Source organism: Eurosta solidaginis, chromosome 2 (genome assembly GCF_040869045.1).
Source record: "Eurosta solidaginis isolate ZX-2024a chromosome 2, ASM4086904v1, whole genome shotgun sequence".
Taxonomy (NCBI): Eukaryota; Metazoa; Arthropoda; class Insecta; order Diptera; family Tephritidae; genus Eurosta; species Eurosta solidaginis.
This window is the reverse complement of record NC_090320.1, coordinates 123,714,388-123,980,992: the sequence shown is the minus strand read 5'-3', so window position 1 is coordinate 123,980,992 and position 266,605 is coordinate 123,714,388. Positions and strand designations below refer to the sequence as shown.

General features: G+C 39.1%; 3 protein-coding genes and 3 pseudogenes across 8 annotated transcripts; 3 read left to right on the top strand and 3 right to left on the bottom strand.

Annotated features, from left to right (window-relative positions):
* Positions 1-78,594: 78,594 nt before the first annotated feature.
* LOC137241638 (uncharacterized) lies at positions 78,595-89,861 on the bottom strand. The gene is made up of 5 exons (XM_067769153.1): positions 89,776-89,861; positions 89,498-89,690; positions 89,356-89,427; positions 79,072-79,169; positions 78,595-79,019 (listed from the first exon to the last, which is right to left on the bottom strand). The coding sequence occupies exons 1-5, from the start codon at positions 89,859-89,861 to the stop codon at positions 78,728-78,730; spliced, it is 741 nt and encodes a 246-aa protein (XP_067625254.1). The 3' UTR covers positions 78,595-78,727.
* Positions 86,933-105,858, bottom strand: LOC137240204 (uncharacterized). 3 transcript variants are annotated; one of them, XM_067766160.1, is made up of 10 exons: positions 104,744-105,858; positions 102,158-104,689; positions 101,986-102,063; positions 90,761-90,973; positions 90,517-90,683; positions 90,270-90,446; positions 89,751-90,088; positions 89,485-89,690; positions 88,885-89,427; positions 86,933-88,825 (listed from the first exon to the last, which is right to left on the bottom strand). In XM_067766160.1, coding segments are annotated over exons 2-6 (579 nt in total). In that variant the 5' UTR covers positions 102,278-104,689; positions 104,744-105,858; the 3' UTR covers positions 86,933-88,825; positions 88,885-89,427; positions 89,485-89,690; positions 89,751-90,088; positions 90,270-90,445. The 3 variants fall into 3 exon arrangements, with proteins under 3 accessions (XP_067622261.1, XP_067622262.1, XP_067622263.1); XM_067766161.1 differs by having other exon boundaries at positions 102,158-104,968; positions 105,138-105,858; XM_067766162.1 differs by having other exon boundaries at positions 86,934-88,825; positions 90,517-90,668; positions 102,158-105,853.
* Positions 96,107-99,760, top strand: LOC137240203 (gamma-tubulin complex component 5-like; annotated as a pseudogene).
* An 8,396-nt stretch (positions 105,859-114,254) lies between the features above and the next one.
* Positions 114,255-117,762, top strand: LOC137242346 (gamma-tubulin complex component 5-like; annotated as a pseudogene).
* Positions 117,763-139,414: 21,652 nt separating this feature from the next.
* LOC137240201 (U6 snRNA-associated Sm-like protein LSm4) lies at positions 139,415-258,517 on the bottom strand. 4 transcript variants are annotated; one of them, XR_010949629.1, is made up of 4 exons: positions 258,403-258,517; positions 258,294-258,335; positions 139,903-140,001; positions 139,415-139,850 (listed from the first exon to the last, which is right to left on the bottom strand). XR_010949629.1 is itself a non-coding variant. In XM_067766159.1 (3 exons), the coding sequence occupies exons 1-3, from the start codon at positions 160,828-160,830 to the stop codon at positions 139,560-139,562; spliced, it is 570 nt and encodes a 189-aa protein (XP_067622260.1). In that variant the 5' UTR covers positions 160,831-161,098; the 3' UTR covers positions 139,415-139,559. The 4 variants fall into 4 exon arrangements, 1 of the variants encoding a protein (XP_067622260.1); XR_010949630.1 differs by having other exon boundaries at positions 258,294-258,352; positions 258,403-258,500; XR_010949631.1 differs by lacking the exon at positions 258,294-258,335 and having other exon boundaries at positions 258,403-258,493.
* On the top strand, positions 156,364-158,127 carry LOC137239545 (uncharacterized; annotated as a pseudogene).
* Positions 258,518-266,605: the final 8,088 nt, after the last annotated feature.

The following is a 266,605-nucleotide window of genomic DNA, read 5'->3' as shown; positions in this document are numbered from 1 at the left end:
GTTGTACATATTTATGTATGTTTGTTTAATGGTGTGTTCAGTTTATACTTATATTTAAGAATTCATGAGCTTAACACCGGTTTATAATAATTGAATTTCAATTATTATGTTTTTCTAAGAGAAACTGAAAAGAAAGAAACATTTACTGGCATATTGCGATGTACCCATTTCGAAAACCGCCAACGTAATCATCATCAGGCAATTTTGTAATGTTATCAAAGGTTTCACCAGGATTCGAACCGTGAATCACATGGTGAAACTGCAGTAGCCTTTAACCAAGAGGCCATCCTGCTGGTATTTGTTTTCATGCTTAATTCAGTTTTTCTCATTTCTACACTAACATCACAATTGAGACACTTTGTCTCTATATTAATTTGTGTGCGATGTAGATTTGTTTTTGTAAAGTTCTTCTTCGTTGCGAATGAGAAGCTTTGTAAACTTTCGCTCAGTTGTACATATTTATGTATGTTTGTTTAATGGTGTGTTCAGTTTATACTTATATTTAAGAACTAATGAGCTTAACACCGGTTTATAATAATTGAATTTCAATTATTATGTTTTTCTAAGAGAAACTGAAAAGAAAGAAACATTTACTGGCATATTGCGATGGACCCATTTCAAAAACTGCCAACGTAATCACCAACAAGCAATTTTGTAATGTTATCAAAGGTTTCACCGGGATTCGAACCGTGAATCACATGGTGAAACTGCAGTAGCCTTTAACCACTAGGCCATCCTGCTGGTATTTGTTTTCATGCTTAATTCAGATTTTTTCATTTCTACACAAACAACACAATTGAGACATTTTGTCTCTATATTAATTTGTGTGCCATATAGATTTGTTTTTGTAAAGTTCTTCCTCGTTGCAAATGAGAAGCTTTGTAAACTCGGGCTCACTTGTACATATTTATGTATGTTTGTTTAATTGTGTGTTCAGTTTATACTTATATTTAAGAATTCATGAGCTTAACACCGGCTTATAATAATTGAATTTCAATTATTATGTTTTTCTAAGAGAAACTGAAAAGAAAGAAACATTTACTGGCATATTGCGATGGACCCATTTCGAAAACCGCCAACGTAATCATCATCAGGCAATTTTGTAATGCTATCAAAGGTTTCACCGGGATTCGAACCGTGAATCGCATGGTGAAACTGCAGTAGCCTTTAACCACTAGGCCATCCTGCTGGTATTTGTTTTCATGCTTAATTTAGTTTTTCTCATTTCTACACTAACAACACAATTGAGACATTTTGTCTCTATATTAATTTGTGTGCCATGTAGATTTGTTTTTGTACAGTTCTTCTTCGGAGCGAATGAGAAGCTTTGTAAATTCGGGCTCAGTTGTACAGTTTGTTTAATGGTGTGTTCAGTTTATACTTATATTTAAGAATTCATGATCTTAACACCGGCTTATAATAATTGAATTTCAATTATTATGTTTTTCTAAGAGAAACTGAAAAGAAAGAAACATTTACTGGCATATTGCGATGGACCCATTTCGAAAACCGCCAACGTAATCATCATCAGGCAATTTTGTAATGTTATCAAAGGTTTCACCGGGATTCGAACCGTGAATCACATGGTGAAACTGCAGTAGCCTTCAACCACTAGGCCATTCTGCTGGTATTTGTTATCATGCTTAATTCAGTTTTTCTCATTTCTACACTAACAACACAATTGAGACATTTTGTCTCTATATTAATTTGTGTGCCATGTAGATTTGTTTTTGTAAAGTTCTTCTTCGGTGCGAATGAGAAGCTTTGTAAATTCGGGCTCAGTTGTACAGTTTGTTTAATGGTGTGTTCAGTTTATACTTATATTTAAGAATTCATGATCTTAACACCGGCTTATAATAATTGAATTTCAATTATTATGTTTTTCTAAGAGAAACTGAAAAGAAAGAAACATTTACTGGCATATTGCGATGGACCCATTTCGAAAACCGCCAACGTAATCATCATCAGGCAATTTTGTAATGTTATCAAAGGTTTCACCGGGATTCGAACCGTGAATCACATGGTGAAACTGCAGTAGCCTTTAACCACTAGGCCATCCTGCTGGTATTTGTTTTCATTCTTAATTCAGTTTTTCTCATTTCTACACTAACAACACAATTGAGACATTTTGTCTCTATATTAATTTGTGTGCCATGTAGGTTTGTTTTTGTAAAGTTCTTCTTCGTTGCGAATGAGAAGCTTTGTAAACTCGGGCTCTGTTGTACATATTTATGTATGTTTGTTTAATGGTGTGTTCAGTTTTTACTTATATTTAAGAATTCATGAGCTTAGCACCGGCTTATTATAATTGAATTTCAATTATTATGTTTTTCTAAGAGAAACTGAAAAGAAAGAAACATTTACTGGCATATTGCGATGGACCCATTTCGAAAACCGCCAACGTAATCATCATCAGGCAATTTTGTAATGTTATCAAAGGTTTCACCGGGATTCGAACCGTGAATCACATGGTGAAACTGCAGTAGCCTTTAACCAAGAGGCCATCCTGCTGGTATTTGTTTTCATGCTTAATTCAGTTTTTCTCATTTCTACACTAACATCACAATTGAGACACTTTGTCTCTATATTAATTTGTGTGCGATGTAGATTTGTTTTTGTAAAGTTCTTCTTCGTTGCGAATGAGAAGCTTTGTAAACTTTCGCTCAGTTGTACATATTTATGTATGTTTGTTTAATGGTGTGTTCAGAGTATACTTATATTTAAGAATTCATGAGCTTATCACCGGCTTATAATAATTGAATTTCAATTATTATGTTTTTCTAAGAGAAACTGAAAAGAAAGAAACATTTACTGGCATATTGCGGTGGATCCATTTCGAAAACCGCCAACGTAATCATCATGAGGCAATTTTGTAATGTTATCAAAGGTTTCACCGGGATTCGAACCGTGAATCACATGGTGAAACTGCAGTAGCATTTAACCGCTAGGCCATCCTGCTGGTATTTGTTTTCATGCTTAATTCAGTTTTTCTCATTTCTACACTAACAATACAATTGAGACATTTTATCTCTATATTAATTTGTGTGTCATGTAAATTTGTTTTTGTAAAGTTCTTCTTCGTTGCGAATGAGAAGCTCTGTAAACTCGAGCTCAGTTGTACATATTTATGTATGTTTGTTTAATGGTGTGTTCAGTTTATACTTATATCTAAGAATTCATGAGCTTAACACCGGTTTATAATAATTGAATTTCAATTATTATGTTTTTCTAAGAGAAACTGAAAAGAAAGAAACATTTACTGGCATATTGCGATGGACCCATTTCGAAAACCGCCAACGTAATCATCATCAGGCAATTTTGTAATGTTATCAAAGGTTTCACCGGGATTCGAACCGTGAATCACATGGTGAAACTGCAGTAGCCTTTAACCAAGAGGCCACCCTGCTGGTATTTGTTTTCATGCTTAATTCAGTTTTTCTCATTTCTACACTAACATCACAATTGAGACACTTTGTCTCTATATTAATTTGTGTGCGATGTAGATTTGTTTTTGTAAAGTTCTTCTTCGTTGCGAATGAGAAGCTTTGTAAACTTTCGCTCAGTTGTACATATTTATGTATGTTTGTTTAATGGTGTGTTCAGTTTATACTTATATTTAAGAACTCATGTGCTTAACACCAGTTTATAATAATTGAATTTCAATTATTATGTTTTTCTAAGAGAAACTGAAAAGAAAGAAACATTTACTGGCATATTGCGATGGACCCATTTCGAAAACCGCCAACGTAATCACCAACAGGCAATTTTGTAATGTTATCAAAGGTTTCACCGGAATTCGAACCGTGAATCACATGGTGAAACTGCAGTAGCCTTTAACCACTAGGCCATCCTGCTGGTATTTGTTTTCATGCTTAATTCAGTTTTTTTCATTTCTACACAAACAACACAATTGAGACATTTTGTCTCTATATTAATTTGTGTGCCATATAGATTTGTTTTTGTAAAGTTCTTCCTCGTTGCAAATGAGAAGCTTTGTAAACTCGGGCTCACTTGTACATATTTATGTATGTTTGTTTAATTGTGTGTTCAGTTTATACTTATATTTAAGAATTCATGAGCTTAACACCGGCTTATAATAATTGAATTTCAATTATTATGTTTTTCTAAGAGAAACTGAAAAGAAAGAAACATTTACTGGCATATTGCTATGGACCCATTTCGAAAACCGCCAACGTAATCATCATCAGGCAATTTTGTAATGCTATCAAAGGTTTCACCGGGATTCGAACCGTGAATCACATGGTGAAACTGCAGTAGCCTTTAACCACTAGGGCATCCTGCTGGTATTTGTTTTCATGCTTAATTCAGTTTTTCTCATTTCTACATTAACAACACAATTGAGACATTTTGTCTCTATATTAATTTGTGTGCCATGTAGATTTGTTTTTGTAAAGTTCTTCTTCGTTGCGAATGAGAAGCTTTGTAAACTCGGGCTCAGTTGTACATATTTATGTATGTTTGTTTAATGGTGTGTTCAGTTTATACTTATATTTAAGAATTCATGAGCTTAGCACCGGCTTATAATAATTGAATTTCAATTATTATGTTTTTCTAAGAGAAACTGAAAAGAAAGAAACATTTACTGGCATATTGCGATGGATCCATTTCGAAAACCCCCAACGTAATCATCATGAGGCAATTTTGTAATGTTATGAAAGGTTTCACCGGGATTCGAACCGTGAATCACATGGTGAAACTGCAGTAGCCTTTTACCACTAAGCCTTCCTGCTGGTATTTGTTTTCATGCTTAATTCAGTTTTTCTCATTTCTACACTAACAACACAATTGAGACATTTTGTCTCTATATTAATTTGTGTACCATGTAGATTTGTTTTTGTAAAGTTCTTCTTCGTTGCGAATGAGAAGCTTTGTAAACTCGGGCTCAGTTGTACATATTTATGTATGTTTATTTAATGGTGTGTTCAGTTTATACTTATATTTAAGAATTCATGAGCTTAACACCGGCTTATAATAATTGAATTTCAATTATTATGTTTTTCTAAGAGAAACTGAAAAGAAAGAAACATTTACTGGCATATTGCGATGGACCCATTTCGAAAACTGCCAACGTAATCATCATCAGGCAATTTTGTAATGTTATCAAAGGTTTCACCGGGATTCGAACCGTGAATCACATGGTGAAACTGCAGTAGCCTTTAACCACTAGCCCATCCTGCTGGTATTTGTTTTCATTCTTAATTCAGTTTTTCTCATTTCTACACTAACAACACAATTGAGACATTTTGTCTCTATATTAATTTGTGTGCCATGTAGGTTTGTTTTTGTAAAGTTCTTCTTCGTTGCGAATGAGAAGCTTTGTAAACTCGTGCTCAGTTGTACATATTTATGTATCTTTATTTAATGGTGTGTTCAGTTTATACTTATATTTAAGAATTCATGAGCTTAACACCGGCTTATAATAATTGAATTTCAATTATTATGTTTTTCTAAGAGAAACTGAAAAGAAAGAAACATTTACTGGCATATTGCGATGGACCCATTTCGAAAACTGCCAACGTAATCATCATCAGGCAACTTTGTAATGTTATGAAAGGTTTCGCCGGGATTCGAACCGTGAATCACATGGTGAAACTGCAGTAGCCTTTTACCACTAAGCCTTCCTGCTGGTATTTTTTTTCATGCTTAATTCAGTTTTTCTCATTTCTACACTAACAACACAATTGAGACATTTTGTCTCTATATTAATTTGTGTACCATGTAGATTTGTTTTTGTAAAGTTCTTCTTCGTTGCGAATGAGAAGCTTTGTAAACTCGGGCTCAGTTGTACATATTTATGTATCTTTATTTAATGGTGTGTTCAGTTTATACTTATATTTAAGAATTCATGAGCTTAACACCGGCTTATAATAATTGAATTTCAATTATTATGTTTTTCTAAGAGAAACTGAAAAGAAAGAAACATTTACTGGCATATTGCGATGGACCCATTTCGAAAACTGCCAACGTAATCATCATCAGGCAACTTTGTAATGTTATCAAAGGTTTCACCAGGATTCGAACCGTGAATCACATGGTGAAACTGCAGTAGCCTTTAACCACTAGCCCATCCTGCTGGTATTTGTTTTCATTCTTGATTCAGTTTTTCTCATTTCTACACTAACAACACAATTGAGACATTTTGTCTCTATATTAATTTGTGTGCCATGTAGGTTTGTTTTTGTAAAGTTCTTCTTCGTTGCGAATGAGAAGCTTTGTAAACTCGGGCTCTGTTGTACATATTTATGTATGTTTGTTTAATGGTGTGTTCAGTTTATACTTATATTTAAGAATTCATGAGCTTAACACCGGCTTATAATAATTGAATTTCAATTATTATGTTTTTCTAAGAGAAACTGAGAAGAAAGAAACATTTACTGGCATATTGCGATGGACCCATTTCGAAAACCGCCAACGTAATCACCAACAGGCAATTTTGTAATGTTATCAAAGGTTTCACCGGGATTCGAACCGTGAATCACATGGTGAAACTGCAGTAGCCTTTAACCACTAGGCCATCCTGCTGGTATTTGTTTTCATGCTTAATTCAGTTTTTCTCATTTCTACACAAACAACACAATTGAGACATTTTGTCTCTATATTAATTTGTGTGCCATATAGATTTGTTTTTGTAAAGTTCTTCCTCGTTGCAAATGAGAAGCTTTGTAAACTCGGGCTCAGTTGTACATATTTATGTATGTTTGTTTAATGGTGTGTTCAGTTTATACTTATATTTAAGAATTCATGAGCTTAACACCGGCTTATAATAATTGAATTTCAATTATTATGTTTTTCTAAGAGAAACTGAAAAGAAAGAAACATTTACTGGCATATTGCGATGGACCCATTTCGAAAACCGCCAACGTAATCATCATCAGGCAATTTTGTAATGTTATCAAAGGTTTCACCGGGATTCGAACCGTGAATCACATGGTGAAACTGCAGTAGCCTTTAACCACTAGGCCATCCTGCTGGTATTTGTTTTCATGCTTAATTCAGTTTTTCTCATTTCTACATTAACAACACAATTGAGACATTTTGTCTCTATATTAATTTGTGTGCCATGTAGATTTGTTTTTGTAAAGTTCTTCTTCGTTGCGAATGAGAAGCTTTGTAAACTCGGGCTCAGTTGTACATATTTATGTATGTTTGTTTAATGGTGTGTTCAGTTTATACTTATATTTAAGAATTCATGAGCTTAGCACCGGCTTATAATAATTGAATTTCAATTATTATGTTTTTCTAAGAGAAACTGAAAAGAAAGAAACATTTACTGGCATATTACGGTGGATCCATTTCGAAAACCGCCAACGTAATCATCATGAGGCAATTTTGTAATGTTATGAAAGGTTTCACCGGGATTCGAACCGTGAATCACATGGTGAAACTGCAGTAGCCTTTAACCACTAGGCCATCCTGCTGGTATTTGTTTTCATGCTTAATTCAGTTTTTCTCATTTCTACACAAACAACACAATTGAGACATTTTGTCTCTATATTAATTTGTGTGCCATATAGATTTGTTTTTGTAAAGTTCTTCCTCGTTGCAAATGAGAAGCTTTGTAAACTCGGGCTCAGTTGTACATATTTATGTATTTTTGTTTAATGGTGTGTTCAGTTTATACTTATATTTAAGAATTCATGAGCTTAACACCGGCTTATAATAATTGAATTTCAATTATTATGTTTTTCTAAGAGAAACTGAAAAGAAAGAAACATTTACTGGCATATTGCGATGGACCCATTTCGAAAACCGCCAACGCAATCATCATCAGGCATCAGTTGTACATATTTATGTATGTTTATTTAATGGTGTGTTCAGTTTATACTTATATTTAAGAATTCATGAGCTTAACACCGGCTTATAATAATTGAATTTCAATTATTATGTTTTTCTAAGAGAAACTGAAAAGAAAGAAACATTTACTGGCATATTGCGATGAACCCATTTCGAAAACTGTCAACGTAATCATCATCAGGCAACTTTGTAATGTTATCAAAGGTTTCACCGGGATTCGAACCGTGAATCACATGGTGAAACTGCAGTAGCCTTTAACCACTAGCCCATCCTGCTGGTATTTGTTTTCATTCTTAATTCAGTTTTTCACATTTCTACACTAACAACACAATTGAGACATTTTGTCTCTATATTAATTTGTGTGCCATGTAGGTTTGTTTTTGTAAAGTTCTTCTTCGTTGCGAATGAGAAGCTTTGTAAACTCGGGCTCTGTTGTACATATTTATAAAAAAAAAAATCATCATCAGGCAATTTTGTAATGTTATCAAAGGTTTCACCGGGATTCGAACCGTGAATCACATGGTGAAACTGCAGTAGCCTTTAACCACTAGGCCATCCTGCTGGTATTTGTTTTCATGCTTAATTCAGTTTTTCTCATTTCTACACTAACAATACAATTGAGACATTTTGTCTCTATATTAATTTGTGTGCCATGTAGATTTGTTTTTGTAAAGTTCTTCTTCGTTGCGAATGAGAAGCTCTGTAAACTCGAGCTCAGTTGTACATATTTATGTATGTTTGTTTAATGGTGTGTTCAGTTTATACTTATATTTAAGAATTCATGAGCTTAACACCGGATTATAATAATTGAATTTCAATTATTATGTTTTTCTAAGAGAAACTGAAAAGAAAGAAACATTTACTGGCATATTGCGATGAACCCATTTCGAAAACCGCCGACGTAATCATCATCAGGCAATTTTGTAATGTTATCAAAGGTTTCACCGGGATTCGAACCGTGAATCACATGGTGAAACTGCAGTAGCCTTTAACCAAGAGGTCATCCTGCTGGTATTTGTTTTCATGCTTAATTCAGTTTTTCTCATTTCTACACTAACATCACAATTGAGACACTTTGTCTCTATATTAATTTGTGTGCGATGTAGATTTGTTTTTGTAAAGTTCTTCTTCGTTGCGAATGAGAAGCTTTGTAAACTTTCGCTCAGTTGTACATATTTATGTATGTTTGTTTAATGGTGTGTTCAGTTTATACTTATATTTAAGAATTCATGAGCTTAGCACCGGCTTATAATAATTGAATTTCAATTATTATGTTTTTCTAAGAGAAACTGAAAAGAAAGAAACATTTACTGGCATATTGCGGTGGATCCATTTCGAAAACCGCCAACGTAATCATCATGAGGCAATTTTGTAATGTTATCAAAGGTTTCACCGGGATTCGAACCGTGAATCACATGGTGAAACTGCAGTAGCATTTAACCGCTAGGCCATCCTGCTGGTATTTGTTTTCATGCTTAATTCAGTTTTTCTCATTTCTACACTAACAATACAATTGAGATATTTTATCTCTATATTAATTTGTGTGCCATGTAGATTTGTTTTTGTAAAGTTCTTCTTCGTTGCGAATGAGAAGCTCTGTAAACTCGAGCTCAGTTGTACATATTTATGTATGTTTGTTTAATGGTGTGTTCAGTTTATACTTATATTTAAGAATTCATGAGCTTAACACCGGTTTATAATAATTGAATTTCAATTATTATGTTTTTCTAAGAGAAACTGAAAAGAAAGAAACATTTACTGGCATATTGCGATGGACCCATTTCGAAAACCGCCAACGTAATCATCATCAGGCAATTTTGTAATGTTATCAAAGGTTTCACCAGGATTCGAACCGTGAATCACATGGTGAAACTGCAGTAGCCTTTAACCAAGAGGCCATCCTGCTGGTATTTGTTTTCATGCTTAATTCAGTTTTTCTCATTTCTACACTAACATCACAATTGAGACACTTTGTCTCTATATTAATTTGTGTGCGATGTAGATTTGTTTTTGTAAAGTTCTTCTTCGTTGCGAATGAGAAGCTTTGTAAACTTTCGCTCAGTTGTACATATTTATGTATGTTTGTTTAATGGTGTGTTCAGTTTATACTTATATTTAAGAACTCATGAGCTTAACACCGGTTTATAATAATTGAATTTCAATTATTATGTTTTTCTAAGAGAAACTGAAAAGAAAGAAACATTTACTGGCATATTGCGATGGACCCATTTCAAAAACTGCCAACGTAATCACCAACAAGCAATTTTGTAATGTTATCAAAGGTTTCACCGGGATTCGAACCGTGAATCACATGGTGAAACTGCAGTAGCCTTTAACCACTAGGCCATCCTGCTGGTATTTGTTTTCATGCTTAATTCAGATTTTTTCATTTCTACACAAACAACACAATTGAGACATTTTGTCTCTATATTAATTTGTGTGCCATATAGATTTGTTTTTGTAAAGTTCTTCCTCGTTGCAAATGAGAAGCTTTGTAAACTCGGGCTCACTTGTACATATTTATGTATGTTTGTTTAATTGTGTGTTCAGTTTATACTTATATTTAAGAATTCATGAGCTTAACACCGGCTTATAATAATTGAATTTCAATTATTATGTTTTTCTAAGAGAAACTGAAAAGAAAGAAACATTTACTGGCATATTGCGATGGACCCATTTCGAAAACCGCCAACGTAATCATCATCAGGCAATTTTGTAATGCTATCAAAGGTTTCACCGGGATTCGAACCGTGAATCGCATGGTGAAACTGCAGTAGCCTTTAACCACTAGGCCATCCTGCTGGTATTTGTTTTCATGCTTAATTCAGTTTTTCTCATTTCTACACTAACAACACAATTGAGACATTTTGTCTCTATATTAATTTGTGTGCCATGTAGATTTGTTTTTGTACAGTTCTTCTTCGGAGCGAATGAGAAGCTTTGTAAATTCGGGCTCAGTTGTACAGTTTGTTTAATGGTGTGTTCAGTTTATACTTATATTTAAGAATTCATGATCTTAACACCGGCTTATAATAATTGAATTTCAATTATTATGTTTTTCTAAGAGAAACTGAAAAGAAAGAAACATTTACTGGCATATTGCGATGGACCCATTTCGAAAACCGCCAACGTAATCATCATCAGGCAATTTTGTAATGTTATCAAAGGTTTCACCGGGATTCGAACCGTGAATCACATGGTGAAACTGCAGTAGCCTTCAACCACTAGGCCATTCTGCTGGTATTTGTTATCATGCTTAATTCAGTTTTTCTCATTTCTACACTAACAACACAATTGAGACATTTTGTCTCTATATTAATTTGTGTGCCATGTAGATTTGTTTTTGTAAAGTTCTTCTTCGGTGCGAATGAGAAGCTTTGTAAATTCGGGCTCAGTTGTACAGTTTGTTTAATGGTGTGTTCAGTTTATACTTATATTTAAGAATTCATGATCTTAACACCGGCTTATAATAATTGAATTTCAATTATTATGTTTTTCTAAGAGAAACTGAAAAGAAAGAAACATTTACTGGCATATTGCGATGGACCCATTTCGAAAACCGCCAACGTAATCATCATCAGGCAATTTTGTAATGTTATCAAAGGTTTCACCGGGATTCGAACCGTGAATCACATGGTGAAACTGCAGTAGCCTTTAACCACTAGGCCATCCTGCTGGTATTTGTTTTCATTCTTAATTCAGTTTTTCTCATTTCTACACTAACAACACAATTGAGACATTTTGTCTCTATATTAATTTGTGTGCCATGTAGGTTTGTTTTTGTAAAGTTCTTCTTCGTTGCGAATGAGAAGCTTTGTAAACTCGGGCTCTGTTGTACATATTTATGTATGTTTGTTTAATGGTGTGTTCAGTTTTTACTTATATTTAAGAATTCATGAGCTTAGCACCGGCTTATTATAATTGAATTTCAATTATTATGTTTTTCTAAGAGAAACTGAAAAGAAAGAAACATTTACTGGCATATTGCGATGGACCCATTTCGAAAACCGCCAACGTAATCATCATCAGGCAATTTTGTAATGTTATCAAAGGTTTCACCGGGATTCGAACCGTGAATCACATGGTGAAACTGCAGTAGCCTTTAACCAAGAGGCCATCCTGCTGGTATTTGTTTTCATGCTTAATTCAGTTTTTCTCATTTCTACACTAACATCACAATTGAGACACTTTGTCTCTATATTAATTTGTGTGCGATGTAGATTTGTTTTTGTAAAGTTCTTCTTCGTTGCGAATGAGAAGCTTTGTAAACTTTCGCTCAGTTGTACATATTTATGTATGTTTGTTTAATGGTGTGTTCAGAGTATACTTATATTTAAGAATTCATGAGCTTATCACCGGCTTATAATAATTGAATTTCAATTATTATGTTTTTCTAAGAGAAACTGAAAAGAAAGAAACATTTACTGGCATATTGCGGTGGATCCATTTCGAAAACCGCCAACGTAATCATCATGAGGCAATTTTGTAATGTTATCAAAGGTTTCACCGGGATTCGAACCGTGAATCACATGGTGAAACTGCAGTAGCATTTAACCGCTAGGCCATCCTGCTGGTATTTGTTTTCATGCTTAATTCAGTTTTTCTCATTTCTACACTAACAATACAATTGAGACATTTTATCTCTATATTAATTTGTGTGTCATGTAAATTTGTTTTTGTAAAGTTCTTCTTCGTTGCGAATGAGAAGCTCTGTAAACTCGAGCTCAGTTGTACATATTTATGTATGTTTGTTTAATGGTGTGTTCAGTTTATACTTATATCTAAGAATTCATGAGCTTAACACCGGTTTATAATAATTGAATTTCAATTATTATGTTTTTCTAAGAGAAACTGAAAAGAAAGAAACATTTACTGGCATATTGCGATGGACCCATTTCGAAAACCGCCAACGTAATCATCATCAGGCAATTTTGTAATGTTATCAAAGGTTTCACCGGGATTCGAACCGTGAATCACATGGTGAAACTGCAGTAGCCTTTAACCAAGAGGCCACCCTGCTGGTATTTGTTTTCATGCTTAATTCAGTTTTTCTCATTTCTACACTAACATCACAATTGAGACACTTTGTCTCTATATTAATTTGTGTGCGATGTAGATTTGTTTTTGTAAAGTTCTTCTTCGTTGCGAATGAGAAGCTTTGTAAACTTTCGCTCAGTTGTACATATTTATGTATGTTTGTTTAATGGTGTGTTCAGTTTATACTTATATTTAAGAACTCATGTGCTTAACACCAGTTTATAATAATTGAATTTCAATTATTATGTTTTTCTAAGAGAAACTGAAAAGAAAGAAACATTTACTGGCATATTGCGATGGACCCATTTCGAAAACCGCCAACGTAATCACCAACAGGCAATTTTGTAATGTTATCAAAGGTTTCACCGGAATTCGAACCGTGAATCACATGGTGAAACTGCAGTAGCCTTTAACCACTAGGCCATCCTGCTGGTATTTGTTTTCATGCTTAATTCAGTTTTTTTCATTTCTACACAAACAACACAATTGAGACATTTTGTCTCTATATTAATTTGTGTGCCATATAGATTTGTTTTTGTAAAGTTCTTCCTCGTTGCAAATGAGAAGCTTTGTAAACTCGGGCTCACTTGTACATATTTATGTATGTTTGTTTAATTGTGTGTTCAGTTTATACTTATATTTAAGAATTCATGAGCTTAACACCGGCTTATAATAATTGAATTTCAATTATTATGTTTTTCTAAGAGAAACTGAAAAGAAAGAAACATTTACTGGCATATTGCTATGGACCCATTTCGAAAACCGCCAACGTAATCATCATCAGGCAATTTTGTAATGCTATCAAAGGTTTCACCGGGATTCGAACCGTGAATCACATGGTGAAACTGCAGTAGCCTTTAACCACTAGGGCATCCTGCTGGTATTTGTTTTCATGCTTAATTCAGTTTTTCTCATTTCTACATTAACAACACAATTGAGACATTTTGTCTCTATATTAATTTGTGTGCCATGTAGATTTGTTTTTGTAAAGTTCTTCTTCGTTGCGAATGAGAAGCTTTGTAAACTCGGGCTCAGTTGTACATATTTATGTATGTTTGTTTAATGGTGTGTTCAGTTTATACTTATATTTAAGAATTCATGAGCTTAGCACCGGCTTATAATAATTGAATTTCAATTATTATGTTTTTCTAAGAGAAACTGAAAAGAAAGAAACATTTACTGGCATATTGCGATGGATCCATTTCGAAAACCCCCAACGTAATCATCATGAGGCAATTTTGTAATGTTATGAAAGGTTTCACCGGGATTCGAACCGTGAATCACATGGTGAAACTGCAGTAGCCTTTTACCACTAAGCCTTCCTGCTGGTATTTGTTTTCATGCTTAATTCAGTTTTTCTCATTTCTACACTAACAACACAATTGAGACATTTTGTCTCTATATTAATTTGTGTACCATGTAGATTTGTTTTTGTAAAGTTCTTCTTCGTTGCGAATGAGAAGCTTTGTAAACTCGGGCTCAGTTGTACATATTTATGTATGTTTATTTAATGGTGTGTTCAGTTTATACTTATATTTAAGAATTCATGAGCTTAACACCGGCTTATAATAATTGAATTTCAATTATTATGTTTTTCTAAGAGAAACTGAAAAGAAAGAAACATTTACTGGCATATTGCGATGGACCCATTTCGAAAACTGCCAACGTAATCATCATCAGGCAATTTTGTAATGTTATCAAAGGTTTCACCGGGATTCGAACCGTGAATCACATGGTGAAACTGCAGTAGCCTTTAACCACTAGCCCATCCTGCTGGTATTTGTTTTCATTCTTAATTCAGTTTTTCTCATTTCTACACTAACAACACAATTGAGACATTTTGTCTCTATATTAATTTGTGTGCCATGTAGGTTTGTTTTTGTAAAGTTCTTCTTCGTTGCGAATGAGAAGCTTTGTAAACTCGTGCTCAGTTGTACATATTTATGTATCTTTATTTAATGGTGTGTTCAGTTTATACTTATATTTAAGAATTCATGAGCTTAACACCGGCTTATAATAATTGAATTTCAATTATTATGTTTTTCTAAGAGAAACTGAAAAGAAAGAAACATTTACTGGCATATTGCGATGGACCCATTTCGAAAACTGCCAACGTAATCATCATCAGGCAACTTTGTAATGTTATGAAAGGTTTCGCCGGGATTCGAACCGTGAATCACATGGTGAAACTGCAGTAGCCTTTTACCACTAAGCCTTCCTGCTGGTATTTTTTTTCATGCTTAATTCAGTTTTTCTCATTTCTACACTAACAACACAATTGAGACATTTTGTCTCTATATTAATTTGTGTACCATGTAGATTTGTTTTTGTAAAGTTCTTCTTCGTTGCGAATGAGAAGCTTTGTAAACTCGGGCTCAGTTGTACATATTTATGTATCTTTATTTAATGGTGTGTTCAGTTTATACTTATATTTAAGAATTCATGAGCTTAACACCGGCTTATAATAATTGAATTTCAATTATTATGTTTTTCTAAGAGAAACTGAAAAGAAAGAAACATTTACTGGCATATTGCGATGGACCCATTTCGAAAACTGCCAACGTAATCATCATCAGGCAACTTTGTAATGTTATCAAAGGTTTCACCAGGATTCGAACCGTGAATCACATGGTGAAACTGCAGTAGCCTTTAACCACTAGCCCATCCTGCTGGTATTTGTTTTCATTCTTGATTCAGTTTTTCTCATTTCTACACTAACAACACAATTGAGACATTTTGTCTCTATATTAATTTGTGTGCCATGTAGGTTTGTTTTTGTAAAGTTCTTCTTCGTTGCGAATGAGAAGCTTTGTAAACTCGGGCTCTGTTGTACATATTTATGTATGTTTGTTTAATGGTGTGTTCAGTTTATACTTATATTTAAGAATTCATGAGCTTAACACCGGCTTATAATAATTGAATTTCAATTATTATGTTTTTCTAAGAGAAACTGAGAAGAAAGAAACATTTACTGGCATATTGCGATGGACCCATTTCGAAAACCGCCAACGTAATCACCAACAGGCAATTTTGTAATGTTATCAAAGGTTTCACCGGGATTCGAACCGTGAATCACATGGTGAAACTGCAGTAGCCTTTAACCACTAGGCCATCCTGCTGGTATTTGTTTTCATGCTTAATTCAGTTTTTCTCATTTCTACACAAACAACACAATTGAGACATTTTGTCTCTATATTAATTTGTGTGCCATATAGATTTGTTTTTGTAAAGTTCTTCCTCGTTGCAAATGAGAAGCTTTGTAAACTCGGGCTCAGTTGTACATATTTATGTATGTTTGTTTAATGGTGTGTTCAGTTTATACTTATATTTAAGAATTCATGAGCTTAACACCGGCTTATAATAATTGAATTTCAATTATTATGTTTTTCTAAGAGAAACTGAAAAGAAAGAAACATTTACTGGCATATTGCGATGGACCCATTTCGAAAACCGCCAACGTAATCATCATCAGGCAATTTTGTAATGTTATCAAAGGTTTCACCGGGATTCGAACCGTGAATCACATGGTGAAACTGCAGTAGCCTTTAACCACTAGGCCATCCTGCTGGTATTTGTTTTCATGCTTAATTCAGTTTTTCTCATTTCTACATTAACAACACAATTGAGACATTTTGTCTCTATATTAATTTGTGTGCCATGTAGATTTGTTTTTGTAAAGTTCTTCTTCGTTGCGAATGAGAAGCTTTGTAAACTCGGGCTCAGTTGTACATATTTATGTATGTTTGTTTAATGGTGTGTTCAGTTTATACTTATATTTAAGAATTCATGAGCTTAGCACCGGCTTATAATAATTGAATTTCAATTATTATGTTTTTCTAAGAGAAACTGAAAAGAAAGAAACATTTACTGGCATATTACGGTGGATCCATTTCGAAAACCGCCAACGTAATCATCATGAGGCAATTTTGTAATGTTATGAAAGGTTTCACCGGGATTCGAACCGTGAATCACATGGTGAAACTGCAGTAGCCTTTAACCACTAGGCCATCCTGCTGGTATTTGTTTTCATGCTTAATTCAGTTTTTCTCATTTCTACACAAACAACACAATTGAGACATTTTGTCTATATATTAATTTGTGTGCCATATAGATTTGTTTTTGTAAAGTTCTTCCTCGTTGCAAATGAGAAGCTTTGTAAACTCGGGCTCAGTTGTACATATTTATGTATTTTTGTTTAATGGTGTGTTCAGTTTATACTTATATTTAAGAATTCATGAGCTTAACACCGGCTTATAATAATTGAATTTCAATTATTATGTTTTTCTAAGAGAAACTGAAAAGAAAGAAACATTTACTGGCATATTGCGATGGACCCATCTCGAAAACCGCCAACGCAATCATCATCAGGCATCAGTTGTACATATTTATGTATGTTTATTTAATGGTGTGTTCAGTTTATACTTATATTTAAGAATTCATGAGCTTAACACCGGCTTATAATAATTGAATTTCAATTATTATGTTTTTCTAAGAGAAACTGAAAAGAAAGAAACATTTACTGGCATATTGCGATGAACCCATTTCGAAAACTGTCAACGTAATCATCATCAGGCAACTTTGTAATGTTATCAAAGGTTTCACCGGGATTCGAACCGTGAATCACATGGTGAAACTGCAGTAGCCTTTAACCACTAGCCCATCCTGCTGGTATTTGTTTTCATTCTTAATTCAGTTTTTCTCATTTCTACACTAACAACACAATTGAGACATTTTGTCTCTATATTAATTTGTGTGCCATGTAGGTTTGTTTTTGTAAAGTTCTTCTTCGTTGCGAATGAGAAGCTTTGTAAACTCGGGCTCTGTTGTACATATTTATAAAAAAAAAAAATCATCATCAGGCAATTTTGTAATGTTATCAAAGGTTTCACCGGGATTCGAACCGTGAATCACATGGTGAAACTGCAGTAGCCTTTAACCACTAGGCCATCCTGCTGGTATTTGTTTTCATGATTAATTCAGTTTTTCTCATTTCTACACTAACAATACAATTGAGACATTTTGTCTCTATATTAATTTGTGTGCCATGTAGATTTGTTTTTGTAAAGTTCTTCTTCGTTGCGAATGAGAAGCTCTGTAAACTCGAGCTCAGTTGTACATATTTATGTATGTTTGTTTAATGGTGTGTTCAGTTTATACTTATATTTAAGAATTCATGAGCTTAACACCGGATTATAATAATTGAATTTCAATTATTATGTTTTTCTAAGAGAAACTGAAAAGAAAGAAACATTTACTGGCATATTGCGATGAACCCATTTCGAAAACCGCCGACGTAATCATCATCAGGCAATTTTGTAATGTTATCAAAGGTTTCACCGGGATTCGAACCGTGAATCACATGGTGAAACTGCAGTAGCCTTTAACCAAGAGGTCATCCTGCTGGTATTTGTTTTCATGCTTAATTCAGTTTTTCTCATTTCTACACTAACATCACAATTGAGACACTTTGTCTCTATATTAATTTGTGTGCGATGTAGATTTGTTTTTGTAAAGTTCTTCTTCGTTGCGAATGAGAAGCTTTGTACTCTTCGCTGAGTTGTACATATTTATGTATGTTTGTTTAATGGTGTGTTCAGTTTATACTTATATTTAAGAATTCATGAGCTTAAAACCGGCTTATAATAATTGAATTTCAATTATTATGTTTTTCTAAGAGAAACTGAAAAGAAAGAAACATTTACTGGCATATTGCGATGGACCCATTTCGAAAACCGCCAACGTAATCACCAACAGGCAATTTTTTTGTAATGTTATCAAAGGTTTCACCGGGATTCGAACCGTGAATCACATGGTGAAACTTCAGTAGCCTTTAACCACTAGGCCATCCTGCTGGTATTTGTTTTCATGCTTAATTCAGTTTTTCTCATTTCTACACAAACAACACAATTGAGACATTTTGTCTCTATATTAATTTGTGTGCCATATAGATTTGTTTTTGTAAAGTTCTTCCTCGTTGCAAATGAGAAGCTTTGTAAACTCGGGCTCAGTTGTACATATTTATGTATGTTTGTTTAATGGTGTGTTCAGTTTATACTTATATTTAAGAATTCATGAGCTTAACACCGGCTTATAATAATTGAATTTCAATTATTATGTTTTTCTAAGAGAAACTGAAAAGAAAGAAACATTTACTGGCATATTGCGATGGACCCATTTCGAAAACCGCCAACGTAATTATCATCAGGCAATTTTGTAATGTTATCAAAGGTTTCACCGGGATTCGAACCGTGAATCACATGGTGAAACTGCAGTAGCCTTTAACCACTAGGCCATCCTGCTGGTATTTGTTTTCATGCTTAATTCAGTTTTTCTCATTTCTACATTAACAACACAATTGAGACATTTTTTCTCTATATTAATTTGTGTGTCATGTAGATTTGTTTTTGTAAAGTTCTTCTTCGTTGCGAATGAGAAGCTTTGTAAACTCGGGCTCAGTTGTACATATTTATGTATGTTTGTTTAATGGTGTGTTCAGTTTATACTTATATTTAAGAATTCATGAGCTTAGCACCGGCTTATAATAATTGAATTTCAATTATTATGTTTTTCTAAGAGAAACTGAAAAGAAAGAAACATTTACTGGCATGTTGCGGTGGATCCATTTCGAAAACCGCCAACGTAATCATCATGAGGCAATTTTGTAATGTTATCAAAGGTTTCACCGGGATTCGAACCGTGAATCACATGGTGAAACTGCAGTAGCCTTTAACCACTAGGCCATCCTGCTGGTATTTGTTTTCATGCTTAATTCAGTTTTTCTCATTTCTACACTAACAATACAATTGAGACATTTTGTCTCTATATTAATTTGTGTGCCATGTAGATTTGTTTTTGTAAAGTTCTTCTTCGTTGCGAATGAGAAGCTCTGTAAACTCGAGCTCAGTTGTACATATTTATGTATGTTTGTTTAATGGTGTGTTCAGTTTATACTTATATTTAAGAATTCATGAGCTTAACACCGGTATATAATAATTGAATTTCAATTATTATGTTTTTCTAAGAGAAACTGAAAAGAAAGAAACATTTACTGGCATATTGCGATGGACCCATTTCGAAAACCGCCAACGTAATCATCATCAGGCAATTTTGTAATGTTATCAGAGGTTTCACCGGGATTCGAACCGTGAATCACATGGTGAAACTGCAGTAGCCTTTAACCAAGAGGCCATCCTGCTGGTATTTGTTTTCATGCTTAATTCAGTTTTTCTCATTTCTACACAAACAACACAATTGAGACATTTTGTCTCTATATTAATTTGTGTGCCATATAGATTTGTTTTTGTAAAGTTCTTCCTCGTTGCAAATGAGAAGCTTTGTAAACTCGGGCTCAGTTGTACACATTTATGTATGTTTGTTTAATGGTGTGTTCAGTTTATACTTATATTTAAGAATTCATGAGCTTAACACCGGCTTATAATAATTGAATTTCAATTATTATGTTTTTCTAAGAGAAACTGAAAAGAAAGAAACATTTACTGGCATATTGTGATGGACCCATTTCGAAAACCGCCAACGTAATCATCATCAGGCAATTTTGTAATGTTATCAAAGGTTTCACGGGGATTCGAACCGTGAATCACATGGTGAAACTGCAGTAGCCTTTAACCACTAGGCCATCCTGCTGGTATTTGTTTTCATGCTTAATTCAGTTTTTCTCATATCTACATTAACAACACAATTGAGAAATTTTGTCTCTATATTAATTTGTGTGCCATGTAGATTTGTTTTTGTAAAGTTCTTCTTCGTTGCGAATGAGAAGCTATGTAAACTCGGGCTCAGTTGTACATATTTATGTATGTTTGTTTAATGGTGTGTAAAGTTTATACTTATATTTAAGAATTCATGAGCTTAGCACGGGCTTATAATAATTGAATTTCAATTATTATGTTTTTCTAAGAGAAACTGAAAAGAAAGAAACATTTACTGGCATATTGCGATGGATCCATTTCGAAAACCCCCAACGTAATCATCATGAGGCAATTTTGTAATGTTATGAAAGGTTTCACCGGGATTCGAACCGTGAATCAATGGTGAAACTGCAGTAGCCTTTTACCACTAAGCCTTCCTGCTGGTATTTGTTTTCATGCTTAATTCAGTTTTTCTCATTTCTACACTAACAACACAATTGAGACATTTTGTCTCTATATTAATTTGTGTCCCATGTAGATTTGTTTTTGTAAAGTTCTTCTTCGTTGCGAATGAGAAGCTTTGTAAACTCGGGCTCAGTTGTACATGTTTATGTATGTTTATTTAATGGTGTGTTCAGTTTATACTTATATTTAAGAATTCATGAGCTTAACACCGGCTTATAATAATTGAATTTCAATTATTATGTTTTTCTAAGAGAAACTGAAAAGAAAGAAACATTTACTGGCATATTGCGATGGACCCATTTCGAAAACTGCCAACGTAATCATCATCAGGCAATTTTGTAATGTTATCAAAGGTTTCACCGGGATTCGAACCGTGAATCACATGGTGAAACTGCAGTAGCCTTTAACCACTAGGCCATCCTGCTGGTATTTGTTTTCATGCTTAATTCAGTTTTTCTCATTTCTACACTAACAACACAATTGAGACATTTTGTCTCTATATTAATTTGTGTGCCATGTAGATTTGTTTTTGTAAAGTTCTTCCTCGTTGCGAATGAGAAGCTTTGTAAACTCGGGCTCAGTTTTACATATTTATGTATGTTTGCTTAATGGTGTGTTCAGTTTATACTTATATTTAAGAATTCATGAGCTTGACACCGGCTTATAATAATTGAATTTTAATTGGTGGAGGCTGAGCTCAGGGCTCCACCGGGGTCACAAGGTGGCGGATCGTGAACGGCCTCTAGTAGGTTAGCTGCGAATAACCACTAAGCAGTCCCCGACCAAGAACGACCATAGAGGAGGGCGTGGCGAAAAGGCCACACATACCCAATGAATCTTGGTGGCAGGGCGAGTGGGTGCCGCCCTAAAACTTCAATAAGCATCCTCAGGATCGAGCCCAGTAAGATCCTGACGGCGACAACTGGAAGATGTTAAGGAAAAGATTGCTATGGGCTGGTGTGGACGGTATTCTACCATCTTAGTAGCCGAGGGTGACACCTCGTCGAAACGGCTGGTGGGCTAATATCGTCTTCGTCTCCGTCTCGTTAAAACATTGGCAGGTCTCCAAGTACGGTCGAGGCCACGTCACCATTAAGTTGTGGTTCAGGCTCAGTTGAGATGACTCCTGACTCACGCCGGATTCTGGCGCTGAACACAGACTCTCATAAGGACCTGTGTCAACCCTCGCGTGGCCTCCCTGCACATGCAAAGATAACCACGGGAATCTAAAACGGCGACTGCACATCGGGCGGAGATAGCGGCTTGGAGCGGGGACCCAACTGAAAAGAAACGAGCCAAACAATTGAAACACATAAAAGTAACGAGGTTAATGATAGCGGCGTAACCGCTTTTCAAAAGAGCAGCAAGGTGCTCCGATAGCCGGTGTTAAAAGCCGCTAGCAATGCGACAATAGCAGCAGCAGAGAAACAAGGTGGCGGGTCAGCAATGGCCAGGGATACCCCACGACGAACGTAAGGGGGGACAAAAGCTACGGAAAACAGTAGGAAAGTAGATGCCACCCCATCTACCCCTGGACAGCAAGGTGACGGCAATGATGGGCGGGAAACCTCCGTATGCGGTGCAACACCGCGGAGGACAAGTCAAGTTGATCTCCTCAAGTATGCAAGAGTTGTGCTGCGCAGCATGCAGGCTACTCATACGCTCCGTCCGAAAAACCAAATCCGGGAGTGTACTTATCGAAACTGCACGTTGCGGCGATAAATAAGCGTTCATCCAAGCGCTGTTGGAGAAGCGGGCGAAACCAAGCAGCTTACACGGCGAATGCGGATAGAGGTGCTGGGCATGGACCGTCTGGCAACCGCCGAAGAAGTTGCCCAGGCTGTTAGGAAAGCTGCTGGCGGGGAAATGACGGGGCATGTCCGTGTGTCTATTTTCTCGGCAAACCAGCGTGAACAGAAGATGGCAGCCATTGAAGTGGACGAAGCTGTTGGCGTCCTTTTACTAGCCAAGGGCAAGATCTGTATCGGCTGGATGCAATGCAGGCTTACACAGAGGGTAGACGTGCAGCGATGCTTCAGGTGTCTAGGCTACGGACACCAAAAAGCAGACTGCAAAGGCCCTGATAAAAGCAGTGCTTGCTGGAAGTGCGGACAGAGTGGCCACCAGGCCTCGGCCTGCACGGAAACTCCAAAGTGCTTTTTATGCCAGTCAGAGAAGGTCGACCACCTTCCCGGGTCTGGAGCATGCAGCACCTTCAGGGAGGCACTCGCTGCCGCAAAGGCCAAACAGGCGCGCAGGTTCATCCAAGGCAACCTGAACCGAAGCAGGTTAGCCGATAGTCTGCTGGACCAACTGGTTCTTGAAAACAGAGCCAGCTATGCCATCATCAGCGAACCTTATAGAGTCAGGAGTGACTGGCACGTAGACTTAACAGGTGCTGCTGCGATCTGGATCCTAGACGCTGGCACCCACGTACGAAGCCGTGTTGTCGGAAACGGCTACGTACGCGTAACAGTGGCGCACACCACACTAGTGAGTTGCTACCTGTCCCCAAACGATCCAATTCAAGGGTTTAAAGATAAGCTAGAACTACTCGAAGACGATTTGCGTGATGAAACCGGTAACGTGGTCGCCGCTGGAGATTTCAATGCTAGGGCTGTTGAGTGGGGAATGCCCCAGACTTACTCCAGAGGAAGGCTAGTGCTAGAAATGGCTGCCCGACTTGGACTGGTCATTCTGAATACCAGCACGACCCCGATATATCGGCGACCAGGCTTTGGACACTCTATTACATTAGCATCGGAAAATCTGCTGTCAAAGGCGGCTGAATGGAGGGTGATGGAGGATCTCACGGGTAGTGACCATAACTACATCACCTTCCATCTTAATGACTCAGGGCAAAGTCGGACAGAGAGACCGCCCCGTATGAAAACAAAATGGGACGCCTCTAAGGTTGACTTTGCAAAGTTCTCCGCTGTTGTACAAGCGAGCGCACGACAGGTAGTCGACAGTGCCGAAGCGGCGAACGCTACGGTAGAAGCCACCATGCGTTGCCTGAACAACGCATGCAAGACCTCAATGCCACGAAAAGGGCCTAGGAGAAGTAAAAAAGAAGTGCACTGGTGGAGTGGCGAAATCGCCGAACTACGCAGGGTATGCCACAGAAAGCGAAGGCTGGCAACCCGCGCACGCAGCAGGCCTGATGCGCTAGAGCATGCGGAGGCATACAAAAGAGCAAAAAAGGTTCTCTTTGCCGCCATAAAGCAAAGCAAACTTGATAGCTGGAAAAAGCTTTGCAAAGAAGTTGATCGTGATCCTTGGGGACAAGGGTATAAAATAGTAATGGGGAAATTCCGCCCACCGAACCAAACGATGGATGAGGGAAAGATGCGAAGTATAGTAGATGCTCTGTTCCTCACTCGCACAAGCAGAGAGGGTGACCACGTTACCCACGAAGGCCACGACGTGCAGCCGTTCAGTGAAGGTGAGCTAAAAGCGGCCCTACACAGAATGAAGCCCGGCAAAGCGCCAGGACCGGATGGGATACGAGCTGAAGCAATAAGACTGGCTGCTAAGAGCAGTCCTGAGTTGCTGTTGCACATGTATAACAAATGCCTGGAAGCCAGGATCTTTCCTACAAGGTGGAAGATAGCGCACCTCGTGCTAATCCCGAAAGGCAAGGGAGGCCCGAACCTCCCGTCGTCTTTTCGACCATTATGCATGCTCGACACGGCCGGGAAAATGATGGAAAGCCTCCTTAAACAACGGCTGATAGCAGCCATTGACGATGGAGGTGGTCTGGTTATAGGTAAGGAAAGCCGAAACCGCGTGCCACCAAGCTAGGCCGGTTTTCTTACTGGTCACGCTGGACATGAAAAATGCCTTCAGTTCCGTCAGGTGGGACGATATGCTCGATGCGCTGAAACACTCTTTCAAGGTACCTCCTTATCTACTAGCCATATTAGGGGACTACCTAAAAGATCGCGTACGAAACAAACCAAGGTCAGAGAAAGGTGAGGATAACAGGCGGAGCAGCGCAGGGATCGGTGTTAGGTCCCGACCTCTGGAATGCTTCGTATGACAGCCTCCTTCGTTTGCACATGCCAGAGAGTGCTTTTCTTATCGCTTTTGCAGACGACGTGGCTGCCGTAATTACAGCACGGAACTGCGAGCTGGCGCAGCTTAGATTAAACCAAGTAATGCGCAGTGTAAAGAGATGGATGAGTGACCATGGACTTCAGCTCGCCACAGCGAAAACTGAGATCGTAATCCTCACGAAGAGACGAATTCCCACCATTACGAATATGATGTTTGGAGAACAACAAGTACAAACACGCAGCTCCACGAAATACCTTGGGGTGAGGCTAGATAGCAAACTAAGCCTTCCTGCTGGTATTTGTTTTCATGCTTAATTCAGTTTTTCTCATTTCTACACTAACAACACAATTGAGACATTTTGTCTCTATATTAATTTGTGTACCATGTAGATTTGTTTTTGTAAAGTTCTTCTTCGTTGCGAATGAGAAGCTTTGTAAACTCGGGCTCAGTTGTACATTTTTTTGTATGTTTATTTAATGGTGTGTTCAGTTTATACTTATATTTAAGAATTCATGAGCTTAGCACCGGCTTATAATAATTGAATTTCAATTATTATGTTTTTCTAAGAGAAACTGAAAAGAAAGAAACATTTACTGGCATATTGCGATGGATCCATTTCGAAAACCACCAACGTAATCATCATGAGGCAATTTTGTAATGTTATCAAAGGTTTCACCGGGATTCGAACCGTAAATCACATGGTGAAACTGCAGTAGCCTTTAACCACTAGGCCATCCTGCTGGTATTTGTTTTCATGCTTAATTCAGTTTTTCTCATTTCTACACTAACAATACAATTGAGACATTTTGTCTCTATATTAATTTGTGTGCCATGTAGATTTGTTTTTGTAAAGTTCTTCTTCGTTGCGAATGAGAAGCTCTGTAAACTCGAGCTCAGTTGTACATATTTATGTATGTTTGTTTAATGGTGTGTTCAGTTTATACTTATATTTAAGAATTCATGAGCTTAACACCGGATTATAATAATTGAATTTCAATTATTATGTTTTTCTAAGAGAAACTGAAAAGAAAGAAACATTTACTGGCATATTGCGATGAACCCATTTCGAAAACCGCCGACGTAATCATCATCAGGCAATTTTGTAATGTTATCAAAGGTTTCACCGGGATTCGAACCGTGAATCACATGGTGAAACTGCAGTAGCCTTTAACCAAGAGGTCATCCTGCTGGTATTTGTTTTCATGCTTAATTCAGTTTTTCTCATTTCTACACTAACATCACAATTGAGACACTTTGTCTCTATATTAATTTGTGTGCGATGTAGATTTGTTTTTGTAAAGTTCTTCTTCGTTGCGAATGAGAAGCTTTGTACTCTTCGCTGAGTTGTACATATTTATGTATGTTTGTTTAATGGTGTGTTCAGTTTATACTTATATTTAAGAATTCATGAGCTTAAAACCGGCTTATAATAATTGAATTTCAATTATTATGTTTTTCTAAGAGAAACTGAAAAGAAAGAAACATTTACTGGCATATTGCGATGGACCCATTTCGAAAACCGCCAACGTAATCACCAACAGGCAATTTTTTTGTAATGTTATCAAAGGTTTCACCGGGATTCGAACCGTGAATCACATGGTGAAACTTCAGTAGCCTTTAACCACTAGGCCATCCTGCTGGTATTTGTTTTCATGCTTAATTCAGTTTTTCTCATTTCTACACAAACAACACAATTGAGACATTTTGTCTCTATATTAATTTGTGTGCCATATAGATTTGTTTTTGTAAAGTTCTTCCTCGCTGCAAATGAGAAGCTTTGTAAACTCGGGCTCAGTTGTACATATTTATGTATGTTTGTTTAATGGTGTGTTCAGTTTATACTTATATTTAAGAATTCATGAGCTTAACACCGGCTTATAATAATTGAATTTCAATTATTATGTTTTTCTAAGAGAAACTGAAAAGAAAGAAACATTTACTGGCATATTGCGATGGACCCATTTCGAAAACCGCCAACGTAATTATCATCAGGCAATTTTGTAATGTTATCAAAGGTTTCACCGGGATTCGAACCGTGAATCACATGGTGAAACTGCAGTAGCCTTTAACCACTAGGCCATCCTGCTGGTATTTGTTTTCATGCTTAATTCAGTTTTTCTCATTTCTACATTAACAACACAATTGAGACATTTTTTCTCTATATTAATTTGTGTGTCATGTAGATTTGTTTTTGTAAAGTTCTTCTTCGTTGCGAATGAGAAGCTTTGTAAACTCGGGCTCAGTTGTACATATTTATGTATGTTTGTTTAATGGTGTGTTCAGTTTATACTTATATTTAAGAATTCATGAGCTTAGCACCGGCTTATAATAATTGAATTTCAATTATTATGTTTTTCTAAGAGAAACTGAAAAGAAAGAAACATTTACTGGCATGTTGCGGTGGATCCATTTCGAAAACCGCCAACGTAATCATCATGAGGCAATTTTGTAATGTTATCAAAGGTTTCACCGGGATTCGAACCGTGAATCACATGGTGAAACTGCAGTAGCCTTTAACCACTAGGCCATCCTGCTGGTATTTGTTTTCATGCTTAATTCAGTTTTTCTCATTTCTACACTAACAATACAATTGAGACATTTTGTCTCTATATTAATTTGTGTGCCATGTAGATTTGTTTTTGTAAAGTTCTTCTTCGTTGCGAATGAGAAGCTCTGTAAACTCGAGCTCAGTTGTACATATTTATGTATGTTTGTTTAATGGTGTGTTCAGTTTATACTTATATTTAAGAATTCATGAGCTTAACACCGGTATATAATAATTGAATTTCAATTATTATGTTTTTCTAAGAGAAACTGAAAAGAAAGAAACATTTACTGGCATATTGCGATGGACCCATTTCGAAAACCGCCAACGTAATCATCATCAGGCAATTTTGTAATGTTATCAAAGGTTTCACCGGGATTCGAACCGTGAATCACATGGTGAAACTGCAGTAGCCTTTAACCAAGAGGCCATCCTGCTGGTATTTGTTTTCATGCTTAATTCAGTTTTTCTCATTTCTACACAAACAACACAATTGAGACATTTTGTCTCTATATTAATTTGTGTGCCATATAGATTTGTTTTTGTAAAGTTCTTCCTCGTTGCAAATGAGAAGCTTTGTAAACTCGGGCTCAGTTGTACATATTTATGTATGTTTGTTTAATGGTGTGTTCAGTTTATACTTATATTTAAGAATTCATGAGCTTAACACCGGCTTATAATAATTGAATTTCAATTATTATGTTTTTCTAAGAGAAACTGAAAAGAAAGAAACATTTACTGGCATATTGTGATGGACCCATTTCGAAAACCGCCAACGTAATCATCATCAGGCAATTTTGTAATGTTATCAAAGGTTTCACGGGGATTCGAACCGTGAATCACATGGTGAAACTGCAGTAGCCTTTAACCACTAGGCCATCCTGCTGGTATTTGTTTTCATGCTTAATTCAGTTTTTCTCATATCTACATTAACAACACAATTGAGACATTTTGTCTCTATATTAATTTGTGTGCCATGTAGATTTGTTTTTGTAAAGGTCTTCTTCGTTGCGAATGAGAAGCTATGTAAACTCGGGCTCAGTTGTACATATTTATATATGTTTGTTTAATGGTGTGTAAAGTTTATACTTATATTTAAGAATTCATGAGCTTAGCACGGGCTTATAATAATTGAATTTCAATTATTATGTTTTTCTAAGAGAAACTGAAAAGAAAGAAACATTTACTGGCATATTGCGATGGATCCATTTCGAAAACCCCCAACGTAATCATCATGAGGCAATTTTGTAATGTTATGAAAGGTTTCACCGGGATTCGAACCGTGAATCACATGGTGAAACTGCAGTAGCCTTTTACCACTAAGCCTTCCTGCTGGTATTTGTTTTCATGCTTAATTCAGTTTTTCTCATTTCTACACTAACAACACAATTGAGACATTTTGTCTCTATATTAATTTGTGTCCCATGTAGATTTGTTTTTGTAAAGTTCTTCTTCGTTGCGAATGAGAAGCTTTGTAAACTCGGGCTCAGTTGTACATGTTTATGTATGTTTATTTAATGGTGTGTTCAGTTTATACTTATATTTAAGAATTCATGAGCTTAACACCGGCTTATAATAATTGAATTTCAATTATTATGTTTTTCTAAGAGAAACTGAAAAGAAAGAAACATTTACTGGCATATTGCGATGGACCCATTTCGAAAACTGCCAACGTAATCATCATCAGGCAATTTTGTAATGTTATCAAAGGTTTCACCGGGATTCGAACCGTGAATCACATGGTGAAACTGCAGTAGCCTTTAACCACTAGGCCATCCTGCTGGTATTTGTTTTCATGCTTAATTCAGTTTTTCTCATTTCTACACTAACAACACAATTGAGACATTTTGTCTCTATATTAATTTGTGTGCCATGTAGATTTGTTTTTGTAAAGTTCTTCCTCGTTGCGAATGAGAAGCTTTGTAAACTCGGGCTCAGTTTTACATATTTATGTATGTTTGCTTAATGGTGTGTTCAGTTTATACTTATATTTAAGAATTCATGAGCTTGACACCGGCTTATAATAATTGAATTTCAATTGGTGGAGGCTGAGCTCAGGGCTCCACCGGGGTCACAAGGTGGCGGATCGTGAACGGCCTCTAGTAGGTTAGCTGCGAATAACCACTAAGCAGTCCCCGACCAAGAACGACCATAGAGGAGGGCGTGGCGAAAAGGCCACACATACCCAATGAATCTTGGTGGCAGGGCGAGTGGGTGCCGCCCTAAAACTTCAATAAGCATCCTCAGGATCGAGCCCAGTAAGATCCTGACGGCGACAACTGGAAGATGTTAAGGAAAAGATTGCTATGGGCTGGTGTGGACGGTATTCTACCATCTTAGTAGCCGAGGGTGACACCTCGTCGAAACGGCTGGTGGGCTAATATCGTCTTCGTCTCCGTCTCGTTAAAACATTGGCAGGTCTCCAAGTACGGTCGAGGCCACGTCACCATTAAGTTGTGGTTCAGGCTCAGTTGAGATGACTCCTGACTCACGCCGGATTCTGGCGCTGAACACAGACTCTCATAAGGACCTGTGTCAACCCTCGCGTGGCCTCCCTGCACATGCAAAGATAACCACGGGAATCTAAAACGGCGACTGCACATCGGGCGGAGATAGCGGCTTGGAGCGGGGACCCAACTGAAAAGAAACGAGCCAAACAATTGAAACACATAAAAGTAACGAGGTTAATGATAGCGGCGTAACCGCTTTTCAAAAGAGCAGCAAGGTGCTCCGATAGCCGGTGTTAAAAGCCGCTAGCAATGCGACAATAGCAGCAGCAGAGAAACAAGGTGGCGGGTCAGCAATGGCCAGGGATACCCCACGACGAACGTAAGGGGGGACAAAAGCTACGGAAAACAGTAGGAAAGTAGATGCCACCCCATCTACCCCTGGACAGCAAGGTGACGGCAATGATGGGCGGGAAACCTCCGTATGCGGTGCAACACCGCGGAGGACAAGTCAAGTTGATCTCCTCAAGTATGCAAGAGTTGTGCTGCGCAGCATGCAGGCTACTCATACGCTCCGTCCGAAAAACCAAATCCGGGAGTGTACTTATCGAAACTGCACGTTGCGGCGATAAATAAGCGTTCATCCAAGCGCTGTTGGAGAAGCGGGCGAAACCAAGCAGCTTACACGGCGAATGCGGATAGAGGTGCTGGGCATGGACCGTCTGGCAACCGCCGAAGAAGTTGCCCAGGCTGTTAGGAAAGCTGCTGGCGGGGAAATGACGGGGCATGTCCGTGTGTCTATTTTCTCGGCAAACCAGCGTGAACAGAAGATGGCAGCCATTGAAGTGGACGAAGCTGTTGGCGTCCTTTTACTAGCCAAGGGCAAGATCTGTATCGGCTGGATGCAATGCAGGCTTACACAGAGGGTAGACGTGCAGCGATGCTTCAGGTGTCTAGGCTACGGACACCAAAAAGCAGACTGCAAAGGCCCTGATAAAAGCAGTGCTTGCTGGAAGTGCGGACAGAGTGGCCACCAGGCCTCGGCCTGCACGGAAACTCCAAAGTGCTTTTTATGCCAGTCAGAGAAGGTCGACCACCTTCCCGGGTCTGGAGCATGCAGCACCTTCAGGGAGGCACTCGCTGCCGCAAAGGCCAAACAGGCGCGCAGGTTCATCCAAGGCAACCTGAACCGAAGCAGGTTAGCCGATAGTCTGCTGGACCAACTGGTTCTTGAAAACAGAGCCAGCTATGCCATCATCAGCGAACCTTATAGAGTCAGGAGTGACTGGCACGTATACTTAACAGGTGCTGCTGCGATCTGGATCCTAGACGCTGGCACCCACGTACGAAGCCGTGTTGTCGGAAACGGCTACGTACGCGTAACAGTGGCGCACACCACACTAGTGAGCTGCTACCTGTCCCCAAACGATCCAATTCAAGGGTTTAAAGATAAGCTAGAACTACTCGAAGACGATTTGCGTGATGAAACCGGTAACGTGGTCGCCGCTGGAGATTTCAATGCTAGGGCTGTTGAGTGGGGAATGCCCCAGACTTACTCCAGAGGAAGGCTAGTGCTAGAAATGGCTGCCCGACTTGGACTGGTCATTCTGAATACCAGCACGACCCCGATATATCGGCGACCAGGCTTTGGACACTCTATTACATTAGCATCGGAAAATCTGCTGTCAAAGGCGGCTGAATGGAGGGTGATGGAGGATCTCACGGGTAGTGACCATAACTACATCACCTTCCATCTTAATGACTCAGGGCAAAGTCGGACAGAGAGACCGCCCCGTATGAAAACAAAATGGGACGCCTCTAAGGTTGACTTTGCAAAGTTCTCCGCTGTTGTACAAGCGAGCGCACGACAGGTAGTCGACAGTGCCGAAGCGGCGAACGCTACGGTAGAAGCCACCATGCGTTGCCTGAACAACGCATGCAAGACCTCAATGCCACGAAAAGGGCCTAGGAGAAGTAAAAAAGAAGTGCACTGGTGGAGTGGCGAAATCGCCGAACTACGCAGGGTATGCCACAGAAAGCGAAGGCTGGCAACCCGCGCACGCAGCAGGCCTGATGCGCTAGAGCATGCGGAGGCATACAAAAGAGCAAAAAAGGTTCTCTTTGCCGCCATAAAGCAAAGCAAACTTGATAGCTGGAAAAAGCTTTGCAAAGAAGTTGATCGTGATCCTTGGGGACAAGGGTATAAAATAGTAATGGGGAAATTCCGCCCACCGAACCAAACGATGGATGAGGGAAAGATGCGAAGTATAGTAGATGCTCTGTTCCTCACTCGCACAAGCAGAGAGGGTGACCACGTTACCCACGAAGGCCACGACGTGCAGCCGTTCAGTGAAGGTGAGCTAAAAGCGGCCCTACACAGAATGAAGCCCGGCAAAGCGCCAGGACCGGATGGGATACGAGCTGAAGCAATAAGACTGGCTGCTAAGAGCAGTCCTGAGTTGCTGTTGCACATGTATAACAAATGCCTGGAAGCCAGGATCTTTCCTACAAGGTGGAAGATAGCGCACCTCGTGCTAATCCCGAAAGGCAAGGGAGGCCCGAACCTCCCGTCGTCTTTTCGACCATTATGCATGCTCGACACGGCCGGGAAAATGATGGAAAGCCTCCTTAAACAACGGCTGATAGCAGCCATTGACGATGGAGGTGGTCTGGTTATAGGTAAGGAAAGCCGAAACCGCGTGCCACCAAGCTAGGCCGGTTTTCTTACTGGTCACGCTGGACATGAAAAATGCCTTCAGTTCCGTCAGGTGGGACGATATGCTCGATGCGCTGAAACACTCTTTCAAGGTACCTCCTTATCTACTAGCCATATTAGGGGACTACCTAAAAGATCGCGTACGAAACAAACCAAGGTCAGAGAAAGGTGAGGATAACAGGCGGAGCAGCCCAGGGATCGGTGTTAGGTCCCGACCTCTGGAATGCTTCGTATGACAGCCTCCTTCGTTTGCACATGCCAGAGAGTGCTTTTCTTATCGCTTTTGCAGACGACGTGGCTGCCGTAATTACAGCACGGAACTGCGAGCTGGCGCAGCTTAGATTAAACCAAGTAATGCGCAGTGTAAAGAGATGGATGAGTGACCATGGACTTCAGCTCGCCACAGCGAAAACTGAGATCGTAATCCTCACGAAGAGACGAATTCCCACCATTACGAATATGATGTTTGGAGAACAACAAGTACAAACACGCAGCTCCACGAAATACCTTGGGGTGAGGCTAGATAGCAAACTAACCTTCTCGGAACACTTTCAAGGAGCCTGTGAGAAAACTGCACGGACCAAAGGATACTTAAGCCGATTAATGGCAAACACATGTGGGCCAAGGCCATGTATAAGAAAGCTGCTTGCTTCCGTTTCGGATTCTATACTCTTGTACGGTGCAGAAATTTGGGCGGATACATGAAATTCCGAAAGTATCGAGCAGCTATTACTTCTGTCCAACGCAGAGGAGCGCTACGAATTGCCTCAGCTTACCGCACGGTATCCGCAGACGCAGTTCTTGTTATTGCGGGAACCATACCGATACATCTTCTCGCTGAGGAGAGGAAATCAATTTACCACCTCCGAGGAGAAGTACGTAGAGATGTTGCTGCCGCGCAGGCGCGAAAAGATTCTATCCGACGCTGGCAACAGCAATGGAGCTGCAGCACTGCAGGCAAGTGGACCAGGGAACTGATTCCCGAGCTGGAGCCATGGTTTGAACGGCCACATGGAGAGGTCGACTTCTACCTGACACAGTTTTTAAGTGGCCACGGCTACTTCCGGGAATACCTCCACAGGATGGGCAAGGTTGAAAATCCGAATTGCTTATACTGTGGGCTCATAGACGACGTACGCCACACCTTTTTCGAATGCGATCGCTTCGCACAGCAACGAAGAAGATTGGAAGTAACACTAGGCGACCTATCCCCAGGCAGTGTCATCCATAAAATGACCTGCGGAAATGACAGATGGGACATGGTCAGCAGATATGCAAGGAATATTCTCCTGGCTAAACGGCAATATGGTTTTTCTAAGAGAAACTGAAAAGAAAGAAACATTTACTGGCATATTGCGATGGACCTATTTCGAAAACCGCCAACGTAATCATCATCAGGCAATTTTGTAATGTTATCAAAGGTTTCACCGGGATTCGAACCGTGAATCACATGGTGAAACTGCAGTAGCCTTTAACCACTAGGCCATCCTGCTGGTATTTGTTTTCATGCTTAATTCAGTTTTTCTCATTTCTACACTAACAACACAATTGAGACATTTTGTCTCTATATTAATTTGTGTGCCATGTAGATTTGTTTTTGTAAAGTTCTTCTTCGTTGCGAATGAGAAGCTTTGTAAAATCGGGCTCAGTTGTACATATTTATGTATGTTTGTTTAATGGTGTGTTCCGTTTATACTTATATTTAAGAATTCATAAGCTTAACACCGGCTTATAATAATTGAATTTCAATTATTATGTTTTTCTAAGAGAAACTGAAAAGAAAGAAACATTTACTGGCATATTGCGATGGACTCATTTCTAAAACCGCCAACGTAATCATCATCAGGCAATTTTGTAATGTTATCAAAGGTTTCACCGGGATTCGAACCGTGAATCATATGGTAAACTGCAGTAGCCTTTAACCACTAGACCATTCTGCTGGTATTTGTCTTCATGCTTAATTCAGTTTTTCTCATTTCTACACTAACAACACAATTGAGACATTTTTCCTCTATATTAATTTGTGTTCCATGTTGATTTGTTTTTGTAAAGTTCTTCTTCGTTGCGAATGAGAAGCTTTGTAAACTCGGGCTCAGTTGTACATATTTATGTATGTTTGTTTAATGGTGTGTTCAGTTTATACTTATATTTAAGAATTCATGAGCTTAGCACCGGCTTATAATAATTGAATTTCAATTATTATGTTTTTCTAAGAGAAACTGAAAAGAAAGAAACATTTACTGGCATATTGCGATCGACCCATTTCGAAAACCGCCAACGTAATCATCATCTGGCAATTTTGTAATGTTATCAAAGGTTTCACCGGGATTTGAACCGTGAATAACATGGTGAAACTGCAGTAGCCTTTAACCACTAGGCCATCCTGCTGGTATTTGTTTTCATGCTTAATTCAGTTTTTCTCATTTCTACACTAACAACACAATTGAGACATTTTGTCTCTATATTAATTTGTGTGCCATGTAGATTTGTTTTTGTAAAGTTCTTCTTCGTTGCGAATGAGAAGCTTTGTAAAATCGGGCTCAGTTGTACATATTTATGTATGTTTGTTTAATGGTGTGTTCAGTTTATACTTATATTTAAGAATTCATGAGCTTAACACCGGCTTATAATAATTGAATTTCAATTATTATGTTTTCTAAGAGAAACTGAAAAGAAAGAAACATTTACTGGCATATTGCGATGAACCCATTTCGAAAACCGCCAACGTAATCATCATCAGGCAATTTTGTAATGTTATCAAAGGTTTCACCGTGATTCGAACCGTGAATCACATGGTGAAACTGCAGTAGCCTTTAACCACTAGGCAATCTTGCTGGTACTTGTTTTCATGCTTAATTCAGTTTTTCTCATTTCTACACTAACAACACAATTGAGACATTTTGTCTCTATATTAATTTGTGTGCCATGTAGATTTGTTTTTGTAAAGTTCTTCTTCGGTGCGAAAGAGAAGCTTTGTAAATTCGGGCTCAGTTGTACATATTTATGTATGTTTGTTTAATGGTGTGTTCAGTTGATACTTATATTTAAGAATTCATGAGCTTAACACCAGCTTATAATAATTGAATTTCAATTATGTTTTTCTAAGAGAAACTGAAAAGAAAGAAACATTTACTGGCATATTGCGATGGACCTATTTCGAAAACCGCCAACGTAATCATCATCAGGCAATTTTGTAATGTTATCAAAGGTTTCACCGGGATTCGAACCGTGAATCACATGGTGAAACTGCAGTAGCCTTTAACCACTAGGCCATCCTGCTGGTATTTGTTTTCATGCTTAATTCAGTTTTTCTCATTTCTACACTAACAACACAATTGAGACATTTTGTCTCTATATTAATTTGTGTGCCATGTAGATTTGTTTTTGTAAAGTTCTTCTTCGTTGCGAATGAGAAACTTTGTAAACTCGGGCTCAGTTGGACATATTTATGTATGTTTGTTTAATGGTGTCTTCAGTTTATACTTATATTTAAGAATTCATGAGCGTAACACCGGCTTCTAATAATTGAATTTCAATTATTATGTTTTTCTAAGAGAAACTGAAAAGAAAGAAACATTTACTGGCATATTGCGATGGACCCATTTCGAAAACCACCAACGTAATAATCATCAGGCAATTTTTTAATTTTATCAAAGGTTTCACCGGGATTCGAACAGTGAATCACATGGTGAAACTGCAGTAGCCTTTAACCACTAGGCCATGCTGCTGGTATTTGTTGTCATGCTTAATTCAGTTTTTCTCATTTCTACACTAACAACACAATTGAGACATTTTGTCTCTATATTAATTTGTGTGCCATGTAGATTTGTTTTTGTAAAGTTCTTCTTCGTTGCGAATGAGAAGCTTTGTAAATTCGGGCTCAGTTGTACATATTAATGTATGTTTGTTTAATGGTGTGTTCAGTTTATACTTATATTTAAGAATTCATGAGCTTTACACCGGCTTATAATAATTGAATTTCAATTATTATGTTTTTCTAAGAGAAACTGAAAAGAAAGAAACATTTACTGGCATATTGCGATGGACCCATTTCGAAAACCGCCAACGTAATCATCATCAGGCAATTTTGTAATGTTATCAAAGGTCTCACCCGGATTCGAACCGTGAATCACATGGTGAAACTGCGGTAGCCTTTAACCACTAAGCTATCCTGCTGGTATTTGTTTTCATGCTTAATTCAGTTTTTCTGATTTCTACACTAACAACACAATTGAGACATTTTGTCTCTATATTAATTTGTGTGCCATGTAGATTTGTTTTTGTAAAGTTCTTCTTCGTTGCGAATGAGAAGCTTTGTAAACTCGGGCTCAGTTGTACATATTTATGTATGTTTGTTTAATGGTGTGTTCAGTTTATACTTATATTTAAGAATTAATGAGCTTAGCACCGGCTAATAATAATTGAATTTCAATTATTATGTTTTTCTAAGAGAAACTGAAAAGAAAGAAACATTTACTGGCATATTGCGATGGACCCATTTCGAAAACCGCCAACGTAATCATCATCAGGCAATTTTGTAATGTTATCAAAGGTCTCACCCGGATTCGAACCGTGAATCACATGGTGAAACTGCGGTAGCCTTTAACCACTAAGCTATCCTGCTGGTATTTGTTTTCATGCTTAATTCAGTTTTTCTGATTTCTACACTAACAACACAATTGAGACATTTTGTCTCTATATTAATTTGTGTGCCATGTAGATTTGTTTTTGTAAAGTTCTTCTTCGTTGCGAATGAGAAGCTTTGTAAACTCGGGCTCAGTTGTACATATTTATGTATGTTTGTTTAATGGTGTGTTCAGTTTATACTTATATTTAAGAATTCATGAGCTTAGCACCGGCTTATAATAATTGAAAGAAACATTTACTGGCATATTGCGATCGACCCATTTCGAAAACCGCCAACGTAATCATCATCTCGCAATTTTGTAATGTTATCAAAGGTTTCACCGGGATTCGAACCGTGAATCACATGGTGAAACTGCAGTAGCCTTTAACCACTAGGCCATCCTGCTGGTATTTGTTTTCATGCTTAATTCCGTTTTTCTCATTTCTACACTAACAACACAATTGAGACATTTTGTCTCTATATTAATTTGTGTGCCATGTAGATTTGTTTTTGTAAAGTTCTTCTTCGTTGCGAATGAGAAGCTTTGTAAAATCGGGCTCAGTTGTACATATTTATGTATGTTTGTTTAATGGCGTGTTCAGTTTATACTTATATTTAAGAATTCATGAGCTTAGCACCGGCTTATAATAATTGAAAGAAACATTTACTGGCATATTGCGATCGACCCATTTCGAAAACCGCCAACGTAATCATCATCAGGCAATTTTGTAATGTTATCAAACGTTTCACCGGGATTCGAACCGTGAATCACATGGTGAAACTGCAGTAGCCTTTAACCACTAGCCCATCCTGCTGGTATTTGTTTTCATGCTTAATTCAGTTTTTCTCATTTCTACACTAACAACACAATTGAGACATTTTGTCTCTATATTAATTTGTGTGCCATGTAGATTTGTTTTTGTAAAGTTCTTCTTCGTTGCGAATGAAAAGCTTTGTAAAGTCGGGCTCAGTTGTACATATTTATGTATGTTTGTTTAATGGCGTGTTCAGTTTATACTTATATTTAAGAATTCATGAGCTTAACGCCGGCTTATAATAATTGAATTTCAATTATTATGTTTTTCTAAGAGAAACTGAAAAGAAAGAAACATTTACTGGCATATTGCGATGGACCCATTTCGAAAACCGCCAAGGTAATCATCATCAGGCAATTTTGTAATGTTATCAAAGGTTTCACCGGGATTTGAACCGTGAATCACATGGTGAAACTGCAGTAGCCTTTAACCACTAGGCAATCCTGCTGGTATTTGTTTTCATGCTTAATTCAGTTTTTCTCATTTCTACACTAACAACACAATTGCGACATTTTGTCTCTATATTAATTTGTGTGCCATGTAGATTTGTTTTTGTAAAGTTCTTCTTCGGTGCGAATGAGAAGCTTTGTAAATTCGGGCTCAGTTGTACATATTTATGTATGTTTGTTTAATGGTGTGTTCAGTTTATACTTATATTTAAGAATTCATGAGCCTAACACCGGCTTATAATAATTGAATTTCAATTATTATGTTTTCCTAAGAGAAACTGAAAAGAAAGAAACATTTACTGGCATATTGCGGTGGACCCATTTCGAAAGCCGCCAACGTAATCATCATCAGGCAATTTTGTAATGTTATCAAAGGTTTCACCGGGATTCGAAGCGTGAATCACATGGTGAAACTGCAGTAGCCTTTAACCACTAGGCCATCCTGCTGGTATTTGTTTTCATGCTTAATTCAGTTTTTCTCATTTCTACACTAACAACACAATTGAGACATTTTGTCTCTATATTAATTTGTGTGCCATGTAGATTTGTTTTTGTAAAGTTCTTCTTCGTTGCGAATGAGAAGGTTTGTAAACTTGGGCTCAGTTGTACATATTTATGTATGTTTGTTTAATGGTGTGTTCAGTTTATACTTATATTTAAGAATTCATGAGATTAGCACCGGCTTATAATAATTGAATTTCAATTATTATGTTTTTCTAAGAGAAACTGAAAAGAAAGAAACATTTACTGGCATATTGCGATGGACCCATTTCGAAAACCGCCAACGTAATCATCTTCAGGCAATTTTGTAATGTTATCAAAGGTTTCACCGGGATTCGAACCGTGAATCACATGGTGAAACTGCAGTAGCCTTTAACCACTAGGCCATCCTGCTGGTATTTGTTTTCATGCTTAATTCAGTTTTTCTCATTTCTACACTAACAACACAATTGAGACATTTTGTCTCTATATTAATTTGTGTGCCATGTAGATTTATTTGTAAATTTCTTCTTCGTTGCGAATGAGAAGCTTTGTAAAATCGGGCTCAGTTGTACATATTTATGTATGTTTGTTTAATGGTGTGTTCAGTTTATACTTATATTTAAGAATTCATGAGCTTAACACCGGCTTATAATAATTGAATTACAATTATTATGTTTTTCTAAGAGAAACTGAAAAGACAGAAACATTTACTGGCATATTGCGATGGACCCATTTCGAAAACCGCCAACGTAATCATCATCAGGCAATTTTGTAATGTTATCAAAGGTTTCACCGGGATTCGAACCGTGAATCACATGGTGAAACTGCAGTAGCCTTTAACCACTAGGCCATCCTGCTGGTATTTGTTTTCATGCTTAATTCAGTTTTTCTCATTTCTACACTAACAACACAATTGAGACATTTTGTCTCTATATCAATTTGTGTGCCATGTAGATTTGTTTTTGTAAAGTTCTTCTTCGTTGCGAATGAGAAACTTTGTAAACTCGGGCTCAGTTGTACATATTTATGTATGTTTGTTTAATGGTGTGTTCAGTTTATACTTATATTTAAGAATTCATGAGCTTAACACCGGCTTATAATAATTGAATTTCAATTATTATGTTTTTCTAAGAGAAACTGAAAAGAAAGAAACATTTACTGGCATATTGCGATGGACCCATTTCGAAAACCACCAACGTAATCATCATCAGGCAATTTTGTAATGTTATCAAAGGTTTCACCGGGATTCGAACCGTGAATCACATGGTGAAACTGCAGTAGCCTTTAACCACTAGGCCATCCTGCTGGTATTTGTTATCATGCTTAATTCAGTTTTTCTCATTTCTACACTAACAACACAATTGAGACATTTTGTCTCTATATTAATTTGTGTACCATGCAGATTTGTTTTTGTAAAGTTCTTCTTCGGTGCGAATGAGAAGCTTTGTAAATTCGGGCTCAGTTGTACATATTTATGTATGTTTGTTTAATGGTGTGTTCAGTTTATACTTATATTTAAGAATTCATGAGCTTTACACCGGCTTATAATAATTGAATTTCAATTATTATGTTTTTCTAAGAGAAACTGAAAAGAAAGAAACATTTACTGGCATATTGCGATGGACCCATTTCGAAAACCGCCAACGTAATCATCATCAGGCAATTTTGTAATGTTATCAAAGGTTTCACCGGGATTCGAACCGTGAATCACATGGTGAAACTGCAGTAGCCTTTAACCACTAGCCCATCCTGCTGGTATTTGTTTTCATGCTTAATTCAGTTTTTCTCATTTCTACACTAACAACACAATTGAGACATTTTGTCTCTATATTAATTTGTGTGCCATGTAGATTTGTTTTTGTAAAGTTCTTCTTCGTTGCGAATGAGAAGCTTTGTAAACTCGGGCTCAGTTGTACATATTTATGTATGTTTGTTTAATGGTGTGCTCAGTTTATACTTATATTTAAGAATTAATGAGCTTAGCACCGGCTTATAATAATTGAATTTCAATTATTATGTTTTTCTAAGAGAAACTGAAAAGAAAGAAACATTTACTGGCATATTGCGATGGTCCCATTTCGAAAACCGCCAACGTAATCATCATCAGGCAATTTTGTAATGTTATCAAAGGTTTCACCGGGATTCGAACCGTGAATCACATGGTGAAACTGCGGTAGCCTTTAACCACTAGGCTATCCTGCTGGTATTTGTTTTCATGCTTAATTCAGTTTTTCTGATTTCTACACTAACAACACAATTGAGACATTTTGTCTCTATATTAATTTGTGTGCCATGTAGATTTGTTTTTGTAAAGTTCTTCTTTGTTGCGAATGAGAAGCTTTGTAAAATCGGGCTCAGTTGTACATATTTATGTATGTTTGTTTAATGGCGTGTTCAGTTTATACTTATATTTAAGAATTCATGAGCTTAACACCGGCTTATAATAATTGAATTTCAATTATTATGTTTTTCTAAGAGAAACTGAAAAGAAAGAAACATTTACTGGCATATTGCGATGGACCCATTTCGAAAACCGCCAAGGTAATCATCATCAGGCAATTTTGTAATGTTATCAAAGGTTTCACCGGGATTCGAACCGTGAATCACATGGTGAAACTGCAGTAGCATTTAACCACTAGGCAATCCTGCTGGTATTTGTTTTCATGCTTAATTCAGTTTTTCTCATTTCTACACTAACAACACAATTGCGACATTTTGTCTCTATATTAATTTGTGTGCCATGTAAATTTGTTTTTGTAAAGTTCTTCTTCGGTGCGAATGAGAAGCTTTGTAAATTCGGGCTCAGTTGTACATATTTATGTATGTTTGTTTAATGATGTGTTCAGTTTATACTTATATTTAAGAATTCATGAGCCTAACACCGGCTTATAATAATTGAATTTCAATTATTATGTTTTCCTAAGAGAAACTGAAAAGAAAGAAACATTTACTGGCATATTGCGATGGACCCATTTCGAAAACCGCCAACGTAATCATCATCAGGCAATTTTGTAATGTTATCAAAGGTTTCACCGGGATTCGAAGCGTGAATCACATGGTGAAACTGCAGTAGCCTTTAACCACTAGGCCATCCTGCTGGTATTTGTTTTCATGCTTAATTCAGTTTTTCTCATTTCTACACTAACAACACAATTGAGACATTTTGTCTCTATATTAATTTGTGTGCCATGTAGATTTGTTTTTGTAAAGTTCTTCTTCGTTGCGAATGAGAAGGTTTGTAAACTTGGGCTCAGTTGTACATATTTATGTATGTTTGTTTAATGGTGTGTTCAGTTTATACTTATATTTAAGAATTCATGAGATTAGCACCGGCTTATAATAATTGAATTTCAATTATTATGTTTTTCTAAGAGAAACTGAAAAGAAAGAAACATTTACTGGCATATTGCGATGGACCCATTTCGAAAACCGCCAACGTAATCATCTTCAGGCAATTTTGTAATGTTATCAAAGGTTTCACCGGGATTCGAACCGTGAATCACATGGTGAAACTGCAGTAGCCTTTAACCACTAGGCCATCCTGCTGGTATTTGTTTTCATGCTTAATTCAGTTTTTCTCATTTCTACACTAACAACACAATTGAGACATTTTGTCTCTATATTAATTTGTGTGCCATGTAGATTTATTTGTAAATTTCTTCTTCGTTGCGAATGAGAAGCTTTGTAAAATCGGGCTCAGTTGTACATATTTATGTATGTTTGTTTAATAGTGTGTTCATTTTATACTTATATTTAAGAATTCATAAGCTTAACACCGGCTTATAATAATTGAATTTCAATTATTATGTTTTTCTAAGAGAAACTGAAAAGTAAGAAACATTTATTGGCATATTGCGATGGACCCATTTCGAAACCCGCCAACGTAATCATCATCACGCAATTTTGTAATTTATCAAAGGTTTCACCGGGATTCGAACCGTGAATCACATGGTGAAACTGCAGTAGCCTTTAACCACTAGGCCATCCTGCTGGTATTTGTTTTCATGCTTAATTCAGCTTTTCTCATTTCTACACTAACAACACAATTGAGACATTTTGTCTTTATATTAATTTGTGTGCCATGTAGATTTGTTTTTGTAAAGTTCTTCTTCGTTGCGAATGAGAAACTTTGTAAACTCGGGCTCAGTTGTACATATTTATGTATGTTTGTTCAATGGTGTGTTCAGTTTATACTTATATTTAAGAACTCATGAGCTTAACACCGGCTTATAATAATTGAATTTCAATTATTATGTTTTTCTAAGAGAAACTGAAAAGAAAGAAACATTTAGTGGCATATTGCGATGGACCCATTTCGAAAACCGCCAACGTAATCATCATCAGGCAATTTTGTAATGTTATCAAAGGTTTCACCCGGATTCGAACCGTGAATCACATGGTGAAACTGCAGTAGCCTTTAACCACTAGGCCATCCTGCTGGTATTTGTTTACATGCTTAATTCAGTTTTTCTCATTTCTACACTAACAACACAATTGAGACATTTTGTCTCTATATTAATTTGTGTGCCATGTAGATTTGTTTTTGTAAAGTTCTTCTTCATTGCGAATGAGAAGCTTTGTAAACTCGGGCTCAGTTGTACATATTTATGTATGTTTGTTTAATGGTGTGTTCAGTTTATACTTATATTTAAGAATTCATGAGCTTTGCACCGGCTTATAATAATTGAATTTCAATTATTATGTTTTTCTAAGAGAAACTGAAAAGAAAGAACCATTTACTGGCAAATTGCGATGGACCCATTTCGAAAACCGCTAACGTAATCATCATGAGGCAATTTTGTAATGTTATCAAAGGTTTCACCGGGATTCGAACCGTGAATCACATGGTGAAACTGCAGTAGCCTTTAACCACTAGGCCATCCTGCTGGTATTTGTTTTCACGCTTAATTCAGTTTTTCTCATTTTTACACTAACAACAAAATTGAGACATTTTGTCTCTATATTAATTTGTGTGCCATGTAGATTTATTTGTAAATTTCTTCTTCGTTGCGAATGAGAAGCTTTGTAAAATCGGGCTCAGTTGTACATATTTATGTATGTTTGTTTAATAGTGTGTTCATTTTATACTTATATTTAAGAATTCATAAGCTTAACACCGGCTTATAATAATTGAATTTCAATTATTATATTTTTCTAAGAGAAACTGAAAAGAAAGAAACATTTATTGGCATATTGCGATGGACCCATTTCGAAACCCGCCAACGTAATCATCATCAGGCAATTTTGTAATTTATCAAAGGTTTCACCGGGATTCGAACCGTGAATCACATGGTGAAACTGCAGTAGCCTTTAACCACTAGGCCATCCTGCTGGTATTTGTTTTCATGCTTAATTCAGTTTTTCTCATTCTACACTAACAACACAATTGAGACATTTTTCCTCTATATTAATTTGTGTCCCATGTAGATTTGTTTTTGTAAAGTTCTTCTTCGTTGCGAATGAGAAGCTTTGTAAACTCGGGCTCAGTTGTACATATTTATGTATGTTTGTTTAATGGTGTGTTCAGTTTATACTTATATTTAAGAATTCATGAGCTTAGCACCCGCTTATAATAATTGAATTTCAATTATGATGTTTTTCTAAGAGAAACTGAAAAGAAAGAAACATTTACTGGCATATTGCGATGGACCCATTTCGAAAACCGCCAACGTAATCATCATCAGGCAATTTTGTAATGTTATCAAAGGTTTCACCTGGATTCGAACCGTGAATCACATGGTGAAACTGCAGTAGCCTTTAACCACTAAGCCATCCTGCTGGTATTTGTTTTCATGCTTAATTCAGTTTTTCTCATTTCTACACTAACAACACAATGGAGACATTTTGTCTCTATATTAATTTGTGTGCCATGTAGATTTGTTTTTGTAAAGTTATTCTTCGTTGCGAATGAGAAGCTTTGTAAACTCGGGCTCAGTTTTACATATTTATGTATGTTTGTTTAATGGTGTGTTCAGTTTATACTTATATTTAAGAATTCATGAGCTTAGCACCGGCTTATAATAATTGAATTTCAATTATTATGTTTTTCTATGAGAAACTGAAAAGAAAGAAACATTTACTGGCATATTGCAATGGACCCATTTCGAAAACCGCCAACGTAATCATCATCAGGCAATTTTGTAATGTTATCAAAGGTTTCACCGGGATTCAAACCGTGAATCACATGGTGAAACTGCAGTAGCCTTTAACCACTAGGCCATCCTGCTGGTATTTGTTTTCATGCTGAATTCAGTTTTTCTCATTTCTACACTAACAACACAATTGAGAAATTTTTCCTCTATATTAATTTGTGTGCCATGTAGATTTGTTTTTGTAAAGTTCTTCTTCGTTGCGAATGAGAAGCTTTGTAAACTCGGGCTCAGTTGTACATATTTATGTATGTTTGTTTAATGGTGTGTTCAGTTTATACTTATATTTAAGAATTCATGAGCTTAGCACCGGCTTATAATAATTGAATTTCAATTATTATGTTTTTCTAAGAGAAACTGAAAAGAAAGAAACATTTACTGGCATATTGCAATCGGCCCATTTCGAAAACCACCAACGCAATCATCATGTGGCAATTTTGTAATGTTATCAAAGGTTTCACCGGGACTCGAACCGTGAATCACATGGTGAAACTGCAGTAACCTTTAACCACTAAGCTATCCTGCTGGTATTTGTTTTCATGCTGAATTCAGTTTTTCTCATTTCTACACTAACAACACAATTGAGAAATTTTTCCTCTATATTAATTTGTGTGCCATGTAGATTTGTTTTTGTAAAGTTCTTCTTCGTTGCGAATGAGAAGCTTTGTAAACTCGGGCTCAGTTGTACATATTTATGTATGTTTGTTTAATGGTGTGTTCAGTTTATACTTATATTTAAGAATTCATGAGCTTAGCACCGGCTTATAATAATTGAATTTCAATTATTATGTTTTTCTAAGAGAAACTGAAAAGAAGGAAACATTTACTGGCATATTGCGATGGACCCATTTCGAAAACCGCCAACGTAATAATCATCAGGCAATTTTGTAATGTTATCAAAGGTTTCACCGGGATTCGAACCGTGAATCACATGGTGAAACTGCAGTAGCCTTTAACCACTAGGCCATCCTGCTGGTATTTGTTTTCATGCTTAATTCAGTTTTTCCCATTTCTACACTAACAACACAATTGAGACATTTTGTCTCTATATTAATTTGTGTGTCATGTAGATTTATTTGTTAATTTCTTCTTCGTGGCGAATGAGAAGCTTTGTAAAATCGGGCTCAGTTGTACATATTTATGTATGTTTGTTTAATGGTGTGTTCAGTTTATACTTATATTTAAGAATTCATGAGCTTAACACCGGCTTATAATAATTGAATTTCAATTATTATGTTTTTCTAAGAGAAACTGAAAAGAAAGAAACATTTATTGGCATATTGCGATGGACCCATTTCGAAAACCGCCAACGTAATCATCATCAGGCAATTTTGTAATGTTATCAAAGGTTTCACCGGGATTCGAACCGTGAATTACATGGTGAAACTGCAGTAGCCTTTAACCACTGGGACATCCTGCTGGTATTTGTTTTCATGCTTAATTCAGTTTTTCTCATTTCTACACTAACAACACAATTGAGACATTTTGTCTCTATATTAATTTGTGTGTCATGTAGATTTATTTGTTAATTTCTTCTTCGTGGCGAATGAGAAGCTTTGTAAAATCGGGCTCAGTTGTACATATTTATGTATGTTTGTTTAATGGCGTGTTCAGTTTATACTTATATTTAAGAATTCATGAGCTTAACACCGGCTTATAATAATTGAATTTCAATTATTATGTTTTTCTAAGAGAAACTGAAAAGAAAGAAACATTTATTGGCATATTGCGATGGACCCATTTCGAAAACCGCCAACGTAATCATCACCAGGCAATTTTGTAATGTTATCAAAGGTTTCACCGGGATTCGAACCGTGAATCACATGGTGAAACTGCAGTAGCCTTTAACCACTAGGCCATCCTGCTGGTATTTGTTTTCATGCTTAATTCAGTTTTTCCCATTTCTACACTAATAACACAATTGAGACATTTTGTCTCTATATTAATTTGTGTGTCATGTAGATTTATTTGTTAATTTCTTCTTCGTGGCGAATGAGAAGCTTTGTAAATCGGGCTCAGTTGTACATATTTATGTATGTTTGTTTAATGGTGTGTTCAGTTTATACTTATATTTAAGAATTCATGAGCTTAACACCGGCTTATAATAATTGAATTTCAATTATTATGTTTTTCTAAGAGAAACTGAAAAGAAAGAAACAATTATTGGCATATTGCGATGGACCCATTTCGAACACCGCCAACGTAATCATCATCAGGCAATTTTGTAATGTTATCAAAGGTTTCACCGGGATTCGAACCGTGAATTACATGGTGAAACTGCAGTAGCCTTTAACCACTGGGCCATCCTGCTGGTATTTGTTTTCATGCTTAATTCAGTTTTTCTCATTCTACACTAACAACACAATTGAGACATTTTTCCTCTATATTAATTTGTGTCCCATGTAGATTTGTTTTTGTAAAGTTCTTCTTCGTTGCGAATGAGAAGCTTTGTAAACTCGGGCTCAGTTGTACATATTTATGTATGTTTGTTTAATGGTGTGTTCAGTTTATACTTATATTTAAGAATTCATGAGCTTAGCACCCGCTTATAATAATTGAATTTCAATTATGATGTTTTTCTAAGAGAAACTGAAAAGAAAGAAACATTTACTGGCATATTGCGATGGACCCATTTCGAAAACCGCCAACGTAATCATCATCAGGCAATTTTGTAATGTTATCAAAGGTTTCACCGGGATTCGAACCGTGAATCACATGGTGAAACTGCAGTAGCCTTTAACCACTAGGCCATCCTGCTGGTATTTGTTTTCATGCTTAATTCAGTTTTTCTCATTTCTACACTAACAACACAATGGAGACATTTTGTCTCTATATTAATTTGTGTGCCATGTAGATTTGTTTTTGTAAAGTTATTCTTCGTTGCGAATGAGAAGCTTTGTAAACTCGGGCTCAGTTTTACATATTTATGTATGTTTGTTTAATGGTGTGTTCAGTTTATACTTATATTTAAGAATTCATGAGCTTAGCACCGGCTTATAATAATTGAATTTCAATTATTATGTTTTTCTATGAGAAACTGAAAAGAAAGAAACATTTACTGGCATATTGCAATGGACCCATTTCGAAAACCGCCAACGTAATCATCATCAGGCAATTTTGTAATGTTATCAAAGGTTTCACCGGGATTCAAACCGTGAATCACATGGTGAAACTACAGTAGCCTTTAACCACTAGGCCATCCTGCTGGTATTTGTTTTCATGCTGAATTCAGTTTTTCTCATTTCTACACTAACAACACAATTGAGAAATTTTTCCTCTATATTAATTTGTGTGCCATGTAGATTTGTTTTTGTAAAGTTCTTCTTCGTTGCGAATGAGAAGCTTTGTAAACTCGGGCTCAGTTGTACATATTTATGTATGTTTGTTTAATGGTGTGTTCAGTTTATACTTATATTTAAGAATTCATGAGCTTAGCACCGGCTTATAATAATTGAATTTCAATTACTATGTTTTTCTAAGAGAAACTGAAAAGAAAGAAACATTTACTGGCATATTGCAATCGACCCATTTCGAAAACCGCCAACGCAATCATCATGTGGCAATTTTGTAATGTTATCAAAGGTTTCACCGGGACTCGAACCGTGAATCACATGGTGAAACTGCAGTAACCTTTAACCACTAGGCTATCCTGCTGGTATTTGTTTTCATGCTGAATTCAGTTTTTCTCATTTCTACACTAACAACACAATTGAGAAATTTTTCCTCTATATTAATTTGTGTGCCATGTAGATTTGTTTTTGTAAAGTTCTTCTTCGTTGCGAATGAGAAGCTTTGTAAACTCGGGCTCAGTTGTACATATTTATGTATGTTTGTTTAATGGTGTGTTCAGTTTATACTTATATTTAAGAATTCATGAGCTTAGCACCGGCTTATAATAATTGAATTTCAATTATTATGTTTTTCTAAGAGAAACTGAAAAGAAAGAAACATTTACTGGCATATTGCGATGGACCCATTTCGAAAACCGCCAACGTAATCATCATCAGGCAATTTTGTAATGTTATCAAAGGTTTCACCGGGATTCGAACCGTGAATCACATGGTGAAACTGCAGTAGCCTTTAACCACTAGGCCATCCTGCTGGTATTTGTTTTCATGCTTAATTCAGTTTTTCCCATTTCTACACTAACAACACAATTGAGACATTTTGTCTCTATATTAATTTGTGTGTCATGTAGATTTATTTGTTAATTTCTTCTTCGTGGCGAATGAGAAGCTTTGTAAAATCGGGCTCAGTTGTACATATTTATGTATGTTTGTTTAATGGTGTGTTCAGTTTATACTTATATTTAAGAATTCATGAGCTTAACACCGGCTTATAATAATTGAATTTCAATTATTATGTTTTTCTAAGAGAAACTGAAAAGAAAGAAACATTTATTGGCATATTGCGATGGACCCATTTCGAAAACCGCCAACGTAATCATCATCAGGCAATTTTGTAATGTTATCAAAGGTTTCACCGGGATTCGAACCGTGAATTACATGGTGAAACTGCAGTAGCCTTTAACCACTGGGCCATCCTGCTGGTATTTGTTTTCATGCTTAATTCAGTTTTTCTCATTTCTACACTAACAACACAATTGAGACATTTTGTCTCTATATTAATTTGTGTGCCATGTAGATTAGGTTTTGTAAAGTTCTTCTTCGTTGCGAATGAGAAGCTTTGTAAACTCGGGCTCAGTTGTACATATTTATGTATGTTTGTTTAATGGTGTGTTCAGTTTATACTTATATTTAAGAATTCATGAGCTTAACACCGGCTTATAATAATTGAATTTCAATTATTATGTTTTTCTAAGAGAAACTGAAAAGACAGAAACATTTACTGGCATATTGCGATGGACCCATTTCGAAAACCGCCAACGTAATCATCATCAAGCAATTTTGTAATGTTATCAAAGGTTTCAGCGGGATTCGAACCGTTAATCACATGGTGAAACTGCAGTAGCCTTTAACCACTAGGCCATGCTGCTGGTATTTGTTTTCATGCTTATTTCAGTTTTTCTCATTTCTACACTAACAACACAATTGAGACATTTTGTCTCTATATTAATTTGTGTGCCATGTAGATTTGTTTTTGTAAAGTTCTTCTTCATTGCGAATGAGCTTTGTAAACTCGGCCTCAGTTGTACATATTTATGTATGTTTGTTTAATGGTGTGTTCAGTTTATACTTATATTTAAGAATTCATGACCTTAGCACCGGCTTATAATAATTGAATTTCAATTATTATGTTTTTCTAAGAGAAACTGAAAAGAAAGAAACATTTACTGGCATATTGCGATGGACCCATTTCGAAAACCGCCAGCGTAATCATCATCAGGCAATTTTGTAATGTTATCAAAGGTTTCACCGGGATTCGAACCGTGAATCACATGGTGAAACTGCAGTAGCCTTTAACCGCTAGGCCATCCTGCTGGTATTTGTTTTCATGCTTAATTCAGTTTTTCTCATTTCTACACTAACAACACAATTGAGACATTTTTCCTCTATATTAATTTGTGTGCCATGTAGATTTATTTGTTAATTTCTTCTTCGTGGCGAATGAGAAGCTTTGTAAAATCGGGCTCAGTTGTACATATTTATGTATGTTTGTTTAATGGTGTGTTCAGTTTATACTTATATTTAAGAATTCATGAGCTTAACACCGGCTTATAATAATTGAATTTCAATTATTATGTTTTTCTAAGAGAAACTGAAAAGAAAGAAACATTTATTGGCATATTGCGATGGACCCATTTCGAAAACCGCCAACGTAATCATCATCAGGCAATTTTGTAATGTTATCAAAGGTTTCACCGGGATTCGAACCGTGAATTACATGGTGAAACTGCAGTAGCCTTTAACCACTGGGCCATCCTGCTGGTATTTGTTTTCATGCTTAATTCAGTTTTTCTCATTTCTACACTAACAACACAATTGAGACATTTTGTCTCTATATTAATTTGTGTGTCATGTAGATTTATTTGTTAATTTCTTCTTCGTGGCGAATGAGAAGCTTTGTAAAATCGGGCTCAGTTGTACATATTTATGTATGTTTGTTTAATGGCGTGTTCTGTTTATACTTATATTTAAGAATTCATGAGCTTAACACCGGCTTATAATAATTGAATTTCAATTATTATGTTTTTCTAAGAGAAACTGAAAAGAAAGAAACATTTATTGGCATATTGCGATGGACCCATTTCGAAAACCGCCAACGTAATCATCATCAGGCAATTTTGTAATGTTATCAAAGGTTTCACCGGGATTCGAACCGTGAATCACATGGTGAAACTGCAGTAGCCTTTAACCACTAGGCCAACCTGCTGGTATTTGTTTTCATGCCTAATTCAGTTTTTCCCATTTCTACACTAACAACACAATTGAGACATTTTGTCTCTATATTAATTTGTGTGTCATGTAGATTTATTTGTTAATTTCTTCTTCGTGGCGAATGAGAAGCTTTGTAAAATCGGGCTCAGTTGTACATATTTATGTATGTTTGTTTAATGGTGTGTTCAGTTTATACTTATATTTAAGAATTCATGAGCTTAACACCGGCTTATAATAATTGAATTTCAATTATTATGTTTTTCTAAGAGAAACTGAAAAGAAAGAAACATTTATTGGCATATTGCGATGGACCCATTTCGAAAACCGCCAACGTAATCATCATCAGGCAATTTTGTAATGTTATCAAAGGTTTCACCGGGATTCGAACCGTGAATTACATGGTGAAACTGCAGTAGCCTTTAACCACTGGGCCATCCTGCTGGTATTTGTTTTCACGCTTAATTCAGTTTTTCTCATTCTACACTAACAACACAATTGAGACATTTTTCCTCTATATTAATTTGTGTCCCATGTAGATTTGTTTTTGTAAAGTTCTTCTTCGTTACGAATGAGAAGCTTTGTAAACTCGGGCTCAGTTGTACATATTTATGTATGTTTGTTTAATGGTGTGTTCAGTTTATACTTATATTTAAGAATTCATGAGCTTAGCACCCGCTTATAATAATTGAATTTCAATTATGATGTTTTTCTAAGAGACACTGAAAAGAAAGAAACATTTACTGGCATATTGCGATGGACCCATTTCGAAAACCGCCAACGTAATAATCATCAGGCAATTTTGTAATGTTATCAAAGGTTTCACCGGGATTCGAACCGTGAATCTCATGGTGAAACTGCAGTAGCCTTTAACCACTAGGCCATCCTGCTGGTATTTGTTTTCATGCTTAATTCAGTTTTTCTCATTTCTACACTAACAACACAATGGAGACATTTTGTCTCTATATTAATTTGTGTGCCATGTAGATTTGTTTTTGTAAAGTTATTCTTCGTTGCGAATGAGAAGCTTTGTAAACTCGGGCTCAGTTTTACATATTTATGTATGTTTGTTTAATGGTGTGTTCAGTTTATACTTATATTTAAGAATTCATGAGTTTAGCACCGGCTTATAGTAATTGAATTTCAATTATTATGTTTTTCTATGAGAAACTGAAAAGAAAGAAACATTTACTGGCATATTGCAATGGACCCATTTCGAAAACCGCCAACGTAATCATCATCAGGCAATTTTGTAATGTTATCAAAGGTTTCACCGGGATTCAAACCGTGAATCACATGGTGAAACTGCAGTAGCCTTTAACCACTAGGCCATCCTGCTGGTATTTGTTTTCATGCTGAATTCAGTTTTTCTCATTTCTACACTAACAACACAATTGAGAAATTTTTCCTCTATATTAATTTGTGTGCCATGTAGATTTGCTTTTGTAAAGTTCTTCTTCGTTGCGAATGAGAAGCTTTGTAAACTCGGGCTCAGTTGTACATATTTATGTATGTTTGTTTAATGGTGTGTTCAGTTTATACTTATATTTAAGAATTCATGAGCTTAGCACCGGCTTATAATAATTGAATTCCAATTATTATGTTTTTCTAAGAGAAACTGAAAAGAAAGAAACATTTACTGGCATATTGCAATCGACCCATTTCGAAAACCGCCAACGCAATCATCATGTGGCAATTTTGTAATGTTATCAAAGGTTTCACCGGGACTCGAACCGTGAATCACATGGTGAAACTGCAGTAACCTTTAACCACTAGGCTATCCTGCTGGTATTTGTTTTCATGCTGAATTCAGTTTTTCTCATTTCTACACTAACAACACAATTGAGAAATTGTTCCTCTATATTAATTTGTGTGCCATGTAGATTTGTTTTTGTAAAGTTCTTCTTCGTTGCGAATGAGAAGCTTTGTAAACTCGGGCTCAGTTGTACATATTTATGTATGTTTGTTTAATGGTGTGTTCAGTTTATACTTATATTTAAGAATTCATGAGCTTAGCACCGGCTTATAATAATTGAATTTCAATTATTATGTTTTTCTAAGAGAAACTGAAAAGAAAGAAACATTTACTGGCATATTGCGATGGACCCATTTCGAAAACCGCCAACGTAATCATCATCAGGCAATTTTGTAATGTTATCAAAGGTTTCACCGGGATTCGAACCGTGAATCACATGGTGAAACTGCAGTAGCCTTTAACCACTAGGCCATCCTGCTGGTATTTGTTTTCATGCTTAATTCAGTTTTTCCCATTTCTACACTAACAACACAATTGAGATATTTTGTCTCTATATTAATTTGTGTGTCATGTAGATTTATTTGTTAATTTCTTCTTCGTGGCGAATGAGAAGCTTTGTAAAATCGGGCTCAGTTGTACATATTTATGTATGTTTGTTTAATGGTGTGTTCAGTTTATACTTATATTTAAGAATTCATGAGCTTAACACCGGCTTATAATAATTGAATTTCAATTATTATGTTTTTCTAAGAGAAACTGAAAAGAAAGAAACATTTATTGGCATATTGCGATGGCCCCATTTCGAAAACCGCCAACGTAATCATCATCAGGCAATTTTGTAATGTTATCAAAGGTTTCACCGGGATTCGAACCGTGAATTACATGGTGAAACTGCAGTAGCCTTTAACCACTGGGCCATCCTGCTGGTATTTGTTTTCATGCTTAATTCAGTTTTTCTCATTTCTACACTAACAACACAATTGAGACATTTTGTCTCTATATTAATTTGTGTGCCATGTAGATTTGTTTTTGTAAAGTTCTTCTTCGTTGCGAATGAGAAACTTTGTAAACTCGGGCTCATTTGTACATATTTATGTATGTTTGTTCAATGGTGTGTTCAGTTTATACTTATATTTAAGAACTCATGAGCTTAACACCGGCTTATAATAATTGAATTTCAATTATTATGTTTTTCTAAGAGAAACTGAAAAGAAAGAAACATTTACTGGCATATTGCGATGGACCCATTTCGAAAACCGCCAACGTAATCATCATCAGGCAATTTTGTAATGTTATCAAAGGTTTCACCGGGATTCGAACCGTGAATCACATGGTGAAACTGCAGTAGCCTTTAACCACTAGGCCATCCTGCTGGTATTTGTTTTCATGCTTAATTCAGTTTTTCTCATTTCTACACTAACAACACAATTGAGACATTTTGTCTCTATATTAATTTGTGTGCCATGTAGATTTGTTTTTGTAAAGTTCTTCTTCGTTGCGAATGAGAAGCTTTGTAAACTCGGGCTCAGTTGTACATATTTATGTATGTTTGTTTAATGGTGTGTTCATTTTATACTTATATTTAAGAATTAATGAGCTTAGCACCGGCTTATAATAATTGAATTTCAATTATTATGTTTTTCTAAGAGAAACTGAAAAGAAAGAAACATTTACTGGCATATTGCGATGGACCAATTTCAAAAACCGCCAACGTAATCATCATCAGGCAATTTTGTAATGTTATCAAAGGTTTCACCGGGATTCGAACAGTGAATCACATGGTGAAACTGCAGTAGCCTTTAACCACTTGGCCATCCTGCTGGTATTTGTTTTCATGCTTAATTCAGTTTTTCTCATTTCTACACTAACAACACAATTGAGACATTTTGTCTCTATATTAATTTATGTGCCATGTAGATTTGTTTTTGTAAAGTTCTTCTTCGTTGCGAATGAGAAGCTTTGTAAACTCGGGCTCAGTTGTACATATTTATGTATGTTTGTTTAATGGTGTGTTCAGTTTATACTTATATTTAAGAATTCATGAGCTTAACACCGGCTTATAATAATTGAATTTCAATTATTATGTTTTTCTAAGAGAAACTGAAAAGAAACATTTACTGGCATATTGCGATGGACCCATTTCGAAAACCGCCAACGTAATCATCATCAGGCAATTTTGTAATGTTATCAAAGGTTTCAGCGGGATTCGAACCGTTAATCACATGGTGAAACTGCAGTAGCCTTTAACCACTAGGCCATCCTGCTGGTATTTGTTTTCATGCTTAATTCAGTTTTTCTCATTTCTACACTAACAACACAATTGAGACATTTTGTCTCTATATTAATTTGTGTGCCATGTAGATTTGTTTTTGTAAAGTTCTTCTTCATTGCGAATGAGCTTTGTAAACTCGGCCTCAGTTGTACATATTTATGTATGTTTGTTTAATGGTGTGTTCAGTTTATACTTATATTTAAGAATTCATGAGCTTAGCACCGGCTTATAATAATTGAATTTCAATTATTATGTTTTTCTAAGAGAAACTGAAAAGAAAGAAACATTTACTGGCATATTGCGATGGACCCATTTCGAAAACCGCCAGCGTAATCATCATCAGGCAATTTTGTAATGTTATCAAAGGTTTCACCGGGATTCGAACCGTGAATCACATGGTGAAACTGCAGTAACCTTTAACCGCTAGGCCATCCTGCTGGTATTTGTTTTCATGCTTAATTCAGTTTTTCTCATTTCTACACTAACAACACAATTGAGACATTTTTCCTCTATATTAATTTGTGTGCCATGTAGATTTGTTTTTGTAAAGTTTTTCGTCGTAGCGAATGAAAAGCTTTGTAAACTCGGGCTCAGTTGTTCATATTTATGTATGTTTGTTTAATGGTGTGTTCAGTTTATACTTATATTTAAGAATTCATGAGCTTAGCACCGCCTTATAATAATTGAATTTCAATTATTATGTTTTTCTAAGAGAAACTGAAAAGAAAGAAACATTTACTGGCATATTGCGATGGACCCATTTCGAAAACCGCCAACGTAATCATCATCAGGCAATTTTATAATGTTATTAAAGGTTTCACCGGGATTCGAACCGTGAATCACATGGTGAAACTGCAGTAGCCTTTAACCACTAGGCCATCCTGCTGGTATTTGTTTTCATGCTTAATTCAGTTTTTCTCATTCTACACTAACAACACAATTGAGACATTTTTCCTCTATATTAATTTGTGTCCCATGTAGATTTGTTTTTGTAAAGTTCTTCTTCGCTGCGAATGAGAAGCTTTGTAAACTCGGGCTCAGTTGTACATATTTATGTATGTTTGTTTAATGGTGTGTTCAGTTTATACTTATATTTAAGAATTCATGAGCTTAGCACCCGCTTATAATAATTGAATTTCAATTATGATGTTTTTCTAAGAGAAACTGAAAAGAAAGAAACATTTACTGGCATATTGCGATGGACCCATTTCGAAAACCGCCAACGTAATCATCATCAGGCAATTTTGTAATGTTATCAAAGGTTTCACCGGGATTCGAACCGTGAATCACATGGTGAAACTGCAGTAGCCTTTAACCACTAGGTCATCCTGCTGGTATTTGTTTTCATGCTTAATTCAGTTTTTCTCATTTCTACACTAACAACACAATTGAGACATTTTTCCTCTATATTAATTTGTGTGCCATGTAGATTTGTTTTTGTAAAGTTCTTCTTCGTAGCGAATGAAAAGCTTTGTAAACTCGGGCTCAGTTGTTCATATTTATGTATGTTTGTTTAATGGTGTGTTCAGTTTATACTTATATTTAAGAATTCATGAGCTTAGCACCGGCTTATAATAATTGAAATTCAATTATTATGTTTTTCTATGAGAAACTGAAAAGAAAGAAACATTTACTGGCATATTGCAATGGACCCATTTCGAAAACCGCCAACGTAATCATCATCAGGCAATTTTGTAATGTTATCAAAGGTTTCACCGGGATTCGAACCGTGAATCACATAGTGAAACTGCAGTAGCCCTTAACCACTTGGCCATCCTGCTGGTATTTGTTTTCATGCTTAGTTCAGTTTTTCTCATTTCTACACTAACAACACAATTGAGACATTTTGTCTCTATATTAATTTGTGTGCCATGTAGATTTGTTTTTGTAAAGTTCTTCTTCGTTGCGAATGAGAAGCTTTGTAAACTCGGGCTCAGTTGTACATATTTATGTATGTTTGTTTAATGGTGTGTTCAGTTTATACTTATATTTAAGAATTCACGAGCTTAACACCGGCTTATAATAATTGAATTTCAATTATTATGTTTTTCTAAGAGAAACTGAAAAGAAAGAAACATTTACTGGCATATTGCGATGGACCCATTTCGAAAACCGCCAACGTAATCATCATCAGGCAATTTTGTAATGTTATCAAAGGTTTCGCCGGGATTCGAACCGTTAATCACATGGTGAAACTGCAGTAGCCTTTAAGCACTAGGCCATCCTGCTGGTATTTGTTTTCATGCTTAATTCAGTTTTTCTCATTTCTACACTAACAACACAATTGAGACATTTTGTCTCTATATTAATTTGTGTGCCATGTAGATTTGTTTTTGTAAAGGTCTTCTTCGTTGCGAATGAGAAGCTTTGTAAACTCGGGCTCAGTTGTACATATTTATGTATGTTTGTTTAATGGTGTGTTCAGTTTATACTTATATTTAAGAATTCATGAGCTTAGCACCCGCTTATAATAATTGAATTTCAATTATAATGTTTTTCTAAGAGAAACTGAAAAGAAAGAAACATTTACTGGCATATTGCGATCGACCCATTTCGAAAACCGCCAACGTAATCATCATCTGGCAATTTTGTAATGTTATCAAAGGTTTCACCGGGATTTGAACCGTGAATCACATGGTGAAACTGAAGTAGCCTTTAACCACTAGGCTATCCTGCTGGTATTTGTTTTCATGCTTAATTCAGTTTTTCTCATTTCTACACTAACAACACAATTGAGACATTTTTCCTCTATATTAATTTGTGTGCCATGTAGATTTGTTTTTGTAAAGTTCTTCTTCGTTGCGAATGAGAAGCTTTGTAAACGCGGGCTCAGTTGTACATATTTATGTATGTTTGTTTAATGGTGTGTTTAGTTTATACTTATATTTAAGAATGCATGAGCTTAGCACCGGCTTAAAATAATTGAATTTCAATTATTATGTTTTTCTAAGAGAAACTGAAAAGAAAGAAACATTTACTGGCATATTGCGATGGACCCATTTCGAAAACCGCCAACGTAATCATCATCAGGCAATTTTGTAATGTTATCAAAGGTTTCACCGGGATTCGAACCGTGAATCACATGGTGAAACTGCAGTAGCCTTTAACCACTAGGCTATCCGGCTGGTATTTGTTTTCATGTTTAATTCAGTTTTTCTCATTTCTACACTAACAACACAATTGAGACATTTTGTCTCTATATTAATTTGTGTGCCATGTAGATTTGTTTTTGTAAAGTTCTTCTTCGTTGCGAATGAGAAGCTTTGTAAACTCGGGCTCAGTTGTACATATTTATGTATGTTTGTTTAATGGTGTGTTCAGTTTATACTTATATTTAAGAATTCATGAGCTTAGCACCGGCTTATAATAATTGAATTTCAATTATTATGTTTTTCTAAGAGAAACTGAAAAGAAAGAAACATTTACTGGAATATTTCGATGGACCCATTTCGAAAACCGCCAACGTAATCATCTTCAGGCAATTTTGTAATGTTATCAAAGGTTTCACCGGGATTCGAACCGTGAATCACATGGTGAAACTGCAGTAGCCTTTAACCACTAGGCCACCCTGCTGGTATTTAATTCAGTTTTTCTCATTTCTACACTAACAACACAATTGACACATTTTGTCTCTATATTAATTTGTGTGCCATGTAGATTTGTTTGTAAATTTCTTCTTCGTTGCGAATCAGAAGCTTTGTAAAATCGGGCTCAGTTGTACATATTTATGTATGTTTGTTTAATGGTGTGTTCAGTTTATACTTATATTATGAATTCATGAGCTTAACACCGGCTTATAATAATTGAATTTCAATTATTATGTTTTTCTAAGAGAAACTGAAAAGAAAGAAACATTTACTGGCATATTGCGATGGACCCATTTCGAAAACCGCCAACGTAATCATCATCAGGCAATTTTGTAATATTATCAAAGGTTTCACCGGGATTCGAACCGTGAATCACATGGTGAAACTGCAGTAGCCTTTAACCACTAGGCCATCCTGCAGGTGTTTGTTTTCATGCTTAAAGCCGGAGTCATTGGTGCCGTATGTCGTATTGCTGTATCCGTATCCCTAACGTAATCAGCTGTTTATCGTTACGACGGTAAACCAAAACCCAATTGGTTGGCTACGATACGGTTACGACCTTAGCGGCACCAATAATCGATTGCATTGATTCTCATAAGGTTGGTCGAATCAGCTGTTATAAGGTTACCGATACGGTTACCGATAAAGCACCAATGTCTCCAGCTTAATTCAGTTTTTCTCATTTCTACACTAACAACACAATTGAGACATTTTGTCTCTATATTAATTTGTGTGCCATGTAGATTTGTTTTTGTAAAGTTCTTCTTCGTTGCGAATGAGAAACTTTGTAAACTCGGGCTCAGTTGTACATATTTATGTATGTTTGTTCAATGGTGTGTTCAGTTTATACTTATATTTAAGAATTCATGAGCTTAACACCGGCTTATAATAATTGAATTTCAATTATTATGTTTTTCTAAGAGAAACTGAAAAGAAAGAAACATTTACTGGCATATTGCGATGGACCCATTTCGAAAACCGCCAACGTAATCATCATCAGGCAATTTTGTAATGTTATCAAAGGTTTCACCGGGATTCGAACCGAGGAAGAACTTTACAAAAACAAATCTACATGGCACACAAATTAATATAGAGACAAAATTTCTCAATTGTGTTGTTAGTGTAGAAATGAGAAAAACTGAATTAAGCATGTAAACAAATACCAGCAGGATGGCCTAGTGGTTAAAGGCTACTGCAGTTTCACCATGTGATTCACGGTTCGAATCCCGGTGAAACCTTTGATAACATTACAAAATTGCCTGATGATGATTACGTTGGCGGTTTTCGAAATGGGTCCATCGCAGCATGGCAGTAAATGTTTCCTTCTTTTCAGTTTCTCTTAGAAAAACATAATAATTGAAATTCAATTATTATAAGCCGGTGTTAAGCTCATGAATTCTTAAATATAAGTATAAACTGAACACACCATTAAACAAACATACATAAATATGTACAACTGAGCCCGCGTTTACAAAGCTTCTCATTCGCAACGAAGAAGAACTTTACAAAAACAAATCTACATGGCACACAAATTAATATAGAGGAAAAATGTCTCAATTGTGTTGTTAGTGTAGAAATGAGAAAAACTGAATTAAGCATGAAAACAAATACCAGCAGGATAGCCTAGTGGTTAAAGGCTACTGCAGTTTCACCATGTGATTCACGGTTCGAATCCCGGTGAAACCTTTGATAACATTACAAAATTGCCAGATGATGATTACGTTGGCGGTTTTCGAAATGGGTCGATCGCAATATGCCAGTAAATGTTTCTTTCTTTTCAGTTTCTCTTAGAAAAACATAATAATTGAAATTCAGTTATTATAAGCGGGTGCCAAGCTCATGAATTCTTAAATATAAGTATAAACTGAACACACCATTAAACAAACATACATGAATATATACAACTGAGCCCGAGTTTACAAAGCTTCTCATTCGCAACGACACCCTCATAAGCACTAAGTAAAACAAAAAAATTTAAATGTGGGAATTATGTGCTATTTATGTGCTCCAACATAAGCTACTTCTTGTCCAAAAAAAACAAAGGGGGGCAAAGGGGGCAAGGGGGAGCGCGGGCATATAACCCCAGACGGCAAAATCGAAACGGGATAGGTGCAGAATTTTGTGCTATTTATGGGCTCATTAGTTCCAAAAACGATTCGTTTTCTGACAACTTTTATTATTTTTTTTTAAACATCAAAAGTGGAGGGTCCAGCGGGAATTTAATGGGCTGGACGTCCAGCTAGACCCCCTCATAAGCACTAGGCCACACAAAAAAATTTAAATGCGGGAATTATGTGCTCAATAGTGCCAAAAACAATTCGGTTTTTTGACAACTTTTAATGATTTTTTTAAAAGTTCAAAAGTGGGGGGTCCAGCTGGACGTCCAACTAGACCCTCCCTCATAAGCGCTAGGCCAAACAAAAAAATTAAATGCGGGAATTATGTGCTATTTATCTGCTCAATAGTGCCAAAAAGAATTCGGTTTTTTGACAACTTTTAATGATTTTTTTTAAAACTTCAAAATTGGGGGTCCAGCTGGACGTCCAACTAGACCCTCCCTCATAAGCCCTAGGTCAAACAAAAAAATTTAAATGTGGGAATTATGTGCTATTTATGTACTCAATAGTGCCAAAAGGAGTTCGGCTTTTTGACAACTTTTAATGATTTTTTTTAAAACTTCAAAATTGGGGGTCCAGCTAGACCCCCCTCATAAGCACTAGGTCAAACAAAAAAATTTAAATGTGGGAATTATATGCTATTTATGTACTCAATAGTGCCAAAACGAAGTCGGCTTTTTGACAACTTTTAATGATTTTTTTTAAAACTTCAAAATTGGAGGTCCAGCCGGACGTCCAGCTAGACCCCCCTCATAAGCACTAAGTAAAACAAAAAATGTAAATGTGGGAATTATGTGCTATTTATGTGCTCCTACATAAGCTACTTCCTGTCCAAAAAAAAAGGGGGGCAAGGGGGGAGCAGGGGCATATAACCCCATAAGCTACTTCTTGTCCAAAAAAACAAAGGGGCAAGGGGGGAGCGCGGGCATATAACCCCAGCCGGCAAAATCGAAACGGGATAGGTGCAGAATTTTGTGCTATTTACGGGCTCATTAGTTCCAAAAACGATTCGTTTTCTGACAACTTTTAATGTTTTTTTTAAAACATCAAAAGTGGAGGGTCCAGCTAGAATTTAATGGGCTGGACGTACAGCTAGCCTCCCCCCGCCCCCCTGATAAGCGCTGCGCCAAACAAAAAAATTTTAATTTTTATGGGCTCAAAGTTTCAAAAACGATTCGTTTTTTGATAACTTTTAATGATTTTTTTAAAACTTCAAACGTGGGAAGTCCAGCTGGACGTCCAGCTAGACCCCCCTCATAAGCACTAGGCCAAACAAAAAATTTAAATGCGGGAATTATGTACTATTTATGTGCTCAATAGTGCCAAAAACAATTCGGTTTTTGACTTTTAATGATTTTTTTAAAACTTCAAAAGTGGGGTAGAGTCACCCCTGGCCCACCTTGATGGCGATGTCTCGAAAAGGGGTCCACGTACAGAGCTAAGGCCCACTACCTTTTAAAATACTCATTAGCACCTTTCATTTGATACCCATATCATACAAACACATTCTAGAGTCATCCCTGGTCCACCTTTATGGCAATATCTCTAAAAGGCGACCACCTATAAAAGTAAGGCCCACTCCCTTTTAAAATACTCACTAACACCTTTCATTTGATACCCATATCGTACAAACATATTCTAGAGTCACCCCTGGTCCACCTTTATGGCGTTATCTCGAAAACGGATCCACCCACAGAACTAAGGCCCACTCCCTTTTAACCTTCAAGCGGGCGCGCCATCTTATTTAACAAAAGCGGTCGCGCGTAGTCTTTTCGACGCCTCAATTAAAATGCGAGATTTAAAGTGGTTTAAGTTGTGGAATTAAATTTTTTCTTAGTTTTAGGTATTATGTAATCATAAAATAATATTTTACAGGAAAATTATTTTTTTGTTTTGTAATTTTAAATGAGGGAAAACCATAAAAAGTAATATAATTCCTTCAATGCAAAGTAAATTCATTAACCTTAACAAAAAACCAAACCTATTTTTTTCAAAATTTGGGGAAAACATAAAAATTCATATAATACATTGAATAGGATGTAAATACATTAATATCTTATAGAAAGTTATAATAGTTCAATAGTCAGATTCATCAGATTCCTCGGTCACAAAACACCCATTGCAAATAAATACCGTATGGTCTCGACAAATATTTCTTTAGCAGATTTTGCAGATCTGCCTTCTTTTTTTTGCTGGACATATTTTGCAGCTTCCTCTACTGGCTTCGGATGTACTTGCCTCACTATTGGGCTCATCATCTAATTTTAAAAAACCTCTTATATTTCTTTTCAAATTCCTTGGTTTTTATCAGCTCTTCTTTTCATGTGTTCTTTCGTCATTTCTATTCCCAATTCGCGTACGTCTTTTTTCGATAACTACACCATTTTCTCTCAAAATTACCATTGAGTTTACTCCAGCAATATCTAGCAAGAGTGTCAATGGCAACCTATTGCACTTCCTTGATACGGAATACAATTTTACCTTTTATCTACTTCATCAACTTCACCTTTTGTTTTGTTGTAAAAAATTATAATAGCTGGTTTTAGCTTCTCGTTAGAGTTGGTGTCAATTTCAGCTGTACGATGAAGTGATGAAATCAGAACAACAGATCGGTTCTTTTTAGGTACATACGATACCAGGGTAGAGATATTTGAAAACCCAAATTGACTAGAAAACTCTGGCTTTACCTACGCAATGAAACACGGGGGAATTTCTTTTTTATTTTTACGCAGTGCCAACAACAGACATTTTATCATTTGTGGCTAAATCTTTTACCAAAGGAATGCTGGTGAACCAGTTATCAATGGTCAAATTTCGTCCGGTTCCAGAAATTGGTGAAACTAACTTTTTACAACATCACTTCCTGAATTACTGATTTGAAACAGTCCTTCTGTCAGTTTGTCAGGTTTTGATTTGTTGTATTGTCTAAAAGAACATTTTCCGCGGAATCCGCACATCATTTCATCTATTACAACATTCTCACTAACAGAATAAGGAGAAAGGCAGTTTTCTGTGAAAATATTAGCACTTCTCGTATGGGCGCAGCTTTGTCTTGGGCTCGGCGAAAACTTCTTGTGGATGAATCATCAAACCGGAGAGAGTTAAGAAGAAATTTCATCCTTTTCAGAGGCCTAGTATTTAGAAATATGGCAATACCAGTAGCATCAGCATACATATCCTCCAAGTTTCCATGAGACATTCGTAAGGTTCCAGCAATATACAATAATCCGAACAGTGCCCGAATCTCAACAGAATCGGTAGTTTCGCAATCTCGAGCTCTGGAGTATGCGCTTTCTTTTTTCTGTATAAATTCGTTAGTATATTTTACTACTGTCGTTATAATTTTATCGCATATGAACAAATCCCATGCTTTTATAGATGTTGTTACGCCAAAGCCTTTTCCAAGAACACCAGCCCCTTGAGTCATAATATTATGACTCTACAACTATTTGATTTTTTCCGTTTTGTAACATTATCACGTGCCGTGAAGTATGCAGCTCTATCAGCCAAAGGAATGTTTTCCTCTTCCGAGTTACTTTCTTCGTTTGTATGTTCCATTTCTTCATCAGATTCCACATCTGGACTGCATTCAGATATTTCTGATTCCTGATTACATTCCACATCAGATGAGTGGTCAGAGACTTCTGATCCTTCATAACTTAAGGTTTCATCACTTTCATCATCTTCCTCTAACAGAATTTTCATTATTTCACTTTCACTTATTCTTGTTTTAGCAATTTTTACCAATAATTGCAACACTTTATTATATCAGGAAATGTGCACAGAGAGTCGCGCGTAAACTAAAAGACGTCAGGCGCGCGTAGTCTTTTCGACGACGAGAGGCAACTGAAGTAAATGCTTGCTATAAACAGTCGACAAGCGTAAAAAAGAGAGGGAAATAGTGCATTCGATTGGAAATGAACAAACCTCAAGCTACTAGGGCTGCCAAATATCTGGGATTATATACAACAAAATTATAATACTTTATTCGCCATGGGCGGTCGAAAAGACTACGCGCGACTTCTTGAAGGTTAAAATACTCACTAACTCCTTTCATTTGATACCCATATCGTACAAACATATTCTAGAGTCACCCCTGGTTCACCTTGATGGTGATGTCTCGAAAAGGGGTCCACCTACAGAGCTAAGGCCCACTACCTTTTAAAATACTCATTAACACCTTTCATTTGATACCATATCATACAAACACATTCTAGAGTCATCCCTGCTCCACTTTTATGGCGATATCTCGAAAAGGTGTCCAACTAGGGAGCTAAGGCCAACTCCCTTTTAAAATACCCATTACCACCACAACATCGCGAGATTGCGGTGGCTGGAGGAAGTGGTTCCAAACCTCCAAAGGCAAGGCACGAACGCGCGGTTTGAGGTGGTGGATAAAGCGCAAATCCGCACGGTACCAAAAGTTAAGGTATGGATACCATGCTTGCATAAGCACTAGGTCAAAAAAAAATTTTAAGGTGGGAATTATGTGCTATTTATGTGCTCCAACATAAGCTACGGTCTGTCCAAAAAAACAAAGGGGTGGCAAGGGGAGCGGGGGCCTATAACCCCAGACGGCAAAATCGAAACGCGATAGGTGCAGCATTTTGTGCTATTTATGGTCTCAATGGTTCCAAAAACGATTCGTTTTTGGACAACTTTTAACGTTTTTTTTTAAAACACCAAAAGTGGTGGGTTCAGCTAGACCCCCCCCCCCCCCTCGTAAAATGTGGGAATTATGTGCTATTTATTTGCGATTCGTTTTTTGACAACTTTCAATGTTTTTTTAAAACCACAAAAGTGGGGCGTCCAGCCGGAACTTAATGTGCTGCGTCCAGCTAGACCCCCCCCCCCCTCCCCCCCTTCTCATAAGCACTAGGCCAAACAAAAAAATTAAATGCGGGAATTATGTGCTATTTATGTGCTCAATAGTGCCAAAAAGAATTCGGTTTTTTTACAACTTTTAATGACACTCCAAGATGGTACTATTCGCTGACCGAGGAGAAACAAGATTCCACATAGTTTGATAAGTTTTCTATACATGAAATGTACATACCTTAATTTTGAAATGTAAATTTAAAATGTAATTTAAAAATGTACATATGTATATACCTCAATCTTGAAATGTAAATTTAAAATGAATTTCGTACTTGCAATGTAGATTTAAACACAAATGAAATGTACACATTATTGTTGAAAAAATATCATCATTATAATAATAAAAACATCAACGAACACATATACACACATGTCGGCCGAGCCATCGGATTCAACCGATGGTAAAATATACCTGGGCTCTGCCCATGGTAGTACAGGCATCCGCGCCAAAACCCTGGAATACCACAACCTTTCGTCCGCCGAAGTAGGAGGGGGACTGTAACGTAGCAAATGCTACGCCACAATATCTATTTCCCATTCAACGCCCACCCCTAATATTATATGTACCGACATACATATACATACATACTGGCACATATGTATATGTAATACTCCTATATTGCTAATAGAAAATGCTCGCAATGTGTTTTGAATTCGAAATCAAAACAAGACATCCTATACAATTTTTGTGAATGTAGCAGCATAACTGTGACAAAAAATGTTAAATTTAGGTACATTCGCTGGACGTCCAGCTAGACCCCCCTCATAAGCACTAGGTCAAACAAAAAAATTTAAACGTGGGAATTATGTGCTATTTATGTGCTCAATAGTGCCAAAAAGATTCCGTTTTTTGACAACTTTTAATGATTTTTTTTAAAACTTCAAAAGTGGGGGGTCCAGCTGGACGTCCAGCTAGACAAAAACAAAAAAATTGAAATGTGGGAATTATGTGCTATTTATGTGCTCCAACATAAGCTACGGTCTGTCCAGAAAAACAAACTGGTGGCAAGGGGGGATCGGGGGCATATAACCCCAGACGGCAAAATCGAAACGGGATAGGTGCAGAATTTTGTGCTGTTTATGGGCTCAATAGTTCCAAAAAATATTCGTTTTCTGACAACTTTTAATGTTTTTTTTTAAAACATCAAAAGTGAAGGGTCCAGCTGGAATTTAATGTGCGACGTCCAGCTAGCCAAACAAAAAAATTTTAATTTTTATGGTCTCAATAGTTCCAAAAACGATTCGTTTTTTTTGACAACTTTTAATGTTGTTTTTAAAACATCAAAAGTGGGAGGTCCAGCTGGACGTCCAGCTAGACCCCCCCCCCCCCCGGACTCCAGCTGGACCCCCCACATTTGAAGTTTTAAAAAAAACCATTAAAAGTTGTCAAAAACCCGAATTGTTTTTGGGACTATTGAGCACATAAATAGCACATAATTCCCACATTTAAATTTTTTTGTTTGGCCTAGTGGTTATGAGGGGGGGGGGGGGGGGGATCTAGCTGGACCCCCCACATTTGAAGTTTTAAAAAAACCATTAAAAGCTGCCAAAAACCCAAATTCTTTTTGGCGCTATTAAGCACATAAATAGCACATAACTCCCACATTTAAAGTGTTTTGTTTGGCCTAGTGCTTACGAGGGGGGTCTAGCTGGACCCACTACTTTTGATGTTTAAAAAAAACATTAGAAGTTGTCAAAAAAACGAATCGTTTTTGGAACTATCGAGCCCATAAATAGCACAAAATTCTGCACCTATACCGTTTCGATTTTGCCGTCTGGGGTTATATGCCCCCGATCCCCCCTTGCCACCCGTTTGTTTTTCTGGACAGACCGTAGCTTATGTTGGAGCACATAAATAGCACATAGTTCCCACCTTTAAATTTTTTTGTTTGACCTAGTGCTTATGAGGGGGGGAGTCCAGCTGGACGTCGAGCTGGACCCCCCACTTTTGAAGTTTTAAAAAAAATCATTAAAAGTTGTCAAAAAACCGAATTCTTTTTGGCACTATTGAGCACATAGATAGCACATAATTCCCACATTTAAATTTTTTTGTTTGACCTAGTGCTTATGAGGGGGGAGAGGGGGGGGGGGGTTTTAGCTAGACGTCCAGCACATTAAATTCCAGCTGGACCCCCACTTTTGTGGTTTAAAAAAAACATTAAAAGTTGTCAAAAAACAAATCGTTTTTGGAACTATTGAGCCCATTAACAGCACAAAATTCTGCACCTATCCCGTTTCGATTTTGCCGTCTGGCGTTATATGCCCCGTTCCCCCCCCCCCCCCCCTTTGTTTTTTTGCACAGACCGTAGCTTATGTTGGAGCACATAAATAGCACATAATTCCCACATTTAAATTTTTTTGTTTGACGTAGTGCTTATGAGGGGGGCGGTCTAGTTGGACGTCCAGCTGGACCCCCTACTTTTGAAGTTCTCAAAAAATCATTAAAAGTTGTAAAAAAACCGAATTCTTTTTGACACTATCGAGCACATAAATAGCACATAATTCCCACCAATAAATTTTTTTGTTTGACCTAGTGCTTATGAGCGGGGGGGGTCCAGCTGGACGTCCAGCTTGAAGTTTTAAAAAAATCATTAAAAGTTGTCAAAAAACCGAATTGTTTTTGGCACTATTGAGCACATAAATAGCACATAATTCCCGCAATTAATTTTTTTTTGCTTGGCCTAGTGCTTATGAGGGGGTCTAGCTGGACCCCCCACTTTTGAAGTTTTAAAAAAATCATTAAAAGTTGTCAAAAACCGAATTCTTTTTGGCACTATTGAGCACATAGCACATAATTCCCGCATTTAAATTTTTTTTGACGTCCAGCTGGACCCCCCACTTTTGAAGTTTTAAAAAAATCATTAAAAGCTGTCAAAAAACCGAATTCTTTTTGGCACTATTGAGCACATAGATGGCACATAATTCCCACATTAAAATTTTTTAGTTTTACCTAGTGCTTATGTGGGGGCGTCAAGCTGGACCTCCCACTTTTGATGTTTTAAAAAAACATTAAAAGTTGTCAAAAAACGAATCGTTTCTGGAACTATTGATACCATAAAAATTAAAATTTTTTTGTTTAGCTAGCTGGACATCCCACTTTTGATGTTTTAAAAAAAACATTAAAAGTTGTCAAAAAAACGAATCGTTTTTGGAACTATTGATACCATAAAAATTAAAATTTTTTTGTTTGGGTAGCTGGACGTCCAGCACATTAAATTCCAGCTGGACCCCCACTTTTGTGGTTTAAAAAAAAACATTAAAAGTTGTCAGAGAATAGTTTTTGGAGCTATTGAGCCCACAAACAGCACAAAATCTGCACCTATCCCGTTTCGATTCTGCCGTCTGGGGTTCTATGCCCCTGCTCCCCCCTGCCCCACTTTGTTTTTTTGGACAGGAAGTAGCTTATGTTGGAGCACATAAATAGCACATAGTTCCCACCTTTAAATTTTTTTGTTTGACCTAGTGCTTATGAGGGGGGGAGTCCAGCTGGACGTCGAGCTGGACCCCCCACTTTTGAAGTTTTAAAAAAATCATTAAAAGTTGTCAAAAAACCGAATTCTTTTTGGCACTATTGAGCACATAGATAGCACATAATTCCCACATTTAAATTTTTTTGTTTGACCTAGTGCTTATGAGGGGGGAGAGGGGGGGGGGGGGGGTTTAGCTAGACGTCCTGCACATTAAATTCCAGCTGGACCCCCACTTTTGTGGTTTAAAAAAAACATTAAAAGTTGTCAAAAAACAAATCGTTTTTGGAACTATTGAGCCCATTAACAGCACAAAATTCTGCACCTATCCCGTTTCGATTTTGCCGTCTGGCGTTATATGCCCCGTTCCCCCCCCCCCCCCCCCCCCCCCTTTGTTTTTTTTTGCACAGACCGTAGCTTATGGTGGAGCACATAAATAGCACATAATTCCCACATTTAAATTTTTTTGTTTGACTAGTGCTTATGAGGGGGGCGGTCTAGTTGGACGTCGAGCTGGACCCCCCACTTTTGAAGTTTTAAAAAAATCATTAAAAGTTGTCAAAAAACCGAATTCTTTTTGGCACTATTGAGCACATAAATAGCACATAATTCCCACCTTTAAATTTTTTTGTTTTACCTAGTGCTTATGAGGAGGGTCTAGCTGGACGTCCAGCTGGACCCACCACTTTTGAAATTTTTAAAAAAATCAGCTTGACGGACCTCTCCCTGATGGGGAGTATTCTCGCCTCATTATGTAGATGGTGTTCTGGGGACATAAGAAGACAACCCGTGACGGACTTCATCGTTACCGAAAAACGCACTTTCATAAAATTTAAATAAGGCAGGTGGTATGAATACAAATCCTTTACAGATAGCCGCTTTGCTGTCCTCCCTATGCCGACTGATGCTCGCCAAGGGGAGCGTGCTTTCCGCACGGTCATTGAATCCGCCTCGGCTCGCTTCATTCCCGCCGGTAGAATTCCCGAAAGTCGGCCTCATTTTCCGGCGGAGGCTGCAGACTTGGCGAGAGAACGTGACCTTATAAGACAGCGCGATCCCGGCGACCCCCAAATAAGGGATATATACCAACGCATCAGATTGCTTGTGGATGAACACAAGCCGGTGAAATGGGAGGAGCACCTAAGCGGTTGTAACCTCTCTGACGGGGTGGGTAAGCTTTGGTCCACCGTAAAGTCCCTATCGAATCCGAATATAAGCACAATGACAAAATTTCCATCGCCTTTGGCGATAAAGTGCTGTCGGATGCGAAGAAATGCGCGAGCGCTTTCTGCCGACAATATACACTGCATTCTACGGTCGACAAAGATAGACGGAGGGCCAACAGACACTCACATAAACATAAATTCAGCGCGTCTCCAATTACCATCACCGCCAAAGAGGTTGAGGATGCCATCGGTCATGCTAAACCATCCAAAGCAGTGGGCTTAAAAGCCTAGGGAAAGAGGGTTTCAAATATTTAGCGCATGTCCTCAATCTATCTCTTTCCACCTTATTCATTCCCGAAAAATGGAAAATGGCCAAGGTGGTCCCGCTACTAAAGCCTGGGAAACCAGCTAATATAGGAGTCATATGGCCCGATAACTCTCCTATCGCCAGTAGCCAAGACGCTTGAGGCCATTTTGCTCCCCTACGTCAAAGCAAATTTGCAGCTAGCCTGTCATCAGTAAGACTTCAGAAAACTCCATAGCACCACCACAGCGTTAAATGTCATTAGAACCCAGATAAATTGCGGTTTAAATCAAAACCCCCACCATAGAACAGTACTCGTTGCGCTAGACCTATTAAAAGCTTTTCATACGGTCAACCATGACACGTTACTGCAAGACCTGGAAGGGTCTACCCTTCCCCATGTCTTAAAAGGTGAACCGCAAATTATCTGGGTGGTCGGCAGGCATGGGTGCAATTTAGAAACGAAACATCAAAACCAAAAAGAATTAAACAAGGGGTGCCACAGGGTGGTGTCCTATTCCCACTTTTGTTTAACTTCTACATATCAAAGCTACCTTCGCCACTAGAAGGAGTTACTATCGTTACCTGCGCCAATGACTGCACAATAATGGCCACAGGCCCAGGCCCACAGATGGTTGAGCTTTGCAATAGAATAAACGGCTACCTCCCTGACTTCTCCAGTTTTTTCGCCTCGCGAAACCTGGAATTATCACCGACTAAATCCTCCGCGACCTTATTTACAACATGGACGTCCCAAATGTCGACCATTTTGAACATCCACGTCGAAGGCACTACGCTGTCGACTGTCCCCACACCCCAAAATCTTGGGTGTGACGTTCGATCAAGATCTACATTTTGGTGAGCATGCAGCCGCAATTGTACCGAAAATCCAGATCCGTAATAAAATCCTCAAATTTCTTGCTGGGAGTACTTGGGGAAAAGACAAAGAAACGCTCATTACCACTTACAAAGCAATTGGCCAACCGATTGCATGCTACGCGTCCCCTATATGGTCGCCAAGCCTAAAAACTACACACTAGAAGAAGCTACAGGCCTGCCAAAATACTGCTCTCAGAACCACCACGGGCTGTCTTCTTATGTCCCCAGAACACCATCTAAATAATGATGTGAGAATATTCCCCATCAGGGAGAGAAATGAGATGCTAACCAAACAGTTCCTGCTGAATACCCAGAAACCTGGGCATCCCAACAGACATCTGACTGATGAGCCAACACCGCCCAGGGGCTTAAGGAGTCATCTCCGTAAGCATTATGAGGAAATACGGCACCTGAGAACTCAGCCGTATGAAGCAAACAAACACAAGCAGGTGCTCAGTGAACTCCACAAACAGGAGTCGGACCTTTATGCCAGGAATTGCCTGGTGAATCCAGTACACAAAGGTCATTACCCACAACTTGCGGAAGAGGAACGCACACTCCCCAGGGAAACGCGACTCACTCTAGCTCAACTCCGATCTGGATACTTATTTATTTATTTATATATATTTAGTCTATGGTATTACAAAACCTTACAGGCTAGATAACAATACCTTATACAGTAAAATAAAACTTTGATTACAATTAAAAAACAACGTTAAACAAGCAAGGTCTTAAAAATAGAAAAATTGGAAAAAATGTCCACATGAATGTTATACTGTAACAGGTTAAACTCTTACCTATCCAGAATCAACCCCGACATACAAAATGTATGCCCTGCTTGCAATGTCTCTTTAATTGTAATGTGGAGCTAACGCCTTTAACACCCCACGTTATGGTCCTCCCTGTTGAAACAGCAAGTTTCCTTGGACTCCCGTTAGAGGATGATGACAATTTGTGATCGGTCGCACCTATTGGATGGGGCGAAGCACTGCTACAACAACAACAACCGTGGAAGGCGAAGCCTGTCGCGACCAGTAGATGGATCTATTGAGGATCTACAAGCGTGAAATTTCCAGGGCGAAGAGAAGCTTATGGAAAAATGTCTGTGCGGACATAGAGTGATGAAGCGAAAAGGCACGGTTAAAAAAGTCCTAGCAAGGGGAAACATAATCCAGGGACTAATAAAGAAAGAAAACGGGGAATGGTCACGTAATACTGGAGTCCCTTGAGGTGCTTTTCGATACACATTTCCAACGGGAGATGATTTAGGACATCCAGCAGACGGCACTCACACTTCGATCACGGAGCGGGTAGTGCCGGGCTTGGTGACCAATACCAAGGTCTAATGGGCGATGAAGACGTTTTTCAAGTTTAAACCGCCGGGACCAGATGGTATACTCTCGGCCATGCTAAAAGTTTCAAGCACACTGGTCGTGGAATGACTTAAAATAATATTCGATGGGTGCATAAGACTGAATCACTGCACTCATGGAGAAATGCTCATGTAGTTTTCCTACCAAAAGCGGGGAAGATCGGTCACATGTATCCCCAAGGACTACAGGCCGTTAGCTTAACATCGTTTCACCTCAAAACCTTTGAGAGACTGATATATGTGTACATTGGGTATTTACAGCGATTGTAGACCCAATCTTATACTATGGAGTTCTTGTTTGGTAGAAAGACACACAAAAAAGAACCTACCTCAAAAAATTAGAGCGGTTATGAAGGCTATCAATGCTTAGCATTACGGGTGCCCTGAAAATAATCCCGAAGGATGTACTGTATCCCATTCTACACATTCCACTCTGCTAGCACTCTGTATAGCGAAAGCAAATGTCAAACAGCATTGATTTTCGCATTTTTCTTGCTACAACTAATAGGCATTCGCATTGTTCAAATATGTAAGTATTAATTGATTACTTTATAAGTTGATATCTTTATATTCATTGTACATTCTTTTAAAAATATATAGGGCAACTCCAAAGACTAAACAAACACAAAAGCAACAATTTGAAATCTTAGTGTACTTCATGGCAACACACCCACATTTGGCCAAAGGGTTACTTAAAACGCCCAAATTGCAGCTGGAGCATCGATGCGTGATATGACCGGGAGGAAAAAAGTAGGTTGTGTGACATATGTGTACTTTTTAATTCTATACCAATATTGCCGGTACGGTGGGCGGAACATCTGTTTACTCTTCACTCACCCAATTGGAACAGCAAGATAGCGAGTTGCTATAGATGAACCAAGCTGTGGACAAGATAGGTGGCACGCGGGGTTTGGTGGGCGTCAGGCTATGACGGAAGTACCAAGTGAAGTTTCAGAAGCGACTTTTAATGACGACAGCGATTCAGTCGAACGCTGAACGAACAGGAGAACAAGAAACCTTCCTGCAGCCGTTCGGTACTTACTCCACGCAAGAAGCAGAGCCTATTGGAAAAGCAAGTGGACAACCAAATTGTATAGCGAAGCAACTCAATAAAAGTCCTAAACGAGATGAATAACAATTTGAAGAACATTTCCAAAACTATGGGAATTACATTCAAAATAGAAAAAAAGCTAAATTTTTACAAAGAACAATTTGTAGATAATCAAAGAATGTACCGTTCGAATTTCAGAATAAAATTAACGTTCACTTCTTCCGGTTCAATTTCTGAACTGGGAGGATTTTCGACATTCAACATTATGCAAATATTGTGCAGTGCACAACAAAAATTAAGCATTTGCACCACTTTTGTTGGAGCATAATGCAACTCTGTTGAAGCCAAAAGGCAGTGAAATCGACCTTTTAAAACAACAATAACTCTCTCAATTAGTAATGCAGAAGTGGAGCGAATTTTCAGCCCCATGAACAATGTTAAAACAAAAAGCAGCGCAACAGGTTACATTTAAAAATGTTAAATTCAATTTTATATGTAAGGTACAGACTAAAGGGCCAATTAATGGTGACTTGTAACCATATCACCATAACCAGATAAAACAGCTGATCGAACCTACCTTTTGGAAATCAATGTAATCGATTAATGGTGCCATACCTTAACGCTAACGCCATAACCATACCATAGCCAACCAATTGGTTTTTGGCTTCTCCCCATATCCATAACCTAAAAATATTTGAGTTGGTGAATTTAATAACTTTTTGTAGATTTTATTCATTGTTTTGGATACGTTATGACTAAGAGACTTATTTTTTGTGGAATCTGTTTAATTTTTTTGCGTTTTCTTCATTTATATGAAATTTTCACGATTTTTAGGTTAAGACACCATTAATCGATCACATTGGAGATGGTTATGGTTACGACTATGGCGTTAGGGTTAAGAAAGTTTAATTAGCGCTTAGGGAAAGAAAATAAGTGCTGATTTGATTTTTTAATGATGATTTACAAACGATGTCATTGAACTAATGAACAAATCGAATATTTATTCTAATTCATCAGATGAAGAATCCTGTGATATCGAAATATTTTAAGACATTATGAATATTTTTATCTCACACTTACTAAAATTTTTATATGTATATCGCAAGCAGCGAAATCGTTGTAGCAGTAGTAGAGGAGTTGTCAAATGATGGACTTTAGAATATTTGTATAAAACTCAGATTGCATCTGTAAATTATATTTGGAGTAAAAATTAATTTAAATTTTTTACTAGATGTATAAATTGTTTAAAATGCTAAGATTTTTATGAAAAAATGAATAAAATCCTTGAAAAGTTGCCTTAATATTTACCTTTTTTTAGCTTATAATTTTTTTTTTTAGCTTTTATAGCTTTTTTTTTTGCCCATTTAGCTTATTTTCTGAAAATGTTATGGTAACACTGCGTAAGTGATGCATACTCAAGCAAAAAATAAGCGAATAATAAAAAAGCGACATTTTTAGCGATGCGATAGCGCTACAGAGTTCCAATTACCTTTCGCATCGCAATGTATTTTCGAATCGCACTGCCTTTCGCATCGCAATACAGAGTAGGCCCCCTGGTAGCAAAGAACGTAGCGTTAACAACTGCAACGAGGCTCAGTGCCTCGGGGCAGCTTGAGCGCAGACCATACGGCCATAGTAGTATAGCGTCATCAATTACAGGACGAACATATTACCTGATTCCCTATCTGAGCTTCGAGGGGGCTCCTACAGCCACAATATAGGTGGATGGTTGGTGAAAGGGTGCTCAGATAGCGTACAGCCAAGCAGCAATTAAAGCAATAATCTCTAGTACAGCATCTATAAATGTGTTAAGAGTGTAAGCAATCCCTGCAATATTTCCAAAAAGTCGGGTTTGGTGGATTTATGCCCCTATTACCGTTTACAACTCAACTTAGTTGGGTTGTAATTAAAACAACTCAACTTTAAGACAACTCAACTCCTGTTTGGTATTACGAATTACAACTTATTTCAGTTGAAGTTGAATTGAGTTGCCAACTTCAGAAAGTGATGATTTGACAGATAAATGAACATCTGATCAATTTGTGGCGGAAATTTAAGCATTTGCAAAAGTGATTTTGTTATTAAAAGCAAAACGGATATTATATGAAATCTATTTTATAATGGTGAAAATGTTGGCGATTGATATGTCGCGAATACGGAAAAGATTCGCGTGATCATTCCAATCCCTTAGAACTGCCAAGCACCAAGTAAGAAATTGTTTAAGTGACAAAAGATGAGCTTCAAATGAAGTTATTTTGCAGATTTGAAAGGAAGCATTTTGCTCATTACTAAACAAAATTAAGGACCATTTCCGCAAACGCTTTCGAGGGAAGGCTGTACCCATATTTTAAAATTATGCGACACATTCCGATTCCTTGCTGATGGTAGCTATCAAAAATGCTGTGGAAATGATTTTGGTGTTGGACTGGTTTTAGATATTATTGAGGAGCATATTTGTGCGAAGTGGATTAAAACCCAAACAGCAAAAATTGTATTTTACTCCAAAACAGGATTCCCAGGTGTAGTGCATCCGAACTGCGGCCAGCCTCGTCCAACTTCGGAATGTCGCTCCATAAAATCAAAAAGTTATTCAATGTAGTCCTTCGTTTAAAAGAAGGTTTTTCTATAAATGTGTACAAAATTGTTGATCATTGTTTGATTAAAAAAGGTTTAGATACCGGCTTCAAATTTTTTTTTTGGGAACGTGCACCCGTGCACCATCTAACTCTTATCAAAGGTGGTATCAAAAGACGCGTTTCGATATCCGTTTTTAGGATTCCAAAGCGAAAATGAAAAGTTTTATTTCTGTCGAAAAATATATACAAAAAACCCACGAAATGGCCCGAGAGGGTCCAAAATATGAGGCCCGATCCAGTTTTTTTGCACAGAACATCTTTCTGCGTCGGCGGCCTTTGACCGCGATTTGTAAAAATAATCCTGGATGGGTCCAACGCCTATCTGCATTAGTGTGTGCACAAAATCTGGCAAAATACAACAAACGCATGAAAATTTTAACCGAAATGATATGACAGAAATTAAATTTTTGTTAAAAATAAGGTAGTGAAACGTCTTCTAAAACGTAAATTTTTTTCCAAACAACTGCAAAATTGTATGAGACAACTGCTAGTAATCAGTTGTAAGATTTTGACGTCTTTGACAACTCCACCAGCACAAGGTTGTAAACGGTAATGCCACAAAAATTTGTTAGACTAGACAACTCAACCGACATTTTTTTGACAGGTTGAGTTGTAATCGGTAATACCAAATTGCGAAAATTCAACCCAACCAGAGTTGAGTTGTAAACGCTAATAGGGGCATTAGTCTTACAACACATATGTATCACATAATCCATTATACCTTTACCTGCTCTGAAATTGCACTCTAGTAATAAAAGCACGAAAACGCTATTTTTAGAACATCAGTAGGTAGAGTTCGAGTTCAAACTTTTTTTATCAGGATGAAACAGCTCAAATGAAGTTACTTTCTTCAGATTTTGATGCAGTTTTTGTAAACGATCGATTCTTGATGTGAATATTGGCAATACTTACATATGAAAATGTAAAAAGTACACATATTTTTTAAAAATGATCAGCTAGGTCTTCAGCTCAATATGAAGATGTAAAAACTACACATATTTTTTAAAAAGGACTTCAGCTCAATAATAAAATGTAAAAACTACATATATTTTTTTAAAAGGGTCAGCTGGGACTTCAGTTCAAACAAATTTATTAAAAATTAAAATAAATGTAAGGCGCGATAACCTCCGAAGAGATCTAAGGCCGAGCTTCTCTTCCAATTTGCGTCGTGCTCCTCTTGATTTTCCCTACAAATTGGCCGGACGGGACCTACATGTTTTATGCCGACTCCGAACGGCATATGCAAGGCAGATGAGTTTTCACTGAGAGCTTTTCATGGCAGAAATACACTCGGAGCGCTTGCCAGTCACTGCCGAGGGGCGACCCTGCTTAGAAAAATTGTCTTTTAATTGAAAAACCTTATTTCTAAAATTTTGATGTTGCTTTGCCCGTTAGTTGAACCCAGGGCATACGGTGTGATAGGCGGAGCACGCTACCATCACACCACGGTGGCCCCCAAACAAATTTATCATCGGGATAAAATCCCAGTCGAAGTGTATTCGGATGTCGGATGCAATATAATTTTCTTGTCAATTTTATTTAACCACATGTAATCATGCCTTAAGAGAATCTTTAATTAGGTTTCAAATACAAGTAGCACATTTTTAAATAGCTAAGTCGTGGTAAATATTGTATAACACGATTAGGAATTTTATTTTCTATTTTTATGAGCAGAATTGTGGGTTACAGGGCGCCCAGATTGCCCTCGTGGAGCACTTTTCATTCCATTTTCTTGTACATTCTTAAATCGAGGGCGAAACTGTCCTCTTACACTCTGATTTTGAGCACCTACACCTATTCTTCCTTTATGTTCGGATCGATTCCTAGATTTAGCTTGTACATCATCTTTTACCATATCAATTACTTCATCTGGTATGCGCAGATACTTAATTGTGCTACCTCGTACATAGCACTCAGGCATACGCCAAAATCTATCTCCGTCCAAAAACAAATCCGATTATTAAATGCAAAAATATAAATAATAAATGTTTTACCTTGGATGTACAAATAACGTCCCTCAGATTAATGTTCATCCATGAATCACAGCTCACCAAATGACCGTTGTATGTTTCTCCATTTTTAAGTTCGACAAGCTGTAAAAACATAAGTTAGCATATGTATATACATACATTAAACCTCAAATAGACCGAATGTGTCCATAGTGTACCAGAATTTGTTTGACGACCACAAGCGGACACAAAGGAACAACCCACATCAAGTAACAGGACTTATAAGCCTGATTGTGTATCTCGAAGCGAACGATCGTTTCGTCTGCCAGACGATTCGTTCATCTATTTATCTTGTGTAAGTAAACGTTCGTCTGGTTACACGAAAACAGCTGATCGTTATATTTTTTTTCGGTTGGGGTAGATAGTTTATAACTCGATTACAAGACGAATGAGGAAAAGTACAGCATTGTGACCCTGCAAAAATCGTGTGACCAAAAACGCACACAGCCACACGAATTTTTGACAGGGGTGACGATTTGGAATGAAACATTGTGCAAATGAAATAGCATGCTGACAAATTTTGCTTTCCCACAATGTATCATGCTCTCTCGCACCTATTATTTTCATAGGGATAGCAAAATACGTCATTTTTGCGTGCAAAAAAATCCGCCATTTCTAATTCAGCAGAAAAGTAGAAAATTTTTTCAATTTGTGTGAAAATCAAATCGATTTTTTGGTTAATTTTTTCAACCTGTATTTACATTTTGCAGAAATTAATATACGCATTCTTTAATATTTTTTGGTCTACTAAAGTGTGTTTTAGCAAAAAAACTCATATCAATATGTGCATAAACATGCAGAAGAAAGAAAGTGAAATATGTAATTGCATAGTATAAATAATCGTGAGCAATTCTAATGCAGAATAGTAAATTTTGATTTCCACATACATACAAGAAAAAAATTCTTGTTACAGTGCTTATATGGATCTACTTACAAAATACATACCATTAAGATTTATTATCCAAATTTGAAAAAAATGATTAGAAAATTCGGTGTAAAAAACGGCTATGTGTGCAATAAAATAGCCTCTCTTGTTGAGATACCCATCCATGGTCTCCATTAATTATTGTGACGGAGGTGTATTTGCAGCAGCAAAGTGAACCCAAACAGTGTAGGTCGTGGTGGTTGTTGTTCGTGGTCCGCATCAACTGGACCAGGTGGGGCAATGACGCCACATCCAGTTTTACCAAGGTATATACCACAACAGCAACCAGTTAATGCAATGCCACGATAGCAGCAGCAACAACCTCCCCAGGCTGGCTATCATCGTTGATTTATAATAAAAAAAAAAATGTGTCATGCATCTGTAATACTTAAATATATTCGTCTGTTGAAACAGTTTCCACGATTCACTGTTCAACGAAAGCAGCAGCTCAGCGTATGCCACCACCGAACAGCTGATAACAAAAACGTGGATGCACAGCAGTTTAAGGCCAAAATGGAAGTTGGGGAAATAGCTGAAAATAAGGTAAATATATGTTTCGCGTTATTAACAAAATCGCCCTAAATTTTATGAATTAACAGATCGCTACGAACGACAAAGCACCCGAACGTGTGATCAAAGAAAGCACTACAGAAATTATTGCCGGCGGGGCCGTATTCTACAATCCAGTACAAGAATTTAATCGTGATTTAAGTATTTCAGTACTTAATGTATACTCAAAGCGGTTGATAAAAGAGCGGGAAGCGGCGACGCATACAAATGCACAAAATACAAACGAAAGCAATGCTAATGACAAGAAACCATACACGGCTGGTGTAAAATACGACGATGGACTGCGAAGATTGGAAGCGCTTGCTGCAACAGGTTTACGTAGCATACGTTATGCAAAAGAAGTAGCAGGCGTGCGTGAAATTGTTGCAAATGATCTATCTAAGGTGGCAGTAGATTCCATAAGCGTAAATATGCGACACAATGGAGTGGAACATTTAATTGCGCCAAGCGAAGGGTATGCAATGTAGGTTTGATATACGAATCAATAGCTAGTGATTTAACTGTAATAATAATAAAATTCGCAATAGGACTCTCATGTACCTTTCAACTTCATATGAGAAGCGTTTCGATGTTATAGACCTAGATCCTTATGGTTGTCCGAATCGCTTTCTGGATGGCGCTATACAATCACTGACGAGTGCGGGTTTATTACTTGTAACTGCGACTGATATGGCTGTGCTGGCTGGCAATACGCCTGAAGCCTGTTATGCCAAATGTAGTTCTGTGCCTTTGCGTATGAAATGCTGCCATGAGATGGGATTGCGTATACTATTGCATTGCATTGAAACGCACGCTAATCGTTATGGAAAATATATTGAGCCACGTTTCAGCATTCCTGCCGATGTTTATATACGCGTATTTGTGCGTGTGCATAGTAGTCAAGCGAAGTGTAAATATAGCATGAGGTTGGTATACAGCATTTTGGCCTTTTACCACAATCCAATTACGTAACATATCTTTATATTATGAACACAGCAAACAATCACTGATATTTCAATGCACTGGTTGTGATACCTATACGCTACAGCATATGGGTATTGTTAAAAGCAAGATCTCAGATAAAGACAATGCGGAAGAAAATGCGGTATATATGCGGTAATATATACCTATTATTAAAAATTAATACAAACAATGTTTTCAACATTTTTTTCTCGATTTACGAACACACTTAGAAAGGCTACAACGCCTGCTAAAGAGCCGGTATCTTGCCAACGCTTTAGCTTGGATTTCGAGGAGGATCTACAAACTTTGCTAGAAGCACGCGCAGCTCCTCGTGTAGCGAATATGGATCAACAAGAAAGTAACGTTGCTGTTAGCGGAAATGCAATGAACAAAATATTTGAAATGGAGGATGATGAAAATAAATCCAACAATGCAAACACTATAAAGAGGATTCCTTATAATTTTTCAACGAAGGCATCTTGTGACGAAACTATATTCGAATGCCAATAGCAACGTACGTCTGATGAAAGTTGTATGGCTTTGGAAAAAATGTGTGATAAAACAGCATCCGATCCTGACAGCACACTATTTAAGTACATACATAGCGAGAACAAGGATATGGTTATAGAAGATGCTAAATAGCGCAGCGCCGATGGAAACTATTTTAAAACCCCTTGTAAACAAGGTAAGTGAATATACAACATATTGAAAGTTGATAAGATTGTGTGGTTTAAATTTAATAATATAATTTTAGAACTACAAGAAATAGATGAAGAAGCACAATCATTGCAACGTCTATTGCATGACTTATGCGTACCGGAGCAGCATCAATTGGATAATAAAACTCCTTTAAAAAGTATTGATGTAACACTCCTAGAAGATATTGAAGCGCCATCTAAAATGTGGGACTCCACAGTAGTGGGCGATACCACTTTACAAACTTCACCTTTGAAAATGGTGGGACTTCTTAGACCATCTACTATACTAGAGGAAAATTGCGAAGATCAGTCTAATAGTTCTTTGGGTCGTGGTGATGTATCATCACACATAAGCTTTCAAAGCGCTCAAAAAGGCAGTGAAACTTCAGCGACAAGCTGTTATGAAACAGCACATGACACCACAGGCACAAGTGCACCCAGGAAAGTTTCACATTATACCCAAAGCGAGTCCTCCGAAGAATCGCATGAACTGGAAAAAAGTATATTGATAAACCTAGATAACACACTAGAGCCGCCAGCAAATGAGCATGCAACTGTGACTGAACTTATCACCAATAATAAAAATATGCATGGCAGTGAAAAACTATCTTCCAGCGCGTTCTTTGATGATTCTTTAGGAGTAATTGAGTTGTCGGATGATGAATTGAGTTGTCGGATGATGAGTCAGATGAAACGGGAGGAAATTTAAACAAAAGTGTCTTTATTAAAGAGGAGAAAGAACAACAACAGAAGGAAATTGCAACAGAGCCAATAGCACGAAATGCGGAAAGCATGCTCAGTAATTACCATAACAGAAGTTTAATTGACTTTGAAGAATCATTTGAAAATGATAAAGAAAATCGTAGTTTGTTCAATGAGAGTACCGAAGGTATGCAGTATATGCAAGCCGCTGAACCTACACCAAAACTGGGTAATCTATCGCCAACCGTAAATGAAACCCAAATAGTGGTGAAACCATTACAACATTTACGTATTCGCCGAAAAAAGCAAAAGGCAACTGTGGCTCGCCAGCTAAAAAGTTTATCAATGGAAAACCTACAGCTGTTGTAACCGGCACTAAAGGTATGCAGGCAAGAGTTTTTATTTTTATAATCATTTGTTGGAATAATCCTAAAGACCTTGTGAAGTTATACCATATCTCATTAAAGATGTTGATGTTGTAGCGATAAAGACACTCGAAGGTTTTAGGGAGTGTTAACGATGTAGATGGTCCTTTTTCGGATATAGATGCGTACACTCCGGTAACAAGCACTATTATCCCCAGTGCATTAGGGGGCTTAGAATATAGACGCGGCAGGTGTGCCTGTTGGAGGAGGCGACTAAAATACCAAATTGATTCAAGGGTTGCCAGCGCAATATATAGATACTACAACCCAATTGTCAACTTCCCCTAAGCATGGTGCATCCTGTTTCTTTAACAAGTGGAGCTCTGGCGACCTCATACCTTTTGGGGTGAGAGGGCGGAATGGCCTTGAAGGTTTCATGCTGCTATAACATGTTTGCCTGTTACTTTTAGCTCATCTTGATTGGATTGCCATTTGGAGACGATAGTTTTGAGCACAGTAGAGAATGAGGGCATACCCCAACTGCAAGTAATTAAAATAAAATCAACTTTAACACTGGTTTTTGTTGTTGTTGTTGTTGTTGTAACAGTGCTTCGCCCCATCCAATAGGTCTGACTAATCACAAATTGTCATCAATATCCTCTAACGGGAGTTCAAGGAAACTTGCTGTTTCAACAGGGGTGGACCATAAGGAAACGGGTGTTAGAGGCGTTGGTTCCACATTACAATTAAAGAGATGGTTGGTGTCATGTGGGGACACATTGCAAGCGGGGCATACATTTTGTATGTCGGGGTTGATTCTGGATAGGTAAGAGTTTAACCTGTTACAGTACCCAGAACGAAGTTGAGCTAGAGTGACTCGCTTTTCTCTGGGGAGTACGCGATCTTCCGCAAGTTTTGGGTACTGTTCTTTGAGTACTGGATTCACCGGGCAATTCCTAGCATAAAGGTCCGACGCCTGTTTGTGGGGCAGCATTTTGGCAGGCCTGTATTTTCTTCCAGTGAGTAACCTTTAGGCTTGGCGACCATATCGGAGACGCGTACCATGCAAACGTCTATTTATATTTACCCCAAGTACTGCCGATTTATTGAATTATATTAAATGTTTGTTACAGCTATGGTTTTTCGTTACTAGTATTCGTGCTAGTGCATGCTCTCCAAGATGTAGATCCTGATCGAAAGTCACACCCAAAATTTTAAGGTGTAAGACAGTCGGTAGGGTAATGTCATATGGTCGACATTTGGCGCGGCCATGTTTTATATAAGATAACCGATGATTTGGTTGGTTACAATATCAGGTTTCGCGAGGCGACAAATCTGGAGAGATTGGGGAGATAGCTGTTTATATTATTACAAAGCTCATCGGTGTAGGAAACAATAGCATAGGCGTAGAAGCAATAGTAACTCCTGGTGGTAAAGGTAGCCATTGATATGCAGAAGTTTGAATAGGAGTTTTTTTTTAAGTTATTGCAAAAAAAACGTTTAGGATTTTTAATATCTTATCAGGTACCTTCGTACATGAAGAATAAAACCTATTCAAACTTCGCTACACTTTAACATACAATAATTTACCCCATTTTGACACAACTATCATTTTTTGATTTTATTAAATTTTATAAAATGTTTCTTCCTCTACACTGCAATTTACTTATTAGATGGCAAAGATGGCTTCGCCTTATCTCCATCAGTAACTGTGACAAGGTGGCCACAGCGTGACTCGGAGCGTCTCTTCAATAGCTCTCTAGCGGTGATGGTGCCAGCAGAGAAACCCAACTGTTTATAAATGTTACACTTCAAAAAGAATCAAAATATCTGCCATTGCGTCTACGGCTCAAATACCCACAGTATATGAATGAATCGAACGCACCTAATTGTCTGCCTAACGGATAGTATACATAAATAAATCGAAAATATTGCACCAAACGAACTAGGTCTGAATACTGAAACAGTACACATATTCAAAATCGATGAGAAGGCTGTGATGATGGTAAAGGGTGAGTTGTTGAATACCATACGAAAACCACTTTAACCCATCTATATATTTGCATTACAGCTAAAGCTTTACAAACAGCAAAAATTGCTGGCGCCAAGCAATTAAAAAAGGCAGTGAAGCATTCATCACACTGTACGGATGGTGCAAAGTTAGAAACTGCTGTTGTAACTGCTGCCACCGACACAACGGTCATCTCTACATCGCCGAGTAGAAAAGATTTCAATTGAACCCAATTAAGAGAGTTTATTTATTATTAAAGTACTTACTTTTCTTTATATCAACAGTATTAATTTAAGTTGCAATTTCATGTACATATATAATAAGGGATGTGATACGATTGCTGTCGGAATTAGATTTGAAACCAATCAATACTCCTGCTATGGGTTGCAGAATTATTGCTTGAATGATTAGATTTAGAACAATAATAAGTCTGACTCAATTACTAGTCGTACATTTTTAAGTTCATCAATTACGACAGCAATCGGATTCAACGACACCTTTGAATATTCTTGATCTGAAAAAAAGAGTAAACCTAATCTGAATTTCTACTAAGCTTTAAGTTGTAGATTATTCAAATAATTGGAGTTTTTTCTAAAGCTTAAAATTATTTTCTACTCGCTTAGAAAAGATTTCAATTGGAAAACAAAAACCAATTAAGAGAGTTAATTTATTATTAAAATACTTACTTTTCTCTATATGAACTGTATTAATTTAAGTTACAATTTCATGTAAATATATAATAAAGTATGTCGTGGCACGATTGCTGTTGGAATTAGATTTGAAACCAATCAATACTTCTGCTAAGGGTTGCAGAATTATTGCTGGAATGGTTAGATTTAGAACAATAATAAGTCTGACTCAATTACTAGTCGTACATTTTTAAGTTCACCAATTACGACAGCAATCTGATTCCACGACACCTTTGAATATTCTTGATCTGAAAAAAAGTAAACCTAATCTGAATTTCTACTAAGCTTTAAGTTGTAGATTTAAATTGATTCAAATAATTGGAGTTTTTTCTAAAGCTTAAAATTATTTTCTGCTCCCTTAGAAAAGATTTCAATTGGAAAACAAAAAACAATTAAGCGAGTTTATTTATTATTAAAGTGCTTACTTCTTTTTTATATGAACTGTATTAATATAAGTTCCAATTTCATATACATATATAATAATATTGAAAATAATAAATATTGAAAATTCAATTTTTTGGTTCATATTTTAATCATATGGCTGCTCCAGGTAAAGTAAATCTGCGGGTAAAATTCATGTTATATGGCGGTTATATAAATGGTAAAACCGCAGTAAAATTGATTGTCAAATGACTCGAAAATGTAGAGGGAAATGACGGAGAATATGACCGCCATTTGACGAGCATTGTGACGTGTGTGAGCAGCACAGGACTATGCTCACATCCTATCGGTAGGAGCGGAATGCATGATCACATTAATAGGAACGAAACGGAAAATTTGGTCACAAAACCTAATCACGCCATGCAAATATGACTATGAATATAACCGCTGGGAAAAGTCACAATGACCGTAAAATGACGTGGAGCGTTTTTGCAGGGGAATCAAGCTGTAGTCATTGCCCTGCAAAAACGCTCCACGTCATTTTACGGTCATTGTGACTTTCTGCAGCGGTTATATTCATAGTCATTTTTGCATGGCGTTATTAGGTTTTGTGACCAAATTTTCCGTTTCGTTCCTATTAATGTGATCGTGCATTCCGCTCCCACTTGTAGGATATGAGCATAGCACTGTTCTGCTCACACACGTCAGAATGCTCGTCAAATGGCGGTCATTTCTTCGGAAATTTCACTCTACATTTGCCAGTCTTTTGACAATCAATTTTATTGCGGTCTTACCATTTATATAACCGCCATATAACTTGAATTTTACCTGCCGATTTACTTTACCTGGAGCAGCCATATGAATAAAATATGAACCAAAAAAATTGAATTTTCAATATTTATTATTTCCAATATTATTATATATGTACATGAAATTCGAACTTATATTAATACAGTTCATATAAAAAAGAAGTACTTTAATAATAAATAAACTCGCTTAATTGGTTTTTGTTTTCCAATTGAAATCTTTTCTAAACGAGCAGAAAATAATTTTAAGCTTTAGAAAAAACTCCAATTATTTGAATCAATTTAAATCTACAAATTAAAGCTAATTAGAAATTCAGATTAGATTTACTCCTTTTTTCAGATCAAGAATATTCAAAGGTGTCGTGGAATCCGATTGCTGTCGTAATTGAATTTGAAGGTAATAAAGTAAAGTAAAATATGAATTTAAAAATGAAGGACTAGTAATTGAGTCAGACTTATTATTGTTCTAAATCTAATCATTCCAGCAATAATTCTGCAACCCTTGGCAGAAGTATTGATTGGTTTCAAATCTAATTCCAACAGCAATCGTACCACGACATACTTTATTATATATGTACATGAAATTGAAACTTAAAGTAATACAATTCATATAAAAAAGAAGTAAGTACTTTAATAATAACATAAACTCGCTTAATTGGTTTTCGTTTTCCAATTGAAACCTTTTCGAAGCGAACAGATAATTGGAGTTTTTTCTAAAGCTTAAAATTATTATTTGAATCAATTTAAATCTACAACTTTAAGCCAATTAGAAATTCAAATTAGCTTTACTCTTTTTTTTCAGATCAAGAATATTCAAAGGTGTAGAGTAATCCGATTGCTGTCGTAATTGAATTTGAAAGTAATAAAGTAAAGTAAAATATGAATTTAAAAATGAAGGACTAGTAATTGAGTTAGACTTATTATTGTTCTAAATCTAATCATTCCAGCAATAATTCTGCAACCCTTAGCAGAAGTATTGATTGGTTTCAAATCTAATTCCAACAGCAATCGTACCACGACATACTTTATTATATATGTACATGAAATTGTAACTTAAAGTAATACCATTCATATAAAAAAGAAGTAAGTACTTTAATAATAACATAAAAAATATATTAATTGCTTTGAGCTATATTACTGCAGCGTCATCTAAGTGGCCAGCACTGTACATAGCAAAATATTGTTATATTACAATATATTATATTGATAATAATTAAATGCTTACAAAGCTTAAGGGTTTAAATTTACTGTCAAAATAAAATTTTAATAAATTTCAAACTTCCAACGCCGCCACAAGAGCCTACACTAAAGCAGTAAAAAAATGCGTAATAATTTTTCATGCTCAAACGGCAGTCAAACGTGTCGTGTCATTAAATAGCCATTGATTGTTGATGTTCATGCAATAGCCATTGGTGGGAACTGAATTTCGTCATAAAGTAGTGAAGGCACGGTCCTGCGCAAGCAGATCGCTAACCTGTGTTGGCAAAAGATATGATGATACTGTCTTCGATAGATAGCCGGACCAGCCGCTACTCGGCGAAGTAGAGATGATCGTTGTATCGGTGGCAGCAGTTTCCGTACAGTGTGATGAATGCTTCTGTCTTTTCCATTTTCTTGGCGGCAGCAATTTTTGCTGCTTGTAAAGCTTCATCTGTAATGCAAATAAATAGATGGGTTAAAGTGGTTCTCGTATGTTATTCAATAACTCACCGTTTAATGCAATCGTCACAGCCTTCTCATCGATTTTAAATACGTGTACTGTTTCCGCATTTGAAGTGGCTCATAAGAAATATCCATGTATCGAAAATACCAATGATGCTATACGCACACAACGCATTGTACCACGTTGAAACTCTTGCACACGCTGTTCATTCTTTACACACAATAATTGGTGAGAAATTTAGTGTTGATAAGCGACTTTCATGAGCTTTTATTGTAATGTTTGGCTTCAGTTTGGTTGTATTTAATATGCGTAGCTCACCACTTGTGCTACTAATGGGATAAGCTAAATGGGAGTTCAACGATAGCGAACATAGACCCAGTTCGTTTGGTGCAATATTTTGGATTTGATGTAACACTTTCATGTCTCGTATATCATGAATATGTATACTATCCGTGTAGTGCGTACAGCGTCCACTATTGATTGAGAGGCATTGATGTTGGATATGAGTTGAGGTTTACCTTGAGAGTTATCGGTACCCAAACATTTTTAACACAAAAAATTATCCATATGTTGGAAATGTTCAGTTGGCACTGTTGAGATAAAATATGGATCAATGAACACGAGTAAAAGTGAAAGATTTCTTTTACCTTTTGTTGTTACTTTACACATAAGATATTGGAAACAACAACCAGCATCTACAAATTGCATATTTGATGACTTATAAGGCTTGCTACGATTACATCTAATTGGACCCAATTCACCAAAATTTACAATGGGTGAGATGGTAAGTGCAAAGGGCAAAGCAGTTGTTTTTAATAAATCAGCTGTTGCAGGTATGCAATACAAAGACGGCCTGCAAACGAGAAATATCAATATAATTGCCAAACAAAACATTAATTTCGAATATCAATACCTAAAATAACGTAGCGAGGAGTTACCCTGATCTTGTACCGCATATTTTCTGCATACATGGAAGTTGGCGCATTGGCTTGAGGCGGCGGCTTAGCTGTTGGACCATTGGCATATTGACCAGCTATAAAGTTATTGTTATTATTCGGTTATTGTTATTGTTGGTGCCGTTGTTGCGCTTGCATGTAAGTTGGTGGTCTATTGGATATTGGTTGAGCATCTTGCAGAGTAGCATTATTTGGAAGAGCACCTGGTAGGTTAGCATTTATAAATGGTGTATTGGGTTGCGGAGCAGTCGGAGACGGTTGCTTCTATGGATAGGCGGCTCATGGAATTTGTTAACTGTTGGATGAACAAAAGAGGAAAAATAATTATATATAATTTTCATCGTTTCATTTATTGGGCAAGCTTAAGTACATTATTGAAGTTTAATGAGGAAACAATTGTTGCTTCTAAATAGATTTGCGAAAAATTTGTTCAATTATCACACCTATTCAGATTTGCATGAACGTTTTATATTTACCTGCAAAAATTATATATATTCGACATTATTTCATGCTACAAAATAACGGCACGTCTGCAGCTAATAATTATTTCTTATTTTTTAAATACCGCCTCTGTTTGCATCTGTTGTGGCTTAGGGTTATGCATTTGCTGAGGTCGTCCTTAAACGTTAATCGACCTAGCAGTTTGAAAATTTCTAGAAAATATTAAAAAAAAATCAGAATAGTCAAGTCATGTTATAAGTATGTTTTAAGACAAAGAATTACCAAATAAAGCAATGTATTTTTAGCTTTGAGAGTGCTTTTTTGTTATTTCCACCACTCCAGTTAAACAGATCGAGAACATCATCGCTGAATATCTGTTTCACCACACCACAAAGATCGCCGGACGTGCCCTTGAGAGCGAAAAAATATGTAATCTGCAAATAATGTTGCTATGAAGTAATATATAAAACTAAGCACATATACTCGTTATAATTATACAAAACATTAACACAGGAAAATCACTTACAACTGCATCCTCGAAATTTTTGTCTTCCATCTTTTCCTCAAAGTCAAAGACTGCATCGAGGGTCTTCATTGGAAGCATCTCTGCGATGTCGGTGTGGAGATTGTCTCCACTTTCGCCGGTGATCCGAGAGACCATTTTATGTACTCTCTTTATAAGTACCTTGGTTTCCCGTACCACTTTTTGGTGCGCCATCACATCTGTTTTAGGGATTATCTACAGGCTATGTATAAAAGAAGTTATTTAAAACTAGATTATAAATTTACTCACTATTATAAAAAATATATAAACATGTGTTTATATCCCTGGGCACAGGGATATTGAAGGCTATTGCAGAGCAGACGAGCTGGCCAAAAGAGGCACCACCGACCATATCCTTCCGGGAAATGATTCGGTAGGTATACCCATGACCACTTTCAGGCTTCGTGTGAACACAAGCACTATAAGAATTGCAAATGGACTATGGTCAGCCATATCATCGTCTGAGATATCCAGGCAAACCTGGCCCTCATAAGACAAGGGGCGCACAGAAGCGCTTCTGATTTTAAACAAATCAGTTCTATCGTCCCTGATAAGGGTTCTAACAGGGCATTGCTTAATAGGCATGCATGGTGCTAGAATGGGGGTAACGACCTTCGACTATTGTCGCAGCTGCAGATGTACAGAAGAGGAAGAGTGTCCAGCACCTTCTCTGTCATTGTCCAGCGCTTAGCAGGCGTAGGTTGGCCATCCTTGGTAAACCTTTTCTACATGACCTCGCTGAGGTCTCTAGCTATGAAGTAAAGGCTCTAGCAGAGTAGGGATCCTCTTTGATACTGTATAAATAAAATAAATGTAAGGCGCGATAACCTCCGAAGAGATCTAAGGCCGAGCTTCTCTTCCAATTTGCGTCGTGCTCCTCTTGATTTTCCCTACAAATTGGCCGGACGGGACCTACATTTTTTATGCCGACTCCGAACGGCATCTGCAAGGCAGATGCGTTTTAACTGAGATCTTTTCATGGCAGAAATACACCCGGAGCGCTTGCCAAACACTGCCGAGGGCGACCCCGCTTAGACGCTTCCCAAGGCAGTCGGTTCTATGTACCGGAGCGACTCGGGATTTTTCCCGACCAAGGACTGTCATTTCAGTGTGACCCCATTTAATTTGTTTCGTCCCTCCCACAAATTGTCATCCTCCCAGCAGCTCCTTGCAGCAGGACTGCTACATATTCTCTTACTCCGGGAAGGTATCGAACCCAATCCGGGTCCGTCTCCTGACCCCGGTCCTGAGAAATGGTTTTGCTGCATTTGCCAGAAAAGAATCTTTTTAGGACGGTCATACTCTGTTCAGTGTGTCTCGTGCAAGGGATGGTTGCATCGGACAGGTTGTTCTGGGCTTGATCCCAAAACCCGACGTCCACGTAACTTTTATAAATCTTTTGTGGCTCCTTGCTGCTCACGCCCAAGGGCGTCCCGTAGTCTACGCCTAAGCGTATCCCCACTACCTTCCAGCAGCTTCGCTGCTCAGCAAGCCACAACAAGTACCCGCTGCTGCTCGCGCCCCACGGCGCCAACAACTCAAACAGCTGATACCACTCATAACTACTACCTTCGTAGTAGAGCTGGTAGCAATGCTGAGCATCAGCCCCTGCCCCCGTCTTCTTCTCCCCCCTCTTTTCTGGCAGCAATCGTGCAGGTCAGGGAAACAGACTCTTAGTCCCTGCCTCCGTTTGCACCGTCTGCCAGCACAGAATATATAGGTTTGCGACATCCGCTCAATGCAGCTCCTGCCTTGGGTGGTGCCACTTTCCTAGATGTTCTGGTCTCCGCGACGGCAACCCCTCGACGGGTTTCATCGCGCCATGTTGCCAGGTCGCAAATCCAAATCATCCGGGTACCCCAATGCTTGCCCAAGGGCGCCCAGTCCCAAGGCCACAACAGCAATTGCGTCCTGGCCTTCCACAACCTAGGCGTAGTCACCCCTCACTTACCCCTAGACTGGCGGCGTCACCCCTCATGCACTTCAGAATTCTGCAGTTCAACTGTAATGGACTAACTGGGAAGATTACGGAGATAGTCGATTTCATGAAGCGGCACAACATCCGCGTTGCTGCGATTCAAGAGACTAAACCCACAGCAAGATCTGCATTGCAGACCTGTTCTGGTGATAATGTCCACAGGAAAGACCGTGAGAGCGGAAATGGAGGCGGCCTCGCGTTTATTATACACCACTCTGTGCAATATCATATATTTGATCCTGGCATCGACCGCAGTGACAATGTCTTAGAACGTCAAGGCCTATCTGTCCGGTCAGGCGATGCAAATCTAGAAATCATCAACATCTACCTGTTGCCCCAGTGGATACCGCCCTAATATCGAGGCCTTACTCACTGGCAACAATCGCATTATCTTAGGCGATTTCAATGCCCATCACGACCTATGGCATTCAAACTTGCGGGCGGACAGTAGGGGTGAGATGTTGGCGGATCAAATAGACGAAACGACGTTCTGCACAATAAACGTTCTGCACACACGTATGGTAGGAAGCTGTCATAGCTCGCCAGATATCTCAACCGTAAGCGCAGAACTCGTAAACTGCGTCAACTGGCAGCCGATGGTAACATTGGCATCCGACCACCTGCCCATACTTATTTCGTTCGAGCGTACCGCCGACTTCATCGTCACCGAAAAACGCACTTTCATAAACTTCAAAAAAGGAAAGTGGGAAGAATATAAATCTGCAACAGACAGCAGCTTTGCTGCCCTCCCTATCCCGACTGATGCCCGCCAAGGGGAGCGTGCCTTCCGTAAGGTCATTGAATCCGCCTCGGCACATTTCATTCCCGCCGGGAGAATTCCCGAAATCCGGCCCCACTTCCCGGCGGAGGCCGCGAGCTTAGCGAGGGAACGCGACCTTATAAGACAGCTTGATCCAGGCGACCCCCAAATAAGGGATATAAACCAACGCATCAGATTGCTTGTGGACGAACACAAGCGGGCGAAATGGGAAGATCACCTAAGAGGTTGTAACCTCTCTACCGGTGTAGGTAAACTTTGGTCCACCGTAAAGTCCCTATCGAATCCGACTAAGCACAAAGACAGTTTCCATCGCCTTTGGCGATAAGGTGCTGTCGGATGCGAAACAATGCGCGAGCGCTTTCTGCCCACATTATATAATGCATCCTACGGTCGACAAAGATAGACGGAGAGCCAATAGACGCGCACATAAACACAAACTCAGCGCGTCACCAATTACCATCACCGCTAGAGAGGTTGAGGACGCCATTGGTCGCGCTAAACCATCCAAAGCAGTGGGCCTAGACGGCATAGCCATGCCGATGCTTAAAAACCTAGGGAAAGAGGGTTTCAAATATTTAGCGCATGTCTTCAACCTGTCTCTTTCCACCTTTGTCATACCCGAGAAATGGAAAATGGCCAAGGTGGTCCCGCTACTAAAGCCTGGGAAACCAGCTAACGTAGGTAAGTCATATCGTCCGATATCTCTCCTATCGCCAGTGGCAAAGACGCTTGAAGCCATTTTGCTCCCTTATTTCCAAGCACATTTGCAGCTAGCCCCTCATCAGCATGGCTTCAGAAAACTCCATAGCACTACCTCCGCGCTAAATGTCATTAGCACCCAGATAAATTGCGGTTTGAATCAATATCCCCACCATAGAACAGTACTCGTAGCGTTAGACCTATCAAAAGCTTTTGATACGGTCAAACATGGCTCGTTACTGCAAGACCTGGAAGGGTCTACCCTTCCACCATGTCTTAAAAGGTGGACCGCAAATTATCTGGGTGGTCGGCAGGCATCGGTGCAATTCAGAAACGAAACATCAAAACAAAGGAGAATTAAACAAGGGGTGCCACAGGGTGGTGTCCTATCCCCGCTTTTGTTTAATTTCTACATATCTAAGCTACCTTCACCGCCGGAAGGAGTCACAACCGTTTCCTACGCCGATGACTGCACAATAATGGCCACAGCCCCAGGCCCAAAGATCGATGAGCTATGCAATAAAATAAACGGCTATCTCCCTGATCTCTCCAGTTTTTTCGCCTCGCGAAACCTGTCATTGTCACCGACTAAATCTTCCGCGACCTTATTTACAACATGGACGCCCCAAATGTCGACCATATTGAACATCCACGTCGATGGCACTACGCTACCGACTGTCCTACACCCCAAAATCTTGGGTGTGACGTTTGATCAGGATATACATTTTGGTGCGCACGCAACCGCAATTATTCCAAGAATTCAGAGCCGTAATAAAATCCTCAAATCCCTTGCTGGCAGTACCTGGGGAAAAGATAAAGAAACGCTCTTGACCACATACAAAGCAATTAGCCAGCCGATTACGTGCTACGCGTCACCCATATGGTCGCCAAGCCTAAAAACCACCCACTGGAAGAAACTACAGGCCTGCCAAAATACTGCTCTCAGAATCGCCACGGGCTGTCTTCTTATGTCCCCAGAACACCATCTGCATAATGAGGCGAGAATACTCCCCATCAAGGAGAGAAATGAGATGCTGACCAAACAGTTTCTGTTGAATACCCAGAAACCTGGGCATCCCAACAGACATCTGATTGACGAACCAGCACCGCCTAGGGGCCTAAGGAGTCATCTCCGTAAGCATTTTGAGGAAATACGGCACCTGAGAACCCAGCCGTATGAAGCGGAAAAACACAAGCAGGTCCTTGGTGAACTCCATAGACAGGCGTCGGACCTTTATGTCGGGAATTGCCCGGTGAATCCAGTACTTGAAGAAAAATATCCAGAATTCGCAGAAGAGGAACGCATACTCCCCAGGGAAACGCGTGTCACTCTTGCTCAACTTCGTTCTGGATACTGTAACAGGTTAAACTCTTACCTATCCAGAATCAACCCCGACATACAAAATGTATGCCCTGCTTGCAATGTGTCCCCACATGACACCAACCATCTCTTTAATTGTAATGTGGAACCAACGCCTCTAACACCCCTTTCCTTATGGTCCACCCCTGTTGAAACGGCAAGTTTCCTTGGACTCCCGTTAGAGGATATTGATGACAATTTGTGATCGGTCGCGGCTATTAGGTGGGGCGAGCATTGCTACAACAACAACAACAACAACCCCGCTTAGAAAATGTTTCTTCTAATTGAAAAACCTTATTTCTAAAATTTTGATGTTGCTTATTGGGGTGTGAACCCAGGGTATTCGGTGTGGTAGGCGGAGCACGCTACCATCACACCATGGTGGTTGCCAATACCAATTTGATACTGTATAGGGTATTACAATGGGCCCATTGGTGGCCTAAGTAGTGAGCTGTTACCATAGTGTCCAGCTCAGCCCTTGCAACCTAACCTAACCTAAACAGAAACAGAAGAAACGCGAATTAATCTGTACACATCGGTGAATAGATCGGCCATCAAAAGCCAAAAGATAAAAACACATAATCAATGAAACATGTTTACACAAGAGAAGCGCAACGAAATCATACGCGAAAATATACCATTACTAATCAAAGAGTTCACCGGACTTCCAGATGACGATGAAAATCTACGCAGCTGTGAACAACTGGCTTGGTCCATAATAAGAAACCATCGGAATTTGAGTACGAACAGCCATGAAGTACGGCGAAAAATAGAAGGCCTTCAAGAGAAATTCGAAGTTGATAACCAAACCGAATATGCGGAGCAATTGGGCAAATTATGTGAAGAAATCATACAACATCCACTCTGTGTGGAACATTATGAAGTGGATGTGCGTTGGTCATTACTTGATTTTCTATTAACACTGACATGCAATCCGACTGGAGCATTGCGCCGTAATAAAGAAAAAATTGAAAGACTGCTCGAGGAGCATGAAGAGATTAAGCAGGGTGAATGCGTAGAAAGCGAGACAGATTATTGGCATAAAATGTTACAAGAAGAGTTTATACCAATAGAACGTTTTAGTAATAGCTCTTCAGAATTGAGTGTAAGTACTGTGTATACTTATTTTATTGTAAATGTATGAGCTGATAAATATGTTTAATTATTATTCAAGTCGTGGTCTAATGATTCTCAAGAGGATGTAAGTTCCTGTACAGATGAAGACATGGAAACGCGCCATTCTCAACCAATAGATATCACCCCATTCCCACCACGTGGCATGGAAACCATTAAGCCACCTATGAAATCGTTAACGTTTAAAAAATATGATAGCTCTAAAGCAGAAGAGCGTTTACTGAACACTTTTGGTGGGCGAAGGGCATTAAAAAAATACAACCTCATATCGAAAGTACAAATAAGGAAGCGAATTTCGCTTTAGAATATTATCATCATAATAACTCAACAAAAGGTCATCGACTGCGTGAGGAACCCGAAACAGCTACAGAGTATTGTTTGCTACGTGAAATTTTTTGGATGTTCCAAGTGCCTCAAACTTGCAAATTTTTCCACGTAAAAAACGAAAATATTGCTGTCAGAAAAAATGTCACACTCACCAGCACACGAACGGTAAGTCCTATTACATTTCGTTGTTGTAGCAGGGTTTGGATCTGCTCAACCCACGTATAAATTTATCAGTACACTTTTGTAGTAGTCCTAAAAATTAGGCCAAGCGGTTTTAATTAACCAAGAGCCTATCGCACTGTATCACGCCAATACCATGACTCTTGAGCAATGTTGTTGTTGTTGTAGTAGCGATAAGGACACTCCCCGAAGGCCTTGGGGTGTGTTATCGACGTTGATGGTCCTTTGCCGGATGCAGATCCGGTACGTTCCGGTACCAAGCCCGACCATCTCGATAACGATTTGTTATGACCACATGCGACCTTCTTCGCCATACCGTCCTCCTACCTAGATCCATGAGGAGTTAGGGGTCGCCAGAGCCTCGGCTGTTAATGAGACAGGATTCGCCGCTGATAGGTGAGGTTGACAATTGGGTTTGGATAAGCTATATATTGCGCGGAAACCTGAAAGGGTTGCGCTACACAACCCCTTGAATCTGGTATTTTAGTCGCCTCTTACGACAGGCATACCTACCGCGGGTATATTCTAACCCCCTAACCCGCTGGGGAACCCTTGAGCAATCGGTTGTTGGAGTTATGACTTTATAATCTCGAGCTCGAATGCATATCGATCAGATAGGTATGCCTATTCTATGATGCTATATGAGCTGTGGCTTTCGAAGTTGAATGAACAATCCTGCGCTGTGCTTTCGGTGGTGAACCTAAACTGCCTCCGTTGCCTCATCCGCGACCTTTTCGCATTCGCTGGATATCCCTGCAGCGGAAGTACATATTATATTATGCTTAATGCGCTTAAGTGCTTTTCCAGCTACAAAAACGGATTTTAAAATTGTATGTCCATGATAATATATTTAATATCATCCATTCTTTTCTAGAGCGCCATTGTATCAATGCTTGATGAGCACTTTCTGACATATATACGAATGGTGCAAGATTTACGCAATTTCGGTAAACTCATTTATGCTGCCGACGATTATACGCCACCAAATACGCTGAGTTGCTTGCTTGCGAGAGAGAATTGCTTCTACAAGCCGATTGCAAAGTTAATAATGTTATAAGTTTACATCATAAGCTGCAACCGACATTCGTAAAACTTGCACATTTACACAATATCCATCAGCAGGCAATTGTAAGTACACGGCAATTGCCTGCACATATCGCAAGTGTTCATTTGCTAGCCGCTTTAGTACATTGCAATAGAGTTGCAATTACATCAACTGAAGCTAATTTGGCAATGTCATTATTTTTTGCAACAGTGAAAGTATTTTTAATGATTGCTGATACTTGGTGGACTGAGAGGCGTTTAGATGATTGGCATAATGAATTTATTATTGAACGAATCGACGAACAACCGGGGCAAAGTATACGAGTGCGTGAATACAGCAAGAATAAGGAGAAAGCATTTTTTGTACCAACGCAAATTTCTAAAATGATAACAGAAAATAGCTTTTTTCAATTGCTATTGGAACATTCACTCGAAGCCGGTTGCACACTAAATCTGTTGTATGAAATTAATCGCATCGGTGAGTTACGCACTGCATGCGGTGCAATTGAGGATAAATTGTATGATGTTTTCATCGAAGATGTGCTTAAATATGTGCGCATTTTACAAAAACAAATTGTGCAAGCGAAATGGTGAAGAATCAAAAAATGATAATAAGATAATTGAAACGAATGGTGGTGGGGAAAATGTGGATGTTGTGGATACCGCTGTGGAGTCAGCTGGATTCGATAATTGCTATGCAGATAATAAAATACTCAAAAAACTCACAACAAATGATGATTTTCTACTACTCGCTTTTACAATGAATATGAATTTATCAGACACTGAAAAAGGCGCTGGTGGAGATCAATACGATGCACGCGAAGCAAATACTATGAAAAATGCAGAACCAACCGCTTTAGCGATATTCGAACAATTTGAGCAATCTAAACATATTTTACCTTTGGAAGAAGTAGTTTTAAATGCGTTAAGTCGTATACTCAAAACACGCATTGCAATTGCAAACACGTTCGTAATGCGTTTGTATCGTGAAGAGTTCGATATTTTAAAACATTTGCGTAATATACGTAAAATATATTTGTTGGAGGCGAGTGATATAATGCATCAGTTTTATAGCAAACTATTTAAGCAGGTATGTAATACAAGATATCACATGCCATTAGGCATTTTAAAGCAAACTCATATTGATGATTTACAAACAAATTGCTCTAGTACATGCATTTAAATATTTCTTTTATTAACAGATTGAATTTGGTGACGAATGGGCTAATGCTTTCTTACTAAGCACACAATTAGATGACATAATCTGTGCTAAGGGATTAAGTGCAGTGCTTGTGGGGATTAAGTACCGCTTTCAACACCAGTTGGCCATATTAATCAGTATAGTATATACCTATGTTTTGTTTAATATAAATATTTAAAATTGTTATTTTTAATATACTTAATACTTATATCTATATATATATGTACATTTTAGTATGCGTAAAATGCTTACGAAAACATTTAGTAATGAAGTATTAAAAGAAAGGCATTCGTGCGTTTTTTATGTAGAATAATTCCAATTTGATCGGCGGCCACCGTGGTGTGATGGTAGCGTGCTCCGCCTACCACGCCGTATGCCCTGGGTTCACACCCCGGGCAAAACAACATCAAAATTTTAGAAATAAGGTTTTTCAATTAGAAGAAATTTTTTCTAAGCGGGGTCGCCCCTCGGCAGTGTTTGGCAAGCACTCCGGGTGTATTTCTGCCATGAAAAGCTCTCAGTGAAAACTCATCTGCCTTGCAGATGCCGTTCGGAGTCGGCATAAAACATGTAGATCCCGTCCGGCCAGTTTGTAGGTAAATTAAGAGGAGCACGACGCAGATTGGAAGAGATTATTGGCCTTAGATCTCTTCGGAGGTTATCGGGCCTTACATTTATTTTTATTTTAATTCCAATTTGAAATAAATGATATTGATCCATATATAAGAAAAAACAATTTGCTTAAAAGTTTATGAGCACATTCGATTTTTTTTCGAAATCAAATGGCTTAAATGCAGAAAAAATCGAAATAATTTTAAAATGACACAGGATCTACAAGTTTTAAAATGGCTATCAAATCGTTCCCGAGATGGGAGCAGCTGTTGTTGTTGTTGTTGAAGCGACAAGGTTGTTCCCCGAAGGCTTTGGGGAGTGTTATCGATGTGATGGTCCTTTTCCGGATACAGATCCGGTACGCTCCGGTAACAAAGCACCATTAAGGTACTAGCCCAACCATCTCGGGAACGGTTTGTATGGCCACATTAAATCTTCAGGCCATCCCTCCTTCCCCACCCCCAAGTTCCATGGCTGCAAATCATTCAATAGGCACGGTTCGCTTAGCAGCCTGGCAGTTCTGGGTCACCGCCATCACACCGCCCGGCCTAAAGCTCGACGCCATAGTTGAGGGCTATGGAGTTCGGCTGAGCCCTAACACCAACAACAAGGTCCCTGTCATTATCATCGACAATTCTCACCAAAACCTTCGGGGAGTGTCTTTAAAGCCATCAGAAGTTCAATAAGCATGAAAGAAGAATTTGTGAAGTGTAGGAGCATTCCGAAGACAGCGGCATAGTTTAGCGAATGACGGAAAATACTTCTGCCGCGAATGTGTTTTTATCGAAACCAACCATCCACTGCATTTAAAATATCAACAGAACAAAGACTGCGCTTTCCGTTAATGCTGTGGTAAAGTCCTTAACTGAAACTATGTCGGGCTTTTAGGCTTCCCCGAAGGTTGTAGGGCAGTTCTTTGCGGGGTAATGGTACGCCATATTTCAGTTCCGGTACCAGCACCTTTTAATACCAGCCCGCCTGAATCAGGAATGATACTTTAGAACAGGCATGTCTACCCAGGGATATTCTAAAACCCTTAACCCGCTCGGGTTGAGATTTGGATTTTTCAATGCGTTCAGGTATTGTCTAGCATTTATAACTGATGCGACTTGTTAATCTGCTAGATCAGTACGATGACCGTTTTGAAGGTGTTACAGATACCTGCCGCATTGCAGTTAGCGTCTAAATCACTTTTCCACCTTGCGCTGAATGCCGCGTTTCACTCTCAACCTAGCACAAAGAAGGTATGGATCCTGCTTATAGAAATCCGAACAACTGTAGCAGAACTTCGAACTGTATCCTTCTGATTTGCTTGCTTGACTATCCGCTTACACATTATCATTTATATTCAACTTTTTTCACATCTTTGACAGCCTACGACTTCTTGTAGCTATAAAGACATTCTCCAAAGGTTGTGGGCGCGGTTGACAATTGGGTACGGGGATTGTGAAGCTATAAAGCTTTGTATTGGGCTTATAAACCCCTTGATTCCGGGCGTTCTGCCCTTTGCTGTATAAACCCATAATGTTCAGGTACTGGCATCCTCAGTTAAGACATTTCACGTTAGTTTGAGTGTTATCTGTATATATAGCTGTTTAATGTTAATAGGGGCAAATCGCGATATGAGTATGTCGAAGGTCCCCCCTTTCTTACGTTTTTTTGTCCAGCTATTATTGTTCTATATAACAATATGAATTTAGTGTCAAAGTGCTCATTTGCTCATCTCTTACCACAGCAACTCCAAAAGCCTTCTATATGATCTAGGCGTGGCGGGTATTCACAGCATGATCAGTTATCTCGTTCAGTACTGACCGTATCCCAATAACATAAGCAATAACGCAATGTAATAAATAGAAAACTTGTCAATTTGTTTCTTTTTTACTAATCTTACCTGGACAGTGTGCGGTGTTTCCATAAACAAAAGCGCATCTTCTTTGGCCGATAAACGTGGGTGTACTTGCTCCAGCACCTTTGCAACATTAAACAAATATAGTTTAATTGTATTATTTCTAATATACATATGTATGAAAGTTTTTGCATTAAATAAGTATAAATAGACATACCTTTTTCAAGGACGGTATAAATAATCCTTTCCAGCGCCCTGCGTTATTGCTTTTTGTAAAATCATAGCCATCATCATCGCAGCTGCTTATACAGGAGGTATGATTCTGCGATGAGAACATTTCGCCGTTCTAATCGTACAGCGCTAATGTCAGTCGCCAATAAAAAACACCACGAACAACAACCACCACGACCTACACTGCTTGGGTTCACTTTGCTGCTGCAAACACACCTCCGTCACAATAATTAATGGAGACCATGGATGGGTATCTCAACAAGAGAGGCTATTTTATTGCACACATAGCCGTTTTTTACACCGAATTTTCTAATCATTTTTTTTTAAGTTTGGATAATAAATCTTAATGGTATGTATTTTGTAAGTAAATCCATATAAGCACTGTAACAAGAATTTTTTTCTTGTATGTATGTGGAAATCAAAATTTACTATTCTGCATTAGAATTGCTCACGATTATTTATACTATGCAATTACATATTTCACTTTCTTTCTTCTGCATGTTTATGCACATATTGATATGAGTTTTTTTGCTAAAACACACTTTAGTAGACCAAAAAATATTAAATGCGTATATTAATTTCTGCAAAATGTAAATACAGGTTGAAAAAATTAACCAAAAAATCGATTTGATTTTCACACAAATTGAAAAAATTTTCCACTTTTCTGCTGAATTAGAAATGGCGGATTTTTTTACACGCAAAAATGCCGTATTTTGCTATCCCTATGAAAATAATAGGTGCGAGAGAGCACGATACATTGTGGGAAAGCAAAATTTGTCAGCATGCTATTTCATTTGCACAATTTTTCATTCCAAATCGTCACCGCTGTCAAAAATTCGTGTGGCTGTGTGCGTTTTTGGTCAACGATTTTTGCAGGGTGGTGCCGTTTGTCGTATCGCTGTAGTCGTATCCCTAACGTAATCAGCTGTTTATCGTTACGACGGTTGGTTGGCAATGATACGGTTACGACCTTAGCGGCACCAATAATCGATTGCGTTCATTCTCATAAGGTTGGTCGAATCAGCTGTTATAAGGTTACCGAGTGTGATATCTTATCTGTCAACTGCCTGACAGGATGTTCAATATGGCTAATTTTTACCGTTTTGACAGGGTGTTCAATATGGCGGCGCATAGGGCCGGCTATCTTCAGCGGGTTATAGAGAGATACAGAATGAGAAAACGATAGTCAATTACAAATCAGGTGATCCAATCACTTTGCAATTTTGACGTCTATGCAGAAGATATCACACTTCACACTTATCACAATGAAGTACAGCATGTAAAGCATTAAGGCCCCGGCACAATGGTATTTTTCATACAGATGCGTTTAACAAGCTTATGCATTCCAGTAACATTGCCACAACCAAGATGTTGCGTTTAAAAATATGAAGGAACTTCAACCTTGGCAATTGTAATTTCTTTCGCCTTGCCATTCACATACAAAATTTCGCAAAGCACTGTTATAAATGTTATCCCTATACAATAAAAATACTTGCTAACATATTTTGTTTCGTATTCATTTGTTATATTGCAGAAAATGTTAGAAAAGTTAACGACGAGTGAAAAAAATAATTTCGTTTGCAAAGAATGCCAGCACCAGCGTTGCCATTTTAAGCTTTTTTCAAGCCAGATTTAGCTTTAAGCTTTTTTTTAAATTTTTTTTAGCTTTTTCAAAGTTTTACAAAAATCTAGGTAAGCACATAGCAGCTGTTGCTCCATTTTCAAGTGGAAATCAGCCGATAATACATTTTAAAGGTGCTAGTACTGCTATCGCAACGCAACAAGCAGAACTAGATAATGCGCTTTACGTAGCTTCACACACATCTGTTCGTTCTGTCGATCATTTATCAATAATTCAAAGGAACTCGTTCCACGATAGTGCAATAGCAACAGAAATAAAATTAGCTCGATCAAAGTGCAGTGCTTTAATTAGAAATGTGCTGTGTCCATATTTTAAAAAGCGGTTAATATGCGACAAAGATAACAATCTATTTAGCTTAATTATAGATGAGTCCACAGACATAAGCATTAATAAGTACCTCGGAATAGTAATAAGATATGGTTGCAATAGTAAATCAATTAACACATTTCTTAAACTATTAGCTATCGAGGATTGCACGGCAATTTTAAGAACATTCAGCCCTATTCTGCATTTCGATTGGAATTTTTTCGATTTGGCAATTTTGGTATTCTGTGTTCCAATCTCTTTCGATCCAACTTCGAATCGTTCGATTTTTTGTATTCTGCATTTCGATCGTAGTTCCGTTTTTCTAAGTTGCAAATTAGTTGGCGGAAAAATATTTTATTTTTATTTTGTTATTAATTTATAACAGAATTTTAACAAAAATGTAAGTAAAACTTGTTAAGAAACGTAGAAGGCTTGATGATGATTGTTTTTTATATGTTTCCAGGTCAAAACCAACATGTCGATGTCGAAGTCCTTGGACGTATTTTCGCCGCAAAAGTATCTAACACATACTTGAAAGCATCCTTGTTAAGTCGAAAGTTTTTTATGAACCTAAATAAGAAAATAAGTCATTAAACTATACCCCTTTTAAGTTCAATTTCTTACAATTTGTCACTCATCTCAAATGGATTACACAAATCTCGCAATATTTGCCTTTCCATTCTCGCCTGGCAATTTTCGTATGCGTTGCTTTCCAACTCCATAAATAATGCCGCGGCTATTGATTCCATTATAATAGACAGCTATAATTTGTGTCTGTTCGTTGGGTCCAGATATATGCCAAAGCAAGCTGCCGGAGTAGAGGAAGGTGAAGCAAAAACGTAAACAATCCTTGCGGAAAGAATAAATAAATCTTCATAAAGTATTTTAGGGCAGTGCAATGAAATTAGCATCCTTAAAATTCAGAAAATGTCAACTATATTCGTGCAGGAATACGTTTTAACAAAACTTGGTGGCCACGGCAGGGAATTGGCCAAAAGAACGACAAAAACACACTTACAATTATGAAATCACTTCACTCAAAAAATATAACACTGCGGCAATATATTCTATTGCTTTTTTTTGTACAAAATGGCGTGGATAATAAAATATAAACGTTTTTCAGTATTTTTTTACAAATTTTCTTTATTTTATTTTGTTCCAATGTTCACACATTCCGTACGAACAGCTGATTTCGAAAAATCATTTGCTCTTCCTCTTCTCTTTACAATTCCGTCGTAATGCAGAATACCAAACTGCGATTGAAGCGGAGCGTAGAACGGGAACGTAATCGAAATGCAGAATAGGGGTGATTAAATGAATTTGGGTTGGAAATTGACCATTTGAGGAACAGATATGGTAGGCAGGAATCGAGGCGCAGTAACTTTATTAAAGCAACATCAACCTAAAATCTTTTTCGTAGGTCTGCCATTCGATTCAATTGGCTGGTTCATTTGCTTCGAAGCTACTTTCGAATAAAATTGAATTTTTTATTGCAGAAACATAAAACTGGTTTTCTAAGCCCGCAAGTAGACAAAGGAGCTATGAAATGATATATGCTGCCCTAAACGAAGGACTCGAGCCATTGCAAATCGTTAGGACATTGTCAACTCGGTGGTTGTCCATCGAAGTAGCCATAAAAAGACTGGCGAATCAATGGCTAGAGTTGAAACCCCACTTTGGTATTGCCGCTGCCGCGAATTCGTGCAATAAAGCAAAATGTCAAGTCTTTTCACGAACTATAATTTGGCTTATTTATTTTTTCTAAGCTCCATATTAAGAGGTGCAAACCGTGAATAAGCTCTTTGATAGCAACTAGTACAGGACAAAGGGCACAAAGGGCCGTTGGTCATAGGCGCGGATGCAAATGCGCACCACAATGCCAGGGGGGAGTAGATACGAAGGAGAGAGGCGAATTTGTTTTGTTACATTCTGCAATCCAATTTGCAGATAGCCAACTCGGGATTTTTCCCGACCAAGGACTGTCATTTCAGTGTAACCCCATTTAATTTGTTGCGTTCTTCCCACAAAATGTCATCCTCCCAGTAGCTCCTTGCAGCGGGACTGCTCCATATTCTCTTGCTCTTGCTCCGGGAAGGTATCGAATCCAATCCGGGTCCGTCTCCTGACCCCTTTCCTGAGAAATGGTTTTGCTGCGTCTGCTGGAAAAGAATCTTTTTAGGACGGTCATACTCTTGTCAGTGTGTCTCGCGCAAGCGATGGTTGCATCGGACAGGTTGTTCTGGGCTAGATCCCAAAACCCGACGTCGACGTGACTTTTATAATTCTTTTGTGGCTCCTTGCTGTTCACGCCCAAGGGCGTCCCGTAGTCTACGCTTTAGCGCCCCCCCTCCCCCTTTTGCTGCAGCCCCGCGGCTCAGAAAGCCACAACAAGTACCCACTGCTGCTCGCGCCCCACGGCACCTCCATCTCATACGGCCGCTCCCACTCATACCTACAACCTCCGTAGTAGAGTCGGGAGCACTGCTGAGCATCAGCCCCTGCCCCCGTCTTCTTCCCCCCTCTCTTCCGGCAGCAATCGTGTAGGTCAGGGAAACAGACTCTTAATCCTTATCTCCTTTTGCACCGTTTGCCAGCACAGAATATATATGTTTGCGGCATCCGCCCAATGCAGCTCCTGCCTTGGACGGTGCCACTTTCCTCGATGTTCTGGACTCCGCGACGGCAACCCCCGACGGGCTTCATAGCGCCATGTTGCCAAACCGCAAACCCAAACACACCGGGTACCCCAATGCTTACCCAAGGACGTCCAGTCCCAGGGCCACAACAGCAGTTGCGACCTAGCCTTTCACAACCCAGGCGTAGTGACCCGTCACTGACTCCCAGAGTGACGACGTCTCCCCCGTTACACTTCAGAATTCTGCAGTTAAACTGTAATGGATTAACTGGGAAGATCACGGAGATAGTCGATTTCATGAAGCGGCACAACATCCGCATTGCTGCGGTTCAAGAGACTAAACTCACAGCAAAATCTGCTCTGCAGACTTGTTCTGGGTATAATGTCCACAGGAAAGATCGCGAGAGCGGAAATGGAGGTTGTCTCGCGTTTATCATACACCACTCTGTGCAATATCATTTATTTAATCCCGACATCGGCAGCAGGGACAGTGTCTTAGAACGTCAAGGCTTATCTGTCCGGTCAGGCGATGCAAACCTAGAAATCAACATCTTCTGCCACCTGCTGTCCCAGTGGATACCGCCCTAATATCAGCGCCTGACTCACTGGCAATAATCATTATCTTAGACGATTTCAATGGCCATCACGACCTATGGCATTCAAACCTGCAGGCGGACAGCAGAGGTGAGATGTTGGCGCATCAAATAGAAGAAACGACGTTCTGCACAATAAACGGAGACGCCCCCACACGTATGGTAGGAAGCTGTCACAGTTCGCCGGATATATCAATCATGAACGCAGGACTCGTAAACTGCGTCAACTGGCAGCCGATGATAACATTGACATCCGACCACCTGTCAATACTTATTTCGTTCGAGCGTACCGCCGACTTTATCGTTACCGAAAAACGCACTTTCATAAACTTTAAATAAGGAAAGTGGGATGAATACAAACCCTTTGCAGACAGCCGCTTTGCTGCCCTCCCTATCCCGACTGATGCCCGCCAGTGGGAGCGTGCTTTCCGCAAGGTCATTGAATTCGCTTCGGCTCGCTTTATTCCGGCCGGAAGAATTCCCGAAATTCGGCCTCACTCTCCGGCGGAGGCCGCAAATTAGCGAGAGAACGTGATCTTATAGGACAGCTCGATACCGGCGACCCCCACATAAGGGATATATACCAACGCATCAGATAGCTTGTGGATGAACACAAGCGGGCGAAATGGGAGGAGCACCTAAGCGGTTGTACTCTCTCTGCCGGTGGAGGTAAGCTTTGGTCCACCGTAAAGTCCCTATCGAATCCGAATATAAGCACAATGACAAAATTTCCATCGCCTTTGGCGATAAAATGCTGTCGGATGCGAAGAAATGCCCGAGCGCTTTCTGCCGACAATATAAACTGCATTCTACGGGCGGTTTAAATCAAAACCCCCACCATGGAACAGTACTCGTTGCGCTAGACCTATTAAAAGTTTTTCATACGGTCAACCATAACACGTTACTGCAAGGCCTGGAAGGGTCTACCCTTCCCCCATGTCTTAAAAGGTGAACCGCAAATTATCTGGGTGGTCGGCAGGCATCGGTGCAATTTAGAAACGAAACATCAAAACCAAGAAGAATTAAACAAGGGGTGCCACAGGGTGGTGTCCTACCCCACTTTTGTTTAACTTCTACATATCAAAGCTACCTTCGCCACCAGAAGGAGCTGCTATCGTTTCCTACTCCAATGACTGCACAATAATGGCCATAGGCCCAGGCCCACAGATCGTTGAGCTTTTCAATAGAATAAACGGCTACCTCCCTGATCTCTCCAGTTTTTTCGCCTCGCGAAACCTGGCATTATCACCGACTAAATCCTCCGCGACCTTATTTACAACATGGACGTCCCTAATGTCGACCATTTTGAACATCCACGTCAATGGCACTACGCTGTCTACTGTCCCACATCCCAAAATCTTGGGTGTGACGTTTGATCAAGATATACATTTTGGTGAGCATGCAGCCGCAATTGTACCGAAAATCCAGAGCCGTAATAAAATCCTCAAATCTCTTGCTGGCAGTACTTGGGGAAAAGACAAAGAAACGCTCATTACCACTTACAAAGCAATTGGCCAGCCGATTGCATGCTATGCGTCCCCTATATGGTCGCCAAGCCTAAAAACTACACACTAAAAGAAGCTACAGGCCTGCCAAAATACTGTCCTCACTGTCTTCTTATGTCGCCAGAACACCATCTACATAATGAGGCGAGAATACTACCTATCAGGGAGAGAAATGAGATGCTAAACAAACAGTTCCTGTTGAATACAAAGAAACCTGGGCATTCCAACAGACATATGATTGATGAGCCAACACCGCCCAGAGGCTTAAGGAGTCATCTCCGTAAGCATTATGAGGAAATACGGCACCTGAGAACTCAGCCGTATGAAGCAAACAAACACAAGAAGTTCCTCAGTGAACTCCACAAACAGGCGTCGGACCTTTATGCCAGGAATTGCCCGGTGAATCCAGTACTCAAAGGTCAGTACCCACAACTTGCGGAAGAGGAACGCACACTCCCCAGGGAAACGCGAATCACTCTAGCTCAACTCCGATCTGGATACTTATTTATTTATTTATATATATTTAGTCTATGGTTTTACAAAACCTGCCAGACTAGATAACAATACCTTATACAGTAAAATAAAACTTGTCTTACAATTAAAAAACAACTTTAAACAAGCAAGGTCTTAAAAATAGAAAAATTGGAAAAAATGTTCACATGAATATTATGCTATAACAGGTTAAACTCTTACATATCCAGAATCAACCCCGACATACAAAATGTATGCCCTGCTTGCAATGTGTCCCCACATGACACCAACCATCTCTAAGCTCCATATTAAAAGAGGTGCAAACCGTGAATAAGCTCTTTGAGAGCAACTCGGAAGATCCCCTTAAAATGGTTAGTGATCTCAAGTATCTGCTTTCAACCCTCTGTTCACTTGTAACATTTCACTCAGACACTTTTGATCTGGTGTCTTCTCCTTTAACGCCGTTATTGGTTCCTATTCCCAATTTTCACTACTCCTATGAGGACTTTTTAAAAACCAAAGTTAATGATACACATTCTCAAAAAATTATACGAGAAAACTGCCGTAGTTTCATTATTAAATTAATAGAGCAACTACCGCAACGTCTGCCTAGTTATATAGAAACTTTAAAGGCACTGAGTGCTGTAAAACCACTTATTTTCGATAGCTTCACACATGAAAAATGTAGATATTTAAATGATGAAGTAAATGACATTGCAGTGGAAAAAATTTGATCTACATGAATGGGACAACGTAGGTTGGGCAGAGGTTCGAGAGTATAAAAATCCTCTTGGGGAAAATCCTTTTGCCAGTCTTTCCACTTTTGTTTTCGATTTTTTGGTTTTGCCACTCAGTAATGTAGAAGTTGAGCGAATTTTAAGCACCATGAACAATGTTAGACAATGAGCTGTCTTCGCCACGCTTGCAATCTCTCTATGCCACGGAGAGGAGTGTGGAGGGTTAAAAAGCAGGTATACTGGTGGAACAGCGAAATCGCGGAGCTGCGGAAAATATGCCACAGGATGCGAAGGCTAGAAACTTGCGGGCGCGGCAGGCCTGAGGCTCTAGAAAAGTCGGAAGCGTACAAAGGAGCGAAGAAAGCTCTTAGTGCTGCCATTAAGCAAATGAAGCTTACGTGCTGGAAAGCGCTTTGCGAGGAAGTGGATCGAGACCCCTGGGGGCAGGGATATAAGATAGTAATGAAGAAGTTCCGTTCGCCAAACCAGCTGATGGACGAGAACCAAATAAGGAACATTGTGGATGGCCTGTTTCCCACCCAACTGCCTAGGGAGGGCAGGTACGTTACCCATGAGGACCGCAACGTGGAACCATTCCAAGAAGAGCTTAAAACTGGTGTGCGAACTATGAAACCTAGGAAAGCACCTGGGCCCGACGGAATACCCGCGGAGGCAATTAGGCTAGCTGCAAATAACTGCCCAGAACTTATGTTGCACATGTACAACAAATGTTTTGAAGAAATAACTTTCCCCACCATATGGAAGACAGCACGACTGGTTCTCATTCCAAAAGGGAAAGGAGATCCCAACTCTCCATCATCCTACCGTCCCCTATGTATGTTGGACACAGCAGGGAAATTGATGGAGTCTCCTGAAACAACGCCTCACCAGAGCGTTACAGGACGGCGGAGGACTGTCTCCCAGACAGCATGGTTTTCGGAGGGGGCACTTCACAATCGATGCCATAGCAGAAGTTATAGACGCAGTCAAGAAAGTCGAGACAGCGTGCCACAGAGCAAGACCTATAGTGTTGCTGGTCACGCTGGACGTCAAAAACGCTTTTAACTCAGCTAGGTGGGCGGACATGCTTGAGGCACTAGAAAGCACTTTCAAAGTACCGCAATATTTGTTAGAGATTTTAAGGGACTACTAAGAGAGAGGTATCTAATATATGAAACCACTCACGGTCAAAAAAATGTAAAAATAACAGGTGGAGCAGCCCAGGGTTCGGTACTAGGTCCCGATCTCTGGAATATAACTTACGACAGTCTTCTTCGATTAGACATGCCAGAAAGCACGTTCCAAAGGCAAAGGCAACAATTGCAGACGACGTGGCAGCTGTGATAACGCACCAAGCTGCGAGCTGGCACAGCTAAAATTAAACCAGGTCATGCGTAATGTAAATAGGTGGATGGCTGAGCACGGTCTCCAGCAAAAACGGAGATCGTCATCCTCACAAAGAGACATATTCCCACTACCAGGAACATGATGGTTGGGGACCAGCCAATAGAAACACTCGCTTCAACGAAATATCTGGGAGAGAGGTTAGACAGCAAACTCAACTTCTCGGATCACATAAGAGGGGCCTGCGAAATAGCTGCGCGCACAATAGCGCAGTTAAGTAGATTAGTGGCAAACACAGGTGGCCTAAAGCCATGCACAAGGAAGTTGCTTGCATCAGCCTCGGATTCTGTACTCTTATATGGTGCAGAAATCTGGGCGAACGCAATGAAACACCGGAAGAACCGAGTCGCCCTCACCTCGGTCCAACGCATAGGGGCGCTGCGAATATCTTCGGCTTACCGCAAGGTATCAGCTGAAGCTGTCCTGGTTGTTGCGGGAACCATACCGGTATATCTTCCCGTTGAGGAAAGAAAAGCAATATACGACAACGGATCGCAAGCAAGTACAGCTGCTGTTGCCATGCAGGCGCGAGAAGAATTGAACCAACGCTGGCAGGATCAGTGGAGCAACGCATCGTAGGAAAGTGGGCTAGGGAACTAATCCCTGAACTGAATCCATGGGGGAAGCGACCACACGGAGAGGTAGACTTTTACCTGACCCAGTTTCTAACGGGACACGGTTACTTCCGAAAATACCTACACAGAATGGGTAAGGTTGATAACCCGAGCTGCCTGTACTGTGGGAAAATAGACGATGTGCGCCTAACCTTCTTCGAATGCAGGCACTTCTCCGATCAGCGAAGGAGGGTAGAAGAGGTACTTGGCGACCTATCCCTGGGCACTGTCATCAGTAACATGACCTGTCGAAGAGACAGATGGGATACGGTCAGCACTTATGTGAGGCATATACTTATCAGTAAACGAGAAGACGGATGCCTAGCCCATTAGCGTGAGAGTAGCCATAGAGCTCACGTAGCGCGCACCCGTACCCGAAGTAATGCTAAACGCGGTCCCAGGTACGGGTATTTGCGCGGGCCGTGGGTTAGGTTTTAGTGGGTAGGCCTTCATGGAAGAAGGGAGTCCTACACTCGGAGTCTCGCAGTGAGGCTTAAATATCCCGGTCAGTGCATAAAGCATTTCCTCTTTCCACGAAACACAAAAAACAAAAAAAAAAACAATGTTAAAACGAAGCAACGTAACAAGTTACATTTAAAAATGTTAAATTCAATTTTATATATAAGGTACGGAGTAAGGAAAGAAAATAATTGCTGCCATGATTTTATTATAACAAGCGATCTCATTGAAGTAATGAACAAATCAAATATTTATTCTAATTCAGCAGAAGATGATATCGAATTATTTTAAGACTTTATGTATATTTTTATCTCACACATACTACCTTTTATATGGATATCCTGTTGCAAGCAGTGAAATAGTGACTTAAAATTGTTTTATAAAACACAGATGGCATCTGTAATTAATTTATTTATTTGTTATGAAATCGGAGTACAAATTAGTTTTAATTTTTTGCTAGATATTATATGAAATGTTTATACGGTAACACACGCTATATGTATATACTGTAAGCAGTGAAATAGTTGTTGTAGTAGTAGACGAGTGGTGAAATGATTGACTTTAAAAAATTTGTATAAAACACAGATTGCATCTGTAAATTATATTTGGAGTAAAAATTAAGATTAAGATTTTTATGAAAATGAATAAAATGCTTGAAAAATTGCTTTAAATTTTTAACTTTTTTTAGCTTTAAACATTTTTTTTAGCTTACTTTTGTCTATTTAGCTTCTCTTCTGAAAAAGTTCTGGCAACACTGGCCAGCACCCTTAGCCAAAACAAATGTCAAATTATTATCTTATGCTTTGCTTGCAACAAAAGTTTGCAACTTGGGCATCCCAACAGACATCTGATTGACGAACCAGCACCGCCTAGGGGCCTAAGGATTCATCTCCGTAAGCATTTTGAGGAAATACGGCACCTGAGAACCCAGCCGTATGAAGCGGAAAAACACAAGCAGGTCCTTGGTGAACTCCATAGACAGGCGTCGGACCTTTATGTCGGGAATTGCCCGGTGAATCCAGTACTTGAAGAACAATATCCAGAATTCGCAGAAGAGGAACGCATACTCCCCAGGGAAACGCGTGTCACTCTTGCTCAACTTCGTTCTGGATACTGTAACAGGTTAAACTCTTACCTATCCAGAATCAACCCCGACATACAAAATGTATGCCCTGCTTGCAATGTGTCCCCACATGACACCAACCATCTCTTTAATTGTAATGTGGAACCAACGCCTCTAACACCCCTTTCCTTATGGTCCACCCCTGTTGAAACGGCAAGTTTCCTTGGACTCCCGTTAGAGGATATTGATGACAATTTGTGATCGGTCGCGGCTATTAGGTGGGGCGAGCATTGCTACAACAACAACAACAACAACAACAACCCCGCTTAGAAAATGTTTCTTCTAATTGAAAAACCTTATTTCTAAAATTTTGATGTTGCTTATTGGGGTGTGAACCCAGGGTATTCGGTGTGGTAGGCGGAGCACGCTACCATCACACCATGGTGGTTGCCAATACCAATTTGATACTGTATAGGGTATTACAATGGGCCCATTGGTGGCCTAAGTAGTGAGCTGTTACCATAGTGTCCAGCTCAGCCCTTGCAACCTAATCTAACCTAAACAGAAACAGAAGAAACGCGAATTAATCTGTACACATCGGTGAATAGATCGGCCCTCAAAAGCCAAAAGATAAAAACACATAATCAATGAAACATGTTTACACAAGAGAAGCGCAACGAAATCATACGCGAAAATATACCATTACTAATCAAAGAGTTCACCGGACTTCCAGATGACGATGAAAATCTACGCAGCTGTGAACAACTGGCTTGGTCCATAATAAGAAACCATCGGAATTTGAGTACGAACAGCCATGAAGTACGGCGAAAAATAGAAGGCCTTCAAGAGAAATTCGAAGTTGATAACCAAACCGAATATGCGGAGCAATTGGGCAAATTATGTGAAGAAATCATACAACATCCACTCTGTGTGGAACATTATGAAGTGGATGTGCGTTGGTCATTACTTGATTTTCTATTAACACTGACATGCAATCCGACTGGAGCATTGCGCCGTAATAAAGAAAAAATTGAAAGACTGCTCGAGGAGCATGAAGAGATTAAGCAGGGTGAATGCGTAGAAAGCGAGACAGATTATTGGCATAAAATGTTACAAGAAGAGTTTATACCAATAGAACGTTTTAGTAATAGCTCTTCAGAATTGAGTGTAAGTACTGTGTATACTTATTTTATTGTAAATGTATGAGCTGATAAATATGTTTAATTATTATTCAAGTCGTGGTCTAATGATTCTCAAGAGGATGTAAGTTCCTGTACAGATGAAGACATGGAAACGCGCCATTCTCAACCAATAGATATCACCCCATTCCCACCACGTGGCATGGAAACCATTAAGCCACCTATGAAATCGTTAACGTTTAAAAAATATGATAGCTCTAAAGCAGAAGAGCGTTTACTGAACACTTTTGGTGGGCGAAGGGCATTAAAAAAATACAACCTCATATCGAAAGTACAAATAAGGAAGCGAATTTCGCTTTAGAATATTATCATCATAATAACTCAACAAAAGGTCATCGACTGCGTGAGGAACCCGAAACAGCTACAGAGTATTGTTTGCTACGTGAAATTTTTTGGATGTTCCAAGTGCCTCAAACTTGCAAATTTTTCCACGTAAAAAACGAAAATATTGCTGTCAGAAAAAATGTCACACTCACCAGCACACGAACGGTAAGTCCTATTACATTTCGTTGTTGTAGCAGGGTTTGGATCTGCTCAACCCACGTATAAATTTATCAGTACACTTTTGTAGTAGTCCTAAAAATTAGGCCAAGCGGTTTTAATTAACCAAGAGCCTATCGCACTGTAGCACGCCAATACCATGACCCTTGAGCAATGTTGTTGTTGTTGTAGTAGCGATAAGGACACTCCCCGAAGGCCTTGGGGTGTGTTATCGACGTTGATGGTCCTTTGCCGGATGCAGATCCGGTACGTTCCGGTACCAAGCCCGACCATCTCGATAACGATTTGTTATGACCACATGCGACCTTCTTCGCCATACCGTCCTCCTACCTAGATCCATGAGGAGTTAGGGGTCGCCAGAGCCTCGGCTGTTAATGAGACAGGATTCGCCGCTGATAGGTGAGGTTGACAATTGGGTTTGGAGAAGCTATATATTGCGCGGAAACCTGAAAGGGTTGCGCTACACAACCCCTTGAATCTGGTATTTTAGTCGCCTCTTACGACAGGCATACCTACCGCGGGTATATTCTAACCCCCTAACCCGCTGGGGAACCCTTGAGCAATCGGTTGTTGGAGTTATGACTTTATAATCTCGAGCTCGAATGCATATCGATCAGATAAGTATGCCTATTCTATGATGCTATATGAGCTGTGGCTTTCGAAGTTGAATGAACAATCCTGCGCTGTGCTTTCGGTGGTGAACCTAAACTGCCTCCGTTGCCTCATCCGCGACCTTTTCGCATTCGCTGGATATCCCTGCAGCGGAAGTACATATTATATTATGCTTAATGCGCTTAAGTGCTTTTCCAGCTACAAAAACGGATTTTAAAATTGTATGTCCATGATAATATATTTAATATCATCCATTCTTTTCTAGAGCGCCATTGTATCAATGCTTGATGAGCACTTTCTGACATATATACGAATGGTGCAAGATTTACGCAATTTCGGTAAACTCATTTATGCTGCCGACGATTATACGCCACCAAATACGCTGAGTTGCTTGCTTGCGAGAGAGAATTGCTTCTACAAGCCGATTGCAAAGTTAATACTGTTATAAGTTTACATCATAAGCTGCAACCGACATTCGTAAAACTTGCACATTTACACAATATCCATCAGCAGGCAATTGTAAGTACACGGCAGTTGCCTGCACATATCGCAAGTGTTCATTTGCTAGCCGCTTTAGTACATTGCAATAGAGTTGCAATTACATCAACTGAAGCTAATTTGGCAATGTCATTATTTTTTGCAACAGTGAAAGTATTTTTAATGATTGCTGATACTTGGTGGACTGAGAGGCGTTTAGATGATTGGCATAATGAATTTATTATTGAACGAATCGACGAACAACCGGGGCAAAGTATACGAGTGCGTGAATACAGCAAGAATAAGGAGAAAGCATTTTTTGTACCAACGCAAATTTCTAAAATGATAACAGAAAATAGCTTTTTTCAATTGCTATTAGAACATTCACTCGAAGCCGGTTGCACACTAAATCTGTTGTATGAAATTTATCGCATCGGTGAGTTACGCACTGCATGCGGTGCAATTGAGGATAAATTGTATGATGTTTTCATCGAAGATGTGCTTAAATATGTGCGCATTTTACAAAAACAAATTGTGCAAGCGAAATGGTGAAGAATCAAAAAATGATAATAAGATAATTGAAACGAATGGTGGTGGGGAAAATGTGGATGTTGTGGATACCGCTGTGGAGTCAGCTGGATTCGATAATTGCTATGCAGATAATAAAATACTCAAAAAACTCACAACAAATGATGATTTTCTACTACTCGCTTTTACAATGAATATGAATTTATCAGACACTGAAAAAGGCGCTGGTGGAGATCAATACGATGCACGCGAAGCAAATACTATGAAAAATGCAGAACCAACCGCTTTAGCGATATTCGAACAATTTGAGCAATCTAAACATATTTTACCTTTGGAAGAAGTAGTTTTAAATGCGTTAAGTCGTATACTCAAAACACGCATTGCAATTGCAAACACGTTCGTAATGCGTTTGTATCGTGAAGAGTTCGATATTTTAAAACATTTGCGTAATATACGTAAAATATATTTGTTGGAGGCGAGTGATATAATGCATCAGTTTTATAGCAAACTATTTAAGCAGGTATGTAATACAAGATATCACATGCCATTAGGCATTTTAAAGCAAACTCATATTGATGATTTACAAACAAATTGCTCTAGTACATGCATTTAAATATTTCTTTTATTAACAGATTGAATTTGGTGACGAATGGGCTAATGCTTTCTTACTAAGCACACAATTAGATGACATAATCTGTGCTAAGGGATTAAGTGCAGTGCTTGTGGGGATTAAGTACCGCTTTCAACACCAGTTGGCCATATTAATCAGTATAGTATATACCTATGTTTTGTTTAATATAAATATTTAAAATTGTTATTTTTAATATACTTAATACTTATATCTATATATATGTACATTTTAGTATGCGTAAAATGCTTACGAAAACATTTAGTAATGAAGTATTAAAAGAAAGGCATTCGTGCGTTTTTTATGTAGAATAATTCCAATTTGATCGGCGGCCACCGTGGTGTGATGGTAGCGTGCTCCGCCTACCACGCCGTATGCCCTGGGTTCACACCCCGGGCAAAACAAAATCAAAATTTTAGAAATAAGGTTTTTCAATTAGAAGAAATTTTTTCTAAGCGGGGTCGCCCCTCGGCAGTGTTTGGCAAGCACTCCGGGTGTATTTCTGCCATGAAAAGCTCTCAGTGAAAACTCATCTGCCTTGCAGATGCCGTTCGGAGTCGGCATAAAACATGTAGGTCCCGTCCGGCCAGTTTGTAGGTAAATTAAGAGGAGCACGACGCAGATTGGAAGAGATTATTGGCCTTAGATCTCTTCGGAGGTTATCGGGCCTTACATTTATTTTTATTTTAATTCCAATTTGAAATAAATGATATTGATCCATATATAAGAAAAAACAATTTGCTTAAAAGTTTATGAGCACATTCGATTTTTTTTCGAAATCAAATGGCTTAAATGCAGAAAAAATCGAAATAATTTTAAAATGACACAGGATCTACAAGTTTTAAAATGGCTATCAAATCGTTCCCGAGATGGGAGCAGCTGTTGTTGTTGTTGTTGAAGCGACAAGGTTGTTCCCCGAAGGCTTTGGGGAGTGTTATCGATGTGATGGTCCTTTTCCGGATACAGATCCGGTACGCTCCGGTAACAAAGCACCATTAAGGTACTAGCCCAACCATCTCGGGAACGGTTTGTATGGCCACATTAAATCTTCAGGCCATCCCTCCTTCCCCACCCCCAAGTTCCATGGCTGCAAATCATTCAATAGGCACGGTTCGCTTAGCAGCCTGGCAGTTCTGGGTCACCGCCATCACACCGCCCGGCCTAAAGCTCGACGCCATAGTTGAGGGCTATGGAGTTCGGCTGAGCCCTAACACCAACAACAAGGTCCCTGTCATTATCATCGACAATTCTCACCAAAACCTTCGGGGAGTGTCTTTAAAGCCATCAGAAGTTCAATAAGCATGAAAGAAGAATTTGTGAAGTGTAGGAGCATTCCGAAGACAGCGGCATAGTTTAGCGAATGACGGAAAATACTTCTGCCGCGAATGTGTTTTTATCGAAACCAACCATCCACTGCATTTAAAATATCAACAGAACAAAGACTGCGCTTTCCGTTAATGCTGTGGTAAAGTCCTTAACTGAAACTATGTCGGGCTTTTAGGCTTCCCCGAAGGTTGTAGGGCAGTTCTTTGCGGGGTAATGGTACGCCATATTTCAGTTCCGGTACCAGCACCTTTTAATACCAGCCCGCCTGAATCAGGAATGATACTTTAGAACAGGCATGTCTACCCAGGGATATTCTAAAACCCTTAACCCGCTCGGGTTGAGATTTGGATTTTTCAATGCGTTCAGGTATTGTCTAGCATTTATAACTGATGCGACTTGTTAATCTGCTAGATCAGTACGATGACCGTTTTGAAGGTGTTACAGATACCTGCCGCATTGCAGTTAGCGTCTAAATCACTTTTCCACCTTGCGCTGAATGCCGCGTTTCACTCTCAACCTAGCACAAAGAAGGTATGGATCCTGCTTATAGAAATCCGAACAACTGTAGCAGAACTTCGAACTGTATCCTTCTGATTTGCTTGCTTGACTATCCGCTTACACATTATCATTTATATTCAACTTTTTTCACATCTTTGACAGCCTACGACTTCTTGTAGCTATAAAGACATTCTCCAAAGGTTGTGGGCGCGGTTGACAATTGGGTACGGGGATTGTGAAGCTATAAAGCTTTGTATTGGGCTTATAAACCCCTTGATTCCGGGCGTTCTGCCCTTTGCTGTATAAACCCATAATGTTCAGGTACTGGCATCCTCAGTTAAGACATTTCACGTTAGTTTGAGTGTTATCTGTATATATAGCTGTTTAATGTTAATAGGGGCAAATCGCGATATGAGTATGTCGAAGGTCCCCCCTTTCTTACGTTTTTTTGTCCAGCTATTATTGTTCTATATAACAATATGAATTTAGTGTCAAAGTGCTCATTTGCTCATCTCTTACCACAGCAACTCCAAAAGCCTTCTATATGATCTAGGCGTGGCGGGTATTCACAGCATGATCAGTTATCTCGTTCAGTACTGACCGTATCCCAATAACATAAGCAATAACGCAATGTAATAAATAGAAAACTTGTCAATTTGTTTCTTTTTTACTAATCTTACCTGGACAGTGTGCGGTGTTTCCATAAACAAAAGCGCATCTTCTTTGGCCGATAAACGTGGGTGTACTTGCTCCAGAACTTTTGCAACATTAAACAAATATAGTTTAATTGTATTATTTCTAATATACATATGTATGAAAGTTTTTGCATTAAATAAGTATAAATAGACATACCTTTTTCAAGGACGGTATAAATAATCCTTTCCAGCGCCCTGCGTTATTGCTTTTTGTAAAATCATAGCCATCATCATCGCAGCTGCTTATACAGGAGGTATGATTCTGCGATGAGAACATTTCGCCGTTCTAATCGTACAGCGCTAATGTCAGTCGCCAATAAAAAACACCACGAACAACAACCACCACGACCTACACTGCTTGGGTTCACTTTGCTGCTGCAAACACACCTCCGTCACAATAATTAATGGAGACCATGGATGGGTATCTCAACAAGAGAGGCTATTTCATTGCACACATAGCCGTTTTTTACACCGAATTTTCTAATCATTTTTTTTTAATTTTGGATAATAAATCTTAATGGTATGTATTTTGTAAGTAAATCCATATAAGCACTGTAACAAGAATTTTTTTCTTGTATGTATGTGGAAATCAAAATTTACTATTCTGCATTAGAATTGCTCACGATTATTTATACTATGCAATTACATATTTCACTTTCTTTCTTCTGCATGTTTATGCACATATTGATATGAGTTTTTTTGCTAAAACACACTTTAGTAGACCAAAAAATATTAAAGAATGCGTATATTAATTTCTGCAAAATGTAAATACAGGTTGAAAAAATTAACCAAAAAATCGATTTGATTTTCACACAAATTGAAAAAATTTTCCACTTTTCTGCTGAATTAGAAATGGAGGATTTTTTTACACGCAAAAATGCCGTATTTTGCTATCCCTATGAAAATAATAGGTGCGAGAGAGCACGATACATTGTGGGAAAGCAAAATTTGTCAGCATGCTATTTCATTTGCACAATTTTTCATTCCAAATCGTCACCGCTGTCAAAAATTCGTGTGGCTGTGTGCGTTTTTGGTCAACGATTTTTGCAGGGTGGTGCCGTTTGTCGTATCGCTGTAGTCGTATCCCTAACGTAATCAGCTGTTTATCGTTACGACGGTTGGTTGGCAATGATACGGTTACGACCTTAGCGGCACCAATAATCGATTGCGTTCATTCTCATAAGGTTGGTCGAATCAGCTGTTATAAGGTTACCGAGTGTGATATCTTATCTGTCAACTGCCTGACAGGATGTTCAATATGGCTAATTTTTACCGTTTTGACAGGGTGTTCAATATGGCGGCGCATAGGGCCGGCTATCTTCAGCGGGTTATAGAGAGATACAGAATGAGAAAACGATAGTCAATTACAAATCAGGTGATCCAATCACTTTGCAATTTTGACGTCTATGCAGAAGATATCACACTTCACACTTATCACAATGAAGTACAGCATGTAAAGCATTAAGGCCCCGGCACAATGGTATTTTTCATACAGATGCGTTTAACACAAGCCTATGCATTCCAGTAACATTGCCGCAACCAAGATGTTGCGTTTAAAAATATGAAGGAACTTCAACCTTGGCAATTGTAATTTCTTTCGCCTTGCCATTCACATACAAAATTTCGCAAAGCACTGTATAAATGTTATCCCTATACAATAAAAATACTTGCTAACATATTTTGTTTCGTATTCATTTGTTATATTGCAGAAAATGTTAGAAAAGTTAACGACGAGTGAAAAAAATAATTTCGTTTGCAAAGAATGCCAGCACCAGCGTTGCCATTTTAAGCTTTTTTCAAGCCAGATTTAGCTTTAAGCTTTTTTTAAAATTTTTTTTAGCTTTTTCAAAGTTTTACAAAAATCTAGGTAAGCACATAGCAGCTGTTGCTCCATTTTCAAGTGGAAATCAGCCGATAATACATTTTAAAGGTGCTAGTACTGCTATCGCAACGCAACAAGCAGAACTAGATAATGCGCTTTACGTAGCTTCACACACATCTGTTCGTTCTGTCGATCATTTATCAATAATTCAAAGGAACTCGTTCCACGATAGTGCAATAGCAACAGAAATAAAATTAGCTCGATCAAAGTGCAGTGCTTTAATTAGAAATGTGCTGTGTCCATATTTTAAAAAGCGGTTAATATGCGACAAAGATAACAATCTATTTAGCTTAATTATAGATGAGTCCACAGACATAAGCATTAATAAGTACCTCGGAATAGTAATAAGATATGGTTGCAATAGTAAATCAATTAACACATTTCATAAACTATTAGCTATCGAGGATTGCACGGCAATTTTAAGAACATTCAGCCCTATTCTGCATTTCGATTGGAATTTTTTCGATTTGGCAATTTTGGTATTCTGTGTTCCAATCTCTTTCGATCCAACTTCGAATCGTTCGATTTTTTGTATTCTGCATTTCGATCGTAGTTCCGTTTTTCTAAGTTGCAAATTAGTTGGCGGAAAAATATTTTATTTTTATTTTGTTATTAATTTATAACAGAATTTTAACAAAAATGTAAGTAAAACTTGTTAAGAAACGTAGAAGGCTTGATGATGATTGTTTTTTATATGTTTCCAGGTCAAAACCAACATGTCGATGTCGAAGTCCTTGGACGTATTTTCGCCGCAAAAGTATCTAACACATACTTGAAAGCATCCTTGTTAAGTCGAAAGTTTTTTATGAACCTAAATAAGAAAATAAGTCATTAAACTATACCCCTCTTAAGTTCAATTTCTTACAATTTGTCACTCATCTCAAATGGATTACACAAATCTCGCAATATTTGCCTTTCCATTCTCGCCTGGCAATTTTCGTATGCGTTGCTTTCCAACTCCATAAATAATGCCGCGGCTATTGATTCCATTATAATAGACAGCTATAATTTGTGTCTGTTCGTTGGGTCCAGATATATGCCAAAGCAAGCTGCCGGAGTAGAGGAAGGTGAAGCAAAAACGTAAACAATCCTTGCGGAAAGAATAAATAAATCTTCATAAAGTATTTTAGGGCAGTGCAATGAAATTAGCATCCTTAAAATTCAGAAAATGTCAACTATATTCGTGCAGGAATACGTTTTAACAAAACTTGGTGGCCACGGCAGGGAATTGGCCAAAAGAACGACAAAAACACACTTACAATTATGAAATCACTTCACTCAAAAAATATAACACTGCGGCAATATATTCTATTGCTTTTTTTTTGTACAAAATGGCGTGGATAATAAAATATAAACGTTTTTCAGTATTTTTTTACAAATTTTCTTTATTTTATTTTGTTCCAATGTTCACACATTCCGTACGAACAGCTGATTTCGAAAAATCATTTGCTCTTCCTCTTCTCTTTACAATTCCGTCGTAATGCAGAATACCAAACTGCGATTGAAGCGGAGCGTAGAACGGGAACGTAATCGAAATGCAGAATAGGGGTGATTAAATGAATTTGGGTTGGATATTGACCATTTGAGGAACAGATATGGTAGGCAGGAATCGAGGCGCAGTAACTTTATTAAAGCAACATCAACCTAAAATCTTTTTCGTAGGTCTGCCATTCGATTCAATTGGCTGGTTCATTTGCTTCGAAGCTACTTTCGAATAAAATTGAATTTTTTATTGCAGAAACATAAAACTGGTTTTCTAAGCCCGCAAGTAGACAAAGGAGCTATGAAATGATATATGCTGCCCTAAACGAAGGACTCGAGCCATTGCAAATCGTTAGGACATTGTCAACTCGGTGGTTGTCCATCGAAGTAGCCATAAAAAGACTGGCGAATCAATGGCTAGAGTTGAAACCCCACTTTGGTATTGCCGCTGCCGCGAATTCGTGCAATAAAGCAAAATGTCAAGTCTTTTCACGAACTATAATTTGGCTTATTTATTTTTTCTAAGCTCCATATTAAAAGAGGTGCAAACCGTGAATAAGCTCTTTGATAGCAACTAGTACAGGACAAAGGGCACAAAGGGCCGTTGGTCATAGGCGCGGATGCAAATGCGCACCACAATGCCAGGGGGGAGTAGATACGAAGGAGAGAGGCGAATTTGTTTTGTTACATCCTGCAATCCAATTTGCAGATAGCCAACTCGGGATTTTTCCCGACCAAGGACTGTCATTTCAGTGTAACCCCATTTAATTTGTTGCGTTCTTCCCACAAAATGTCATCCTCCCAGTAGCTCCTTGCAGCGGGACTGCTCCATATTCTCTTGCTCTTGCTCCGGGAAGGTATCGAATCCAATCCGGTTCCGTCTCCTGACCCCTTTCCTGAGAAATGGTTTTGCTGCGTCTGCTGGAAAAGAATCTTTTTAGGACGGTCATACTCTTGTCAGTGTGTCTCGCGCAAGCGATGGTTGCATCGGACAGGTTGTTCTGGGCTAGATCCCAAAACCCGACGTCGACGTGACTTTTATAATTCTTTTGTGGCTCCTTGCTGTTCACGCCCAAGGGCGTCCCGTAGTCTACGCTTTAGCGCCCCCCCCCCCCCTTTTGCTGCAGCCCCGCTGCTCAGAAAGCCACAACAAGTACCCACTGCTGCTCGCGCCCCACGGCACCTCCATCTCATACGGCCGCTCCCACTCATACCTACAACCTCCGTAGTAGAGTCGGGAGCACTGCTGAGCATCAGCCCCTGCCCCCGTCTTCTTCCCCCCTCTTTTCCGGCAGCAATCGTGTAGGTCAGGGAAACAGACTCTTGATCCTTATCTCCTTTTGCACCGTTTGCCAGCACAGAATATATATGTTTGCGGCATCCGCCCAATGCAGCTCCTGCCTTGGACGGTGCCACTTTCCTCGATGTTCTGGACTCCGCGACGGCAACCCCCGACGGGCTTCATAGCGCCATGTTGCCAAACCGCAAACCCAAACACACCGGGTACCCCAATGCTTACCCAAGGACGTCCAGTCCCAGGGCCACAACAGCAGTTGCGACCTAGCCTTTCACAACCCAGGCGTAGTGACCCGTCACTGACTCCCAGAGTGACGACGTCTCCCCCGTTACACTTCAGAATTCTGCAGTTAAACTGTAATGGATTAACTGGGAAGATCACGGAGATAGTCGATTTCATGAAGCGGCACAACATCCGCATTGCTGCGGTTCAAGAGACTAAACTCACAGCAAAATCTGCTCTGCAGACATGTTCTGGGTATAATGTCCACAGGAAAGATCGCGAGAGCGGAAATGGAGGTTGTCTCGCGTTTATCATACACCACTCTGTGCAATATCATTTATTTAATCCCGACATCGGCAGCAGGGACAGTGTCTTAGAACGTCAAGGCTTATCTGTCCGGTCAGGCGATGCAAACCTAGAAATCAACATCTTCTGCCACCTGCTGCCCCAGTGGATACCGCCCTAATATCAGCGCCTGACTCACTGGCAATAATCATTATCTTAGACGATTTCAATGGCCATCACGACCTATGGCATTCAAACCTGCAGGCGGACAGCAGAGGTGAGATGTTGGCGCATCAAATAGAAGAAACGACGTTCTGCACAATAAACGGAGACGCCCCCACACGTATGGTAGGAAGCTGTCACAGTTCGCCGGATATATCAATCATGAACGCAGGACTCGTAAACTGCGTCAACTGGCAGCCGATGATAACATTGACATCCGACCACCTGTCAATACTTATTTCGTTCGAGCGTACCGCCGACTTTATCGTTACCGAAAAACGCACTTTCATAAACTTTAAATAAGGAAAGTGGGATGAATACAAACCCTTTGCAGACAGCCGCTTTGCTGCCCTCCCTATCCCGACTGATGCCCGCCAGTGGGAGCGTGCTTTCCGCAAGGTCATTGAATTCGCTTCGGCTCGCTTTATTCCGGCCGGAAGAATTCCCGAAATTCGGCCTCACTCTCCGGCGGAGGCCGCAAATTAGCGAGAGAACGTGATCTTATAGGACAGCTCGATACCGGCGACCCCCACATAAGGGATATATACCAACGCATCAGATAGCTTGTGGATGAACACAAGCGGGCGAAATGGGAGGAGCACCTAAGCGGTTGTACTCTCTCTGCCGGTGGAGGTAAGCTTTGGTCCACCGTAAAGTCCCTACCGAATCCGAATATAAGCACAATGACAAAATTTGCATCGCCTTTGGCGATAAAATGCTGTCGGATGCGAAGAAATGCCCGAGCGCTTTCTGCCGACAATATAAACTGCATTCTACGGGCGGTTTAAATCAAAACCCCCACCATGGAACAGTACTCGTTGCGCTAGACCTATTAAAAGTTTTTCATACGGTCAACCATAACACGTTACTGCAAGGCCTGGAAGGGTCTACCCTTCCCCCATGTCTTAAAAGGTGAACCGCAAATTATCTGGGTGGTCGGCAGGCATCGGTGCAATTTAGAAACGAAACATCAAAACCAAGAAGAATTAAACAAGGGGTGCCACAGGGTGGTGTCCTACCCCACTTTTGTTTAACTTCTACATATCAAAGCTACCTTCGCCACCAGAAGGAGCTGCTATCGTTTCCTACTCCAATGACTGCACAATAATGGCCATAGGCCCAGGCCCGCAGATCGTTGAGCTTTTCAATAGAATAAACGGCTACCTCCCTGATCTCTCCAGTTTTTTCGCCTCGCGAAACCTGGCATTATCACCGACTAAATCCTCCGCGACCTTATTTACAACATGGACGTCCCTAATGTCGACCATTTTGAACATCCACGTCAATGGCACTACGCTGTCTACTGTCCCACATCCCAAAATCTTGGGTGTGACGTTTGATCAAGATATACATTTTGGTGAGCATGCAGCCGCAATTGTACCGAAAATCCAGAGCCGTAATAAAATCCTCAAATCTCTTGCTGGCAGTACTTGGGGAAAAGACAAAGAAACGCTCATTACCACTTACAAAGCAATTGGCCAGCCGATTGCATGCTATGCGTCCCCTATATGGTCGCCAAGCCTAAAAACTACACACTAAAACAAGCTACAGGCCTGCCAAAATACTGTCCTCACTGTCTTCTTATGTCGCCAGAACACCATCTACATAATGAGGCGAGAATACTACCTATCAGGGAGAGAAATGAGATGCTAAACAAACAGTTCCTGTTGAATACAAAGAAACCTGGGCATTCCAACAGACATATGATTGATGAGCCAACACCGCCCAGAGGCTTAAGGAGTCATCTCCGTAAGCATTATGAGGAAATACGGCACCTGAGAACTCAGCCGTATGAAGCAAACAAACACAAGAAGTTCCTCAGTGAACTCCACAAACAGGCGTCGGACCTTTATGCCAGGAATTGCCCGGTGAATCCAGTACTCAAAGGTCAGTACCCACAACTTGCGGAAGAGGAACGCACACTCCCCAGGGAAACGCGAATCACTCTAGCTCAACTCCGATCTGGATACTTATTTATTTATTTATATATATTTAGTCTATGGTTTTACAAAACCTACCAGACTAGATAACAATACCTTATACAGTAAAATAAAACTTGTCTTACAATTAAAAAACAACTTTAAACAAGCAAGGTCTTAAAAATAGAAAAATTGGAAAAAATGTTCACATGAATATTATACTATAACAGGTTAAACTCTTACATATCCAGAATCAACCCCGACATACAAAATGTATGCCCTGCTTGCAATGTGTCCCCACATGACACCAACCATCTCTAAGCTCCATATTAAAAGAGGTGCAACCCGTGAAGAAGCTCTTTGAGAGCAACTCGGAAGATCCCCTTAAAATGGTTAGTGATCTCAAGTATCTGCTTTCAACCCTCTGTTCACTTGTAACATTTCACTCAGACACTTTTGATCTGGTGTCTTCTCCTTTAACGCCGTTATTGGTTCCTATTCCCAATTTTCACTACTCCTATGAGGACTTTTTAAAAACCAAAGTTAATGATACACATTCTCAAAAAATTATACGAGAAAACTGCCGTAGTTTCATTATTAAATTAATAGAGCAACTACCGCAACGTCTGCCTAGTTATATAGAAACTTTAAAGGCACTGAGTGCTGTAAAACCACTTATTTTCGATAGCTTCACACATGAAAAATGTAGATATTTAAATGATGAAGTAAATGACATTGCAGTGGAAAAAATTTGATCTACATGAATGGGACAACGTAGGTTGGGCAGAGGTTCGAGAGTATAAAAATCCTCTTGGGGAAAATCCTTTTGCCAGTCTTTCCACTTTTGTTTTCGATTTTTTGGTTTTGCCACTCAGTAATGTAGAAGTTGAGCGAATTTTAAGCACCATGAACAATGTTAGACAATGAGCTGTCTTCGCCACGCTTGCAATCTCTCTATGCCACGGAGAGGAGTGTGGAGGGTTAAAAAGCAGGTATACTGGTGGAACAGCGAAATCGCGGAGCTGCGGAAAATATGCCACAGGATGCGAAGGCTAGAAACTTGCGGGCGCGGCAGGCCTGAGGCTCTAGAAAAGTCGGAAGCGTACAAAGGAGCGAAGAAAGCTCTTAGTGCTGCCATTAAGCAAATGAAGCTTACGTGCTTTAAAGCGCTTTGCGAGGAAGTGGATCGAGACCCCTGGGGGCAGGGATATAAGATAGTAATGAAGAAGTTCCGTTCGCCAAACCAGCTGATGGACGAGAACCAAATAAGGAACATTGTGGATGGCCTGTTTCCCACCCAACTGCCTAGGGAGGGCAGGTACGTTACCCATGAGGACCGCAACGTGGAACCATTCCAAGAAGAGCTTAAAACTGGCGTGCGAACTATGAAACCTAGGAAAGCACCTGGGCCCGACGGAATACCCGCGGAGGCAATTAGGCTAGCTGCAAATAACTGCCCAGAACTTATGTTGCACATGTACAACAAATGTTTTGAAGAAATAACTTTCCCCACCATATGGAAGACAGCACGACTGGTTCTCATTCCAAAAGGGAAAGGAGATCCCAACTCTCCATCATCCTACCGTCCCCTATGTATGTTGGACACAGCAGGGAAATTGATGGAGTCTCCTGAAACAACGCCTCACCAGAGCGTTACAGGACGGCGGAGGACTGTCTCCCAGACAGCATGGTTTTCGGAGGGGGCACTTCACAATCGATGCCATAGCAGAAGTTATAGACGCAGTCAAGAAAGTCGAGACAGCGTGCCACAGAGCAAGACCTATAGTGTTGCTGGTCACGCTGGACGTCAAAAACGCTTTTAACTCAGCTAGGTGGGCGGACATGCTTGAGGCACTAGAAAGCACTTTCAAAGTACCGCAATATTTGTTAGAAATTTTAAGGGACTACTAAGAGAGAGGTATCTAATATATGAAACCACTCACGGTCAAAAAAATGTAAAAATAACAGGTGGAGCAGCCCAGGGTTCGGTACTAGGTCCCGATCTCTGGAATATAACTTACGACAGTCTTCTTCGATTAGACATACCAGAAAGCACGTTCCAAAGGCAAAGGCAACAATTGCAGACGACGTGGCAGCTGTGATAACGCACCAAGCTGCGAGCTGGCACAGCTAAAATTAAACCAGGTCATGCGTAATGTAAATAGGTGGATGGCTGAGCACGGTCTCCAGCAAAAACAGAGATCGTCATCCTCACAAAGAGACATATTCCCACTACCAGGAACATGATGGTTGGGGACCAGCCAATAGAAACACTCGCTTCAACGAAATATCTGGGAGAGAGGTTAGACAGCAAACTCAACTTCTCGGATCACATAAGAGGGGCCTGCGAAATAGCTGCGCGCACAATAGCGCAGTTAAGTAGATTAATGGCAAACACAGGTGGCCTAAAGCCATGCACAAGGAAGTTGCTTGCATCAGCCTCGGATTCTGTACTCTTATATGGTGCAGAAATCTGGGCGAACGCAATGAAACACCGGAAGAACCGAGTCGCCCTCACCTCGGTCCAACGCATAGGGGCGCTGCGAATATCTTCGGCTTACCGCAAGGTATCAGCTGAAGCTGTCCTGGTTGTTGCGGGAACCATACCGGTATATCTTCCCGTTGAGGAAAGAAAAGCAATATACGACAACGGATCGCAAGCAAGTACAGCTGCTGTTGCCATGCAGGCGCGAGAAGAATTGAACCAACGCTGGCAGGATCAGTGGAGCAACGCATCGTAGGAAAGTGGGCTAGGGAACTAATCCCTGAACTGAATCCATGGGGGAAGCGACCACACGGAGAGGTAGACTTTTACCTGACCCAGTTTCTAACGGGACACGGTTACTTCCGAAAATACCTACACAGAATGGGTAAGGTTGATAACCCGAGCTGCCTGTACTGTGGGAAAATAGACGATGTGCGCCTAACCTTCTTCGAATGCAGGCACTTCTCCGATCAGCGAAGGTGGGTAGAAGAGGTACTTGGCGACCTATCCCTGGGCAGTGTCATCAGTAACATGACCTGTCGAAGAGACAGATGGGATACGGTCAGCACTTATGTGAGGCATATACTTATCAGTAAACGAGAAGACGGATGCCTAGCCCATTAGCGTGAGAGTAGCCATAGAGCTCACGTAGCGCGCACCCGTACCCGAAGTAATGCTAAACGCGGTCCCAGGTACGGGTATTTGCGCGGGCCGTGGGTTAGGTTTTAGTGGGTAGGCCTTCATGGAAGAAGGGAGTCCTACACTCGGAGTCTCGCAGTGAGGCTTAAATATCCCGGTCAGTGCATAAAGCATTTCCTCTTTCCACGAAACACAAAAAACAAAAAAAAACAATGTTAAAACGAAGCAACGTAACAAGTTACATTTAAAAATGTTAAATTCAATTTTATATGTAAGGTACGGAGTAAGGAAAGAAAATAATTGCTGCCATGATTTTATTATAACAAGCGATCTCATTGAAGTAATGAACAAATCAAATATTTATTCTAATTCAGCAGAAGATGATATCGAATTATTTTAAGACTTTATGTATATTTTTATCTCACACATACTACCTTTTATATGGATATCCTGTTGCAAGCAGTGAAATAGTGACTTAAAATTGTTTTATAAAACACAGATGGCATCTGTAATTAATTTATTTATTTGTTATGAAATCGGAGTACAAATTAGTTTTAATTTTTTGCTAGATATTATATGAAATGTTTATACGGTAACACACGCTATATGTATATACTGTAAGCAGTGAAATAGTTGTTGTAGTAGTAGACGAGTGGTGAAATGATTGACTTTAAAAAATTTGTATAAAACACAGATTGCATCTGTAAATTATATTTGGAGTAAAAATTAAGATTAAGATTTTTATGAAAATGAATAAAATGCTTGAAAAATTGCTTTAAATTTTTAACTTTTTTTAGCTTTAAACATTTTTTTTTAGCTTACTTTTGTCTATTTAGCTTCTCTTCTGAAAAAGTTCTGGCAACACTGGCCAGCACCCTTAGCCAAAACAAATGTCAAATTATTATCTTATGCTTTGCTTGCAACAAAAGTTTGCAACTTGGCTACTTTTTCATGTCAGATGGTGCCAGTGTCGCTCAATCTACCGTTCCCAATAAACACGTGCAATCTACTCGTAATGCATAAGATTGAGTAAAACGCATCATATGAAAAACTGCTTATGTGACGGGGCTTTTAAACTTTTTAAAAAGGCAGGAATGCGCGCAGATCTTTTTGCGGCACATTAAACGATATTTTCGCAAGAGTCGCACAGTCCAGAGATCCCTTATTATTTTTTAGCTTTTTAGAGCTTTATTGTACGAAGGCAGTCTAAATAGTTTTGGCCCAAGGGGAGGCACCTTGATATTAAATATCTCACACAACTTAGACGGGAAAGTATCGAAGCAAGCGTTGTCGTCCTGAGAATTAAATAGATTTTCCCAAGCTATATCGAGGAAAGCATTATTAAGCTCCTCAAAGTTAGTGCGCCGGAAGTTAAAAGAAAGATTGTCCGCGAGAGTAGAAGCAGGAATCGCGTCAAAGTTTTGAATAAAGATAGCAAGCGGAACATGATGCTTATCGGAGGCACATAATGGGAGAGTACACTCAGACAGTACAAATATTAAAATTTCGTCCACAAACACAAGATCAAGCAACCTAGAAAGAGCGTTAAATAAATGATAAATTTGGATAAGATGACAACTTGAAAAACTATCAATGAGATTAATTTCATGTAAGCGCGTAACGTTTGTAGGATTTAAAATGTCATTATTTTGTAAGTCCAGCCATGTGAGAATACAAAAATTAGCATCACCATTAGATTCCCAAAGGTTGACAACGTTTTCGATGTGAGCACTATATAGACTGTCACAACTGTTTGGCGGTATGTATGAACAGCAGATAAACGTATAGCACGAAGAGCCAGAGATTCGGACACACAGCTCATCGATTAGAAAATCGCGGTGCAGTGATTCAAAGACTGAGGCACGTAAGCCTCGTTTTACTGCGATCAAAACACCACGACCTTTTCTCAGCCCAGTTTTCATATAATCCCTGTCTTTACAATAAGTTACAAAGAGCATAGGATCAAAAAACTCTTCATCGAAGAAATCCTTATTAAGCTAAGTTTCGACGAGAACGTAGACATCGTAGTGCATCCGGGATGAGGACAGGAGAACATCTATCGCTTTTGTGCACATGGCGCCTATATTTTGGAAATAAATTTTCAATGATTTACCCACTCTGCCAACTGAATGGGTAACTCGTTCAGCGTTGAGCGACTTATAAGAGCTAGGTGTTGTTAGACTGACTTTCAACTTGCTGGAAGGGCCGAACGTTGGCGTCAGCTGGTCAAAACTTAGGGTTTAAAAGACTGTCATACAAAGCAGTAGTGGACTCCGAGCTTGAAATTTATGCTCTCTAGGCTATGCAGTGGAACACCTTTTTGCACTAACTTAGGGCACGAAAGATGTTTGCGGTCAATATCAGCATGATTTGAGGCAAAATCTACGACATTTTTTTCGGTGAACGTCGGCTTGATGTGTGAATGTGAACCATTTCTTTTGGCAAGGGCGTCGAGCTCAGTGCTCCCTGTGTAGTCATGAATTATAGTCCTCCTAAGGCTGTTCCTTTCACCAGTAGTTTGGCGGCCAACATTATGCACATTATTACCAGTGTTAGCTACAGAGCCAGAAGCATCAACAAAATTCGTAGCACTGCTCATGGCAGCAGAATTGGCAACAGCGGCAGTAGCAGAGCGTGTTATGGTATTAGAGCTGGCAGCGGCATTGGCTTTAGCTGCAGCATTCGAGTTAGCATTTGCTTTGGCTTTCGCAGGTTTGCTTTTGGAAGGAATTTTTAAGGTGCAGAATTGTTAACAATAACAGCAGCATTAGTGTTGACAGCATTGGTGTTGGCAGTATTGGCAATAGCAACATTGATAGCAGCAACAGACGCGCTGGAGTTAGCAGCATTAATGTTAGCAACATTGGCATTAGCAGAGGTGTGAACTTTAGCAGGTGTAGAACTATGGCCAGCAATAAAAGGCGCCGCCAGCTGTTGAGCATAGGACAAGTTAGGCATTGCAGTGTTTGGCGAGGAGGAGAGGTTTGCAATTTCAGTGTTAGCAGTAGAAAGCAATGTAGATGAGCTTGCGAAAACAGGTGATCGAGCGACTAATTGGCATTGCATACATTGCTGAATTGGCTGAACGAGAGGAGAGATAGACAAGGCAAGCGGTGAGAGCGCGCAACATTTATATCATTGTGCAACCTTTTAGTAGCATTGACTGAGCTGACAACAGTTTTTATTTGACTGATAGTATCAGTCGTCGCATTCATACAGTACTTGTTCGATTTGTTGTAGTTGGGTTTAACATGGGTGTTAAAATCATTTTTTATTTCAGCTATCTGGTCTAACAAAAGCTTGAATTTTACGTCTATAGCGACCAATGCGGATTCTAAGCCAACTTCATGTGAAGCTACGACAGTATCATAGGCCTTACAAAGCTTGTCGTAGGAATTCAAGCATTCCGTGCACATGTAACTGAGGTGTCGGTTTTTCATGAGCAAGCCTACATCATATTCAGACAAATTGCCTTCACGATGGTAGAATTTCTTGCAAAAGCCGCCGCACGCTACAATTAAAGACTCATTACGACCAAAGCACTTGTCACATTTTCCACAGTAGCTGTCCATTGCGCCAATATTGGCAGAAAAAAGAGATAGAAAAAAAGCCAAATGAAAACAAATAAAAATTCAAAGAGCGAACTAAAATACGTTCGAGCTTTAGGGATGTGCTACAACCTTTGTAAGGCATTATGATTCAAAACGTCCGTTCGCTGTGACTAACAAAATCGACGTCATCTATAAGTCCAAAATGTCATTTCCAACATGAATAACTACTTCGACGTCATCAATAAAGTGAAAATGTCTATTCCTTGTGAATAAAACTATCTGTTTTTCTAACAACAGACAGTGATGCTCACAAGTACTCAACACACTCACTCGCAAGATACATCTTTATTTAACATACGTACTAACACACTTGCACTCAAGATACATCTCATTAAACACAGGTACTAGTGCGCTTACTTAAGATCATATGCTTGGTCCACCGAAGGGTCCGAAATTTTCAAAAAGAAACACTAACCCACTCTTACAATTATCCATAATTATCCGCAACGAGAGACCATGTTGCTACTGGTGAATAAAAGGAATAGCAACAAAAAGCCAATACTTAGGGACCAATTGCGAAGCGAGCAGCGGGGCATTCATATGGCTGAGTAGTTAAAGGCATCTGCTTAACCTGAGTACCTGTCAATGGAACACTCAATCCCACGGTGTCAGACACGGTTCTAATTGCATGATCAATGGCCTAACTATCGGCTCCATGTTGTCTTCCCACAACACTTCAGTGCACGACTCATTGGTACCAATTAGCTGTAATCGGGCGAGTCAATTACAAGTTCTTACCTTGGTTAGATAGGAGTCTATCAAGCTCCAGCCATTTTATGAATAATGGCATCTGGTTGCTAGGCAACTCCACCTTGAATTCCACTAAGTTTCTATTTCTAGGCATAAGTATTTCGCTGTAACATGTTCTGATGCTAGTGCTCATTAGTCCGAAGAGAATGCTTTATTATCTGATTCGATGGCCGAAGAGAATACTTTATTTCCAACTCCAGCGAAGAAGTGACTGCATAACTTCATTAAGCATGCTTTATTGTCAACTTCCACAAAGGTGTATTCGTCATATTAGAGACCCGCCTGTTGTTGTTGCTGTATTAACGATAAAGCCACTCCTCGAAGGCTTTGGGGAATTAGAAGCTTCCCAAGGCAGTCGGTTCTATGTACCGGAGCGACTTTGGATTTTTCCCGACCAAGGAGGACTGTCATTTCAGTGTAACCCCATTTAATTTGTTTTGTCCCTCCCACAAATTGTCAATGCTTTGGGGAGTGTTATCGATGTTGATGGCCCTTTCCTGAATATAGATCCGGTACTTTCCGGTAACAAAGCACCATTAAGGTACTAGCCCGACCATCTCGGGAACGATTTATATGACCATATTAACTTTCTAGGCCATACCGCCCTCCCCATCCCCTAGTTCCATGAAGAACTGTTAATGAAACAGGATGCGCCACGGGTAGGTGAGGTTTACAATTGGGTTGGAGAAGTTATATATTGCGCTGGCAACCCCTTGAGAGGGTTACGCTACACAACCCACCCCTTGAATCAATTTGGTATTTTAGTCGCCTCCTACGATAGGCATACCTACCGCGGGTATATTCTAATCCCACTAACCCGCTGGGGGTAGGTACCCGCCTTGATCCAAAATACGACCTGAAACCACAACCACCGAGATTCTCCCACGAAGGGGCCGAACCCATGGACAGGAGGTGACACCTGAATACAATATATTATGCGATGCAATGTATCAGGTCACAACTGGCTTTTCCTGCTCCCTGCGGTACAGTTTTTAAAGACCATTTTTAGGGTCCCGCAGTTGGTACACAGCGTCAATACTGCTCCCTTTCGAGTAGTCACCACTCTGGATTGGTTAGCCATAATATTATGAGCGCCTTTTACGATCCGTATACCTACCGAGGGCATATTCTTGACCTAATACCCATTTATGAATGGCATTGCGCTTGGAATTTGTATTCCGCAGCTTCCGCTGTTAACTATTATATGTGTGTGAGTGTGTACTTGTGAGCATCACTGTCTGTTGTCGGAAAAACAGATAGTTTTATTCAACAAGGAATAGATATTTTCACTTTATTGATGACGTCGAAGTAGTTATTCATGTTGGAAATTGCGATATATTATCAACTATTACGAAAATTAATTTTTATGTTTTAAATGAATCACTTCGCTTTGAAAAATGGGAAACAGTTTTAAATGAGCCAAATGTAGACAAAGCATATAATTTTTTTATGGAAACACTTACGATGCACATAAACTACTCAAATATCTCTATTTTTCCTAAAAGATCAACTTTAACTCTTAAACCTTGGATCACTCAAACTCTATTAAAAAGATCAGGCTGAAAAACACATTACGGAAAAAAAGCAACAGGCATTCGGCGAATACTAAGCTAAGAAATCGGCCGCGTCTGTTGACTAAAAGGGTAAACAAAGAAATACGTACAAGGCGCGATAAATATTTTCAAAACCTTTTTTTCATAGCGCAGGGTAACTCCAAAAAAGAATGGGATGCTGTAAATAGAATAACAAACCGTAATTCTAAAAGAAAGTGCGACTCGCTCGTATTAAACGTGAATGATGTAGATGTGTCGGAGCCTCGGGAAGTTGCAAACGAACTCAATGATTTCTTCGTCAGCGTAGGAACAGCCTCCGATTTAAGCAGTAATCCTAAGCCCTGCACCTGCTACACAAACCCAATACATACCGAATTCCTTCCGCCGAGTAACAGTTTTTTCTTGGATGCCATTACAGGCGCAGAAATTATTAATATAATTAAATCTCTTAGTAACTCTAATTCATGTGGTAATGACAACATATCCAATCGAACGTTAAAGATCATAGCATTTAACATTGTTGATATTTTAAAACATTTATTTAATTTAAGTATAGCCTCCGGAGGTTTTCCTGCTCACTTAAAATGCGCTACGGTTATACCACTCTTTAAAAAGGGGAATAAAAATGACAAAAATAACTACAGGCCCATATCTCTTTTATCTTCAATTTCAAAAATTTTTGAGAAAGAAGTAAAAAATATGGTGCTGTCGTATTTAATCAAAGTTAAATTGTTTAGCCCTAAGCAATTTGGGTTTATTTCCGGGCTTTCTACTGAAGATGCTCTTCTAGATTTTTCTTCCTTTATTTATAAGTCAATTGATGATAACAAATGTTGTGCGAGTCTCTTTGTAGACATAACAAAGGCATTTGATATGGTTGATCATAGTATTCTAATAAGCAAGCTTAGCTACGCAGGTTTTCGTGGTAACATTATTAATTGGTTTACGTCATATCTAGAGAATAGAGTTCAGAGAGATAAAGTTGAAAATAATCTAAGAGAACCCAGGCCTATAACCCTAGGGGTTCCACAGGGTTCGGTTCTTGGACCAATCTTATTTTTAATATACATTAATTCAATATTATCTTTGCCTTTTATTGGTAAAGTAACAGCTTTTGCTGATGACATTGCCATTGCATATGGATCGAAAAATGAGTTTAATCTTTTTGCTGATATTAATCACGATGTTTACCTTTTAAGATCTTGGTTCGCAAGGCATAAGCTCGTGGTAAGCAGCAAAACGAAGTTGATGTATTTCAACCTTTGCGGGAAGGAAATACCTAAAAACGAGGTTGTCTTTCACAGTTCTATATGTATGCGGCATCGTTTGTGTTCAACTACTTGTACTCAAAATAACAAAACTGTCAGTTTTGATGAGAAAATAAGTTGTGACAGTAAATGTTTTGAGATCGAGGTCGCCTCTAATTTCAAATATTTGGGTGTTATAATCGATCAAAATCTAAGTTGGTCATCACATATTTCTGCAATGAAATCTTATATGTTATCAGCTCTTCGTTCTTTCTATAACTTAAGAAAACTGTTCCAATAGAATATTGTTATTGGTGTATCATGGACTAATCCATTCGAAATTACAATACGGAGTCAGTTGTTGGGGTGGTGCCTACGCTAGTAAGATCCATCCGCTTTTAATCCTACAGAAGTATCTAATCCGAAGAATATGTAAAGCTGGTCGTTTAACACACTCTATGGAGCTATTCAAAAAATTTAATATTCTTCCTGTGCGGCACTTATACTATTTTAAAGTTTTAAAATTTTTTTTTATAAGGAGCGGGTATACGCAAAGCCCAATATACAACCTTTACAATCTGAGAAATAAGACGTTATCTCAAACAAAAGTTCCTAGCTTTCGCACCACACTTTTTCGTAACTTCTACACCATCGTATCACGTAATCTACATAACAAACTACCTGCTGAGATACGACTCATTAGAAGGCTAGCAGCGTTTCTGAGGGAAGTGAAACAGTGGCTACTTGGTTTCAATCATGAGGGCATTGAAACTGTTTTGAGACCTATAATATAAGTACCTGTGTCCATTAGCATCGAGGTGTTTTTTTTTTTTTTTTTTCTTTTTCCATTCAATGAAAGTACCTTGACATCTCTAATTTTTGAATTTTTTGTTTTCCTTATACATATTTATATCTTTTCAATTGTAAGCAATTAGTTATAATTTGTTAATATTATGCGCCCCATAAGCATTTATAATACTAAACGAATGAAATGGCATTTCCTCTGCTCTTTGAATGAGCATCTAATGTCATTATCTATTTTCTTATTTGTATTTTTATTTCATATTGTAATACTCTAGAAATTGTAAATATTTAAGAGAAAATAAAGACTATACAATACAATACAATACAATACAATACAAAATGACATTTTGGACTTATAGATGACGTCGATGTTGTTAGTCACAAAAATTTGTTAGACTAGACAACCTAACCGACATTTTTTTGACAGGTTGAGTTGTAATCAGTAATACCAAATTGCGAAAATTCAACCCAACCAGAGTTGAGTTGTAAACGGTAATAGGAGCATTAGTCTTACAACACATATGTATCACATAATCCATTAACCTTTACCTGCTCTGAAATTGCACTCTAGTAATAAAAGCACGAAAACGCTATTTTTAGAACATCAGTAGGTAGAGTTCGAGTTCAAACTTTTTTTATCAGGATGAAACTGCTCAAATGAAGTTACTTTCTTCAGATTTTGATGCAGTTTTTGTAAACGATCGATTCTTGATGTGAATATTGGCAATACTTACACATGAAAATGTAAAAAGTACACATATTTTTTAAAAAGGATCAGCTAGGTCTTCAGCTCAATATGAAGATGTAAAAACTACACATATTTTTTAAAAAGGACTTCAGCTCAATAATAAAATGTAAAAACTACATATATTTTTTTAAAAGGGTCAGCTGGGACTTCAGTTCAAACCAATTTATTATCGGGATAAAATCCCAGTCGAAGTGTATTCGGATGTCGGATGCAATATAATTTTCTTGTCAATTTTATTTAACCACATGTAATCATACCTTAAGAGAATCTTTAATTAGGTTTCAAATACAAGTAGCACATTTTTAAATAGCTAAGTCGTGGTAAATATTGTATAACACGATTAGGAATTTTATTTTCTATTTTTATGAGCAGAATTGTGGGTTACAGGGCGCCCAGATTGCCCTCGTGGAGCACTTTTCATTCCATTTTCTTGTACATTCTTATATCGAGGGCGAAGCTGTCCTCTTACACTCTGATTTTGAGCACCTACACCTATTCTTCCTTTATGTTCGGATCGATTCCTAGATTTAGCTTGTACATCATCTTTTACCATATCAATTACTTCATCTGGTATGCGCAGATACTTAATTGTACTACCTCGTACATAGCACTCAGGCATACGCCAAAATCTATCTCCGTCCTAAAACAAATCCGATTATTAAATGCAAAAATATAAATAATAAATGTTTTACCTTGGATGTACAAATAACGTCCCTCAGATTAATGTTCATCCAGGAATCACAGCTTACCAAATGACCGTTGTAAGTTTCTCCATTTTTAAGTTCGACAAGCTGTAAAAACATAAGTTAGCATATGTATATACATACATTAGACCTCACATAGACCGAATATGTCCATAGTGTACCAGAATTTGTTTGACGACCACAAGAGGACACAAAGAAACAACCCACATCAAGTAACAGGACTTATAAGCCTGATTGTGTATCTCGAAGCGAACGATCGTTTCGTCTGCCAGACGATTCGTTCATCTATTTATCTTGTGTAAGTAAACGTTCGTCTGGTTACACGAAAACAGCTGATCGTTATATTTTTTTTCGTTTGGGTAGATAGTTTATAACTCGAATACAAGACGAATGAGGAAAAGTACAGCATTGTGAATCAAGCTGTAGTCATTGGTGCCGTTTGTCGTATCGCTGTAGTCGTATCCCTAACGTAATCAGCTGTTTATCGTTACGACGGTAAACCAACGCTTCCCAAGGCAGTCGGTTCTATGTACCGGAGCGACTCGGGATTTTTCCCGACCAAGGACTGTCATCTCAGTGTGACCCCATTTAATTTGTTTCGTCCCTCCCACAAATTGTCATCCTCCCAACAGCTCCTTGCAGCAGGACTGCTACATATTCTCTTACTCCGGAAAGGTATCGAACCCAATCCGGGTCCGTCTCCTGACCCCGGTCCTGAGAAATGGTTTTGCTGCATTTGCCAGAAAAGAATCTTTTTAGGACGGTCATACTCTGTTCAGTGTGTCTCGTGCAAGGGATGGTTACATCGGACAGGTTGTTCTGGGCTTGATCCCAAAACCCGACGTCCACGTAACTTTTATAAATCTTTTGTGGCTCCTTGCTGCTCACGCCCAAGGGCGTCCCGTAGTATACGCCTAAGCGCCCCCCCCCCCCCCACTGCCTTCCAGCAGCCTCGCTGCTCAGCAAGCCACAACAAGTACCCGCTGCTGCTCGCGCCCCACGGCGCCAACAACTCAAACAGCTGATACCACTCATAACTACTACCCTCGTAGTAGAGCTGGTAGCAATGCTGAGCATCAGCCCCTGCCCCCGTCTTCTTCTCCCCCCCTCTTTTCTGGTAGCAATCGTGCAGGTCAGGGAAACAGACTCTTAGTCCCTACCTCCGTTTGCACCGTCTGCCAGCACAGAATATATAGGTTTGCGACATCCGCTCAATGCAGCTCCTGCCTTGGGTGGTGCCACTTTCCTAGATGTTCTGGTCTCCGCGACGGCAACCCCTCGACGGGTTTCATCGCGCCATGTTGCCAGGTCGCAAACCCAAATCATCCGGGTACCCCAATGCTTGCCCAAGGGCGCCCAGTCCCAAGGCCACAACAGCAATTGCGTCCTGGCCTTCCACAACCTAGGCGTAGTCACCCGTCACTTACCCCTAGAGTGGCGGCGTCCCCCTCATGCACTTCAGAATTCTGCAGTTAAAATGTAATGGACTAACTGGGAAGATTACGGAGATAGTCGATTTCATGAAGCGGCACAACATCCGCATTGCTGCGATACAAGAGACTAAACTCACAGCAAGATCTGCATTGCAGACCTGCTCTGGGTATAATGTCCACAGGAAAGACCGCGAGAGCGGAAATGGAGGCGGCCTCGCGTTTATTATACACCACTCTGTGCAATATTATATATTTGATCCTGGCATCGACCAGGGACAATGTCTTAGAACGTCAAGGCCTATCTGTTCGGTCAGGCGATGCAAATCTAGAAATCATCAACATCTACATCCCTTCTGTCACCTGTTGCCCCAGTGGATACCGCCCTAATATCGAGGCCTTACTCACTGGCAACAATCGCATTATCTTAGGCGATTTCAATGCCCATCACGACCTATGGCATTCAAACTTGCGGCCGGAGAGTAGGGGTGAGATGTTGGCGGATCAAATAGAAGAAACGACGTTCTGCACAGTAAACGGAGACGCCCCCACACGTATCGAAGGAAGCTGTCATAGCTCGCCAGATATCTCAATCGTGAGCGCAGAACTCGTAAACTGCGTCAACTGGCAGCCGATGGTAACATTGGCATCCGACCACCTGCCCATACTTATTTCGTTCGAGCGTACCGCCGACTTCATCGTCACCGAAAAACGCACTTTCATAAACTTCAAAAAAGGAAAGTGGGAAGAATATAAATCTGCAACAGACAGCAGCTTTGCTGCCCTCCCTATCCCGACTGATGCCCGCCAAGGGGAGCGTGCCTTCCGTAAGGTCATTGAATCCGCCTTGGCACATTTCATTCCTGCCGGGAGAATTCCCGAAATCCGGCCCCACTTCCAGGCGGAGGCCGCGAGCTAAGCGAGGGAACGCGACCTTATAAGACAGCTTGATCCAGGCGACCCCCAAATAAGGGATATAAACCAACGCATCAGATTGCTTGTGGACGAACACAAGCGGGCGAAATGGGAAAAGCACCTAAGAGGTTGTAACCTCTCTACCGGTGTAGGTAAACTTTGGTCCACCGTAAAGTCCCTATCGAATCCGACTAAGCACAAAGACAAAGTTTCCATCGCCTTTGGCGATAAGGTGCTGTCGGATGCGAAAAAATGCGCGAGCGCTTTCTGCCGACAATATATAATGCATTCTACGGTTGACAAAGATAGACGGAGAGCCAATAGACACGCACATAAACACAAATTCAGCGCGTCACCAATCAACATCACCGCTAGAGAGGTTGAGGACGCCATTGGTCGCGCTAAACCATCCAAAGCAGTGGGCCCAGACGGCATAGCCATGCCGATGCTTAAAAACCTAGGGAAAGAGGGTTTCAAATATTTAGCGCATGTCTTCAACCTGTCTCTTTCCACCTTTGTCATACCCGAGAAATGGAAAATGGCCAAGGTGGTCCCGCTACTAAAGCCTGGGAAACCAGCTAACATAGGTGAGTCATATCGTTCGATATCTCTCCTATCGCCAGTGGCAAAGACGCTTGAAGCCATTTTGCTCCCTTATTTCCAAGCACATTTGCAGCTAGCCCTTCATCAGCATGGCTTCAGGAAACTCTATAGGACTACCTCCGCGCTAAATGTCATTGGCACCCAGATAAATTGCGGTTTGAATCAATACCCCCACCATAGAACAGTACTCGTAGCGCTAGACCTATCAAAAGCCTTTGATACGGTCAACCATGGCTCGTTACTGCAAGACCTGGAAGGGTCTACCCTTCCCCCATGTCTTAAAAGGTGGACCGCAAATTATCTGGGTGGTCGGCAGGCATCGGTGCAATTCAGAAACGAAGCATCAAAACCAAGGAAAATTAAACAAGGGGTGCCACAGGGTAGTGTCCTATCCCCACTTTTGTTTAATTTCTACATATCCAAGCTACCTTCACCACCGGAAGGAGACACAATCGTTTCCTACGCCGATGACTGCAAAATAATGGCCACAGGCCCAGGCCCAGAGATCGATGAGCTATGCAATTAAATAAACGGCTATCTCCCCGATCTCTCCAGTTTTTCGCCTCGCGAAACCTGGCATTGTCACCGACTAAATCTTCCGCTACCTTATTTACAACATGGACGCCCCAAATGTCGACCATATTGAACATCCACGTCGATGGCACTACGCTACCGACTGTCCTACACCCCAAAATCTTGGGTGTGACGTTTGATCAGGATCTACATTTTGGTGCGCACGCAACCGCAATTGTTCCGAGAATTCAGAGCCGTAATAAAATCCTCAAATCCCTTGCTGGCAGTACCTGGGGAAAAGATAAAGAAACGCTCATGACCACATACAAAGCAATTAGCCAGCCGATTACGTGCTACGCGTCACCCATATGGTCGCCAAGCCTAAAAACTACCCACTGGAAGAAACTACAGGCCTGCCAAAATACTGCTCTCAGAATCGCCACGGGCTGTCTTCTTATGTCCCCAGAACACCATCTGCATAATGAGGCGAGAATACTCCCCATCAGGGAGAGAAATGAGATGCTGACCAAACAGTTCCTGTTGAATACCCAGAACCCATCTGATTGATGAACCAGCACTGCCTAGGGGCTTAAGGAGTCATCTCCGTAAGCATTTTGAGGAAATACGGCACCTGAGAACCCAGCCGTATGAAGTGAAAAAACACAAGCAGGTCCTTGGTGAACTCCATAAACAGGCGTCGGACCTTTATGCCGGGAATTGCCCGGTGAATCCAGTACTTAAAGAAAATTATCCAAAACTCGCGGAAGAGGAACGCATACTCCCCAGGGAAACGCGTGTCACTCTTGCTCAGCTTCGTTCTGGATACTGTAACAGGTTAAACTCTTACATATCCAGAATCAACCCCGACATACAAAATATATGCCCCGCTTGCAATGTGTCCCCACATGACACCAACCATCTCTTTAATTGTAATGTGGAACCAACGCCTCTAACACCCCTTTCCTTATGGTCCACCCCTGTTGAAACGGTAAGTTTCCTTGGACTCCCGTTAGAGGATATTGATGACAATTTGTGATCGGTCGCGGCTATTAGGTGGGGCGAGCATTGCTACAACAACAACAACATGTGGATGGAAAGGAACGTTTACTGAATGTAGATACGAGTGCATCTCATTCCATTATTCGATCACATTTAGTCAGCAAGAAGATAAGACCATTGCTTAGAGCAAGAACGTATTCCGGTAAGAGTACTCAATGAGTTCAAGCCACCACTCAAACTGACCAAAGGAGCTATTTTAGGAAGATGCCAAAAGGCTGAAGTAATTAACTGTGAACAGCTCCAGGAACATGTTTCATCTAGTAATACGGATCTTTCAAATGACATCACGGCATGGACGGAGGGACCAGAGGAAGCCTATCAGAGGAAGGCAAAACATCTGCTCCTAAAGTACGCCAACATATTTGACCAAGATGGCTCCAAACCAGGCCGCACCAACGTTGTGAATCATCAAATTGACACTGGAGATGCGAGGCCGATCCGTCAAGCACCTCGTAGTGTTCCGCTGGCGAAGCGGGAAGTTGTGAGTCAAATCGTACAAGAAATGAGCGACAGCGGTGTCATCGAACCATCAGCTAGTCCATGGAGCTCTCCTGTGGTACTTGTGAAGAAGAAGAATGGAAAAATGAGGTTTTGCGTGGACTATCGAAAGAACGATAGCTATCCATTGCCAAGAATTGACGACACACTGGACTCGCTATCTGGTACGAATTGTTTTCCACACTAGACTTAAAAAGCGGCTACTGGTAAGTGGAGGTGAAGGAGGAAGACAAAGAGAAAACAGCCTTCAGTGTCGGTGATGGTATTTGGCAATTTACAATGATGCCTTTTGGACTTTGTAATACACCAGCTACTTTTGAGAGACTCATGGACCAGGTACTGAAAGGACTACATTGGACAACATGCTTGGTGTACCTAGACGACATCATCGTATTGGGCAAGAACTTTGATGAACATCTTAAAAACTTGGAGGAAGTTTTCCAGAGAATAGCTGGCGCTGGTCTGAAACTAAGTCCAAAAAACTGTTCGCTGTTTAAAAAGGAAGTTAATTATTTGGGTCACAAGGTAACTACAGAATGCATTTGTATTGCGAATGAAAAGATAGAGGCAGTAAAGGATTGGCCAAGACCACTGAACCTGCATGAATTGAGAAGTTTCCTTGGGCTGTGCACATATTACCGCAGATTTGTACCAAACTTTTCCAGCGTAGCTCATAGCCTCCACGAGCTAACAAGAAAAAATAAAACTTTTGAATGGAACAAGGAGCAAGAAGTGGCTTTCCAAACATTGAAGGAGCGTTTGTGCAATGCCCTAATGTTGGCATATCCGATTCCGGGAGCAACATTTGTTCTAAATACAGATGCGAGTGGATATGCTATAGGAGGCGTTTTATCACAACTGGTCGATGGACAGGATAATGTATTTGCATATTACAGCCGTTCAATTGGAAAACCAGAGAGGACTACGTTCAAATGCGTTATACCAACTCGAACCGCACGAAAACTGCACTTTAAAAATGTATACTGATCACCACTTTATTCACTTGAAACTTCTTCAGAACTGATCTTCCCTACATTTTGGGATTGCAGTCGACCCAACTTCCAAGCGTCAGCCTGTCACCGATCTTTTCCGAGCTAATTGGTATAATACAGCTCGGCTCAAAATGTCGGTGAAACTTGATTCACACTTTCACTCACACTCCACCTATTCTTAGCTTCGCTGCAACACTGCATACTTCGCGATACATACTGTTGCATTGGAAAACGCATTCTTGGCGAAAAACACACTCATGCACACTATGTAACACAAGAAAAAGGAGGCTGTTACAGGCTCGCAACCGCCGCCGGTACCTGCATCATTGAGCGTGTGCGAAAGATGATTCTACTGCAGCCCACTAAATGTAAATTCCTTGCCCAACGTGTGGCTTCGTCCCAAGACCCCAAGCCGGGCTCCAAATCATCTATCGAATTCGCCTACAGTCCTCTTCGTCTACCTTCTGATTCCTTTGGTCTACATATATAGGCCTATCACTGGGTTGTTCCACTATACAGGACTAAACAAACACATACACAACAGTACGGCAGGTCGAGTACATCGATACACCAGTAAATAATCATTGCGTCAAAACTAAATACATAACGTAATACACAAATACATGAGGTATGGTTGGGGTCAAGTGTAATAGTACGTTTGTAACAGGGCGGATAATCCCTAAAGGTTCTAACAGAAACTAATCTACGAATATATCTTTAGCATTGTATACCCCCAACTTCTTTCCAGAGCTGTCTCCCAGTTCATATAACGAGTTACCTACTGTTAGCAAAACAACACACTGTACGTGCTTCAGCGCTAACTTAGCATTATAATTATCTGCTTTTGTTTCGGTTGACTTGTTTTATAGCGTTAACTGTAGCTATTTGCATGTCCTCCACACTAGTGGAACGCTCTCCTCAGTACGTTTTATTGTTAACGGTTATTTTAGGGTTTTGTTTTAGTTTAATCAGGAGAAATGTAATGAAACATATTGTAATAAACGTAAGCGCCAGCCATAGCCAGGTTACCGCATTTTTCTGCTCTGCTTCGACTGCGATATGATTCGAGCCTTTTAGTGTTGATTATATGAAGGTTGTTTAAATACTTCATAGTAACGGGCTCTTTGTGGTCGGTGATGTTTATCGACATCTTTTTTGGAGGCCCACTAATATGTGTTGGACTTTGGCTGGTTTCAAACTATGAGTCATTCACCAATAAACTGTTTTTAAAGTTAATCAAGTAGGTTCAATAGTGTCATTGTAGTTTTACCACCTTCTCGCACATCAACCGAGGCTTCGTTGACTATCACGACCATCATCAACATTGTCTGATATGTTGCTGTATTATTGTTCAGTAACGCGGTTACACATGGCGAGTTTGCGGATTCGATGAACACTAACATGTTTGCGGCTGATTGGCATGCGGTAAGCTTCACAGCTTCAATACACCTACCCATAATATTAGTTTCTAAAATAAAAATTAAATATCTTAACTAAATTACAAGATTCATTAAGTTTAGGAAATTTCACAAAGCATGTGATTTCGTGTTCCGATGCATACAATTTTACTTTTGCTAACAGCATTAGATCCGCTATTGAAATTATAAAGTCTAATTTTATTAATTCATTTATTTCATACAGGTCAAATATCATAGGATTTATGGTGTTTAGTTTAGAAAGTTCTATACTGTTTACAATATTACTCAAGTCGGATATTATAATTCTATTTCTTATCATGCTTAATTCTACTAGCTTACTGCTTTCACTATCATGCTAAGGTATTGCGTTTGTTCTTTTTATCAATTGATTGATTTTGTTTGTTATATCGTCATCTGAATCTGCAAATTTTGATTAATGTTAATTTGCGTATTTCCGTTTTCTATGACAGCCTCTTCCGTGGCATGCAACTGTACAAAATCATCGTGGTTTGAATTTTTAAATAAAAAAAGAAGCTTTTTAATTTGGTTTATATAGATATATGGTAGAGGTCTTCATTTTCCTTCAAAATATCTTCATAAATTAACGGTATGGATGATAAAGAAATGACCCTTCGCAATAGCTACCTTCCCATTATTTACAACTATTAACGGAGATGACAAGTAAGTAGTGTCATGTAGTGCCAGCTAGTTAAATTGAATAGAATGAAAAACTAGCTGGCAACACATTATCCTGCAACCATGCATGTATGCAATTGCGTGATGGAGTCGAATAACGGGAGATTCAGCCAATCAGAATTCTCCATGTCATTCGACTCCTTCACCAAGTGCATACATGCATGGTTGCATGATAATGTGTTGCCGCTGGTTTTTCATTCTATTCAATTCAACTAGCTAGCACTACATGACACTATAACACTACATGCTACCAGTTTCCGAGTGCACTGCGTGGCTGTAGATAAGATTTATTACTTTAATGTTATTCTTGTGGATTATACGTCCGTCTTTTAACTTAACGGCCGTTCTTTAATTCCAACTTCTTTGAAAATGTTTTTAATTTTATCGCCTAATCCATGATTTACTTTTAAAGGCACTTTTTCTCCTTCTTTAACTGCTTTGTTCTCCCTTTTCTTACTGAGCATTTTATTACTCCTACTTTGATTCTCCTTCAACTTATCAATCATTTCGGATTTCGTTTTCTCTGAAATGGATTTAATAATACTCAAAGGCTTTTTGCCGTTTGTAGACTGAATGGTATTGTTATAATTTGTACTTGTAAGCACCAGTTCCGTCAACTCCATTGTGGGGTTCTCACACCTCAAGCATCTGGCAATTTCAATCAGAGTCGAGTGAAATCTCTCTACTTGACCGTTGCTACTGCTGTGAAGCGAAGGCACGTTTTAGTGGGTTATCCCTAAATTTGCGAACATATTTTTCATTGTCTCTGAGGAGATAGATTCATTAACGGAAACGATTATCTTTGGTACACATATTGTAAGAATCTCTAAAAGAGCTCATTTTCCATGAAATATATATATTCTTTTAATTGGCTTCTCTATGGCTAATTTTGAATATTTATCTAAGCAGGTAAGAAACAAGTTATTCTCTGTTGAGAAAATATCCACGTGTAGGATCTCACGTATTTCGGTAGGTATAGGCGTTTCACGTAATAGCTGCTGCTTGGGTTTCCTGTCATATTTGCACAGCTGGTATACAGGGCAACCCTTTGTAACGGACTTTCACATTTTCTTCATTTCTGGGCAGTAGTATTGTTTCAAAATTTGACAAAGGTTATCTCTGTACTGTCTGTGTGTGTTCAGTATTGACAATTTCCTGCTTGTAATTTTCGTTAAAAACATCTATAACCAATTTTTTGGTATTTTTAACAGAAGGAAAGGTTTCTACAAGCCTATCTTGTATTTTTTCCAACACTTCCAACGATAGATACCATTTACTCTGTTAGGGTCTTGTTTTGTTTTTCCATTTCCGTTATCACCCCTTAAATATTTGGCGAGTGGTTTGGCAATACGGGCGCAGTCTTTGATGAACCGTCTGTAGTACCCAGATAGTCCAAGGAATGACCGAAGAGCCCGAAGAGATTCTGGTCTCTTATATTGAAGGATGTCGCTAATCTTTTTTGGACATGTTTTAATGCCATTTTCATTAATAATAATTCCCAAAAATTCGACTTCTTTCATAAAAAACTTTGATTTTTCCGGAGAGATGTGCATATTAGCTCTCTCCAATTTCTGAATGACCTCTTCTAAATCCTTTAGGTGTTGTTCTTTCGTAGCTGAGTATATAATCACGTCGCAACTGTGACCGTTAAGGTCAGAAAAGATAACCCTGGTCCGCCGCCTTCTTATACCGATGCGGTGTGGTTCCAGGACAATATCAAACTAATTTCGTGTGGCGACGCCAGGTCGGCGAAGCTTTACAAAGCCGCCGTCTCGCTGATAGGGGAGGTGTATCCGGGCGCGCGCCTCAAGGTAGTGGAGGTGTGTGATATCCCCTCACGACCAAGGGCAAGTGCCTGGGTTCCAGTGACGTCAACGGACCCCGCTGATATCCTGGAGCTGCTCCAGGAGTACAACCAACTGGAAGGTGGTTAATGTGGAGAAGACTGAACGGGCCACGATGCAGATAGTCCTGCTGCTCGACAGCGCAAGCGTCGAAGCGTTGAAAAGGCAGGATTTCAGGGTAAGCTACGGCTTCAAAAATATATGCCTTAAGGTTTATAAGGCTGACGTTGAAGCCTTGGTAAACCTTGCGTCTCGTACGGAGGTGGCTGAACTCTTCCCCCCCCCCCCCCCCCTCCCCTTCAGTGAAGACGAGATGGAGGTAGACGAGGGCGAAGAAGCTGGTGGCTACGCTTCGTCAGGCTCGAGCGGAAGCTTGGCTCTGAGGGTTGTACTCTGAGGGTCAGCTTCTGGAGGAAGGCGGTTCGGACGCGACGCTCACGGAGGAGAGCGCAAACAAACAGTGATTCGGGTCCTCCAAATAAACCTGCATCACTGCAAAGCAGCATCAGCTGCACTCCTACTGCACCTGTCTTCAGGTGCGGTAGACATCGTACTAGTCCAGGAGCCGTGGATCGCTGGCAATAGGATCTGTGGCCTGCGGACACCAACGTATAAGCTTTATAGCGCTCAGGAAAAGGGTAAGCCTCGCACATGTATATTGGCTAAGTCTACTCTGAATGTTTTTCTTCTACCCAATTATAGCGATGGGGATCTGACAACGGTTAGCGTCGAGGTGCTAGGGAGGAGCTTTAAACTTGCTTCCTTCTACCTAACGCACGATCACCAAGGCTCATTACCATCGGATAATTTCAGAGATTTCGTGACAGCGGCAAATCCACGAAACGATTTCATCCTACTCGGAGGCGATGCCAATGCTCATCACGCCCATTGGGGCACCAGTGATACAAATGACCGAGGTGAGTCTCTATTTAACTATCTGTTAGGCACTAATCTAAGTATATGTAACAGGGGAAATGATCCCACTTTCATTACAAGAAACCGCGAAGAGGTCCTTGACATAACACTGGTCACAGACTCTTTCAGTGACCTGATCGTTTCATGGAGAGTTCTAAAGGAGCACACCTTTTCTGACCATAGATATATAAGTTTTTCCATATCACAGGCCCACGCAAGTCCTAAGTACATACAAAATATTAGAAGAACGAACTGGGGCTACTATAAGAAGATAATAGGTAAAAAGCTATCTGAAGAGGTACGAGCCCCAGAAATCGAGGAGAAGCTAGACGTGTTTGTAAATAATTTCAGTCAAAAATGTAGGAATGCTTTAGATAGGGCTTGCCCGACTAAAAAGGTTTTGGAAACCACCATGGTGGTCTTCCGATCTTGACAAGTTTAGGAAGTCATGTAGGGCGGCCTTTAATAAAGCAAAGCATGATGGACACGAATCCTCATGGGCTGCTTATAAAGCGAAAATAAATATATATAAAAAAAGCAATTCGAAATGGAAAGCGATCCTCCTGGAGGGATTTCTGCGGCAGGATTGAATCCACATCCGCGGCCTCCCGGTTAAGGAAGGTGCTATCGAAATCTCCAACTCAGCTAAGTTACGTCCAAAAGCCGGATGGGCACTGAACGGACTCCAGCGCTGAAACCATAAACTTCCTAATATATACGCACTTCCCAGTAAGTACGGGCGTGTCTTCAAGCATTGTCAGCGGAGGGTCACCTAATTATCAGCTGATAAGCGAAATCACAGATGATAAAAGGATAGATTGGGTTTTACAGACCTTCAAGCCCTATAAATCGCCAGGGCCGGATGGAATTTTTCCGGCTCAGCTCCAGTATACTGCCGAACTTATAAGGCCCTGGATTAAAGGGATGTTTATAGGTTGTCTTAGGCTCAATTACGTACCAGTATCGTGGAGGGAAGTCAACGTGGTCTTTATCCCCAAGGCAGGGAAACCCTCCCACTCTAAACCAAATGATTATAGGCCTATAAGCTTATCTTCTTTTCTGCTTAAAGCGCTCGAAAGACTCCTAGAGGACTACATCAGGAGGAGGATTGAGCCGTCGCTTCTTTCGCAAGCTCAGCATGCCTATACTAAGGGCAGGTCAACTGACACGGCCTTGCACTCACTGGTATCCGTTATCGAAAGGTCACTAGACCTCAAGGAATACACATTGGTGGCATTTCTAGATATAGCGGGTGCTTTCAACAACGTTCTCCCGGAGGCCATCACCTCGGCGCTGACCGATCTGGGGGTGGACGCGTGCCTGGTGGAGTTTATATACAATCTGCTTACGCGTAGGCAGATTAAAACTGAGCTAGGTGGATGCGTGATCCGCAGACCGGTCGGCGGAGGCACTCCGCAGGGAGGTGTTCTCTCTCCGCTACTTTGGGTGGTTACCGTCAACCAACTACTACGTCTCATGGAATAAGGTCACCAAGTGATCGCGTATTCAGGTGACATCTGCGTCACCATGAGGGGGAAATTTCCGCAAACTCTTTGCAACCTAATGGAAGGGGCACTATCCAAAATTTCGCACTGCGCCACAGCCACAGGTTTGGAAGTCAACCCGGATAAAACCGAGCTTGTCCTCTTCACGAGGAGCTACAAAGTACCAAATCTAAGACCGCCAAGAATTGGGGGTACGTTTTTAGCGTTTAGCGAGCAAGTCAAGTATTTGGGAGTAATTATGGATAGGAAGCTATTATGGAGTGACCATATAGTGCAGCAATGCAGGAAGGCAGCAGCAGCGCTGTTCACCTGCAAGAGGGCAATTGGCACCTCCTGGGACTCTACCCCAAGGTGACATACTGGATTTATACAGCCATTGTGCGCCCGATTCTTCTTTATGGTGCCTTGGTCTGGTGGCCTGCACTAGCTAAAACTACCTATCTTAAAACGCTTCAAAAGGTGCAACGGAGTTCGGAGCTCTGCATCACCGAGGCTCTCGGCTCCACTCCATCTGAAGCACTAAACATAATGCTATACCTTCCACCTCTTGATCTGGTGGCGAAGGAAATAGCGGTTATCGCCGCTCTACGCATAAGGGAAACAGGTCTCTGGTCAAATCGATCTAGTGGACACGCAACCCTCCTGGGCACGAACGCCCCAGTCCCAATACCGGTGCGCACTGACTACTGCACACCAAAGAACGTCTTCGTTAAATACTATAGTATATATATACCATCGCGGACTGGAATACCAGACAACATACGGTACCGGGTGCCATCAACATAATCACGGATGGTTCTAAGCTTGACGGGAAGGTGGGAGCAGGCCTCTTTTCGCCAGATCTGGTCTAGAGGTCTCTTTCGCCTACCAGATCACTGTAGTGTTTACCAAGCGGAAATGCTGGCAATACACAGGTCTGTGAACCATCTAGGGTCTATGCCAAGGATGGTAAACGGGTGTCACTGAATACCGCAGATCTCTTAACGAGATGTCTCAGCACTTCAGTATCAGCCTTATATGGGTACCTGGGCACAGGGATATTGAAGGCAATTGCATAGCAGACGAGCTGGCCAGAAGAGGCACCACCGACTATATCCTTCCGGGAAATGATTCGGTAGGCATACCCATGGCCACTGTCAGGCTTCGTGTGAACACAAGCACTATAAGAATCGCAAACGGACTATGGTCAACCATATCATCGTGTGAGACATCCAGGCAAACCTGGACCTCATATGACAAAGGGCGCACAGAAGCGCTTCTGATTTTAAACAAATCAGCTCTATTGTCCCTGATAAGAGTTCTAAGAGGGCATTGCTTAATAGGCACGCATGGTGCAGATGTACAGAAGAGGAAGAGAGTGTCCAGCACCTTCTCTGTCATTGTCCAGCGCTTAGTAGGCGTAGGTTGGCCATCCTTGGTAAACTTTTTCTACATGACCTGGCTGAGGTTTCTAGCTATGAAGTAAAGGCTCTAGCAAAATTTATAATTTCCACGACCCGCTTTAGGCAGGGTAGGAGACGCTGGATCTTCTCATTCACGAATTTTGTGTATGCAATGGGGTAGGGGTACGACTTTCTGTATATGGCCTCACCAGTTGTAGTCCCGTTGTTGTTTTTGTTGTAGCAGTGCTTCGCCCCATCCAATAGGTCTGACCAATCACAAATTGTCATCAATGTCCTCTAACGGGAGTCCGAGGAAACTTGCTGTTTCAACAGGGGTGGACCATAATGAGAGAGGTGTTAGAGGCGTTGGTTCCACATTACATTTGAAGAGATGGTTGGTGTCATGTGGGGACACGTTGCAAGCAGGGCATACATTTTGTATGTCGGGGTTGATTCTGGATAGGTAAGAGTTTAACCTGTTACAGTATCCAGATCGAAGTTGGGCTAGAGTGACTCGCGTTTCCATAGGGAGTGTGCGTTCCTCTTCCGCAAGTTTAGGATATTGTTCTTTGAGTAATGGATTCACCGGGAAATTCCTGACATAGAGGTCCGACGCCTGTTTATGAGTTCACCAAGGACCTGCTTATGTTTTTTGGCTTCATACGGCTGTGTTCTCAGGTGCCGTATTTCTTCATAGTGCTTACGGAGGTGACTCCCAGGGGATGAGGGCGGTGTTGGCTCATCAATCAGATGTCTGTTGGGATGCCCAGGTTTCTGGGTATTCAACAGAAACTGTTTGGTTAGCATTTCATTTCTTTCCCTGGGAGTATTCTCGTCTCATTATGTAGATGGTGTTCTGGGGACATAAGAAGACAACCCTTGGCAGTTCTGAGGGCAGTACTTTGGCAGGCCTGTAGCTTCTTCCAGTGGGTAATCTTTAGGCTTGGCGACCATATCGGGGACGCGTAGCATGCAATCGGCTGGCCAATTGCTTTGTAAGTGGTAATGAGCGTTTCTTTATCTTTTCCCCAAGTACTGCCAGCAAGAGATTTGAGGATTTTATTACGGCTCTGGATTTTCGGTACAATTGCGGCTGCATGCTCGCCAACATGTAGATCCTGATCGAACGTCACACCCAAGATTTTGGGGTGTAGGACAGTCGGTAGCGTAGTGCCATTGACGTGGACTTTCAAAATAGACGAAATTTGGGACGCCCATGTTGTAAATAAAGTCGCCGATGATTTAGTCGGTGATGTCAGGTTTCGCGAGGTGAAGAAACTGGAGAGATCAGCGAGGTAGCCGATTGGGACTTTACGGTGGACCAAAGCTTACCCACACCGGCAGAGAGGTTACAGCTTCTTAGATGCTCCTCCCATTTCGCCCGCTTGTGTTCATCCACAAGCAATCTGATGTGTTGGTTTATGTCCCTTATTTGGGGGTCGCCGGGATCGAGCTGTCTTATAAGGTCACGTTCCCTCGCTAAATTTGCGGCCTCCGCCGGAAAGTGAGGCCGAATATCGGGAATTCTTCCGGCGGGAATAAAGCGAGCAGTGGCGGATTCAATGACCTTGAGGAAAGCACGTTCCCCTTGGCGAGCAACAGTCGGGATAGGGAGGGCAGCAAAGCGGCTGTCTGTAAAGGATTTATATTCTTCCCACTTTCCTTTTTTAAAGTTTATGAAAGTGCGTTTATCAGAGACGATGAAGTCGGTGGTACGCTCGAGCGACGTGAGTATTGGTAGGTGGTCGGATGCCAATGTTACCATCGGCTGCCAGTTGACGCAGTTTACGATTCCTGCGCTCACGAATGATATATCTAGCGAACTGTGACAGCTTCCTACCATACGAGTGGGGTCGTCTCCGTTTATTGTGCAGAACGTCATTTTTTCTATTTGATCCGCCAACATCTCACCTCTGCCGTCCGCCAGCAAGTTTGAATGCCATAGGTCGTGATGGGCATTGAAATCGCCTAAGATAATGCGATTGTCGCCAGTGAGTAACGAACTAATATTAGGTGACAGGAGGGATGTAGATGTTGATGATTTCTAGTTTTACATCGCCTGACCGGACAGATAAGCCATGACGTTCCAAGACATTGTCCCTGCGGCCGATGTCGGAATCAAATATATGATATTGCACTGAGTGGTATATGATAAAAGCGAGACCGCCTCTATTCCCACTCTCGCAATCTTTTCTGTGGACATTGTACCCAGAACAGGTCTGCAGAGCAGATCTTGCTGGGAGTTTAGTCTCTTGAATCGCAGCAATGCGGATGTTGTGCCGCTTCATGTAATCGACGGGGGACGCTTCCCAAGGTTCACGTCCTAGGACGGCCCGTAGTCTGCGCCTTAGCGCCCCCCCCCGCTACCTTCCAGCAGCCCTGCTGCTCAGGAAGCCACAAGAAGTACCCGCTGTTGCTCGCGCCCCACGGCGCCCCCAACTCACACGGCTGCTCCCACTCATACCTACAATATCCGTAGTGTGGCAGCATTATGAATACTTTTATAATAATAAACGATTGATATCCATAGTATTACACATTTTAAGGTATTGTGGCAACACTAGGTGAAGCCATTTTAAATATAAGGCAGTTGGTGAATAAACGTGAGAGAGTAAAGATCATAATATCGTGTTTTATTGGTTTGTCCTTAAAGTATCAGAAGTGCTTTTCTTACCCAAAATGCCTAGTGAAAATCTAAATGCGTATACTGTTAAGCAACTCAAATCATGGTTGCGTGCACTCGGAATAAAGACATCAGGCAATAAAATAGAATTAATTATCCGTTTGCAAAACGTTCCTGACGAAATTCGTGGAAATTTCGAAGATTTTGCAGTCGACGTCAACGCTACGCGAGACAACAGCGGAGACAGCAGCAACAACGCACAAGCCAACGAAATCAACGAACAAACGAGCAGTGTGGAAATCGTTAACGAAACAAGCACAAAAACTCAAAGTAACGAAGAAGCAATTGAACAAACGAGTGTTGCAGCTGAAGAGAAAAAGAGTGATAAAAAAGAATGTGATTCAAATGAATGGCTTCTATTTAAATATGAGTTGGAGTTACTAAAACGCGAGTGTGAAATACAAAAGAGAGAAAACGAAATACAAAAGAAAGAAAAAGAACTGTTGAACATTGGTTGTGAACGAAAGAGTATTTCCAACAAGCAAAAATTATCTGACGTTAAAGAACTTACTTTTGAATTTTTTGGTAACGGAGATTGCTTTAAAATGTGGCAAACTCAATTGCAAAATATTCGGAGTGTTTATAATTTGGATGACAACAACATGAGAGCACTAATTGCAAATCGACTAAAAGGTAACACGTTGAAGTGGTAACACTCTCGTGCTGATTTAATCACAATGCCTTTCGATAAATTCTTATTGGAAATGAGCTCTTTATTCGAAGAAAAAGCAAGTAAGTTGATGTTGAAGAGAAAACTTGAAGCCAGACGGTGGTTGATTTCTGAATCGTTCGAAGAATATTTTCATGCGAAATTGATTTTAGCAAACAGAATTCTAATTGAAGAAGATGAGTTGGTTGAGTATTTAGTAGAAGGAATACCAAATGAAGCATTGCGTTCACAAGCCAAAATGCAAAGGTTTCGCAACAAATATGAATTGTTAGACGCATTTAGAACAATTCAATTACCAAAGTTGCCATTAAGAAAAATTACACCAAATATCCAACATGAGCAACCAAATGGCGAGCAACAAGTAGTCACAGCTAAAAAGTGCTACAACTGCGACTCAGTTGGACATTTAGCAAATTAATGTCGCAAATCCAAACGTGAGTGGGGTGCTTGCCATGTATGTGGAGTAGTTGGCCATTATGCATCAAATTGTCAACAGAGAAAGATCGCACCAGTTCACTATGTCACTAATTTGATGGAAGATGATTTTGTAAGATCTATTCATTATAAATTTGTAAATTCTAAACTTTATTATAAAACTTCTTTAGACTCGCTAATCGATACAGGAAGCCCAATTAGCATTATTCGCCAGAAGTTCGTACCAGATGTATTATTAAATAAAAATAATAACGTGTTTTTGAAATACAGTGGCACAAATAAGAGCCCTTTATCTATAATTGGAAATGTAAACAGTTTTGTGTTTTTTGAAAATGAAAAAATTGAATTAAAATTTTTTGTTGTAACAAATGAAACAATGAGTTATCCTATAATTTTAGGTAGGGATTTTTTAGCTGAATCTAATTTAAAATTAGAATGTAAAAATAAAATTTCAAAATGCGAAATTGAAAGTGATACATACGATAAAGAGTATCATAGGTTAATGAAAATTGAATCCGATACTACACAGGTTTTTAGAGAGTGTAAGGCGGTAATGGAAATTGAAGCTAAGAAGTTTGATTTCTGTTTAAAAAATGTCGATATAAATATTTGTGAAAAGAAATATTTAATAAGATATTTCAAGATTGTTATGTAAACTGTAAACGCCCCGATACGCCAAAGATTAGATGTGAGATGAAACTATTACTGAGTGGTGAAAAACCTTTCTATTGTCCACCAAGAAGATTATCTTATAGCGAAAAAGAGCAGGTTAGAGTTATTTTAGATGACTTATTACAGAACCAAATAATTCGAACTAGTAATTCAGAGTATTCTTCTCCCATTGTGTTGGCAAGAAAGAAGATGGGTGATATCAGATTATGTGTTGATTTCCGTAATTTAAATAAGGTTACTTTAAAAGATAACTTTCCATTGCCTTTAATTGATGATTTGCTTGATCGGCTATCAAATAAGAGTATATTTTCATTACTAGATTTAAAGAGTGCATTTTATCACGTACACATGGCAGAAGAATCGGTCAAGTACACTTCTTTTGTAACACCTTTGGGCCAGTATGCATTTTTGAAAATGCCTTTTGGCCTGAAAAATGCGCCTTCAACATTCCAGCGTTTTGTCAACCATGTTTTCGATTATCTTATTCGAGCAGAGAAATTTGCAATTTATTTAGATGATATCATGATAGCCACAAGTACTATTGATGAACATCTAGGCATTTTGCAGGAAGTGTTTGATAGATTAGTACAAAATAAATTGGAATTGAGATTGGACAAATGCCATTTCATGGAATAAGATATACGTTGTTTAGGGTATAATATATCGAGTAAGGGTATACGACCAGATGAAAAGAATATAGAAGCTATAGTTAATTTTCCAATCCCTAACAATACAAGGGCTGTGCACAGTTTTTTGGGTTTGTGTTCTTATTTTAGAAGATTCGTTAAAGATTCTTCACGGGAAGCTCAGCCCTTGTACAAACTCATTAAAAAGAATGTTAAATTTGCATTTGGTAAAGAAGAATTAGATTGTTTTCAAAGTCTGAAAAACAAATTAATTAAGGCACCAATCTTAGCAATTTACGACCCAAGAGATGATACAGAGCTGCATTGTGATGCAAGTTCTTTAGGATTTGGGGCAATATTATTACAAAAGAAACGGGACGGAAAATTTCATCCAGTTTTTTTTCTCAAAAGGTACGAGTGAATCTGAATCCAAGTATCACAGCTTTGAGTTGGAAGCTTTAGCTATTATTTATGCTCTTCGGAAATTTCGAGTATATTTACAAGGATTCAAATTTAAAATAGTCACTGACTGTAATTCTCTTATGCTAACCTTGAATAATAAAGAAGTTAATCCTAGAACAGCTGGGCACTTGAATTACAAAATTTTGAATACACACTTGAACATCTTAATGGAAGTAAAATGTTGCATGTAGATACCCTGAGCCGCATTTCAAATACCTTAGTACTTGAAGAAAACACATTTGAACAAAATTTGTCAATTTGCCAAAATAGAGACAAGAGAATTACTGAAATTCGCGGGGAGTTAGAAAATAGGGAGAGCAATTTTTTTGAAATGCGGAATGGCTTAATATACAGGAAATACGGACAAAAGATATTCAGCCCAATTCTAAACGAAATTCCGTGCGAGTTTTTTCCCTTCTCCCATTCCTCGTATTCTAAATAAGAATTCCTTGTGAGTTTTTTCACTTCTCCCTTTCCTCCTATTTTGAACAATGTTCGAAAAAGCGGAAACCGGTTATGGGAGAAAAGTAGGTATTATGAATGTGAGAGAGAGGGAGATTTCTCTGCCATTTCATAGGAGTTTTTTCACTCGTTGCTGTGGCACGAATTCATTACTCATTTCAGTGAATACCACATGAAATGCAATACTATGCATTGTTTATTTTCTTGTATTCCGGCCTTTTAGTTAATATATTCAAAGTATGTTTGAGCTCTAGGCCAATATATACATATGTTTATTAAAATACAGCAAATGTGTTAAACAATGTATATTTATTTGTCGAATGGTTGTCTTGCCAATACTTCGACTTTTGACTTCAGATTGAAGTCGAAATATTGGCAAGACAAACCATTCGACAAATAAATATACATTGTTTAACACATTTGCTGTATTTTAATAAACATATGTATATATTGGCCTAGAGCTCAAACATACTTTGAATGCATTGTTTATATTTTATTTCTTAATTTCAAACAAATTCGCAACAATAATTAAACTTTTCTATTGTTTAAACAAAATAAGAAATGCGCAACGAAATTTCAATTGACAAAACAGCTGACTTCGAAAATTCGAAATTCCTATTCCCCAATTATTCTTCTCCCTAGGAGAAAAGAATTGGAGGAATTTTTCCGCGGGTTAAAAAATCCGGGAGAACAAAATTCTGCGAGAATATTAAGAATTGTTGTGATTATTTTATGTGCCATTGGAAATGGAAGGAAATTTAATGAAAACGTATCATGATGAAATGGGTCATATTGGGTGTGATAAAGTTTTCAATGTCATAATAAAAGCATATTGGTTTCCTAACATGAAGGAAATATTAAACAATATATTTCAAACTGTTTGAAGTGTATTGCACTCTCACCAAAAAGCGGGAAACATGAGGTGCTCTTATATAGTATACCAAATGGAAACTTACCATTCGAAACTTTGCATATGTTGTTGTTGTTGTTGTTGTAGCGATACGGTTGCTCCCCGAAGGTTTAGGGAGTGATCGATGTGATGGTCCTTTGCCGTTTACAGATCCGGTACGCTCCGGTAACACAGCATCATTAAGGTGCTGGCCCGACCATCTCGGGAACAATTTATATGGCCACATTAAACCTTCAGGCCAATCCGGTATTTTAGTCGCCTCTTACGACGGGCATACCTACCGCGGGTATATTCTAACCCCCTGACCCGCTGGGTTGAAACTTTGCATATAGACCACTTTGGTCCAGTGTCACTTATAAACACTCAAAAAAGAAGTGTGTATTTTTGGTTATAGATGGGTTTAGTAAATTTGTTAAATTATATGCGGTGTGTTCAGCAGGCCCGAGGGAGGTCCTCAGCTGTTTAAAATCTTATTTTAGCAGCTATAGTCGCCCGAAAGTATTGATATTGATAGAGGCAGTGCATTTACATCTAAAGATTTTGAAAGTTTTTTGGAAAATAACAACATAAAACACATTAAAATTGCAACGGGCTCACCACAAGCCAATCACCAAGTAAAGCGCGTAAACTGTAGTCTTGCACCAATGATAGCAAAGTTAACTAGCGGTGGTTCTAATTTTAGTTTAGATAGGGTCTTGCCGGAAATAGAGTTTGCATTAAATAATACGATGCATCGTAGTACAGGTACAACTCTAAGTGAAATACTTTTCGGAGTTCCACAAAGAGGTCATGTAATAGATTTCCTAAAAGAAAATTTGGAAGAAAACATGTTGCACGAAAATGATCGCAATGTGACAGAAATAAGAGAAAAAGCAGTAGCAAATATATTAAAGTCTCAAAATTATAATAAATTATTAAAAGATAAAAATCGAATTCAAAGAACGTATAAAGAAGGTGATTACGTTATGATTAAAAATTATATAAGTACTCCAGGTGTGTGTAAAAAGATTGCACCTAAGTTCAAAGGTCCTTGCAGAGTTTGCCAAGTCCTCCCAAATGATAGGTATTTAATTAAAGATGTCGAGGGTTTTCAACTTAGTCAAATCCCTTATGAAGGAATATGGGAAGTAGCGAACATGAAGCCTTGGTTGAACCATAATCTCTCTAATGAAGGCATAATCGGGACGATTACACGTCAGGATGGTCGAACTGTGGCAGCATTATGAATACTTTTATAATCATAAACGATTGGCATCCATAGTATTACACATTTCAAGGTATTGTGGCAACACTAGGTGTAGCCATTTTAAATATAAGGCAGCTGGTGAATAAACGTGACAGAGTAAAGATAATAATATCGTGTTTTATTGGTTTGTCGCTTAAAGTAGTAGAGTCGGGAGCAATGCCGAGCATCAGCCCTGCCCGATTCAAGAGACTAAACTCACAGCAAGATCTGCATTGCAGACCTGTTCTGGGTATAATGTCCACAAAAAAGATCGCGAGAGCGGAAATGGAGGCGGCCTCGCGTTTATCATACCACGATGTTTATTGGACTGTGGGTACTCCATGGATTACTCTGATGTAATGCGGAGCTGGAGTATATGGTCCAGTCCTAGGACATCGCAATGTTAATTGGACCATATTTTTTGTATGAATTGTGGTTAATTTTGAAGCACTCGGTTGGTCCATAGCGAGTACTCCATACATGCATGCATGGAGTACTCGCGATTTTTGCAGGGTGATCATTTTTAACAATTGTCCATAGCGAGAACTCCATTCATGCATGCATGGAGTACTCGCGATTTTTGCAGGGTACCCTGCATGTTTAGAACAGTGGTGACTGCTAATACGCGTCCAAAAATATCGAGAGAGATGTGTCAATAATAATCCGAAGGCGGAAAATAAAAATTTTAGGTCGTTCAAAAGATATTAACGAAAAAAAGAAAAATTACCCTGGGCGTTTATTAAAAATTACAAATTACCCTGGCCGGTCCACCAATGAACACACAATTTTTTTCAGGGGACAACATTACAACCACATGAAAATTGCTACCTTCAACTGCAAACATCATCTCCGGACAGAGATAAACATTTGGTAGTAGTGCAGTTTAGGAGCCCCACCCTAAAGTTAGGGCAATATTTTCGAGTGAGGTATCAAAAGACGCGTATTTACGTCTAGATTAAGAATCCGAAAGCGGAAGTTAACTTTTTTCTCCCGTTTAAAAGTTATCGGCGAAAAACAGGTTTGTGTGATACATATTGTTCCCGCTCGTTTACAATCTTTTAAGCGCACACATCAATTTACTTTTTACATTTAGTATATTAACATAATCTAACTTGCACGAAGAGAAGCTCGGCCTTAGAACTATTCGGAGGTTATCGCGCCTTATATTTATTTTTTTTTTTTAACTTGCACGAATTAACGAAAAAATTATGTTAAATTTCATTAATTTACTTATAAAATATCAACAAAAATATTGCAAAAAATGTTTCTCCAAATGAAAACACATGAAAATGAACAGTGTTACCAGCTCAGCAACGATGGAAATTACCTTTGTTGATTGATTTTTTATTGATTGATTGATTTATTTATTTAGTAATAATATTACCGTTAATTACAAATATTTATGAGGAATTACAAAATGATAAGCTAGATTATGTTACGTCTCGTAAATACTGGATACATTTCATTTTAAATAAATGATAACTATTTTCGTTTTTTATGATCGATGCCAGTTAATTAAATACGTTTAGTCCTTTGTATAATAAGGTATTTTGGGCCGCTGAGTTGTGTGGCGCTGGAGTCTGAAATTGTTCACGTTCCTTAGGTTGTACGGTTGGACTACGCCAACGTATATAATTTTCTCTTGTATGTATTTTGCAGTTTGCTATGTTTTGGCTTTGTAAATCAACGCTACGGTATTAAACTCTAGACGTTGTTTGATGCTTAACCACCGAAGTGCTTCCAGCATAAAATTCACAGGTGTGTTTATTGCATCTTAATATGCATCGCATAGCTTTATTCTGTAATTTTTGTAACCTTTCAATATGGCCGTTATTGCAAAATGAATAAAGAATTGTTGAGCAGTACTCAAAATGTGGTTTTATAATTATATTATATATTTTAACCGCAAGCAGCAAACGTATTTTTTCCTAATTTTTTTAAGAAACCTACTTACTTTCCAATTTTTTTAGATATGTAATCTATATGTTTGTTGAATTTTAGCTTTTTGTCAATGATAATGCCAAGGTATTTAATACTTTCAACTTTTTCAAAGATTTCATCGTTGATTCTTATATATTCTTCACTTGCCATGCTTATTTCCATCAATTTAGTTTTTCGCTCATTTAATTTAAGCTTGTTCATCTTTAGCCACTTGTTTACATTTTCGATGTCAGTCATTAATTTTAGTTTACACCCCTGTGCATTTTCTCCAATAGCGTATACCAACGTGTCGTCAGCATACATTACTGTTTTACAATTCTTTATTACAGCAGTCATATCATTTATATAAATTATGAACAGTAGCGCACCTAGCACAGATTCCTGAGGGACGCTTGTGTTCACACATAGATATTCGGACACAGCGTTATTTATTTTAGTTCTTTGAGTTCTTCCATCTAAATAGGTCTTAAACCAATTGCTCTCTTTATCTTTTATACCGTACTTTTCAAGTTTTTGGATAAGAATATCTCGGTATAGTTTCAAATGCACGAAAAATAGCCATGATTTCTTGATAATTTTCTACTGTTTTCCATTCATTCACAACGTAGTGGACTGTAGTTTCACATGAATAATTTTTCCTAAACCCTGATTGGTATTTCATAAGCAAATTATTGTTTTCGAAATATTCTTCTAATTGCATTTTAACAACTTTTTCTAAAATTTTTTCCAATGTATTGAGTGTGTTTATAGGTCGAAATTCATCACATTTAACGGTTTTGTTTACTTTTTCAGCAGGCGTTATCATTGTATCTTTCAAGCTATTGGGGAATACTCCGCTCGTAAATGATTCATTAACTAATTCTGTCAGAGGTACCGCAATAGTACTCCAATTATCCAATATCATTATAGGGCTGATTTTTTCATAATCCGATTTGTTTTTCATCTTAGTGCATGTTTTCTTTAGTTCTTCCCGATTTGTCATGCGAAACTTGAAAGTACACGGTACATTTTCTATTATATTGCACATTTTCTATAGTTTCTTATTTCTAGGAAGTACCTACTGGCCTCATAAACAACCTTTTAGCGGAGAAGAAAATTGCCTGGGCAATAGATAGCTTCTCTCCATATAAATCACCGGGCGTGGATGGATTTCTACCTATTATGCTGCAGAAGACTCAGAAATCTTTGGTTAAGGAACTAAAGGCGATCTTCGAGGAATGCATTCGTCGCAACCACTTTCCGGTCTCGTGGACGAAAACAAGGGTGGTTTTCATCCCTAAGGCCGGCAGAAGGGGGCATGAAGTAGCCAGAGACTTTCGGCCAATAAGTCTCACGTCTTTTCTTCTGAAAACGTTCGAAAGGCTACTAGATATACATATACGGGAGCTTCTAGGCGAGGCTCCACTTTCCACGGCATAGCACGCGTACCTGAGAGGGAAATCCACAGAAACCGCGCTACATGAGGTTGTTCGAACGGTGGAAAAGTCCCTTCATCACAAGTTCACTCTGGCTGCGTTTGTTGATGTGGAAGGCGCGTTTAACAATATAAGAGCTGAATCGATTGAGGCTGCCCTCGATAGGGCAGGGGTTGAAGAACCACTACGGTTTTGGATTTCAACCCTGCTTCGCAACCGCGAAATAACAGCAGAGCTAGGCGGAGCTAGTGTTGGCAAGCAGGTATGCAGATGCACACCACAGGGTGGGGTGCTTTCACCTCTGCTTTGGTTGATCACCATAAATGAAATCCTAGGAAAACTTAACGCATGGAGGGTTAAGATCGTGGCGTATGCCGACGGCGTGGCGATCTTGGTCTCTGGTCCTTTCCCCTCCGTAATGAGCGAAATCATGGAAAAGGCATTGGCTAAACTCAGCAGGTGGGCAGGGGGTTGTGGCCTTAGGTTAAATCCCGACAAGACGGACCTGCTTCTCTTCACGAGGAAGTACAAGCCACCTGCCTTCAGACTAACATTCTTAAACGGCCAGCAGCTAACCCTGTCATCGAGTACCAAGTATCTGGGACTAATAATCGACTGCAAGTTGAATTGGAAAGTATGCATCGAAGAGCGGGTACGGAAGGCCTGCATCGCCTTCTATGCCTGCAAATCAAGGTTTGGTAAGAAATGGGGACTCAAGCCAAGCATGGTACTTTGGATGTACGAGGCGGTGGTGGGACCGATGCTTACCTATGGTTTCATAGTCTGGTGGGAAGCTCTAAGTAAGAGCTACAAACTCACCAGCCTGCAAAAAGTCCAGCGCACTGCGTGTGTTGGTGCTATAGGGGCCGGACGCTCTTGTCCCACAGCTGATTTAGACCCAATTTTGCACCTGCTTCCGATCGACTTGCATATACTTTGTACATCGTCACAAACCGCACTGAGACTCAGGGAGTCTGGGTGTTGGGAGGATACTCAGCAAGGGAATAGTAGTATCCTAAATAAACTTCCGGATGGTACATGTAGTACCGAGACAGATTACTAGCCTCGCAAACTGAAGTTTGAGTACGGTTGTAATGCTGCCATTCCAAGCAGGAACGCGTGGAAGAGAAACCCGGGCATAAGGGTCGACGACATCCAAATATACACTGACGGCTCCAAGATGGAATCGGGAGTGGGGGCCGGAGTCTTCTCTGAGTCCCTAGATTTGTCTGCATCATTCAAACTCCCATCGCACTGCAGCGTGTTTCAACTAGAAATCCTCGCGATTTGGCAAGCCTGCAAATCACTGGAGGGCTTGAATGTAGCTGGTAAAGTTTGCATCCTGTCGGATAGCCAAGCAGCGTTAAAAGCGTTTTCCTCGCCGCACATTAACTCAAAACTAGTGTGGGCTTGTAAGCGAGTCATATCCCAGTTATCCACCAATCTAGAACTACGCGTTATCTGGGTCCCGGGTCATAGGGGGATAGAGGGTAACGAGAAGGCCGACGAGCTAGCACACAGGGGCTCATCGGAGATGAACGAGGAAATGACCAGTGTCGAAGTAGGCATACCCTTAGCAGTAGCCAAGGGGAATATCCAAAGCTTCTACTTGAAGAAAGCACAAACAAAGTGGAATAACATCACCACCTGTGCAATATCAAAATCCATTTGGCCAAACTATGATGGAAAGAGGACGAGAAGTCTTCTGAACAAATCCAGGGCTAACACAAGCAAACTGATAGCAGTCTGCACCGGTCATTGGGCAGTAGGTACGCATGCGGAAAAGATGAGAATTCCGTATAACGACAACTGCAGAAGCTGCAAAGATCCAAATGCCAAGGAGATAGTAGAACACTTTATGTGCAAATGACCGGCTCTAGCTAGAGCCTGGCTAAGGTTCCTTGGAACCCCGTTTCTAGAAGACCTCAGAGGGTTATCTGTGATATCAATCCCTAATATTCTTAATTTTATCAACAAATCTGGCTGGTTGTAATACATTGACCGTAACATTCCGTAGGTTTTTAGACGAGTTACGTGGCACCAAAACGGCTTTAAATAGCTACTTGGGCGATCAGGGTTGCAGCCATTTCACCTACCTATCTTCTTATTTCTTCTATACTACTAATAACATGTTTGTTAAAATTGCTTGATATTTCATAATCAGTCTTACATACTTCGTTGGCTAATCACATTTTTTATCAGTTTTTTCTTCCCTTAATACTAAGTGTTTAATCCCACTCCACATCTTCTTCTGGTCATTTGCCAGGCTTATTCTATTGTTTATGTGTTTCTTTTTTCGTTCATTACTTGTACTTTGTAGGAGTTTCTGTATCTTCTGAAGTTTTCCCAGTTATTAATGGTGTTATTTTCTTTTGTAATTTTATATATGCTATCCTTCCTTCGTTTCATATTTTTTAACCGCTCATTGTACCATCTGGTTGGCGTACTACCGTTACTTACGACTTTTTCCACAGTAAATTTATTAATAGTGTTTTTAGTTCTAGCTCCATTAATTTTATATTAGCCGTGTTTTTTAACACGCGTATATCCGTTTACGCTTAAACTTTATATTGACTGCTAAGAGACAAACTATAAATACACCTCTGAAATTGCTGCGCATAAATTTTGTCCTACTAAATTTCAATACGCATTATACTCAGATGTAACTGAAATATGTGTCTTTGTTTCACCCTGTACACTAATTCTATGTATTATATGTGTGTCCACAATTCATCGCAACTGATTCAGCTATATGTTATACCCTATGGCCATCAGAGCGTTGCGTCTCCGCTTTTCGGTACACCCTGTTGCTGTAGCTAGTTGTTTTACCACAGCCGCTAGATGGGTCTCCTAAGCATTATCTAAGCGAAGATAGGCGTTTTTTAACACGCGCAAACGAAACGTATACGCGCGTGTTAAAAAACACGGCTATTATCGTTAATGTTATGATGAGCTTCATATATACGCTCTTCCTTAAATTCTTTTGCGAAGCATTTCATTTCAATAATCTCATGATCCGATATTTTTCCATATTCGCTAACACTAACACTAATAGAGGGAATGTTGCTAATTATAAAGTCTATATACGTTTTTGAGCTATTTGTCACTCTCGTATATTTTTCGACATGTTGTTTTAAACAATTATCATTTAAAATGCTTTATATTCTGTTTTTATATGTTCCTGGTTTCTTCCAGTCAATATTAGTCTCCCGAGATTATAACATTTTGCGCACTCTCCTAAGTTGTTTCAACGTACTCTTCAAAGAAGTCACAAAAATAGTTTTCGGAGCTACTTGGTGATCGATAGATCGCTATTGCCCTTATTGTTAAATTATTAAATACGCAGTCGCAAGATGTCACCCACACCTTGGCGTCTAGTGATTCGTGAGTTATATTTCATACTTCCCACACTTATTTTGTATGTATATTGTTACCCATCCAGTATGCGCAGAGTTCGACACACAACTTAATGTTCTATAATTTGGAAGACTTATTTCATTATCTTCAATATTTGGCGTTAGATGTGTTTCCGTCAGGAATATTTATCAACATCGTTTTTGATTATAGCAATTTCCAAATGTTCAAAGTTATTTATAAGGCCCTGAATGTTGGTATAGATCCCATTTATTGTACTTGATTGCTAGTAACCAATCCGCTTCTTTTTCAATTATAATTTATGTTGGTATACCGGACAGTCCTTACTGGTTGTTGCATGATTTTCACCTACACCCAATTTCAACTTGTTGTTCACTCGAATACAGTTTATGCACTTATTTACGAATATTTGGCGTTAGATGTGTTTCCGTCAGGAATATTTATCAACATCGTTTTTGATTATAGCAATTTCCAAATGTTCAAAGTTATTTATAAGTCCCTGAATGTTGGTATAGATCCCATTTATTGTACTTGATTGCTAGTAACCAATCCGCTTCTTTTTCAATTATAATTTATGTTGGTATACCGGACAGTCCTTACTGGTTGTTGCATGATTTTCATCTACACCCAATTTCAACTTGTTCACTCGAATACAGTTTATGCACTTATTTACGGAATCTTTGTCATATTCTTTTGTTTTGTGGTTTCCCAGACAATTTACATAGACCTCGTCATTTTTACACTCGGTCGCTTTGTGGTTAAAGCCGTTGAATCTATAGCAGCATAACACACTCCGTCACCGTCGGTTTCAATAGTAGCATTATAAAAACTTCTACCATTTCTGTTCACCTCATATATATTTAATAACTTTAGGTGGCTTTTTTTCAAATATTTCGTTCTGCATTCTTAGTTTTTCCAACAACTCCTTTTCTTCATGCTTGAAGTTTATTCTCGATATAAGAAAGCTTGGATTAATCGTCTTGGGTATTCTTATTTCATAGTCGTTGCCAATTTTGTTTTTCAATGTATTTTTTATTTTGCTTTGTTCTTCACTATTTTCACTTTCAATCACCACAGTACCGTTTCGCTTATTCTCTATGTTTGAGATATTTAAATTTTTTAGGTCAATTCTTTTATTTAGATCCTCTTTTGTTTTGTCAATTTTTTGGGTCGCTTTTGACCTTATAATAATTGGTGCGGTTTTTTTCACATCCGGAAACACTTTTTTTTACGACTTCTGAGAAAGACACTTGGCAGCATTGTTTATTGCCCACTATTTTTTTTGACTTCCCCACATACTTTCTCACTTTTTCTAGTATTCTTCGTAAGTTCTTCGCATATCTTTTCGCTTTGTGACTTGAAATTTTCAGTTATTTTAGATAGATTTTTCATTTCGTTCACACTTTTTTCACAGGACTTTTGGGCAATTATCATTGCTTTTACCGTTCTGTATACCTTGCCTCAATAGCTTCCAGCAATTTTTTTCATTTCCTCCTCATTGTTTTTTATTGTTTTTTCGACCTCGCCTTTATATTCGTTCAGGTGTATCCCATTTAACTTAACTGTCTCCTGTATTTCTCTCATCGCCATATCGACATTTCGTATATAAACAAGACAATCATCGCACATAAATTTTATCATATCACTTGTGTTGAGCATATTGGTAGCATACTGGTCCAATCCCGCGCATTTATTTTCCAAGTGATACACCTTTCCACACACTCCCTGGCATCTTATTCCCGATTCACTTTTTATTGCATTTTTACATTTAGCACATTTAGGCCTTATTGGGTCCGGATTCTGCTTTTTCGCATATAAAATTTTTAATTATGAATTTCGAAATTCTTTTATATTTATTATTTCAAAAACTTATCAGTATAAACAATTTACGCGTTTATTTCGCAAGTTTGATTAATAAATTCAACCACTGAATTAAACACCTCGCAGCTTAAAAACACGTCTGTCTTCTTCAACAACTTTTATTGTTCTCTGTTAGGATTAATACAAGGCGGTGGCGGCTCATCATAAATTTAAAGAAACATACAATTACATATTTTTTGTAATTTACTGAATATTTTGCAATTTAATATATTAAAAGAGAGTAGTAGATTACGAAATTAAGTCATAGAGTTAGCAATACGGAAGCCTTAACAATATGGTAGCACCATCAATGCTGAATAGCATAGTTATGTACATGTTAACTCTGTTAAATATGGCTTGAAATAAAAGACGCCATTACTCGGTGAATTTGCAACAACGTCAGGTGTGGTCGGACTAACGGAAGCGTTAGTATATATTAATAAATCGTTGAAATTCCTTAAAATTGAAAAAAAAAAATCGTTGAAATTTCTTAATTGTCAAAAAAAATATCGTTAATGGCTCATAAGCAAGAAATTATGGATGCCTTGCGGAATATGGGGATTGAATTTCCCGAAACTTCGAGCTTACAACAACTAAAGGCATTGCTAACCTCAACAGTAGGTGCACCGTCGCACAACGGCAAATCTACCCCTACACAAAATAGCGTTCCGCTAACTACTACCGTTATTCCAATTTCGGGCAAAGATTCCGCACCATTAACAATAAAAACTACTGCAATACCATCAACTTCAGAGCAAACTATAACTTCAGCATCAATAACCACTTCAGCACCAATTACCACTTCAGCAGCAATAACTTCAGAACCAGCAATCATTTCAGCAGCAACAACCACTCCAGCAATGACTACGCAAGAACAAAGTGCTCCAACTCGAACAACTGGTGGACTAGCAGAGCTTGAAGAACAGGTCCAATTGAAGCTGCGAATCCTAAAACTGAAGCACGAAATTAACGAACTTGAAGAGGCCACAATGCCGCGTCAACCTTTAGCCAAGTTTTCTGACATCGAGAGTGCCCTCATGAAATTCAGCGGATGATGGAACCGTCATAAGTAAATGGGTCTAAGATTTAGAGCACGTAGCAAAAGGCTATGGATACGATGAAAAGGCACTACCTCTACTGGCACGGCGCATGATCACTGGACGCGCCAACTGTATTTGAGGCTGGTCAACGTTCATATTTGGGGCGAACTCAAATCAGCCCTAAAAATGAATTTAAAAAGCCCATAAGTGTCAAAGATGTTTTCAAAAAGCTGCAAACAAGAGTATGGGGAAAAAATGAAAGCCTAACCCATTATGTACTCGCGATGCAGGAAATTGCACAAGCCACTTCAATAGAAGAAACGGAATTGGTGGAATTCATCCTAGATGGCTTACGCGACAATACTGGCTGTGCTCTGATTTTCGGTGGCATGGGAACTGAAGTTACTTTTACCAAAATACGAAAAAATCAGAGCCAAGACTAGCAACACGAGCGGTGGAACACAGGGCAACATCGACGAAACCAATTTAAGGTGCTTTAATTGTTCGCGTTACGGACATGTGGCAAGGGACTGCAAGAGAGAAAAGCGTGAGAAAGGCTCTTGTTTTAGAGGCGGTAAAACGGACCACGACTACAAACATTGCCCAACAAGAACAGTAGCATTAATGGAAGACGTCCACTCTGAACCGAACTTCATACGTTTCCAGGAATTGGTAAGTATCGCTTTTGCACCAAATCACAAAAACACCCCTAAGTATATAAAATTTTTTTCGTTACTCGATACGGGCAGCCCTAATAGTTTCGTGAAATCTTCGGCAGTTTCCTGTAATTGGAAAAAATTCCAGCCATCGAACGAGCATATCAAAAACTTTAGAAGCATCGGATACTCAATTATTAAACCTTTAGGAAGGATTTCTGTTTTAATTAAATTTAAAAATGTAACTAAAAGAATTACACATTTTATATTGGCAGATACTGCCTGCAATGCCATTTGATTTACTCCTTGGTAGAGATTTTCTTAATATATTTAAAATAAATTTATCAATGCGAATTAATGAATTCAATAAACGCTCTTTGGTCAAACAATACCACAAGTTTTTAATTCCGATTGTTAAAGATATGGAGTTGAGTAAAATAAAGATAGCTACACATGAAGTACCTCGGAACTCAAACCAAGATAGAATTATGGAAGCTCCCTATAATTCAAATTTAGAAGTAGCAATTAAAGAAACATGTAACATAGAAAATCTTGAAGAAAACAAAGAGATAACCGACATAAACCCTAAGTTACCTTCAGTTTTAGTAGAAAAGTTTAAGCGTATGATAAAAGACACTTATGTAAAGAAAAAAAACCGATGAACTTCTGGATATTAACTATGAAGCTAAAATCACACTTACGTCAAATTCACAAACCTTCTGCTCACCGAGACGCCTATCTTTTGCGGAGAAAATCGAAGTAAATAGAATTATCGAGGACTTGTTAAAAAAATAAATCATAAGACAAAGTGACTGCCCTTACGCGTCCCCCAAGAAAAAATCAGGAGAAACTAGAATGTGCATTGATTACAGAAATTTGAAAAAATCCATCGCAAGGGACAACTATCCACTTCCGCTTATTGAAGATTGCTTAGATTACCTCAGTGAAAATACAGTATTCACTCTTTTAGACCTAAAATCCAGGTTTTTTTAGATCAAAATGGTAGAGGAATCTATTAAATAGACGTCTTTTGTAGTTCCGAACGGCCAGTACGAATTCTTAAGAATGCCTTTTGGTCTCAAAAATGGGCCAGCAATTTTTCAGAGATTTATAACCAAAATCTTAAGTGTTTATAGAGAAAAACGAGATAATAGTGTACGTGGATGATATTATTAGCGCCAGCAAAGAAATAGGAACCCATTACAATCTACTCAAAAGAGTGTTAGAGAAATTAGCTGAGTACGGCCTTCAATTAAAATTCACAAAATTCAGGTTTATATATAATGAAATAGAATACCTGGCATACAATGTATCGGCAACTGGTATAAGACCTTCCGAACATCATATAAAGGCTATAACAAACTTTCCAATTCCCAAAAATCACCGGGAACTGCAATCATTCGTAGAATTATGCTCCTACTTTAGAAAATTCGTGGAATAATTTTCAATACTGGCGCGCCCGCTATATATGTTACTTAGGAAAAACACAAGATTCGAGTTCAGCAGAGAATGTAGGGAGATTTTTGACACATTAAAAAGGAAGTAGTGTCAAGCCGGTACTGGCAATATATAAATATAACAGGGAAACAGAGCCACACTGCGACGCAAGTGCTCACGGCTTTGGAGCAATTTTGCTTCAGAAACAGAGTGATGGGAAACTACACGCAGTAGCTTATTTTTCCAAAAGAACCTCTGATGCAGAAAGTAGACACCACAGCTTTGAATTAAAAACGCTAGCAGTAATTAATGCACTACGTCGATTTTGGGTATATCTATAGGGAATCAAATTCAAAATTATAACAGACTGTAATTCCCTTACACTGGGTACTGCCACCATTTCCACATTAAAAGAGTGTTGGTTTGTTTTTAATAAAAACTGTGTATTTAATTACGTTTTGAAGTTATAACGTTATAAATTGCCATTGGCTTATGGGGTTTCCAATGGGGATTTTTCCCCAATACAATATAATATATATTTTTAAACTTGAGGTTTTATCAAAACTCGACTGCTCGCACGAAAAATAGAAAAATTATGTACATATATCTATTTTTGCGTGCAAGGTCGCACTATGAACGATAGGAATGTTACGAAAGTGAAACATCAGCTGACTAATTTGATGTGTTGAGATTCTTTTGATTGAACTTATTTGATGTGTTGAAATTCTTTGGGTTGAACTTAGGGGGCCATTACATCACCCTCCTTCGGAAAAAAGGAGTCGGCAGGGTGATCAAATCTGCCGACTTCTTTTTGCTCAAAGTTTAAGAAAAATTAAAATTTAAGAAAAATTAAAATATTTTAAATGAAGATAATCTAATATTCATCAGCTTATGTTCCAATTGACAATTTATGAAATTAGTTTATATGTAAGATAGTTGTAATTAACGATACTTAAGTTTATTTATGCAATATTATTAAACTTATTTAATATTTTATATGTAAAATAATTTGAATGAATGATAATTAAATTTATTTATACAATTTTGATGGAAAAAAATTTCTTTTTTTTTTGTATTGTATTGCAATATGCAATTATTAGGCATATGTTTTTAATACAGATGTGTATGTAAAGTTTTAGTATGATTCAGTTCACCTTTTTTTTTGTGTTTTTAATGTATTTTTGTACTATTAGTTAAAGTAATTTTTTTTTGTTACATTAAATTCTAATTTCCCTTAGGGTTTTCGTTGTGTTTTTTTTTTTTTTTTTGTTACAATAAAGATGCAAGCTTATAATAATTGATTATGATTTTTTTGTACTTATGTGTAAGATCATATAATATATTAATGAATATAATAAAACTTTTAATTCGAAACAAAATTTTTTTGTATTTATGTAATGATGGTTTTAGTCATTGATACGTTGACTAAAAACGTATAGTATATTATAAAAATTGGGTTTATGTTACTTTTTGTAATCTATTTTTGCGGATTGTTTTTGACTTTTTAGTTTTTTTGTCAAAAATTGTTACATTTACGCCATCCATTTGTTTAACTACGTATGGACCCTCGTAAATGCTTGCGTGTTTATCCCGCGGTTCTTTTTCTACTAGGACCGTATCGTTTAATGCAATGTCTGAATGACGTATATTTCTATCGTAATACAATTTATTACGTACCTTATGTTTATTTATGAGCTCTTTTGCCAATGCATGGGATTTTTGCATACGGTACTTCAACTTCCTTTGCGTAATTCTCTACATTATATATTGGATCAATGATTTCTTTTTTTAGTTCATTTGGTAACACTGGCTTCATACCAATGTTAGTTCAAATGGAGTGAATTTGTTGTCGAAAACAGTATTGGATATTGTATTGTGTAAGAAAGTAAAGTACTTTAAATATGTATCCCAATCAGAGGAGTTTTCGTTAAGATATGCCCGTAGGTATTCGTTAAATACTATATGGTTACGTTCTATTGAGCCAACTGTTTGGTGATGATACGCTGTTGAAGTCATGTTTGATATTCAAAAGTTTCATAAGTTCTGCAAGAATTTCATTCTTATATTCGGTACCTAAATCTGACCTGATGGATTTCATAGGACCATATATCAAAATAAAACTCTCGAAAATTGCTGAAGCTATTGTTTTTGCGCTTTTATCTGGCACTGCTATTGTTACCAGGTATTTTGTTAAATCGCATATGATGGTAACTGCGAACTTGTTACCGTAACTCGATTGTGGTAAAGGTCCGATTGTATCAATAATAACTATATCAAATTGTTTACTCGGCGTTGGAGTCAATACTAAATTTTCTTTGATTTTTGGTTTGACTTTGTTTACTAAACATTTTTGGCAATTTTTGAGGAATTTATCAATGTCCGAGTCATGTTTTTCCAAAAGTATTTAGTACGAATCTTTGCGTAAAGGTTTTTCACACCGCAGTGACCGCCTGATATGGGGTCATTATGATAAATTGTCATGATTTTGATTTTTGTATTGTCGTCTGTTATCGTTTCAACTGGGTCTGTAAGTAGTATTTCTAACGTTTTTAAAATTTTATTTCCGCATTGTTTTAAATTTAAAATTGTACAATATTTGAAAAATAGATCATCTTTTGGCCATTCAACTTTGTTAATATGGTGATTTTAGCTACTGTTTGTAACTTCGAAAGTAACTCTCCTAAGTTTGTTATTTCGTTACCAATCTCTATATTAAGTAGTTCCATCTTTTTACGTCGCAGATGTGCGCTTATGTTCATTTTAGAAATTTGACTTTTATCATCATAAAAAATTGTGGTTCTTATACGCGGAACTTTTTTCGAATAATTAAATGAAAATTTGTCATAAACGTGTAAAGTAGGTTGTTTTTCGTCTTTTTTGTCTGTTTTCTTAAGAACGTTTTCATCGTTTTGCCGTTTTGTCATTGATCTTGTCTGTACTGATAAAATTTGTTTGTTCGATTCTTTAATCTCATCGATTGTAATGCGCGATAGTGCATCAGCACCAACGTTTGATTTACCCTTTATATAAACTATAGTAAAGTTGTATTCTGCTAATTCTAGCCTAATTCTTGAAAGTTTTGAAGAGGGGTCTTTCATGTTGAATAGGTATACTAGAGGTCTATGATCTGACTTTACAATAAAATGTGTGCCATAAACGTATGGTCGAAATTGCTTGATTGCAAAGTAAATTGCTAAAAGTTCCAATTCTATTATTGGTTTTTTCTGTTCGGCTTTATTAAATGCTTTAGAAGCGAAGCAAATTGGTAAATCACTACCTTGCTGTTCTTGACTCAAAATAGCGCCACATCCAGTTGTTGAAGCATCAATGGTAATAATGAATTGTTTAGTAAAATCTGGATATTGAAGTAATTTTGGTGAAAGTAACGCTGCTTTCAAATATAAAAATGCTCTTTCGCACTCAACATCACAAGCGAATTCAACTCTTTTTCAACTTAATCGGTTTAGAGGTGCTGCCAGAGACGCAAAATTCGGTATAAACCTTCTGTAATAGTTTGCAAACGCGACGAAACGTCGTACCGCGTCTTTATCAGTTGGCTTTGTATACTTTTTAATTACGTTTATTTTGGAGTCGTCTGGCAACAAACCGTTGGCTGAACATTTATGACCTAAAAATGTAACTTCTGGTCGTAAAAAGTTGCATTTATTTGGGTTAAGCTTGAGATTGAAAGACCTACAAGTATTGAAAACTTTTGAAAGATTTTTAATGCGGTGTGCTTCAATACAACCTATGACGATAATATCGTCGACGTACAAAAATGCGACATTGGATGGTATACCCGAAAAAGCTATTATCATTCGTGAGAATGAATTAGGTGCTATATTTAAACCGAATGGAAGCACTTTCCATCTAAATGCACTTCGGTCAGTGCTGAAAGACGTAATGTCACGTGAGTCAGGATGCAAGGGGATTTGATGAAATCCAGAAAAAAGATCTAATGTGGAAAAATATTTTGCTCTACCGAGATTATCTAAAATATCGCCAACTCTAGCTAGTGGAAATTTATCAGCAATGAGTTTTTTGTTTACTGCGAGAAAATCTACGCACATACGATAAGCTTTTTGACCCTTAGTATCTTTCTTTGGGACTACAATCAAAGGACTATTGTAATTAGAGTAACTGGGTTCAATCAAATCGTTGTCTAACAGTTTCTTTACTTGGCGATTTATTTCTTCGCGTTGAGAGTATGGCAATCGGTAGTTTTTAACATATACCGGCTCGTTGTCTGTCAATCTTAATTTTTGCTCGTAGAAGTTGTTTAAAGTCATTTTGTCCGTGTTAAGAGCGAAAATGTCAGCATAATCTATGCAAAGGTCAATTAATTTACTATGAGCATGTTGAGGTATTTGGTTTTTTAAAATTGAAGTCAGTTTTTTCGTACGTTTGTCTTCTGTTTCTGTCTTGTTAATTGTATAAACATTGTAGTTTGAAAGTTTCTTCGTCCGAATACTGTTTCTTTTCACATACTTGACATCATCCGTGGTGTTCATGACTTTAATTATTGGGTTACCGGAATTAACAATGCACCTAGCTGTGAAAACACCCTTTTCAATTTCCTGCGAGTCCACGAAAAGTGGCTCAAGTGAATCTCCTAAATCAAAAAGTCTGAATATTTCACATCTCGGAGGAATGATACAACTGTCGCTTTCTGCTCCATGTAGGATTGGTACCGCGACTTTTTCATTACCTACCTAAAAGGAAATTCTGTTTCTTTCATAATTAATAATGCATTTGTTAATTTTCAGAAAATCCTTAGCCAATATGCCATCGGATGGAATATTAAAGTCTTCATTTACTACATGTAAAGTATATTTAAGAGAAAGGTTTGAAAAATTTTAATTTACGGTAATTTTACCTAAAGTCGAAACTGAATTTGAAGTGACACCGGTAATGTTGATAATGTGGTTTGTATTTAATGAAATATTACTGCCTAGACATGATATTTTTATTAAAGAAATGCCTGCTTGAGTTTCTACTAAGAATGAACAAAATTTTTGTGACCCGTTAAGTTGTAATTCTATGAAATCTGAATAATTTAAATTTAAACAGTATATGCCTACTGGTGAAGGAAATTCGCTTACTCGCTTAGTTCGTCCTCCCTCAGTGTCTACCGTTTGACGATCTTGAATTGTTGCTTTTATTGTTACTATTATTTGGATTTGAATTTGAGTTTGCACGTATATTTTGGTATCTATTTCTATTGTCATATCGATATCGCTGACTATTGTTACCGTTACGGTTGCTATTGTATGAAAATGAACTATTATTTCTATAACCATTGTAGCTGTGATTTGGGTAAAAACCACGATAACTACCACGTGCATTTCTGAATGTATTGTTACCACGTGAGCGAAAAGCTAGAACCTGACGCTCTGTTACTTCGTTGTTTTGTTCTACAATTAGTTTTGCTACCACGTCTTTCGGATCAGTAAATGGCGTTGAGGCTAAAATAGTTTTGACTAAATTGGATTTTGCATTTAAACGACACATGTTAACCGTTTGTTCGACTGCCATTTCATGAGCTTTCGCTTGAGTGATCCCTTCGATAATAAGAGACCGCTCAAGTGATAACGTGCAACGCTGCAATTTTCCCAGCTACAACTTTCGAGTTGTCTGGTTTGATCCTACTACGTAGAGCTACTTTGATTTCATTGACTGAAGTTACTTGTCTTGGTATTGCTTCAGGGCTTTACCCTAAAGTTTTGATTTTAAGAATGCTATAAAAGTATTAGTTAAATTTTCAGTAGCGAAATCTTCAAGTAATTCGATTTTGTCTATAAAGGTTTCAAGTGCTAGAGGATCACCGCTGTAGTTTTCTCTAATAGAATTTGCACACATGTTAATGAAAGTTTTCTTTTCCTCAAGTGTTGCCATGATTTGATCGTTAAGATCTGAAGCTGAATTAGAAGAAGGTGAGGAAACGCTTGTACTAATTGGATCGTTAAGATCTGATTTTAAAGTAGGAGAAGTTGAAGTTAATTTTGCACTATTTGAATCGTTAGGATTTGAATCTAAATTAGAAGTTAAATTTTTACTGGAAGAATCTTCGAAGCCTGGAAAATCTGTTGAGAAAGATAATCTATTTTCCTGGTTTATGATGAAGTTAAACTTTCGTAGCTTGAGGCTGAATTATTGGAATCGGATTCTGAATCTGAAGTTTCTTGCACTTGCTTACTACTTCTAAGGTACATATGTAGTTACCAGAATAGCAAAAGAATTTAGTTTAGACTATGGAATTAATGAAGCACTTATTTGAGTGTAGAAATTTATAATTGAAGCTGAAATGTTGAAGAAAAAGAGAAAAAAAATTTTGCAAAAGGGGAATTGATTTACAGTGAATTTTCGCTAACGAAATGTTTAAAAATTTATTGGCAGAATTAATTGCAACTGAAATATAATTGTATGGAAATCTGTAAGAAGTAATTGAATTTAAAATGGCTTAGAAATATGAATTGGTACAAATCTCAAAATTGTGGTAAACTGTCCAAAAATCCATTTATGTTCACGGACGCACCGCTTTGTTCAAAAAAATTCATATATTTTCACGGATGCACCGCTTTGTTCAAAAAATTCATATCTTTTCACGGACGCACCGCTTTATTACAAAAATCTCAATTGGTTTTTCACGGAACCACCGTTTTTTATCACAAAAAAATTTCACATTGTATTGATTTATTAAGTATGGTTTAGTAAGGGTTTCATAAGGCTGGTTTTATGCCTTAATAGTAGGGAATTAATAAGGAATTTATAAGGAGTTTCGCAGCGGATACTAATATGGAAAATGAAATTTATTAATTATAGAGAATATAAAGTTGAAAATTTTTAAAGTTGATTAATTTAATGGCCTAATGAATTCCAAAAACTTAGAAACTTTTGAAATTGCAAGGACTTAATAAGGGATTTGTAAGGAACTCGTGTTCGAAAAGAAAAATCTCGAAGGAAATAAGCAAAATTTGAAAGAGAATTAAATAATTATGTCAGTTAAAACGCACTAGAGTGTATCAATTGGCAATTATAATTATATGCAAAACCCTACATAATATTTAAGGTATTATATATATATATTTTAATTACCAAATTCCGCAAAGTACCTTCTGCAAAATAACGTTTAAAAAAAATGTATGGATGTTTCGAACAAGAGGTTGTCCACATGTTATGTAAAACACAATGAATGCGTTGAAATTTATAACATATGTATGACAAATTTGCCGTATATAACTTTTTTTATTTCATAAAAATTTATGAAAATATTTAGATTTTGAAAAGTACGTATGAAAATAATAATTTTTTATATACATATAAATACATACACGGTGCTGTACCAGCGTTACAGATGAAGATTGGGTGGATAGATTACGATGATGTTGAAACTCGTTGAATCATGGAAATTCAATCTGCATTGCAGCCGTATCCATATGAACAAATTTGTTCAGGTGAAACGAATATAAATGCGCTATTAACAATTTGAAGCCGATACTGGCAAATCCGCCATTTTGTATACCATGCGGCGTGGCCCGATGTCACGGTCGCCATGTAAACTAATAAATTATAGATGAATTGTACGCGCTTACCAACCAGGATTTGCGAGCGTGCCGGAGAAGATGCACGGTAGTTTTCAGGAGATGCGTGGTTCCACCTTTAATCGCTGGACAATGTTGCGAACTAGTCGCGGTGTCCGGGTACTGCCACCATTTCCACATTAAAAGAGTGTTGGTTTCTTTTTAATAAAAACTGTGTATTTAATTACGTTTTGAAGTTATAACGTTATAAATTGCCATTGGCTTATGGGGTTTCCAATGGGGCTTTTTCCCCAATACAATATAATATATATTTTTAAACTTGAGGTTTTATCAAAACTCGACTGCTCACACGAAAAATGGAAAAATTATGTATATCTATTTCTGCGTGTACGGTCGCATTATGAACGATAGGAATATTACGAAAGTGAAACAACAGCTGACTAATTTGATGTGTTGAGATTCTTTTGATTGAACTTATTTGATGTGTTGAGATTCTTTGGGTTGAACACCGACCAGGTACGAAAATGCCACATGTGGATGCACTAAGTAGGTTAGACTCAGGCAGCGAAATGAAAAATAAAATTAATATATTTAAACAAAATTGCATAAAACGCATTATGTATTCAGCACCTAATAGACCAAACGCTAGGCAATTGCACAACATTCCCAAGGAACCTGATCCATTTCATACAATTCACTTAGACCACCTAGGCCCACTTCCGGCATTACAGTCGAAAAGGAAACATATTTTAGTCATAATTGATGCGTTCACGAAATACGTGAAGCTATATCCAGCCCTAACAACCAGTACTAAGGAAGTAACCGCTGCACTTAATAAATACTTTGAATATTATAGCCGACCCCACAGATGTATAACAGACAGGGGTAGTTGCTTTACATCTGCACAATTTGAAGACTATCTAAAATATAAAAACATTACCCATGTGAAAGTAGCGGTACACCCACCACAAGCAATAGACAAGTGGAAAGAGTTAACCGCAGCCTAGTAGGGATGCTAGCTAAACTTAGCGATCCAATACTTCACGCTTCCCAAGGCAGTCGGTTCTATGTACCGGAGCGACTCGGGATTTTTCCCGACCAAGGACTGTCATTTCAGTGTAACCCCATTTAATTTGTTGCGTCCCTCCCACAAATTGCCATCCTCCCAGCAGCTCCTTGCAGCGGGACTGCTCCATATTCTCTTGCTCCGGGAAGTTATCGAACCCAATCCGGGTCCGTCTCCTGACCCTGGTCCTGAGAAATGGTTTTGCTGCATCTGCCGGAAAATAATCTTTTTAGAACGGTCATACTCTGTTCAGTGTGTCTCGTGTAAGGGATGGTTGCATAGGACAGGTTGTTCTGGGCTTGGTCCCAAAACCCGACGTCCACGTAAGTTTCATAAATCTTTTGTGGCTCCTTGCTGTTCACGCCCCGTAGTCTACGCCTTATCGCCCCCCCCCCCCCCCCCCCCCACTACCTTGCTCGCGCTCAACGGCGCCAACAACTAAAACGGCTGCTACCACTCATAACTACTATCTCCGTAGTAGAGCCGGTAGCAATGCTGAGCATCAGCCCCTGCCCCCGTCTTCTTCCCCCTCTTTTCCGGCAGCAATCGTGTAGGTCAGGGAAACAGACTCTTAGTCCCTACCTCCGTTTGCACCGTTTGCCAGCACTGCTACAACAACAACAACAACAACAACAGAATATATATGTTTGCGACATCCGCCCAATGCAGCTCCTGCGTTGGACGGTGCCACTTTCCTAGATATTCTGGTCTCCGCGACGAGCGTACCGCCGACTTCATTGTCACAGAAAAACGCACTTTCATAAACTTTAAAAAAGGAAAGTGGGACGAATACAAATCCTTTACAGACAACCGCTTTGCTGCCCTCCCCATCCCGACTGATGCTCGCCAAGGGGAGCGTGCTTTCCGCAAGGTCATTGAATCCGCCTCGGCTCGCTGCATTCCCGCCGGTAGAATTCCCGAAATTCGCCTCACTTTCCGTCGGAGACCGCAAATTTAGCGAGAGAACGTGACCTTGTAAGACAGCTCGATCCCGGCGACCCCCAAATAAGGGATATAAACCAACGAATCAGATTGCTTGTGGATGAACACAAGCGGGCGAAATGGGAGGAGCACCTAAGCGGTTGTAAGCTCTCTGCCGGTGTAGGTAAACTTTGGTCCACCGTAAAGTTATAATGCAAATCTACCTTACGTTTCAACCACTTGTTTATATATTAATGAAATTAAGTTAACTACTGTATGCAAATGAAAATATTGTCAAATAATTGTTTTTGAGTAGTAGGCCAGGTAAAAAAATTAAAAATTAAATGGGGAGTTGGATTGAGGCTTTCAAAGAGTTGAGTTCTGAAGGTTTTTATTAAAAATAGTTTTGGCTACAAGCCTTAAAGTTGTAATTTATTAAATATGAAAATCTCCCTAAATATATTGATTTAATTCCTGTTTAATTCATAAATAAATATCGTTATGAAACTGAACATAACAACGAATTTGAGAACATTATTTTAAAATGGAGTTCTTTTATGGCGACCGTGGGCCGGAGCCCTACAATAAGAAAAGTTATGAAGAAAAAAATTCTTCAGTTTGAAGAATTGCTAAAGATGAATTAATTCAAATTTAATAAATTTATGTGTTGTGGCGGTACAATGATATAAATTCAATTGTTTTAAAAAATACTTATAAATAAATATGAAAAAAATACATAAAAAAAACTATTTTAAAAATTAAATAAAAAAGTTAAAAAAACAGAAAAAAAGACAGAAAAATAAAAAAAAAGTTGTTTGTATAATTATGTATGTTTGTACCTATGTCTCAATAAATGTTTTTCGTTTTTTCAGTCCTGAAGATGACTTCAGATTGAAGTCGAAATATTGGCAAGACAAACCATTCGACAAATATATATACATTGTTTAAACACATTTGCTGTATTTTAATAAACATATGTATATATTGGCCTAGAGCTCAAACATAGCTTGAAAAAGTTTTTTACTATCGAAATACAAAATGAACTTTAAAACTAACAAAAATTTTATGGAAATAAAGATTCTACAAAACAAATAAGTTAATAAAAGCTAGTGTATGAACTAATAGCCGTGTTTTTTTTTAACCCGCGTATACGTTTACGTTTGCGCGTAAAAAAACGCTTATCCTCGTTTAGATAATGCTTAGGAGACCCATCTAGCGGCAGTGGTAAAATAACTAGCTACAGCACAGGGTGTACCGAAAAGCGGACACACCCTCTGATGGCCATAGGGTATAACATATAGCTGAATCAGTTGCGATGAATTGTGGACACACATCTGAGTATAATGCGTATTGAAATTTAGTAGGCAAATTTTATGAGCAGCAATTTCAGAGGTGTATTTAAAGTTTGTCGCTTAGCAGTCCATAGAAAGTTTAAGCGTTAATCTATATAGAAGTAAAAAATAACACAGCTAATATCTACGTTTTTAAAAAAATTTTAAATATATATTTATACATATATTAAAAAAATGATCATTGGACTGTAACAATAATCAGTGAATACTGTTCACAGTAGAACAAAACGAAAAGCTGAACTAAGAGAAATACTAATATTAACCATGGTAGAAAAGAAGCGGAACTAAACGAAAACGGAAATGTCAAAGAAACCTAAAAATATTCAATAAACAGTCGTGAGCGGAACAAAACGAAATCGGAATATGAATGTTAACGTATTCAGTGAACAAGGGTGGAACGAAATGAAAGTGAAAATTAGTTGAAGAATTTTGGAAAAAGAAAGTCACCGAAATCAATAATGTCCCTCAACTGAACTGCAACAGGGTAGTCAACTATTGAATGGAACAAGTCAGCACTGAATATTAACAATGAAACAACATATTACGAGCGGAAATTATACACTTCTACAACAAAAACAACAGCGGAAATAATAATGATTGCAGCATTGGGTATGGCGCACAGTGTGCGAAAGATGTAGTTTAGCAAATATAAAATAATTGTTTTCTTGAATTTAAATTTTCTTAATTTGCATTATTTACACTTTTACAAATTTATTAAATTACCACCACACACATGTACTTATTACATATGTACATACAAACTATTACTAATATAATTTATCTAAATATTTTACAATAAAAATTTTAAATAAAAAAAGAAATAAAATTTAAATAATAATAATAATAATTAACATTTTACTGCAATTTTATTTTAAATATATTAACATATGTATGTACAAGTGTACGTGTTAATGACAAAGGACTGGTGTTGATGAAAATTTTAAAATATTTCTTTTTGTTTTTATTAGTTTTTGAAGACAAAATTAAAACAAAATAATTGAAATAAATAATTGAATTCAAATTATTTAATTTTTCTTTTTGAAAATTTACTTTTGCCCTACTGCCCTATATTCATATGTGTTAAAATTTACTTTAATTTAATACAAGTTTTTTATATAAAGCAGTGTGTGCGTAAAATGAATAAGTTATTTTTGAAATTAAGCGATACAATTTACAAAATGTGGCTTGAAAGCGATGCGTCAGTAATATAAAAAAAAATTTATTTGAAGCGGTGCGTACGTCATATATAGTATTAAAATATTAATGTCTCCGAAACAATGTTTTTTTTCCAAATTTTGTAAACTCAGCGGAAATTTCATTTTATTACGATAAATTACACGGAAATTCTTTTACTATTACATATTCAATATTCAATTTAGATATCACATTTTGCTTTTGTTTTTTCTTTTACATGTGCGATTCTAATAGTCCACATACATTTTCAAATGCTAGAATAGAATTTAGTGCAGATAGAGATTCTTTATTTGAAGACTTTTTAGGGTTTGATAACACAAATCATTCTACGCAAACTTCATCTTCTAGTTCGATTTCTAATTTTGACCTAACTTCAAACTCTAATTCTTATTTTACTTCTAATACTACTTCAAATTTTAACGATTTAAATATGGCTACACTTGAGCAAAGGAAATCATTCATTAGTACTTGTGCCTCGATTATTCGAGAAAACTATTGCGGTGATCCGTTATCACTTGCCTCGTTTATAGATAAAATTGTTTTAATAGAAGATTTAACTGATGTATCTTTAACTCCTACATTTATATCATTTTTAAAGTCGAAACTCGAATGCAAAGCTGGCGAAGCTCTACCAACGCAACTAGATTCGATTAGCCAGATTAAAGATGCATTACGTAGCAGAATTAGGCCAGATAACTCGAAGGTTGTTGCGGGTAAAATTGCGGCCTTAAGGGTAAACAATAATAATTTTACTGATTTTTCAAAACAAGTAGAAGATCTTTCTGATTCGCTAGAACGCTCTTTGATCATTGAAGGTATGGTACAGGCAAACGCTATTGAGATGGCGGTTGAGCACACTGTTACTGTTTGTATGTTGAACTGCCGTTCAGATATGATGAAGTCTATCCTTGCATCAACAACTTTTAAGGATTCAAAGGATGTTGTTGCTAAAATGATTATTGAACAGGAGGTAAAAGAGCGGCAAGTGTTTTCGTGGGAATTTTAGAGGTAATAATAATTTCGGATGCAATAACAATTTTAGATTCAATGGTAATGCAACTAGACCTAACAATAATTTACATTTTTGAAATACTAATTATAATGGAGGCAACAATAGGTCTAATAATTACAAAAACAATTACAATAGAAATAACAATCGGTCTGCAAATAAAAGTAATGCAAATTATCAGCGTTTACATAACAGAAATTCAGTCAATGTTAGTTCTTTAAATGCCGAAGACCCTCAGGAGCGAACACTGAGGGAGCAGGTGCTATTGGATTAAATACTTTTAAATCAATATATTGTCTAAATTTTAATTATTCTGACTTCATTTAATTCAACTGTAGCGAATCTTATAAAATATGTTCTTTTCTTGTAGATTCTCAGGCAGAAATTTCACTTATAAAAATTTCTAGTTTAGCAAGTGACGTAATAGTAGATAACAGTAATGTAATAAATATAGCAGGTGTAACAACAGACACAGTAACAACTTTAGGCACAGTAGGTACGAACATAGTAGTTTCAAATATATTTTTTCCTCCGACTATTCATGTTGTTGATGACAACTTTAATATTCCTTCGGATGGTATAATAGGAAAAGACTTTTTAAAAGCAAACAAACGCATAATCAATTATGCGAATGATACAATAACGATAGAACTAAGGAGAGAAAGAGTTAATATTTCAATTTTGCATAGCACTTCAACAGATACTCTTGTATCTGATGTGAAGTTTTTCGTGTTTTTAGTTTGAATAAATCGGAAAATCCAGATTTTGTCCATTCTCATGACCTTTGTTGGATTGAGGATTTCAAAGAGTTGAGTTCTGAAAGTTTTTATTAAAAATTGTTTTGGCTACAAGCCTTAAAGTTGTAATTTATTAAATATGAAAATCTGCCTAAATATATTGTTTTAATTTCTGTTTTATTCATAAATAAATATCGTTATGAAACTGATCATAACAACGAATTTGAGAACATTATTTTAAAATAGATTTGTTTTATGGCGACCGTGGGCCGGAGCCCTTTAAATAAGAACAGTTATGAAGAAAAAATTCTTCAGTTTGAAGAATTGCTAAAAATGAATTAATTCAAATTTAATAAATGTATGTGTTGTGGCGGTACAATGATATAAATTCAATTGTTTTAAAAAATACTTATAAATAAATATGAAAAAATACATAACAAAAAAAAATATTTTAAAAATTAAATAAAAAAAGTTAAAAAAAAAAAACAAAAAAAGACAGAAAAAACAAAAAAAGTTCTTTTACTATCGAAATACAAAATGAACTTTAAAACTTACAAAAATTTTATGGAAATAAAGATTCTACAAAACAAATAAGTTAATAAAAGCTAGTGTATGAACTAATAGCCGTGTTTTTTTCACACGCGTATACGTTTACGTTTGCGCGTAAAAAAACGCTTATCCTCGCTTAGATAATGCTTAGGAGACCCATCTGGCGGCAGTGGTAAAATAACTAGCTACAGCACTAGCTACAGCACAGGATGTACCGAAAAGCGGAGACACAACCCTCTGATGGCCATAGGGTATAACATATAGCTGAATCAGTTGCGATGAATTGTGGACACACATAGAATACATAGACTTAGTGTAGAGGGTGAAACATAGGCTCATATTTCAGTTACATCTGAGTATAATGCGTATTGAAATTTAGTAAACAAATTTTATGCGCAGCAATTTCAAAAAAGTTTGTCGCTTAGCAGTCCATAGAAAGTTTAAGCGTATACGTATATAGAAGTAAAAAAAACACAGCTAATATCTACGTTTTTAGAAAATTTTTAAATATATATTTATGCATATATTAAAAAAATGATCATTGGACTGTAACAATAATCTGTGAATACTGTTTCACAGTAGAACAAAACGAAAAGCTGAACTAAGAGAAATACTAATATTAACATATAAAGTGAACGAAAAGCGGAACTAAGAGAAATACTAATATAACCATGGTATGAAAAGAAGCGGAACTAAATGAAAACGGAAATGTCAAAGAAACATAAAAATATTCAATAAACAGTCGTGAGCGGAACAAAACGAAATCGGAATATGAATATTAACGTATTCAGTGAACAGTGAAAATTAGTTGAAGAATTTTGGAGAAAGAAAGTTACCGAAATCAATAATGTCCCTCAACTGAACTGCAACAGGGTAGTCAACTATTGAATGGAACAAGTCAGCACTGAATATTAACAATGAAACAACATATTACGAACGGAAATTATACACTGCTCCAACAAAAACAACAGCGGAAATATTAATGATTGCAGCATTGGGTATGGCGCACAGTGTGCGAAACATGTAGTTTAGCAAATATAAAATAATTTTTTTCTTGAATTTAAATTTTCTTAATTTGCATTATTTACAGTTTTACACATTTATTAAAGTACCACCACACACATGTACTCATTACATATTTACATACAAACTATTACTAATATAATTTATCTAAATATTTTACAATAAAAATTTTAAATAAAAAAAGAAATAAAATTTAAATAATAATAATAATAATTAACATTTTACTAAAATTTTATTTTAAATATATTAACATATGTATGTACAAGTGTACGTGTTAATGACAGTGGACTGGTGTTGATGAAAATTTTAAAATATTTGTTTTTGTTTTTATTGGTTTTTGAAGACAAAATTAAAACAAAATAATTGAAATAAATAATTGAATTCAAATTATTTAATTTTTCTTTTTGAAAATTTACTTTTGCCCTACTGCCCTATATTCATATGTGGTAAAATTTACTTTAATTTAATACAAGTTTTTTATATAAAGCAGTGTGTGCGTAAAATGAATAAGTTATTTTTGAAATTAAGCGATACAATTTACAAAATGTGGCTTGAAAGCGATGCGCCAGTAATATAAAAAAAATTTATTTGAAGCGGTGCGTACGTCATATATAGTATTAAAATATTAATGTCTCCGAAACAATGTTTTTTTTTCCAAATTTTGTAAACTCAGCGGAAATCTCATTTTATTACGATAAATTACACGGAAATTCTTTTACTATTACATATTCAATATTCAATTTAGATATCACATTTTGCTTTTGTTTTTTCTTTTACATGTGCGATTCTAATAGTCCACATACATTTTCAAATGCTAGAATAGAATTTAGTGCAGATAGAGATTCTTTATTTGAAGACTTTTTAGGGTTTGATAACACAAATCATTCTACGCAAACTTCATCTTCTAGTTCGATTTCTAATTTTGACCTAACTTCAAATTCTAATTCTTATTTTACTTCTAATACTACTTCAAATTTTAACGATTTAAATATGGCTACACTTGAGCAAAAGAAATCATTCATTAGTACTTGTGCCTCGATTATTCGAGAAAACTATTGCGGTGATCCGTTATCACTTGCCTCGTTTATAGATAAAATTGATTTAATAGAAGATTTAACTGATGTATCTTTAACTCCTACATTTATATCATTTTTAAAGTCGAAACTCGAATGCAAAGCTGGCGAAGCTCTACCAACGCAACTAGATTCGATTAGCCAGATTAAAAATGCATTACGTAGCAGAATTAGGCCAGATAACTCGAAGGTTGTTGCGGGTAAAATTGCGGCCTTAAGGGTAAACAATAATAATTTTACTGATTTTTCAAAACAAGTAGAAGATCTTTCTGATTCGCTAGAACGCTCTTTGATCATTGAAGGTATGGTACAGGCAAACGCTATTGAGATGGCGGTTGAGCACACTGTTACTGTTTGTAGGTTGAACAGCCGTTCAAATATGATGAAGTCTATCCCTGCATCAACAACTTTTAAGGATTCAAAGGATGTTGTTGCTAAAATGATTATTGAAAAGGAGGCAAAAGAGCGGCAAGTGTTAGCATATCGGTCACATCCGATAAGATCTAATAGTTTTCGTGGGAATTTTAGAGGTAATAATAATTTCGGATACAATAACAATTTTAGATTCAATGGTAATGCAACTAGACCTAACAATAATTTACATTTTTGAAATACTAATTATAATGGAGGCAACAATAGGTCTAATAATTACAATAGAAATAACAATCGGTCTGCAAATAAAAGTAATACAAATTATCAGCGTTTAAATAACAGAAATTCAGTTGTTGTTGTTGTTGTTGTAGCAATGCTCGCTCCACCTAATAGCCGCGACCGATCACAAATTGTCATCAATATCCTCTAACGGGAGTCCAAGGAAACTTGCCGTTTCAACAGGGGTGGACCATAAGGAAAGGGGTGTTAGAGGCGTTGGTTCCACATTACAATTAAAGAGATGGTTGGTGTCATGTGGGGACACATTGCAAGCGGGGCATACATTTTGTATGTCGGGGTTGATTCTGGATAGGTAAGAGTTTAACCTGTTACAGTATCCAGAACGAAGTTGAGCAAGAGTGACACGCGTTTCCCTGGGAAGTATGCGTTCCTCTTCTGCGAGTTCTGGATATTTTTCTTCAAGTACTGGATTCACCGGGCAATTCCCGACATAAAGGTCCGACGCCTGTCTATGGAGTTCACCAAGGACCTGCTTGTGTTTTTTCGCTTCATACGGCTGGGTTCTCAGGTGCCGTATTTCCTCAAAATGCTTACGGAGGTGACTCCTTAGGCCCCTAGGCGGTGCTGGTTCGTCAATCAGATGTCTGTTGGGATGCCCAGCTTTTTGGGTATTCAACAGAAACTGTTTGGTCAGCATCTCATTTCTCTCCCTGATGGTGAGTATTCTCGCCTCATTATGCAGATGGTGTTCTGGGGACATAAGAAGACAGCCCGTGGCGATTCTGAGAGCAGTATTTTGGCAGGCCTGTAGTTTCTTCCAGTGGGTAGTTTTTAGGCTTGGCGACCATATGGGTGACGCGTAGCACGTAATCGGCTGGCTAATTGCTTTGTATGTGGTCATGAGCGTTTCTTTATCTTTTCCCCAGGTACTGCCAGCAAGGGATTTGAGGATTTTATTACGGCTCTGAATTCTCGGAACAATTGCGGTTGCGTGCGCACCAAAATGTAGATCCTGATCAAACGTCACACCCAAGATTTTGGGGTGTAGGACAGTCGGTAGCGTAGTGCCATCGACGTGGATGTTCAATATGGTCGACATTTGGGGCGTCCATGTTGTAAATAAGGTCGCGGAAGATTTAGTCGGTGACAATGCCAGGTTTCGCGAGGCGAAAAAACTGGAGAGATCAGGGAGATAGCCGTTTATTTTATTGCATAGCTCATCCATCTCTGGGCCTGGGCCTGTGGCCATTATTGTGCAGTCATCGGCGTAGGAAACGATTGTGACTCCTTCCGGTGGTGAAGGTAGCTTAGATATGTAGAAATTAAACAAAAATGGGGATAGGACACCACCCTGTGGCACCCCTTGTTTAATTCTCCTTGGTTTTGATGTTTCGTTTCTGAATTGCACCGATGCCTGCCGACCACCCAGATAATTTGCGGTCCACCTTTTAAGACATGGGGGAAGGGTAGACCCTTCCAGGTCTTGCAGTAATGAGCCATGGTTGACCGTATCAAAGGCTTTTGATAGGTCTAGCGCTACGAGTACTGTTCTATGGTGGGGGTATTGATTCAAACCGCAATTTATCTGGGTGCTAATGACATTTAGCGCGGAGGTAGTGCTATAGAGTTTTCTGAAGCCATGCTGATGAGGGGCTAGCTGCAAATGTGCTTGGAAATAAGGGAGCAGAATGGCTTCAAGCGTCTTTGCCACTGGCGATAGGAGAGATATCGGACGATATGACTCACCTACGTTAGCTGGTTTCCCAGGCTTTAGTAGCGGGACCACCTTGGCCATTTTCCATTTCTCGGGTATGGCAAAGGTGGAGAGAGACAGGTTGAAGACATGCGCTAAATATTTGAAACCCTCTTTCCCTAGGTTTTTAAGCATCGCCATGGCTATGCCGTCTGGGCCCACTGCTTTGGATGGTTTAGCGCGACCAATGGCGTCCTCAACCTCTCTAGCGGTGATGGTGATTGGTGACGCGCTGAATATGTGTTTATGTGCGTGTCTATTGGCTCTCCGTCTATCTTTGTCGACCGTAGGATGCATTATATATTGTCGGTAGAAAGCGCTCGCGCATTTTTCCGCATCCGACAGCACCTTATCGCCAAAGGCGATGGAAACTTTGTCTTTGTGCTTAGTCGGATTCGATAGGGACTTTACGGTGGACCAAAGTTTACCTACACCGGTAGAGAGGTTACAACCTCTTAGGTGCTCTTCCCATTTCGCCCGCTTGTGTTCGTCCACAAGCAATCTGATGCGTTGGTTTATATCCCTTATTTGGGGGTCGCCTGGATCAAGCTGTCTTATAAGGTCGCGTTCCCTCGCTAAGTTCGCGGCCTCCGCCGGGAAGTGGGCCGGATTTCGGGAATTCTCCCGGCGGGAATGAAATGTGCCGAGGCGGATTCAATGACCTTACGGAAGGCACGCTCCCCTTGGCGGGCATCAGTCGGGATAGGGAGGGCAGCAAAGCTGCTGTCTGTTGCAGATTTATATTCTTCCCACTTTCCTTTTTTGAAGTTTATGAAAGTGCGTTTTTCGGTGACGATGAAGTCGGCGGTACGCTCGAACGAAATAAGTATGGGCAGGTGGTCGGATGCCAATGTTACCTCGGCTGCCAGTTGACGCAGTTTACGAGTTCTGCGCTCACGATTGAGATATCTGGCGAGCTATGACAGCTTCCTACCATACGTGTGGGGGCGTCTCCGTTTATTGTGCAGAACGTCGTTTATTCTATTTGATCCATCTCACCCCTACTGTCCGCCCGCAAGTTTGAATGCCATAGGTCGTGATGGGCATTGAAATCGCCTAAGATAATGCGATTGTTGCCAGTGAGTAAGGCCTCGATTTTAGGGCGGTATCCACTGGGGCAACAGGTGACAGGAGGGATGTAGATGTTGATGATTTCTAGATTTCCATCGCCTGACCGGACAGATAGGCCTTGACGTTCTAAGACATTGTCCCTGCGGTCGATGCCAGGATCAAATATATGATATTGCACAGAGTGGTGTATAATAAAAGCGAGGCCGCCTCCATTTGCGCTCTCGCGGTCCTTCCTGTGGACATTATACCCAGAGCAGGTCTTGCTGTGAGTTTAGTCTCTTGAATCGCAGCAATGCGGATGTTGTGCCGCTTCATGACATCGACTATCTCCGTAATCTTCCCAGTTAGTCCATTACAGTTTAACTGCAGAATTCTGAAGTGCATGAGAGGTGACGCCGCCACTCTAGGGGTAAGTGACGGGTGACTACGCCTAGGTTGTGGAAGGCCAGGACGCAATTGCTGTTGTGGCCTTGGGATTGGGCGCCCTTGGGCAAGCATTTGGGGTACCCGGATGATTTGGGTTTGCGACCTGGCAACATGGCGCGATGAAACCCGTCGAGGGGTTGCCGTCGCGGAGACCAGAACATCTAAGAAAGTGGCACCACCCAAGGCAGGAGCTGCATTGAGCGGATGTCGCAAACCTATATATTGTGCTGGCAGACGGTGCAAACGGAGGTAGGGACTAAGAGTCTGTTTCCCTGACCTGCACGATTGCTGCCAGAAGAGAGGGGGGGAGAAGAAGACGGGGGCAGGGGCTGATGCTCAGCATTGCTACCAGCTCTACTACGAAGGTAGTAGTTATGAGTGGTATCAGCTGTTTGAGTTGTTGGCGCCGTGGGGCGCGAGCAGCAGCGGGTACTTGTTGTGGCTTGCTGAGCAGCGAGGCTGCTGGAAGGTAGTGGAGGGGCGCTTAGGCGTAGACTACGGGACGCCCTTGGGCGTGAGCAGCAAGGAGCCACAAAAGATTTATAAAAGTTACGTGGACGTCGGGTTTTGGGATCAAGCCCAGAACAACCTGTCCGATGCAACCATCCCTTGCACGAGACACACTGAACAGAGCATGACCGTCCTAAAAAGATTCTTTTCTGGCAAATGCAGCAAAACCATTTCTCGGGACCGGGGTCAGGAGACGGACCCGGATTGGGTTCGAGTAAGAGAATATGTAGCAGTCCTGCTGCAAGGAGCTGCTGGGAGGATGACAATTTGTGGGAGGGACGAAACAAATTAAATGGGGTCACACTGAAATGACAGTCCTTGGTCGGGAAAAATCCCGAGTCGCTTCGGTACATAGAACCGACTGCCTTGGGAAGCGCAGAAATTCAGTCAATGTTAGTTCTTTAAATGCCGAAGACCCTCAGGAGCGAACACTGAGGGAGCAGGTGCTATTGGATTAAATACTTTTAAATCAATATATTGTCTAAATTTAAATTATTCTGACTTCATTGAAGTCAACTGTAGCGAATCTTATAAAATATGTTCTTTTCTTGTAGATTCTCAGGCAGAAATTTCACTTATAAAAATTTCTAGTTTAGCAAGTGACGTAATAGTAGATAACAGTAATGTAATAAATATAACAGGTGTAACAACAGACACAGTAACAACTTTAGGCACAGTAGGTACGAACATAGTAGTTTCAAATATATTTTTTCCTCCGACTATTCATGTTGTTGATGACAACTTTAATATTCCTTCGGATGGTATAATAGGAAAGGACTTTTTAAAAGCAAACAAACGCATAATCAATTATGCGAATGATACAATAACGATAGAACTAAGGAGAGAAAGAGTTAATACTTCAATTTTGCATAGCACTTCAACAGATACTGTTGTATGTGATGTGAAGTTTTTCGTGTTTTTAGTTTGAATAAATCGGAAAATCCAGATTTTGTCGATTCTCATGACCTTTGTTGGATTGAGGATTTCAAAGAGTTGAGTTCTGAAAGTTTTTATTAAAAATAGTTTTGGCTACAAGCCTTAAAGTTGTAATTTATTAAATATGAAAATCTGCCTAAATATATTGATTTAATTTCTGTTTTATTCATAAATAAATATCGTTATGAAACTGAACATAACGAATTTGAGAACATTATTTTAAAATAGATTTGTTTTATGGCGACCGTGGGCCGGAGCCCTTTAAATAAGAAAAGTTATGAAGAAAAAAATTCTTCAGTTTGAAGAATTGCCAAAAATGAATTAATTCAAATTTAATAAATTTATGTGTTGTGGCGGTACAATGATATAAATTCAATTGTTTTAAAAAATACTTATAAATAAATATGAAAAAATACATAACAAAAAAAATATTTTAAAAATTAAATAAAAAAAGTTAAAAAAAACAGAAAAAAAACAGAAAGAACAAAAAAAGTTCTTTTACTATCGAAATACAAAATGAACTTTAAAACTTACAAAAATTTTATGGAAATAAAGATTCTACAAAAGAAATAAGTTAATAAAAGCTAGTGCATGAACTAATAGCCGTGTTTTTTTCACACGCGTATACGTTTACGTTTGCGCGTAGAAAAACGCTTATCCTCGCTTAGATAATGCTTAGGAGACCCATCTAGCGGCAGTGGTAAAATAACTAGCTACAGCACTAGCTACAGCACAGGGTGTACCGAAAAGCGGAGACACAACCCTCTGACGGCCATAGGGTATAACATATAGCTGAATCAGTTGCAATGAATTGTGGACACACGTAGAATACATAGAATTAGTGTAGAGGGTGAAACATAGGCACATATTTCAGTTACATCTGAGTATAATGCGTATTGAAATTTAGTAGGACAAATTTTATGCGCAGCAATTTCAGAGGTGTATTTAAAGTTTGTCGCTTAGCATTCCATAGAAAGTTTAAGCGTAAACGTATATAGAAGTAAAAAAAACACAGCTAATCAGCCCTATTCTTGAATCCATCGTAGAAAATCTACGAATACAACCCTCCGCTACGAATGCGAAGAATTTGCTATCACTGAACTCATGTGAAACCGAAAAAAGTGCTGCCAACATAAAATGTCAAATTTTGGTTATTCGAAGTCAGCTGAGCGATTGTAAAAAAAAAAAATTTCAACTTAAATTTTAGTTTAAAATTGCATTATATCATTTAAAATAAAAGTTTAGTGCTTAAAATGGATTCCATATCATTTGCAGCTTTGTTAGAAGAAAATGAGCAAGAAAGGCGTGATTTAAAAATTGCGAGGAGTCTTGAAATTAGAAGAGGCTATGTATGTGAAAGGAACAGCGTTTTAATGAACTTATAAAGGTTTTAAAAAATTGTGTTTTATAAAAACTTTCCACCTAAACAAGGCATCGGTATTACGTGTTTTTTTTTGCGGAAGGTAGCTATCAGCACGGAGTTGGAAAAGATTTTGACTCTCCGATGTGTCAGACCACATTTTCCAAAGTTTTGAAAGATGCCTTACTAATTTTCCAAACGCGGCTATGTCCACAACTGATACATTTAGATATGACCAACGAAGAGAAACGTATCGTAAAAAGGGATTTCTACGAAAAATATAGGTTTCAATGTGTAATCATGTTTTATAGTTTTTGTAATCATTGTCATTATTATAAGACCCTTAAAAATTTAAATAAATATTTTAGTAATTTAATTTTAATTTAATTATTTTAAGCTTTCTTCCAAATCTGTGAAGCTCTGTTGCCGATATGCATACATGCATACATATTACAAAACCATTACTTTTTTCTAGGTAGTTGCATCTTTGGTTGGTGGCGCAATACTATTTGCAATGTTTTCCCAAAATTTGTTAACCTCCTCCTTTGGGCACTTTGTAAAGCCTAGCACCATTTCAGGGTGCTGCTGCAATAGGTCAAGTAAGCGGGAACATTGTTGGCGAGTTGTGACAATTTTGGACCTATTATAACAATATATTGCAATTTAATTAGTATAAATATCACTTTTAATAATATACTTACATTTTATTTGTTTAATATCCCTTTTTATTCTGAATTTGAGATAATTTCACTTTTTTCCGCAAGCTGATACGCGTCGTAGAAAATTTGTACGGAACTCTACGATTTGACAGTTCGAGTGAGTTCAGTGAAGGCTTTCTACGAATTTCGAACTTACGATGGATTCAGTGAACGGACTTTCGTAGAATCTACGAAAATTGAACATACGATGGATTCAAGAATAGGGTTGAATATCTACGTTTTTAGAAAATTTTTAAATATATATTTATACATATATTAAAAAAATGATCATTGGACTGTAACAATAATCTGTGAATACTGTTTCACAGTAGAACAAAACGAAAAGCTGAACTAAGAGAAATACTAATATTAACATATAAAGTGAACGAAAAGCGGAACTAAGAGAAATACTAATATTAACCATGGTATGAAAAGAAGCGGAACTAAATGAAAACGGAAAAGAAGCATAAAAATATTCAATAAACAGTCGTGAGCGGAACAAAACGAAATCGGAATATGAATATTAACGTATTCAGTGAACAAGTGTGGAACGAAATGAAAGTGAAAATTAGTTGAAGAATTTTGGAGAAAGAAAGTTACCGAAATCAATAATGTCCCTCAACTGAACTGCAACAGGGTAGTCAACTATTGAATGGAACAAGTCAGCACTGAATATTAACAATGAAACAACATATTACGAGCGGAAATTATAACTGCTACAACAAAAACAACAGCGGAAATAATAATGATTGCAGCATTGGGTATGGCGCACAGTGTGCGAAACATGTAGTTTAGCAAATATAAAATAATTTTTTTCTTGAATTTAAATTTTCTTAATTTGCATTAGTTACACTTTTACACATTTATTAAAGTACCACCACACACATGTACTCATTACATATTTACATACAAACTATTACTAATATAATTTATCTAAATATTTTACAATAAAAAATTTAAATAAAAAATGAAATAAAATTTAAATAATATTAATAATAATTAACATTTTACTAAAATTTTATTTTAAATATATTAACATATGTATGTACAAGTGTACGTGTTAATGACAGTGGGCTGTTGTTGATGAAAATTTTAAAATATTTCTTTTTGTTTTTACTGGTTTTTGAAGACAAAATTAAAACAAAATAATTGAAATAAATAATTGAATTCAAATTATATAGTATTAAAATTTTAATGTCCCCGAAACAATGTTATTTTTTCCAAATTTTGTAAGCTCAGCGGAAATTTCATTATATTACGATAAATTACACGGAAATTCTTTTACTATTACATATTCAATATTCAATTTACATATCACAGATTGCTTTTGTTTTGTTTTTCTTTTACATGTGCGATTCTAATAGTCCACATACATTTTCAAATGCTAGAATAGAATTTAGTGCAGATAGAGATTCTTTATTTGAAGACTTTTTAGGGTTTGATAACACAAATCATTTTACGCAAACTTCAAATTCTAGTTCGATTTCTAATTTTGACCTAACTTCAAATTCTAATTCTTATTTTACTTCTAATACTACTTCAAATTTTAACGATTTAAATATGGCTACACTTGAGCAAAAGAAATCATTCATTAGTACTTGTGCCTCGATTATTCGAGAAAACTATTGCGGTGATCCGTTATCACTTGCCGCGTTTATAGATAAAATTGATTTAATAGAAGATTTAACTGATGTATCTTTAACTCCTACATTTATATCATTTTTAAAGTCGAAACTCGAATGCAAAGCTGGCGAAGCTCTACCAACGCAACTAGATTCGATTAGCCAGATTAAAGATGCATTACGTAGCAGAATTAGGCCAGATAACTCGAAGGTTGTTGCGGGTAAAATTGCGGCCTTAAGGGTAAACAATAATAATTTTACTGATTTTTCAAAACAAGTAGATCTTTCTGATTCGCTAGAACGCTCTTTGATCATTGAAGGTATGGTACAGGCAAACGCTCATGAGATGGCGGTTGAGCAAACTGTTGCTGTTTGTAGGTTGAACAGCCGTTCAGATATGGTGAAGTCTATCCTTGCATCAACAACTTTTAAGGATTCAAAGGATGTTGTTGCTAAAATGATTATTGAACAGGAGGTAAAAGAGCGGCAAGTGTTAGCATATCGGTCACGTCCGATAAGATCTAATAGTTTTCGTGGGAATTTTAGAGGTAATAATAATTTCGGATACAATAACAATTTTAGATTCAATGGTAATGCAACTAGACCTAACAATAATTTACATTTTCGAAATACTAATTATAATGGAGGAAACAATAGGTCTAATAATTACAACAACAATTACAATAGAAATAACAATTGGTCTGCAAATAACAGTAATTCAAATAATCAGCGTTTAAATAACAGAAATTCAGTCAATGTTCGTTCTTTAAATGCCGAAGACCCTCAGGACCGAACACTGAGGGAGCAGGTGCTATTGGATTAAATACTTTAAAATCAATATATTGTCTAAATTTAAATTATTCTGACTTCATTGAAGTCAACTGTAGCGATTCTTATAAAATATGTGCTTTTCTCGTAGATTCTGAGGCAGAAATTTCACTTATAAAAATTTCTAGTTTAGCAAGTGACGTAATAGTAGATAACAGTAATGTAATAAATATAACAGGTGTAACAACAGACACAGTAACAACTTTAGGCACAGTTAGTACGAACAATTGTTGTTGATGACAACTTTAATATTCCTTCGGATGGTATAATAGGAAGACTTTTTAAAAGCAAACAAATGCATAATCAATTATGCGAATGATACAATAACGATAGAACTAGGAAGAGAAAGTTAATATTTCAATTTTGCATAGCACTTCAACAGATACTCTTGTAATTCCACCAAGATGTGAAGTTTTTCGTGTTTTTAGTTTGATTTGGCGACCATCGTGGTGTGATGGTAGCGTGCTCCGCCTACCACATCGTATGCCCTGGGTTCAAACCCCGAGCAAACCAACATCAAAATTTTAGAAATACGATTTTTCAATTAGAAGAAAATTTTTCTAAGCGGGGTCGCCCCTCGGCAGTGTTTCGCAAGCGCTCCGGGTGTATTTCTGCCATGAAAAGCTCTCAGTGAAAACTCATCTGCCTTGCAGATGCCGTTCGGGGTCGGCATAAAACATGGGACCTATTGTAGGGAATCAAGAGGAGCACGACGCAAATTGGAAGAGAAGCTCGGCCTTAGATCTCTTCGGAGGTTATCGCGCCTTACATTTTTTTTTTTATTTAAATCGGAAAATCCAGATTTTGTCGATTCTCATGAACTTTGTAGTGGTGTTTTTACCGCAAAATGTGTCATTTATACGAAAAATCCTATTTTAAAAATTATTAATACTACTGATGAAGTGAACTATGTTAAAAACTTCAATATTCAAACTGAGGACATAGAAAATTTTGATATCTATCGCATAAATGAAAGATCTCTTGATTCAAAACGCATAGAAGAGCTTAAGTCAGTTTTAGTAAAACAAATACCTTCGTATGCAAAAGATAAATTACTTGACTTATGTTCGAAATATTCAGATATTTTTGCTCTAAAAACAGACTTAATGACGATTAATAATTTTTACGAACAAAAATTAAGACTAACGGACAAGACACCAGTGTACATAAACACTTATAGATTGTCATATTCACAGCGTGCTGAAATAAAGACAGGTTGATAATTTGTTAAAAAATTAGTTAACCCATTAACGCCGGTGTACATAACCCGTGGACCGATTTTTATGATTTTTTATGCACAAGTTACCTTCGTCACCTGTATGCAAAAAATGATTAAGAATATTTTTTTTTGTATGACCACGCCCATTTCCCAGGCTGTACTTTGTAAAGTACAACCGGCATTAGTATATACCATTTTTCATACAATCACATATTTGTTTATACAAAGCAAATGATTTTATTTTTATTGAAATATAAGTTCATAAGATAAAAGTACACTTTCCACTTCAACATAGATTACAAAAACACTCATTAAGACAAAAAAAGGAAGTTATATTAGAAAATTAAGAACGATATTGAGCGAAACAATCTCGTATTATGCAAAGCGTTTTTTTTGCACATGGCAAATGACCAAATATTCCGTTGCTGACGAAGATGTTAATGGTTGATCCTGCTCTTTTATCGGGGAGTTTATTACTGATGCTGGTGCAGAGCCCGTTGATTGATCACACTCAATCATATCCTCATCGATGTCGAGCTCAACACGTCCTGGCAAATTTGTTGGCAGCGTATTATCATCTAAATTGTCTTCATCAAATTCTTCGGAGTCGGTTAGTGGGTCTAGCTCGGGAGGAATGATGATCAAGTCGGGGTTTGCCACATCATTATTCTCACTATCATCACACAATAGTGCATTAACAGCTTCTTCAAGCCCTCTGAAGTCATTTTTTGCGTGGAAAGTATTTTTTCCTTTTTGTCTGCAACATTTCTAAATTCGGGGTAGAAAGAAGAAAACATTAAACTGTATATGCCGGCTGTACTTTATAAAGTACACCAAACTTTCACACGTGAAAAATTAAATCCACAAAAAACCTTCAGTATAGGATGTCTACTTTTACCTTATGGAACACTTCTATAATTACCAAACTTATTCAAAACAAATCAATACACTTTTATATCACTTTATAGAAGCACACCTTTTGAGACACGGATTTTTTTTGTAACTGATTTGTTTTGATTCTTCATATATGTCAAACGGTAAATCCAGTGGCTTTAAAAAAATTATAAGATGTACGTTAGACTGTCAACTAACTTTACAAGTAATAACTTTACAAAAATCGATAATGGTTTGTCCATAAAAATTTTCGGAAAGTACCCCAATTTTCTGCACTTTGTAAAGTACAGCCGGCGGGAATGGGTTAATTGAAGGAAGTTGTTCAAATTATAACTGCCCATTGATATTAGTACCGAAAAACGACCCAACTGGACAAAAAGCATATCGAATGTGTGCAGACTTTAGAGCAGTCAATAAAAAACTTATTGCAGATAAATTTCCTTTGGCACGTGTTGATGATATTTTGGATAACCTTGGTCGAGCTAAATATTTTTCTACTTTGGATCTTTTTTCGGGTTTCCATCAAATTCCATTACATAAAGATTCGAGAGATATAACATCATTTAGTATAGATCGTGGATCTTTTCGTTGGAAAGCTTTACCATTTCGACTAAATGTTGCTCTTAACTCGTTTTCAAGAATGATGTCAATAGCATTTTCCGGTATTGCACCTAATCAAGCCTTTATGTATATAGACGTATTATAGTCATTGGATGTTAGTGAGTCCCATCATTTAAAAAATTTAGAGTTTTTGAAACATGTAGAAAGTTTAATTTGCGGCTTAACCCTACTAAGTTGCTCACTTTGCAAGGCCGTAGTTCATAGTTCATGCAAGAGCATTGATGACAACATAACAAATTTTATGAAAAGCAACAAAAATATAGTGTTCAATTGTGATAAATGTGTCAATAACAATTTGCATTCCATTGTTGCTGATTTGGTGATCGAGGTCAAAGACCTGAAGCAAAAGCTCTTAAATTCTGGTTGCTTACACTCTGCAATTAATTCTGCTGCAATTGTTTGTTCTCCTAGTGTGCCAAATACCAACAATGCTGAGGTGTTTTCGTTTTCTACTGTGCCCTCTACTTCGCTTCATTCTGCTGCGCCAATGGATAGTACAGTGAAATTCAATGCTTGTGTAAACAATAATGAGCTTGCTAATGCTCCTACCAACAAACCGGTGCATAAATCGCGGTTTGATAATGCAGAAAATACGATCTCTCCATCTCTTACTAACTCAGCTTCGGATAATAATAATGCATGGGTGGTAGTGGAAAATAAGAGCAAAAATAAAAAGAAACAGAGGCAGCAAGAAAAACCACTGGTAGGAACTGGTGAGAGCGATGATTTGCTGGTTGCTGCCCGTTTTAAATATTTGCATTTAGCTTCATTTAAGCCTTCGGTTCAGCCGGAGAATATTATGGAGCATGTCGAAAAATATGCGCACGTTGGTAAGCAACATTTGTGCTGCCATAAGCTGGTAAAAAAAGAGATTGATACAAATTCTCTTAGATTTGTTAATTTCAAATTGGGTGTGGTTGAAAGCGAATATAAAAAACTGATGAATCCAGAGATTTGGCCGGCGAATGTGTCTGTTCGTCCGTTCCGTTTTTTTCAAAGAGAAGTGAAGCAACCACCTCGAACCTAATAGATCGAGACAGTGCTTATGAGAAAATTAAGATTTATTACCAAAACACTTCTGGTCTTAGAAGTAAGACAAGTAATGTATGCATGATAAGCTCTCTTTTAGAATATGATGTGTTGGTTCTAACTGAGACATGGCTCAATTCAAATTTTTTCGATGCTGAATTTTTTGACATACGCTGTTATGATGTTTTTCGTAAGGACAGAGATCCTATTAAAACTGGCTGCAAGAGAGGTGGAGGTGTGTTAATAGCAGCCCGGTGCAATTTGCATGCGTCATTTTGTGAATTGCGTGATAACGACTCCCTCCTCGATCAACTTTCTCTCAATTCATCAAGACATTGGTAACAATCAATTATGCGTTCTTGGCGATTTCAATTTGAGCTCTGTTAACTGGAATTATCTTGATAACAATTCCTACTTAACTGCTGTAAATATTACAAGTGCTATTGAATCTTATGTCATAGATAACTTTTTAAGTATCGGCTTAACGCAAATTAATGATTTATGTAATAAGCTGCATCGCTTTCTGGATTTGATTTTCATAAGTAATGAATTGAATTTTGTGTTATCGCAGGCTGCAACTTGTATATCACCTGCTAATTTGCATCATATCCCGATCTTATTGGAAGTTGAATTTTTAGAATTTTTCAAATCGTCTACCTCTATGACCAAACCGTCATTTAATTTTGATCGTTGCAATTGTAATGCTTTTGATGCAGAGTTGAACAACATTGATTGGGACTCCACGTTTAAAAATAAAGAAGTTGCAACCTGCTTCAGTATCCTTAAGAGCTCTCTGGCAGCTTGGTGTCATAAATATATCCCTGCTATTAAGAGTAAATTATATAAGTTTCCTTGGTATTCGGCAGAGCTTCAGCATCTGAAAAATTTGAGAAATAAGTTTTTCAAAAAGTACAAAGCCACAAAAAGAGCCAACTTTTTTGAGTTGCATGCTTATTACAATAAAAAATTTAATGATTTGAATAAACTTTTATATGACAATTATATTAATAACTTTGAGAAAAACATTAAGAATAATCCTAAAAAGTTCTGGGCTTATGTTAAATCGAAAAAAAATGTATCGAGTATTCCCAAAACAGTGTACTACAACAATGTCTCAGCCTCATCGATCAGTGAGGCTGCCAATCTATTTACGAACTTCTTTTCATCGAACTTTGTATCAGATGAGGACTTGACTGTAAACGACCTAGATGCGTTACGTGTTAGCCTCAACGATAAACCGTGTTCTTCTATTGATTTTGGATCTTTGGTATTATCTGAAGTGGATGTCATCGAAGGTTTAAAGAGTGTCAAAGACTCTTCGCATACCGATGTTGACGGGCTTTCCATGAAACTTTTGAAAAATTGTACCTCGATGGTAAAACCTCTCATGCTTATTTTTAATCTGTCCCTAGCTTCAGGGGTTTTCATTGATGATTGGAAAAGCACTTCTATTACCCCTATTACCACCCTCACTAGGGTAGGCACCTTGTCGTTGGTGTGAGGGCTTAGCCGAACTCCATAGCGCCCGACTATGAGGCGGAGCTGTTTAGGACTGACATCTACGCCGTTTCGCCTCATAGGAGGGCGGCGGGATGTCGGTGACCAAGAACTGCCAACCCCCTAATCCAGGGTGTTATGCGGACCGTGCCTATTGGACGATTTGCAGCCAGGGGATAAATTCGGCTGTATTCGAACGGAGCCTTCCCGATACCGGGCCATCTCGGGAAGTATTTATGGCCTTACCGCAGTAAGGGGCGCTGCTGTGGCGGACGGTTCTTTCCCCGTATATAATACTGGACCGCTGAGCCCGCCTTGTCGGGAAGGTGGTCGTACGACCAAGATGAACAACTCATAATAAGGAGGATGTAAAGAGGAGGACTGAGTCGCAATCCAAGGACGACAAATACGAATTAAGCGATGCGTCGGACTCGGGGAGCGAGAGTAGTGCTGATTCAATGAACTCCGTGTTGGAGAAGCACACAAATGAAAACGGAGTAGAAGAGTGGAGAAGGGTACGGAGCAGAGGAAGTAAAAGAGCTCTCTCGCAGTACCGTGCAGCACTAAGAATTGTACAACGCTTGGGAGCAGTGGTCGACCCAACAGAAGTGGAGATCGAGCGCTTGGAATGGGCCCATGAAGCGGTAGAAGTAGGTCGAAGGCAGTTCAAAAGGTTTGCTGCGAGAAACCCTCGGTTCTGCAACCGGTACGAGGAGGAAGAAGCGTCGAATGGCAGAATGAAGAGGCAACGTTCGGCAGAAGGCGACAAGCCTGCTTTCAAGAGGCAGAAAGGACCCAGTCCTAGAGCCGCGAGGCAGGGCAGTCGCATAGACAAGACAAGTAGGCCCAAAGCTGTAAGACAGATGGGTTCCAATAGCGAGGTAGCAACTACCTCGAAAGCTGCCAGTCAGAGGGAAGTTCCAACTACGGAAGTAGGAGATAAGCCAAAGGGAGATAACGCTAAGACTCCGGCTTTCTCGGAGGCGCTAAAGGGAGTTAACGCGAAGACTCCGGTGTTCTCGGAGGTTCCAAAGGGAGATAACACTAAGACTCCTGCTTTTCCCGAGAAGATGAGTGATGTGGCAAAGCAGTCACTGACTGTGGCGCTGGTTGATCGTAGCAGTCCGTTCGGACAAATGACTACTGAAAGGTGGAGATCTGTGGAAAGGGAGCTTATTAGCTTAATGCTTAAGATGATGCGGGAACAACCAAGTAAGCCCCTTCCAACCTTTGATTCGGGGGGATGGTATAATGGTGTGAAGATGATAGCGTGCGACAACATCGCGAGCTTGCGGTGGCTGGAGGAAGTCGTTCCAAACCTCCAAAGGCAAGGCACGAACGCGCGGTTTGAGGTGGTGGATAAAGCGCAAATCCCCACGGTACCAAAAGTTAAGGTATGGATACCATGCGTGATGAAGTCGGAGGATACACTGCGACTTCTGCAGAATCAGAATCCTAACATACCGACACAGGATTGGAAGGTACTTACTGTATCTCGGCCTACCGAGGATGGTCAGTTCTACATCTTCCAAATAAACAAGCAGGCGGAGGATATTTTGTACACGCAGCTTGGCAAAATGTCCTTTGGCACTGGCAAAATTTACATGCGACTCAGGAAAAGAAGTCCCGAGGATAAAAATCCTAACACGCTGGAAGTGGGCGAAGTCGAAAAGGACCTCAGAAGCCTAAGGGAAAAAAGACAGGTGGAGGTCCCCGACGTCACCACGAACGTGCTAGAAGAGAACCAACCGCTAAATGGTGCTGTGACTCGCACAGAGGAACACACGGCACAACATTCACGAGGGGCTGAAGGGGGCCTCGAATACTCTAAACCAAAAGGGCAAGAGGAGGACGACGACGTCAAGACGAAGGTGCTGGAGGGGGACAAACAGCCCAATGGTGCTGCGAGTCCTACAGATAAACCTCCAACACAGTAAAGTGACGTCGAGCGAACTCCTCCTAACCCTTGAAGAGGGTTCGTTTGACGTGGCGCTGATCCAGGAGCCGTGACTCTCATCGGGAGGAAAGGTTTCTGGACTTAGCGCGCGCGGATTTGGCGTTTACTATGCGCAAACGGAAGGACGGGTGCGAGCTGTAGTAATGGTAAAGAAACAGCAGCATTCATATATGCTACCTAATTACACTACTGAAGACCGCGTCGTGGTGGCCGTTGAGCAAAGGAATAAGCAGGCACTTATCCTGGCATCCTGCTACATGGCCCATGCTGCGGAGGTTCCACGGATGGAGTGCAAGAGGCTAGTACAAGACGAAGGGCGCAAAGGGCGTTTGGTCATAGGTGCGGATGCAAATGCGCACCACAATGCGTGGGGAGGAGCAGATACGAACGAGAGAGGCGAATCTCTATTTTGTTACATCCTGCAAACCAATTTGCAGATAGCCAACAGGGGAAATGTTCCTACATACATTGGTCCAACATCCAGCAATGTTCTGGATATTACATTGAGCTCCGAGCGTGATATATCAAGGTATGATTGGATGGTTCTCGATAGACCATCCTTCTCCGACCATGCGTATATAAGCTTCAGCATCCCACTAAAGAGGGTAGAGAAGGGAGGAACCTTTAGAAACCCTAGGGCAACGAATTGGACTAAATTCCAGAAACATGTAGAAACGAAACTGGGACAACCCAAAGAGGTTGCTAATGTAGAGGAACTGGAGGAGTCGAATGAATTCCTAACAAGGACGCTTATGACTGCGTATAACAAAGCTTGCCCTCTAAGAAGATTCAGAGGAAAAGCAAAGCCGCCATGGTGGAGCAATGAGCTGAGTCTTCTAAGAAGACAGGTAAAAGAAATGTTTAAACTCCCAAAGACCGCGGAAAGCGAAGCGTGTCGGGACGAGTACAGGGATCTACTGAGGATCTACAAGCGTGAAATTACCAGGGCGAAGAGAAACTCATGGAAAAGTTTCTGTACGGACAGAGAGTGCTCCAGTGAAACAGCACGGTTGAAAAAAGTCCTAGCAAAGGGAAACATAGTATAGGGACTAATAAAGAAAGAGAACGGGGAATGGTCACGTGATAGTGAGGAATCCCTTGAGGTGCTTCTCGATACACATTTCCCATCGGGAGACGGTTTAGAAGAACCAGCAGACATCACTCACACTTCGATCACGGAGCTAGTGGTGCCGGGCTTGGTGACCGATACCAAGATCGAGTGGGCAGTGAAGACGTTTTCTAAGTTTAAATCGCCGGGCCCAGATGGTATATTCCCGGCCATGCTACAAGTCTCAAGTAGGGCGGTCGTGGAATGGCTTAAAATAATATTCGATGGGTGCATAAGACTGAATCATGTACCGCACTCTTGGAGAACTGCTCGTGTAGCTTTTCTACCAAAGGCGGGGAAGATCGGTCACGTGTATCCCAAAGACTATAGACCCATTAGCTTAACATCATTTCTGCTCAAAACCTTTGAGAGGCTGATAGATGTGTACATAAAGTCCAACGTGGATGAAAAGCTGCTCTCCACAACACAGCATGCGTACACCAAAGGCAAGTCGGTAGACACCGCATTGCATAGGGTGGTAATAAGCATAGAGAAATCCTTGGAATATAAGGAGTATGCTCTAGGAGTCTTCTTAGACATTGCCGGGGCTTTCAATAATGTTGCAAAATGGGCGATTATGGATGGTCTTAATTACATTAAAGTACATCCTGCCTTAATCAGATGGATCGGCTGCATGTTAAATTGCAGAAAGATTACATCACAATGGGGATTGTACGAGGCCACGAAATCAGTGGACAGGGGCACGCCGCAGGGAGGGGTGCTATCACCTCTGCTGTGGACACTGGTCATCAACCAACTGCTCAGGCAATTCGATGAGGGACCAGTAAAACTTACGGCTTACGCAGATGACGTTGCAATTGTCATAAGTGGAAAATGCCTTCCAACGATTAGTTCTTTGATGGATCGGGCGCTTCGGGATATTCATACCTGGGCATCTAATGTCGGGCTGAAAGTCAATGCGGAGAAGACGGATATGGTCTTGTTTACAAAGAGGTACAAGGTCCCAAATTGGACCAGGCCTAAGTTAGGAGCGGTGACCTTACAGGAGAAACCTTGCACAAAATATCTAGGAATCATCCTAGACAGTAAGCTGTCATGGAAGCTCAACGTGGAGGAGAGGGTCAAGAAGGCCTCAACGGCACTCTATGCATGTAAAAGAATGCTGGGGTGTACGTGGGGCCTATCGCCCTCTCTTTCTCATTGGGTTTTTACAGCGATTGTAAGCCCTATTCTATACTATGGAGTTCTTGTTTGGTGGAAAGCCACACAAAAAACAACATACCTCAAAAAATTAGAGGGGGTATGCAGACTATCGATGCTTTGCATTACGGGAGCCCTGAAAACAACCCCGACGGCTGCACTGTATGCCATTCTGCACATTCCACCTGTAGACCTGGTAGCAAAGAACAAAGCGTTAACGACCGCAACCAGGCTCGATGCTTCGGGGCAGCTTGAGCGCCGACCATATGGCCATAGTAGTATAGCGTCCTCAGTCACAAGACGAACAGACTACATGATTCCCTACCTGCACTTTGAGGGAGATCTCAAGGCCACAATAGAGGTGGACGGTTGGCGCAAGGGTGCGCAAATGGCGGACGAGGCGATACATGTGTACACCGATGGTTCCAAAATAGTGGAAGGAGTAGGGTCTGCGGTATACGGCGCTGATCCGGAATTAAGCAGATCCTACAGGCTGCCGGATTACTGTAGCGTTTTCCAAGCGGAAATATTAGCCGTAACCAAAGCAGTAGAAACCCTGGAAGAGAATAGCTTAAGCTGCAACCGTGTTAACTTTTATATTGACAGTCAAGCAGCAATTAAGGCAATAATCTCGCATAGCACAGCATCTAAATGCGTGTTAGAGTGTAAGCAGTCTCTGGAGAGAATCGGGACAGGGAGAAGCATACATCTATATTGGGTCCCAGGGCATATGGGAATAGATGGGAATGAAAAAGCGGACGAATTAGCTAAAAAGGGCGCATCCCTTGAAGCTTGCTCCGTAGACGTCCCAATTAGATTGGGCGAGATTAAGCGAAGGCGAGAGGTGCACATGATCCACCAAGCAGAAAAGGCGTGGGTTCAAGCGCGGGGCTGTAAAGTGTCGAAGATTATGTGTAGGTCTTACAACCTTAGACTAACACAGTTGCTTCTATCATTAAAAAGAGAGGACTGTAGACTCATGACGGGTATTCTGACTGGACACTGCCTTCTGGCGTCACATGCCTTTAAATTAGGCTTGGTCAGTGATAGCAGGTGTAGGAAGTGCGGGTTGGAGGAGGAAACGATCGAGCACATTCTGTGCTCGTGCCCTGCACTTGCCAGGCTAAGACTCCAGCTATTAGGAGTGATACAGCTGTCAGATCTAGAAGCAGCAAGTGGCTTAAGTCCTAGGAAGCTTCTAGTATTTGCCAAGAGGACGGAGTTATTTTATAACATAGGTCCTGGTTTTTGATAGGGTTTTTCAGTTTGGTCGTTAAAACAAACTTCTGGTAACACTACGGACTCAATCAGTCTATGTGAGGTCCTCATGGACCGGCCAGTTCAACCTACCTACCTACCTACCCCTATTTTTAAAAGTGGAAATAAAAATGATATTTTAAATTATAGGCCTATATCCAAGTTGTCGTCTGTTGCCAAGCTATTTGAATGCATTGTAAAAGAGAAACTTTATTTTCATGTGAAACATATAATTTGCGCAAATCAGCATGGATTTGTGGCAGCACGCTCGACAGTTACCAATCTTTCAGTCTTTACTGAGGATTGCCATTCGTGCTTTCGTAATGGTCTTCAGCTTGATACGATTTATACTGATTTTTCTAAGGCGTTTGACAAAATTTCTCACGTAATCCTCATTGAGAAACTTGCATTCCTGGGTTTTCATTCCAGTATCCTCAAATGGATAAAATCTTATTTACATAACAGGAGTTGCATGGTTGCTATAGATGGGGCATTCTCGGATCCATTCATTGCTACATCTGGTGTACCTCAAGGTAGCATATTAGGTCCTTTATTATTCATCTTGTTTATTAATGATGTTTCTTTTTGTTTTAACTCGTCTAGATTTCTCTTATATGCCGATGATCTTAAAATATATTCTGAAATAAGTGACTCGCGTGATTCATCGGCGCTTCAAAGTGAACTTAATAAATTTTTAGATTATTGCGCCTTGAACAGGCTTTATATAAATATTAACAAGTGTTTCAAAGTAACTTACTCTAAAATGGTCAAGCCTTTGGATACTTGCTACTGGTTGGCGGACTCGTGCCTTTCTGAGGTTAATGAAATTAAAGATCTTGGCGTGTATTTTGATAGCAAACTAAATTTTACTACTCATTTAAACTACATAATTACAAATTCTTTTGGAACACTTGCCTTTGTGAAACGCCACTCTTCTAATTTTTCAGACCCATATACCTATAAGCTTTTGTACTCGGCTTTTGTCCGTTCTAAAATGGAATACGCAGCTGTCATTTGGAGACCATACCATTCAGTCCACATAAATCGTCTGGAGAAAGTCCAAAAGTGCTTTGTTCGTTTTGCTTTACGCTCTCTTAACTTTACTGAACCGATTCCGTCGTACGTTGCTCGTTGTCGATTAATTAGTTTGGTATCGTTATCCGATAGGAGATCGCTATTATCGGTTACATTTATTATGGATCTTGTTTCTGGCAGGATAGATTGTCCTTCCTTACTTCAGCTAGTTAACTTTAATGTGCCCTGCAGAAATTTACGAAATTTTGTTGGTTTTCGTGTTGGATTTAACAGAACAATCTATGGTGCTAACGCTCCCTTGAATAGAATTATGTCTGATTACAACTATTTCTCAAATTTTCTGGATTTAGATTTTACGTATACCAAATCGGTTATACAGTTCAAACTAAAAACCTATTTTTTAAGTAATACTTAATTTACATTAGTTGTACTATATTCTTAAGTGTCTGCTGTATAATAGACATACAAGTAAATAAATAAATAAATAAATAAATGTAATTTTCTTAGATCTGAGGTAGCATTTTTGGGGCATAAATGTTCAGCAAAGGGTTTGTTACCGGACGATTCAAAAATAGAGGCAATTAAAAAGTATCCTAAGCCGCGTGACAAAGACGCAGTTAGAAGATTCGTTGCATTTGCCTACTATTATAGGAGATTTATACCTAATTTGGCTTGTTTAGCGGCACCTTTGAATCGTTTGAGTCGGGAAAATGTTGAATTTAATTGGGATACCTCGTGCGAGCTGGCATTTGAGAAACTAAGACAAAGTTTAATGTCTCCAAAACTTTTGCAATATCCAGATTTCAATAAAGAATTTCTAATAACAGTTGATGCTTCGAAAATTGGGTGTGGTGCGATATTGAGTCAAGATCGTAATGGTAACGATTTACCAATTTGTTTCGCTTCAAAAGCATTTAGCAAGTCTGAACAAAATAAAGCAATTATCGAATTAGAACTTTTGGCAATATATTTTGCAGTTAAGCAGTTTCGGCCATCCGTTTATGGTACACTTTATAGTTAGATCAGATCATCGGCCGTTAGTTTATTTATTTAATATGAAAGATCCTACGTCAAAACTGTCTAGAATACGTTTAGAGTTATCTGAGTATAATTTTACTATAGAGTATATAAAAGGTAAAGCAAATGTAGGTGCAGATGCTCTTTCTCGTATAATTATAGAAGAGTTAAAAAATTGGACTAAACATATATTGGCAGTAAAAACAAGTTAAATGACAAAGCAAAAAGAGGAAATACAGATACAAAACGATAACCGACAAATACAGACAAAAACATTACAAGTTTACGACAAATTTGCTTTTAATTTTTCACATAAAATTCTGAGAATAAAGTCGAATATAAATTATGATAAGAATGGTGATATTAGTAATGTAAAAATATGTGCGCACTTAAAACATAAAAAGCTCGTGCTACTTAATTTTGAGATTGCTAACAAAATAGCGAAATTAGATGAGCTACTTTTGAGGCTGGAACGTAATGCCGGCAATAACAATATTAAGAATATTGAATGGCAGAAAGATGATAATATTTTTCATCATTTCACTATTGCAATTTTAAAGAAACCGGGAATAAAATTTTAAAACATTTAATAACACTGGTCGACGGCCAAAATTTACCAGAGACGCCGTTATGAAATTCGTATGTAAAACCACCCTCTGATTTCGAAAATCGAGTTCATTTTTGATTCTATGGTACCGTTTTTGAGATATTTGCAATTTACCGTTATTCGAAAAAACCAAAAAGATGGCTCCCTTTAATTACGTATATCTCACGAACGGGTCCAGCAATTGCAAATAAGTTAACAGAATCGGAAAGACGATAAAATTTGCTATAAATGCATCATACATTGTTTTTTGCTCAACCATATAGTTTTCGAGATATTAGCTCATTTCAGATTTTTGTTTTTTTTTTATGAAAAAATATGAAAAAAATTACTTTTTGCGAGGGCAGCATTCCAAAACCACAACTTTTTTTCCAAATATTTTTTATTTACGTAAAGCTCTGTTTAATTAGAAAAAAGATAAGCTATCATCGAAGAAAATCGATGCAAAACTACGTAAGTTATAAGCGATCAAATAAAAATACCCAGGTTGCGCAACTTCAATGTATGTATACATACATACATATATTAAAGGTATAAAGTGCAAATGGGATATTATCCGGATAAACGAATAACACCATAACAATGATAATACTTTTTCTTTAAATAAATCAAATAGTACTTTTAATACTCGAATTGTTTTATATTAGGTAGAGTGGTTGCATCGAAAGGAAGAGTGGTTGGGTTCGAAAGCTGCTGTAGGCATGTAGTTATAAACATGTATTTCCGTCACTTATGGGTAAGTATGCAGGTAGATTTTCAAAATTATAAGACACAGAAAATTTTTAAAGCCTACATCTAAAGCAGGTAGTATTTTCTTTTCCCGGCTTCGTATAAAAAGGAACCTTTCTGTCTAGGTAAGATTTGATTTTTTAAATTTTATTCTTGTTCCGAGTATAAATATGAGTTAATGCGCCTTGAAACTTCATAACATCTGCAAGGCTCGCCGGAGATTGTTCAGTTCATAAGTCAAATTTCAAAACAGTGATTTAGTAAAAAAAATAAAATGAGTAAAAGGACGCGAGAATTTGAGTGTAATAACGATCCAGATATGTTCTGTTTCATGTGTGGCCAATATACTATCATAAGGCGACGACGAGTGTTCTCAGATCATATCAAAACTTTATACTCCAAGTATTTTGGCATTGAGCCTAAAAATGCTGAAAAACCATGGACACCGAACACTTTGTGTAGAATTGATTCAGTCGGAATCCGGACAAAAAATAAAATTTGATACACCAATGATATGGAGTAGGTTCTCTACTTCTCAATAGAGTGTTATATTTGTCAAACAAAAGTACTTGGCGTTGGAAGATCAAGAAGAGTAACCTATGCCAGCGTACCTACAGTGACATTACCAGTACTACATTCAACGGCAGTTGCGGATCCAGTTCCATTGTCAACAGTAACATCTGAGTGCGGGGAATCAAGTTGTACTGAATTTCGCATGGGAAAGGAGAGAAACGTTCTATCACAAGCACAACTTAATGATTGGATAAGAGATTTGGAACTATCCAAGGAAAAGGCCGAGATCCACACTTCTCGTATGCAACAATTTAAATTTGTATCATCCGATGTTAAGGTGATATATTGTAGAACTCGTCACGAACCATTTTCCAAACACTATACCAAGAAAGACAGTATATGCTACTGCAACGACATTCCTGGTTTATTCAAAGAGTTTGGTCAAACATATGATTCAAAAGAGTGGCGATTGTTCATAGACAGCAATAAACTGAGTTTAAAGGCTGTATTATTGCATATTGGTAACAAAAAGCCTTCTATCCTGCTAGCACATGCAGTAAATACAAAGGAAACCTACGAGGAAATGCAAAAACTACTCAAATTTATCAAATATGAAGGGCATGATTGGAAAATATGTTCTGATCTCAAAGTCGTTGCAATGCTATGCGGTCTACAAAGTGACTACACCAAGCACTACTGCTTCCTCTGCAAGTGGGATAGCCGAGCTCGTAAGGACCACTACGTCAGAAAGGATTGGCCGGAAAGAGTCGAGTTTACCGTTGGTGTGGATAACATCAAATACACCCCTCTTGTCAAGAAAGAGAAAATCATACTTCCACCCTTACACATCAAGCTCGGTCTCATTAAAAACTTTGTTAAGGCTTTGGACAAAGAAGGCGAAGCATTCGACTATTTGAAAACAATTTTTCCAGATATTTCTCAAGCCAAGATAAAGGAAGGTATTTTTGTCGGACCACAAATAAAAAAGTTGATCAACAATAATCAATTCAAAGGACTGCTCTCATCAGTTGAGGCAGCAGCGTGGGAATCTTTTGAAAAGGTCGTTGCTTCTTTTCTCGGTAGACACAAAAGCCCTAACTACGAGCAGATAGTGAATGACTTAATCAATAATTATGCGAAAATGGGTAAATATTAAAGGCCTATTAAAATTAATTTCCCAAAATTCTATAACTTGTTTACCTAACTAATATTTTCTTTCCAGGCGTAAATATGTCGTTAAAAATTCACTTTCTGCACTCACATTTGAGCTTTTTTCCAGCAAATCTTGGCGACGAAAGTGACGAACATGGCGAAAGGTTTCATCAGCAAATGAAATTAATTGAAAATCGATATCAAGGATTCTGGGACGTCGCAATGATGGGTGATTACTGCTGGTTTCTCATAAGAGAAACCGATCCTAAACTGAATAAGCGTCAAAGTCGAACACATAATTATTTCGACTACATAGTAAAATAAAATTAAGATAAAGATTGTTGGAATATAGTACAAACATAAATAAATTTAAAAAAAAAAGTTAAAAATATGGGTAATTTCATTCATAAATTGAACTTTTAACTAAATAGAAACAGAGCATAGCTAGATATTTCACTCTTCTTTATACCATACATACGTTTTGAGGTATACGTTGAAATTGCGCAACCTGGGTATTTTTATTTGATCGCTTATAACTTACGTAGTTTTGCATCGATTTTCTTCGATGATAGCTTATCTTTTTTCTAATTAAACAGAGCTTTACGTAAATAAAAAATATTTGGAAAAAAAGTTGTGGTTTTGGAATGCTGCCCTCGCAAAAAGTAATTTTTTTCATATTTTTTCATAAAACAAAAACAAAAATCTGAAATGATTAGCTAATATTTCGAAAACTATATGGTTGAGCAAAAAACAATGTATGATGCATTTTATCTTTCCGATTCTGTAAACTTATTTGCAATTGCTTGACCCGTTCGTGAGATATACGTAATTAAAGGGAGCCATCTTTTTGGTTTTTTCGAATAACGGTAAATTGCAAATATCTCAAAAACGGTACCATAGAATTAAAAATGAACTCAATTTTCGAAATCAGGGGGTGATTCTACATACGAATTTCATATCGGCGTTTCTGGTAAAGAAAAAAAGTTGAAATTCGTGGTCCAGTGTAATTATATTGACACGAGGCAGTAGAGACGGTAACTGATGAAGACACGAGATTAAAACTTATCACAGTTTATCATAATGATCCAATATCAGGTGGCAGGCATGCTTAACCAACGAACCAATATCATTTCGTTACGATAATTAATGTTAATAAACGAAACGAAATGACTTTGTTTCGTTTATTAACGTTGATTATCGTAACGAAATGATATCGGTTCGTTGGTTAAGCATGCCTGTCAGGTGGTCATTGCGTAAATAAGAAGTTATACGCGAAAATACGTACAAAATATTTTTGGAAAAATATGACGCGCGATATTGCTAAATTTGTCAAAAATTGTGAAAAATGCCTGTTAAACAAAGTTAAGCCCAAAACAAAAGAAAATGTGGTGCTTACACCAACACCTTGCAAGCCTTTTGATATAGTAGTTATAGACACGATAGGACCTTTGCCTGAGTCGAATAATGGGAATAAGTTCGCAGTTACCATTATGTGCGATTTAAGCAAATATTTAGTTACAATAGCTATTCCAGATAAGAGTGCAAAAACAGTTGCATCTGCAATTTTTGAAAGTTTTATTCTAATTTATGGAATAAATGTAATCTATTAAATCAGATTTAGGCACAGAATTTAAAAATGAAATTTTTGCGGAATTGACTAAACTTTTAAAATTGAGCATAATTTTTCAACACCTTATCATCATGAAACTGTTGGCACTATTGAAAGGAATCATCGGGTGTTTAACGAATATTTAAGAGCTTACGTCGACAATTCATTTCCCGAACGGGACGTTTATTTAAAATATTTTACATTTTTGCATAATACAACAAGTACTGTTCTTGGTAATCAGTTTACACCTTTTGAATTAGTATTGGTAGAAAAGTTACTTTGCCAAATGAATTAAAAAAGGAAAATATAGATCCAATTTATAATGTTGAAAATTATGCAAAAGAGGTAAAATATCGTATGCAAAATCACATGTACTCGCAAAAGAATTAATTAAATATTAATAAAATAGAAATAAAAATGCTTACGATAAAATAGCAAAACCCCTAACTATTAATATAAATGATAAAGTTCCAATACAAAAAGAACCTCGAGACAAACATACAAACATATATCAGGGACCTTATACCATAACACAAATCGATGGTGTAAATGTAACGATTTTTGATGACAAAACTAAAAAGAAAAAATTAGTACATAAAAATAGAATACATAAGATAAAATAAATATTCTTATATTTTAGTTTTAGCATAGACTATAATATAATTTTAGATTAATTTTAGTTAGATTTAGTTATTGGATTAATAAAAATGATAAAAACTAAAAAAAAAAAACGAAAACAAATTGCTTACTAATACAAATTGATTGAATTTTTTTGTTTTAACACAAATTGTTCTGAAGGATAGAATTTTAGGAAGGGAAGGTATCCCTTAATAATGCATATTCGTTCATTCAAAACAATTAATCTTGCAGTTGAATAAGCAAGAAGGACGTGACAAAATTGATCACTTTGTCGCATCCTTCTTTTTCAAAGGAGGGTGATATAATGCAAATCTACCTTACGTTTCAACCACTTGTTTATATATTAATGAAATTAAGTTAAGTACTGTATGTAATTGAACAGATTGTCATATAATTGTTTTTGAGTAGTAGGCCGGGTGAAAAAATAAAATTAAATGGGGAGTTGGATTGAGGATTTCAAAGAGTTGAGTTCTGAAATTTTTTTTTTAAATAGTTTTGGCTACAAGCCTTAAATTTGTAATTTATTAAATATGAAAATCTCCCTAAATATATTGATTTAATTTCTGTTTTATTCATAAATAAATATCGTTATGAAACTGAACATAACAACGAAGTTGAGAACATTATTTTAAAATGGAGTTCTTTTAAAGTCCCTATCGAATCCGTCTAAGCACAATGACACAATTTCCATCGCCTTTGGCGATAGAGTGCTGTCGGATGCGAAAAAATGTGCGAGCGCTTTCTGCCGACAATATATTATGCATTCTACGGTCGACAAAGATAGACGGAGGGCCAACAGGCATGCACATAAACATAAATTCAGCGCGTCACCAACTACCATCACCGCCAAAGAAGTTGAGGAGGGAGGGTGTAAAAACAAAGCAGTGGGCCCAGACGGCTTACCCATGCCGATGCTTAAAAGCCTAGGGAAAGAGGGTTTCAAATATTTAGCGCATGTCTTCAACCTGTCTCTTTCCACCTTTGTCATTCCCGAAAAATGGAAAATGGCCAAGGTGGTCACGCTACTAAAGCCTGGGAAACCAGCTAACATAGGAGAGTCATATCGCCCGATATCTCTCCTATCGCCAGTAGCCAAGACGCTTGAAGCCATTTTGCTCCCCTACTTCAAAGCAAATTTGCAGCTATCCTGTCATCAGCATGGCTTTAGAAAACTCCATAGCACCACCACCGCGCTAAATGCCATTATCACCCAGATAAATTGCGGTTTAAATCAAAAGCCCCACCATAGAACAGTACTTGTTGCGCTAGACCTATCAAAAGCTTTTGATACCGTCAACCATGGCACATTACTGCAAAACCTGGAAGGGTCTACCCTTCCCCCATGTCTTAAAAGGTGGACCGCAAATTACCTGGGTGGTCGGCAGGCATCGGTGCAATTCAGAAACGAAACATCAAAGCCAAGAAGAATTAAACAAGGGGTGCCACAGGGTGGTGTCCTATCCTCACTTTTATTTAATTTCTACATATCAAAACTACCTTCGCCACCGGAAACTATCGTTTCTTACGCCGATGACTGCACAGGCCCGGGCCCACAGATCGATGAGTTTTGCAACCGACTGTCCTACACCCCAAATTCTTGGGTGTGACGTTTGAACAGGATCTACATTTTGGTGAGCATGCAGCCGCAATTGTACCGAAAATCCAGAGCCGTAATAAAATCCTCAAATCTCTTGCTGGCAGTACTTTGGGAAAAGATAAAGAAACGCTCATTACTACTTACAAAGCAATTGGCCAGCCGATTCCATGCTACGCGTCCCCTATATGGTCGCCAAGCCTTAAAACTACTCACTGGAAGCAGCTACAGACTGTTACGGTCTGCTGCTACGGTATATGGCTGCGATCTACTTGGGAGCGTGTTCACGGGAACACACCTAGCGATGTGGTGAAAGTGGCGATAAAAAGAAAAATATCGAAAGGAAGGGAACAGACAGACCGGCCATGAGGAAGAAAAATTTTTCTCTTCTAGCATGAGTTTCCGCCCGATACACACCAGAAAAGTGATATTTGCTATATCTTTGCAGAAAAAGTAAAAAAATATTACCGAAGTTACAGAAAGATATCGGCAACGTTATCAATCAATCTGCAGGAAAATAAAAGTGATCAAAAAGGACAACATTTGGCAATAGTTTTATAATACATTTCTTTACTATTAACTATAAAAAGCCGAACTTCCATTTTATGTTCAATCAATCATACCTTACTAAGTATAAAATATACGAATTTTGCTGAACGCATTAAAAACGGCGAGGAGTCTCACTACAATTGAAAAATTTGTTCACACATTTGCAAGCGGTTATGTGTACATGAATGTGGATGCAGTAGAATTACAACCACCGGTGGCAAACACTTTATATGCTCATGGGCCCGTTGAACCGGCAACAACAACAAACCGGGGAAATTTTTTTAAATTAATTGCAACTTTATAAAATCGATTTTGTATTGAATACGTAAAACGGTCTTTGGCAACATGAACGTATTGGCACAAATAACAAATGGTAAGATTCAACAACAACAGCCAATGAATTGAATCGGCAGTATCAGCAACATCAACAACAGCAAGTCCAACCGCAGCAGCAAAGGCCGCCACCTATAGGCCCAACGAAATAAGCCGGGCACACCCAGAGCCGGCCACCTCAACCAGAACAACTACCGCAATAACCACATAAAGGGGTGAGTCCGTTCCAAAGCCCCTTGAGTGGAGCTTACATACACTCCTAGGTACACGTACATAAGGGTGGGCACACGAAACATGATATACGACACTAGCACTATTTACATCTAATCGCCACCCATTTACACGTATGATTAGCTACCTAAATTGGGTATAGTTATGTGCATATATAGACATATACCCAATTAGAGTGCGCGTCGAGTGCAGCCACCTAGAAAATATACCAAGGTGCGTAGTGAGTAGGGGTATATGTATATATAAGCATATGACCACTTAGGTTGCACATATGTATGCAACCCCCCCTTGTGAAATACTTGCCTAAGTTTAGTCAGCTGGAGAATGCCAGCCGTTGTATTACGTTTGAATTCCACCACTATTGTACCTTTGCGTTAAATACGCAAAACTAATGCTATGCTTTGTGTTAACCCTAAATAAAATTTCGCATATGTCCTGGCTATGCCAATTTCGTATAGAATTTTCTGACTAAGATTAGGTAAGGTTTGCATTAACGAAAGACAACCAAGAAGGCATACCCAATTTGGAAATTTCGGATTATTAAATTTAAAATCAAAATAAATACAATTAAAGATTTGATATCAGATGCATATGCATGATGATAAATACCTTGACTATGTATGTATATTTAGCCTTAAAGGACTAGACATGCCAATTTGTATGTTATATACACATACTTGAAATGTAAAAGTTAAATATAATATTTAAAAAGTGTCAGATTATTTTTATTTGTTCTTATTGAAAATTAGTATATTCATACATACATATGTATATTGGAGTTTTCTGTATTTTTCAACTTCGCAAGTAAACATGTTTTAGATGATTAATTTAGGAAAGTCGGTCTGTATTTCCCCGATAGTATAGCGCGCCTAGTATTCATTTATTTTTTATATATTTTAAATTTTAAATAAAAGCCTAATTTACACCGTACACCTAAATAAAAATGTAAATTTTAAGTACAGACGTTGAAGTATTGCGTCAAACGCTAAACGTTTATTGGTCAATTCTAACCTGCCTATGTTTCAGGGTATTTTGAAGAAAGTTCGTAGTTTAAAACAAGAGATTTGTAAGAACAAATAGGTCTGTCTTTACGTATAACTAAGCATATTCATTTAAAACAATGCTATTCGACATATGCCCACAACAAAGTGAGCAGGTATAAGGAAGCTTCCATGTATACCCCTGCCTACCCTCCAATTGGGATGGTCTACTTTTTTTTTGAATTCAGTACCAAAGTAAATGTGACCTGGATCTAAATCAAGTTTATATCAAAAGGAATGAATATATGTACATACCTTTTTTTCTTACTAATCACTCCTAGTGAACCTCCTTTTTGTACGGCATCATTTAGTTCACTTTAATGTACCTAGCTGTAAACTTATATAAATTTAATCATAATCCTAAGTAATAAGCCGTAATGAAAATGAAGTATAAATAAATTTGTAATTGAAAAGGGGAATGCTGGCGTCGCCAATTATTTAGAAGGCATAAGGTAAGACAGGTAAGGGGCCACCGAAATTTTAGGTGCGTCGGTGGCCATGGTTATTTGAGGGTGGGATAAAGCACCGGGCGTCGCAACACCACCCGCGGCGCCCCCTATGTATATTCGGCCCTTTTCCTTTTATTTTTAATTTTTTCAGCTTTTTTGTTATTGTTTGGTTTTTCAGCGGTTTTTTTTGAATTTGATTTTCAGCGTTAGTAACCGGCCATGTCCGGTTCGGTAGTATTTTTTGCGTCAGTTTTTTTTTGAATTTGAATTTAAATTTTTGGAATGTTAACGGTCTGTCCGTGACATCCGGTTCAGCCGGATGTTGTTTTATTTTGTATTGATAAGCGTTTTGAGTCGGTCTCTGCGCTTCTGCCAGGTTTTTTGAATTTGACAGCTGCTCGTTTTGATAGGCATGATAGGAACATTTTTCTGCTTATGGCGCAGGAACAGTAAGGTTGGCAAGGACCCGCCCCAGCCGACAATGACTAGCCACTGTGCACCACTACATCATGCCGACCGCCTTCCTTACTGCTTCCATCGTAGATGCGTACCATAACAGATGGCGCCCAACGAGATTCGGTGCCTGAGGCGCTGTCGCGCTGATCATTCCGGGTCAACTTGTGAAGTTGACCATCCCACCAGTCCGAGGTGAGCAGCCGCAGGAGCAGCCACCTGCGTTGCGGTGGGATGGTTGGACGGATCAAGTTGTCCGAAGTGATCATCGTTGACAGTTGCTGAGGGCGCCATAACAGATGGCGCCCAACGTGGCACCTGAGGCGCTGGCCGCGAGGGTCAGTCGGGTCAACCTGTGAGGTTGACCATCCCACCAGTCCGAGTGAGCAGCCACAGAAGCTGCCACCTACGTTGCGGTGGGATGGTTGGACGGATCAGGTTGTCCGGGCTGGTCATCGGGGGCAGTGGCTGACGGAGCCACGGGACTTCACGTCGGTCTCCGGGATTTTTTTTTATTTTCACTCGATGAGGCAGTGCTGCACGCACTTGATTTTTTTTTGTAATTGGGGGTTTTTATTTTCCCGGAATGTTGTCCGTTAGTCGGCTAAGGAATAATTTTGTCCGCTAATTGGGTTTTTTTTTAAGTAAAATTTTTTTTGTTCTTTTAGTTTCCTTTAGCCGAATTTGTGTTGTCCAGGGTGAATGTGTGTGCGCGTGTAGTGAGGACCCCAGCTCATCCCACGTCCCAGGTGGTAGCTTGGAATACCACCTGGATGGTGATGGGTTGAGCTGGGATTCAGAGTGGCACCCCTTCCTGTCCCACCAGACTGGGGGAGCGGTTTCGAAACCGCTCCACCCATTGCGGCGGAGGCAGGAGGGGTGTCCAGCGAGAATGGACGGGAGGCCTCAACACCCCCGACCAGTCCCAGGGGCAAGCCCCTGGAGACTGCCCCTGTGTTGCGGCTGGGCGTGTTGAGACCTACTCGTGTGTGCCTGGAGCGGACCCTGGTGGCCCCAACCAAACTCGGAGGGGGGGCCTTAAGACCCCCCCTCGATTGCGGTTGGGAGCACTAGGGCCAAGTATGAATGTGTTTGTATTAAATTTTTTTTTTGCCTAGCCTACTGCCTTCTAATGATGGGATGCCAGCGTTCCCATCACCACCTACATTGTTCATATAAAATTTATAGATAACCAACCGTTTTCTTTCAGCTTTTGAATTTTTTTTTCTATTTTGGTGCGATCATTGATAAATGATTGCATTAATTCTCGCACAATTTTTTTTATATATAGATATATAAACTTTTTTTCCTCTTTTAACAAACCATCTTCTGGGAACAGAAGGTTTTTTTTTGAATACTATTTGACAAAGAATTTTTTTTTCCTCTAACGGATTATGTCGCGTGACCAGTCCTACGGGCAAACGGGCCGGAACACTCCGTTCGAGAGTGCGGGCAGTTTACGAGGGAACCAGCACCGGGGCGGTGCTAATAGGGGGGCTTTTTCGAAAGCTAGGCGTCCTTTGGTGGTGCATACCCCAGTAGGGGGGCAATACGGAAATCCCGCGGGGACTCATATAGGCTCGGGCCCGAACGACGACCGCGACAAACTGGACATACCTGTAAGCACCAGCAATTTAAATGCATCGCTGCTAAACACACACAACATCTCGGGGATAATGACCAATGTGTCGAACTATGCACCAGATGGAGCGGGTGCCTTACCACCAAATCAAGAGGTTGGAAATTTTGGGGACGCTACCAGCGATCAGGCGAACCCCCTAGGAATGCAGGACGAAGCCACTCGTGGAGGCTCGTGGGTGGACGTGCTACACCAACTGTTCCAGGCTTCGCAGGAGGAAATGCGGAGAGAGATGGGCTCAATTAGAGCCAACATGGCCCAGCTCAACGCCGCTCTCGAATCCACGCAGCAAGCACACCAGCAACACAGGAACGCAAGCAGGATGGACCGTAACCCATTGCCATCGGTAGTACCGCCAATGTACCCGACTCCAAGCAGCATAGCAGTAAAACCGCAGGAGTGGAAAATCGCATTCGACGGCACTGGCAGCGTAGCCGATTTTCTATTTAAACTAAACACCTTGTGTGAGCGCACACAATGCCCGGATGAACAAATAATGGCCAGTTTCCACTTGTTCCTTTCTGGACGAGCCGAAGAATGGTACTGGCTATTTACCAAACAAAACCCAAATGCGACTTATGCCTTTTTGTGCTACTCCTTAAAAAGAGAGTTTGGCACCTTGAAAACGGACCACGAGATCATGATGGAGATCTCCATGCGCAAGCAAAAGGCAAGTGAGTGTTATGACGTGTTTCACGCGGACATAATCTCCTTGAACGCGCGCTTAAGGGAGCCGATGTCAGAGCTTCTACTGATTGACATAATAAAAAGGAACGTCAACAGTAGCCTTAAGCTAATGCTTTTTAATGCGGACGTAAGGAACCTCCATGATCTACGCGATGTAGCACGCAGAGGTGAACAAGTGCTGAAAGAGAGCAAGCTGCTGGGAGCCATTTACCCAGGGCGGCATGTAAGCGAAGCACGCGTAAACAATCCGGGCATGACGGAAAACGAAGACGGCGAGATGGATCCGCAGCTAGAGGCGCTGGAATATCGACGCAGCAGGCGACCGGACTATTCCGGAATCCAATGTTGGAATTGCCAGGCCATGGGCCACTCCTATATATACTGCGAGGAGCCCATTAGGAATCCGTTTTGTTTTAGATGCGGGTATAAGGGTGTGCTTACCCCTAAATGCCCAAGGGACCATCGCAGGCAGGGAAACCAGTACCCGAGCGAGAAGATGGGGGAACCTCGTTCGGCTTCATAGCTCCCACATCAGCCAGTGCTCGAGGCGTCGTCCCAGGCACCGAAGCAGAGGGCGAACCTCTGCACGGAGATGGTGAGCTTCCGAGGTGCAGTAGTACCTTGGCGGAAAAACCCTCGACTGTAATAATAACTTACCCTGATAGTACCGACAATTCGAATAGTTCTGAATCCGAGAGTCGAACGTCCTCTTTCACGATGGGCGAGCAAATCAGAATTCTGCGACGCCAGCATAGGGATGTCGCTTGTCAGACGCAACTTTCACCAGACCTAGAAGAAAGGGAACATAGGTACGAACACATAAGACATACCATTTTTGAACACTACCCGGTATCGGAAAATATTTTGAAGTGTAGGAAGAGATACCACCGGAGAGTACAGGAGCGTAGACTGCTGCAAGCCACCACGCTAACGCTTACAGAGGACGAAAGGCCTCTAGTAAAGGCTAAAATTAAAAATAGTTTTCTTGTGGGGTTGTTGGATTCGGGAGCCAACGTCTCCATCTTAGGGAAAAATGGAGTACAATTCCTAAAGGATAACGGCTTCGAATATCAGCCCTTACACGCGTTCGTATATACCGCGGGCGGCAACAAGCAAAAAATTTTAGGCTCAGTATCTCTACCGGTCACTTTTAAAAATATCACAAAGATTATTCGTTTTTACCTTGTTCCCTCATTGCTCCAGGAAGCATACTTCGGGGTCGATTTTTGGAGAGCATTTGCGTTAGCTCCCGAAATATTCCCGAGCGTAGAGTGCTTAGAGACTAGGCTTGAAAAGGAAGAGGAACTTAACCTCCATGAATTGTCACCAGAACAGAAATCAGAATTGCGAAAAGTCATCGAGACGTTTCCTTCGTACGAGAAGTTAGGCCTAGGGCAAACTAAATTAGTGGAGCATCACATCGACACCGGTGATGCTGTGCCTATAAAAAGCAAGCATTTTCCTCTTTCGCCGCCGAGGCAAGCCGAAGCTTTTAGAGAACTAGACAGGTTACTACAGTTAGGAGTTATCGAAGAATCCAACTCCCCGTGGTGTAGTCCTGTAGTACTGGTCCGGAAACCAGGCAAAGTCAGGCTGTGCATAGATTCGAGAAAGGTCAACGCGGTGACTAAGAAGGATTCGTACCCCCTGCCTCATATCAACGGCTTATTGAGCAGACTCAAGGACACGCATTTTATTAGTGGCATTGATCTGAAAGACGCGTTCTTCCAGATCAAATTGACAGAGTCCTCTAAGGAAAAAACAGCATTCGCAGTTCCGGGGAGGCCTCTGTACCACTTCAAGGTGATGCCATTTGGTCTGTGCAATGGACCGCAGACTATGAGTAGGCTGATGGACAAGGCGATCCCTTCGCGTCTGCGAGAGAACGTCTTTGTCTACCTGGACGATCTGATGGTATGTAGCACTAATTTTGAGGATCATCTAAAATTGCTAGCGGAAGTGGCAAACTGTTTGAGAGATGCAGGTCTGACAATAAATGTGGAAAAAAGTAAATTTTGTCAGAAGGAAATACGCTACTTAGGGTACTTGATAGGCAGCGGGTGTCTGAAAGTGGATCCGGGAAAAGTAGAAGCAATACAAAACTTCCCGATCCCTAAATCCCCTCGGCAAGTGCGTAGGTTTGTGGGCATGGCGAATTGGTACCGAGCATTTATTACCAATTTTGCTGACTTGGCAGGTCCCTTGACCGACTGTCTCCGCAAGTCAGCAGGCCCGTTTAAACTCACTCCTGAAGCTATAGAGGCGTTCGAAAAACTAAAAGTAGCTTTGAGTTCCGCCCCTGTTTTGGCCCAACCAGACTTTTCAAGGGAATTCGTGATGCAATGTGACGCTTCCAAAATAGGTGTTGGCGGAGTATTGTTTCAGGTCGATGATGATGGCGCTGAGCATCCAATCGCATTCGTGTCGAAAAAGCTGAATAATGCTCAACGCAATTATACAGTAACCGAGCTGGAATGTCTTGCAGCCATAATTAGCGTGAAGCGTTTCCGACCCTATGTCGAAGGATTACCTTTTCGGATTATTACGGACCACTCCAGTCTCAAGTGGTTGATGACACAAAAGGACTTGAGCGGGAGGTTGGCGAGATGGTCACTCTTACTGCAAAGATACGATTTTAGAATGGAACATCGTAAGGGCACCCTGAATGTAGTACCAGACGCGCTGTCGCGTTTTGACGTTGACGAGTTAACTTTCACTACCACACCCGGAGAAATAGACTTAGTCTCTCCCGAATTTGCCAGCAAGGAGTATTTAGACTTAATTCGGACCGTCACCGAAAACGAGGAATCACTTCCGGATTTACGAGTGGTGGACGGTGTAATTTTCAAAAGAGTTAAGTTTCGTAAGGGGATGGAAGGGGAAGAAGACTCGCTGTGGCGTTTATGGTTGCCAAAAGGGTTGACTGAGGAAGCAGTGAGATTAGCACATGACGCTAACCGGAGTTACCATGGCGGATGGCTGAAAACCTTAGAACGTGTTAGGCAGAAGTACTTCTGGCCGCAGCAGGCTAAGGACGTCAGGGACTACGTCCAGCGTTGTGACACCTGCAAAACGGTAAAACCCACCAATCAGCAGTCGAGACCACCTATAGGGAGTGCCTTTGAATCCGAAAGGCCATTTCAGCGGTTGTATTGCGACTTTCTAGGGCCGTATCCGAGATCTAAGCGGCGAAATCAATTTCTTTTCATAGTACTAGACCATTTTTCAAAATACGTTTGGCTAAAGCCCATGCAGAGAGCTACCACTGTTAACGTTATAAATTACTTCACTTCAGAAATTTTTCCGGCTGTAGGGGTCCCTGAGTTTATTCACAGTGACAATGGTAAACAGTTTATCTCGAAGGAAATGAACCAATTTTTTGCAAACTACGGGGTGACGCACGTGAGGACGGGGCTATATTCTCCCCAAGCGAACGCATCCGAACGCGTCAACAGAGAAATTGTTTCTAAGATTAGGATTTTCCTAAAAGATAAACCTGACCATACTGATTGGGATAAGCATATACCCGAGATTTTATCAGTTTTGAGAAGTGATTTTCATACAGCGATTCAGTGTTCTCCATACTTTGCGTTATATGGCCAAAACATGGTCCAACATGCCTCAACGTACAACATTTTAGGGAAACTCGGCAGCCTTCGGGAAGACCAGGTTACGGTAGTAAGCCGAGCTGACAAGTTGATTAATATTCGTGAGCAGATCCGTAGAAATTTAGATCAGGCCAAGGATAGGGGAGTAACCACCTATAACAAGCGCTCTAGACAAGTCAACTATAAGGAAGGTCAGGAAGTTTTCCGAAGAAATTTTGCCTTAAGTAACTTTAAACAAGGCATTAACGCCAAATTCCTACCCAAATACCTGAAGTGTCGCGTGCTTCGAAAAATAGGCAATGCATTGTATGATCTCGAGGACCTAAACGGGAAATTGATAGGTCGCTTCCATGCTTCGGATATTCGTCCGCAATGAACCAACAAGGGCGTTTCTTTTGCCAATTTACAATTTGATTTTTTTTCTATACCCACCAATTGGACCTTTTTTTTGTCTGGGCGTTTTGGCGGTCGGGGACATCTCGCCCAGTATTCTCCCCGAGCAATGACCTCATAGGTTGTTCACACGCGTACTCACCGAGGACCGTGAACACCCTGGCAGTCCACGCTTAGGTCGGACTAGCCTTTCGGAGTTTGGACGAGTTCTCCAGATCAAAATGTCTACACCTTTTTTTTGTCTTGCATTCCGGTGGGAGCGATAACCTCTAGGAATCATCTTTCGGAGTTTTGACGAGTTCTCCATAACAAATGTCTAATTGCCGCAAAGCCCGTATAACTAGGAAACAGAAATTACTCCCAACTTGACTTAATTTTTTTTTGATGGACCTATGTTGCCCGGCTAGCTTCGTAATAGGACTTTGAGACTCTTATCTCAGGGGTGAGTCGTGCCCCACGTTGATTGGCATTGGAGGCCCCTGGCAATGGCTTCCCACAGCGGATCCGGTTTCCTGTTCGCTCCATCGTCGGGCCTTCTAAGCGAAGCAGGTTTGTTACGGTCTGCTGCTACGGTATATGGCTGCGATCTACTTGGGAGCGTGTTCACGGGAACACACCTAGCGATGTGGTGAAAGTGGCGATAAAAAGAAAAATATCGAAAGGAAGGGAACAGACAGACCGGCCATGAGGAAGAAAAATTTTTCTCTTCTAGCATGAGTTTCCGCCCGATACACACCAGAAAAGTGATATTTGCTATATCTTTGCAGAAAAAGTAAAAAAATATTACCGAAGTTACAGAAAGATATCGGCAACGTTATCAATCAATCTGCAGGAAAATAAAAGTGATCAAAAAGGACAACATTTGGCAATAGTTTTATAATACATTTCTTTACTATTAACTATAAAAAGCCGAACTTCCATTTTATGTTCAATCAATCATACCTTACTAAGTATAAAATATACGAATTTTGCTGAACGCATTAAAAACGGCGAGGAGTCTCACTACAATTGAAAAATTTGTTCACACATTTGCAAGCGGTTATGTGTACATGAATGTGGATGCAGTAGAATTACAACCACCGGTGGCAAACACTTTATATGCTCATGGGCCCGTTGAACCGGCAACAACAACAAACCGGGGAAATTTTTTTAAATTAATTGCAACTTTATAAAATCGATTTTGTATTGAATACGTAAAACGGTCTTTGGCAACATGAACGTATTGGCACAAATAACAAATGGTAAGATTCAACAACAACAGCCAATGAATTGAATCGGCAGTATCAGCAACATCAACAACAGCAAGTCCAACCGCAGCAGCAAAGGCCGCCACCTATAGGCCCAACGAAATAAGCCGGGCACACCCAGAGCCGGCCACCTCAACCAGAACAACTACCGCAATAACCACATAAAGGGGTGAGTCCGTTCCAAAGCCCCTTGAGTGGAGCTTACATACACTCCTAGGTACACGTACATAAGGGTGGGCACACGAAACATGATATACGACACTAGCACTATTTACATCTAATCGCCACCCATTTACACGTATGATTAGCTACCTAAATTGGGTATAGTTATGTGCATATATATACATATACCCAATTAGAGTGCGCGTCGAGTGCAGCCACCTAGAAAATATACCAAGGTGCGTAGTGAGTAGGGGTATATGTATATATAAGCATATGACCACTTAGGTTGCACATATGTATGCAACCCCCCCTTGTGAAATACTTGCCTAAGTTTAGTCAGCTGGAGAATGCCAGCCGTTGTATTACGTTTGAATTCCACCACTATTGTACCTTTGCGTTAAATACGCAAAACTAATGCTATGCTTTGTGTTAACCCTAAATAAAATTTCGCATATGTCCTGGCTATGCCAATTTCGTATAGAATTTTCTGACTAAGATTAGGTAAGGTTTGCATTAACGAAAGACAACCAAGAAGGCATACCCAATTTGGAAATTTCGGATTATTAAATTTAAAATCAAAATAAATACAATTAAAGATTTGATATCAGATGCATATGCATGATGATAAATACCTTGACTATGTATGTATATTTAGCCTTAAAGGACTAGACATGCCAATTTGTATGTTATATACACATACTTGAAATGTAAAAGTTAAATATAATATTTAAAAAGTGTCAGATTATTTTTATTTGTTCTTATTGAAAATTAGTATATTCATACATACATATGTATATTGGAGTTTTCTGTATTTTTCAACTTCGCAAGTAAACATGTTTTAGATGATTAATTTAGGAAAGTCGGTCTGTATTTCCCCGATAGTATAGCGCGCCTAGTATTCATTTATTTTTTATATATTTTAAATTTTAAATAAAAGCCTAATTTACACCGTACACCTAAATAAAAATGTAAATTTTAAGTACAGACGTTGAAGTATTGCGTCAAACGCTAAACGTTTATTGGTCAATTCTAACCTGCCTATGTTTCAGGGTATTTTGAAGAAAGTTCGTAGTTTAAAACAAGAGATTTGTAAGAACAAATAGGTCTGTCTTTACGTATAACTAAGCATATTCATTTAAAACAATGCTATTCGACATATGCCCACAACAAAGTGAGCAGGTATAAGGAAGCTTCCATGTATACCCCTGCCTACCCTCCAATTGGGATGGTCTACTTTTTTTTTGAATTCAGTACCAAAGTAAATGTGACCTGGATCTAAATCAAGTTTATATCAAAAGGAATGAATATATGTACATACCTTTTTTTCTTACTAATCACTCCTAGTGAACCTCCTTTTTGTACGGCATCATTTAGTTCACTTTAATGTACCTAGCTGTAAACTTATATAAATTTAATCATAATCCTAAGTAATAAGCCGTAATGAAAATGAAGTATAAATAAATTTGTAATTGAAAAGGGGAATGCTGGCGTCGCCAATTATTTAGAAGGCATAAGGTAAGACAGGTAAGGGGCCACCGAAATTTTAGGTGCGTCGGTGGCCATGGTTATTTGAGGGTGGGATAAAGCACCGGGCGTCGCAACACCACCCGCGGCGCCCCCTATGTATATTCGGCCCTTTTCCTTTTATTTTTAATTTTTTCAGCTTTTTTGTTATTGTTTGGTTTTTCAGCGGTTTTTTTTGAATTTGATTTTCAGCGTTAGTAACCGGCCATGTCCGGTTCGGTAGTATTTTTTGCGTCAGTTTTTTTTTGAATTTGAATTTAAATTTTTGGAATGTTAACGGTCTGTCCGTGACATCCGGTTCAGCCGGATGTTGTTTTATTTTGTATTGATAAGCGTTTTGAGTCGGTCTCTGCGCTTCTGCCAGGTTTTTTGAATTTGACAGCTGCTCGTTTTGATAGGCATGATAGGAACATTTTTCTGCTTATGGCGCAGGAACAGTAAGGTTGGCAAGGACCCGCCCCAGCCGACAATGACTAGCCACTGTGCACCACTACATCATGCCGACCGCCTTCCTTACTGCTTCCATCGTAGATGCGTACCATAACAAGACCTGCCAAAATACTGCTCTCAGAATCGCCACGGACCGTCTTCTTATGTCCCCAGAGCACCATCTACATAATGAGGCGCGAATACTCCCCATCAGGGAGAGAAATGTGATGCTAACCAAACAGTTCCTGTTGAATACCCAGAAACCTGGGCATCCCAACAGGTATCTGATTGATGAGCCAACACCGCCTAGGGGCTTAAGGAGTCATCTCCGTAAGCATTATGAGGAAATACGGCACCTGTGAACTCAGCCGTATGAAGCCAAAAACACAAGCAGATCCTCAGTGAACTCCACAAAAAGGCGTCGGACCTTTATGCCGGGAATTGCCCGGTGAATCCAGTACTCAAAGAACAGTACCCCAAACTTGCGGAAGAGGAACGCACACTCCCCAGGGAAACACGAGTCACTCTAGCTCAACTTCGATCTGGATACTGTAACAGGTTAAACTCTTACATATTCAGAATCAACCCCGACATACAAAATGTATGCCCCGCTTGCAATTTGTCCCCACATGACACCAACCATCTCTTTAATTGTAATGTGGAACCAACGCCTCTAACACCTAACTCGGGTGCCTTTCATGGGTGTGTTGCGCCTTGCACTCACCGACGTCACCCCAAATCGTCGACTCGTAGGTGTTTTTACACCCTCCCTCCCTCATGTAGGGGCGGAGCCTCCTCGTGGTGGCACCTGGTAACGCTTCGGCGGCTAATTCGACCGGCGCCCTTTCTTCCCACCCCCTTACCCCAATCTTCCTTTCTTCTTTCTCTTCCTTTTTCGCTCCCTTCCTCCTTAATGGGCTGGATTAAGGTGTTATACGACCCGTGCCGAGGGTCAGCCTTGCTGGGCTATAGGGCCAAGGGCCAATCTAGGCAGGGTACCGCGACAGGGAGGCCTTCGGGGCGGCTGCCGCCCATATTTTAGCCACCAGCGTGGTTGCCACTCAGCGTCAAGCTGCCTCCTCGCCGATAAGGGAGGGGGAAGTTTCTGCGGAGGACTGGGCGAAGGCGCAGCGTGACCTTGCTTGGGCGAAACAAATGTTGCCGGACTTCAGGCTGGACTGGGTCGAGAGCGATGAAGCCTCGAAGCGCCAGCGGTCTATGGATGAATCCAACCCTACGGCACCGAAAAGGGCCAAGACGCAGGGAGGCTGGACGCGGCCTTTCGCCGCCGAAATAGCCAAGGATGGGCAGATCATTGGCCTTATAGACGAGAGCAGCGAAGATGGCAGGATCCCGAAACAACAGTGGAAGTGGATTGAGGCAGCGCTCGCTACTGTGGCCGTTAAGGTCAAAAAAGACAACCCTGGTCCACCGCCTTCTTATACCGATGCGGAGTGGTTCCGGGGCAACATTATACTAATTGCATGTGACGACGCCAGGTCGGTGAAGCTTTATAAAGCCGCCGTCTCGCTGATAGGTGAGGTGTATCCGGGCGCGCGCCTCAAGGTTGTGGAGGCGTGTGATATCCGTTCACGGCCAAGGGCGAGAGCCTGGGTTCCAGTGACGCCAATGGACCCAGCTGCTCCAGGAGTACAACTCGGGTCTACCAACCCAAAACTGGAAGATGGTTAACGTGGAGAAGACTGAACGGGCCACGATGCAGATAGTCCTGCTGCTCGACAGCGCAACCGTCGAAGCGCTGAAAAGGCAGGATTTCAGGGTAAGCTACGGCTTCAAGAATATAAGCCTTACGGTTTATAAGGCTGACGTTGAAGCCTTGGTATACCTTGCGTCTCGTACGGAAGTGGTTGAACTCCCGCCGCCCCCCCCCCCACTGAAGACGAGATGGAGGTAGACGAGGGCGAATAAGCTGGTGGATACGCTTCGGCAGGCTCGAGCGGAAGCTTGGCTCTCAGAGGGTTGTACTCTGAGGATCAGCTTCTGGAGGATGGCGATTCAGACGCGACGCTCACGGAGGAGAGCGCAAACAAACAGTGATTCGGGTCCTCCAAATAAACCTGCAGCACTGCAAAGCAGCATCAGCTGCACTTCTACTACACCTGTCTTCAGGTGCGGTACACATCATACTAGTCCAGGAGCCGTGGATCACTGGCAATAGGATCTGTGGCCTGCGGACACCAACGTATAAGCTTTACAGCGCTCAGGAAAAGGGTAAGCCTCGCACATGTATATTGGCTAAGTCTACTCTTAATGTTTTTCTTCTACCCAATTTTAGCGACGGGGATCTGACAACGGTTAGCGTCGAGGTGGTAGGGAGGAGCTTTAAACTTGCTTCCTTCTACCTAGCGCACGATCACCAAGGCTCATTACCACCGGATAATTTCAGGGAGTTCGTGAGATTAGCAAATCCACGAAATGATTTCATCCTACTCGGAGGTGATGCCAATGCTCACCACGCCCAGTGGGGCAGCAGTGATACACATATACGAGGTGAGTCTTTATTTAACTATCTTTTAGGCACTAATCAAAGTATATGTAATAGGGGAAATGACCCCACTTTCATTACGAGGAACCGCGAAGAGGTCCTTGACATAACCCTGGTCACAGACTCTTTCAGTGACCTGACCGTTTCATGGAGAGTTCTAAAGGAGCACTCCTTTTCTGACCATAGATATATAAGCTTTTCTATATCACAGGCGCACAAAAGTCCTAAGTACATACAGTCAAAAATGTAGGAATGCTTTTGATAGGGCTTGCCCGACTAAAAAGGTTTTGAAAACTCACAAACCACCATGGTGGTCGTCCGATCTTGATAAGTTTAGGAAGTCATGTAGGGCGGCCTTTAATAAAGCAAAGCATGACGGACATGAATCCTCATGGGCTGCTTATAAAACGAAAATATATATAAAAAAGCAATCCGAAATGGAAAGCGATCCTCCTGGAGGGATTTCTGCGGCAGGATTGAATCCACATCCGCGGCCTCCCGATTAAGGAAGGTGCTATCGAAATCTCCAACTCAGCTAAGTTACGTCCAAAAGCCGGATGGGCACTGGACGGACTCCAGCGCTGAAACCATAAACTTCCTAATGGATACGCACTTCCCAGCAAGTACGGGCGTGTCTTCAAGTATTGTCAGCAGAGGGTCACCTAATGATCAGCTGATAAGCGAAATCTCAGATGATAAAAGGATAGATTGGGCTTTACAGACCTTCAAGCCCTATAAATCACCGGGCCGGATGGAATTTTTCCGGCTCAGCTACAGTATACTGCCGAACTTATAAGGCCCTGGATAAAAGAGATGTTTATAGGTTGTCTTAGGCTCAATTACGTACCAATATCGTGGAGAGAAGTCAACGTGGTCTTTATCCCCAAGGCAGGGAAACCCTCCCACTCTAAACCAAATGATTATAGGCCTATAAGCTTATCTTCTTTTCTGCTTAAAGCACTCGAAAGACTCATCAGGAGGAGGATTGAGTCGACGCTTCTTTCGCAAGCTCAACATGCCTATACTAAGGGCAGGTCAACTGACACGGCCTTGCCCTCACTGGTATCCGTTATCGAAAGTCACTAGACCTCAAGGAATACACATTGGTGGCCTTTCTAGATATAGCGGGTGCCTGCAACGTTCTCCCGGAGGCCATAACCTCGGCGCTGACCGATCTTGGGGTCGACGTGTGCCTGGTGGAGTTTATATACAATCTGCTTACGCGTAGGCAGATTAAAACTGAGCTAGGTGGATGCGTGATCCGCAAATCGGTCGGCAGAGGCACTCCGCAGGGAGGTGTTCTCTCTCCGCTACTTTGGGTGGTTACCGTCAACCAACTACTACGCCTCATGGAATAAGAAGGCCACCAAGTGATCGCGTATGCAGATGACATCTGCGTCACCATGCGGGGGAAATTTCCGCAAACTCTTTGCAACCTAATGGAAGGGGCACTATCCAAAATTTCGCACTGGGCCACAGTCACAGGTTTGAAAGTAAACCCGGATAAAACCAAGCTTGTCCTCTTCACGAGGAGGTACAAAGTACCAAATCTAACACCGCCAAGAATTTGGGGTACGTTTCTAGCGTTTAGCGATCAAGTCAAATATTTGGGAGTCATTCTGGATAGGAAGCTATTATGGTGTGACCATATAGTGGAGCGATGCAAGAAGGCAGCAGCAGCGCTGTTCACCTGCAAGAGGGCAATTGCCACGTCCTGGGGATTCTCCCCTAAGGTGGCCTACTGGATTTATACAGCCATTGTACGCCTGATTCTGGTGGCTGCACTAGCTAAAACTACCTATCTTAAAATGCTTCAAAAGGTGTAACGGAGTTCGGAGCTCTGCATCACCGGGGCTCTCGGCTCCACTCCATCTGAAGAACTCAACACAATGCTATACCTTCCACCTCTTGACCTGGTGGCGAAGGATTTAGCGGTCATCGCCGGTCTACGCATAAGGGAAACAGGTCTCTGGTCAAAGGGATCTAGTGGACACGCAACAATCCTGGGCACGAACGCCCCAGCGCAATACCGGTGCGCACTGACTACTGCACGCCGAAGAACGTCTTCGTTAAAAACTATAGTATGTATGTATATACCATCGCGACAAGACTGGAATACCAGACAACATACGGTACCGGGTGCCATCAACATATTCGCGGATGGCTCTAAGCTTGACGGGAAGGTGGGAGCAGGCCTCTTTTCACCGGATCTGGGTCTAGATGTCTCTTTTCGCCTACCACATCACTGTAGTGTTTACCAAGCGGAAATGCTGGCAATACACAGGGCTGTGAATCATCTCGGGTCTATGCCAAAGGATGGTAAATTTTCTCAGACAGCCAGGCCGCATGGACTCATGCATCGACAACGAAAAGTCGGTCACTAAATGCCGCAGATCTCTTAACGAGATGGCCCAGCATTTCAGTATCAGCCGTATATGGGTACCTGGGCACAGGGGTATTGAAGGCAACTGCAGAGCAGACGAGCTGACCAGAAGAGGCACCACCGACCATATCCTTCCGGGAAGTGATTCGGTAGGTATACCCATGGCCACTTTCAGGCTTCGTGTGAACACAAGCACTATAAGAATTGCAAATGGACTATGGTCAGCCATATCATCGTGTGAGACATCCAGGCAAACCTGGCCCTCATATGACAAGGGGCGCACAGGAGCGCTTCTGATTTTAAAGAAATCAGATCTATCGTCCCTGATAAGGGTTCTAACAGGGCATTGTTTAATAGGCACGCATGGTGCTAGAATGGGGGCAACGACCTTCGACTATTGTCGCAGCTGCAGATGTACAGAAGAGGAGAAGAGTGTCCAGAACCTTCTCTGTCATTGTCCAGCGCTTAGTAGGAGTAGGTTGGCCATCCTTGGTAAACCGTTTCTACATGACCTCGCTGAGGTCTCTAGCTATGAAGTAAAGGCTCTAGCAAAATATATAATTTCCACGAGGTGGTTTAACCCGCTTTAGGCAGGGTGGAGGTCCTCTTTGAGACCGTATAGGGTATTACAATGGGCCCATTGGTGGCCTAAGTAGTGAGCTGCTACCATAGTGTCCAGCTCAGCCCTTGCAACCTAACCTAACCTAACACCCCTCTCACTATGGTCCACCCTGTTGAAACAGCAAGTTTCCTTGGACTCCCGTTAGAGAATATTGATGACAATTTGTGATCGGTTGCACCTATTGGATGGGGCGAAGCACTGCTACAACAACAACATCCAATACTTCACGCAGATTGGGCAAGGCAGCTAGTGAAAATTGAGTTTGCCTTGAACAACTAAGTAAATAGGTAAATTGGTATAAGCCGCGCTTTGTTTGGTGTTAACCAAAGAGGCGAAGTAATAGACAAACTTACTGAATACCTGAATGCACTTCAGGACCGAGGGGGAGGGACTTGGAAACGATGCGCAGTAGTGCTAAGAAAAATACCGAAAAAGTACAAATTTATAATCAAAGTCGAAGTGAGCAGAAGGGTATTAAAGGGTATACACTTGAACAGGGTGATTTCGTAGTGATAAAAAATATTGACACGACAGTAGGTGTAAATAAGAAGCTCATTCCAAAATTTAAGGGGCCCTATTCCATACACAAGAAACTACCAAATGATCGTTACGTAATAAGGGACATTGAAAATGGGCAAATCACTCAAATACCATATGATGGCATGTTGAAGCCTGTAACATTAAACTTTGGAAGAGTAAAGAAATATGGGGTGAGTGCGAAATCGACACTGATCCAGTCAGTCCATTAGATATTAGTATGCTCTTCACACATTCAACTCGACTGATCGAGGCCGATCATAAGGTCAGGTTGGCCGAGCTGTGGTAGATTAAGTAATTAAGTCATAGAGTTAACAATACGGTAGCCTTAACAATAGGGTAGCACCATCAATGCTGAGTAGCATAGTTATGTACATGGTAACTCTGTTAGCTTGAAATAAAAGACGCCATTACTCGGTGAATTTGCAACAATTTATCCAAATAAAGTGATGCTGGCAAATATTTGGAATTTTCATTTTTATTTAGGGGCAGTCTTTTCTCATTTTCTCTTCTCCACCCTTTCCTTTTCTTCTCCACCCTTCTCTTCCCTTTCCTTCTCTAATCTTCTCTTCCCTTGTATTTTCTTCTCTCCACCCTTCCCTTTTCTTCTCTACCCTTTCCTTCTCTTCCCTTCCTGTCCTTCTCTCCTCTTCTCTTCACCTTCCCACCCCTCTTGCATAAATCGCGCGATTTTTTATTCCAAATTTTCATATTTTATGATACGATTTAACAACGACCACACACGGCATGCGAAGTGAATTTAGCAGGAATTTGCAAGAGAATAGACGTAACAAGGCGAGAGAAGAGGAGGAAAGAGCGGAGAAGAAACGGAAAGAGAAGAGAAGAGAAGAGAAGAGAAGAGAAGAGAAGAGAAGAGAAGAGAAGAGAAGAGAAGAGAAGAGAAGAGAAGAGAAGAGAAGAGAAGAGAAGAGAAGAGAAGAGAAGAGAAGAGAAAAGACTGCGCCTAAATAAAAATTTAACCCTTTGTCAGGCAAGACCGTCTGCAGAAGGTCTTTGCTTTTTACGTATTCAAATGCAAGTCGTATGGCGCTCGCTTGCTATAAGGTAACGGTTCATTGAATAATATAGGCTCTTTCTTATTAATTCATAAAAAAGGCTCTTAAGTGGGACTATTCAACTGTTTTGTTAGTTCTAGTGCGAGACAAAGTGAAAAGTGACGCATAAATTGTCCTAGAAATTTTGCACATTTAAAATTAATAAAAAAGTGATTTCCAGTGAAGTAGTTTAATTGGGAATTTTTAAGGTAAGTTAAAATGTTGTTGATTTTCATATTTCATATTTGGCTCAATATCGAACAAAGAAAATAGTGTGCTATTTAGTGTTTTGTTAAGACCTTCCCTGGACGGTCTTGCCCGGGTAAGGTTAAATTCCTAATTTGATGGAGTAGTACAACACTAGTTTATTGTGGTCACCTTGTTTTCCGCCTACTTTTTATGTCTGTAAAGGCTAGTTTTGTATGTGGTACTGGTATTTTCAGAAAATGGAAGGAGCTAGACCACAGAAAAAAAGAAGATACTGTGCGAAAAAGCCACAAGAGCTGACTAACGAAGATAAAAGGAAGAAATTCAATCTATCTTCAATGACAGACGAAGAAATCGAGCAATTGATGAACTCAACTATTTTGTCTGATGAAGACTCCGAGTACGAAGATGATAGCGACAGTACAGCAGACCCAGATTACGTTGTTGATCAGATATCGCCTGAAGAAGAAGAAATGATAACCGAAGTTTTAGACGAGGTAGACAATGGCAATTTTGAAAAGGGAGATGGACTTTTGCTGAACCTTAGCGCACTTACTGATGTTTCATCAACAACGGTAGCTTCAAAAATACAAAGCCCCCCACCTGAACCAGCAGATAAAATATCGGATGCTAACACCACACCACTCGATATGCAACCATCTACTTCTAAGGCTACCTCTTTAGGACGTACTACTACCAGAAAGGCCAGTAAGCCACCGAAAAGACCGCATTCACCATTACCAACTGTTGACCCTAGAGGACCACAGGTACGACCTTCAACAGGTGGATATACAGGATCAAGCGTGGATGCCATATACAAGGGATCGACTGAGTTCTCGAATATTCTATGGCGCCAAAGGTCGATGAGAATGCATGTAAATGAAATAGCCTTCCGCGGAGACTCTGAGTTACCTGATACAGTACAAACACTTAAGACAGCCGATTACGTGCTACGCGTCACCCATATGGTCGCCAAGCCTAAAAATCACCCACTGGAAGAAGCTACAGGCCTGCCAAAATACTGCTCTCAGAATTGCCACGGGCTGTCTTCTTATGTCCCCAGAACACCATCTACATAATGAGGCGAGAATACTCCCCATCAGGGAAAGAAACGAGATGCTGACCAAACAGTTCCTGTTGAATACCCAGAAACCTGGGCATCCCAACAGACATCTGATTGACGAGCCAGCACCGCCTAGGGGCTTAAGGAGTCATCTCCGTAAGCATTTTGAGGAAATACGGCATCTGAGAACACAGCCGTATGAAGCGAAAAAACACAAGCAGGTCCTTGGTGAACTCCACAAACAGGCGTCGGACCTTTATGCCGGGAATTGCCCGGTGAACCCAGTACTCAAAGTAAAGTATCCAAAACTTGCGGAAGAGGAACGCATACTCCCCAGGGAAACGCGTGTCACTCTGGCTCAACTTCGTTCTGGATACTGTAACAGGTTAAACTCTTACCTATCCAGAATCAACCCCGACATACAAAATGTATGCCCCGCTTGCAATGTGTCCCCACATGACACCAACCATCTCTTTAATTGTAATGTGGAACCAACGCCTCTAACACCCCTTTCCCTATGGTCCACCCCTGTTGAAACAGCAAGTTTCCTTGGACTCCCGTTAGAGGATATTGATGACAGTTTGTGATCGGTCGCGTCTGTTAGGTGGGGCGAAGCACTGCTACAACAACAACAACACCGGTTGACTTTTTCAATAATTTTTTTAACTACCAACTGTTCAATTTGATTGTTGAGGAAACCAATCGAGCAGCCCGTTCAGAAGATATAAATACGCAATTCACAACTAACGCTGCACAAGTTCGAAGATATATCGGAATTCTGATATATATGTCTATTTTTCGATATCCAAATATATAGTCACACTGGAGTGAATTTGGATTTAAGCATGTACCGGAAGCCTTGCCTTGGAAGAAGTTTGTGGCAATAAAGAAATACTTATCATTTACTGATGAGAGAAAACGTATCAAAAAAGGTGAACCAGGATACGATTCGTTGTTTCGAATAAGGAAAGTCATTGAGATTTTGAACGATCGCTTCGACTCCGTTCCCAAACAAGCTCGGTTATGTGTCGATGAGCAAATGTGCAAAACAAAAGCAAGGCATCACTTACGGCAATATATGCCCAATAAACCCAATAAATGGGGTATCAAGTTGTTCGTCCTATGTGACACGAATGGATACGCATACCGATTTGAAGTTTATAATGGAGCCGGTGATAATATTGTTCTACCAGGCACACCAAATCTGGGAGCTACGAGCAATGTCGTGATTCGGTTATCGCAAACCATACCTAATTTTGCTAACCATATTCTGTACTTTGACAACTTTTACTCATCTCTTCCACTTCTAGTTTATTTACGAGCTCGTGGTATATTTTCACTAGGTACAATTCGAGCCAACCGAATATCTAATTGCAAGTTACCGTCTGATTCGGAAGCGCAGGTTAAAAAAGCAAGCAGAGGATATGCAATTGAGTTTTGTGGCACCGCTTACGGAGTAGACGTAACTACAGTCCTTTGGAAGGACACTAAAAATGTTCGACTATGTTCAACTTATGTAGGTATCCAACCATTTGCTAAAGGGGATGCGGCCCCCTACCCATCGAAAACACACAGTTATAATAGAAAGACCAGGGAATACATTGAGATAGATTGCCCACAAATAATTCGTGAGTACAACTCGCACATGGGAGGTGTAGACCTCATGGATTCTTATATGGGCAGAAACGGTTTGCGTATAAAAACAATGGATACCATGACGCGCATATTTTATCATCTACTTGATATGGCGATCACCAATGCTTTCATACTATATCGTCGAAAGAATTCATCATATTCCGAGAGCAACCACCGGGTAAAAGGTTTGACATTGTATCAATTTCGTTTGGAGTTAGCTAAAGCTCTGTGTGCTTCTACTGATAGGCCAACAGTCGGACGGCCCCCAAGCACCCCACATGTTATCCACAGTAAAACCGCCGTTGGTAAAAGAGCAATACACCCTCGGGAGGACATAATATATGATAAGTTTCACCACATTTCTGAGTGGAGTTCAAAAAAAGCTTGCAAGTTTTGCAAGAAATCAGATACACATATCTTTGGTACAAAATGTCAAATACATTTATGTTACTCAAGTAGCAAAAACTGTTTCAGAGATTATCACACTCACGAATAATGTAAAAGCAATACTGTAATACTTTTGTTACCGCTTGTGAACTATTTTTCTTGAATAAAGTTGAATTATTTTATTAAATACTTGTTTAATCACCTCGTTCATTTTCTACTCTTACACGGGCAAGACCGTCTGCAGACGGTCTCCAAATTTTGGGGCCTAGCGCCAAACTTAGACGAAATTTTAGAAATCTGATTTCGAATATGACATCAGCGATGGCAAATTATGCGCAAACTAAAATTTCCAAATCCAAAATTTTGCTATTCTATTTTGCCCGTCTAAGGGTTAAGTTCCAAATATTTGCCAGCATCTCTTTATTTCGATAAATTGAAGATGTATTATCTATATTCTCTTTTAACATATTAAATTGCAAAATATTCAGTAAATTACAAAAGCAATGTAATTGTATGTTTATTTTAATTTATGTTGAGCCGCCACCGCCTTGTATTAATCCTAACAGAACAACAAAAGTAATTTCCAGCGTTGCTTAGCTGGCAACACGTTCACTTTGATGTGTTTTCATTTCGACAGAAATTTGTTGGAACATTTGTTTTGATATTTTATAAGTAAATTAGTGAAATTTAACATTGTTTTTTCGTTAATTCGTGCAAGTTAGATTATGTTAATATACTAAATATAAAAAAAGTAAAGTGATGTGTGCACTTAAAATATTCGCCCTTATCGCGAGTTTTATTTTCACCCGAAAATATTCAATTTTTGTTCACCCTAACGTAGAGGGTGGCGAAAAAACTTTTCGTGTTCGAAAAAGATTTCACCTTATCGGCAACTCTTTGTTCGGGCGAAATGAACAGCGGGGAAACCCAAATTTGTTCACTTATATTTTACAGGCGAACGAGAGGAGGAAAAGAAAATGTTAGTAATTTTTTCTCTTGAAATTTGATACTCTTATAATTATATGTACTTTTATTATTAGAAATAAATCAATAAATACTGCACAATCGGAAGCTGAGTGGAAAAAGTGAAATTCCTGTATTGCTAAGTATGTAAATTCTATTTTATTGCGAGTTTTATTTTCACCCGAAAATATTCCGTTTTTGTTCACCCTATCGCAGAGGGTGGCAATAAAATTGTTCGTGTTCGAAAAAGATTTCACCTTATCGGCAACTCTTTGTTCGGGCGAAATGAACAGCGGGGAATCCCAAATTTATTCACTTATATTTTACAGGTGAACGAGAGGAAATGAAAATGTAAGTAATTTTTAGTTTTGATATTTGATACTCCTATAATTATATGTACTTTTATTATTAGAAATACATCAATAACAACAATTTAATGTCCCTATTACCGTTTACAACTCAACTTAGTTGGGTTGTAATTAAAACAACTCAACTTTAAGAAAACTCAACTCCTGTTTGGTATTACGAATTACAACTTATTTCAGTTGAAGTTCAATTGATGTTGCCAACCTAAGAAAGTGATGATTTCACAGATAAATGAAAGCTATCAATTTGTGGCGGAAATTTAAGCATTGGTTGATATGTACCGATTACGAAAAACATTCGCGTGATCATTTCAATCCCTTGGAACTACCCAGCACCAAGTAAGAAAATTTTCAAGTGACAAATGATAAGCTTCAATTGAAGTTAGTTTGCAGATTTAAAAGGAAGCATTTTGCTCATTACTAAACATAATACACGCGCATACGCGTTTGAGGGAAGGCTTTACCCCTATTGTAAAATTATGCGCCATACTCAGATTCCTTGCTGATGGCAGCTATCAAAAATGCTGTGGAAATGATTTTGGTTTTGGAGTGGTTTTAGATATTATTGAGGAGCATGTTTGTGCGAGGTGGATTAAAACCCAAACAGGCAAAATTGTATTTTACTCTAAAACAGGATTCCCAGGACTAGTTATTAGTATCAATGCGACTCACGTTCGCATAATTCCACCTATTTTGGCTGCATCCGAACTGCGGCCAGCCTCGTCCAACTTCGGAATGTCGCTCCATAAAGTCAAAAAGTTATTCAATGTAATTCTTCGTTTAAACGTTGTTTTTTCTATAAATGTGTACAAATTTGTTGATTATTGTTTGATTAAAAACGGTTTAACTACCGGCTTTAAATTTTTTTTTTTTTTTTTTTTTTGGTAACGTTTTATGAGCCCGTGCACCATCTAACTCTTATCAAAGGTGGTATCAAAAGACGCGCTTCGACGCCCGTTTTTAGGATTCGAAAGCGGAAATTGAAAATTTTATTTCTGTCGAAAAATATTTACAAAAGCCCACAAAATGGCCCGAGAGGGTCCGAAATATGAGGCCCGATCCAGTTTTTTTGCACAGCACATCTTTCTGCGTTGGCGACCTTCGGCCGCGATTTATTAAAATAACCCTGGGTGGGTCCAACGCCTTTCTGCATTAGTGTGTACAAAAAATCTGGCAAAATACAACCACATGCAAATTTGGTAATTCTTTACTTTAGCTCACAACTGCTAAAACTCGGCCAAAAATATCGGGAGAAGTGTCAAGAGACGCGCTCTGGACCCATGATCACGAATTCGAAAGCGGAAATTTGAAATTTAATTTCTTTTCGGAGATATTCGCATACAAAATCGAAAATTTTCATGTGGTTGTTGTAGTTTTGATGATTTTGTTTTACCCACCAGAAAAACTGTGGGTGGTTTGCGCGGGTATGTTGTTGTTGTTGTAGCAGTGCTTCGCCCCACCTAACAGCCGCGACCGATTACAAATTGTCATCAATATCCTCTAACGGGAATCCAAGGAAACTTGCTGTTTCAACAGGGGTGGACCACAAGGAAAGGGGTGTTAGAGGCGTTGTTCCACATTACAATTAAAGAGATGGTTGGTGTCATGTGGGCACACATTGCAAGCGGGGCATACATTTTGTATGTCGGGGTTGATTCTGTATAGGTAAGAGTTTAACCTGTTACAGTATCCACAACGAAGTTGAGCAAGAGTGACACACGTTTCCCTGGGGAGTATGCGTTCCTCTTCCGCGAGTTTTAGATACTTTTCTTTGAGTACTGGATTCACCGAGCAATTGCCGGCATAAAGGTCCGACGCCTGTTTGTCGAGTTCACCAAGGACCTGCTTGTGTTTTTTCGCTTCATACGGCTGGGGTCTCAGGTTCCTTATTTCCTCAAAATTCTTACGGAGATAACTGCTTAAGCCCTAGGCAGTGCTGGTTCATCAACCAGATGTCTGTTGGGATGCTCAGGTTCCTGGGTATTCAACAGGAGCTGTTTGGTCAGCATCTCATTTCTCTCCCTGATGGGGAGTATTTACGCCTCATTATGCAGATGGTGTTCTGGGGACATAAGAAGACAGCCCGTGGCAATTCTGAGAGCAGTATTTTGGCGGGCCTGTAGCTTCTTCCAGTGGGTAATTTTTAGGCTTGGCGACCATATGGGCTGGCGACCAATCGGCTGGCTAATTGCTTTGTATGTAGTTGTTGTTGTTGTAGCGATAAGGTTGCTGCCCGAAGGCTTTGGGGAGTGTTATCGATGTGATGGTCCTTTGCCGGATACAGATCCGGTACGCTCCGGTACCATAGCACAATTATGGTGCTAGCCCGACCATCTCGGGAACGATTTATGTGGCCACATTAATCCTTCAGCCCATTCCCTCCCTTCCCACCCCCAAGTTCCATGAGGAGCTTGGGGTCGCCAGAGCCTCGTCTGTTAGTAAAACAGGATTCGCCGCGGATAGGTGAGCTTGACAATTGGGTTTGGAGAAGCTATATATAGCGCTGGCAACCTGAAGGGTTGCGCTACACAGCCCCTTGAATCTGGTATTTTAGTCGCCTCTTACGACAGGCATACCTACCGCGGGTATATTCTGACCCCTGACCCGCTGGGGTACTTTATATGTAGTCATGAGCGTTTCTTTATCTTTTCCCCTGGTACTTCCAGCGACGGATTTGAGGATTTTGTTACGGCTCTGAATTCTCGGAACAATTGCGGCTGCGTGCTCACCAAAATGTAGATCCTGATCAAACGTCACACCCAAGATTATGGGGTGCAGGACAGTCGGTAGCGTAGTGCCATCGACGTGGATGTTCAAAATGGTCGACATTTGGGACATCCATGTTGTAAATAAGGTCGCGGAAGATTTAGTCGGTGATAATGCCAGGTTTCGCGAGGCGAAAAAACTGGAGAGATCAGGGAGGTAGCCGTTTATTTTTTGCACAGCTCATCGATCTGTGGGCCTGGGCCTGTGGCCATTATTGTGCAGTCATCGGCGTAGGAAACGATTGTGACTCCTTCCGGTGGTGAAGGTAGCTTAGATATGTAGAAATTAAACAAAAGTGGGGATAGGACACCACCCTGTGGCACCCCTTGTTTAATTCTCCTTGGTTTTGATGTTTCGTTTCTAAATTGCACTGATGCCTGCCGACCACCCAGATAATTTGCGGTCCATCTTTTAAGACATGGGGAGGGTAGACCCTTCCAGGTCTTGCAGTAACGAGCCATGGTTGACCGTATCAAAAGCTTTTGATAGGTCTAGCGCTACGAGTACTGTTCTATGGTGGAGGTTTTGATTTAAACCGCAACCTGACCGGACAGATAGGCCTTGACGTTCGAAGATATTGTCCCTGCGGTCGATGCCAGGGTCAAATATATAATATTGCACAGAGTGGTGTATGATAAACGCGAGGCCGCCTCCATTTCCGCTCTCGCGATCTTTTCTGTGGACATTATACCCAGAGCAGGTCTGCAATGCGGATCTTGCTGTGAGTTTATTCTCTTGAATCGCAGCAATGCGGATGTTATGCCGCTTCATGAAATCGACTATCTCCGTAATCTTCAGTTAGTCCATTACAGTTTAACTGCAGAACTCTGAAGTGCATAGGGGGAGACGTCACCACTCTGGGGGTAAGTGATGGGTGACTACGCCTGGGTTAAGGAAGGCCAGGACGCAATTGCTGTTGTGGCCCTGGGACTGGGCCTCCGTGGGCAAGCATTGGGGTACCCGGATGATTTGGGTTTGCGACCTGGCATCATGGCGCGATGAAACCCGTCGGGGGGTTGCCGTCGCGGAGACCAGAACATCTGGGAAAGTGGACCACACAAGGCAGGAGCTGCATTGGGCAGATGTCGCGAACATATATATTCTGTGCTGGCAAACGGTGCAAACGGAGGTAGGGACTAAGAGTCTGTTTCCCTGACCTACACAATTGCTGCCGGAAAAGAAAAAATTGCGCGGATATAGTTTTGGTCTCCAAACCGGTGTTGGACCCACCCAGGGTAATTTTTTATAAGCGCGGCCGAAGGCCGCCGATACAGAAACCCTCCACCCCAGTTTTCGGAGTGCTCCGGGACCATTTTTCGGTTTTTTTTGAAATATCTTTTGACAGAAATACAATTTTTAATTTCCGCGGTAATAGTTTAGTTGAGGGGTCAACTGCTTATACGCTACCAAAAATATCGAGAGGTGTCAAAAACCCGTATTAATCTCGAGAACAATAATCCGATAACGGAAAAGAAAAATTATCTCTGTACGGAGATATTTGCAGTTGAAGTTGGCGATTTTCATGTGGTTGTTGTTGTGTTTGTACACACACAAAAAATTTTGCATCATTTTGCAGCATTTTTTGCGTGGCTACTGCCACGGTTTACCACACACCCGGACTTGGCATGGCGTAGCACAGGGTTATTTTTTATAAGCGCGGCCGAAGGCCGCCAACGCAGAAAGGTGTTCTGCGCAAAAATACTATGGATTCCACCCCCGGTTTCAGAGGTAATATATTTCGTTAATATCTTTTGAACGAGTTAAAATCTTTATTCTCCGCCTTCGGATTATTAATACTGATGTCAAGATGCGTCGTTTGACACCTCTCTCGATATTTTTGGTAACGTATTAGCAGGCGACCCCTCAACTAGACTATTACCATTTCCGCTTTCGGATTCGTGGTCCTGGGATCAAGACGCGTCTTTTGACACCTCTCCCGATATTAGAACGAGTTTTAGCAGTTGTGAGCTAAAGTAAAGAATTACCGCAAATTTGAACCGAAATGATGACAGAAATTAAATTTTTAATTTTTAATTTCGGATTCTAAAAAACGGAGGTTGAAACGTGTCTTTTGATACCAACTTTGAAAATTTTTGTTAAAAATTAGGTGGTGAACCGTCTTGTAAAACGTTATTTTATTCCAAACAACTGAAAAATTGTATGAGACATCTGCTAAGTAATCAGTTGTCAAATTTTGATGCCTTTGACAACTACACTAACACAAGGTTATAAACGGTAATGCCACAAAAAGTTGTTAGACTAGACAACTCAACCGACATTTTTTTTGACAGGTTGTGTTGTAATATGCAATACCAAATTGCGAAATTTCAACCCAAGCAGAGTTGAGTTGTAAACGGTAATAGGGGCATAAAATTATTAATTTTCGGTGGGAAACTCCATGACAACCTATATGCAAAATTTCAAAGTTCAAACCTCTTTGGTTTCCGAATAAAACCAAATAGACCCTGGCAGCGATTTAGTTTAGCACACCCCCCCCTCCCTTCCAAAAGGTCGGGGTTTAACTTGGTATCACATGAAAGGCAGTTCTCCCGATCGCAAATATATATATTTTAAAGTGCGCCAACTTATAATTTAAAAGTTATTTGTTGTTAAAATTTGCAAATTTCTATACAACTTATATGTGTATACGTATATATATTTTATGACATTACAAATCTGTGCTGCCACATCTAAAAAACGGAACAAGTGCAGAATCGAAAAATAACTCATAAAAATACCTTTCATCTGATGTATATATAACACCTTCGGCCGCCTACGCGGAAAGTTGTTTCAACTTTTCAAAATGAGTAGAAAAAATATATATTTTCCTTTTTCTTTATTAACTGAATGTTGGTAAGGTAACTTTTATAATTGTTTTTTTTTTTTTTTGTTTATGTGGCAGCACAGCTTTGTAATATCAATAAAATATATATATAAGTTAACACGCTGCGGCACCCAACACATTCCATTCCCACACTCTACCTGTACGCGTTCCGCTGTATCAGCATAATTGCAGTCATACCATTTTGCAACCCAACACCCTAATTCAAGGCCAATGATATTTCACCATATACACCTGTGGGAAACCAAGTTCATGATTAGTACCACGTACTAATGTTTACGCAATAAGAACCATTGCAACAGGGCCAGACAGTAGCGTCAGCAAATTATGTTTCACACGATTGTGAAATACTTGCACATCAACAAGAATCATACCAACAGAGCCAGACAGCAGCGTCAGCAAATAATGTTTCACACGATTGTGAAATACTTGCACATGCCCTCAGTGCATGTCAACCGTGAGAAGCTAGGGCCTAAGCCAGCGTACCAAATACTGCGCACCCCAAGGCAGCAGAGCAACAATTCTATATAAGGAAGCAGCGCGCATCAAAGTGGCAGTTGCATCGTGGACTACTAACCCGCTTGTTCTATTTCAATAAATTACTGTAAATCTAACTTTTCTGTGTTTCTTTTCAGGGCAAGTTGGCCCTTTAATTTTTTTATTGTTCAAGGACCCTCAGTCCTTTACTGGCGCCCGAGCAGGGACCAGTAGTGAAGTGAATTGGAGTGAAGTGAAAAATTAGCTAAATTAAAGCTATATAAAAAAAAAAAAAAAAGAAGAATTAAAAGCCAATAAGTGAAAAAAAAAAATTAGCTAAATTAAAGCTATATTTAAAAAAAAAGGAATTAAAAGCCAATAAGTGAAAGAAAAATATTAGCTAAATAAAGGCTATAAATTAGAGTGAACAATTAAATGCTAATCCTGGTTACGTGAGTAATACTTCTTGTTGTTTCCATATTTCTTCTCTTTCGTCTTCCAGGATGGATTCACTCCAGGTTACAGTTACAAATTTGACAGGTGCCGTGAATGCACTTATGGACCAAATAAATGGTTTGGAGAGGCGTGTATCGTGCTTGGACACACTCCAAAGCAGAATCGCTTCGATAGAAGCTGCTACCCCGGTGCGAGAAACGGTAGAAGCTCCTGTTCAACCCCGAGCTCCAGCAACTGAGGCGGAATTAAAGGATATCTCGAGGCTTCCGGACTCCGTAAAAGAGTTACAAATTTTTAATGGTAATCCAACTATGTTTGTGTCGTGGGTGCACGCTGTCGAAAGCATCCTTAAAGACTTCGAGCCAGTGAAGAATAAGCCCATCTATCGGGCAATTTTACAACACGTTCGCCAAAAGATACGAGGGCCCGCCGATACTGCCCTCGTTTCCTATAGTATTTTTGACACTGACTGGGCCGCCATGAAAGAATGTCTATCACTCCATTATGCGGACAAACGTGACATCTGCACCTTGGAGTACCAACTCCACCAACTCTCTCAAAAGGATTCACGGCTTGACGACTTCTTCGGAGCCGTGAATCACCAATTTGCTCTAATAATTAATAAACTTAAAACTGAGAAATATTCTCCGGAGACAGTGCGGGTACTTATAGACACGTACAGGAACCGCGCACTGGATGTGTTCATCCGCGGATTGAATGGCGATCTCTCAAAGATGCTCCTGGTTCAGCGTCCAAAGACTCTACCCGAGGCATATTCAAGGTGCCTCGAATTACAAAATACAAACTTAAGAAATTACACGGTGCATACTACGCGATTCAATAATCGCATTATCGCACCAATGAACACCATGCCAGAACGCATGCATGGCCTAGAGCGCAACAAGGCACCTCCGCTACCACCTAGGACGACGTACCGACCCCAGGAGCGTCGATATCCCTTTGAAAAACGAGGTGGATACACCGTACCAAAACGAGATCCTCCAACAACCTCTCAGCCACCCATCGAGAAAATGGACGTAGACGAATCTACCCAGTCCCGTAAGGTAAATTATATGAACAGACCGAATCCTTTTAAACGAGGTGCAAAGTCAGACAATCTTCCGCGGAAACAGCAAAGGCTGTTCAACATAGAAACCGAAAGCACCATAGACGAAGAGAATAACTACCTACAGAAGGCAAAAGATGCACAGGCGGAGAATTTTTTATCCGACGGCCATCTAGCGTACCTTACATAGAGTACGTACTCCCTGACGGCCGCATCCTAGATTTTCTCATCGACACCGGTGCCAATAAAAATTTCATCAGCCGAAAGGTCGTGAAGCAAGGTAATCCGGTCGAAAACCCTTTCTCCGTAAAATCAGCTGGCGGGAATATTCTTATAAAAGAAAAAATTAATTTAAAACTATTTAAAGACATAAGTAATTACTCTGAGACAACATTCTTTGTGCTCCCAGGATTGACGTCATTTGACGGGATCATAGGAGACGACACACTTAGGGACATAGGCGCTATAGTTGATAGGAAATCGAACATCCTGAAAGTAAACAAATACAAAATTCCATTGAAAGCTCGCACATCTACGCAAGTGAATTATACGTTGTCTAAAGATCTCCCTCCTGAGACAGAAGGAAAATTGTGTAACCTTATTGATAAATTTAGCGATCTTTTCTTACCCCTTAACGGGACGGAATTGGTAGACACCTGCGTACGAGCCGAAATTAAGACAACAACCCCCGAACCCATTTATAGCAAAAGCTATCCCTATCCTTCTTGTATGAGGGAAGAGGTCGACCGACAAGTGTACGAGTTGTTAGAAGAAGGTGTTATCCGACCATCCAAGAGCCCATATAACTCTCCTATTTGGGTGGTTCCTAAGAAACCTAAGCCCGATGGGGAGAAACAGTACCGAATGGTGATAGATTACAAAAGGCTTAACGCTGTAACGATCCCTGACACCTACCCTATTCCGGATATAAACGCCACCTTGTGTAGTCTTGGCAACTCTCGCTACTTCACAACTATTGATTTGACTTCTGGGTTCCATCAAATCCCAATGAAGGAATCCGACATACCAAAAACTGCTTTCTCAACGATGAACGGAAAGTATGAGTTTTTGAGATTACCTTTCGGCCTTAAAAACGCACCGGCCATTTTTCAACGCATGATCGACGACGTATTGAAACAATATATCGGGAAAATCTGCTATGTTTACATAGACGATATTATTGTGTTTGGTAAAGATGTTGATGATCATTTGAGGAATGTCGAAATGGTATTTTCCCAATTGCTACGATCCAATCTTAAAGTGAATTTAGAAAAAACACATTTCCTGCAGACTGAGGTTGAATTTTTAGGGTACATCATCACTCCCGAAGGAGTTCGTCCCGATCCAAAAAAGGTGGAGGCCATGAACTCAATTTTGCCACCATGCAATTTGAAGGATCTAAAAAGTTTTTTGGGAATGACCTCCTACTATCGGAAGTTCATTCGGGACTATGCCAAAATAGCTAAGCCATTAACAAACCTAACGCGTGGGCAAAATGCACAAATAAAGGCCAGTGCATCGAGGAAGGTAGCAATACAACTTGACAGCGCTGCTTTGCAAGCTTTTACTGACCTGAAGCGTGTGCTGACCTCCGCCGATGTTCTGTCATTTCCTGATTTCGGCAAGCCTTTTAACCTAACAACTGACGCATCGAACTACGCAATTGGGGCAGTTCTATCACAGGGGGATATAGGTACGGATAAACCAATTGCATATATTTCTCGTTCCCTAAACCAGACTGAAGAAAACTACGCCACCAACGAAAAGGAGATGTTGGCTATTGTATGGGCATTAGACAATTTGCGATCGTATTTGTACGGTGCCAAAAAGATAAGGATATATACCGATCATCAACCATTAACCTTCTCGTTAAGCTGCCGTAATTATAATGCGAAATTAAAAAGGTGGAAGGCACGAATCGAGGAGTATAATTGCGAAATAATTTATAAGCCAGGGAAGGCTAATGTGGTTGCCGATGCTCTTTCACGTCTGAAGACCGAAGTTAACGCTTTAACGGATTCTGTGGTGGCTCAACCGTCAGGAAGCGAAATTGGAAACAATGATGAAGATGCTGCATCGGAAGCAACGATGCACTCCGCTGAACAAGATAATTCCGATCTGGTACCGCATGTAGAGGTACCCATAAACGTCTTTAGGAATCAGTTAATATTTAGGGTAGGTCAAGAATCTCGATGCCATGAGCAACCGCATCACGGTTACCGCAGATATTTTATTTCTTTACCAAACATCGATAGATCGAACCTCATTCCAATTCTTAAGGAATGCCTTAATCCTAATGTCATTAATGGCATAAAAATCCCTGAGGAATTCATCCAACTGTTGCAAAACGTGTATACGGATAATTTCCACAGGTACAAAATCAGGATAACTCAGCGCCTAGTGGAAGATGTAACTATCCCTGACAGAATTTTTAATATAATCCAGGAAGAGCATCGCAGAGCACACAGGAACCCGAAAGAAAATCGGGAACAGGTTTTAGAAAAATATTACTTCCCAGGTATGTCAAAACAAATTAGGGATTACGTTAAGCAGTGCGAAGTCTGTAAGCTTAATAAATATGACAGGCACCCGGCTAAGCCTCATCTCCAACCGACACCAATTCCCAGCCACCCATGTGAGATCATCCACATGGATATTTTTGAAATCGAAAAACAAAAGTTCCTTAGTTGTATAGACAAATTTTCGAAATTTGCCAAACTATTCCCTATCAAGAATAAGTCGTCCATTTATATCCGAAAGAAACTTACCGATGTTTTACATTATTTTTCCGTGCCAAAAACCTTGGTCATGGACAACGAGAGGGGATTCCTAACACCACTCGTTCTCAATTACATTAGGTCTCTCGGGATTGAAATCTACCAGACGCCTACACAACGAAGCGAGACCAATGGCCAGGTGGAAAGGCTACATTCAACCCTGATAGAAATTTATCGATGTTTGTGTAAGGATCTTCCCAGAATGACTCCCAAAGAGAGGGTGGCGATTGTTGTAGATAGATACAACAATACTATCCACTCTATAACAAAAAGAAAACCGGTGGATGTATTCTTTAACAGAACGGCTAGAATAAACTATCAAGGCCTAAGAGACTTTAGGGACCAAACGCACGCAAATATCAAGGCTCTCTTATTCCACGAACAAGAGAGTAGAAATGCAAGGAAAAATATAACCCGCTCGCCCCCGCGGAACTTTAATAGTGGTGATGAATTATTCATCGCCAACAAACAAATAAAAGGGAAACAAAAGGCACTCTATAAAAAAGAAGCCGTTGCCGAAAACAGAAATGTTACCATTACCACGGAAAGTGGAAAAAAATTCCACAAAGTGGATGTAAAGAACGTATAAGATAACATTGGTCAAGAGGTTAATGAGAAGCTTAAGATCATTAGAATCCGGAGGTCCGGATGCGAGCGTTAATGCGCCTGTAGCCGTTGAAGTTATAGTGGTTCAATTCCCTTTTTCTCACTGGTGTGGGATAACTGATTCGGAGGGGTTCAATTCCCCCAAAATGATCTTCTGCTTACTTGCGTGAAGTCATCCGTGCCATGAGTAGGTCGTTTGCAATTATAAACGCTTACGAATAAAAGGGATCAACGCGGACCTTCCATAGTCAAGTTAACACCTGTACTCCAATGCAAATGAAAAAATATGCGTCACAAGATACAAATTGCAAAATAAATGCAAGTAATAGCTGCGAAAAAGGCGGCAAACATGCGTAAAAAGAAACGCCAAAATAAAAAAAAATAATAATAATAACAAATAAAAAAAAAAAATAAAATAAAAAGAAAAAAAAAAAAAGAAAAAATATAATAAAAAAAAGAAGGGGAATGGAGATTCTCTCTCAAAAAAAAAAAAAAGAAAAAAAAGAAAAAGAAAAAAATTCTTTTGCATGAAATTTACTAACAAATTAACAATTCTAAATTTTTCCATAACCAATAACACTGGTCGAATTAGAAACTTGCAACTAATATAACCAACTTCTTCACTACTGGGTTCCCAACTAATGGAAATAGAAAAACCTTCTTAACATAACAGACTTCACCAACTTTTACTAATTCACCTTCCACTATGCAACTCGAATTAGGATAAGTTCCTAGAATATTCTTAAAAAATTTTATTGTATGAATGAACGACTGTTTGAAATTTCATAGACTAGCTTAGCAAAATAGACACTAAGATGATACAATTTTTACTAACATTACTATAATTCATAGCATCTGCCTCTGCGCAACCGCGCACTCTTATGAGATATTTAAAATAGACTCACCATTGGCTTCTATACGAGATGGGTACGGTTGGATCATCGATGGACACTTTAAGCTCATTCACATAATAGATCTGGAGCGCTATGACTTGGCAACGGCTCAACTGGAGCGTTTATTAATCAACCTCAATGAAACAACAACAACAACGGAGGTACTACTGTTCCAACTAAATAGAATTAACATGCACTTAAACGAGCTAAGAGGGCACAACCTTGCGAGATCTAAGCGATCCATTAATTGGATAGGGTCTGCCTGGAAATGGGTAGCTGGATCACCAGATGCCACCGACTGGGATAAGGTCCTCAGCAACGAGAACTCCCTTAATCAAAATAATAACAGACAATACAAGGTAAATAATGCAATCTTCAAAAAAACTGACGAATTATTGCAGAAGCTAAACACCATTGTGACGATAACAAATGACGTCGTTGAGCGGAGAACCAGGGAAAGGCTCGAACAAGATGTCCAAAGTAAAATAACCATCCTAAAGGAAGATATAAACGAGCTGATACGCGCCTGCCAAATGGCCAAGGCTGGCATCGTCAACAGTAATCTATTAAGCAAGGAAGAAGTTAACCAGCTTGTTGGCGAGATCGACATCCTTCCCTACAGTAATGCCATCGAAGCCATCGAGTATAGTAAACCCTCGATCTACACTAACAACACGCTATTGCTGTATGTTTTATCTCTGCCTAAGGTCACAGAAGAAAGATTCAACCATCTTATCACACGAGCTAATATTCGGAGGGGCCACCGGATAGAATTGGCCTACAAAACTATTCTTACAAGCAAACGCGAGACGTATGGCATAAAGGGAGATTGCTTGCACCTATCCTCTGCAATGGTATGCGAAAGGAAATCCTTGGAATTATTACCGGAGGCCGGTTGTTTGGCGCGCCTCCTCAAGGGCGGAGAAACAAGTTGCCCTTACCTAACAAGCAACGCATCCACCATCGAAATAATCAAAGAGGATACAATTTTCCTGGACAATTTCGTTGGCACCATAAGTTCAGGTAAAACCACTGCTAATCTTAACGGATCCTATATTCTACAGGTAGACAATGAGACGGTAGTGATCAACAACCAGACATATTCAAGCATTACAACCTCAGGAGTTCAGGTGCTCCCACCAATCCTAACTAGTGTCACGAACCACACCATGGCTTTAAACCTCGATCTGGTGCATGGAATGGCAATAGACAACTTGAAAGTATTGAAACTCCTTAAGTCTGAGACGAATTGGTTCATGCTATCCGAGGGATCAGGACTACTACTACTTATGGCACTAATTTGGTTTATCTGGAGGAAACTCACAGCAAGGATCCACTTACCCGAAATAAAAATCGAGAACCGACTTAGTCCAAGGATCGAGAAACCCCCTTCGCCATCTAATCTGCGGGACGCAGATATTTAAAGGGGGAGGAGTTAACACGCTGCGGCACCCAACACATTCCATTCCCACACTCTACCTGTACGCGTTCCGCTGTATCAGCATAATTGCAGTCATACCATTTTGCAACCCAACACCCTAATTCAAGGCCAATGATATTTCACCATATACACCTGTGGGAAACCAAGTTCATGATTAGTACCACGTACTAATGTTTACGCAATAAGAACCATTGCAACAGGGCCAGACAGTAGCGTCAGCAAATTATGTTTCACACGATTGTGAAATACTTGCACATCAACAAGAATCATACCAACAGAGCCAGACAGCAGCGTCAGCAAATAATGTTTCACACGATTGTGAAATACTTGCACATGCCCTCAGTGCATGTCAACCGTGAGAAGCTAGGGCCTAAGCCAGCGTACCAAATACTGCGCACCCCAAGGCAGCAGAGCAACAATTCTATATAAGGAAGCAGCGCGCATCAAAGTGGCAGTTGCATCGTGGACTACTAACCCGCTTGTTCTATTTCAATAAATTACTGTAAATCTAACTTTTCTGTGTTTCTTTTCAGGGCAAGTTGGCCCTTTAATTTTTTTATTGTTCAAGGACCCTCAGTCCTTTACTTATATGTATATAAATGTGCATGTTGCTACAAAAGCGCGATTGATTTAATAAAAACCATTTATAATAAGAAAAAACAATGCAAAAATGAAATGTGAAATATACAAAAATGTAATTTAAGTTTATCGTTGCCAATTGATATAGATATGTATGTGGATTAAGGTTTTGAAAGATGTGTAAATTGTAATTTAAAGTGCTATGGAAATTTGCTAAATTTGCAAACTTAAACAAATAACTGTTAAATTATGTTTGCGCACTTTAAAATATATATATTTGTGATCGGGACAGCTCCCTCTTTCATTTGATACTAAGTTTTACCCCGAGCTTGGGGGTGCTATTCTAAAATTTTCCCTAGACCCTTAATAGCCAAACCGGAGCCCGTCAATTTCCAACATCGCATATTACTATGAACAGCACTGTATAAATAGTATTAGCAAAAAATTTGTATACCATTGGGTGGCTTTGAGCCGTCTTCAATAAAGTGAGAGGCAACTGCAAAGACAAATATACTATACAATGGCGCTATAGTAAAGAGAAAAGTATGCAACTTAAATCTTACCATTTGATTGGAGATATGGCAAACTGGAGAATATTCCAGAGCCAGAGATGAAAAATTACTGATTGCACTCTGCTTATGTTTGGAAAACAATCAACTTTTTTCTGATTGAAGTCGATAACTTAATAGTGACCATACATTTGTTAAAGCCGGAGTCAATGGTGCCGTATGTCGTATCGCTGTATCTGTATCCCTAAAGCTGGAGATATTGGTGCTTTATCGGTAACCGTATCGGTAACCTTTTAACAGCTGATTCGACCAACCTTATGAGAATCAATGCAATCGATTATTGGTGCCGCTAAGGTCGTAACCGTATCGTAGCCAACCAATTGGGTTTTGGTTTACCGTCGTAACGATAAACAGCTGATTACGTTAGGGATACGGATACAGCGATACGACATACGGCACCAATGACTCCAGCTTAACGTAATCAGCTGTTTATCGTTACGACGGTAAACTAAAACCCTAATATTGACCTGGTATTGCGAGACATGCAAGAGAGTGTTAATAGGAACAGTGGTTATTTAAAAGAATACAAAAACGAATTTGAAGAAGCTTTAAAAACCAACCAAAAAGAGATGCGGGCGTTAATGAAAACAATGGAGAAAAAATACAATGAACGTTTGGCGACCTTAAAAATGCATCAAGAAATGTATATTAAAAATGCGGCTGAAATTAAGAAAGTGCGGGAGATAGCAGAGAAAATAAAAAATCATGCTGAAGTAGTGGGGAGGGAGAATGAGAAATTTTGTAGTGAAATAAAATCAATAGTAAAGGAGAAAAACGATGTGATACCACAACAAACATATGCAAATATGCTAAGAACGGGTGAAAATAAAAACACAGCTAGGGCCGTTCCAGAGCTTAAGAAACGGGTTCCTATTAAGGTACGCGCACATTACACTGCGCGACACGTAGCGGCAGCTGCGCCTCACAGAGCGACATATTTTGGCAATTCACATTAAGCGGCAATCGAGCGACACATTGCGGCAAAAGTTTGTGTTCATTTTTGTTTGCAAAATGGACGACACAGTTTTTGAAGCCGTAATTAATTCATTTTTGTGCGAAGAAGAGGAAAGGAAAAGAAAAAGGTCGTGGCTATGGTCTTGGACCCAAGATATGAGGAAGGAGAGTTCCACACTCTTTTTCCCAGATTGAAAAAAGATGGTGCAAAATTCTTTGCAAGTATTCTTATGAGGCAATTCACACCTAGCGGCAGCAGCACTGCGCGACACTTCCCACCGCGGCTTTTTTTGCCTAGTTGATTAGATTTGCCGCGCTGTGCCGGGTCGCGCAGTGCTGCTGACGCTAGGCATGAATTGCCCTTCAAAAAACGCGAGTACTCTATAAATAATGTAAGGAATACTCCTTTGGGAGTATAGGACTGCTCCAAATCTAATCTGTATTCATACAAAAAATGTGCTCCAATTAACATTGCGATGTCCTAGGAGAGGAGAAGGTGATCCCACTCTCGCTTTGTTTGTGAGTATTCCAAAGAGTACATACGTGAGAGTACTTTACAAAGTACTTTCACTGTAGTACTCCATGGAGCACTCACAGAGGATCATATGCCAAAGTACTAAAGAGGAATTGTGTCGGAAAGAATTATCGAAGTGAATTAAATTTAAAATGAAAGTAAATGAAGAGGGGCAAAACAACTTTTATATTTTATATTACGAATATTCTTATGTTATTTAGCATTTGCGTGAATAAAGAAACTAATATAATGCGCATACGCATACGTGAATAAAGAAACTAATATAATATGTATACATAAAACCAGTGCGCTGTTGCATTTTATCAGAGTTGCCAAGGTAAAATTTTATTATTAGTTATTTGCATGCAATATTTTACTTTTGGCAACTCTGTTCGATCGTCATCGTGTCTTGATCACTGTCGCTAAAAAACGAGCAATTATCGGCTGATGGTGGTCCGCAAACGCATTGAAAAGGAGTATTGTTAGAGTACTCGGACATGAAGAAAATGGAACACGTAATCCAACAATTTTTGCAGGGTGCCTCATAAGAATACATGCAAAGAATATTTTGTGGTGCAGTGCAGTGCTGCAGTCTAATGTGGCATTACCTTTATTGTTAAACCGAAGGCAAAACAAACTAGTGAAAGAACAAGGCAAGATCTAAACAATAAAATTAACCCTAACGAGCTAAAGATAGCAGACATTAAAGCGGGCCATTATGGTATTATGGTGATCGATAGTATTAATGAAGATGAAAGAAATAAGAGTAAACAAATTATGGACAACAAAATAAGTGATGAATATGAAATACAGATACCACGTGACTATAAACCAAAATTATTAATAGCAGGCATGCATTTTGAAAAGAATAGAGATTACCTGATCGAGTGTCTAAGAAAGCAAAACAAATGCCTAGAACAGGGTGAAATAAAAATTAATAAGCAATATAATGTTAAAACTAGCAACAAAGTTTGTACCAAATGCTTGGGTAAGCATAAGACCATTGAGTGTAATGAACAACCAGGAAACAAGTGTATAAACTGCATAAAGGCAAATGAGAAGTTAAATCTAGGACTAGAAGTTATTAATATTCTGAAATAGTTCAAATATAAAATAGGCGGCAGAAAACTTTTATCTGATGGAGTACTTAAAGACTGCATATCGTATACAGGATATTTCTACGCACGAATAATCAATAACAGCCTAGAAGAGGGTGTTGCACCAGAAAAGTGGAAAACGTCAACGGTGATACCAGTGGAAAAAGTTAAAAAGACAGTAAAACCTGAAGAACTTAGACCCATAAACACCCTGCCTAGTGATTGTAAAATACTTGAAGCTTATGTTAAGAACCAGTTAATGAATAACCTGTACAATTGGTTATGCGGAAATAGACTGAAACTTAATATAAATAAAACGAAATTTATGATAATAACAAGGAGGAACGTTAATGAGGATATAATTGGTTTAAAAATAAATGATGAAAGCATACAAAAAGTTGACAGTATAAAATATTTGGGAATTATAATTGATAAAAAACTCAAGTTTCAAGAACATATAAACTACACAGTCCAGAAAGTTGCGAAAAAATTGGGGTTATGCAGAGAACATCCAAATATTTCAAAAAAGGTACAAACTAATTATATATAAGTCCATTATAGAACCGCACTTTGTATACCGCCCATCTATTCTATTCATTGTGTCAGAAAAAGAAATAGATAAACTTCAAAAGATGCAAAACAGATGTATGAGATTTATTCTTAAAAAACCTAGAGATACTCGTACGGCTGATATGCTGAGAAGTTTGAACTGGTTAAGTGTCAAGCAAAAGATTTTTTTCACGCTATGAAGTTTATATTTAATATTAAAAGTGAAAATGTAACTGAATATCGAAGTAAAAACGTAGTATTAGTTAAGCAAACACATAACATTAATACAAGGAATATACATAATTTCAAACTACCTTTATTCAGAACTGAAATAGATCAGCAAAATATTTTTTATAAAGGTCTAAAAAGTTTCAATGAACTGCCTATAGATATAAAAAGTTGTAATGAAATCGTAACTTTTAGGTTTTTTTGCCGTAATAAACAAATGAAATGAAATGAAATGAAATAGCCTCCAACGGGAGTCAAAGGAAACTTGCTGTTTCAACAGGGGTGGACCATAATGAAAGGGGTGTTAGAGGCGTTGGTTTCACATTACAATTAAAGAGATGGTTGGTGTCATGTGGGGACACATTGCATGCGAGGCATACATTTTGTATGTCGGGGTTGATTCTGGATAGGTAAGAGTTTAACCTGTTACAGTATCGAGAACGAAGTTCAGCTAGAGTGACTCGCGTTTAGTAATTTAAGGTCGAGCTGAAGGTTCGAAGGGAAAGTTCTGGTAAAACTCTTCTAACATTCAGGGAGGGAAACACAGGATGAAGTTAACAGCATAAGATCAAAAGTCGTAGAACTGTTATGGAACTGTTTTTTTTATTTCTATAGCAACACAACATAAATTTCAATGCAGGTTTAAAATCATGAAGTATTTTGTTCTACTAGTGGTTCTATCATACCTCATTTAACGTAAACTGGGAATCAAAAACTACTCACGGAAGGACGTGTTTGGATGATCCAGCTTGAAATCGATCCTGAGATAGTCGGGCTAGTATCATAAAGGTAATATTTTGTTGAACGTACCGAATTTATGTATATTCGGCAAAGGATTAACAACACAGACCCCGGCGGGTTAGGGGGTAAGAATATACCCGCGGTGGGTATGCCTGTCGTAAGAGGCGACTAAAATAACATATTCAAAGGGTTGTGTAGCGCAACCCTTTCAGGTTACCAGCGCATAATATAGCTTTTCCAAACCGAATTGTCAACCCCACCTATCCGTGGCGAATCCTGTTTCATTAACAGCCGAGGCTCTGGCCACCCCGAACTCCTCATGGATCTAGGGGGTGGGAGGGCGGTATGGCCAAGAAGGTTGCATGTGGTAATAACAAATCGTTCCCGAGATGGTCGGGCTTGGTATCGGAACGTACCGGATCTGCATCCTGCAAAGGACCATCAACATCGATAACACGCCCCAAGGGCTTGGGGAGTGTCCTTATCGCTACAACAACAACAACAACATTAACAACACTGGGATTGAAAGAGTTGTTTATAAAGGGTCGCACATTTGACCTACTACCACAGCAAGGACAATGAAACATCTGTTTACATATTGCCGAATCTGATCGCATTGCTCATGACAATGCCCCTTTTCAAAACCACGCTCAAATCCATGTATACATGCATTAACTTTTAAGTACTATGTAGTTTCACTTACGGCATTTGCTGCACAAAAACTTCAGTTGGTTATGACGCCTCAAGTGCACATGATAAAATGACTTTAGTAAAGCGCGTCCACAGAGATTACAATCCATATACTCATCCTTTTGGTAAACTTGCCGTCTATGTAAACGTAAAGCATTTTTCGTAACAAATCTATTTTCACAAATATCACAGGGGAAATTTAGATTTTTATCTCCTAAAAAATGGAACAATTTAACAAATCTTTTGGTATATAGCGTAGAACTCTGTAAATACCTATCATGATCTAATTCATAGTGAGTTAACAAGTCCCTCTGAAACTCGATTATAGATGTACAAAACTCGCATTTAAAATCAAAACAAGTTTTACGTGTACCACCAATACTTGGATCATCTGGCAAATTATCATCATAGCCAGCAACTCCTTTTGTCAGCCCATTCTCATCATTTGCAATACTATTATCTTGCTCAATACAAACGATGCCGCCTACACTTTCACTAAGGTGTAACTGCTTTTGACTTGTATATTGGCCGGTTTTATGTGGGTTGAGGCTTTCTACCACTAATTTAGTTAGCTTTTCGTTTGCGATTTCTAAATCATAATTATCGGTATCACTTATGTCAACGGGATCATCAACAATGTTTGCGTTTGATTCTTCGTATTCGAACTCCTTAAATTATATTTAGTTTCATTTCCATTTTAATACACATATCCCTATATTTACCTTGCTAATGAACTCCACTTCTGCGTCCTCGTTCCCGTCCCCCTTTTACGGCTATCGAACGTCCTGAATCTTTAAAATAGTCTTGATGAATTTGCCTATGCATATTTTTTGATTCCGCGTTTAGCTCCTCCGCTGCGGTATCAAGTTGTGCGATTTTATAATTTCCCGTTAATATTTGATTATTCAATTGAGCTCGGTTTATGAATTGATGTGATTGCTTTAGATCTTGATAACAGCGACCACACAAATAGTGACATGGTGGATATCCTTTGACATCGAAATCACCAGGTTTAATTTGTAATTGTGCATATTTATTGAAAGCCTCTAATATAGTGGAAGTAACATCACTTTGAGAAAGTGTAAATGACCCCATCAGATCTATATAGTCATTAAGTTCGTCCTGACTAGCAACGGATAGATACGAGCGACATCAGCGCATATATTCCAATGAAACTTCCGTTCTTTGTGGGGAATCCATATTTGATTTAAAATCAAAGATATTTTCACTTCATTTTACTGATGAAAAAAGATTTATCTTTTGCCCAGCCAGCCCCTTGCCAAAAATCACACACACAAGGTTGCGCACAAACGTTTCATGTGGCGGTGGATCTAAGCTGCACGCTGATGCTTTAGAAATCGGTACAACAATTAATGATTCCATACCAGAACGAGAATTAAAATTATTTTGCTTGGCAAAACCAGGATCTATCACACATATATAATGTTGTCAATTGTGAGCGAAGTTTCGGCGATATTTGTTTAGATATGTTAAATTATAGTTGACCGCTAAGAACGATGCATTTCTCGGATACATTTACGGTTAAAAACATTTTAGATAAACAATAAATTAAAATAGAATAAATTTACACAAAAACATGCTCTTTTATTTTGCAATAAAAACAGCGTATCAGCTGTTTGCTCAAGTCAAATGTGACGTAGATGCGCAGAACGAGGCAATTTTGAACTCGTCAATGCGCAATCTGGGTAGATTTGTGGAGCTGCACTACAATGCGCTTCATTTTTTTCCTATTTGAACAACAGCCGTGTTTTTTGATACACGCGTATACGTTTACGTTTGCGCGTAAAAAAAACGCCTATCCTCGATTAGATAATGCTTAGGAGACCCATATATAGGCAGTGGTTAAATAACTAGCTACAGCCACAGGGTGTACCGAAAAGCGGAGACACAACCCTCTGATGGCCATAGTGTATAACATATAGCTAAATCGGTTGCGATGAATTGTGGACACACATAGAATACATAGAATTAGTGTAGAGGGTGAAACAAAAACACATATTTCAGTTACATCTGAGTATAATGCGTATTGAAATTTAGTAGTACACATTTTATGCGCAGCTATTTCAGAGTTGAATTTAAAGTTTGACGCTTAGCAGTCCATATAAAGTTTAAGCGTATAGACGTTTACGTGTAAAAAAAACACGGCTAACATGGCAAAAAAGTAAAGCGCAGTGTAGTGCAGCCCAGTGTGGTCTTAGCTTAAGCCATCATTCCGTAGCAAGGATCCTAATACAATAGGGGGACTCATGTAACACTATAAATGCCTTATAAAGTGTGTAGACGTATAAATTTATCTAGTGCGTAAACGAGCTGTCAAATTTTGGATGAAAAATCATTTACACAATTTGTATAAATTTACGCGCACATTTCATTGTGTAAACGCGGTAAACTCAAAGGAATGCAACCATGCAGACATTACAGCAGGCATTTTCATCAGAAATCTCCAACATCAGCAAGTAAATGCATTTTAGTTTTGATTTTTCACTTAATCTTGGCATTTTTTAATTTGCATAACAATCAAAAAAGTTTTGTTCGGCAATTATACAGCTGATAAACAATCAAGTTTACCAAGAGTATTACTAGGTGCGTTCATATAACAGGGTGCGTAAATGGATATAATTTTACACCTTATAAGTTTATATGCTTATGTCTCCACGGCACCAATATCAAGTTGATTTCGGTAGTATGATTTCGTAAATTACATTCCTGTCCACACGATTATGCTTCTTCTTTTGCATAATTTCAAATGACATTTGTTTTCGCTTTGTAACATTTTTGTATTTTATTGTTTTCCCAAAGCTGAATTAAAACGTTCAAGATAAACGTATGTTTTTGTGGTGTCTGTCTTCTTAGACTTGAAACGGGCTTACGAAACAGTTGATGAAATTGCTGGACGTTATGTTTAAAATTGGCATCAGAGGCAAGGCCCTGGAATGGTTCCGAAGTTATTTGAGTGAAAGAAAGCAGAGGACAATAATCGGAAAAGCAGTTTCATCGGTTTGGACATGGCGTATCGATACCAGGTGGCAGCACGGGACAGCTGATTATAGACTTTTTTATTTGATTTGATACATCAATTTCCAGCACAGTACGATTTTGACCTTGGTCCATCGAATTTACAAAAACAAAGTACATGGATCTTTTATTTATGTTTGTAGGTATGTCACCATACTGTTACCTGGTATCGTAAATATTTGATTGCCACAAGGTTCGGTACTTGCACCGATATTATTTACATTAGTCGTGTTTTTTAACACGCGTATATACGTTTACGTTGACGGGTAAAAAAAAACGGCCATCGACAGTTGCGCATAGCCATATAAACATTTGGCAGCACTGCCCCGCAAATGTCAAAATGCCACAAAAACTTGGCAGAACTGTATACGTATACATATTTTTTTGG

Bases quoted from the DNA above. Each gene is read 5' to 3' on its own strand.
- LOC137240201 (XM_067766159.1), bottom strand. From the start codon at position 160,830: ATGTGGCCATATAAATTGTTCCCGAGATGGTCGGGCCAGCACCTTAAT. The intron at 140,002-160,650 runs GTAAGTTTCCAT...ATGTTTTTACAG, and splicing joins CATATGCAAAGTTTCGAATG to CTTGTCGAACTTAAAAATGG. The intron at 139,851-139,902 runs GTAAAACATTTA...GATTTGTTTTAG, and splicing joins ACGTTATTTGTACATCCAAG to GACGGAGATAGATTTTGGCG.
- LOC137240204 (XM_067766160.1), bottom strand. From the start codon at position 102,277: ATGTTCTCATCGCAGAATCATACCTCCTGTATAAGCAGCTGCGATGAT. The intron at 90,974-101,985 runs GTAAGATTAGTA...CATAGCCTGTAG, and splicing joins AAACACCGCACACTGTCCAG to ATAATCCCTAAAACAGATGT. The intron at 90,684-90,760 runs GTAAGTGATTTT...ATTACTTCATAG, and splicing joins AAAATTTCGAGGATGCAGTT to CAACATTATTTGCAGATTAC.
- LOC137241638 (XM_067769153.1), bottom strand. From the start codon at position 89,861: ATGCCAATGGTCCAACAGCTAAGCCGCCGCCTCAAGCCAATGCGCCAA. The intron at 89,428-89,497 runs GTAACAACAAAA...TTATCTCAACAG, and splicing joins TCCAATATCTTATGTGTAAA to TGCCAACTGAACATTTCCAA. The intron at 79,020-79,071 runs GGTAAAACATTT...GGATTTGTTTTT, and splicing joins GACGTTATTTGTACATCCAA to GGACGGAGATAGATTTTGGC.